Here is a 288,358-nt window from a genome sequence, read left to right as displayed (position 1 = left end):
CAGTGCACACATATGGACTAATGGGACAGCCTCTGATCCTATTACAATAAAACATGGAACTAGATAGGGCTGTCCCTCCCCCCTGTTTTGTGTAGCAGCAGAACCCCTGATGTGTAGATTTCAACAACACTACTTTGACTACGAACTGAACTTCACTAACCACAAACTACTTGTGCTACTGTACTCCGACATATGGTAGTATATGTCAGGAACACCAGAGCCAACCAATCCCCAACAATTAGAAAATGCAAGAGGTTTGGCTTTCACTCTGGCCCACAAAGACTGAATAAATCTGTTGTGCTCCCCCTTCCTCCTCCACCAAGACGAGACTTGCCCGCTTCAGTACCTACTCAAATGGTGTGATGGCTCAGAAAAATACTTGGGTTGTTCGGGACACCAAAATCTGTATACGTGGGAACTATAGCATGGCAATCGATGGACTTGAAAAGCAGATGGCATTGCCATCTCTCTCACAGGTAACTGTTGAGATTTATTATCCTTAGTAAGTTTTTATATTTTGTCAGCAATATACCGCTTATACTTACTCATCAATTCTGCAAGACCATGCGGTCTGTACTGGTTAAGTTTGCATGGGCTGAAAAACCCATGCTAAGGTGGGAAATTCTCACTTTACCATACCAGTAAAGAGGTTTAATCTTGTGTAATCTGGAGCTGTATCTCCTCTGTGCCCAAGCTCAATGAGCCGAATTCTGAGCCTACCCACCTCGATTTCTACCTCTCTCTGTGATCGAACGACACTGTGCGGCCCGTGCCACTTGCATGCTCTATTAACACATAAAGCAAAAACCACACAAAAGTAATAAATACTGCTTGCTATACCATATTGGAATAGTGCAAGCTGAGTCCTGGATCGCACCCAGGTTTTTTTTTTTAGTCACCAGAACTTCCATAATCCATGCCCAGCTCACCTCGACCAGTGAAGAGAAATCATTACAGATCTTAACTAACCTTAAACCAAGAAAACTAAGTGATTTGTTCCCTGGAGAGGGTTTTATTCAACTCCAAACTTTTGGCAGCCATGACAAACGTGTCCCGCTGCTGCTTGAATATGAATTAACCTTTAAAAAACAAAAGAGGACAAAAGGCGTTTGGCAAAACAGGAACAGATGGTTTCATTAAATACTTCGGCCAGGGGCACAGTTACAGTAACAGAGGACTGTCTGAAAGTACAATCAATCTGAGCAAGTTTTTATACAGTTTTTAGGTATCATATAATACTTCAAGTGATGCTTGCGTGGACTTTGTCTGTGGAGTCATAAATAAGGCCCAATAATAAATCCAGGTGGGTCTCGACCTTGCGTGGACACAATGGGGGCCAGTGGGCAACGAGTCCAGCTGTCTGGCATGAGGGGCACGTGATCACTGAATGTACTGTGTGGGCTGTGTCCTGAATAACAATGTGTTCGTAACTTCGTGTGGCACCAGACTTTATGATGTTTTGGGAATGCACACACCCCTATCGCTAAGTGTACATTATTCGAGCCAATCTCCCTGGACCATTGTGGTGTTGCTGCGCTAACCTGGGGGATGAATCTGGGTTTCCTGTTCGCACATTTGTCTGCAGGCTACATGCCATCTCACCTGTTATGTGTCAATCAGTAACTTCAGACCTATGTCACAGAGCCCGTCTGATCACGTACTTCTGAGTTTGGGTTGACAGAGAGTTCCTGACAGGCGAGTTTGTTAATAATGATGCGATTTTGCTTGCATATGCGAGTGTATAGCATTGGTATCAATGTTGTCAATATTAATACGCAGACTCCACGACACAGGGATTCGGGACAAGGCCCTCAACTGGATCCACTCTTTCCTCTCCCGCAGAACGCAGCGGGTCAGACTCCCTCCCTTCCTCTCTGACCCTACAACAACCACCTACGGAGTCCCCCAGGGGTCCTCCCTCAGCCCCACGCTCTTCAACGTCTACATGGCTCCGCTCACCCCCATCGTCAGAACCCACAAACTCAACATTGTTTCATACGCAGACAACACCCAACTCATCCTCTCCCTATCCAAGGAACCAAACGCAGCAAAACACAACTTTCAAAAAGGCATGGAAGCAGTTGCCAAATGGATGAAAAGCAGCTGCCTACAACTCAATACTGAAAACAGAAGTACTCATCATGGGCCCACACCCTGATGCCTGAAACGACACCTAGTGGCCCCCGCCCTCGGAAGCCCACCCACCACAAAGCACCACGCACGCAACCTTGGAATCATCCTGGACTCCGACCTCAAAATGGACTGACCGGTCAACTCCGTCGCATCCTCCTGCTTCCACACCCTCCGCCTCCTACGTAAGACCTTCAAATGGATCCCCCTCGAGCACAGAAAGATCGTCACTCACACCCTCGTCACCAGCAGATTCAACTACGGCAATGCACTCTAAGCCAGAATAAACAAAAACCTCACCCGCAAGCTACAAAACATCCAGAACGCCGCCGCAAGACTGGTCCTCAACATGCCAAGGCAATGCCATATCTCCCAGCACCTGCGCACACTCTACTAGTTTCCCAACGAGGCTAGAATCACCTTCAAGATTCTCACCCACGCACACAAAGCCCTCCACAACACCGGACCGGCATACCTGAACAGCCGACTCAAATTCCACGCACCCCAAAGGACCCTACCCTCAGCCCAGCTCTCCTACGCCGAGGTCCCCCATGCCAGAAATGCCAGATCAGGAGGTTGCTCCTTCCTCGCGGCCAGAGCATGGAACGCCCTACGGCTCCACCTCAGACAGACAATATCACTCCCCATCTTCACGAGAAACCTCAAAACTTGGCTCTTCGACAAACCCCCTCCTTGATAGACTGGAACCTGTACCTCCTCCCCAGCGCCTTGAGACCCTTACGGGTGAGTAGTCGCGCTCAACAAACACATGATTGATTGATTGAACATTCCCCCCCCCCAGTTGAATTTTCAGCTACATTATCTAATCCATACTTCATGACAGTCACATTATTGGGGACATGCTCTTCTTCAGTTTTGACTATTACTACTTTCCTATTTACTTTCATTCTGCCAGGTTTAAGGACTGCATTTTTACAGCAGGCAACCTTCAATTTCAGGAAACCACACAAGAACAATAATAATCTGAAAACAGGCAACAGTGACGTGCACAGTCTGGCCCGCCACCGAGGGAGCCAGATAAGCCTGTCCATGTACCATTCCTGCTCAGGGCCATCTCCCTCCTCACGTATGTCTATTTGTAAATGTGCAATGCTTGAATGACAAGAGTTAAAGTCCCACTGTCTAGAGCATTGCCTGGGATAAACGTGCAGCAGGAGGCACTGATCTTGGCACACACCACTCCCTCCATTGCAGTCATTAAATCCAACACATATTGATGTTGCATCACCACGAGGCGGATGACTCTTAGTTCTTCCTTGATCGCATTAAGGCCGAGCTCAGTACTGTTCATCATCTTGAGCAATTTCCATTTGGTTATTTGTAACCAGTGGGCGTTCACTTTAGTCTGCACTGTGAAGAAGGGTATGGACCCGCCAGTGTTTATTTATGTGTCTGAAAATAGTCTGAATTCTTCCACCATGTCCCTCTTCTGAGCCCAGCCAAAATACTCAGCAGTTCTTTCTTGATTCCGATGGATCTTTTCCAGGAATGACCAGAGTCGGGGTGTGTATGGTGAATTGGTGACAAGGGAGCAGAGGCCACGCCATCCAGGGACAAGCTGAGAGTAGGAAAACTTGCCACATTGCCAGTAGGTGGAGGTGCCTCATTGCATGTCTGGAAAGTGCAGTGCTGTGCCTCAGTTCATTTGTTCCCAGTGGAATGGCTCCTTTACCCCTGAAACATAACGAATACAGTGTAAGAATCAGTGCAAATAGGGGTTGCCCCTTCCCTTCTAACCACAGATACCTCTTTGCCCAAGTATCCCAGATTTCCTGACATGGGGTCTGTATGCTGTGGTTCAACCCTTCCCTAAAAGACTGGTTTCCCTTTGTATCATCGAGGTGGATGGTCCTACACTGGAACTCCATGTCTAAAGTCCATTTGTTAGTAAAGAAGACAGCCCCAGAAATGCCAAGGGCCACCCTGGGACCACTGATGGAAGCAGGAGCGGACGTGTTCATGCATTAGAGTGGTGGTTTTGCTACCTCTAAGATCCTCTTTTCTGGAAAGTCTTGGGCCCAAACAGTATCCTCCCCTATGGTGCCCCTCCTGAACATCCTATCTAGCTCTGTTTGATGTCACTAGGCTCGGTGTAAAGGTACAATGCTGTGGAATTGGTCTCGTATCAGCTCAGATTCAATACCACTCTATGGGGTTCCACTCTGTGTGTTGTATCTTCGCCCTAATAATACATAGGTATAGGGGGAGAAGGTATTTTGTTTTTTCAAGGGCCACATCTTGGGTCAAGTAAAGCCTGTCTGTGCCTCCTGCATGCAGTATCAGCGAACAGACATAACATGACCTGGCTGTTGTCTTGGAGCCCACGGTGGTCATGTGTTGATACCACAGGTCGTGTGAGAGGGTGCTGTGTAGTGCCTGTGGAATGCTAGTGTTGAGTTCAGTGTAATTCTAAGTGATGTGGGAGAGGTCCCTACGCAAGTGGGGTGACAGCTATGCGGTGGATTCCATCAGACTGGGTAGAATTTTGATAAATGGATGAGGAAACACCCATAGTAAACAGAGGGTAAATAGAAGTACAACAATTCATAACTTATTTAACATTGCATGTCTTGGGATTGGATCTATGGGAGAAATCTGTAATCTGCTGGTAATTGAGATTGTCTTTAGTCACCGAATTTCAAGACAAAAAGTTCCCTGTACTGTTTGTAGTTCTTAGTTCACACAATGTAGATCCTGTCAGGTGCTGATGTGTCCGCTGAAAAAGGTGGTGCACTTGGATGTTCTATTGCCAACCTGTTGAATAAGAGCTACATTCACTTGGTATGTTAAAAAAAACTGTGCATTATTGCACGTGCTGTCGTTTTTCTTCAGCTTTCCTGTGCTTTCCTTTTAAGGGTGTGCTCTTCATACCCTATTCACGCAATATCTGAAAGAGACTATTAGTTATAGATTCCTTACCTTAGAATTACCCCAGGCGTCAGACTGAACCCGGAGAATTTTTTTCATAGCAGTACCTTTGCGCATGGGTAGGTGGCATCGGTAGAATCCTTGTTCGTCGTCGTGATCGCTGGGATGATGTCGCGGTATCAACTTAGACGCCGCCCCTGCATGCTGACGTCACTTCTTTCTTTTTCTGCGCCAGCCAGCGCAAATCCGGACAGAGCAGTACCCTAGTCATTTTTTGCCTAACTGTTTTCGGCTTTTTGTTGACTTCTTTTTGAGTTGTTTGACTCCTGGTGCATGCAGGTATGTCTCACCGGCGGACCGGCTTCAAGCCTTGTGGCTCCTGCCACAAGCTGATGTCAGTAACAGACCCACATCTAGTATGCTTCTGTTGCCTGGAGCGCAACCACGACCCAAAGTAGTGCTCCGACTGTCAGGCCATGACCCCGAAGCCTGCGGGAGCAGTCCCAAAAGCTTCTGAAGGCCCGGTAGTCGGCTCCGCTCCGCTCGAGGTCCCGGTCGGGAGGGAGGTCACGGAGACACCACCACCACTCCTCGTCGAAGTCTTTGGGTAAGTCGAAGCACAAGAAGGAGAAGACGCACTGTCACTCTTCGCTATCTCTCTGTCTGTCGGCTGACGAGACGTGGGATATGGACTGTCATCATCCTTCGGCTCCGTCTGCGGAACCTGCCGGGTCAGCTCCGAACTTTCCTCCCTTTCCAGGAGCCGGAGCAACCCCAGCCCAACTTTGTACATTTTACGAAGCTCTCCACTCCATCTTTGAGCAGCCCAACTCAGCGGGCACGCCTCCGGGCCCTGCAAACTCGGCTGGGGGTTCTAGGCCTTTGCTACTGCTGGCTCAGGCGCCGCAAGGCCCCTGGATCCAGATCGGCAGTGGTCGACCATACAACACCTCCTCTGGTGCCGAATCCATTGACGACAGTTGCGTACCCAGCCGGCGTCAAACCCGGCTCCCCCCTCGACTCAGATACGGAGCCAGAACGGCGCCGACCGGCAATTTTGTGCCAGTATTCTATCCTGGCGTCCCCTATCGCCCTGAGTGGTAGCCTGGGAGGGGTCTGTTGACCCTCTTGCAGACCAGCTTGATGAACTGGACTGAAGAGAAGAGTTGGGTGATGCCAGTGGTCTGTATACCTCCCCAGACCTTGGTATTCTTTCTTCCTGCTTCTGTGGCTACAGAGGAGGGCACCTCCTACGCTGTGGTGTTGCGTGTGGCGGCTGAGACGTTGGGCCTTGAGCTTCCTACGGTGGCAACCATGACTAACCTCCTGACTGAGGTGCTTCAACCAGCAGCAGCCTCTTCAGAGCCGCTACTGCCATTCAACGAGGCCCTCACGGATATCCTTCTGGGCAAATGGTCCAAGCCCAGCATAGGGGATCCTGTGGATAGGATGATTGCCGGACGCCACCGCCCGGCTTTAGGCGACCCCAATTTCCTCTCCCAACGCCCTATCCTGAGAAATTGGTAATCCAAGCCACTACTTCCAAAGGCTCGTTCCCTACTGCTCCCCCAGATAGGGAATACAAGAAGTGGAACCACCTTGGGAAGAAGATGTTTTCTTCCGCCAGCTTAGGGCTGCGGTCAGTGAACACCGCATGTCTCTTGGGCCGTTACACCCACTCTGTGTGGGATACGGTTGAGCAAGTGCTGCCACAGCGCCCGGAGGAGGCCCGGGCCGTACTGTCGCATGCGGTTGCCGAAGGGAGAGATGCAGCAAAGTTCGCCATTCGCTGGACACCGCCGACTCCCTAGGCAGGACTATTTCAATGTCGGTAGCTCTGAGACGCTACGCCTGGCTGAGGTCCTCTGGCTTTTCTGGCAATGTCCAATCAACAGTTTTCAACATGCCCTTTGATGGCCATCGCTTGTTTGGCGACAAGTCAGACAACACGCTTGAGCGCTTCAAGGATTCTAGGACTACGGCCAGATCCTTGGACCTCGCAACTACATCTCACCCCATGCAGTCTGCCTTTCGCCCCTTTTGTGGCTAAGGAAGGGGTGCCCCACCACGTTACTCCCAGGGCCAGAGGCCGGCGCAAGCTGCCCAGCCTCTGCTCGGCTGGGGATGTGGGACCCATCGCTGTGGGTCTGGGGCCAGCGGGTGGGCCAGTCCACCAGTGCCCCCTCTGCAGCAGTCTCCAAACCTTCCTGGTCCAACCTTTCAGGGCCACCAGTTGCCAGTGGGCGGCTGGATCCACTATCACCTCCCCCACAACATCACGTCGGACAGGTGGGTTTTGCAGATAATCCGAAGGGACTACTCCCTCCCCTTCGAGGCTACCCCCATCCATGCAACCACAATTCCATTGCATGTCGGAGGATCACTTGGCTCTTCTCTGTCAGGAAGTTACAGCTCTCTTGGCCAAGGGAGCTATGGAGCGAGCTCCTGCCCCAGAAGTAGGTCGTGGTTGATATTCCCACTACTTTCTGGTGCCCAAGAAGGAAAAGGGCCTGCGTCCTATCTTAGACCTTCGGAACGTCAATCGCTTCCTCCAGAAGGAGAAGTTCAAAATGTTGATATTGGCTCACGTTCTGTCTGCCCGTTACCCTGGAGACTGGATGGTAGCGTTGGATTTGCAGGACGCTTATTTTCACATCCCCGTCCTGCCTGCCCACCGGCGTTACCTACGGTTCACGATAGGCACGAGCATTTTCAGTTTACCATGCTCCCCTTTGGCCTTACCAGCGCCCCTCGGGTGTTCACGAAAGTGATGGCGGTGGTCGGAGCTCATCTGCGCAGATCAGGGGTTCCAGATTTCCCTATTTTGACGACTGGCTGTTGAAGGCGGGCTCGCCACAGGCTGTCATCTCCCACCTCCAGACTACAGCAAACCTCCTGCATTCAGTGGGGATCACGATCAACGTGCCGACGTTGCACCTGATTCCCTCTCAGAAGCTCCTTTTCATCGGAGCGGTTATGGATAAAGTGAAGTTTCGGGCTTATCCTCCCGAGCAGGGAGTCCGGGATATTCGGGCTACGATTCCGATGTTTCAGCCTCTATTCCGGGTTTCCGTGAGACTGACGCTGAGGCTACTGGTCCTCATGGCCTCTTGCATCCAGCTGGTGGATCATGCCAGGTGGCATATGCGAGCTCTGCAGTGGGAACAGCATCAGGGGAATCATTCGGATTGCATTCAGATCTCGGAGGGCACTGCACACCAACTGCAGTGGTGGCTATCGAACCAGGATTGGGTCAACGGCAGATCCCTCTCCCTTAACCAACCAGAGTTCACGTTGGTGACAGATGCGTCACTCCTGGGATGGGGCGGCCACATGGGAGAGGCAGAGATCAGTGGCCTCTGGTCTCTGGCGGAGTCCGAGCTCCACATCAACCTGGGGCTTCGGGCGATTCATCTTGCACTAAAAGAATTCCTTCCTTCTTTCAAGGGAAGAGTAGTGCAGGTGTTCATGGACAACACCACCGCCATGTGGTACTGCAACCAACAGGGCGGGGTGGGGTGGGGTGGGGTCGTGGACCCTATGTCAAGAGGCCCTTCGACTCTGGACATGGCTGGAACATCAGGGCATGTCCCTGGTGGTTCAACACCTGGCAGGTTCCCTGAACGCCAGGGCGGATGAACTCAGCCGTCAGTGCATGGTGGATCACGAATGGCTTCTTCACTCGGAGGTGGTTCAAGTTCTCTTTCGGTGGTGAGTAGAGCCTTGGTTAGATCTGTTCACCACCGAAGAGAACGCGCAATGTCAGCAGTTCTGTGTGTTAGAATTTTTAAGGCGGCACTCGCTTGGCGACGCTTTTCGTCGCAAGTGGAGTTGCGGTCTTCTATACGCATTTCCGCCTATACCTCCTCTGCCCAGAGTGCTGAAGAAGACCAGGCGCGACCGGGCCCAAATCATTCTTGTGGCTCCGGACTGGGCACGAAGAGTCTGGTATCCCGAGCTCTTGTACATGGCCATTGATCCTCCGATCAGACTGCCTCTTCGGGCGGATCTTCTGTCGCAGCAGCAGGGGACGGTCCTCCACCCGAACCTGTTCTGTCTCCACCTCCTTGCATGGAGATTAAGCGGCGACAGCTTTTGACCTTCCTACCGAAGTCTGTAATATCATCTTGGCAGCCAGGCGTCCCTCCACTAGAACGGTATATGCTTGCAGATGGAACAACTTTGTGGCATGGTGCACAGCAAAGACCTTGGATCCCCTTTCTGCCCCTCTTTCAGAGGTTCTCCTCTTCCTTTGGCCCAGCAGGGATCTGCTCTGGGCACCCTTAAAGGCTATCTTTCGGCCGTTTCGGCCTTCCTACACCTTCCAGATCAACCTTCTCTTTTCAAGTCCCCTATTGTAACTAGGTTTCTAAAGGGCATTACTCATCTCTTTCCTCCTATTCCTTTCGTAATGCCCCAATGGGGCTTGAATCTGGTTATGACTTACCTAATGTGTGCTCCCTTCGAGCCATTACATAATTGTCCTCTCAGACTGTTAACTCTAAAAACTACCTTTCTGATTGCCATCACCTCAGCTCGCAGGGTGAGTGAGTTTCTGGCTCTTTCTTCTAAGCCTCCTTTCCTTGCTGTTCAAGGTTGTCCTCAGAACTCAGCCTTCTTTTCTCCCCAAAGTGGTTACCTCTTTCCACATAGGGCAGACCATCACTTTGTCCACCTTCTTCCCGCCCTTGCATCCTTCTAAAGAGAAAGAAAGACTCCACATCCTGGATCCAAACTGTGTGCTATCCTTTTATTTGGATCGTACAAAGCAATACTCTTAGCTACTGGCCACCCCACTGCAGACACAGGGAAAATCCACCAATACGAACTCCACCCATGTCATTCCTCTCTCCCCACCGTCAACTGAGCTGGCATGCAAAGCTCCCCATGACCTACTGCATACCTTCATATCTGACGGGCTTCCTACAACCATGATACTCACTCCGCTCATTCAAACTCACCACTTAACGACCATATCCTGAGCACATGCGTCAGCCCCTATCATGCTTTCACATCTCAAGGCCATCCCCCACACTGACTCGGACCTTCAAACAATCCTTCATGATCAACCAACCCCATTGTTCCCTAATAAGGATATCCCCAGGCAACCAGATGAGATCTTGCAACCAGACCCCTCCTGCGGATCTCCCCTATAATAGAATACACACCTACACACACAACTAATTATCCCAATTCTGATTGGATTGCATGACTCAACGAGCTAGCCACCGGCCTATCCGACCTCAAGGTCAAGTTGCAAAACCTATCAATCATCACCAAAGAACTCCTAATCACACACAGGGCCACTAACGCCACCGTGAGCCGTATCAGTCACCAAACTAGAAGTCACATCACCAAGAGCCCACACTCTGAGGACACTAGGCAGAGTAAGATACCCTCCCCTAACGACCCATCCCGTCCTAGGAGGGCAACTGCTGATCTATCCAACAATGACATAGATGACCTCCTCATAACCTATACCAGTCCGACTGATAACAATAACCCTCGATGTGACACTATCCAATCCATTCAAACCAACTCCTTCAGAGAACCCACTCACAACTACAGATCCATTAATAGAGAAAACATCATGGGAGAGACTGCGGGATGTGTAAACATGTTAGTCACAATGGCAGAACAATACTGTTAAGAGTGTTGTAAGATGATAATTTGGATAACGAAATGTGTCATGAGGATGAAGCCTGTATTGACAAAAGGTGTACATTTCTTTCAATAAAAATTGTTTAAAAAAAATAAAAAATAGAGAAAACATCACAAATATCAACTTACTGCAGACTACCATCTCCCACTCGACTAGCAAGATCAAATGTGCACTCGTCAATTGCAGATCCGCCAGCAAACATGCCCCTGACATTTTTTACCTCATCCTCGCGAATGAGCTAGACATTATTGTGCTTACCGAAACATGGCAAAATAGTTCCTCCTCTCCCATCCTAGACCTTCTAGTACCCCCCAGTCACGACTTAATCCGCCTAGACAGAAATGTGAAACCCGTCGGCAGGCTAGCCTGCATTTATCGAAACACAATTTCAGTCAATCAAGTGGATTCCATCTCTTTATCCCCCTGCGAATATCTATGTATCAACATCTCCGATGATAAGCGCCTCGCCAGCAATCTTCACATAATTTACCCCCCTCCCGGGTGATAATCCGTTGTTCATCGATGAGATAATGGAAGTCATCACATTCAATGACAACTCACAAGTGCCACAGATTTTCGTGGGCGACTTCAATCTCCACTGGAACAATTCAAATGATCATGGTGTAAGCTGTCTTAAATCTTTTCTGTCAGATCAGAATCTGTCCTAATTCTGTGACAGTCCAACACACAACAAGGGAGAGACATCAGACCTCATCATAGCAAAAACGAGCACTATATCACTAGAATCCATCACCCCATGTGACTGGACGGACCACTACAGCATTGTATTCACTATCAATATTGAGATAGCTCCAAAATCGGGCCAACCCACAAAAACAAAACAATGGAAAAGGAATTTACAAAATATGCACCCCAACGACCTGGTAAACCTTTGCAACCCCGCCCTAATCCCCACGACAGATGTGAGCAACGTCCATGACCTCACAGTCTTTTACAATTCCAATATGCTTGAAATTCTTGATTCCACATCGCCCCTACAAGAAAAAAACGTTCCCTCCAAAATCTGCAAACCATGGTTCAACGAGAACCTGAACCCTGATAGGCGCAAGCTAAGATCAGCTGAGCGTCTATGGAAATCTGCCCGCTCCACTGAGCACCTACAACACCTCAGAGTGCTGAGGAACTCATACAACAGAAAGATCCTAAAGGCTAAGGCAGACTTTTTCAAAATCCAGCTAAACCAAGCCATTAAACGCCCCAAAAAACGATTCGAAATCGTCAAACGACAAGCGCGTAACACGCTGAAATCTTTGGAACTAAACGATTCGGCTACACCTAACTGCAATGAGCTGGCCAATTTCTTCCTAGAAAAGACAAAAGCAATTAAAGTCGACATCCAATCAAAGAAAGCCATTCTACAACCTATTGCTCATGATACTGAATTTTACTCTCAGATCAAGGCCCATTTTAGTACTCAGACTGAAACCCCAAAAAACAATGCATCTTGGCACTCCTTCTCGCCCATCCCTGAACAAGAAATCTATAACACTCTTCTAGCGATTAACCCCTCAAATCACTTCTCTGACCCCCTACCTCCTTCTTTATTCAAAATGATAAAAACATCTATTCTACCCCTGTGGTCAAAGATTGTAAACGCCTCTCTGAGACAAGGCTCCATACCGGACTGTCTTAAAGTAGGACAGGTCACACCCATACTAAAGAAATCCGACTCCCTCCCCTCAGATCTCAACAACTACCGCCCTATTTCCAACATCCCCACCCTGGCGAAACTGCTGGAAAAATGTGTACAAATTCAATTATGTAACCACATTGAGAATTTCAACCTCCTAGACAAACACCAATCCGGCTTCCGTCAGGGTCACAGCACGGAATCTGCACTCACCCACATAACGGATGACATACTAAAAATGCTAGACCGCGACGAATCATGCCTATTGATACTTCTTGACTTATCCTTCGCTTTCGATACGGTCAAGCATGACAACCTTTTATCCCTACTGGAACGAAGGATGGGCCTAGCTGGCCCAGTGCTACAATGGTTCACCTCCTTCCTAAATAACAGAACACAAATAATCAAGATGAAGCACTCACTCGCTCAACCCTCCATGGTCACCATAGGTGTTCCACAGTGCTCAGCTCTCTCTCCCATTCTTTTCAATCTACTCATGGAGCCCCTGGCAAACGCACTAAACTCCGCGAACATTCTATATCACCTGTACAAGGGTCCCCAGAGGTTTGGCAGAGGTTAAAGTTAGATAGAACCTTACTCTCCAAAGTGGTAGATTGGTTGAGCAGTAAGGCAGTATCAGAGGATAGTGTTAAGCATTTGATGTACACACTCAGTCAGCAAATGAATTCACACACTCAAGAACTGAACTCTAGACCAATTGTTTTTGTATAAAAAATATACTTGTGTTTTGTTTCTAGAACCAAGCAAGCCTGGTACAGGTAAGCATATAAATACTTTGTAGTAGTAAATTACTTGTATGAACACTGTTCAAAATTGCAGTATAACTTGTACTGGTTTTGGTTACAGTTTTAAGTAAGCAGTTTGCAACACATTGTAGGTATAGTACATTCAAATGAATGGGCTTTTTAAGTAAAATGCAGTTAATTACTTTTCAGATTACTTTTACTAACACAGAGTTGGATCCTAGATTCAGCCCTGGGACCTTTCCTGAAAACAGGCGAGTAAATGCGTTTTAGTTAGAGGTACGATTTATAAAGAATATTATTGCATTTCAAAAGTTGACACTTAGAAACTTTTTCGCATAGAATCACCAATGTTATCCTATGGGAGGAAATTCACTTAGCAGGTATGCTACTTTTGCGTTACTTTTGTAATCTAGTGCTGGACTCCTAGATTCAGCCTTGGGACATCTACTTAAAACAGGTAAGTAATTACGCTTTTGTAGTTTGTACGATTTTTAAAGAATATTCTTGTATTTCAAAAGTTGATACTTAGAACAATTTTCACAAAGAACCCCCAATGTTATCCTATGGAAGGAAATTCAATTCACAGGTAAGTTACTTTTTAGTTACTTTTCTTACTCAATGCTGGACACCTTGGTTCAGCACTGGGGCCTTTTTTGCAAACAGTTGAGAAAATTCAGTTAGGTTATTTGTGCAATTTTTAAAGAAAATTCTTAGTTTTCAAAAGTCGACACAGAAACTTTTTGAGAGAAAAAGTGTCAGTGTTATTCTATGAGGAAAAAGAGGTTATCAGTTTCCAGGAAGGTAATCGGTATTTTGAATTAGGGTTCTGCGGTTAGACTCAGGGGTCTCTCAGGGTCAGTGATGCACTGTTGTTGCACCCCCAGTGGCACTAGGGCGGCCGGGTGCAGAGTGTTGAGGTCCAATGTTATCCTATGGAGAATAGGGGGGCTCCGGTTGGTGGCGGTTGGCAAGCAGGCCACGGGGTTGTGGGAGCAAAGCTCCTAGGGTTAAGCTCAGGGCAGGCTTGGGGACGAGGATCTTCCAGGAGTGACCACCACTTTGAGGGGTAAGTTGGGATGTAGAGGGATGGTTAGGCACCACTGGGTTGGGAATACATGGCCGTGGGGCGTCGGGTGCAGGGGTGCCTTTGGACGTCAGATTTTCATACCCGCTCTGGTCGCGGTAGGGGGGGTCCTCTGGATTGAGGCTGCAGACGTCGTCTGGAGGCTTGAGGCAGGTCAGGGGTCACCGGATATGGAGTCAGAATCGCTGTGGGGACCTCCTCGTGGTGTTTGTTCACTCAAACACGGGCCAGGCTCGGCGGGTGCAGTGAGTGCTGGATTCGCGATTTCTGGCTGGCACCAGAAGCTGCAGTTTAAACACGTCCGGTGTTCACGGGAGAAAACAGCTTGGAAAGTGAATGCAGGCAGGTCCTCCAGGGTTTTTGAGGTTGCTGGCCACTGGACACGCCGGGGTTTTGCAAGAGCAGGTTCGAGGGGAGACAGGCCTGTATGGCTGGGGCCAAGTCAGTGGGCGTCGTCCTCTTGTTAGCACTGCACAGCTTCTCTTCCCTCTTCTTTTCTTGTGGTTGCTGGATCTGAGGAAGGAAGGTCCAGGGTGCCCCTAAATACTAAATTTAGGAGAGTTACAGGTAGGTAAAGGGCAGGGACCAATGGGTCCCTTCCCTGGGGTGGGTACACCCCCTATTCTGCTGCTTTCCAGTGGGAGGGAGGCAGGAGCCTGTCCCTGGTTGGCTGGGTCCCCCCACCCTCAAGATGGCGGGGACTCGAGGTTGTGCTTCACCTCGCCTCCCCCACCTTAGGGGTGGAGTTGGCAGAGGTGGGCACGCCTCTCTTCCCAACTTGTTTTTCCCGCCGGTTCTCCTGCCCAAAGTGGGGGGTAGAACCAGTGGGGAGCAGTTGCTGAAAGCAGCAAATGGTCTGGAGAGGCTCACAAAGGCGGCATGCCTTTGACGCTTCTCCTTCGTGAACCCTGCCCATCCTGGGGGAGGAGGCTTGGCACCTCGTCCCAGGATGTGCATTGTTTCAGGCTCCCGGGAGCAGCAGTCTCTCGACCCAGGGGTCCAGAAACATGTCTGGTGGTGGCAGCCTGCGCAGCCACTCAGTCAGGTCACTGGTAGTTGGTCGTTTTTCAGGGGGCATCTCTTAAGATGCCCTCTGTGGTGCATGTTACATTAAATCCCACACTGGCATCAGTGTGGGTTTAATGTGCTGAGAAGTTTGATACCAAACTTCCCAGTCTTCAGTGTAGCCATTATGGTGCTGTGGAGTTCGTAATGACAACCTCCCAGCACCATATACTCTTAATGGCAGCACTGCACTTACAGGGCTCAGGAATGGACCTGGGCATTGTAGGGGTACAGGGCTCATGCACCTGTACCCTCACCACTGGCATAGGGCACCCAGCTAGAGGGGTGACTGATGTATGCCAGGGCAGTGGTTTGTGGACATGGCACACACTGATGTGTTCCATGTCGACTCTTTGTTTTGTTCTGCACCCAGACACTCAGCCTGCAAAGGCAGTGTGTGTGTGTCAGGGTACAGGGCCTCTAAGGGTGGCACAGTAAGTGCTGCAGTCCTTAGGGGCCTTCTCTGGTCACAGTGCCCTGGGTACCTATGGTACCATTTACCAGGGGCTGACATGTGGCCAGAGATGCCAATTGGGTTTTGTTTTGGGGAAAGAACACAGGCCCTGGGGTCCTGATTGGCAGGGACCCAGAGCACATCAAGTCAAAGAGCATCAGTAGTCTGGCAGTAAAAAAAAAAAGGGAGGGTTTTACTGCAACAGAAACCCACTTCCTCACAACCTCTCTATGCGGGCTCCCCAAATACATACCTGCCCCACTGAGGGCATCTCTTAACACTGCGGCCAGACTGGTCTCAGGAACTAAAAGAAATAACCACATTTCTTCGACCTTGAAGGCTCTGAACTGGCTGCCCTACGAGGCAAGAATACACCTAAAGATCGCCTGCATGACCCACATAGCCCTGCAAAGCAATACCCCCAGCTACTTAGCACAAAAGCTAAAGTGTTCTGGAGGATGCAGGCAATTGCGAAGTGCAGGTTCACTACTACTGAAATCACAATCCTTCCATAAAAAGAGAACTGGTTGCAGAGCTTTCTCAAGGATCGCTCCAAAGATTTGGAACTCCCTACCGCCTGGGATACGTGGAATCCCCTCATTTAACTCCTTCAAAAAAGAAGTAAGAATGCTTATAATGAACAAACACACCTCCTAAGACTTTAATGCTAATTCGACTACAGGTCACCTATGCTACCCATTTATTACTGTCTACCTCTTTTGTATTGATTGATGAATACCAAATGTACATATATTTGTTGTTGTAGTAACTTTATTTCGGTCGAACGACCATTAAAAGTACAGATACATACAAAAGAGAATTTAAAAAAAACATTACGGGCAGCTGGGGGTTCAATTAAGTCCATAAAAACCTCGGCCCTAGGCTCTGTTTTTATTAGAAGGAACTCAGATGATAACCTCCCCACGGAGGGTGAACTCATCAGCGTCTGAAGATTTGACATGTAAATGTAGGAGAGGAGTGTCTTCTTGGATATCCCAGGGCAGTTAATCTCCGGCGTGTCCCATAATCCGGGGAAACCAAGCCGGGTACAGAGTACTCTGATATGCCTAAGCCAAGGGATCATTTTGGATCTAAGGGTGGGCCAAATCTCAATGAATTCAGCTCTATAGTCAGCCAGTTCAGGGACAGACCATAGCCTCTTCCAGTACATAATTGGCCTAGCGCCTATTGTCTCCTCTATAGGGGTTAGTTCAAGATCAAATCTAAGAGGGATCAGCGGTGTACTAGGCGGTAGACCAATTAAGTTTCTAACAAAAGACTGTTCCACCCTTTTAAGATCAAGAGACTGGGACTGCATATGCCCCCAGAGTTCAGCCCCATAGACTGCTGACATTCTTGCTTGGCGACTATAGATTGTAAGTGCAGGGGAGACCGGCCTGAATGTAGATTCCTTGAAAACTTTAGTTAGTCCCCCTGCTAGCTGGGTAAGCCTAAGCGTTGATCTATCAATGTGTTTGTGCCAATCAAATTTCTCAGTAAGGGTAACGCCTAGATATATGAACGTTTTAACCCTTTCCAGAGGGCTACCACAAAGCACAGGATTAGGGCGGGTACGTTTTGGGGGGGTTGAAAATCATAAACTTTGTTTTTCCTATGTTGATTTCCAACCCCCGAAGATGGCAAAACTCTACAAAGGCATTGAGGATATTTTGAATGCCCGATGATGTTCTGGACAACAAAAGTGTGTCGTCCGCGAACATCAAAGCGGGCACTCTGCCTGTAACCAATCTAGGTGCATCAATATTGGGTGCACCATTCAGATGTTCAATAAGGCCGTTTATATAAAGGCTAAAAAGGGTAGGAGCCAAGACACACCCTTGGCGGACTCCTTTCAAGACTGGAAATTGTTCTGTGAGTTCTCCATTCCTTCCAGACCTAACCTGGGCAAAGTTGTTTTGGTGTAATTTTATAAGAATGGCTAACAGATACGGCGGGAGACCCATTTCCGCAAGGACATTCCAAAGTTTCCCACGCGGGACCAGGTCAAAAGCTGCCCGCAGGTCCACAAATACAAGGTAGAGGCTGCCACCCTCCACCTTGGCTGTTTTCCAATACAGGACCTGCAGGCGAAATATCTGGTCTAAGGTAGAAGTGCCAGGCCTGAATCCTGCCTGGAGAGTGGATAAAATCCCCTTTTCCTCAATCCACCCGAGGATCCTGTCCAAAATAACCCTCCCCATCAGTTTTTGTGATGTATCAATTAAACTGATGGGTCTATAATTTGAGGGGATTAAAGGACAACCCTTTTTGTGAATCGGCACAATTTCGGCTCCTAGCCAAGTAGGCGGCAAATCGTCGCCCAACAAAATCCCGTTAAATAGGGTGACCAAGTAAGGAGCCCAAATTTTTGGTTGTGTCCCAAAAAGGTCCCCAGGCAGTTTATCCAGGCCGGGAGCTTTTCCTGGGGGTAAATTTCCTAGGGCGATCTCAACCTCACGGAGAGTGATTGCGAAGTGCAGTGCAGGTTCACTACTACTGAAACCACAATCCTTCCATAAAAAGAGAACTGGTTGAAGAGCTTTCTCAAGGATCGCTCCAAAGATTTGGAACTCCCTACCGCCTGGGATACGTGGAATCCCCTCATTTAACTCCTTCAAAAAAGAAGTAAGAATGCTTCTAATGAACAAACACACCTCCTAAGACTTTAATGCTAATTTGACTACAGGTCACCTATGCTACCCATTTATTACTGTCTACCTCTTTTGTATTGATTGATGAATACCAAATGTACGAAAACAAGTTACTTACCTGTAACTTTGGTTCCCCAGTATTGGTAACTTTCATAGATTCTCATGCTTTGTATCATTCCCCGTCGTCGGAATGGGAGCCTCGGTAACAAAAATATATATATATATATATACATATGTATAACCATAGAAACAAAAGAGAAAAATAGGCCTAGGCCTCATCTCATTTTGTAGTATATCTTCCTCTTTGTGTAAAAGAGCCCAAACTTTTGCCAGGGCCAATCAGCACAGCCTCACCCTCTGGAACCTTCCTGAGAGAGCTCAGAGCCTCAGATTTTCGTAGCCGTTGTGCCAACAGCCACTACCTTAGTAAACCGGCAGAGCTTTCCCAGGGGAGGTGGGTGGGCGCATGAGAATCTATGAAAGTTACCAATACTGGGGAACCAAAGTTACAGGTAAGTAACTTGTTTTCTTACCCCAGTATTGGAACTTTCATAGATTCTCATGCTTTGTATCAGAATAGCAAGCAGTAGATCACGACAAGCACATTTTGGTAATTACAAGGCTTTACAAAATCATCTCAGTGCACATGATAAAACAACCATTACTGAAACCAAATGTGCTTACCAGGATGGAGGGATTGTAGGGAAAGCTCACCTCTCATTGAAAAAGATTCCGGAAGACTGCTTGACCAACCGCAGCGTCAGCTCGTCCCACCGATTCCAGGCAGTAGTGCTTCGTGAAGGTGTGTACACTGCTCCACGTTGCTGCCCTGCAGATGTCCTTAATCGCCACTCCAGCAAAGAGAGCCACTGAAGACGCCATCGCTCTCGTAGAATGCGCCCGGGCCCTTTTATCCAAAGGTTTGCCCGCAGCCTGATGACAGTACTGAATTGCACTGGAGATCCAGCGGGAAATGCCACTCTTGGCGAGCGGTAACCCCTTCCGTGGTGCACTGTAGGCGATAAATAGTTGAGTAGACTTTCTGAAAGAGCGTGCGCGCTCCAGATAGAATTTCAGGCATCTTTGGACATCCAAAGAATGCAATGTTCGTTCCGCTTGAGTGGAAGGACGCGGAAAAAAAGAGTTCAAAATTAAGGGTTCATTCAAATGAAACTCCGAAGGCACCTTCGGGATGAATTTTGGGTTGGTTCTCAAAATCATGACATCCCTCTTGAACTGTAGAAAAGGCTCCACTATAGAGAGAGCCTGGAGTTCACTAACTCTCCTAGCTGAAGTCAATGCTAGGAGAAGGGCCAGTTTCCAAGATAGGAACTTCAAGTCCGCTTTGTGAATCGGCTCAAAGGGCGCTTTCATCAGTTGAGCCAGTACCAGGTTAAGCTGCCAGATAGGCGGAGGTGGCCGGACCGGAGGATACATCCGAAATAACCCCTTAAGGAACTGCTTAACAATTCTTGCAGACCATAGAGATGGCCCCGATGTCTTCCGTCGAAAGCGGGATAAGGCAGCCAGATGCACCTTGATCGAAGAGTGCGCCAGACCTGATTTAGCCAGAGACAGGATGTAGGGCAGAATCTGATGTGGCCGGGATTTGTAAGGATGGAGTTTATTCCTCTGGCACCAAAGGCAAAATCTCTTCCACTTTGCCCTGTAGGTCTTATTAGTGCTTGGTGCCCGTGCCTGAGATAGAACATCCCTGCATTCCTTAGACAGATTCAGATGGCGGAATTCTCTGTGTTCAGGAGCCACGCTGACAAGTGAAGTGACTCCGGATCCGGATGGAGGACTTGCCCCTGATTTCTCGATAACAGAGATGGAATCAGTGGCAAGCGAATCTGGCGATCTTGGGAGAGAAGTAGGAGTTCCGAGTACCAGAACTGCCGCGCCCATGCTGGAGCAATGAGGATCATTTTGCATGGTTCTGCCCTGACCTTCCTGAGAACTCGAGGAATGAGGGGAATCGGAGGAAAGGCGTAGCAGAATGCGCCGAACCAAGCAATCGAAAGGGCATTCCCCAGAGACCCTCGCTGGGGAACCTTGCTTGCGTAAAACCGGCACTTGGCGTTCTCCGGGGTCGCAAAGAGGTCTATGGTCGGAGTACCCCATTTCTTGAACACTGCCTCCAGAGTGGCCTGATCCAGCTCCCACTCGTGTGTCACCTTCGTCTGCCGACTTAGAGCATCCGCTGTGATGTTGAGACACCCCGCCAGGTGCTCGGCTCGCAGAGTGATCCCGTGAGAGATGGCAAATTCCCAGATCACCTGAGCTTCTTTGGACAGCGTCCGTGATCTCGTTCCCCCTTGCTTGTTTATATAGTGCATGGCCGTAGTGTTGTCTGTCCGGACCAGCACTGCACGGTTCCGAAGTCTGGGGAGGAACGCCAGCAAGGCTAAGTGAATGGCCCTCAGCTCCAAAAGATTGATGTGGCGCAGTCTGTCTGCTGGACTCCAGTGACCGCTGACCTGAAGCTCCTGGAGGACAGCTCCCCACCCTTCTAGGGAAGCATCCGTGGTCACCACCATAGGAGAAGGAGGGATTCGGAACGTTAATCCACCTGCGATGTTTTCCTTCACCAGCCACCATTCGCAAGCCGTGCGCATGGCAGGTGTTATCCATACTTTGTCGTTGAACGATCCTTCTGCCTGACGCCACTGTTTGTCCAGCTCCTCCTGTAGAGGACGCATATGTAGCCTGCAGTGCGGTATCAAAGGTATGCAGGATGAGATTGATCCGAGCAAGGACTTGTACTGTCGAACCGATACATGTCTCTTGTGCAGTATTAGACGAGCGGAAGCGGCCAGTTTGCCCTGACGCTCCTCTGACGGACGAGCCGTGCATCGTCTCGTGTCCAGAATTGCCCCAAGGAACTTCCGTGACCTGGAGGGTATCAGTTCCGACTTGGACACATTGAGCTGAAGACCCAAATGGGCGAACAATCTTCTGCAAGTTGACACAGCCTGAGACGTTGCCCTGAACGACGGAGCCTTGATGAGCCAGTCGTCCAAGTACGGGAACACTTCCAAAGACTGCTTCCTCAGGAAAGCAGCGACTGGTGCCAGCATCTTTGTGAAAATGCGGGGTGCCGACCGAAGGCCAAACGGGAGCACCTTGAACTGGAAATGGCTCTTGCCTACTGTGAAGCGTAGATATTGCCTGTGAGCTGGGTGGACCGGAACATGAAAGTAAGCATCCTCCAAATCCAGGGATGCCAAAAAATCTCCCGGATTGAGCAGCCTTAGAATATCCTGGAGTGTGACCATCCTGAAAGAGAGCTTGATGAGATAGGTGTTGAGCTCCCTGAGGTCTAGTATAGGACGCCATGCCTCCTCCGTCTTCCGAACCAGGAAGAACCTGGAATAAAACCCCTTGCCCCTTTGTGAAAGTGGCACGGGCTCTATCGCCCCCTTGATGAAAAGCTGGTGGGCTTCGAGATGTAATAGTCGGAGATGTTTCGCTGCACGGGCGTCTGGAGCTCTTGTTGGAGGAAGATCTTGGAACTCCAACGTATGGCCACTCTGAACTATGTTCAAGACCCACCGGTCTGATGTTAAACGCACCCAGCTGTCCAGACAAAAAGATATCCTGCCCCCGACCGGTGTTTGTGGCAGGGGAGGAACAGTAGCCAGAGCCAGGAGGCCGCTATTGCCTCTTGGCGTTGTCTCGTCCCTGACGATTCTGACGTCCTCTCTGGGACTGCCGAGAGAAAGACGCCGACTGTCCTTGGCGCTGGCTGGAATATTGTCCCTTATAGGACTGTCCAGATTGAGAGGAATACTGTCGTTGGTTTCCTCTGTAGTTAGAAAACCCCCGACCACGTGCCCCCTTAAATGGCACCCTGCGGTAGGTCAAAGAGCCTAAGGACTTAGCTGTATCGGTGTCCTTTTTAATGCCTTGGAGGGCGTCATCCACATGCTTTCCAAAAAGCATCTCTCCGTCAAAGGGGAGGTCCAAGATCTTATTCTGGACCTCCTGGCGAAACCAAGTCGTCTTCAACCAGCCTTGGCGGCGCAAGACGGCTGAGCCCGCCAAAGCCCTGAAAGCAGTTGAGGCAATGTCCATCGCACAGTCGATGACTTCCGAAGAGCATCGTTCTCCCTCCATCAGCACCTGTCTGGCTTCGTCTTGACTAGTTTCTGGTAGCTGGTCCAGGAATGGTTCCATATCACACCACATCTGGCGGTCGTATCTGCCCAGAATAGCCAGAGAATTAGCTGCCCGCACCAACAAGCTGGCCATGGTGGAGAATCTTTTACCCACATTGTCCAGTCTTCTGCCTTCTTTATCTGGAGGCGTGGTTAAAGGAGTGGACGGATTCTTAGATTTACTTTGAGCAGCCTGTGAAATAACAGAATCCGGCTTAGGTTGTCCTAGAAGACACGCAGGACTGCCCTCTGGTGCCTTGTATTTCTTCTCCAGCCGGGGAAGAACCGGAATGACGGTTGCTGGATTCTGCATTGTCTTCAGTCCTTCATCCCAGACATGTTCTATAATGGGAATTGATCTTACAGACTTCTTATATTGGGCTTTAAAGTCATATAGGAAGCAGTCGGACTGCTCCACCGTAAAGGGCAAACCAAACCTCTTGGATGCCCTTTCCATCAAATTATGGAAACCACCGATGTCCACCGGAGGCGATATATTTGTTTCTCGGCCTACAGCATCAGGATCCTGTGTATCATCAGGGTCCCCATCTGGATCCCCTGGATCTGTAAGAGGGATCACCTGTCCCTCGTCGTCTTCGTCCGTATCTCCATCGTCCGCGTCATCATCAGCAGGTTCCGTACCTGAAGGCTGGGGAACCACTAAGGGCAGCACTGGTGAAATGGACCGAGGTACCTCTCTTGGTAGAGGTGGCAAGTCCATTGGCATGTCACGTGGCACTTCCAAAGGAGAAGGACGCACTGGAGTGCGATCCGGCAACGTCGGAAAACGAGATCTATAGTCTTGCAGCATCTGTTGCAACTCCGACACCAAAGCCACTGGCAAGGCAATTAGGTCCTGCCTTAGAGGGCGGGGGCGTAATCCCTGTTGGTGCCCCTCCTGCCCCTCTGGGCCATAAAACTCCTCCGTATCTGTGTCCTGCTGTTTGACATTCAGGTCTGAAAGGCTGTATGCGTCCCCAAACTGCCCATCCTCCTCATCCTCCTCCGAGTCCTCGAGAAGCATGGATGGTGGCAAAGGCGTGACCCGCCTAGGGGAAGTCATGTCCGGTGTAATTACTAATCTTTGGGATGAAAAATCCAAATTTTTCGTCGTCGACGGTCCCGTCGGCGGTCTCGTCGACGGAGTCGATGGCAACGGGATTTCCAATGTCGACGCACTCGACGACGACTGAAAGGCAACTGTCGTCGACGGAGCTGAACTCGTCGTCGACGATGAGGCCGTCGACGGTCCTGTAATCCTCGTCGACGGAGCAGCCGTCGACGGAGCAGTCGTCGACGGGGCAGCCGTCACCGGAGCAGTCGCCGCCGGAGCTGTCGTCGACCGAGCAGTCGTCGACGGAGCAGTCGTCGACGGAGCTTTCTTTTTCGTAGACGTAGTATGTTTCATCGTCGGCGGAGCACCCGTCGACAGTCTCGTCGACGAACTTGTAGTCATCAACATCGACGAACTCGTCGTCGTCGTCGTCATCGTCGACGTGGTCTTCGTCGTCGACACCGCCGTCGAAGACGACGAAGTAGAAATTGTCGATGGTCTCGTGGACGACCCCATGGAAATAGGCTTAACTGAGGAGATCGTCGTCGACGTACCTGCTGCCGCCTGCGTCGACGGACGCGGTTTCTTCAGTAGCACCGACTGAGGAGTTTCTGCAGCCTGTTTCTTTACAGGTTTCTCCTTCTGGGACGGAGGGGTAGATGTAGCAACCCCCTTATTGTCCTTAGGGGCTATGTCCACAGCAGCCCGTCCCTGCCTCTCCTTTACACTGTCGTGAGGAGATTTTTTGGGACCAGCCTCCTCAGACCTGTCAGAGATCCCGTGAGGGGCTTTGAGAGGAACCTTGAGAGGGGGTTCCGCAGAAGTGGAGGGCAATGACCTACCCCTCTTCTTCGATCTCCTGGAGGAGGTGCCAGAGATAGATTCTTCCTCATCCGAAGAAATGACCTCCCTGGTCTTTATCTTCTGCAGCCACGTCAGCAAGCGCCCCTCTCTGTCTCTCAAGGTCTTGGTCGAGAAGGTCCGACAGATTTTACAGTCGGTGGCCTTGTGTTCCGGGTACAGGCAGTATATGCAGTTCTCATGCCTGTCTTCCACAAACAGTCTCTTCTTCCCACAAGAGGCACAAGCCCTAAATAAAGCTTTCTTCTCCTTTTCTGTCATTCTGTCTCAAAAGATGGTAATAAAGATATCCAAAAGTAACTCTGTGAAAAACTGAGCAGAGCTCAGTGGAGACTCCCTAGCACAACGTGCGGTAGAAAAATCTGAGGCTCTGAGCTCTCTCAGGAAGGTTCCAGAGGGTGAGGCTGTGCTGATTGGCCCTGGCAAAAGTTTGGGCTCTTTTACACAAAGAGGAAGATATACTACAAAATGAGATGAGGCCTAGGCCTATTTTTCTCTTTTGTTTCTATGGTTATACATATGTATATATATATATATATTTTTGTTACCGAGGCTCCCATTCCGACGACGGGGAATGATACAAAGCATGAGAATCTATGAAAGTTCCAATACTGGGGTAAATATATTACCTCAACCTCCTAATGTTTAATAGCAGTGTGTGGATCATTCTCTATTGACTACCAGTCACCTATGCTATCCATATATTACTATCTATCTCTATTGTACTGAATGGTGAATATCGAAGGTATGTATACTACCTCAACCATCTAACGTTTAATAACTGTATATTGTAAAGCGCTCCAATACCCTCGTGGGTCGTATTCGCGCTATATAAAACTTTAAAAGTAAATAAATAAAATAAAATTCCGGGTGGACGATCAACTCTTTGTCGGCTATGTGGCCACCTTGAAAGGTCGGGCTGTGCAGAAACAGACCATCTCTTGGTGGGTCATTCTTTGCATCAAAATCTTCTATTCCTTGGCAAAGAAGGAGCCTCCAGTAGGATTGCGCGCCCACTCCACAGGGCGACGGCAGCCACTACTGCTTTGGGACGCAGTGTCCCTCTCAGTGACATCTGCCAGGCAGCCACGTGGGCATCTCTGCACACGTTCACTAGACATTATTTCCTGAATACTCAAGTCTGGAGAGACTGCTTCTTTGGCCATTCAGTTCTCCAGGACTTTCTGGTGTGAACTTGGTTCGCAGATCCACCTCCGGGATTGGTATTGCTGGGGTATCTATTCTAAAGTAAGGAATCTATAACTAATAGTCTCTTTCAGATGAACAAGTTACTTGCCTTTGGTAACAATAAGAGACCTAAATTAGTTATAGATTCCTTACTGACCCACCCATCCTCCCCATCCTGTGAATTTACTTCTAGAGTGAGGGAGTCCCTCTATCAGGGCCCTAGTTTTGTGCACCAGTGGTCAGTGTCTTGCATGGTTCTGCGCTTCTGGTGTGGAATGTCGTGTAAAGAACTGACGTAAGCGCGCAGGGGCGTCGTCTAAGTAAATACCGCAACGTCATCCCGGCGATCACGACACCGCAGACGAATGCGGAGTCGACCAACGCCAACTACCAACGCGCAGGGGTAATTCTACGAAAAAACTTCTGCGGATCCAGTCTGACACCTGGGGGTAATTCTAAGGTAAGGAATCTATAACTAATATATGTCTCTTACAGATATATCATTACCGAAGGTAAGTAACTTGTTCTTTAGTGAGGCACTTGAAGGTGGCCCCAGTCGGGGTATCTTTTTGAAAAGTGCGTTACGGTTCATGGGATGCATTAATTGTTATGGGTTGTTGGGCCTCTCCCCTCTCTGTACCTCGATGGGAGTTTCGACTGATGCAAGATTTTTATGGGGAAATCTCATGAACATGGGATGGTATTAATCTTTAGCTAGGGTTTCATGAGCATTGCTAGCCCCTCTCTCCAAGGTTTATATGGGGGTGTTATACGTGTGGGTGGTGTCTTTTGACCTGCATGTGGGCGGGGTGATGTATAAAGAGGGGATTGCAACGTGCTCTGATGTCATGTGTATACTTCTCTAGTCACTGCATGCGGCGCGGGCAACGTGACCCTTCTTAGTGGCCCCAGGTGTCTTGACTACGCCCTTTTTCTAGAACCTATCTCATTAAGCTAGGTTTGGACTTCCTTTTACTGGTCTTTTGGGCTCTTTTCCTAGGTCTCACGTGATCTGCTAGTCTTATATTTTCAGGAAAGAACAGAGGTGGTCGGAAAGCTGTCCGGTGGCTTCTGTGTACTTCTGAGAGTGCAGTGTCTGAGAATGGGCTGACTGTTCCCTTCAGACGGTGTGTGTAAGGCCTGGTGTATTTGGCCGATGGCTAAGCCTGATATGGTGATGAGCACGCTCCGGTTTTCTAATTTTGCATGGGGCTGTGATGCATTTTTGCGGAATCCCTTTTCCCCAGCACCCTCCTCTCCGTCGGACCATGTCTTTTCCTGGGTATTTGGACCTGCGGTTCCTAGCTGTGAATAGGAGCTTATAACTGGGGGTACGCTTCTGTCGCTATTCTGGAGGGGCTTGACCAGGCAAACAGGCTGTGGACATTTGGCAAACCTTGAGGGAGAGGGGAGGAAAAACATTGCTACATGGAAAATCTGGAATTTAAGGTCGTGAACTCATCTAATAAATGTGTAGGACTGGGACAGTTGGTTATTCAGGCGGACCTCCCCTTCAGACTGTCTCTGCGCCGTGCAGCGCTTTGCACCTGATCGGATTTGTGTGGTGGAGGTTATGGGGTCTTCATAACATAACATGTGTATTTTTAAAGTGGACGTTCACCCCTAATGGGGTATCTTGGTGCTGAATAACAGATGTTTATTGTTACCCAACTCAATTGTACTGTATCATTATCCTGAGTGTACGGGCTCTTGACACTGGAGTACAGCTTCATTTTGGAACCCCTGGCTGGAGGCTGCTGGCTTTTTGGGGGCGCTGTTGGAACCCGACGCCATGAAGAAATTTTGGTTCTGGGCTGAATGCCAGAGAACAGGGTCCTTTTGATGTGGTAAATGAACCCCGTCCCAATTCACTTGTGGGTGTGGGGATCTGGGAGCCTGCTTTTAAGGACTGGGTGGGAGTGCCGCCCTGCCCCCTTGTCAGACTGCCCTTCCCCCATGGGGTGTGATTAGCCAGCCCTGCCCAGGGGGATCAGCAGCAGGAAGGGGGGGCAGGCTCCCACAGGCACCCTGAATAGCAGACTATAGTGAGGATACCCAATTGACAAAACATGTCCCAGCAGCCCTGAATTCCCGAATCCAAGTAAGTGCTTGAATTTCTGCTGTTGTTTCATTGGTACTTCTTTGACTTTTGATACAGTGAATTGTGAGTGCGCATGAAGAGCATACTTCACATTGGGGGTTTTGACTTACTGCACATTTGAGTTCTGTGCCTGTGCGAAAGCGCTGCCTCCCCAGAAAGTTACTCCTCCCTGCCATGGTCGCAGCCCTGGTCCCTATTGGGCTGTGATTCCTGTCTGTTGTTGCTGTTGCCACACGTTTGTCCAACTACCTAATCCCTATGGTGGTGGTGCAGTAGCTGACTGACTTCCCTAAGGCTGTGTGTAGGGTGTATTTGGGATCCACTGGGCTTGTTTTTTTGGATGGGGGTTTTGCAGGGACTGGCCCAGCTTTATCGACCTCTGTTCATGATATGCCTTTAGCTGGTCGGCCATGTGGCCCATTCTGTGGCAATAGTAAAATTTTCTACGGTCTGGCTGCTGCCAACCTGCCTGACTTCTGCCGTTATAGCTAGGTTGAAACTCTCTGGGGCTTCATGGTGGAATCTACAAGAGGGTTGCTGAGTGGGGCGTGCGTGTGACTGCCTGTCCATCTTGCGCTCAGCTTCCCTACCAGTGTGGTTGACGGGATGCTCTCTTGTGGTGGTTTTCTTTCTACCTTAGGTGCCGTATTCCTTATGGTGGCTATGAGTTTGGGTACCCTATCTGACAGCAGAAGGAGGACTTTGGGTGTGGGGAACGCACAACACAGTGCCAGACAGCCTGGCATGCTCCACTTCCCCGTGCGAGGAGGTGCGAAGGTGGTGGCAGAGGCTGAGTTCGGAGGTCCTAGAGGCACGTATGTTCTGAGTGCTGCCACCATTGCCCCTGTGCGCCTAATCCCCGCTTCCTGCCTTACCGCGGGGGACTCAGCAGGTGTGTGCGTGTCGTGGTTCTGGCTTTCTTCCTCCTTCCGTATCTTATTGATTATCGAAGTCTTCATATTTTTGGCTGTCTCAACTTAGAGGCGGGGTGCGCGGTATGCCCACTGTCGAGGAAATTTGTATAATTCAAAGAAAATGTCCATATATTCCAAGATCGCCTCAGCAACAGGGGTCTATTTGGTAGAGACTGTGCTCGCAAGTGCACATGCGATGCGAGGAGCGTTTTACTGGTGCAGGCTCTAGGGAAAGAGATTCTAGGGTGGAGCAGGCTATAGTTATCAGCCAAATTATCAGCTGTGCTCACTCTCGCTCTTAAATATTCACGCTTCCTATTTCCTTTTGGGGAAAGCAGTCACGTGGTGTCAGCTTGGCAATAGGTAGCGCAAATATTCAAGAGCGTGAGTGAACACAGCTGATAATTTGGACTAACAACTAGGAAGAGGGAGGAAGCAGTGTGTTCATGGAGAATAGGATGAGAGGCCAGAGTGCTGATGGTGACCGTTTCTGAAAGGTAACAAATGAGGGACATTGAGAAGGAGGGGAGTCGAGCTGGAGAGTGAAGGGGTTGTAGAACAGGGGAGGATTACCAGCAGGGGAATGGGTCTTTTGTTAAATGGGTGGTATGTTGTCATTTATGTTTATATCATATTGAGGGTAATCACAGATTCGGGTGGTATAGGGAGGTGTATGGGGTAGCAATCAGTATTTGAATTATGTTTGATTAGGATTGAGGACACAGAGGTGTTTATGATTTTGTTGTACATTGACGTTGTCTTTAACTTCTAAACATCGTTCATAAATATGATTACGCTGTTTATTGTATTTGTCCTAGTAACCCCTGATGAAGAGCCAAGAAGGCTCCAAATGCATTGGGTATTCATACAGCGTGTCAACTTCAAAACGTGATTGATTTGTACGTACCTGTGTATAAAGCCTGGATTGGCGTGCAGCTGGTATTGAAGATGTCAATAAAGATTGCAGATTCAATCACACTGTCTCCGTTGTGATGAAAGAACAATAGCGTATGGATTTAATATTGGACAATAAAAAAGCTACGTTTATAATGAGTTTACACCAGAGTACTTGCATAAATGAAATATATTGGTGGGATCGATTCCCGCTTTTTGAAGTGCGACAGTGTGAGCGTGAGAGGAGTGCTCTTTTTTTAATACATTTGTATCGACTGTGGTTTGGAGCGATCTACGGACACTGAACGCACGCATCTACACATTAGGTTTTGGAGCTTGGAGCAACATAAAGGGAAGGAGTGCATGCTCTAGCACACATTTGTCTACTTTCTAAAAGTGGCATTTTCAAACACACAATTTAAAAACCATCTCCCTAAAAAGATATGTTATTAAAATCTGAGTTCAGAGAGCCTACACTCCATTCCTCCATCTTATCCCAAAGGAAAGTTTTACTTGTATGTTGTTACAAAGCAACTCCCATGTTAGCCTATGAGACAGATAGCCTTTTAATAGTGAAAAACAAAACTGGCAGTATTCCACTATGAGGACATGTTACACACACCAGGACATGTCCTACCTTTCACTTACACTGCACTCTGCTGATTGGGGTATCTTGGGCATACCTGAGGGGTGCCTTCCATGTAAGAAAAGGGAAGGCTAGGGTCTGGCAAGTGGGGGCACTTGCAAGGTCGACATGGCTGTAAAAACTGCACACAGGCACTGCAGTGGCAGGTCTGAGACTCCTTTGAAAGGCTACTTGTGTGGATGGCACAACCAGTGCAGCAGGTCCACTAGCAGCATTTGATTTACTGGCCCTAGGCACACACAGTGCACTGTACAAGGGATTTTGTCGTAAATCAAATAAGCCAAACATGAAAACACTAATCTATAACCACAATTTACTGCAGCAACACTTGAACACTGAGCAGCAGTGAGAAAGTGCACAGAGACACTAAACCAGTAAAACAAAGTCCAATATACCATAAAAACAGGAGGTTAGAAAGCAAAAAAAGACAGAGAAAGCACGCCAAAAGATGCTAGGTCTAACACTGTTTTCTAAGAGCAGACAGAGCATTATTCACTCCAAGTCTTGCATTGCATTTATCATACACAGTATAGTCTGATGCAGTGCGGCCTTAGAGAAAATGCATCATGACTTAGATGTAAGGCCTAGGTTGCTGACTTCTTGCACCTAACTTGGAGCTGCCCTGGGAACCAAAAACACACACAGACACACAATCACTCCGTTGATAATCAGGATGACAAAACAACACATTCACCCAGATCAGCTCTTCTGTCTACCGAGGCACGTCAGGGATGTCCTGGTCCTTTGTAAGGAGATTTGCTGCAATAGCACTGTCGCTTGCTAAATCACAGATTGCAATGTGCTGGGGATGAGGCTGTGTGCCCACACGAGAACAATCATGTAAAGCCCTGATATACATTAACAACTCACATGTCACTTTGTCCTTGGCTGTGTCTCCAACATTCTACCCCACTTGTACTGGTTTTTGGTGTAGCATATGTATTCAGAATAGGATATCAAACTCCTATGCTGTATTGTGCTCAAGTTCTCACAGCTTGTTTATTTGTAACCTTGTGACACGTTCAGATATAATAAACAATTTTAAAAAACACATTTATAAAAGAACACTGCTGGTTGCTGCAGTAGAATACTAGGGATCAGCGTAAAGGCTGCTGCTGGAAGTACATGTTTTACTCAGTAGGCCAGATTTTATTCTAACAAGGCTGAGGAAGATAGTATAAACTTACAGAAAATATCCTCTCATTTTAGCTTCTGGGGCATCATCCAAAACCTACATGAGAAAATCATGAGAGAAAACAGTTTTCTCTCAAACATGATTAATGATATCCCAGCAGAGGGTCGATCGGCATTTTTTACAGGGTAAGATCGGCAAAATTCCTTAAAATGAATGAACACCAACAAATTAATAATATTGTGACTAAAATAGGTTATCGTGCTTTATATGTGCTCCTTTTGGGACCCTCAAAACCTGCCATTCTCTACAATGCATTTCAATGGGGACCACGTACCTCCATCCTGTAATGGCTGTCATTAAACATTATTCATGTTGTGGCCGGCCAATCAGCATTAACTAGTCCCTAAAAATGGCCAATTGGATAATATCTGGACACCCACAGTCAAGATACACCTAACTTTTTAACCCCGTCATGCCCATCCCAGGTCCCTTTTTAAATGTTTATTTCTCAAATACAGCTAAATGGGTTTAAACGCTCATCCTATGGAAACTCTGACAAACATATATGTATTCAGCGTGACGGATGACAGTCTCACCAGAGTAATACTGAACTATGGTAGTGTATTCACGGTGTGATTCACTGTGACCTATCCTTCAGTGTTAAAACCCATATTTTACGGATGGATGGGGCACAACTTATCAACCACTGTCAGCCTGGAAAGAGGCAAAAGAGACCATAAGCACATAGTGTGCTGCAGGCATCATGGAATCCGTCGTAGCATCGCAGTGTTCCATGCGGTGATTTCTAACAAGAAAAAAAAAGAGAAAAAAAAAAAGACGTGGCGAAATAAGACTGTGTGTTGATCTAAGCCACTTGACTTGAACCACCAGCCATTGCCCCTCATCCATGAGGGGGTGATGGCTCTAAAGAGAACCAAGATCTTCGCAGCACTGGACTTCACTGCTGCTTACCACCAAGTTTGTCTACAGAAGCAGCTTTTTAATGTTGTCCAGTGCCCTTTGGCATACATTCACCGTCAACAGTAGTTAAAAAAATCATGAAGAAAGGGTTTTAATTTGTATCAACCACAAACCATTAGTGCGCGTCCTTGAGAATGGAGGTCTGGATAAGGTTGCGCCTTACATAGCTGCTTGTATCCTGCACCAGTGCGTGCTTTCAATACGGCCTATAACAGGGCAGATGATGCACTGGTTAATTTTCTATCACCTTTCCCTTATGAACTCAGGGTTTTGGATACGGAGTTAAATGACAATAACAAGGAAGTAGCTGCTGCAGGTTTGTCTGATGAACGCACGGTTAGTACACAGTAACTAAAGAGAATGGAGGAATGCCAATCGAGAGGACGCTGAATATGCCAAGTAATGGAATTCATTGTGAAGGGCTGGACTAGGAAGGGTAGTGGAGTTATGTTGAGGCTTCACTGGAAGATGAAGGAAGAACTGAGGCTTAAAGAAAAGATGATCATGAAAGGTGACTCACTGGCTGTGCCAGTTGTACTTAGGGTAAGACTCACTGACTTCGCACATGAGGGTCACGCTGGAATGACTGGCAACAAAATAGGGCTGAGGGTGAGCTACTGGAGGCCACCACGGAGAAAGATGTAGGGTTGTACATACGATTCAGATAAAACATTTAATGTTCAGGCCAAACCCCTCACTCCGACTGATTTACCAATAGGACGATTGCAGAAAGACGGAACAGACTTCACTGGACCAACAAATGTCTTGCTGCGTGATGCAGCAGCAGTTCTAGCTTATTACAGCAAATGGATTGAGTTGAAGTACTTGGACTATACCACTTTGAAAGAAGTAGTGGAGTTTCTCAAACAAACATTTTCAATTAAAGGATCCCCTGACCAGATTGTTAGCGACAATTTCATCCAGATTTTTAGCATCGGATGTCTCTACATTCTCAAGGGTGAATAGTATTACCCATGGTAAGGCTCCTGTGTATCACCTACATTAGTAAAAAAGACTTTACAATTGCCACTTTGAGGAAATATGAATTTTTATGATCAATTGTGTCCCCTATCTTAGACCCCAACGGCTCCATGTACATGCTACAAGTACATGTATGTTTCCCTCCACTTCAAGCTATGAAGACGCAAATACATATGCGTCCAACGTCAACATGTCCTCTTTCAGATCTGCCATGAATGGGTCAGATATTCCGTCCCTAAGTATGCCTTGCCACCGTCTTTATATGGTATACTTTTCACGTTTTTCAGCTCTGGCAAGTTAGGCCCTGAATTCTGCCATCGAGCTTTTCCTGCCTTCTGCCTCTGAATGCTCCAGCCTGGACCTGCATCTGTATCAATGACCTTTGTCTTACTTCCTGCGCGGCTAACGGTGTCTGGCCCGGCCTGTTGCCTGCCAAGACTGTATTCAGCCTTCAAGTTATCTGCTCCGCTCCTCGAGAAACGCATTCCTGTCTAGTAGTTTAGGTAAACATCCTTCCAGCTACAGAGCAAAGGGCCCGGCCTTACTGTCTCCGTGCAAGTAATTCATAGTTCCTGTTGCCATGGTAGGCCCATGCCCCCTCGCATCTCATGTAGACACATAGACGCTTATACACGCACAAGTAGTCAGCATAGGATAGCCTCTGCCTGAGAGACCTTTCCTTCCAGATAATACAGTTCCTTAAACACAAGATATTAGATACGATTTGGGATTAGGTTGTTCTGACACCCCAGACTTCTGTCTCCTCATGTATGGCTAAATGTCAAGTCCCCTTCACCCTCCAGTTACACATCAATCACACGTCATGCTACTGTGCGCGCATCTCTGCCATGTATTCCTGCTGACTTTGCAGGATTCTCTTATGGATCCACCCACCTGTGTCATCATCATAATGACGTTTCCTGTACACGCCCTTATGCACGCCTATTGTAACGCCTTTTTTCATTACGTATGTGTATTCTTATCTCTCTTCTCAGCTGTCACGCCTTCTGCATATGTCTTCACTGTAATGCATTGACTATATATATGATAACCTGTCAATAAACTATTGCTCTATCCCTTCCCGAACCTTCGTGGTGACGGAACCCGATTGCCTGGTTCGAACCAATTCCTTTGTAAGGAATAAACCCTTTTTAAAACCTCAAATACCACGGATTCTGCCTCTTATTTTTACTGAGTTATTCTTATTGAATTTTACCGCATAAATTAAGTCTAGGTAATTAAAATTTACCACATAATTGGCGCCCGAACAGGGACACCTCCCTCACCTCACGCGCCGGAGGTGCGTTGCAGACCCGGTCTCCTGCCACAGCCGGACGGACAACTACGCGTACCCGCAGGATTTCCTGTATCTCCCTCAGGCCAACGGGGGTGACTGAGGCTGCGATCAACACCCAGACGAGGTGGTGAGGAGTGCGGAGGATCCCGACCAGAGCCTAGCTGAGAGAGCAAGATCAGAGGTATACAGAGGCCCACCAGATTCCGAAGTTCCGAAGTATCTACGTCACGAGTCGAGTCCAGTCCAGTCTGGTCTAGTCCAGTCCAGACTTCCCGAGGCCTTCTGTTCCGTTCCGTGCTTCCCGGTGAGTACCGTTGCTGGGGACGCATCTAGACGTGCACATTGGTTTGTGCCGGTCAAGACGGGTTTGGGTACACAGACCTGGTCTGCACTGTTTCAGCAGTGTATCTGTACTGTTTAGCAGTACATCTAGTATTATGCAGTTAACTAGTTTTATTCTAATTATCATTGTTCGTTTTAAAATGTTTTAATATGTTTTAAATGTCGTGGTATGAGTGATTGTTCGATCTTCATTACTGTGTTTATTGTATTAATTGTGTTCAAGTCCGAGTAAGAACCAAGTAGCAAGGTTTAAGATGCCGTTATTCTCAAAATTAAGACAGATAAAAACTAGAAAAGGAATACTCGAGGAAGCCGTTCCCATTCCACCTAGGGACACTCCAGGGTACTTTATGTACCATAAGCATGGCCTAGACGCCGTATTATATCTCAAATTATGGGTGGATTACACCAAGGATTTAGCAGAGAATCAGAGATGACCCGTTGCTGGGACATGGGATGCAGATTGCATCATGAGAGTAGAAGAAGCATTATGGAAAAAGAAAGCCAGACAGTCACAGAAAGATGCCATTGAATTATGGCGTAAAGAATCGCACAGACGCACAGAGAAAGCGCTCAGAAAAGAAGAGAAAAGTAGGGAGGATTCAGTCAAAGCCCGAGAAAACGTATTGGTTGAGGAAGGTATCCGAGTAAAAGCAGAACAAGTAGACAGGCAACGAAACACTCTTATGAATGGTATGTATCCTCTTCTGGCCGAGGGTTTACCTAAGGCCACCCTGGAAGTACCAAAAGATCTGCCACCTCCATTGCTTCCGACTAAATTGCACCCCAAGACCGCGAAGGACATTTTCCTTTCTTCCTATTTAGACGATGTAGCCCCCGAATATGTTAATACTCCGCCGCCACGTACACCACCTGCTAATGGCGCTCGACCCCGAGATAATCTGCCCCCACTTCTGCAGCAACATACTCCTCCGTCCGTTCCAAACCTTCCGCCCGTTCCTGCACCTATTCTTCCTACCTTACACCCAACAAATCCTTTTGGACCTAGCACCTCAGGAGGTGCGACAGGAAGTTTTCATACGCCGCCATCAGCGCGTCGATTGACTTATAGGGATCTAGCACACCAACGTACACCTCAAACAGCGAATTATGACATATTTAAAGAGCCTCTTACAGACTGTAGATATGATCCAGTACCCGGTAAAGACGACAGAATGATGCTATCATCAGTACGTCTACGACGAGTTGCGAACTATTTAATGATACTACCAGGAATGAACGATCATCTAGACAAAATATATCACTTTGTCCAAACAGGGCAAGGTCCTGAAAGTATTGGCGAGGCCATGGCATACCAGAAAGTGGACACGCAAAAACTGTTGTTACGCTTCTTCATAAACTGCTTGATAAGACACAGAGATAGGCCAGGTGTAGACGCGGAAGAAATGAAAACACTTAACAAATGGGGCCAGAATATAGCAGACGGAAAACATGATAAACAAAATAGTATAGAAAGTATGTACCGAAGGATCAGAAAAACAGTAGAACAAATATGTGAAAAAGAACAGCCTGAAAGAGAAACAGATGCAGATAAAACTGAGTCCTCGGGGGAGGAGGAACACCTAGAAATGACAACAGGACAATTACAATTACCAGCTAGAGAAACGATAGCTTATGTAGGAAAAGGAAGATCCTCCAATAATTCAATACGTCCGATACGTCCAGAAAGTAAGAGAATTTTTCAAGCAGCCATGTCGAATCCAAAGACCCCTGAACATTTGTTTCAGGCTACTGATAAAATACTTCAAGAACGAATGGGGTACCATGTACTCGATTCTATGGATGAACAAGAATTAGCCAGGTCAGCAGTACAATGGGCTGACAGTTCTGATAAATATAGTGATGACGCGCTAGTACATACGTTTTTGAATCTTTCACCAGACGAACAGCGTTTAGCTGGTATATACATGATACAACACCTCCTTACATTGTATAAAGGCCAACACTCCGATCCTGGTCCCCTACCTGATATATTGATAGAACTGCTCATGAATAAATGGAGAGGTCTAGGTACCGATCTAATTAAAGTAATTCTAGAATATCGACACAGATATAGTGCCTTTTTGTGTCCAGAGCATGATCCAGCTCTCTCCATGGAAAGAAAGACGTATTACATAGACAGACAGAATCCCTTACGCGAAGTGCACCCAGTTAGAAATGATGATAATACTTTTAGACGCGTGTTCGTGTACACGCCTATAACTAAAATAGAACTATTGGAAATGAAAAAATTAGTGCCCAGTCATGACAGAGATCCAGCAGGTTTCCACCGTGAAATAAAAGACATGTTACTCATGGGTGATTATACCTATCCTGACATTATGAAAATATTGAAAGTATTACTGCCTGCCGGTATTTACGAGAAACTCAAAGAAAAAGAGTGGGAGGTGGGAGAACAAAAGATTGATTGGACAGCATTGGAAAACGAAGAAAATGCCCGAACTGCAGGCCTAGGGCTTGGAGACAAAACTAAAGCATTACCAGGATTATTAGTACAAGTGTTGCCACGTTTATTAACTACGAAAAAGGAAGACTGGGGAGCAATCTCAGCTTGCAAACAGAAACCCGATGAAGACACTAGTGATTTTTATTCCCGATTTGAAAAATGTTTTGGTATTAATAGCGGCCTGAAAGCAAGTAGCGATTCATATCCACATCTTTTTGTAACAAAATTAGTCGAGAACTCCTTGCCTCATGTTAAGAACAGAGTATTGAAAGTAGAGAGCTCTTGGCAAGCTAATACCCCGTCACAAATTTTACAAATGTTACAGTACCACCAGAATAGAATTAGAGAAGAACAAGAACACGAACAAAGACGTATGAAAGACACGAAAATGAAAATGCTCGTCGCCCAGTCAGTTCCAGCTGACAGTCATAAAAAGGGTGCGACACAGTCCAATAATTCAGCAGTTCCTGTTAAAGGGACATGCAACTATTGTAAACAGCCAGGTCATTATATAAACGATTGTGCAGTTATGAAACATAATATCTCTACGGGTAAAACCAAGGAGAGACCGCGTCCGCCTAGACAGGATCAGATCCAACAACAAGTACCTCAGAATGTACAGCCTATGCAAGCTGCACAACAGACCGTAGCGGCCCCGCAGCCACAGCCTATTGCCGCAACACAAAACACGACACAACAGATGTACCAGTATGCACAAAATGACTATCCCGATTATCAGCGATACACATGAAACAGCCTAGAGAGGGAAGTTGGCTTACCCCTTATTGAGGTTCCCGTAGATCAAGAGGGTCCTTATGTACATAGTCAAGTATTAGGGAAAGACAGAAAGTTTTTAATTGATACAGGGGCAAGCAGAACAACTATAAGTCACGACGAGGTTCCAGGGGCACCCCTCTCAGGCTCACAAAATGTTTCCCTTGGATTTTCAGGAAAGCCTATTGTTTTTTTTTTTTTTTTTTTTTTTTAAAAACCTTTATTCGTGCATCTTAAAAGAACAAATACGGGCCTACAACCGTCAGGCCGGCCACGATACAGTAAAGCACTGATACCCACATTACAGCCCCCGTGCATCAACGGTCAGGATTAACAACAGGTTATGAGTCACATACTGGAGATATCTTTGAAACCCGGGGAAGGAGAGGTGAAGGTTAATTTTAAGTTTTGATAATTTTATCAGAGAAAAAAGTCAATGAAGGATAAGAGCAAAGTAGATTCGAGTCCGCAAGATAGCTTCACCACACGGGCGAGCAGCAACATCAGTAAGAACAACAATGGGAGTAAAATCTCAATCAGTGAGGCGGTGCAGAGATATATCAGGATAGTCACATGAGCAAGTACGCGCCCCTCCAGAGCCGCCCCCACTCGATCCACCCCACACCCGGACCCCGAATCGAAGAAAGTAGAGCACAGAGACATAAAAGAAGAAAGGCCCATAGAACTAATTGAGAACAGAGTATTACCCCCCCACCCTACACCAATGCGGAGGCTACGGCCTACCCCCCCCCCCAGCATAGTGCCTGTCGCCCAATGAACCCGAAATATAGAGAAGAGAGAAAGTAGGAACAGAGTAAAGAAGGGAAGAAAGCAGAAAAGAAGGTGGGGAGGAGCCCACTGGACACCAGAGCGCCCCGAACCATCAGCCAGTTATGGCCCCCACACACTGGAAGCCCTCTACGCCAAAAAACGGCATGCAAAGATACCATGGCACCACAGTTTAAGCAAGGGATACAAGTCGCGACGAGTGCGCGCAAAACATACATACAGTCCCAGTCCCAGGCCAGCCCGTCCATAAACCATAGCGATAGAAGTCAGTCTAGCCCTGGCCCGATCGCGGGCTTGGGATTAGACCAGCTCCTGCGTGAAGGCCCCGTGTCCCGAGCAGACAAAGACAAGATGGCCGCTTGTGAGAGGATGGTGAAGTAGGATCACGAAATGGCCGCCGACCACCGATTGGGGTCCCTCGTTGCACCACATAAAATCCAAACCTGGCAAGTAAGGTACAGGAGTTCCAGAAAAAGGCAGCAGTGGGCCACCGCGGACGGTCCCTCGAAGCCGTTAGGTATCGCTCAGCAGGATAGCCTCGCGGACGCGGTGAGGCAGGGAACAATGAAGCAGGCAGCCATGACCAGGGGGACAAAGTATCCGCAGTTGAGGTGGAGAGCGGTGGACCCTGGGCGCCGGGAGCGCTAGATGAAGGCACCAGTGTAGCACAATCATACACCGCCGCTGCGTCCCCGCAAGAGGACAAGAGCACCGGGAGACCCACGCCCTGTGGATGACAAACAGTGCGCTCACGGCCCGCAGCCGACAGTATGGGGTCAAACCTCTCACTCAGCGCCTGCAGGCCAGCGCACATCTGTAGTTGAAAGTCCCGCAGGACAGCCAGAACGGAGCCGCATGTCAGCGGAAGCTGGGCCCCAACATCGGCAGCAATCCGGGACGGCACTGTGGAGCTGGTGTCCGGAAGAGGGAGGGCGAAGTGGGCAGCGGGCGAGACCGGAGTATCACCCCCCAGCCGCGAGCAGGCACTCAACGCCATGTTTTGCCGCTATACGGTGCGATGGCCAGGGGGGGGGGGGTCGTGGCAAGGGGTCAATTCCCCTCAGGTCTACGCCGCAACAGGAAAGGCCGACAGTCGCTTATCTTCTCGCCGGTCCCCCTCGCCGCTGGCTAGGCAATAGGCAAAGGGGGCAGCAGCCCCCCGCAGCTCGGTCCTCAGAGCGGGGCAGGAGACTCACCGCACCGGGGCCCACCCCACAGCCCCAGCCCGTCAGGCACAGGGTGCAGAAGGTGTCCGGCCGTCTCTCCCCGGGCTCATCCGGCAACGATCCATGGTGCGAGGCGAGATCGGGACCGCGGGGCTCAGGTTAGCGCTAGCTGGTCCGGTAACTGCGGAGCTTCCAGGAGGCCGGCAAAGGCCGTAAGGGCGCAGGGTTTCAGTGCCGAGGACAAAAACACCCAGAACTCGGGCATCCGGGCGGGTTGAGACTCCGGGAAAGCAGCAACGCGGTCAGCGCGTCTTCGCACACGGTGCACCTCGAGAATCGGCAAGGATGAGCATCAGGATAGTAGTCCGAGGCCACGGACCGACGGAGCCGGGCGCTCAAGCGTCTGCTCCGGTCGCCATCTTGGCTCCTCCCTCCGGAAAGCCTATTGTTAATGAAGTATCGCAACCTCTACCTCTTGCAGTTGGTCCATTGACACGGACTACAGATCTATTGCTTACAAAATCATGCCCAGAAAACTTGTTAGGTATAAAGACACTGAAAGCTCTAGGAGCTGTAATATGTTGTTCCCCGGAGGGGGTACGACTATTTTTGCGTGACTTTAAAGGTCACTATGTGTTTAGAGACATGGATCACAGGTTACAGAATGTCCCTGCGCATTTATGGGCACAAGGCCCCACTGATGTAGGTTGTATGCACATTACACCATATCGAGTCACACTCAAAGCAGGAGTGGTATTACCACGAATTCGACAATACAAGTTACCTCCAGATGCTGTAGTGGCTTTGCTGCAAATCATTGACGAGCTCATTGCACAAGGAGTGGTTGTGGAAACCGACTCCAATGTATGTAATTCTCCTATAATTCCGGTTCTTAAACGAACTGATCCAAATGTACCCCCAGTTTATCGATTAATTATTGATCTGCGCGAATTGAATAAATGCATTGTACCACAATATCCCGTGGTTCCAGATATCTCCTCATTATTGACAGCTATAGATTCAGAAGCAACGTTCTTTACTGTAATTGACCTCAAGAACGCCTTCTTTAGCGTCCCAATCGATCCGGAAAGCCAATATTTGTTCGGATTTTGTTTAAATGGACGAAGCTTCAAATTTGCACGCGCACCTCAAGGATTCACAGAAAGCCCCAGCATCTATAGCCAAGCACTAAAAAGACAACTTGACAGTATCCACATGCCTGTTAACACTACACTGCTTCAGTATGTCGATGATCTGCTGATCACCGCCCGAAGCGAACCCGAATGTGAAAAAGCATCACTGACGGTTTTACATTTTCTGGCCGACAAGGGGCACAAGGTGTCCCCTTCGAAGCTGCAATTCTGTGTTCAGCAAGTTGTGTACCTTGGGCACTTGCTGTCCAAGGGGGGGAGACAGCTCACACCTGACCGCATCCAGTTAATTGTAAACATGCCACCACCCAAGACACAAAAGGAGGTGCGGGCCTTCATAGGTCTCACTTCGTACTGTAGACAATGGATTCCCCAATATGCATTTCTAGTAAAGCCACTCATTCAGTTGACAACCCAGGAGGCAGCGACTTCGACTGTCCTCCCTTGGACTCAGGCACATACACAAGCTTTTGAAGACTTAAAGAAAGCCTTATGTCAAGCACCTGTTTTAGCGACACCATGTTACAGTAAGCCTTTTACACTTTTCGTTACAGAACGCGAAGGTACTGCCTTGTCAGTACTCACTCAGGAACAAGCAGGTTCACACAAACCGTGTGCTTATTTTTCTAGCACATTAGATCCAGTAGCCCAGGCTCTGCCTACGTGCCTGAAATCAGTCGCAGCGACAGCTTTAGCGATCAGACAAAGCGATTCCATAGTATTAGGACATCAATTGACAGTGCAAGTTCCACACTCCGTGGAAGTTCTTTTAAACCGAACTCAGACTCAGCACTTGACTATAGCACGACTGACAGGTTACGAATTAACATTGTTTCAGCCACACATAGAAATCAGACGCTGTAGTACATTAAATCCTGCCACACTTTTGCCATTAAGTGGAACAGACCCATTGGCACATGATTGTATTGAAGTCATTACTATTACGACGAAACCCAGACAAGACTTGACAGACATTCCATTACCAGATCCAGACCTGACACTTTATGTGGATGGTTCATGCATGAGAACAAGTACAGGAGAATTAGTGGCCGCTTACGCAGTCACGACAGACACCGAAGTTATTGAAACAAATTGTATTGACACATTGTCAGCTCAAGCAGCAGAGCTCATCGCTCTGACACAAGCCTGTATCCAAGCCAAAAATAAGAGAGTCAACATATACACAGATTCACGTTATGCATTCGGAGTTGTACACGACTTCGGAGTCCTTTGGCGAGAGAGAGGTTATTTGACTTCTCACGGTGCCAATATTCAACACGGTCCCCTCATTCAAGCTCTGTTAGATGCAATACATCTGCCTACTTCGATATCTATCATGAAGTGTAAGGCTCATACAAAAGTTACCGATATCATTTCCCAGGGTAACGACCTAGCAGACCGAACAGCTAAACAAACAGCACAGAATCGGATTCATGCACCTGACTTGACAAAGACAATAGCTCCGACACCGACACACTGCATGACAGTTAGGGATCCCGCCCTTGATGTAATTGACATACAGACACATGCTACACCAGAGGAAATCAAGAAATGGACTGAACTAGGAGGGATCCAAACAGATCAGGGATGGATGACGAAGGGAAAATCTACATGGTTTCTCCCCGACTCCATGGTTCAAGTTATTGTTAACACAATACATAGTCCAGCACATCTAGGAGAGAAAGCTATGTTAGACAGTATTCAAAACATTTGGTTTAATAAACACTTACGAGCTGCAGCCAAACAGAAAGTGCGTACTTGCATGATTTGTTGTCAGTTCAACCCAGGTAAAGGCGTTCCTGTAGAGCAAGGTGGATTTCAACCTCCTGATCACCCTTTTGAAGTCCTCCAGATGGATTATATCCAGATGGAACGTTGTCGAGGATTCAAATATGTTCTCGTAGTTGTATGCGCTCTTTCCCGTTGGACAGAAGCATATCCAGTCTCAGATTACACTGCCCCGACCACTGCCAAGCAGCTGGTTCGTGAATTCTTCCCACGGTATGGTTTGCCCCGTATCGTGTACTCAGATAACGGCCAACCGTTCTCATCCGAGCTAATGAAACACATTTCACTCCTGTTAGGCTATCAATGGAAATTCCACTGTGTCCGGCATCCCGAGGCAGCAGGTCTCGTGGAACGTCATAATCAGACTCTGAAAATCCGACTTTCTAAAATCTGTAGAGAAAAAGGCGTCGACTGGATAGTAGCTTTACCAGTTGCACTCTTTTACATGAGAATGATAGCACATTCTCGAACAGGGCTATCCCCGTACGAGGTGGTCTTCGGTAGGCCACCAAATATGTGGGGGACGCCTATACCTCGCAAAATCACTGATGTTGATTGTAATATGCTGACAGATTACCTTGCTGCCTTGATGTCTGCACTACAATCTTGCCGTTCACAGGTAGCTGCAGCCTTTCCCGACAACACCGAGGTGAAGCCCCATGAAGTGGTTCCCGGAGATTTTGTTTTTATAAGAAACTTCGACAGGAGGAGCCCGCTGGAGCCTCGCTGGCAAACGCCGAAATTAGTACTCCTGACCACGAGGACAGCAGTAAAGATCGAGGGTCGCAAGGGTTGGCTACACTCGAGCCATATCAAGAAATTTCATGGACTGCCTTCTGATTTGAACTCTCAGCCCTACCCTCCTCCACAGACTGATTCAAAACTCCCCCTGGTCGAGAAAACCGCTGCCCAAGAATACAAACTGAAACTAAGGTCTAGCAAGTCAGACAATTTGATTGTTTAAGTCCTCTCCTAGGTGAATCGGTTAAATTAGTCTCTGACATGTATCCTCTAGACCGAAATCGAGAGAGAGATAGACAGAAACAGCTCAAGAAACGTGCATATTGTAAATCACTACATAGTCACTGTATAGTGACATTGTTGATTATGTTTTTTCTAAATCTTCTGATTATTGCTGCAAGTATACTGTTGCACATATACTATCCTATTTTCAAGCGTGCTCATTCTGCTTACAATGTTACTGCCGAACATTCTTTTAGCGAATTACCTCCACATGAGTTGCCCTATAGACTTGCGCTGCGCAACAACACATTCATTAGTATGTTACATCACTCCCATCAGGCCAACAACGCTACCAATTGTTGGATATGTGGCCGACTCCCTCCCTATCAGAAATACAAGGGAGTTCTGCCTCTCTTTCCGTATCCATTCACACACAATGGTTCCTGTGGCGCATGGTTTAGTTTGATTAATTCTTTAGATTCAAATACCGTAGTTTTCCAGAGCAACTGGGTATGGGGAAACCTGAACTTAGTATTGCTTAAAGCCTGCTACCCTAACAAGGAGGGACGTCCCAAAAGGACAGGAACTGATCTAGAAAATGAAGTATATGGATTAGGTAACTTTACACTTAACCTCATGATTCTGAATGTTGAATCCGAAGCTGCATCAGTCTTGCCTGCTATGTCCGTATTACCAGTCAAAGGTGAATTATGTGTAAGAAAGAATGGTTCAGTACACCTGGGTCATAGTAAATGTACTACTGTGATCGAATTCAGTGATAAAGGCAAGTCTACATTTAGAGCTTCCCGTCATTCCTACTTCATTTGTGGTCATACCGCATATATACGTTTACCTCTAGATTGGGATGGTACCTGTTACATTGCATTCCTTCTGCCACCTGTTTTCCTAGCCCCTCCTGATTATCATAGAAATACCCATCTAGTACACAATAGACCCCAGAGAGATCTCCCGATTGTCGACTACACTGAAACAGCATGGGAACAATACACAGACTTCAATAAAGGTCTCTTTCCCTACATAGGTGTTGTCTCTAATAGTAAACTGATACGCAGATTAACCAGAACCCTTGAAGCAGTAGTGAATGAAACTATCTCTGCCCTAGGCAACTTAACAGAGGAGCAGTCTGCGATGCGGATTGTTGTTCTCCAAAATCGTCTTGTCCTTGACGTCATCCTGGCCGATAGGGGCGGAGCCTGTAGAGTCATCGGATCAAGTTGCTGTGTTTTCATTCCAGAAAACGCGCCATCCGTATATAAAGCCATAACTCGTCTTCATAAGATTGCAAGCCAGATACATCAGAATCCAGGCACCTGGACGTGGTCCGGTTGGTTCTGGAGCGTGTTGTCAGCCTGGGGATGGAAAGTCCTATCCTTCCTAGGTATTGGCCTTCTCATAGTATTCAGTTGCTGCCTGTGTCTACAATGTGGACCAGCGATTTGCGGCCTGTGTGCCACATCATGTATTCCACGTTCAAGTTCTCATTCAAAATCCCGGAAGAAGAAAGAAGAGCAAATGATGTTACATGAACAGATTGATGGATTCCTGAGGATCGATATTTCATGAAGGGTCCGTAGGGGACAAGGAGGGAATGAGGAAATATGAATTTTTATGATCAATTGTGTCCCCTATCTTAGACCCCAACGGCTCCATGTACATGCTACAAGTACATGTATGTTTCCCTCCACTTCAAGCTATGAAGACGCAAATACATATGCGTTCAACGTCAACATGTCCTCTTTCAGATCTGCCATGAATGGGTCAGATATTCCGTTCCTAAGTATGCCTTGCCACCGTCTTTATATGGTATACTTTTCACGTTTTTCAGCTCTGGCAAGTTAGGCCCTGAATTCTGCCATCGAGCTTTTCCTGCCTTCTGCCTCTGAATGCTCCAGCCTGGACCTGCATCTGTATCAATGACCTTTGTCTTACTTCCTGCGCGGCTAACGGTGCCTGGCCCGGCCTGTTGCCTGCCAAGACTGTATTCAGCCTTCAAGTTATCTGCTCCGCTCCTCGAGAAACGCATTCCTGTCTAGTAGTTTAGGTAAACATCATTCCAGCTACAGAGCAAAGGGCCCGGCCTTACTGTCTCCGTGCAAGTAATTCATAGTTCCTGTTGCCATGGTAGGCCCATGCCCCCTCGCATCTCATGTAGACACATAGACGCTTATACACGCACTAGTAGTCAGCATAGGATAGCCTCTGCCTGAGAGACCTTTCCTTCCAGATAATACAGTTCCTTAAACACAAGATATTAGATACGATTTGGGATTAGGTTGTTCTGACACCCCAGACTTCTGTCTCCTCATGTATGGCTAAATGTCAAGTCCCCTTCACCCTCCAGTTACACGTCAATCACACGTCATGCTACTGTGCGCGCATCTCTGCCATGTATTCCTGCTGACTTTGCAGGATTCTCTTATGGATCCACCCACCTGTGTCATCATCATAATGACGTTTCCTGTACACGCCCTTATGCACGCCTATTGTAACGCCTTTTTTCATTACGTATGTGTATTCTTATCTCTCTTCTCAGCTGTCACGCCTTCTGCATATGTCTTCACTGTAATGCATTGACTATATATATGATAACCTGTCAATAAACTATTGCTCTATCCCTTCCCGAACCTTCGTGGTGACGGAACCCGATTGCCTGGTTCGAACCAATTCCTTTGTAAGGAATAAACCCTTTTTAAAACCTCAAATACCACGGATTCTGCCTCTTATTTTTACTGAGTTATTCTTATTGAATTTTACCGCATAAATTAAGTCTAGGTAATTAAAATTTACCACAACTTCGAGAGAGTTTACTGGTACAGAAAGAACTAAGCCAATTATGGGCATATACTTATGCCCCACATGGTATAACTGGCATAACTGTATTTCTCTGTTGCACCTCTATTGGTCAAACATGTGGGAGCGATGGAAGCAACGCCAGAAGAGTGATCTGCGTGGGACAGTACTGCACAGACATGATTTAACGGAGAAGCATTATGTGGCTGACACCAAGGTAAATGTGGGTGGTGGGAATCTACGTTTATAATGACTATGATTTATATGGGCCTTTAAGACAGTAAGTAACCGATTCCCAGGTCTCACATAGGATACACAGCTATGCGGTGATGGTGGGGGTGGCGAGGTCGAGTTGGCAGTCATGTGCTGAGGATATGAAGTTGCAGATCAGGGTGAACACAATCTGGGTTGAGCGCACTTGGCAGTAGCCAGACTGCAAAGAACTGCAGATAGTACTGGTGATTCACTACTGTAATATAGTATTAAAAACAAGCCCATTAATAGAAGAGGGAGAGAAGGTAGAATATAATGTTTTATACTGGACGATGGAAACAGCACGGGCATGGGAAGCATTGCTAACACAGTCGAGGACCACAGAGTCAGAGTCCGATACCCTAGAGGAAGCGGGGGACAATGAGGGAGAGCATAGAGCGTAGATGGATAGAAGCAGGAGTGACGCAGGGGTGAAGCAAGGGAACCGAGCATTCGGAATTGAGAGTGCGGCCTCCCTGAGAACAGAGGTCCACATACCCAGCACGAAAGTGATGAATGATTATCCTAGCCACAGTAATGGGAGCACACCGGTGGGAGGGGATAAGGGAAAGGGGAGGGAGGGGCAGGAACGCATAGGGGGCACTAAGGTTGAGAGCATTGAGTTGGACAGAAGCAATTGCTTTTAGACATGGATGATAAAGGCACCGGGGGCAGGGGACATGGGATAGCCAATTGCAGCCTGGTATATGAGGAGGACAGAGTTCAAATGTTTAACAACGTAAAACCTGGCAATGTAACAAGGGAAATGTCTCCAACTGATGAAGTGCACCATTTGTGGGGAGTTGTATGTGTTGGAAACTTTTATAAAAAATATTCAAAACAAATAATGGAGGAGGGGGATCAAAGAGAAGGAATATGCTACTTACCAGTATGCATCTGTTCTTGGCATGTAGAGCTGCAGATCTACACACTTTTACATAGATCGCCATCTGGTGTTGGGCCCGGATGTTTGCAGTTTGTTTTTCCTCCTGGAAAGTCTTTGGAGGTCACGAGGTCGGTGACTCCTCCTTTGGATCGTATTGCGCATGGGCTTCGGCTCCATCCTCAGATTGTTTTTCGCCAGCAGGGAAAGATGGAGCATAGTAACCACAGTGAAGAAACCCATGTGTGTTGTATCTAAATAAGATAGACTGGAACAGATACAGGTAGCCGGGGAGGCAGGTGGGCATGTGTAGATCTGCAGCTCTACATGCCAAGAACAGATGCATACTGGTAAGTAGCATATTCCGTTCGAGGCATATGAGCTGCAGATTACACACTTTTGCATAGACTATATAGCAGTTCCCAACCTTAGCGGCGACCACCGGTATCTGTTGCAGTGGTTTGAAATAGTGTTTTCAGTACAGCCTGGCCCACACTAGCTTGTTGCTTGGTTTGCACATCTACACAATAGTGTTTAATGAAAGTGTGTGGTGTTGACCATGTCGCTGCTTTGCAGATATCATCTAATGGGATGTTCCCTAGAAATGCCATGGAAGCCCCTATCTTCCGTGTAGAATGGGCTTTAGGGGGAACCGAAAGCGTTCATTTTGCTTTGTGGTAGCAAATCTGGATGCATTTTACAATCCACCTAGCTATCCCTGATTTTGAGATGGGGTTGCCCTTGTGTGGTGGCGAGAAAGAGACAAACAGTTGTTTGGTCTTTCAGAAAGGTTGTGTTCTCTGGATATAGTAAAGTAAGGCTCGTTTGACATCTAGCGTGTGCTGAGCCCTTTCTGTAACGGTCTGAGGTTGCGAGAAAAATACTGGTAATTCTACAGATTGGTTTAGGTGAAAAGGGGAAATGACTTTAGGTAGGAATTTTGGGTTGGTACGAAGACCAACCTTGTTCTGGTGCATTTGAAGAAAAGGTTCTTGTATGGTAAGTGCTTGTATCTCACTGCCCCTTCTAAGAGAAGTGATGGCTATAAGAAAAGCTGTTTTCCATGTGAGGAATTGCAGTTCGCATTTATGCAAAGGTTCGAAGGGCGGCCCCATCAGCCTTGTGAGAACGATATTTAAGTTCCACACAGGTGAGGGTGGTACTCTGGGGCGAATTATTCTTTTGAGGCCTTCCATGAAGGCTTTAATGGCAGGTACTCTGAAAAGCGATAGGTGCTGCCTGTTTTGTAAGTAAGCTGCAATTGCTGCGAGGTGTAAGAGAATGGATGTATAGGCTAGATTACACCTTTGTAGGTGGAGTAAGTAGCATATGATTTGTTGTATAGACACGTCTAGAGGATTGATTGTGTTGTTATGGCAATAAACAACAAATCTTTTCCACTTGGCAGCGTAGCAGGTTCTAGTGGTAGGGCGTCTAGCTTCTCTGATGACGTTTATACAGTCAGGGGGAAGGTTTAGGTACCCGAATTCTAGGATTTCAGGAGCCAGATCGCAAGGTTGAGCTGAGCTGGGTCCGGGTGCCTGATCTCTCCATGGTTCTGGGTTAGGAGGCATGGTGAGAGGTGTAGCTTTTGGTGTGGTACTACCGAGAGTTCCAGCAGCGTGGTGTACCACGGTTGTCTGGCCCACGTTGGAGCTACTAGGATCAGTGTGAGGGAGTGCTGTTGTAGCTTTCGCACCACTAATGGAATGAGTGGGAGAGGCGGAAAAGCGTACGCAAATTTGCCTGACCAGTTCATCTATATCGTATTTCCTTTGGACAATGGGTGTGGGTATCTGGCGGCGAAGCTTGGGCATTTTGTGTTTTCATGGGTGGAGAAGAGGTCTATGTGCGGATGCCCCCAAATTTGAAAGAACGAATGAAGAACCTGTGGGTGAAGTTCCCACTCGTGGATCTGTTGTGTCTGTCTGCTGAGCAGATCTGCCACAGTGTTTTGGACTCCTGGGACATGTTGAGCTAGGAGAAAGATTTTGTGGGGAATTGCCCATCTCCATATGCTCTGTGCTAATTGAGAGAGCTGTGGAGAGTGTGTGCTGCCTTGTTTTTGAATATAATACATGGCCGTCATGTTGTCTGTGCGAATGAGGACTGCCTTGCCTGAAATCTGTGTTTGAAAGGATTTCAGGGCCAGAAAGATTGCTAGTAACTCCAGATGGTTGATATGGAGTAACTTTTGTTGCGGCGTCCATGTGCCCTGCACTGTCATGTGTAATAGATGAGCTCCACAGCCGGAGAGCGATTCGTCCGTTGTTAGTATTATTTGGGGAACCGGGTCCAGGAACGGTCGACCTTTGGAAAGGTTTGTGGTGTTCCACCACTGCAGAGAGCGATGGGTGCGACCATCTACCAACACCAGATCTGTCAGTTGCCCCTGGGCCTGGTTCCATTGGCGCGCTAGGCACTCTTGGAGTGGACGCATCTGGAGTCTTGCGTGGGGCACTATAAAAATGCAAGAGGCCATCATCCCTATCAGTTGCATAAACACTTGTGCTGGAAGGGAGTGTTGAAGTACGAATTTTTGTCGCAAAGACTGAATGCTTGCAATCCTGGCCGGATTGGGGTAGGCTATTGCTTTTGAGGTGTCTATGGTGGCACCGAGGTATTGTTTTATGTGGGATGGTGTTAGCTGGGACTTTTGGTGGTTCACCGTGAAGCCTAGTTGGTGAAGTAGTTGGATTGTGGCAGCGGTGTGGTGTACACATTGGTTGTATGAAGTGGCTTTTATCAGCCAATCGTCCAAGTATGGGAAGACGTGATTGTGCTGTCTTCTGAGGTGTGCCGCCACCACCGCTAGGCACTTGGTGAATACCCGTGGTGCTGTTGTGACTCCGAACGGGAGCACTTTGAATTGGTAGTGTTGTCCGTCCACTACAAATCTGAGGTACTTTCTGGGAGCATGGTGTACTGGAATGTGGAAGTATGCGTCTTTCAAGTCCAGTGTGGTGAGAAAGTCGTTCTGGGAGAGGAGCGGAAGTACCTGCTGAAGCATTACCATGTGCCTGGGTGGAATGTTTGGGGGGGTAGATGTTAATCCCAGGCAGTATCCTGACCAAATTATTTGGGTCACCCATTTGTCTGAGGTGATGGCCTCCCAGACATGAAGGAAATTTGTGAGTCTGCCCCCGACTGGAGTGGAATGGTCTGGGGGGAGCAGGGGGAAGTCATTGGGTAGTAGGTGTGGCAGAACGGGCGTTGTTTGTTTTGCCTCTGCCCTTGTTGTTGTTACCCCTGTAGCCGCCTTTTTGGTAACCTTTTGTAAAGGTGGTCTGAGTAGGGGATGTGGACGCTGTGTCTGAGGAGTAGCCTCTGGATGCACTCCGAAAAGATGAGCGGCGAAAGGAGCGTCTGGGCGGGTGAGACTGTAAGGCCCCCATGGATTTTGCAGTATCCGTGTCCTTTTTCATCTTTTCTAAGGCCTCATCCACCTTTGGCCCGAATAGATGTTCCTGGTCAAAGGGATGGTTAAGGATGGAGGCTTGTACCTCTGGTTTAAAGCCAGATACCCTTAACCAAGCATGACGACGGAGAAGGACGCTGGTGTTAATGGCCCTGGAGGCTGTGTCTGCTGCATCTAGGGCACAACGTATAGAGGTGTTTGTGATTGTTTTACCCTCTTGAATCAACTCGTTACTTTTATATTTTTCAGGGAGATGTTGCATTATGCTCTCTAATTCGTCATAATGAGCCCTGTCATATCTGGCCAGCAGTGCCTGAGTGTTTGCTATACGCCATATGTTGGCGGCCTGGGATGCTGTGCGTTTGACTGAAGCATCTAGCAGTTTTGACTCCTTGTCAGGTGGTGGTGCATCACCTGACGCTTGTGAGTTTGCCCTTTTACGTGCCGTAGAGACCACTAAGGAATCTAGTGGCGCTGGTCCTCTGATGTAAGAGGGATCTGAGGGAGCAGGCTTGTACTTCTTTTCGATACGTGGGTTAAGGACCCTGGCTCTAACTGGGTCTTTAAAAACTTCTGCTGCATGCTTTACCACCCCTTTGAGCATGGGCAGTATGGAGGTGGACCTCTGTGTAGTATCGAATGTGTCTAGGAGGAAATCTTCCTCCACAGGGTCATTATGCATGTCCACCCCATGATAATGTGCTGCTCTTTGCAGAAGATGGTTAAACCCTAATGAATCTTCTGGTGGAGATGGTCTAGAGGGGTAAATATCGTCTTGTGGGACGTTGGGGATATCTGGTATATGGTAATCGTCCCATGGATCTGGAGAGCCTGAGGGGTGGGGTCTTGTGGCACATCCCCTGTATCATAATATGGGTCATCATCGTCTGGAGACGGAGTAGGAGAGCAATGAGGTGGGGGTGGACAGGGTGGAGGTGGGGAAGGAGGAGGAGGTGGAGGAGGAGGAGGGGAAGGTATTCTGAACAGAGAGGTAGCAGAGTCCTTCCTCTTTGGAGGTGGAAGCGGAGCAGGCTTCTCCAAATGTCTTTTCTTAGTAGAGAGTGTCAAATGTCCAGTTTTTGGATCCTTGGTAAGAGTTTTTTGCAAGGGATCCGGTGTAAATAGCTCTGGTGAGGTAATTTGGTCCGTCGGCGCCGAAGGCGTCGGGCCGATGATTTTTTAGGTTTTTCTGTGTTGGTTTGATGTTTAGAACCCGGCTTGGGACCCTCCGGTCTCTTGGTCGGCGCCGAGATGGGCTTCGGCTTGGAAGTGTCGGTGCCGGTGGCCTTGTGTGGTTTGGTCGGCACCGAAGGGCTGGGTTTCGACCCCGAGGGCTTCGGTGCGGAGCTCGGTGTCGAGGTGGAGGCCGTCTTCTTTTTCGGTGCCGAAGTGTGTCTCTCGGCACCGCTGGCAGGCTGGCTCGAGCCCGAGCCGCCGGAAGGCTTACTTGGCTTCTTCACCGGGCCCGAAGGTGGGGTGTGTGAAGCAGTGTCTCTGGTCTTGCCTAGGCCCGGAGGCGAAGGCGTGACCGAAGCCTTTTTGGGTGTGGGCGTGGGTGTGGGAGGGGGTAGATTGGTACTCACGACCCTCTGCGCCGGGGTGATGTCCTCCACATCTGACTCGTCGGCCTCGGAAGAGCTGACGAGGTCCTCTTCGGTACGATGATGTTCCGGATCGTCGATGTCGTCTTCGAAGATGTCGACTGGAATGGACGTCGAGGAGTGTGCCATGTTCCTTCTAGCTCTTCGGTCCTGAATAGTCTTTTTGGATCGGAAAGACTTACAGGCCGGACAGTCTCGAGCCTCGTGTTCTGGGGAGAGGCAAAGGTTGCATACCTCATGAAGATCGGTGTGGGGAAATTTGGACCCACATCGAGGGCACTTTTTAAATGGAGTTCTTTCCATGAGCCGGGACCGGAGCCTGGGTAGGCCGGAAGGCCGCCGTTGACGACGACTGGAACCGAAGGTTTGTGTCGATGAGAAGGCGCGTTGATAGAAGACATCGTGATCGAAACAATACAGCGATTGGGGTGAGGATTGCGCGTCGATCGTCGAACTGGAAGCTGTTCGGAACCGGAGCGCGAAGATCACATCCGAGCCCGATGGCGGAAAAAACCAATCTGAGGATGGAGCCGAAGGCGAATCGCAATACGATCCAAAGGAGGAGTCACCGACCTCGTGACTTCCAAAGACTTTCAAGGACGAAAAACAAACTGCAAACATCCGGGCCCAACACCAGATGGCTATCTATGCAAAAGTGTGTAATCTGCAGCTCATATGCCTCGAACCTGATGTTCCTTGAAGATGGGTTTGGAGAGAGTCAACAAGAGTCTGGTGAGCAGATTTTGTAAGGTTTAGTGTGCGTACGTGGCGGAATGGGATCATTTTCAGCCAGCGAGTAAGGCTTGAGAGAGCTCTTTTGCATAATGCAGAAATTGGTGCAAATACAGGTCCCATTTCCAAGCTTCAAGGGGTGGATGTGAGTGGGGACGATGGAAAGAGGTGAAGTTTCAGACAACTAATTTGTATTGAGGTTGGATACAAGTCACTGGCGAAAAAGTTGAATGATTACTTGGGGTTTCACTGAGGAGAGACAGGAGGGACATAAGCAATCAAGTACCTCTCTTTGGAGATTGGAGCTGAATGTATGTATGTGGTAGGAGAGCGCCACGCAATGGGTCAAAGGCAAGGATACAGACAATGGGGGATTGGGGGGGAAGTTGGGTCTGAGAGTAGAGAGAATATGTTGGCAGTGGGGAAAAGGCGGGAACCACAATTTAGATGTAGGTTGTGATACAGGAGGAAAAATGTAATATATGGAGGGTAACATTATTTATTTATACATTGTTTTTAGCATGCAGTCCAGCAAGCGGTATCAGTGCATTCTACATATCAACAAGAAGGAGGCCCAACATCTCATATAAAAAAGTTATCTTAGTTGAAGATGGTAAACTACAACTCAGAAAAGTAAGTTAAGTCAAGGCAAGAGAGCGAGAATCCCAGAAGAAGAAGGAGGAGGAGGGGCATTACAGAAGATAAACAGAATGACAGACGGGAAGCTAAGATAGGGGCTGAGAAACAGTGCAAGAATGGGAGAACAAGAGGTGGACAAGTACAAGAGATCAAGTGGAGTTTGTAGGGTTAGGATGTGATTTTTAGAGATGTCACAAGCAGACAACACTGCAGCTCGTTTGATCTTCCATATTTGCATATGAATGTGCTCGTCAATTTTGAAAACTAGAAGCAGAAACAGGAAGGATGATCAGCATTTGGTTATAATAAAATGAGATGGCTGTCTGAAACAAACATTATGAACAGACAACAGTAGGTAACCCGTAAACCCGTCTGAGACCAGGGTAATAAGTATGTGCAACAAAGAAAATGTCTCAACAGGAAATATTTAGAGGCAAATTTTAGAACATTCACAGTAGTTGCCGAGAAGGGGAAGAAAAAACACAGGGAGACATTAATGAGTTATGCAAAAATACCTGGAAGCGGTTTATATACAAAAAATAGATGAGTCAAAGAGGAAGCGCTATATTACATTAAATGATAGGTAATCTGAACCACTTGTGGAAAATTGTGCTTGTTCCATTTCTTGTATATAAAGGGCTCCAAGCAATTTTTGCATAACTCACTCATGTCTACTTGTGTTTTTTAACTTCTTCTCTGCAACTTCTGTGAATGTTCTTAAAATTCGCCTCTAAATATTTCCTGTTGAGACATTGTTATTTGTCGAAACAAAGATTTGGCGTGGGTGCTACTTGTATTTTGAAATCGACAGAAGCTGAAGTGTAGATTACATTTCCCCAAACTTCAAAGCACATATTGAAAGAAGGATTGTTTCACTTTTTCAAACGCACCCTTCAATTCAAAGTTAGATTAGTTTAGTAGTTTATAGAGCGCCTGGTTACTCCAACGGAGTATCCCCGCTCTACGAATTCTTCCTCCATATCAGAAGTGGGAACCCCCGTCCATGCCTCAACACCAATCGGCCTGTGATGCCCTGAAAAACCAGGGTTTTAGATTCTTGCAGAACAGCACTTCTGAAGCCTGCATCCTAAAATCTAGCGGCGTTGGTTCCATAATTTTGCTACTAAAATATCAAACGAACTCGCTCCCAACCGGAGACTCTGTATTTTAGGCATGGCCAGCCTGGCAGTTCCACTAGACCGTAGGTTTCTCTTCAGTCTAAAAGGGGTGATTAAAGGGGCTGGATAGATAGGGCCTTTCTCATTAAAGATTCTGTGGCAAAAACATGGAGCTTTAAAACACACTTTGTCTAGTACAGGGAGCCAGTGCAGTTCTGCGAGAGCAGCCCCCATAGGGGCTCGCCTGGGGATGTTTAGTAGTAACTGCGCTGCAGCATTCTGGGCTCAGTGCAGCATTTTTGCCTTTGGTGACCCTTAAGTATAGATCGTTGCAGTAGTCCAGGCCAGAGATGATCCCACCTGGATAATGATTTTCTTAGCTGCTGGAGGTAGCAGTTCTAAAACTGTACGTAACATTCGCAGCAGTCCAAAGCACATGCCGGCCACACTAGATGTCTATCCCTTGAACGAAAGTGCGTTAGCAAACCACACCCCCAAGTTTTTGATCTGGGGTTTGGGGACTGGAATCGAACCTAATTCAGATGGCCACCAGATGTATGACCATATCGAAGGTTGCTTGCCAACCACCAATGTGTCGGTTTTGCCTGCATTTAATTGCAGACAGTTGAATTCCATCCAGTTGGCCAAATCAACTAGACAGGCACTCAGCTTAGCAGGAGCCTCAGATTCATTCTTTTCCAGAGTGATATTCAGCTGAGTATCATCAGTATAAGAGACCAGTTTTACCCCATGCTTAACAACTACTTCAGCTAAAGGGCCCATGTAGACATTGAACAACGTCGGGCTCAGGGCGGAGCACTGCGGGACTTCTTGTAGTATAGTATTCCCTGCGAGTTCTCCTAATCTGTTTATGATATATTTTTAGGGCGTTTTGGTATTTTTTTATGTCCTCAGATACATAGGTCTTCCTCCATATACGTTCGAGCCATTTACACACTTTTTTAAGAGTTAATAATTCTTCTGAAAAACAATCTGCTGATGGATTATGACGAGCAATATTACAGGGTTTCAAAGGCGCTAAGGAGTCCAGTACTTCTGTAATCCAGGAAATAGTTTGTTTGTTGACTATCCGCGGACAGAAACTAAGCATCTGCAGCTTGTTGTCAAATTGGCTGTAAAAACCTCTGGGGTTAATTGCGACCATTTATGAGACATTTTTGTCCCAAAGTGCTCTTTCATAGGGCCTACACCTTTCGAAACTTCCATGACCTGAAAAGGAAGGCTAGAGTGATCAGACCAGGCTCCGGAACCAGCGGCAAAGGCTATTATCCGTGTACTGTTGGAGATGATATTATCCAGAGTGGTTCCCCAAATGTGTGTAGGGGCATGTACTAACTGTGACAATCCGAACGCTTCTAGTTCTGTTCTGAATACTGGGACTTATCCTCAAAATGAAGATTCAAGTCCCCTAAGACTACAAACGACGCATTCCGGACAGCATAGCGGGTAGTACCTCCACTAAAGCATTAATACATTCTAAGGCCGGGCCAAGTGGCGTATAAATTAGAAAACCTACCACCGACCAATCACTGTTTAGGGAAATAGAAAAGAAGGCCGCTTCACACCCAGAGATTAATATTTTCGTAACTTTAACTTGGAGAACTTTTTTTAAAATGACTGCTAAACCCCCACCTCTCTGTATCGGTCTGTCCACTCTTAAGATGGCGTAGGCCTCAGGTATGACATCCAGCACTTCAGCACTTCAGGTGCTGACTGTTCATTAAGCCAGGTTTCCACCAGGAACAACTCACAATTAAAAAATACAATAAAAAACACCGTCCACTAAAACACAAACACCAACAGGGTTCTCTAATCTAAAATTTACAAAAATAAAAGACTGCTTAAGCAGAGACAGTGAGTCTGAATCACACACAGGGACATCTGAAGAGACTGCATATACGTAGACATGAAGACTATATCAATCACAGGGATCTCTGAGCAGGGAAGGAGAGACTGTAAGGTCTAATCATTTCCAGTGATGCCTAATGTTAGGCATCAGAACAAGAGACTGCGTCAGCAGACCTAATCCCCCTCTTTAAACCACTAATGTAAGGCATCAGGCATGAGGCTGCTTCATTAAGGAGGGCAGAAAGGGCCTTCTTTAGAGACTGTGGGGGCAGCAGGAAGCGCGTCACAGAACACATGGTCTCGCGCACAGAGCTCGAACAGAATCAGATGCCGACCCCACAGTGGAGGGTCTCCAGCGCGGTGGAGTCCTGGGAAACGCAATACAGAAAAGTTACAGACCTGGTACTGCTGGTTCTAGACTAAATGAATGTTCACTATGATCAATTAGAAAAGTTTGATTCACCGAAAGGAGACTGCCCACAATTAGAAGAGAATATGCGATTCAAGACGGCGTATATTTCCAGACAACACAGACTCTTCTGCTTCTTATATAGAAGACAGTGAGAACTGAATTGCCCGATAGATTTCAGGGTGCCCATTGGGTCCTCGTACAACATTGTAAATCAAAGACCGGCCTTCAAGAGCAGGCAGCGCAAATCAAACCTCAACAAGAGGCCAAGGCGGAGGTTCAGACAAAAACCTTGGTTACTTCAACGACACCGCTGACAGTGGGCAAAATGAGGTCTCAAGTGAAATAATGGTTTTATGGAGGCAGCAAAGGTAATGGAAGTGTTGAGCAGTCTGAGGATGGACAGTGGGCTAGAGTTGAGAACCTATGACGTCAGAGGCAGTCCCACTGAGCGGGATTCAGATACAACGGGGGAGACTTTCAGCTTCTTCTCGGTGACTACAATGTGCAAGACCCCTCGCTGTATTTCTATCAGGGTGAAAAGAGGCACTTGACGGGGACATGAAAAGCACAAAAGGGAATTTTGATACTGCTGTACATTTCATGTGACCTTGCGGGGACTATCTGTGTCAAAAGTGGAGATTTTGCGAGTATTCTTTAAGGGGTCTTGTTTGGGCTTAGATTAGTAATACTTTAAAATAAAAAGCAAATGGGGGGTGTAGCTCTGTCACAGGCATGATAAAACTATACATTTCACTCCTTAGCTTCGCTTTGTACGAGTTATGTTACAAGCAAAATTAATCATTTGTAACTTTTGAGATCAAAGGTTAAAAATTATTAATTGACTTGTAACTGAACTAGTAGAAAGGCAAGCTAATAGGGTATGATATATGGTGTTTTATCTATAACAGGGTCCAGCCCACCATAAGCTTTAAAAGGATCCAACACATCTTGGTGAACAGATTTTAAAGCTCAGAAAACACCTTTTCCCTCACACACACTGCTCTACCTACAGATAATGGACACTCTCTCTCCTACGTCCAGAGGCTCCGTTACCTGTTGTGTGCCGGTGATTCGCCAGCTCCAGTCTCCTCCGTGCTGACCTCCAACCCTCTTCACAAACTCTGTCCTCAGAGCAAAGCCAAAGTCTTGGATCTCCTGGATTCCAAAATTGACCCCATCGTGCATGAGCCATCCGTAGCGGGGCAGCCGGTCGCCCTGCTCACAGGTGTGCCGCAGACTGACGTCCATCTCCCGCTGCTGCATCCACATGAGGCCTGCGGGGAATGAACCAAAATAGAGACAGACAGAAGGGTGAGAGGCGTCATGGCCCCTGTTTGAGAGCAGATTTATAGCCGCAGTTTATCACCCAGAGAGTTTAATCGCCCAGAATCACAGGATGTTGACTCTTTGGTGTTCCTAGACCTACCTGGACGCTACGCTGTTGCAAGGGGGTAGGCTGCGGATTTCTACAGCTGCGGGACTGCGAGGACCACGGTGCACAGCGTCCCTCTGATTGCGCTCACCTGGCTACTCTTCCCGCCTTTGGCTTCCATCTCACACCCAGCGCCTCGCGGCCCCCGCTTCGCGGGAGCCGCTCGCCGGCCTCATCTGCATAAATTTCTGGCTGGTGCTCATTCTGTGTGTGACTCTTTGGTGTTCCTAGACCTACCTGGACGCTACGCTGTTGCAAGGGGGTAGGCTGCGGATTTCTACAGCTGCGGGACTGCGAGGACCACGGTGCACAGCCTCCCTCTGATTGCGCTCACCTGGCTACTCTTCCCGCCTTTGGCTTCCATCTCGCACGCAGCGCCTCGCGGCCCCCGCTTCGCGGGAGCCGCTCGCCGGCCTTATCTGCATAAATTTCTGGCTGGTGCTCATTCTGTGTGTGACTCTTTGGTGTTCCCAGACCTACCTGGACGCTACGCTGTTGCAAGGGGGTAGGCTGCGGATTTCTACAGCTGCGGGACTGCGAGGACCACGGTGCACAGCGTCCCTCTGATTGCGCTCACCTGGCTACTCTTCCCGTTCACGCCCCCTCCTGCCCCCCGTTCTCTACAAAGTTCAAGCCCGAGCGCGCTAGCGGCACGCGCGCGGGACGCAGCACGGGGCGAAGACCGGGCAAAGAGCGGGCCGTTTGTGGCCGTTCGTGGTCGGGTGTGGACGGGTCGGGCCACCCCTCTAAGATTGATCGTTTCAGAGCATAATCGGTTGCCTAACACTGTGCTCAGGTAGTACACAAGCTAGGTTGCTATCTGTGTATTGCATATATTCTGTTATTGTATCGCTTTATATCTTTTACGATTGCAGGTATTTTGGAATAGTTTGCACTTCTAAGGTTCTCGGTCACCGCTATAAGCTGTTCCCCCCCCCTCTCCTCCTTCTTCCTCCCATACGAAGATGACATCCTTAAGATCCGGTAGGAAGATTGTGCAGGGTAATACGGGGGTGGTATTACAGGGACCCTAGATAACTTTATTACCAGAGCTGCTCGGGTCCTCGAACACGAAATCACTTTGACTGAAAAACGACTGTCATTAGAAATATCTGCCAAGAGATCGTCGCTTGGCAACATTATGGCAGCCACCTCCCCTGAATGCAGGAATTTACCTCTGGTTTCTGATTTGTTGCATAGTAATGCGCCTGGGTTGTCGAATGTATTTTTACATAGCTCTTTGGCTGATATTCCTGATATTCCTGGTATTTTAACTATTCCTGAAGATAGTGGCATACCCCCAAACCCTAGTACTATTTCCTTATTGCCCCCCATTGAGCAGCCACGGTTAACCATCCCGACTTTGGCCAATAAGTCCAAGCCTATTAACGGGAAAAGAAAGCGTGTGGGAGTCCCTTCTAGGGGTAAGCGTATAAAAGTCTCCAAAAAGTCTAAATTTGCAAATGTACGCTCTGACCCCTCTTCCCATCTATCTTGCTGCCTATCCCCTGTTGCCGGGAGTCCTATGTCTTCCCTTTGCACTGACACTCTGCCTAATACCAACCCTCTGTCTAATTGTTTTCTTGAACCTTTGGAGCAGTTGCTCAAGTCTTTTTTCCTTCCCCTTCACGAGAGACTTAAGAAACTCTCCATCTCCATTGGGAAACTAGAGAGTATGGTGATTACTAATACGTCTCTGTTGGAGAAGATATCTACGCCTCTCGTTGACCCTAAGACTTTACCAAATACTGCTACAGCTGCTAAAACTGGGTCAGTTCCAACTGGCCACACTCTTGTGGTTGAAGCCCCTTCCCTCCCGCCTGCCCAAAATGAACAAGTTGTGGTAGTCACCCATCCACCTACTAGTGCTGTCTTGTCTACCCAACTAGCTAGTAATCCTGTTATCAGCAATAGCGATAACGCATCAAGACGGCCCTCCTTTGAGGGTGCAGGCCCGTTTTTAAAACTTCCCTGTATCAATCTCCCTCGAGAGTCCTTGCCCTATACTGTCATAATGGTAGGCGTTCCAAGGCTTCCCCAGGAAAAGTTCGAGACACATAGCGAATTGAAGAACAAAGCTATTCATTGGTTAAATAGTAATAGGCCACTGCCACCTAGAACAAGTGCTGAAATCTTGACTGTACGTAGGGTGAGTTGGTTGGGTACCAGGGTAAAGAATGTGGAGGGCGATTGCGTAATTATTCATTTCCGTGATCCTAGGGTTGTGAGTCATATTTGTTCCCTTCCTAACGCTTTGAGCGCCACTGGTATATTTACCATGGATCTATCCTATTTCCACTCCTGTGACCCCTGCAATATACCGGGTGCTCTGTTTAATGGTTGGGAAAGGGTTACTAGGGGGTCTCGCTGCCTACCCGGATTGGACTCTCACCTCCCTTTGTTTAATTATTATGCACCCTTGAATTCTCTGGAGGGGGTTGACTGACTGCCACCTATCCTAATAAATATGGGATGCGCGAATAAGATCTTTGCGGGCCCTGTTTGTTCAACCCGCTTGGGGCCGGGCAGTAGGGGTGGGTGTGGGGGGGTATATCGGGGCCTGGGTGGCTCACTTTCCACTAATACATGTGTCTCTCCTAATGTGCCCCATAGAAACATCGATCTTCATTCTCCAGTCCTGGAATGCCGGGATATTTCCCAAGCTACTAACTTTGCTAACCTTAACCCCTCCCCTATAGAGACGGTAAATCGTTCTATTATGTTGCATCTAGACAGTCGACCATTTGCACCTCCAGATCTCTGTTCACATGAAAATGTGTGTAGGGGAGATGGCTCAACTACAATCCATTCTGCTGCCCTGGGCTCCCCATCTGTTTCTCACTTGACTGGCCAAACCAGCTCCCCCCAACTTAAAATGGTTTCCTGGAATATCGCTGGTTTACGGAGTAAAACAATAGTGGAGGAATGGTCTGCTTGGGCAATTTCCCACGATATCCTTGTTTTTCAGGAAACGTGGGCGGTGGACCCCATTTATCTTTCTTGCTATGTTAATTTTTATAAAGGGGCTATTGGTGGGTCAAGGGGCCGCCCCTCGGGCGGTCTTTGTATTTGGGTAAGACAAAGCTTAATGTACAGAATCACTGAGATATCACTTGATAACCCAGATATATTGATCATTCTGTTACAACTCAAAAAACGAACCCGACACCCTGATTATTAATGTGTATAACAGGGGTCTTCCAGGTGGGAAAGGTACTAATACCTTTCTCCAATTAGACGGGTTTTTGGAAACTGTCAACCCATCCACCAATGTGGTAATAGTGGGCGACCTAAACTGTTGTTTTGAGCCGTTGGTCCCTGTGTGGGACTCACTTACAACGGAAGTGGATACGATCCTGAATATTCCACCACTCGACCTCCCGCTCATTAAGAAGTGGACTGAATCCGCCATTCAGTGGATGTCCTTGTGTATGGAGCGTGGTTTCAGGGCAGCTAATGGCCGGACTCCCTCGGATTCTACTGGTAAGGCCACTTTCTCCAATGGTCGACGTTGCAGTAGAATCGACTATGCTTTGATTAAAGTCGAGTTTTGGCACTTACTAAGTGACATGGTGATCCAGGACCGCCCCGAGAGCGATCACAACCCCCTAGTCTTGAATCTTTTATTATACTCAGCCCCTATAAGCAAACCTACTGAGATTGTTACTGCTGCTGCCCTTTTAACTAACAACCAACGGAGAGTGCGTTGGGACAAGGTTGCCCTTGACAGCGCAGTACTCTCCGAGATTAGTTCTAAAGTTTCTCATGCGGTGGCTGACCTCCAATCTCTTTTGACCCGAGAGGATGACGTGGCCGAGTCTACCCTTATTCACGAGAAATTATTTTCAGGCCTTAAGTCCCTTTTTTCTAAACCTTGTAAAGCCAAGAAATCTTGTAGTTATAAGTCTAATTCTTGGTATAACAAGGATTGCCGTGAGTCTTATAGCAAGTTGAAATTTGCTATTAATTCTAAAAACCAGGCAAATATTCGACTTGCTAGGAAGCACTATAGTTCAGCCAAAGCTTTGGCCAAAAAAGATTGGGACAACAAACATTGGAATAATCTTTTGGCTGCCAGTAAACAAAGGAATTTGACTTTGTTTTGGCACATCGTGAAATGGGGTAATTCTCCATGCTCGCAGACCCCCACAAATCATGTACTCCCTGATACTTGGGTGTCACATTTTGAAAGCCAGTTTTCCGACCCTAATCTGGAAGAAGTGATTGCTTCTCCAATCTCCCAGGCAATGCACCCTCTTTCGAATTTCAAATTTGATTGTAAAGAGGTTGAGTTGGCTGTATCTAGGGTTCCGAGCGGAAAGGCTCCAGGCTTAAATTGTGTCCCTGCGGACCTTTTCAAATCAGACCTTGACAATTGGGTGCCCTACATCGCACTCATGGCAACCGCTATAGCTAAGGGGGCTGCTATTCCCGAATCCTGGATGGGCGCTGAAATACTGCCCATCTTTAAGAAGGGTGATCGCTCCTGTCCAGGGAATTATCGCCCGATTAGCTTAATAGACTCGGTTCAAAAAATCACAGCTAGGTTGATCCTGGCTAGAATCCAGTCTTGGATAGAGCAGGAGAATATCATCTCGCCCCTACAGGCCGGGTTCAGACCCTGCACTAGTACTATTGACCAGGCGTTCAAGTTCCAACTGATCGTCTGGAAAACGGTTCACCTTTGCGGCGGTACTTTGTACGCCGCATTCGTTGACCTTCGGTCAGCTTTTGACTTAGTCAATAGGACTAAACTTTGGGCAGTCTTAGCAGAGCTAGGGATCCCTGCCGACCTCCTGCATATGGTCACTAGGTTGCACGACAACAACTTTGCTCAAGTACGCTGGGGGATGCAAGGACAGGTCACCGATAGGTTTAAAGTCAATAGGGGTGTCAGGCAAGGATGCGTCCTGGCGCCCACACTCTTTGTGTTATTTATTAACAGTGTTGTGCAGTACTTTCTATCTACACCCACGGACGACCCCTCGCTGGGAGGTTCAAAAATTCCACTCCTCATGTTTGCCGACGACACCCTACTTCTATCACAGACTTTGTCCGGCCTGCAGGTGGCCTTGAACGTATTCGCCAACTTTTGCTCTGACTTTGATCTGTCCGTCAATGTTTCAAAAACGAAATATCTGGTTTTTAACAAAGGGAAACGCGTGACTGGCAAAGTGACCATGAACAATGACATTCTCGAACGTACCCATGTCATGACTTATTTGGGAGTTGTCTTTGAAAATAAATTGAAATGGAAGCCACAAATAGCTGTTTTGTCCCTCAAATTTGCCCAACTTCGGGGTGTTTGGTAAAAGAACAAAAACAATCCCAGATGAAATCTATCGGTCCTGCCATAAAAATTTATAATGCTAGGATTAACTCGGCAATGCTTTATGGCGCTGAACTCTGGGGTTTCTCCGACCTTTCCCCATTGGTCAAGGCCCAATATAAATTTTTTAGGCTCCTTACGGGTCTCCCCTGTTCTACCCCAGTGAAACCGCTATTGCTAGACCTTGGCTGCCATTCTTTTGATGACATTGCCAGGTTTAGACCCTTTGCTTTTTGGAGGAGACTATGGACGGTCCCAGAATTAGGGCCCTATGCAAAGGCATTTTTGGACGTCCGTGCCATCTTGGGCGCCGGTAATATCCCGTGGTTTAAACAAGTCAGCTTACTACTGGATTCTATGGGCCTGGGTATTCTCTGGACCGATCCAGCTTCCAATCCCTTCCCCCCCAAGAAGGTTTTTAAAGGTCTTTACTGGTCAATGGTCTATCAAAAACATCTTACCCTAGTCTCAGGGGAGTCTTTGTCAGGCAGGTTCCTGGTGGAGAAAAATGTCCCCCTTTTAGAGGCATATTGGGACACTGTTACTAGGCCCAGCGACAGGAAACTCTATCACCAATTTAGGGTTGGCAGCCTACCTATTAAATCATTTACAAAAAATTGGAAGGGTGAGACCACCGATTCCTGTCGTTGGTGCATAGAATGCACAGAAACAGTGGGTCATATATTTTTCGTTTGCCCGGCTTATGCCGCCCCCCGGACCAAATGGCTTAAACCCATATGCCGCACCCTGGGTTCTAGACAGGGGCTTGAGGCACTAAAAATTCTAAGATTTGATACTAGTGAATGTATTGTAGTGGCAGTGGCCACATTTTTGGGATGGGCCTGGATCATTAGAAATAAGAGGCATTAGTTTGCAGAGTTGTGTCTAATTAATGTTTTTATTCAATCCGCGTTTTTTTTTTAGTTATATTTCTTATATTTAATCTTGTATGTAATGTTCATTTTGTAACTGTCTTTTTATGATGAAAAAGATCGACAATAAAGACTAATGAAATGAAATGGGTGAGAGGAAAGAGATGACCAATCAGGGCTGAGATTCAGGGAGGAAGAAAGGCTGACGGACAAAAACACAAAACATAAAATATGGTGGGATTTGGAGGGAGCGGGGAATACAGAGAAATGGTTACAGAAAAGCAGAAGAGGACAACAAAGGGGGCAACAACTACTACAATATTTGCTCAACAACATGAACCCAAACAATCACCAAATATCTGTTGGATTCCCACTGTACATACACATCTCTACATATATCTTTTAAGTTTCCCTTCGCTTCGTTGTGTGAGCTCTACAAACACACAGCACATTGCTACTTTTTCTATCTCTAAGTGCCAAATTCGTTTTCTCTCAATGAATATGACTAATTTTCACAATCTCTTTTTGATATGATATTACAAATGGCTCTATAATAATCATTAATTAAGTGGGCTAATTAAACTTTTTATTTGCATTGATTACCTTTGGTAATTGTATTACTGCTTATTAAGGTTCAAGTTCAAAAGCTCTTTACTCAGCTGATGCAGCCATTACAGACAAATAAAAACAGAATAAAACACATGAAACTCGAGCAGAGATTAAGATAATCGATACATACACAATTAAAACAGCAGAGTTCCCCGGTCAGCAATAAACAGCTGTTCGTAAAATGAACTCCCAGATGTCTATATGATTGTTAGATTCATAGGTCATAAAAACTCTAAAATTCCAATATACATAATGATGACAAATTGACCACACAAACAGCAGTAATAAAAAAGCTGCTTCTGAAACCTAGGGGTGACACTAGCCCTCCATTGCTCTCTTGGATCTAATCGCAGCCTTTAAAAAAGAACAAACACTAAAGCAAATGCCGAGGGTGCTCAACAATTGTAGGTGATAGAAAGCCCCTGTACACCTACCATGGCCAAGGGTTTCTAGCAGAGGTTTAAGAAAGTGCTTACTTACGTGCATGATTAAAATAGGTACCAAAAAACATATAATGTAGCAGAGATTGTTCCGAAGTGCAGTCACAGGGACAGGGTGGAGCAGCACAGGATGATGTCTCTGCCAAGCTTGGCAAATGGATTAGCCCAAATGCTACTCCAAAGCAGCGGAGGGGGCTGTACAACCTGTACTCGATAAATCGCTGGCTTAACTCTGCACGAACAATATACCTCGTGGTTGTAGGCAGGAAATGCGATTCTCCTCCGACTGGAGTGATGAAACATTTTGGTAACCCCAAACCCCTGCCCCCTGGATTGCCCCTGGGATACACGGAGCATGATATACTTTTAATAGAGGCGAGGCGGTGGGGAGTGCGGAGTCCACAGGTCGCGGTGCGAGCAGCGGCTCGGTGGCGGCGTCAACAGGCGTCGTCGGTGAGACCAAGGTCTCAGTGCGGCGGTGCCCACTGCGGTGCCTTTAGGACACGGAGTTGGCAGCGGCGTCGTAGATGTCCTCGAGTTGCTTTTCCTCTGTTTGCAGCACAAAACACACAGTCCCCAGTGCTGCGGGCAGAAGAGCTTCAAGTCTTTGTTTTTCCTGAGACTTTGTGAACAGGGGGCAAGCTCTACCTCAAGCCCTTGAAGAGACTCACAAATTAGGTTGCAGAAATCCCAGTCCAGGCCTTTCACTGCCCAAGACAGAAGCAGCCACTGCAGGTCAGCCCAGCAATGCACCCAGCAAAGCAGTCGTTCCTTTTCGCAGCTTCTCCGACTCTTCTTCTTGGCAGTCTTCTTGTTCCAGATGAGTTCTAAAGTTCAGGGGTCTGAGACCCAGTATTTGTATCTAAAAATCCTTTGATCTCTTAGGCAGAGAGTGTCTGTGCCCGGCCAGAACCAGTTCTGCCTTCTCTGGTGTGATTTCCAGGCAGGAGGTAAAGACGGCATTGTCAGAGGCAGACCAGGCCCTTTGAGGTGCAAGGAAATCTCCTCCCCCTTCCCCCATCGCAGCCCAGGTCTATTCAGCCCTTTCCTGACCTACCTAGACTATCTGGAGCCCCTCTGGCCCTCCAGCCTTCTGTCATCCAAAACCCAGACAGGCAATCCACATTCCAGCAGAGGAACACAGGATGACTGAGCAAGAAAATACGCTCTTTCTAAAAGTGGTATTTTCAAACGCAGAATGTAAAAATTACCTTCACTAAAAGATGCATCTTTAGATTCTTAGTTCAGGCATACTAAACTTTATTTTCTTACCGAATTCCCTGGGCCAGTTATGAGATGTTATAAACATAGTTCCACTCCACCTGTCCCGTGAATGCTTCGATTGGCAATCCGATATACCTCTTCGCCGTCAATCCTTCAAATACCTGGGGATATGGATGACCTTACTCCCTGGGCCCTCAATGTTACTCCCCTGGTGAAATGGCCGAAGGCTTACCTCCAGAAGTGGCAGTCATTGCCCCTGAACCCCATGGGGAGGGTCGCCCTCTTTAAAATGATGGTGCTCCCCCGATTCCTCTACGTTCTTCAAAACACCCCCATGTGCTTTCCCAGGGCCTGGTTCCGCAAGCTGGATAGCATGGCCAACAAGTTCCTGTGGGGGAAAGGTAGGACCCGACTGGCGCTAAATGTCTCCTCGTTTGACGGGGGTCTGGGGATGGCTCACCTATATTTGTATTACCTTGCCACACGACTTCTCTACATACATAATTGGTTCAACGGGGGATGGTCTGACCCGGCTTACAGGCTCGCATTGGGGGAATTGGGCCTCGCCAGGATTCGAACCATGTTGTACGGGGCCCCTATTCCTTCTCGCCTACCAGAGGTGACACGCTCTGTGTTACTGGCCTGTTTTTCATGGTGTCGTGCTGAATGGCTGGTTCTGTCAATTCATCAAAATCAATAAAAATGTGTTTATCTAAAAGATGTTATAAGCAAACCTCCCATTCTGTCATATGGGCAACTGGTAGCCTTGCAATAGTGAAAAACGAAATTGGCTGTAATTCACTATTAGGACATGCCACACACATCAGGGCATGACCTACCTTTCACATAAATTGCACCCTGCCCACAGGGGTACCTTGGGCCTACCTTAGGGGTGCCTGACATGTAAGGAAAGGAAAGGGAAGGTTAGGGACTGGCAAGTGTGTGCACCGGCCAAGTCGACATGGCAGTTACAAACTGCGTGCAGACTCTGCAATGGCAGGTCTGAGTTACCATTTTCAGGGCTACTCGCGGGGGTGGCACACCCAGTGCTGCAGGCCCCCCCCCCCGCCCCCGAGTAGTATTTTATTCACTGGCCCTGGCACACGCAGTGCACTTTACTAGGGGCTAACAGGTAAATCAAATGTCCAAACATGGAAACACTAATCAATACCACAATTTACACGGAGAGCATATGCACTTTAGCACTGATTAGCAGTGGTAAAGTGCCCAGAGTCCTAAAACCAACACAAACAGGTCAGGAAAAGATAGAAAAGAAAAGCAAAACGTTTGGGGATAACCCTGCAAAAAGGGCCATTTCCAACAGCAAGCCATGATTTGCTATAGTTCGTGGTTATGTCAAGGTACTCTGAAAGGAGATAAAATGGTCCACAAGCGTGCGTAAAGCTTTGGGCGTAAGGGACAGTAGAACCGAGTCATCTGCGTATAGCAATGCAGGCACCTGGACACCAGCTATTCTAGGGGTGTCAACGAGACTAGAGGTCAGGTATGGACGAAGACCGTTTATATAAATAATAAAAAGTAGGGGTGCTTATATGCACCCTTGGCGGACACCACACTTCAAACTGAACTCTGGAGACATAACACCTTTGTAAGAAAATCAAACCAATTAGCAAAATGCATACACTTTGAATGATCAAAACCATTGTTATAAAAATTAACTAAATAGAATGTAAAACGAGGGCCTCTGTCACTGAACTGTAAGATTTGAAAAGCTGCGTCTCCAGTTTTGATTGTTTTGACAGTCACACTTAGATGTAAGCAGACCTAGACAGTAAGCCGACCACTGCTCTACCCCGGGAGGAAACAACCGCTAGGTTTGGATAACAGGCCTGGCCTATCATAATCGGTCTGGTTGCCCAGGTTTCCCAAAGGGCTGCAATGTCTAATTTAATTATTAATGTCCGCCAGTCTGAATTGTTAACTTTCTTCTTAAGGCCCACAACCTTCCAGCTCAATAGGGAAAAGAATCAAGCATGTTGGCAGTTGTGGGGGCACCAATTTGGGAAGAAGTGGGGGCTTTAAGGTCAAAGTCAGATGCCAACGATGAACAAGCTGTAATAGGAGGTCAATCGATTGAAGAAAGGGAGTCATGAAGGTCAGTGGTTGGGATAGAAAAAACAGTGCAGGCCTTTTGCCAGGGTCTGCTGGAGCCGAAGTAGAAATCTCAGTGGGTGGTCGAAGCGGAGAACAGTCAAGACCAGAAAACTGCAGGTACTGCCAGTCCTGGGTGAGGTCAGTGAAAACATATTGGATTCCTGTGGGAAACTGCCTACACATTTATGCTTGATGGTTATCCGACTTATAGAAAAACCTCAATGGTATCAAAGTATTAGAACTCCTGAGGGTGGGATGTGGATGCACCCCAAACTAAGAACGGGTATGTGAAATTAATGATCACGCATTCTCCAGGTACACCAGTGATACCCCGCCCGATCCAAGCGCATCTTCGGACCATTACGATATCTTTAGCGTGCACAATGGGAAAACTTTACTGTCTCACCAACCAGTTGAAAGGTTTATTATACAGTGCCTCCATTGTTTCGTGTTGGCCCCTCAATTGTGGGGAAACCCCAATAAGTACTGCCACATAAGGGCAGGCCGCCAGCGGTAGGTTAATCACTAGGTCAGATACTTGACGAGAAATGCTACCTGTTAATGCCGATCCATGGAGTGATCGACAGACATGGTTCCTCACTTGTAGCAAGTACAGTGCTAGGTGAAGGCTGAGGAGGGAGGGAGCCCTTGGTACTGCTTGGAGGACAGTCCTGGCGGGGTTTAAAATTGGGTAAACCTGCGTCGGCCATGGATTTCGGGTTTGAAGGCTAGGCTATAGCCGGAGAATGGGAAAGAGATGAGGCCAGGTGTGAGTTTCAAACCAATTGTGGAACATCGACCCGATGCAAGGAAGTCTGAAGGGACAGAGATGCTAGGAGTTTGCGTTGCAACGCATCTAGGTGCACAACTATCTGAGAACGCTCTGCTTTTAGCCAGATGCTAGACTGTTTAGGATTAACTTTACGCTTGGATTTCCTAGGAAGTGCAACCACAACCCCTGCGGCAAGGGGGCTAGGACCCTTTACTCAGCTCACTGACCGGAATCTGCAATTGAGGAGTTATAAAATGGTAAGGCTGCAGTCCGAAGGGTAGTAGCAGGTGGCACAGCGGGACAGGTGGTGAGCTATTGCCCGCTCCTCAGACTAGGTCAAGACTTGGGACAATGGAACCAAATTACATCCTTCTTTTTACAAGTGCAATTTCATTACTAATGACATTCACTGCTCGTTTGAGCTGCTGATCAATTGATGCGCCCTTATGGGGTGGAGTGGCGGCTGGGCCATTGCCTGTTATCTTCTTTTTATCCCAGTCTTAAGGGCAGGCTGTAAATATGCAGTAGTAAAGAAAAAAATAGTTTACATCAAGCCACTCACTACCTTTGCCAAAGACGGTCTGTCAGATTGCTGGGCATTCAAAGCGGAGAGCAAAGAGACTGGGCCCAGCCCAGCCTCTTCCAGGTAATGACGGTCGAAGATGGGCCTGCCCATGCCCTAGGCATGCCCAGGCGCTTCTCACGGTGCAGCCCGTATGCAGCGCCCTTTTCAAAAGGGCTGGTAGCCACCGGGAGTTGTGAGGCTTGAAGTCCTCCCCCCATGGTGTAGCAGGCTCGGCACGGCACTCTTCCCAGCTACAATGCGGCACAGCACACAGTCCTCTCATGCTTTTTGATTGAAATCATGCTAGTGTTATTGGAGCCTACGGCGAGCCACTGTTTATTGAGTATACCAAGAAGAGCTCGCAGCAGACATGACCTATGGAGTGCTGGCTGCAGACAAGGGGCTCAGGGGACATGGCCCCAGGAGACCGAGCCGCAGACATGACCTATGGAGAACTGGCTGCAGACAAGGGGCTCAGGGGACATGGCCCCAGGAGATCTCGCAGCAGACATGATCCATGGAGCGCTGGCTGCAGACAAAGGGCTCAATAGACATGGCCTCAGGAGACTTCACAGCAGACATGACCTATGGAGCGCTGGCTGCAGACAAGGGGCTCAAAAGACATGGCCTCAGGAGACCGAGCATCAGAGACATGACCTATGGAGAACTGGCTGCAGACAAGGGGCTCAGGGGACATGGCCCCAGGAGACTGAGCCGCAGACATGACCTATGCAGAACTCGCTGCAGACAAGGGGCTCAGGGGACATGGCCCCAGGGGAAATGGCCCCAGGAGACCGAGCCACAGACATGATCTATGGAGAACTGGCTGCAGACAAGAGGCTCAGGAGACATGGAATCAGGAGACCTAGCAGCAGACATGACCTATGGAGAACTGCCTGCAGACAAGGGGCTCAGGAGACATGGCCTCTGGGGACCGAACAGCAGACATGATCAATGGAGAACTGGCTGCAGACAAGGGGCTCAGGAGACATGGCCACAGGAGACCTAGCAGCAGACATGACCTATGCAGAACTGGACACAGACAAGAGGCTCAGGAGACATGGCCTCAGGAGACCTAGCAGCAGACATGACCTATGCAGAACTGGCTGCAGACAAGAGGCTCAGGAGACATGGCCTCAGGAGACCTAGCAGCAGACATGACCTATGCAGAACTGGATGCAGACTAGAGGCTCAGGAGACATGGCCTCAGGAGACCTAGCAGCAGACATGACCTATGGAGAACTGCCTGCAGACAAGGGGCTCAGGAGACATGGCCTCTGGAGACCGAACAGCAGACATGATCAATGGAGAACTGGCTGCAGACAAGGGGCTCAGGAGACATGGCCTCAGGAGACCTAGCAGCAGACATGACCTATGCAGAACTGGACACAGACAAGAGGCTCAGGAGACATGGCCTCAGGAGACCTAGCAAAGTTATGTATCAATGGGGTAACCCGGTAGACCACTGGACTCGGGTATAACTAGGTACACAAAGAATTGTCACAGTGGAAAAAAATTTGGAAATGTAAAAGAACATACATTTGTTAGCAATTCAAACAAATTTAGCGACAACACCTATTACTTGCATGTATGATCATCATTTAATTGATTATCCAAGTTTTCCGTCAAACAGAAGATCAGCAATTTAAATCAAAGCCAAAAACATCACAATATCAACATTTTCAAAGATATATAGGTGTAAGGTACGTGATAGGTGCAAGATTTTGGGATTAGTGCAGGGCGTTGTGAGGGAGGGAGGTTGCGAAAAATTTAGGAACATCCACAATTCGTTGAAGAACCTAACCTGCCAGTTAAATGGCCACAAAATTTAAATCAGACAACACAGAATAAGACAGCAGTTGTACATTCACTGACAATCTCCTGTGTGGATTGAAGATAGAAGTAAGTCGACGTTTCGACCCCTATTAGAGCCAGCAAATTGGTTTGCTTGGGGTTGGGGTCTTCATCAGGACCAGGGAAAGGGCTTACACCTAGGAGCAAGGGTCAAAGATGAAAAAACGTGAGGTGTGTCTATGGTAAACCATTATAATTAAGACTGAAGCAATGATAAAAATTACCAGCATCAGCAGCAAGCATCAAGCTGGAAAATCGGGAAGGGGCCAGTCAGTGCTCCTGGGAAAAAGGAAAAGAGACGAGGAATACTAAAACCATACTTAAAAACACAACGAGTGTCAGTTAAACCTGAGTCACCAGAAATACTCACCCAGGGTGTAGTATTCCAATACTCGATAAGTGAGACAAGGGAAGGCTGAGTAAATCAGCACAGACACTGATCCATTGGTGTCCAAAGCTGGAAAGAAAGGGGGGGGGGGGGTTATTAATCTCCCACACTCGGATCCTGTCCGAGAACATGGCGCATATAAGGTTGATTAACTTAATATATTACACGGGAAAAGGTGAGTGCGCGAAACAGAATTAAATCGCAGCGCATGTCAGGTGCGTCAATGGCCATTAACAGAACATACAGGAGTGTAGGGAAGACCATCTCCACATAGTGTGTGGCAAAACTCACTTATATAGTAACAGAACGGAGCTGTCAGACCGACTCACGCGGCCCTTGAGGTATGTTACTGCCTGCAGCCTCTGTGGTTTCGCTTCCCTCCTTCTCTCTTCTACGCAATCTTGCGGGCATAAGACTCCCGGCCCGGTTCCGATGTGTAATCACATACGAACACGTGACCACACACACCCCTGAGTCTCCACCAATCAAGGCGCAACCATTCTGGTTGTGCGCGCGACTAGTCCGTATTTTTATAGTCATGTGACGAAGCCCAGGGTTAGCTGTCAGTTCACTCGGCGCGGCCCTCGAGGTATGTTGCAGTCTACGGACTTAGTGGCTCTCTCCGTTCTGTTACTATATAAGTGAGTTTTGCCACACACTATGTGGAGATGGTCTTCCCTACACTCCTGTATGTTCTGTTAATGGCCATTGACGCACCTGACATGCGCTGCGATTTAATTCTGTTTCGCGCACTCACCTTTTCCCGCGTAATATATTAAGTTAATCAACCTTATATGCGCCATGTTCTCGGACAGGATCCGAGTGTGGGAGATTAATAACCCCCCCCCCCCTTTCTTTCCAGCTTTGGACACCAATGGATCAGTGTCTGTGCTGATTTACTCAGCCTTCCCTTGTCTCACTTATCGAGTATTGGAATACTACACCCTGGGTGAGTATTTCTGGTGACTCAGGTTTAACTGACACTCGTTGTGTTTTTAAGTATGGTTTTAGTATTCCTCGTCTCTTTTCCTTTTTCCCAGGAGCACTGACTGGCCCCTTCCCGATTTTCCAGCTTGATGCTTGCTGCTGATGCTGGTAATTTTTATCATTGCTTCAGTCTTAATTATAATGGTTTACCATAGACACACCTCACGTTTTTTCATCTTTGACCCTTGCTCCTAGGTGTAAGCCCTTTCCCTGGTCCTGATGAAGACCCCAACCCCAAGCAAACCAATTTGCTGGCTCTAATAGGGGTCGAAACGTCGACTTACTTCTATCTTCAATCCACACAGGAGATTGTCAGTGAATGTACAACTGCTGTCTTATTCTGTGTTGTCTGATTTCAATTTTGTGGCCATTTAACTGGCAGGTTAGGTTCTTCAACGAATTGTGGATGTTCCTAAATTTTTCGCAACCTCCCTCCCTCACAACGCCCTGCACTAATCCCAAAATCTTGCACCTATCACGTACCTTACACCTATATATCTTTGAAAATGTTGATATTGTGATGTTTTTGGCTTTGATTTAAATTGCTGATCTTCTGTTTGACGGAAAACTTGGATAATCAATTAAATGATGATCATACATGCAAGTAATAGGTGTTGTCGCTAAATTTGTTTGAATTGCTAACAAATGTATGTTCTTTTACATTTCCAAATTTTTTTCCACTGTGACAATTCTTTGTGTACTCAGGAGACCTAGCAGCAGACATGACCTATGCAGAACTGGCTGCAGACAAGAGGCTCAGGAGACATGGCCTCAGGAGACCTAGCAGCAGACATGACCTATGCAGAACTGGATGCAGACTAGAGGCTCAGGAGACATGGCCTCAGGAGACCGAACAGCAGACATGATCAATGGAGAACTGGCTGCAGACAAGGGGCTCAGGAGACATGGCCTCAGGAGACCTAGCAGCATACATGACCTATGCAGAACTGGCTGCAGACAAGAGGCTCAGGAGACATGGCCTCAGGAGACCTAGCAGCAGACATGACCTATGCAGAACTGGATACAGACAAGAGGCTCAGGAGACATGGCCTCAGGAGACCTAGCAGCAGACATGACCTATGCAGAACTGGATGCAGACTAGAGGCTCAGGAGACATGGCCTCAGGAGACCTAGCAGCAGACATGACCTATGGAGAACTGCCTGCAGACAAGGGGCTCAGGAGACATGGCCTCTGGAGACCGAACAGCAGACATGATCAATGGAGAACTGGCTGCAGACAAGGGGCTCAGGAGACATGGCCTCAGGAGACCTAGCAGCAGACATGACCTATGCAGAACTGGATACAGACAAGAGGCACAGGAGACATGGCCTCAGGAGACCTAGCAGCAGACATGACCTATGCAGAACTGGATGCAGACTAGAGGCTCAGGAGACATGGCCTCAGGAGACCTAGCAGCAGACATGACCTATGGAGAACTGCCTGCAGACAAGGGGCTCAGGACACATGGCCTCTGGAGACCGAACAGCAGACATGATCAATGGAGAACTGGCTGCAGACAAGGGGCTCAGGAGACATGGCCTCAGGAGACCTAGCAGCAGACATGACCTATGCAGAACTGGACACAGACAAGAGGCTCAGGAGACATGGCCTCAGGAGACCTAGCAGCAGACATGACCTATGCAGAACTGGCTGCAGACAAGAGGCTCAGGAGACATGGCCTCAGGAGACCTAGCAGCAGACATGACCTATGCAGAACTGGATGCAGACTAGAGGCTCAGGAGACATGGCCTCAGGAGACCTAGCAGCAGACATGACCTATGGAGAACTGCCTGCAGACAAGGGGCTCAGGAGACATGGCCTCTGGAGACCGAACAGCAGACATGATCAATGGAGAACTGGCTGCAGACAAGGGGCTCAGGAGACATGGCCTCAGGAGACCTAGCAGCAGACATGACCTATGCAGAACTGGATACAGGCAAGAGGCTCAGGAGACATGGCCTCAGGAGACCTAGCAGCAGACATGACCTATGCAGAACTGGATGCAGACTAGAGGCTCAGGAGACATGGCCTCAGGAGACCTAGCAGCAGACATGACCTATGGAGAACTGCCTGCAGACAAGGGGCTCAGGAGACATGGCCTCTGGAGACCGAACAGCAGACATGATCAATGGAGAACTGGCTGCAGACAAGGGGCTCAGGAGACATGGCCTCAGGAGACCTAGCAGCAGACATGACCTATGCAGAACTGGATACAGACAAGAGGCTCAGGAGACATGGCCTCAGGAGACCTAGCAGCAGACATGACCTATGCAGAACTGGCTGCAGACAAGAGGCTCAGGAGACATGGCCTCAGGAGACCTAGCAGCAGACATGACCTATGGAGAACTGCCTGCAGACAAGGGGCTCAGGAGACATGGCCTCTGGAGACCGAACAGCAGACATGATCAATGGAGAACTGGCTGCAGACAAGGGGCTCAGGAGACATGGCCTCAGGAGACCTAGCAGCAGACATGACCTATGGAGAACTGCCTGCAGACAAGGGGCTCAGGAGACATGGCCTCTGGAGACCGAACAGCAGACATGATCAATGCAGAACTGGACACAGACAAGAGGCTCAGGAGACATGGCCTCAGGAGACCTAGCAGCAGACATGACCTATGCAAAACTGGCTGCAGACAAGAGGCTCAGGAGACATGGCCTCAGGAGACCTAGCAGCAGACATGACCTATGCAGAACTGCCTGCAGACAAGAGGCTCAGGAGACATGGCCTCTGGAGACCGAACAGCAGACATGATCAATGGAGAACTGGCTGCAGACAAGGGGCTCAGGAGACATGGCCTCAGGAGACCTAGCAGCAGACATGACCTATGCAGAACTGGCTGCAGACAAGAGGCTCAGGAGACATGGCCTCAGGAGACCTAGCAGCAGACATGACCTATGCAGAACTGGGTGCAGACTAGAGGCTCAGGAGACATGGCCTCAGGAGACCTAGCAGCAGACATGACCTATGGAGAACTGCCTGCAGACAAGGGGCTCAGGAGACATGGCCTCTGGAGACCGAACAGCAGACATGATCAATGGAGAACTGGCTGCAGACAAGGGGCTCAGGAGACATGGCCTCAGGAGACCTAGCAGTAGACATGACCTATGCAGAACTGGATACAGACAAGAGGCTCAGGAGACATGGCCTCAGGAGACCTAGCAGCAGACATGACCTATGCAGAACTGGCTGCAGACAAGAGGCTCAGGAGACATGGCCTCAGGAGACCTAGCAGCAGATATGACCTATGGAGAACTGGCTGCAGAAAAGGGGCTCAGGAGACATGGCCTCAGGAGACCTAGCAGTAGACATGACCTATGCAGAACTGGATACAGACAAGAGGCTCAGGAGACATGGCCTCAGGAGACCTAGCAGCAGACATGACCTATGCAGAACTGGCTGCAGACAAGGGGCTCAGGAGACATGGCCTCTGGAGACCGAACAGCAGACATGATCAATGGAGAACTGGCTGCAGACAAGGGGCTCAGGAGACATGGCCTCAGGAGACCTAGCAGCAGATATGACCTATGGAGAACTGGCTGCAGAAAAGGGGCCCAGGAGACATGGCCTCAGGAGACCTAGCTGCAGACATGACCTATGGAGAACTGGCAGCAGACAAGAAGCTCAAGAGACATGGCCTCAGGAGACCGAGCAGCAGACATGACCTATGGACAACTGGCTGCAGGCAAGAGGCTCAGGAGACATGGTAGCAGACATGGGCCACAGAGCCCGGCAGTAGGTGCTGCCTGAAGAGACCAATCAGAAGACTTGAATAAGGAGTTTTGGCGGCAGACACAGACTTAGAAAACTTGGTAGCCAGGAAGTTGCATTGCTTATGAGGAGTGCACCGAGAGAAAGAACCTAATGAATTATGGCATGCATGTAGAGAGCTGTGTCTTCTCAGACACTGTGTAAGGAGAGCTGGTTACAAACACTGAGCTCAGAACACCTCGCAGCAGACAAGATGCCCAGGGATCTGACCGGGGCCAAGGAACGAAAGGAATGTAGCGTTGGAAATGGACCAAGGAGACCTAGAAGCAGGTATGGCACAAGGTGATCTGGAAGCAGGCACGGTAGAAGGAGACCTGGAAGCAGGCATTGCCCAAGGAGAACTGGAAGCACGCATGGTGCAAGGAGACCTGGAAGCAGGTATGGCCCAAGGAGCCTTGAAAGCAGACATGGTCCAAAGAGACCTACCCGAGTACCCAGTAGACATGACTTTCAGGAGCCCTAGCAGCAGATATGGCTTTCAGGAGACATAGCAGCAAATATGACATGCAGGATACCTGGAAGCATATATGACATTAAGCTTAAGACACCTCGTAGCCAACACTGACCTTAGGGGACCTGTCAGCAAACATTAACTTAGGAGAACTCTCAGTAGATGACATTGACCTCAGAAGACCTAGAAGCAGACATAGTGCTCAAGACACCAAGCAGCAGACATGGTGCTCAGGAGATATGACAGCGGACAGAGCCCACATGGAAGACCTGGTAACAGACAATGCTCAGTAAGACATACATGGTTTCCTTGGGGGCGACAATACCATTGTATCAGGGCAACTAGCATCTAATTTATGGATGTCAAAATATTCCTGTGTCAATGGCTAAGAGAGCAAGTATTAATTCCCAGTCAGTATTTAAATCTAGATGTCCTCACTGTCTCAAACAATACTCCTGTCTTCCCATATACAAGTCAATCAATCAAATTCTAAAGTGCAAAGATACTCCATCAGGAGTGCCCCGGCACTGACAAACGGCAACCACCCAACCCTAACCCCAGTTTCTATCCATACTCAGAAAGCCAATCCAAACAACTAAACTGCAAACTTCACACATTTGACCATCCCCATGGCAGAAACGCTCAGTTTATGCACCATTTAATGGAGATTATCACAGCTAATTTGTCTCTTCATTCTAATGATATATTCTTTGGTGAATTTTATTTACATTGGGATGACTCTAAAGACAATTTAATCAAAATCCTTCAAGATTTCCTGAAAGACCTATCCTTCGAACAAGCCTGCTCTCTCCCTACTCATTCATTACCTTACATTGGGTCATCTCCAGAGACAATTTTGTTAAAATTAGCTCAATTGACCCATGTGATTGGTAGGACTACCACATCATAACCTTTTAAATAATGTTCATAAAAAAGAAAAAAATCTCGCAACCACTCAAAAATAAACATTGTGTACGGGATACCAAAAATGTAAACAATGTAAATCTAATTGCATGCGCTGAGAGGGAGCTTCACCCACCGAACAATATGGGTAATGTAAATGATCTCACTGATCACAATAACTCTACAATGACTTAACATAATCAGCTCGATTGCTCCTCTAAAACTGAAAAGAATTAATGCTAAAGATAAAAATCCCTGGTTCAAGGGGTCACTAAATGATGAAAGGAGAAACCGCAGATTCGCTGAAAGGAAATGGAGGCATCACCCCACTTCCTCTCATTTACATCTTCTAAGAAAGACCAGAAACGCTTAAAACAAAAGCATTCTCAGATCAAAAAAAGATTTTAGTACTGAACTTTACAATGCCAAAATCAGACCGCGAAAACTCTTTGAGTTGATAAAACATCAATCGAACAGGCTTTCTAAAACCTCACATGAACCAGCTAGAGCCCAAATAAGAATCGAGGAATTCTCCTTTTTCGCATCCAAAGTCAACACCCTGGAAATCGAACTCTTGACAGCAACTGATGCACTCTCCTACTCGCATATTCTCCGTCCTAAACCACTACACCCTCATTTCCAAAGTCAAAACACGAAGCACAATGGTCTGATTTCAAGCTATATGTCCACAATGACATTGCTACAACCATAGTGTTCATTAATCCTAATAATCACTCCAATGATCCCATCCAAATGCCTTCCGTTACTCTGTCAATGCATCGTCCCCAGCTGGGCCAACATAATCAATGCTTCCTTATCTCAAGTTTCCTTACCACGCTGCCTCAAGACTGGTCAAGTCCTTCGCATCTTAACCCCTTCCCCGCTCATGACGGAACCGTTCCGTCATGAGCCACGGTTGCCGTGTGCTCATGACGGAACGGTTCCGTCATGACAATCCTGTTGGCGGCCGCTCCGCCTGCGCGGCGCTGTTTCCCCGCCTGTGCGGGGCGACAACGCAAATGGGCGGAGTCATGACGGAACCGTTCCGTCATGAGCACAGCTCAACTGTGGCTCATGACGGAGCGGCTCCGTCATGAGCACAGGCCCACCGCGCTGCCCCCCTGCCCCCCCCCCAGCGCTGCAGCGGAATGTCCGCGGCAGCGAAGGGGTTAAAAAAACAGACAGGGAATCCTGCCGACCCTAATAATTTTAGGCCATTGACCAACATTCCTCTTTTAGCCAAAGCACTAGAAGTATGTGGGCAACTACAGTTGAGCCAACATATCCAGAAATTCAATTTGCTTGATGACTATCAATCTGGGTTTAGACCTGGTCACAATACTGAATCTGTAATTCTTCATATAGTGGACGACGCTCTATTGGCGCTTGATCAAAACGAAATCTGCCTATTAATTCTTTTTGACTTGTCTTCCGCATTTGACACTGTAAACCATGAACTATTGCAAGCCAGACTCGAAAACAGGATGGGGTTATCGGGTACAGTTCTTTACTGGTTTAAATCCTTCTTGCAGAACAGAACCCAAAGATTTTTAGTTAACCAAGATCTATCCTTACCTTCCTCTATCTCGATTGGTGTTCCGCAAGGCTCTACTTTATCCCACTGTTTAACCTTTATGTCGAACCACTCACTGAAACTCTCCAGCATACTAACACTTCCTACCACATGCATGCGGATGATACTCAGATTTATATGAAGATCTCATCTCTGGAGGAGATCAAGTCAATGGATGATGCCTTAAAGCTGACTTTACATTGGCTAACCTGCAATCATGTTAAACTCAATTCCAAAAAAACCAGAATTCCTTTTGATTTCTCTGCCAAAAAGCTCCGCCGATGTCAAGAAATGGACCAAGTCGATCACTGCTCTAAACAGCCCTCCTGTCCTGGTTGACTCCCCCAAATCTCTTGGTTATTACTCTTGAGAAGAACTTAAACATGCAAACACACATCAACTCGATGGCCAAAAGCACCCGCTTTCACTTGAGCTATCTCAGGAAACTGAAACCATTAATTTCATCTACAGACCTCAAAATGGCAGTACAGTCCGTAGTCATCTCTAGGATCGAGTATGGTTGCACTACACTTTCAGGCTTACCCAAGATCTGCACCGCTCCCCTAAAAACGTGTCTTAACGCTGCAGCAAGACTCTTGACAGGATCAAAAAAATGTGACCACATCTCCCCTCACCTGAAGGCTTTGAACTGGCTACCATTCGAAGCCAGAATTCAACTTAACTGACCTGTATTACTCACAAAGCCATCCACCACAAAACACTGATGTAGCTTACTAAAAAAGATTTTTGGGGAGGCAGATCATCTTGGAGCACCAAGTATCTAGTTCTGAGACCACCCTTATTCAAGAAAAGGACAGAGCCTTCTCCGGAGCTGCCCCTAGAATCTGGAATTTGCTTCCTCCTCACATCAGAAGAAGAGCTTTACTTCGGCCTTCAACAAGGAAGAATAAGGAACTTCCTTATGAGCAAATTCCTACCATAGCTGATGACTGAACTCAACCCTCTTCATCTCTTAACCCAGGCTACCACCCAGTCCATTCTTGCCACTTTCAATTAGTTATGCCTCTGCTCTCTCCCTCTAACTCTATAATAACAACTTTGTTCCTGACTTGGTGCATTACAGAAAGTCTTTACTTGCTGAGATTTATCACATATTGAACACTGATTTAACTATTTGCCTATAGCGTCCTCAGAGCAATATTGTCAAGTCCAAGAACATTGCATTGACCTGGTTATTACTATATTCCTCATGATTCGCTTGTTGTTATTGCTCTTTTTCCGTAATTCTTTTTTACTACTATGTAATTTTTAAGCGATCTGCTACCCATAGGTCACGTTCGTACTCCATAAAACTATGAATAAGTAAAAAAAAATATATAAATAAAATAAATATATACTACGTTTTAATGGACTTTCTGAATAGTCTTTCAGCTCTGATTTTACATGCATACAGAGGGGAACGATTCAATGCCTGGCCAGCAAAATAGGAGAAAGACCGGCCTCTCCACTTCTTGTGCTTAAATCTTGGGATCTCTTTGATCTCGGGAGAGCGAAGGGATCTGATTGGGTAGTAATGGATTCACCTGTTGGAATGATAATGAGGACACGTGCTATAAAAAGCTCCATGGGCCAGGACTAGAGTTTTAAACAAATTCCTCTCCCTAATCGGTAGCCAATGAAGCTCCTTCAGATAGGGAGAGATCGACGCCTGCATCGGAATCTTTAATAAATGTCACACTGCAGCATTCTGTACCAACTGTAACCTTTTTAGGAAGTAGGTGGGCAATCCTAAATATAAGGTGCTAGCAGAGTGAAAGTGTGAGGTGATGAGGGCATGTAGAACTGTTCTCTGCGCCTGTCGGGGAGGAGTAAAAATGTCTTCAAGGAACGCAAACAAAACGTAAGTTCCAACTACTGCAGCAATCTAGCAGCTCATAGTCAGTTGCAGATCAAATTTAACTGGTTACGGGCCCAGATGGTCAGGGAAGGGGCGGGGAGTGCAGCGCACTCCGTCCAGCAGTCAATTCCCTGGTGAGGAGGGGGTAGCCAAACAGCAACATCTCTGTTTTATCAGTGTTATACTGAACGTCGCTGGCCCACATCGATTCAAAGACGGCTATCAGGCAACTCTTAAAAGTACCATGAACCTCAGCGCGTGTCCTTCTCCATCGATGGAAGAAGCTGTGTCATCTGCACACGAGGTGAGCTGTATCCCAAAAGATTCTACTAAAAGATCCAGGAGAGCCACCTAAATACTGAGTAGAGTCGGACTCTACGATGAGCCCTGTGGAACTCCAAACGTATCTCGTAGAAGTCTGAGGAATATGGGGCCATTCAGACTGCTGGGCTTCCGTATAGGATCGCGTCCATACCAAGGTAAGCCCCCCGGCCCCGATGTGCTCCCGACACCGGAGGAGGGTGGTGTGCGACAGTATCAAAGGCTGCTGATAGCTCAAGTAGGATCAGAGCAGGCTGTTTTCCCTGATGAAGCATCAGTTTGACAGAATCTGTCACCTCCACCAGTGCCTTCTCAGTACTAGGACGTGGCCTAACACCGAAGGATGCCGTAGATTACATTGCTCCAAATAGGCAGGTAATCGTGCATTAGTCAGTTTCTCCAGCACCTTGGAATTGAGCTCTTCTTGCAGTGTGTGCATGGACACAGTTCCCAGTATCAAGGTCTCTCACATTTATTGTAAAGACTAATCAAATGGTGACCAATCAAAAGGCTGGTATTTAAATCTAGAACATATGTCCCAGGAAAATGAGCTGACTGGGTATGAACTAAGCTAGGAAGCTCAGAATCTCATAACTATCCTGTCAACAGGGCTTCATAGAAGGATAGGGTCACTACAAAAAAAAAAAATCAAGTGGAGTTGCTGTAGGAAGACCCTAGATCACAAGGTAAAGCAGGCCTGCACAGGCAGGCGTGAACCTTTCCCCTCACCTGTCACCAATGATTTTGGGCTTCGTGTCTTCATCCCGAAGTAAACCTGTGGCCTGTAGGAGCCCCAGAATTTCTCAGATGACACATCTGGGCTGCTGCTGTTAGTGTCGAGAATACGCTGTGAGCTGTGAAGAGTGGTGATGCGCCCAGCCAGCCACCACTGGAGGTAGAGGTGATAGGCAAAACTGGAGGCCCCCACGAAGCAGCAGATAGCAGCTAGTGACAGGCAGATAGTGGTTGGGTCCACACTGGATTTCTTGTCTTTCTTCTGGGGGCGGCCAGGCTTTTGTTCTGGGCTTCGGTGGTGGGATCCATTAATTACTTGCCGCCGCCTCTCTCGGGCCATTCTGCAACCTAGAAGAAAGTGGATGCAAAGTCAGAGCTTATGAAAATGGTCCTCCACAATCATCTTCAATGGCTTGAATCTGAACCACATCTGTTGTGCAAAATAAATATCACGAGCTGGACACAGGTCACTCACAGCTGCCTTACACGAACAGGAAAGGGGTCTAAACACGGTGTGTAAGTTGGAGAAACGCCTCTGACCAAGACATGTGCCGTGACAAAATAAACAAACATACTTGATATCTTAGCCACTATAACCTATAAATAGCCAGGTCTGGTATGAGAAGGATGGGGCCTCTGGTTGTGCGGACATATGTTTCACTCATGTAAACAAAGCTGAAAGCTGGTTAGCTGATGATCACTGAACACAGGTGTGAGCTAAGCAAATATCGTAAAATGGAAGTTTGTGTACTCTATGTGCTGTTTATTATAACACCTTTAGAGGGACCTGTAAGACCTGGGGTCACCAAGCCGTAAGGGGGTAACGTGACTCGAGTGGCTGGGCACCCAAAGGCTTATGTGTAAAGCGACCATACAACACACACATCCTCTGAAGCAGGGAACGCACACAATAAGGGACGCCACACTGTAGGGTTTATGCAAACAACTCAAGTTTATCTAAGCAGTTAGACGTAAATGCAGTTCATTAGATGTAAATGCAGTTCATTAGATGTAAATGCAGTTCATTAGATGTAAATGGCCTTCTCCACATAGGTTAGCATCTGTTTCGCCAATATTACATAACGGAGTTGTAGGCAGTACCTGGTGACCTCAGCGCTATATTCACCAGCAATTCCCCCTGAGGCCCTGGGCCACCCTCGTATACCTTAACATCCGTTGTACGGACTGGGAATCGTAGCGCCACACCTGGGGACTAGTAGGGGCTCAGGGCCGACTTCGCGGGCTTACCGCCCCCCTGGTACCCTTAGCGCCTCAGTGGGCGGTTACCGCGCTACTCGCACCAGTCAGGCCTTGTACACTTTTGAACAGCGCTCAAGAACCCAGCGCTACTCGTGATAATTGCACATTGAATCCTTCTGAGCAGAGCCTATAAACCTAGCGCTACTCGTAATAACTAAGCATTGAACACTTCGGAGCAGAGCCTACCAACATAGCGTTACTCGTAATAATTGAGCATTGAACACTTCAGAGCAAAGCCTACCAACACAGCGTTACTCGTAATAATTGAGCATTGAACACTTCGGAGCAAAGCCTACCAACATAGCGTTACTCGTAATAGGCAAGCATCCGGCCCTTCTGTGCGGTTTGTGGGGCACGGCGCTACTCGTACTAAGCAAGCCTCAAGTACTTCTGTGCAGTTCGTAGGGCACAACGCTACTCGACAGTCTTGGAGGAGAGGGGCAATCCCTCGGAGGGGTGTCAAAGTCTTAGGTGAACGGGGGGAACTCCCACGGAGGGGGAATCCGGGTGTCGGGGTGCGGTGCCGCTCCCGGTCTGTAGGGGGCGCACCGGGTCCGTCCCAAGCCTCCCGGCTTACCTTGATCTCGACGTCTGGAGGCGACCGACCCAGCTCCGGACTCCGCAGTAGATCCTTCCGCGACGGGGGCAGGCCACGGCCTCACACACCTCCGCATGCAGCTGCAACGGCAGCGACGGGGCCCCGGCTTCTCCGCGGGCCACGCTGTGGTGGTGGTGCACACTTCAGGCTTCCGGGCCGTGGCGGTGAGCGCGCTCTGGTCCCCGCACACAAAGGGGGGGGGGGTCAAATTAAGCGGGAGAGCTCCGCGCTCAACGGGGATTGATGCAGGGGATCCCAGGCCAGGTCAGGGAGCGCAGGGGTCTCAGCGCTAGTACCTGGTTGATCACCAGCCGTTCCGCAATCAGCTTTAGCATAAAGTTTCAGTGTTCAGGTTCGACATGAAGTCTCAGCATTAAGGTTCAGCATGCAGTCGTGACATGAGGTCTCAGCATTCAGTTTCAGCATGCCGTCATGACAGGAGGTTTCAGCATTCCGTTTCTGCATTCAGGGGTGACCTGAAGTCCTGATGGCGCAGATGTTTCCGGCGCCCTTGGGGGGTTCTGTTCCTGGGGGGTAGGGATTGAGTTGGCGACTAGGTCCTTCCTAGTCAGGCTGGGCAGAGGGTCCCTGGGTCCTCCTACTGCTGGGCAAGATCAGTGGGCTTTACAGGATCCCTCACTCACTTAAGAGGCAGCACCTAAATCCTGTCACTCTCAGAGGCATAAGTCCCTGGCTAGGCCCTACCGCCTAAAACTCCTGCGTGGATTTTCCAGCTCTGCTCTACCCCACTGGCCAACTGACTAGAAAAAGTTCCCTCCCTCTGTTAAGTATCCCTAGGTCAGGTGACCTCTATCCAAGGCGGCAAAAGTAAAAACCCCACCTCCCTTCTAGAAGGTTCCAGCACATTCCAGGAGCTTCCCCATTCTACCTATAGGACAAAAAAGGCGGGCTGGTGTCGCAACATTGTTGTGGGGTTCCAGCCAGCTCCTGGCAGCTAGGGTGCTACTAATGAAGACCACTCTGCAGTAGCAGGGGCCTGTGGCAGCCATCTTGGGAGAAGGGAGCACCTGTACCTTAACACTGATTATTTGATCTAACATGCATTAAAAAAACGAAAAAATTCAGGGAAAAAGGGCCAAGTCCAACACAACCCCCTTCCAGCCAAAAGCCAGGGTAGACCGATCAATGCCTTGATGGGCTTCCCTGCTTGGGGCGAGAAAAGGTGGACGCAGGCCCGCAACTGCAGGAGCACCCGCAGGTTCTCCTTCACTCTGGAACCCGGGGGTTCCCTTTCAAACCTCCCTGGACCAACAAAGCCACCCCACTGGGGCTCCCTAGCTGGTTGTGGCCAGGACCGGCCCCTAGGCCATCCAGATGTCCCTGGCCCTTGTGGTCTCGCAGAGTGGGGGGCAGTAGCCCCAGGCCTGTAGTGCCCGTTGACCACTCCTCTCCTCCTCCTTGCAGTCCCAAACTGCCACTGGTCCTTCCACCTGGGGTCCGCACCCTCAGGCCGACCAGCCATCAGGGGCGAGGCTCTCCTCCCCCTACCTCTCCTTCTGGCGTTCCTCACCCTACTCCCATGCGAGGCACCCTCAGACCACCACTCTCTCCCCAGTCCAGGGCCTTGACCCCTCAACTGGTTCCCCAGCCTAGGGTCTAAACCCTTAGGCTGCACCGGTGCCAGGGGCGAGTCTTCCCTCCCCCTGCACCCCCTCCCAGAGTTCCGCACCCTCCCAACAGGAGAAGTACCCCTGGAAGACAATCCTGGGGGGACACTGTTTACAGATGCCCCACAGGCTAGGTCAGGCAACCCCTGAACCTGGCATCCCAGCCCAGGATCTAAACCCTGCGGCTGGGCCGACCCCGGAACCTCAGGAGCTCTGATTACAGTCGCCCCGGGTCCTACTGACACTAGGGGCTCTCCCTCACCGGGCGGCACATCAGGACAGCCTAGGCTCCCAACCTGGGGCTCCCTTACGGAACTCTCCAGGCCCTGAGACTGCGGTTGGTGCACCTCGGGACACCTCCCCGTCTCACTCCTTCCTATGGATAGGTCGTGAGGCCCTACAACCCTCTCTCTTCCCGGGGACTTAGCTGGGCTATTCGCCACCTCTCCCACCTCGCTGGGTTGGAAGATCCCTGCACCACCCCCTTCAGGGTCACTCCCCAATACCTCCTCAGACAACCTGGCGATATCATCCTTGGATAAATAGAATTTTAACTCCTGGGGATCTTTTGGTACGCTGCCACCATTGTCCTTATTGGACGCCTCTAACTGGATAGCGCGCAGCTCCAACTCCTTCAGCTGAAGCTTGTGCGCCATCTTCTTTTCCTCCATTGCCCATCTCTTGTTTTCCCTTTCATTCTCCAACTTCGCCAGCTCCCACTTTAACTGCCTCTCCTCCCTCCTGTCCTCATACTCCTCTGGAGACGCGCTCCTCCTAGACCCTGTCCTACTACTGGCCCCAGAACGTCTCCCTGGGGGCACATTTTCAGACACATCTACATTTAGTATGTCTAGTACTTCCTGGGCGCTCTCCTCCTGAGGTGCCTCTGGCGCCACCTGTCCCTCATCCTCTCTCCCTTCTGGGTGGGCCTCTACCCATGCCCTTAAGGCGGTACGGAGTTCCGGTCCTTTGGCCCTCCGCACCCCGGGCACCCCCATCCCCTGCCCGAATTCCCTCAGTTGCCTTACAGTGTACCCCTCGAGGTCGGCTAACCGGAACTCCATCGTGACAGGTGGGGACCTAGATACTAAGGAAGAAGAAAAAATTCTAGGAGATGGGTGACAGTTGCCAGCTAACTAGGATTTCTACACCCTCAGCCTGGACAGTGGAATGTAATCCGTGCAGTAATAATAGTTGCAGAGCTTAAATACAATAGGCATTTAATTGTGGCGCCCTCCGCTTCACGGGAGGGTGCTGTATGGTCACAGGTCCTAATCCCACCGCTCGCCAACAATGTAAGACCTGGGGTCACCAAGCCCTAAGGGGGTAACGTGACTCTAGCGGCTGGGCACCCAAAGGCTTATGTGTAAAGCGACCATACAACACACACATCCTCTGAAGCAGGGAACGCACACAATAAGGGACGCCACACTGTAGGGTTTATGCAAACAACTCAAGTTTATCTAAGCAATTAGACGTAAATGCAGTTCATTAGATGTAAATGCAGTTCATTAGATGTAAATGGCCTTCTCCACATAGCTTAGCATATGTTTCGCCAATATTACATAACGGTGTTGTAGGCAGTACCTGGTAACCTCAGCGCTATATTCACCAGAAATTCCCCCTGAGGCCCTGGGCCACCCTCGTATACCTTAACATCCGTTGTACGGACTGGGAATCGTAGCGCCACACCTGGGGACTAGTAGGGGCTCAGGGCCGACTTCGCGGGCTTACCGCCCCCCTGGTACCCTTAGCGCCTCAGTGGGCGGTTACCGCGCTACTCGCACCAGTCAGGCCTTGTACACTTTTGAACAGCGCTCAAGAACCCAGCGCTACTCGTGATAATTGCGCATTGAATCCTTGTGAGCAGAGCCTATAAACCTAGCGCTACTCGTAATAACTAAGCATTGAACACTTCGGAGCAGAGCCTGCGAACATAGCTCTACTCGTAATAATTGAGCATTGAACACTTCGGAGCAGAGCCTACCAACATAGCGTTACTCGTAATAATTGAGCATTGAACACTTCAGAGCAAAGCCTACCAACATAGCGTTACTCGTATTAGGCAAGCATCCGGCCCTTCTGTGCGGTTTGTGGGGCACGGCGCTACTCGTACTAAGCAAGCCTCAAGTACTTCTGTGCAGTTCGTAGGGCACAACGCTACTCGACAGTCTTGGAGGAGAGGGGCAATCCCTCGGAGAGGTGTCAAAGTCTTGGGTGAACGGGGGGAACTCCCACGGAGGGGGAATCCGGGTGTCGGGGTGCGGTGCCGCTCCCGGTCTGTAGGGGGCGCACCGGGTCCGTCCCAAGCCTCCCGGCTTACCTTGATCTCGACGTCTGGAGGCGTCCGACCCAGCTCCGGACTCCGCAGTAGATCCTTCCGCGACGGGGGCAGGCCACGGCCTCACACACCTCCGCATGCAGCTGCAACGGCAGCGACGGGGCCCCGGGCTTCTCCGCGGGCCACGCTGTGGTGATGGTGCACACTTCAGGCTTCCAGGCCGCGGCGGTGAGCGCGCTCTGGTCCCCGCACACAAAGGGGGGGGTCAAATTAAGCGGGAGAGCTCCGCGCTCTACGGGGATTGATGCAGGGGATCCCAGGACAGGTCAGGGAGCGCAGGGGTCTCGGCGCTAGTACCTGGTTGATCCCCAGCCGTTCCGCAATCAGCTTTAGCATAAAGTTTCAGTGTTCAGGTTCGACATGAAGTCTCAGCATTAAGGTTCAGCATGCAGTAGTGACATGAGGTCTCAGCATTCAGTTTCAGCATGCCGTCATGACAGGAGGTTTCAGCATTCCGTTTCTGCATTCAGGGGTGACCTGAAGTCCTGATGGCGCAGATGTTTCCGGCGCCCTTGGGGGGGTTCTGTTCCTGGGGGGTAGGGATTGAGTTGGCAACTAGGTCCTTCCTAGTCAGGCTGGGCAGAGGGTCCCTGGGTCCTCCTACTGCTGGGCAAGATCAGTGGGCTTTACAGGATCCCTCACTCACTTAAGAGGCAGCACCTAAATCCTGTCACTCTCAGAGGCATAAGTCCCTGGCTAGGCCCTACCGCCTAAAACTCCTGCGTGGATTTTCCAGCTCTGCTCTACCCCACTGGCCAACTGACTGGAAAAAGTTCCCTCCCTCTGTTAAGTATTCCTAGGTCAGGTGACCTCTATCCAAGGCGGCAAAAGTAAAAACCCCACCTCCCTTCTAGAAGGTTCCAGCACATTCCAGGAGCTTCCCCATTCTACCTATGGGACAAAAAAGGCGGGCTGGTGTCGCAACATTGTTGTGGGGTTCCAGCCAGCTCCTTGCAGCTAGGGTGCTACTAATGAAGACCACTCTGCAGTAGCAGGGGCCTGTGGCAGCCATCTTGGGAGAAGGGAGCACCTGCACCTTAACACTTATTATTTGATCTAACATGCATTAAAAAAACGAAAAAATTCAGGGAAAAAGGGCCAAGTCCAACAGGACCTATTCTCTGTGTTCTATGTTCTGTCGCCATACATGTGACCTCTCAAAGTCTAAGATTTGTAGCTATAGCAACACTCTGAGACGTTGTGACATGCTAAAGTAGTGGGGACGTGATGCAGGTCCTCGATTGTGTGCAGGGCCAGCACTGGTGGTATGGATCAGGTCCTTCACCGTGTCCTTTGACACAAGAACGGGCCCTTGACTGTAACAAATGCAAGGAGTGGAGATGTGGAGCAGACCCTTCACTGTGTCCAAAGCAGGCATTGGCTTTCTGAGACAGGCCCCTCGCTCCGTAGAAGAAGTGCAATGTTGGGACAAACAAGATCCTGTTCTCCCAGCGAAAGCAACAGAAATAAGGAGCAGTTGCCTTGCTAAGCGTAAAGCGAGAAGCAGGATTTAGTCTGGATCTCTCACTATGATGGACAAATGGGGCTGTGTTGCAGGTTTATCTCTGTGCCAAGTGCGTGCTGGGCATGTGGAGTGGGCTCCTCACTTTCACCAAAGAAAGCAGCAATGTTCTGAAGAATCTGTGCACAGCGAATGCAATGAAGAACTGAGCAGGTCCTTCGCTGTGCACAGCATATTAAACGGGATATACAACCAGTCCATCACTGTACACAGCGAATGCAATGATGCTCTGCAGCGGGTCCTTCACTGTACACAGCGAATGCAATGACGCTCTGCAGCGGGTCCTTCACTGTGCACAGAGAATGCAATGATGTTCTGCAGCGGGTCCTTCACTGTACACAGCGAATGCAATGATGCTCAGGATCCATCACTGTACACAGCGAATGCAATGACGCTCTGCAGCGGGTCCATCACTGTACACAGCGAATGCAATGACGCTCTGCAGCGGGTCCTTCACTGTGCACAGAGAATGCAATGATGCTCTGCAGCGGGTCCTTCACTGTACACAGCGAATGCAATGATGCTCTGCAGCGGGTCCATCACTGTGCACAGCGAATGCAATGGACACCTGGAGCAGGTCCTTCACTGTGCACAGCGAATGCACAGGGGCTCTGGAGCAGGTCCATCACTGTGCATAGGGGCTCTGGAGCAGGTCCATCACTGTGCACAGCGAATGCACAGGGGCTGTAGAGCAGCTCCCTCACTGTGCACAGCGAATGCAATGTACACCTGGAGCAGGTCCTACACTGTGCACAGCGAATGCACAGGGGCTCTGGAGCAGGTCCATCACTGTGCCTAGCGAATGCACAGGGGCTCTGGAGCAGGTCCTTCACTGTGCACAGCGAATGCAACGGAGACCTGGAGCAGATCCCTCACTGTGCACAGTGAATGCAATGAGGCTCTGGAGCAGGTTCTCCACTGTGCACCGCGAATGCACAGGGGCTTTGGGGCAGATCCTTCACTGTGCACTGCGAATGCACAGGGGCTCTGGAGCAGGTCCAAAACTGTGCACAGCGATTGCAATGAGGCACTGGAGCAGGTTCTTAACTCGGGGACAGCGAATGCACAGGGGCTTTGGAGCAGGTCCTTCACTGTGCACAACAATGCAATGAGTGTCTGGTGCAGGTCCTACACTGTGCACAGCGAATGCACAGAGGATCGGGAGTAGGTATTTCACTGTGCACAGCTAATGCACCGGGGCTCTGCAGCAGCTCCTTCACTATGCACAGCAAATGCAATGAGTGTCTGGTGCAGGTCCTACACTGTGCACAGCACATGCACAGTAGATCTGGAGCAGGTCCTTCACTGTGCACAGCAAATGCACAGGGGCTCTGGAGCAGCTCCTTCACTGCGCACAGTGAATGCAATGAGTGTCTGGTGCAGGTCCTTCACTGTGCACAGCGAATGCATAGGGGCTCTGGAGCAGGTACATCACTGTGCACAGCGAATGCAGAGGACCTGGAGATGGTCCTTCACTGTGCACAGCAAATGCACAGGGGCTCTGGAGCAGGTACATCACTGTGCAAGGCGAATGCACAGGGGCTCGGGAGCAGGTCCATCACTGTGCACAGTGAATGCAATAGAGACCTGGAGTAGGTCCTTTACTGTGCACAGCAAATGCACAGGGGCTCTGGAGTAGGCCTATCACTGTGCACAGCAAATGCACAGGGGCTCTGGATCAGGTCCATCACTGTGCACAGCAAATGCACAGGGGCTCTGGAGCAGGCCTATCACTGTGCACAGCGAATGCAACGGGGCTCTGGAACAGGTCTATCACTGTGCACAGCGAATGCAATGGACACCTGGAGCAGGTCCCTCACTGTGCACAGCGAATGCAATGGACACCTGGCGCAGGTCCTTCACTGTGCACAGCGAATGCACAGTGGCTCTGGAACAGGTCCATCACTGTGCACAGCGACTGCACAGTGGCTATGAAGCAGGTCCTACACTGTGCACAGCGAATGCACAGTAGATCTGGAGCAGGTATTTCACTGTGCATAGCAAATGCAATGACTGTCTGGAGTAGCTCCTTCAATGTGCACAGTGAATGCACCGGGGCTCTGGAGCAGCTCCATCACTGTGCACAGTGAATGCAATAAGGCTCTAGAGCAGGTCCTTCACTGTGCACAGCGAAGGCACCAGGGCTCTGGAGCAGGTCCTTCTCTGTGCAGTGAATGCAATGAGTGTCTGGTGCAGGTCCTTCACTGTGCACAGCGAATGCACAGGGGCTCTGAAGCAGGTCCTTCACTGTGCACAGCGAATGCATCGGGGCTCTGGAGCTGGTCCCTCACTGTGCTCAGCGAATGCAGAGGACCTGGAGATGGTCCTTCACTGTACACAGCAAATGCACAGGGGCTCTGGAGCAGGTACATCACTGTGCAAGGCGAATGCACAGGGGCTCTGGAGCAGGTCCTTCACTGTGCACAGTGAATGCACCAGGGCTCCGGAGCAGGTCCTTCTCTGTGCACAGCGAATGCACCAGGGCTCTGGAGCAGGTTCTTCTCTGTGCACAGTGACTGCAATGAGTGTCTGGTGCAGGTCCTTCACTGTGCACAGCCAATGCATCGGGGCTCTGGAGCTGGTCCCTCACTGTGCAAGGCGAATGCACAGGGGCTCTGGAGCAGATCCATCACTGTGCACAGCAAATACAATGGAGACCTGGATCAGGTCCCTCACTGTGCACAGCGAATGCACAGGGGATCTGGAGCAGGTCCCTCACTGTACACACCGAATGCACAGGGGCTCTGGAGCAGGTCCCTCACTGTACACAGCGAATGTAACGTGGTTCTCGAGCAGGCCCATCACTGTGCACCGTGAATGTACAGGGGCTCTGGAACAGGTCCTCACTGTGCACAGTGAATGCAATGGACACCTGGAGCAGGTCCATCACTGTGCACAGCGAATGCAACGGGGCTCTGGAGAAGGTCCCTCACTGTGCACAGTGAATGCACAGGGGCTCTGGAGCAGGTCCATCACTGTGCACAGCAAATGCACAGGAGCTCTGGAACAGGTCCATCACTGTGCCCAGCGTATGCACAGGGGCTCTGGAGCAGGTACTTCACTGTGCACAGCGAATGCAACGGGGATCTGTAGGAGGTCCCTTACTGTGCACAGCGAATGCAATGGACAGCTGGAGCAGGTCCATCACTGTGCACAGCGAATGCAACGGGGCTCTGGAACAGGTCCATCACTGTGCACAGCGAATGCACAGGGGCTCTGGAGCAGGTCCATCACTGTGCCTAGTGAATGCACAGGGGCTCTAGAGCAGGTCCATCACTGTGCACAGCGAATGCACAGGGGCTCTGGAGCATGTCCATCACTGTGTACAGCGAATGCAATGAGGTTCTGGAGCAGGTCCATCACTGTGCACCAAGAATGCACAGGGGCTCTGGAGCAGGTCCATCACTGTGCACAGTGAATGCAACGAGGCTCTGGAGCAAATCCCTCACTGTGCAGAGCGATTGCACAGGGGCTCTGGAGCAGGTCCATCACTGTGCACCACAAATGCACAGGGGCTCTGGAGCAGGTTGTGAGAAGTTGGCCTGGTATATGCTGTCCACTAGTTATAGTGGGCACCTTGCACCAGTCCAAACAACCCCTTATTGATGATAGGTTAAAGACAACCTTATTTGAAAGCTATATACATATTTGGACATTGCCCCCGGGTCCTGGCCAACCAAGGGATTATAGAAAACGAGGCGCCAGAGCCTGCCCTTTGTTTTTTTTTTTAAAAGATTTGGGCCGGATTCACGCACCCAACACAAATTGGCTGGTTTTTTTTCTAATGTCTATTTGGGGCCCCAGGGGTCGTTTGGGACTCCCTGAGCAGGCTTAGGGAGTCAGGGTGTTTCTACCCTGCCCCCTTTTCTTGTTTTTTATCTTTTATCTACTTTTTTCTTGTGACTCGGTTACCGAGTCACAAGAGGGCTGCCAACACATTCTGGTTTGGAGTGTTGTCAGCCAATCAGAAGGAGCCTCGTGCTCGGTAGGGTTCACGAGTACTCCTCCGTGCTCAGATATCGATATTATTTTTTTATCTCAGCAACTACTGAACGAATTTACACCATTTAAAAAAAAGGACACTTTCTGGACTAAGACCTAACTTTTTGGCAAATTTGGTGTAATTCCGTTCAGCAGTTCGAGCTGTAGCTTTGTCTAAAATTCCTATGGAAATTAACATGGGGAAAACATGTTTTAGGACCCCTCTTTTTTCTCGGCCCATGCTTGATGACTAACCCCAAAACATTCAAGACAGGAGCTGACCTGAGCGCTGTATTAGTTTGGAAAATTTCGCAAAGATTCGTTAAATGGTGTCAAAGATATTGGCAAAAGAAAAAACGCTTTTTGAATTTTGCGACCGCCAGTAGGTAATGCATATATATATGTATATGTCTGTATATTCACTGGAAAAAACCATAGGTTTCAGGGATGTTCTAGTTAGTTGGACATTTCACTCATACAAAACCACAGAAATTCGGCCGTTATAGTTAGTTGAGCTAACTATAACTCGCGCCCCCGCAATGCACTGCTGATGATATCATATATTACATCACTCATGACATGCTCAGTGACATCACTGATGACATCATCCAGTGACTGTGTTTCTGTAAAGTTGAAATATTTTTTATATATATATATATGAGTGATTAAACGTGTCTTACTGAATGCATTGGTTAGTGACTAAACTGTGTGAATGTCTGTATCAGTCTGTCAGTTGGTGTGTAAGCGGATGCATGGGTTGGTGAGTAGCTACATGAGTGTCTATATGGGTTATTGATTGGTTGTCTGAGTATCTGTATGGGTGCCTAAGTGTCTGTGTGGGTGGTGTGTGACTGTGCATAGATGTGTGAGTGCGTGTTTCACTAGGTGTATGTGTTCAAGAGTGCATCTGTAAAGGGCTGTATAGGTTGGTGAGTGTGTGTATGGGTGTGTTGGTGAATGAATGGATGTCTCAGTGGTACATGTGTGAGTAAATACATATGTGAAAGGCAGTATATATGATTGCTGGTGTATATAAATGACTATATGGGAGTCAGTGATTGTGAGAGTGGCTGTATGGATGAGTGTGTGTTTGTATCAGTGACTGTATAAGAGAGTAAGTATATGTTAGTATCTGTATGAATAAGTGAGGTGGTGTGTGTATAACTATATAGGTGAGTAAATGGGAGTGTGATTGATTCTTTGCATGACTGACTAGATGTGTGAGTAACTCTATGGATGGGTGTCTGTATAGGTATAGGAGTGCAAATGATAGTGCTGTATTGATGAGTAACTGCGTGTATGAGTGACTGTATGGGTCAACGAGGAAATGTGTGTGTGTGTGTAGACCTAGGAATCAGTGAGTGGGTATGTAGTAACTGATATTGGTGTGTCTATGGTTTCGAAAATGGTAGTCTGTATTTTAGAGTGGGTGTATCAAAGGGTATATTAGGGTGTGAGGAGGTACATCAGATTATCACATGGGGGATGTCATCAGTGATGTCACTGTACATGTCATGAATGATGTAATATGTGACGTCATCAGCAGTGCTTTGTGTGGGAGCGAGTTATAGTTAGCTCAACTAACTATAACGGCCGAATGTCTCTGGTTTTGTACGAGTGAAATGTCCAACTTACTAGAACGTCTCTGTGTGAAATGTTGGCCTGATATATGCTGTCCACTAGTTATAGTGGGCACCCTATATCAGTCCAAACAACCCCTTATTGGTTGTAGGTTAAAGACAACCTTTATTGAAAGCTATCCTAGTGGTACCTATGGAGAGCAGCCTGAAGGCTAAGTCTTGAAGGAATGTAAAGCAGCTTGTTTTATCAGTCTATAATCTCTTGAATGGTTAAATGAAAGGAGACCACAGCAGGTATATATATAAAATATATGTATTTATTTCTAAACACACCCTACTAGTCTCTTTATGAGGCTAGAGGTAAAAGCGCATATGTTACACTTCAAATATCCCAATAAATTAGCACAATATACGTTAGGCCCTAGGGGTGAACCAAACCATATATTAAGAAAGTGGTACAAGAACCACAACTTGACTAGACACAAGGCCTAAAGCCTGTAGAGTCGCTGGGACCCCAAGTAACCACCCAAGGTAGTGACACAGGGGACCGCCGGGGGACGTGTGCAGTGTGAGAACACAGCCGCGAGCTCCCGTTACCTTCTATGGGGAAAGTCGCTTTTAGATTTTTTAAGTTTAAGGACACTTAGGAGTGGACTAGGAACAAACCATTTTGGACTTAGATGGTTCTAGGGCCAACACCCACGGGAGCACTGGAGTTCTCGTATTACCTCACCTAGGGAAGCCGGGTGCATAGGTGTCGGGTCGCGTTGTCGTTTTCAATGGCAGCTTGCTGAAAAGTGCTGCTGCTGGGAAGATGAGAAGTGTCCGGAGAGATCCAAGCCTGGATCGAAGATGTGAAGAACCTGAAAGCAGAGGAGACAGAGTCTGGGTCTCTTGCCAGTGACTAGGGGCAAGATAGTCAAATGCCCACCGATGTCGGGGGCTTCAGGTGCGAGAAGGGGAAGCTTGACTCTTCAGCCAAGAGGACCAGGAGGCGTCGAGGACGACCAGGAAATGGATTTGAGCTGTCCCATGCAGGATGTCGAGTGCTGCAGCGTCGGTGCCCGGATTGGACACAACAAGCCTTGGCAACAGCAACCCACGCAGGAAGAGGAAAGATGCTTCGGGCGGACCAGCAAGGTCCTGGAGACTCCCCAAGCGATGGAGAGTCTGGGCACGTCTGGAGCAACCAGGGAAGCCCAATTAAAGTTAAAGTTGCCTTCACAGGGACCCACCAGTCAACGGACCAGGGATCGCGAAGGAGCCTCGAGCGAAAACACAAAGAGCAGGCTCACAAGACACTCATGGAGTGTAGGCCAGCAATCTTCGGTGTACAAGGTGCTTGGGGTCTGGGCTACAAGTAACCCAATGTACAGCCTCAAAGGACATCGAGAAGCTGATGCACTTGCAAATGTGCACGGTGTCCAGGGGTTCCGGTTCCACGGTACCCACGAGGGCTACAGGTCTCAGCTTTGCTGGGGACTCGGGTCAGCCTCTGGGAAGTCTGGAAACCCACCTCCTGTGTTGCAAATTCTTCGGCGTCCGGCGGTAGCTTCGGAGATGCAGACCGGACAGATGAGTCTTTGGTGCCTGCCAAGCAGGGGAGTAACTCCTTTATTCCAAGGGAGATTCTCGAGTCATCTAGTCGTGTGGATCGTCGAAGTTCCGGGATTTCTTTATCTGAGTTTCATCCAGGTGTAATCTAAAGTCCTGTAGCCAGGGGTTCCTTTCTTATACCCAAGGAAGGGGTTGGACATACTCTGGGGACCCACCTATGGGAGGGTCAGGAAAGAGGGGTGGCTACACCCATTTCCTTTGTCCAGTTTCGCGCCAGAGCAGGGGCTGGTAGCCCCTGCAACCGGTTTGAGCTGGACTATGCACAGGGACACCAAATGTGCCCCCAGTGCAGACTTCAAAGCACTCCTGGAGTGCTCCCACTCATCCCTAATTGTAGGAAAGTGGCTCTCTATATACTGTTCCCAAATAGGTACAGTGTGTACAGAGTCCACAGTCCCCAGAGGTTTGGCAGAGGCTAAAGTTAGATATAACCTTACTCTCTAAAGTGGTAGCTTGGTCGAGCAGTAAGGCAGTATCAGAGGACAGTGTAAAGCATTTGTTGCACACACTCAGTCAGCAAATGGTCTCACACACTCAAGAAATGAACTCTAGGCCAAGGGTTTGTATATAAAAATATATGGTCGTTTTATTTTAGAATTAACAATAGGTATCAAAATATACTTTCTCAGAATGAGATGCTTTAAATACTTTTCAATAGGCAATAGTCTTTGGAATGCAATAGTTACAGTTTGTTGCAGTTGGCAACACAATTCAAACACAATTATACATTGAGCTCAACGGGAAATTCTAAGTAAATGCAATTGATTACTTTTAGGATTACTTTTCTAACTCCAGGACTGGATCCTAGATTCAGCCCTGGGACAGTTCCTCGAAACAGGTGAGTAAATACGTTTTAGTTACTGTTGTGATTTTTAAGCAATATTTTGGTATTTTAAAAGTTGACAAACTTTTTCTAATAAAATCACCTATGTTATCCTATGGGAGGAAATTCACTTAGCAAGTAAGTGGGGTTATTGTTACTTTTTCTAGCTCAGTGTTGGATCCTGGATCCAGCACTAGTGTACCACCTGTAAGCAGTTGAGAGAATGCGTTGAGGTTATACAGGCGATTTTTAACGAATATTTGTAAGTTTGCAAAATCGACACTTAGAAACTTTTTCAGCAAAATCCTATGGAAGGAAATTCAAGTTGCAGGTAAAGTATGTTCTCGTTACTTGTGTAATCTAGTGCTGGGCTCCTAGGCTTAGTACTGGGACATCTATCTAAAACAGGTAAGTAATTACGTTTTCACAGTTGGTACGATTTTTAAAGAATATTTGTAGTTTGCAAAATTCGACACTTCGAAGAAATTTCACAGAAAAAATAGTCAATGGTTTCCTATGGAAGAAAATTGAGTTAGCGGTAAGTATGGTTGTAGTTACTTTTCATGGTCAGTGCTGGGCACCAGGATCCAGCACTGGGATCTCTCCCAATACCAGGTGAGTATTTTCGATTTTGTTACTCGGTTGATTTTAGGTGAATATTTTAAAGTTTAGAAACTCCACAATTTTCAAGTGAAACCAGTCAATGTTACCCTATGGAAGAAAAGTGAGTTATCAGCTTTTGGGTAAGTACTCGACTGGCAGAGTTAAGGTTCTGGGCATAGACTCAGGGGTCTCCCAGGGTCAGGTAAGTACAGTTTGTACGCCCTTAGCGGCACAGGGGCAGCCGAGTGCAGAGTGAGGTAGGCCCAATGTTATCCTATGGGAGGCAGGGGGCCCGTGGTTGGTGGCTGCTGGCTAGCAGGCCACGCGGCTGTGGGAGCTGGGCTCATGGTCACTTGCTCAGGGCAAATGGGGAAGTAGGTTAGAGTAGAAGTTGCACTGCCAGGGCCACTCGGGCGGGTGGGTGCAGGGTGCTTTTGAGCCGTCGGGCGCTCAATGGATTGCAATGGAGAAGCTCAAGAACGAACAAAGGCTGCAAGCTCGGGACGAAGATTCTTCAGGTGCGACCACCACTTCGAGAGGTAAGTTGGGAAGTTGGAGGATAGGTAGGTACCCAGGAGTTGGGCACAGGGGGCCGCAGGGCGCCGGTTGCAGGGGTGCCTTTTGGTGTCGGGAAATCTTACCCTCTGATGATCGCGGTTGGGGGGGGGGGTCCCTGGTTCTGAGGCTTCAGGTGCCATCAGGAGGGTCGAGGTGGGTTCTTGGATGCTGGATTCGGGGTCACAGTGGCCGGGGGGACGTCCTTCTGGTCTTTGTCCACTCCAGCACAGGTCAGGCTTGGCGGGTGCAGAGTGTGCAGGGTTCGCGGGTCCTGGCTGATGCCAGGGGTCAGTTACTTGCTTACCACTGCTCGTGGGAGTTCCAGATGCTTAGAGTCACAAGGTAGCCAGGTCCTCCAGGGTTTGTGAGGTTGCTGGCCACGGGAGATGCTGGGATTTAGCAGGGGCAGGTTTGAGGGTCGACAGGCCGGAAGGGCTGGGGCCAAAGCAGTTGGTGTCTTCCTCTTGTTAGCAGCTGCACGGCAGGTCTTCTTGCTTCTTGATCTTCTTTGCTGTTTCGGAATCTGGATCTCCAGAAGGAAGGTTCAGGGTGCCCCTAAATACTAAATTTAGGGGCGTTACAGGTAGGTAAAGGGCAGGGACCACTGCATCCCTGCCCTGGGGTGGGTACACCCCCTATCCTGCCACTCTCCTGTGGGAGGGGGGCAGTGGCCTAGTCCTGATTAGATGGCGAGAGCCCGGAGATGTGATTCATCTCGACCCCCCATCTGAGGGGTGGGGTTGGCAGAGGCTGGCACACCCCCTGTCCTTCCTTGGGGTTTCCGGACAGTCTTCCCGCCAGAGTGGAGGTTTAGAACCGGTAGGGGCCAGTTGCTGAGTACAGCAAGTGGCCTGGAGAAGCTCACAAAGGCGGCGTGCCTTTGAAGCTTCCCCTGCCCATCCTGGGGGAGGAGACCTAGCACCTCGCCCAGGATGTGCATTGTTGCAGGCCCAGGAGAGTGGATGGCTCTCTACCCAGGGATCCAGCAACATGTCTGCTGTGTGGCAGCCTAGGCAGCCCCTCAGACAAGACGTGGATTGTAGGTTAGGTTCAGGGGGCATCTCTAAGATGCCCTCTGTCGTGCATTGTACATTAAATCCTGCACTGGCATCAGTGCGGGTTTAATGTGCTGAGAAGTTTGATACCAAACTTCTCAGTCTTCAGTGGAGCCATCATGGTGCTGTGGAGTTCGTGTTGACGATCTCCCAGCACCATATACTCTTAAATGGCAGCACTGCACTTACTGTGCCCAGGAATGGACCTGGGTACTGTAGGGGCACAGAGCTCATGCTCCTGTACCCACACCACTGGCATAGGTCACCCAGCTAGAGGAGTGGCTGATGTATGCCAGGGCAGTGTGTTGTGGGCATGGCACACAGGGATGTGTGCCATGTGGACTCTCTGTTTTGTTCTATACCCAGACACTCAGCCTGCAAGGGCAAAGTGTTTGTGTAAGGGTACAGGGCCTCTAAGGGTGGCACAATAAGTGCTGCAGCCCTTAGGGGCCTTCCCTGGTCACAAGGCCCTGGGTACTTAGTGTACCATTTGCCAGGGGCTGACATGTGGCCAGGGTTTGCCAATTTGGGTTTTAGGTTTCAGCACAGTTTTTAGGGAAGGAACATAGGCCCTGGGCACCTGATTGGCAGGAGCCCAGGGCACACTCAGTCAAAGTACATTCAGCAATTCAGCAAAAAGTGGGGGCATACCATGCAAGAAAGATGGCACTTTCTCACACTAATCTACTAAGGCTTGTCTGGGAGGTGGGAACACCTTCCTATGACAGAAAACATATTGTCCAGGCCTCCCCTGCCAGAGTTTCGGTCAGCAGCAGGAGGCCAGACTCGTGTCTGTGGCTGGCAGCATCCATTTTGTGATGTCAGGGCTCTGTTAGCTGGTACCGGGTATACCAGTGCTGTTATGTATCTCCCTCTATAAGGGTGGGATCATACTCCCACACCATGATTGAAAGGGGTTTGACACCAAACACAACATGTTTCCGTGCAGCCATCCCAAAGTTAGCATTTACTGTTTAGTTATAATTAGGGCTCCCGGTTTTATGGTATTTATTCTTTTGCCATTTCCGTCTGTATTTATCCATATTTATTTTTTGGGCATTTTTTCTGTATTTATCCACATTTATTTTTGCCGTAAGTAAAAAACGACGCTACAGCTAGTATTTTCCCACATTTATTTAAATTAACAATGCACACATGCGCTCACTTAAACTAGTGATTTGTTGTGGCTTTAGCAGTGCTATAAATGGTCCGGTACTGAGTAATTTCAAAAGGAGAGTACCTGTGCTTCTCAGTTTTGCTATAAAAACACTTTAGGATAGAGTACAAGCACTTATCAGGAGCAAACATGTGCCAGCTCTTCTGTATTTCCATCTAAAACTAGGTAGAAATCTGCCTTCAAGTGTCTACGGTTTTCACACAGAAAGTACGTAAGGTTACCTATATTGGTGGTGGTGTGTTTGTGTGTAGATAGACAGACAGATAGATAGATCCCAAGCTACACGCCACGTCATTGTCACATTAAATAGTCACTCCCACTTAAGGCATTAGTAAACATAAACAACCTACTACGTGTCTCACTTCAAACCCTCTACATTTCACAAGTGCTATGGTAATGGATTAAATGCTGCGCAATGCACATACAAAATATACATAGACACATGAATAAATGTTGTGTGGGTGAAGAGTTTAAACATGAAAAAACCAAAACATCTATATGTTGCCAGCCTAATTGAGAAACCTCATAAATTACACATGAGACGCCAAACACTCTAAATATGCCGCCTGTATATTTAACATTTATAAAAATATAAAGTCTTTAACAAACTATTTGACATTTAAAACACGCTGCAGTTATATCGTCATAAAAGTGAAAAGCACCTCTGTCTCCCCTCAGACCTGGAATGCATTTCTGAAATGAAAAGCGCTCTGCCGATGCAGCTATAATGACTTACAAAGCCAGATGAAAGTGCAGCAAACACTAATTCGAACCCCAATAAGCATTCTACTTTCATGGAAGCCAGTTACCTAACAAATGTATGTGTCCGTGTCAGAACTACCCCTCCTATAATGCATCTGGACAATCGCAAATATGCCTGCAAAAGACTTATATATATCATTTAAGGACGTGGCATGTCGCTTGGGAGCTCTCTGCTGCCAAAACCTGTTTTCAAAACCCGGGAGGGGAGCGTCAGCTCCTTCTCTGCTAATAGCTGCCGAGGTTTCAGATTGTACCGCCGGCCTTCTTATCGCCTCACACCTGGCCGTGAAACCAAGCACCCTGCAGCTCTGCCCCTTCTACCAAACTCCCGGCTATACAATGAAACCATGGTGATCTGGACAATCATTAAAGTGGCACCTTTCTTCTGTCTCCTCCTCCTATCTTTAGACGCCTGGTTCTGAGCGTGAATTGCATGCACAGCTATGTCGGTCCGAAGCACTCACGCTGCCGTGTGAAATCATGGGGTGAAAGAACAATAAAGCCTCGTTAACAAGCAAATGGTCTTTAAAAAGACCTGTGAAGTACTCGGGTGCGGCTGTGTGCGCGCCTGGGATGGAAATTCCAGCAGCAGGAAGGGGGCATGGCTGGATTCGAGCACAGCAGTGTGGCAACATTTTCTAGTATTTTGCCGTTTCTAAATATAAATACAGACAAAGGAAATATAGATTTCCGTCTGTATTTATATGTAGAAATCCGTAAATACGGAAAACCGGGAGCCCTAGTTATAATGCACTTAAGAGTATATGGTCAGGCTGCTTCACAGACAACCCCAGAGAAGAGATTCCGAAGGCTGCAGGGGGGCTCTGTTCATGCATGGGCACCTTCCCACACAAATCCAAGCACACTGCCTTCAGGATTGATAAGGTCTGCCATAGGGGTGACTGATAGGTTTATATGTGCAGTGAGAGGGTGTGATATAGTGAACCCATATCTCAGTAAGGGGTGCATGCACCACCGTACCCAGGCTGCAGTAGCAGACCTGTGGTGTCATTTTGGAGGGCTTCCCAGGGGTGGCATAATACATGCTGCAGCCCCTGGTAGGCTTCTGGGGTACCTGTGCCCTGGGTACATAGCATACCATATACTAGGGACTTGTAAGGGCACCTCAGAATCCAATCTGTGGTGTACCTAAGGTACTAGGAATCAATTTAGAGAGGAAGCAGCTAGGCTGGGGTCCGGATTAGCAGGCCCCAGCCAGACTAAAGTCGCAAAACAGTGAAACATCAGCAAAAAGTGGGGGTAACCATAGGAAGCAGATCCTACTCTCCTACACAGGTCCATCACTGTTCACCGCGAATGCACAGGAACTCGGAAGCAGGTCCATCACTGTGCCTAGCGAATGCACAGGGGCTCTGGAGCAGGTCCGTCACTGTGCACAGCGAATGCACAGGGGCTCTGAAGCAGGTCCATCACTGTGCACCACGAATGCACAGGAGCTCTGGAGCAGGTCCATCACTGTGCACAGCGAATGCAACGGGCTGTGGAGCAGGTCCTTCACTGTGCACAGCAAATGCACAGAAGATCTGGAGCAGGTCCCTCACTGCGCACAGCGAATGCACAGGGGCTCTGGAGAAGGTCCATCACTGTGCACAGCGAATGCAACGGGGCTCTGGAGCAGGTCCATCACTGTGCACCACGAATGCACAGGGGCTCTGGAGCAGGTCCATCACTGTGCACAGCGAATGCAACGGGCTGTGGAGCAGGTCCTTCACTGTGCACAGCGAATGCACAGAAGATCTGGAGCAGGTCCCTCACTGCGCACAGCGAATGCACAGGGGCTCTAGAGAAGGTCCATCACTGTGCACAGCAAATGCAACGGGGCTCTGGAGCAGGTCCATCACTGTGCACCACAAATGCACAGGGGCTCTGGAGCAGGTCTGTCACTGTGCACAGCGAATGCACAGGGGCTCTGGAGCAGGTCCGTCACTGTGCACCACGAATGCACAGGGGCTCTGGAGAAGGTCAATCACTGTGCACAGCGAATGCAACGGGGCTCTGGAGCAGGTCCATCACTGTGCACCACGAATGCACAGGGGCTCTGGAGCAGGTTCCTCACTGTGCACCACGAATGCACAGGGGCTCTGGAGAAGGTCCATCACTGTGCACAGCGAATGCAACGGGGCTCTGGAGCAGGTCCATCACTGTGCACCACGAATTCACAGGGGCTCTGGAGCAGGTCCATCACTGTGCACAGCGAATGCACAAGGGCTCTGGAGCAGCTCCTTCACTGTGCACAGCGAATGCAATGGACACCTGGAGCAGGTCCCTCACTGTACACAGCAAATGCAACGGGGTTCTCGAGCAGGTCCATCACTGTGACCAAGAGGTGCAGTGCGGGTTTAAAGAAAGTTTATCAGCAGGCCCAAACAAAGCATCGAGGTTAGTAGGTGGCGCCTTACTATGCCCTATGCGTATACAGAAGACCTGTGGCTTATGCCTCACGCTATCCCAACACTATAGGTTATGTTAATCAGATTAGTGGGGCGCTCAGCTGCCCAGGTCAGGCTTCCCAGCGCTGACATTCCCTTGGAGAGCTGCCCTCAGCCATCCCGGGGGGCTAAGGTGGGGCCCTCTGGGGTCACTGCAACAGGACATCCACCCCGGTGCTTGTGCCTGCACGGGGGCGGGGCAGGCCTGTATCCGCCAGTGCGTGTTTGAGGTACACCCGGGAGGTGTGGGGCCACTGTGGGGGCAGAGGAAGGGGGTGCAGGAGGCAACGGAGAATGCCCTCAGCGGACACAGCAGCCCTATAAACACAGTCTGGGTTCATCCCCCAACCCCAGTTACACACACGCGTCCCCCGGGCTGGCTCTGCTGCTTAACATATTGTGGTGAGAAGGATTGTAGCGCCTGCAGCCTGTGCGCGAGGCCAGCAGTGCTATAATGCTAGGACACTTCGTGCAAACCACATTCATTGAACCCACCTGAGCTTCTCGGCCACCGTACTCCCCTCACTTCCGGGTTCAGTCTTCAACGTCATCGAGACCAGCCCGAAAAACACTGGGCGAGCTGGAGCGCTGACCTCACAATCTGGAAGGGCCCATGCCCTTACGTCACAAGGGGAGTTCACCAGAGCGAGCCAATGTGTGGAGCTAGAGCGCTGACCTCAAATCAGAACGTGTTAAGCTGGCGCCATGGCCACGTCACCGGTTAGCAGAGCCCTTGTGCGGAGCTAGAGCGCTGCCCTCAAGACGTGTGTACAGAAAGGGACGCCATGCTGCTGGAAAACCAGCTGCACCGGAAGCCGTATTTTCCATGCTGAAGGCAGATGCTCCAACCAGCCCTGCCAAATCCCACGCATCAGGGGTTGGTTAGATTAACAAATGTCACACAATTATCGCTCTAATATGATCAACTCATTTGTTTTACTCATGGATCTGATGCACATGCAAAGCCAACAGGTCTGCCTGGTGTTTACTGCATGTTCGTTGTGTGATCTGTCTGGACACAGTAATGGATAATTCACAGAGAGGTACTCCAATACTCTTCTTTGTTTCTTTAATTCATGCTAAAGCATCATTCAAAGTGTCACACATCTGATGTTAGAATGTCCCTTGTACACCAACTGAAACCATGGAAATGTCACACTTAAGCATGTCACACCCATATTAGCTCCTCTGTGCAATCATTGCTCAAGGCACTCAGCTTTACACTCTGTGTATACAGCCAACGCTAGCTCTTAATGATTTTTTTGTACCCCGGGAAGTCCCAGTGTGAGCCAGAGGCGACATAACTGTAACTCTTGCATGAAAACGTGATTACAACTGGGACCAGCTTCTTATGTTATTACATTATATGTATGTCTCTATTTCCACAGGCCCCTCATGGCATCTCATTCTGTGATTGGATTTCATGGTGTGTTGTCATAGGCATTCTCTCTTCTGCCCAGACACATACATGCCAATATTTTATAACAAGCAAAAAGATTTTTGGGGAAAATCTGTGGAATGTATTTTCCCCATTGACCTCACTAGAAACCGAGACAATTTCAAGCAGGAGACAGCGAAAAGAAAGCTATTTTTTACTGTAAAAATTGGGAGTCTCCTGTTTGAATCGGGTCTATTGCATAGATGTAGACAGGATGCATACACACCAACATGCCCAATTCAGACAGGAGACTCCTGATTGTTTAAGCGAAAAAAGCTTAATTTTACCTAAAAGTGCCTCTGGCTCAATGTATGTCAATGGGGAAAATGCATTCCCTAGATTTTTTTCAAAATCTCACACTTTCCACTTGTAAAATGTTGGCATGTATGAGGATGGTCTAAGCTATGTTCCCGCTGTGCACTCCGAAGTGCAACTTTTTTAATCAAACGTTTTAATACTTCTTTTGATTGTTCTGTGTGCGTCCCAGTGTAAAGTGCAATGTCTCCTGTTGCACTGTGCCAAAACTGAACAAGCATTTGCAATGCAATAGGACTCGCATTTGCGAGAGTTTAAGCTATTGGCATTGTAAATGACAATGTTTTTAATTGATCTGTTTTGATAATTAACACATAAATAAAAAGAATTGTCATTTACAATGCCAATAGCTCAAACTCTTATAAATGTGAGACCTATTTCACTTTAAAGAAGCGGCCGCCCTTGTCCCAGGCTGCTTGGAAAGTGAAAGTGCGCATGGCATGCTGAATGTTGCAGGAAAGCATGTCGTGCCTGCAGTAGGAGAAACTCATTAAAGAAAATAGTGCTTACAGACTAAATATGACGTACAGTGTAACAACCGAAGTAAAAGGCCCAGTCCTCATGGGAGGTTACAAATGAAGACAAGGCGGTACTAAGGAGGGACTAACAAGCCTATTAATGAATCCGAAGCCAGCATTTATGAAGAATAACGACACAAGCGAATGACAAATATGGGTGGAGAGTGGGCGGAGCTTCAAGTCCATACTCCAATACAGCATGACTGGCAGAGCAGTGCATGCGCCGCCCAGGCTCGAACTAAACATCACCCCATTGGAGTTAATTTTAGAAAATCTACACCCAGTGAGAAGATATCTTCATACATTATATTTAGGTCATGATATTTATGTCAGGCGATATTTCTGCATATAGTATTCTGATGTCCTACTATTGACCTCCATAGATTATAAACAACATACTATTCAGCAGGGAAGTGGATACAAGCCACATGGTTGGTTACATGCTAACAGTGTGGTCTTGAAGAGCCGATGAAAGACTAAAATCATTTTATCAGCTTCTCTCTTACTGTACCTACTTATTGCTATGTTTATGTAATACCACCGAGAGCTCTGCTTCAACTGTGTATGAACTATCCTTTTGCAAATAACGACAGCGGTGACATAGGGGGTGGGGGGGGGGGGAGAGGGCTTTGGTAGGGTAATAAGAGGCTATACTAGTATCTATGTTTGGCTTTCCATTGGGATCCACAATAAATAGTGCTGATAAGCCCCTGCATGTGAAGCACAGGATCCTATAAAATACAGAAAGGAAAGGATTTATTATTTTAGTTGCTTTGTTTATTGTCATTGATGTTTTAGCATCCAAGTGCCAGAATGCTTCTCATCTATGTGGCATGTAGTCTGGCATTCATGGTGCAAAGAGACTGACCTCAACAATCAAGGGATTTAGACATCCGTGTCGCCTCCATAGCAAGGATTTTGGCCTCCAAGAATTAAGAATTTCTCTTCCCTATAACAAGGCTCTGGTCTCCGTGGAGCGTGTGGCTTTGCTTCTACAGAGTGAGTTATCTGAAATCTGTGGAATGGCGAATGTAATATCTGGGGACAAAAAATATGGCTCATTAGGCATTCAATGTGGCATCTTTGCTGGAATGATTGGTCACATTGCACAATGTGCAAGGCATTTATGTGGAATGCTTTCTGGCATCCACTGCAATGGGATTGTGGCAGCCATATAATGAGCAGCCTGGAGTCCATGAAGCAAAGAGTCTGGCATCCTAGAAGAAGACAGTCTGCCAGCTATAGGAATGACAATATGGCATCAATGAAACAGGAAGCTTTGCTTCACGGTAACAATATGTCTGACCTCCAACAGCCAGTGGGCCTGACACAGGTTGGGCCAGGAGGATGGCTTTCATGGAATGAGGAAGTCCAGCATCCAAGGGGCAGGGAGTCTGGGATTCATCGTATCAGAGAGCCGGCTATTCGTGCAGCAGGCAGCCTGGCCTTCAATGTGTCAGATAGTGGTACGTTAAGATTTTTTGGGGACAACTTGGAATATATTACTAATTTTTAGATAATTCAAGCCTTCCTGATGCTAAACAGTATTGAATTGTAGGATACATTTTTCAGAAATAGGGATTGTAAAAGTAACAAAAAGCATTAGCTTCCTGGTATCCACAAGCCAAATAGTACCAAAATAAAGGCTGGGCAGCAGTGTTAAATTAATTTATTTTTACGCTTGATCCAAGTTGTTCCTTGCAACAACATTCATTTACATGGATTCAGTGACTCACCAACCAGTTCCACTCATTGTGTGAAAAACACAGTAATGATTGATTGTTAATGGATTTGTACATAATATTAAAATATGTTATATGGACATAGCACTTGAAATTGTAGATGAATTGACTGAATCTCTCTTCACAACTCGCATTCTTGTTTAAACAGTGAAAATCAAAGCTCTGAAGATGTTTTTTTTACCTGTAATTGGCTGAAATGTGACCATATTCTGCTAAATTCCCTCCCCTTGCATCGACCTTCCCCTCCTCCATCCCTCCAGATTAAAAGAAATGGGACGGGCCAGAAGACAAAAGGACAGGTTGTTAAAGGTGATCTTTACAGCACAAGGGAAGAAGTCGGGAAAGAAGTGAGATAGAGATGAGGTAGAGACAGGTGAGGTAGAAAGAAACATAAGATAAAGAGAAAAAGGTTAGGTGGACAGAAAAAAGATACAAAAAGAGAGAGATGAAGAGGCAGAACGAAAAAGAGAAGTAAAGAGACGTAATATTGTAGAGTAGGGTAGAAAAAGCTCAGGATATGAAAATGTATCGTGCAGGGGAGTTGTGGGTTACAAGGAGGGGTGAGACAGAGAGAGTTGCAAGGTAGAAAGCAGGGTGAGTTATAGAGAGCTAAAGACATAGACAAGCTTAGAGAGATACGAGATAGACAGAGCAGTGAGGTAAGAGGCAAACGATAAAGAAAGATAAGTAAGATAAAGAGAGTAGTGAGGCAAAGAGAAAGCTAGAGAGAGAGTAGGTGAAGGGTTAAAAGAGATGAGGTGAAAGAGACATACATGAAGCAAGAAAGAGAGGTGAGATTGATAAGGCAGTCGCGAGAGAAGGGCTGATGTACAGAGAAGTCAGGTAGCGAGAGAGAGAGAGCTTGAAACAGAGATATGAGGTAGAGAGTTGAACGATAAAGGGCAGAGAGAGACAGGGTGAGGTAGAGAGTGTATGTTTACATAGAGATGGGATGCAGAGAGAGAGGCGATGTCAGATAGACAAAAGAGTCAGAGGTAAAGAAAGAGAGGAAGGAAGAGAATAAGATGGTGAGAGAGGTGAGATAGAGAAAACAGAGGTAGAAAGAAAGAGATGGAGAGAGAAGATGGAGCGAGTGAATGAACGGCGATTGAAATTAAGAGGTTAGGTAGTGAGAGATAATGGTAGATGGGGTAGAGAGATGTAACGTAGGTAGAGATGTGAGGGATGTGGAGAAATGAAAAAGGGAGAGGTAAGGTAGCGAGTAGTGATGGTATGAGAGGAGAGGAGAGGTACAGTAGAGACATGACGAAAGAGGCAAAGAGGTGTGGTAACGAGAGATGAGCTTGACAGGGAGGTATTGTAACTGTGGGAGAAATACAGATAGATGAGATGAAACAGAATAGTGAGGTACAAAGAGAGAGACTGACGTAGCAAGGGAGTGGGTTGAGTGGCATAGGTAGGCACAGAGAGTGATGAGGAGAGATGGGATAGAGAGGTGTATTGAGAGAGAACTGGAGAATAAATAGAGGAGTCAGAGACTTGAGATTCAAGGGGTAGACATGTAGCATGCGAGGCTGAGGTAGAAGAGGCGAGGTGAAGTAAGGGCAGAGGCTTGAGTCAGGACATTAATCGCCATCAACTGCCTGAAAGCGCAATAGGATAAGATTGGACCGGCAGAGGATCCATAGAGTGTGCATGCCCACATGTCACATTTTAAAAGGCATCTTTTTTAATGCATGTTCACCATGGACGGTCTTGGAAAGTAGGGCCTCTGGGCAATTGCCCACTTAGCCCATGCCATAAAAGGGCTCTGGATTAAAGGAGCCCGGCATCCATGGGGCAGAGTCAGGCATTCGTGGTATCAGGGAGTCTGACACACCAGCAAGGATGCAAAGTAGGCCAGTAACAATACTAACTTTGGATGCAGTACTTCAAAGTACGCTTCTGCTATTTCTAAGCAATGGAAATAAATGTGTTAGTTTTACCAAATTCAAGGATTCCCAATTTACCGACCTCGGAAGGATGGAGGGTGGTTTCAAGCTTGCCGGATTACCCATGGTCTACACACAGAATTGTTTCAAATAGACGTAACCATTTAGATTTTTATTTATTTTCTTAGCATTTGCATTGGATATGGAACTATGTGTTTTTTGACGCCAATGAGATATTTTGTCTTCCCCTATTTAGTTGTTCCACGTGTTATGTTTAAGCTAGAAGATTTCCGAAAGTGGCTAAACTAAAAACTGCAAGTCACTCTTTTTCTAGGAATGCAAGACAAAAAAAGAGAACATGATTGGCCGAACGTCTCAGAAACAACAGTAGACATTTTAAGAATGCTGAAGTATATCCCTTTTGAGATTAGAAACTGTGCCCGAAAGTTTTCGGACAGATTGCGGCAACAAGCACAAACCCACTGAGCTATATTAATGCACTATTGCCCCCTTGTCATCCTAAATCAGAACATCTGCAAGATAGAAGCTAATACTCTGGCACTGCTGAATAGAAAAACAAGCGCGTTTTACATAGACGTAACCATTTAGAATTTGATATTATTTATTTTCTTAGCATTTGCATTGGATATGGAACTATGCACTTTTTAACGCCAATGAGTTCTGTTGTTTCCCCCATTTAATTATGTTTTACCTAGAAGATTTCCGAAAGTGGCATGAATGAGGGCACCGTGCCAACGCCGCCTTAAAGCGCGGCCGGAGCGGACCGCGTGAGTGAATACCCAGCGTGTGAGGAAGGCCCCCCGGGCTCAGTAAAAATAAGCTACAAACTGAAAATAAAACAATGCGATGTGGGCAAGCGAGCTAAGATTCAGAGCTTACCTCACACACAATAAAGGAAGTCATAAACAAAGTGCTGCACAGCATGTGTGACATTTAAAACGCCACTCGCGAGATGCAGCGAAATCCAAAACTGAAACCGATACATATAACCCCTAATTAACAAAGACCTGTGTAGTCCGCCGTCGGCAAAACAGACGCCGTGTGCGTGCACATCTATTGTCCGGGCAGGCACGGCGAGCAGGAAACAGGGAGGGAACAAAACATGTCTCCCTTTCAATGAAAAGCACGCATTTTGGACCCGTGCCAATCAGAAGCATGGGTAGACCTTCCACTCTGAAGCTAAATCGACCACAATAGATCTCGCAAGTGAGCAGCGCATGCGCTGCATCGCAAGGCGAGACCTATAAACGTGTCGGAGGTAGAGTCCCACCTCCTGACTCTGGTCACACTTGGCTATTAAAACCAGACGGTTTCGTTGACCCGATTAAAAAAAAAAAATCCCTTTTGTTCCGTAGTTTTTTGTATTCAACATTCAATGTTTTTCTGCTAATTTGGTCATTTGCCAATGTTGATCCTTCAGTATTCACATTGGAATCTTTCTCAAATAAGCAACCAAGCCTCCCCAGGCATTCCACGAGACCTACTTGGTATCGAAGGCTCTACCACAGATTTGACCCCAAGTATTGGAGAATCTAATCCAACAACTGGCATCCATTCAAGTCCATCAACCTTTACTGAGGCCATAATATCACCCCCTAAGTTGAGAGAGACTAGAACTAGGAACACATTGGCCGTCCATAACCCTATGGCCACTAAAACGGCTTGTGCTACGAAAAAGAAAGTTTCCTTAAAAAAAACAACTAAAAAGCTTCCTCAACCTAAAGCAACTCTTTTAACAGCCAATCTAGCGGTTCCCCACGTTATTAATCAGGCCTCAATATGGGATGACCTACTTAGGAAATTGGACTCTATTATAGATCCAATAATTGATAAACTGACTAGCATTGAAGCAAGGATCACCAAGCTGGAGTCCCAATTTGACAACTTTTCTGTACAAGCTCGGGACAATTATATATCCGATGGTCTCTCACATGGTCCTCAGCCAATTTTAACCGGAAACTCTCCTATGTCAGGGATACAGGCTGCTCAACCTCTGACTACATTAGCTCTATCCATAGAGCATACAGAAACCACGAGGAGCTCACAACATCCCAATGCTCCCCAATGTAGAGCAGAAGGGCCCTGTCCATTAGATCAGCCGAAAACACCCAAAGCTATATCCAGAACGAAGAACACATCATAAGTGCAACCAACGTTCCATCTATCTCCTTTAGCAGCTCCCCTGGTGTTGGTTCTGGCACAGGTACCCCCGTTAGTAGCTAACCAAAGAGAGTCTACTATCCATTTAATGGACAAATGTGCATACTGGATTGCGTCGAATCTTAATGCTCCTGACTGGGTATGCCAATCGCTTGTAAACTAGATCATTATGGCGAGAAGAGTTCATTGGGTGGGCACCCAGGAAAAGAAGTTAAAAGGGGACTGTTTGATTGTACACTTTTCGAACACTAATGTTTTGCCTGTTCTCCTTAGAAATTTTTTCCCCCCACAAAGGAGATCATATGAAATAGTGCCTTTAACATCTGATTATTTTTATAATAAACGTCAACTTAAAAACACAAGCTTAGCTAGGGTAAACAGCTCCATAGTACAGTCTAGTGCCTTAATCACAGCTAATTCGTCTTGTGGTAATACGATACCACTCTCCAATAGATTCGAAGTATTTTCCAACCTAGAAGAGTGTGACTGACTAGGGAGCAACCCTTTACCATCAACACAAATCCCTATTAAACACATGAAAGAAAATGCTTGTCTTAATCTATCCACCTTAACCCATTTGTCAACTTATTGTGCATTGTCTAGTTTTAATGAACCAGCCTTAAGGGAGGAAACCATTACCGCACCCAAAGTGGAGACTCCTCGTATCAAATCCCAAATTACTATAGCCCCTTGCTCAGACCTTAAAATCAGGATTCTATCTTGGAACATTGCTGGCATAAATTCAAAGATAGACAATCCAGAGTGGTCCAAGTTTATATCAGAATGTGATGTTGTATTGTTCCAGGAGACTTGGTCACTTGTGCCTACATTGTTCCCAGGGTTCCCGGTCTATAATGTAGTAGCAACCAAGGGGAAAAGGGGCAGACCCTATGGAGGGCTCTCTCTATGGGTTGCGACTTATTTAGATTGTACTATTTCTGAACTAGATTTCTTCTCATTGGATCTCCAAGGTCTGGTCCTTTCTTTTAAACCTAATTTTAAATTAATTCTTATCAATGTTTATTCACGTCCAACAAGTCTCTCTCAAGAATCTCCGATCTTTGATTTACTATCTACCTGCATACTAGATTTACCCAAACATGATAAATTAATAATCGCGGGTGATTTTAATTGTCAATATGAACCGCTTGTTGAACTCCCATATACACTAGATAACGAGGAAGACATCTGTAATCTAATACCAGATCCCCAAATTCAGAAGGTAAAGGCATGGACTCCATTAGTTATGCAAATTAATGCATTTGTCCTTATGCATTCATTGAGGGCCTGTAATGGCCGCCTAAAATCAGACCAGCCAGGGAAACCTACCTTTAAAAGGGATAATTACTCTTCCCTACTAGACTACATTCTGGTGGAGGTATCTTTCTGGAACAGCATTGTTGATTTTTTTGTCATCCCTCGATTTGACAGTGACCATGATGCGTTGTTGCTTGAGCTATTAATTCCTGTCCCTCAAGTATCTCCCACTACTGGCCCTACGGCCGATCAGCACCTCCTTCTGGACAATAATAAAAGAAGAATTAGATGGGACTCAGTAAAACGCACACCGGATAAAATGCTAGAACTCTATGGGTTGATCCTTCCAGCGCTTCTTGAAACAGAAAGGCTATTCACCCCACTTTCGAGTGTTTGGGACCTACAAGCGGTAGAATTTATCTATCTGCACCTTACTTTGGCTCTCAAAACTTTTTTTAATCGTTCCATAAGTAAATCTAGGCCAAAACATTTTTCTAATTCGTGGTATACTAAAGCATGCAGACAGGCTAAAACTGTTCTTATTAGTGCAATTAAAACAAAAAATAAGGTTGCATTGAAGTCCTCTAGGAAGTTCTATAACGAGACTATTAAAAAGGCAAAAAAAACATGGGAACTTGAAAAATGGAAGGCCCTTAAAATGGCTCTTTCCAATAAGGATATGAGGGGATTTTGGAAAATTGTCTCCAATACAGGCAATAAGGACGAACGATCCCCGATACTCCCCAATATTGCAGCATCTGTTTGGGAAGCCCATTTTAAGTCTCTGTACTCCACTGGAGATGACTTGATTGTTGTGGAGAGCCCTCTCTCGTTAGTCCAATCCGAATCCATCAAGGAAATAACGGCTTCAGAAGTGGAGGGTGCTATTAAAACTCTTTCCATGTCTAAAGCACCTGGCCTTGATAAAATCCCTGGGGACCTATACAAAGAAGAACCCTTAATATGGGTACCATATTTATGGACCCTATTTAATGCCATCATGAAAGGTATGAGTATCCCAGACACATGGCTAGGAGCCGAAATATTTCCCATATTTAAAAAAGGATCACCATTGCTTCCTGTAAATTACCGGCCAATTAGCTTAATAGATGTTGCACAAAAGTTGTTTGCCAGAATACTACTTAACCGTCTGCATTTATGGATGGAAGAGGTGAACATCTTGAGTGACCTACAGGCAGGATTCAGGAAAAGGGTGTCAACTGTGGATCAACTTCTAAGGCTGCAATTACTATTCTGGAAGACAGTATCAGTGGAGGGTGGCAGTCTCTATCTGATATTTGTCGACCTGAAAGCAGCCTTTGATATGGTTCCAAGGGCTAAACTTTGGGCTGTATTACATGAGATGGGAGTCCCATTGGACCTATTAGTTATGATCATTAGACTGCATACTGGTAATTATGCGCAGGTCAGATATGGTAAGGCAGGCCAACTAACTGCGCGCTTTCCAGTCGACAAAGGAGTCAGGCAGGGATGCGTACTAGCCCCTACCCTGTTCTGTCTATATGTTAATGCTCTGGTAATTCATATTAACAAGACGGACAGCGGTGACTCCCCTAGACTTAATGGTAGAAAGGTTCCAGTTATGCTTTTTGCAGATGACACCCTACTGCTATCTAAATCCCCGATGGGTGTTCAACGTGTTTTAGATAGCTTTTCAGCATTTTGCATAATCCATGGGCTTGAAATAAACATTTCAAAAACCAAATATATGGTTTTTAATCCAGCCAAATCAACTCGACCTAATCCCACACTCAACGGAACAACCCTAGAAAAGGTCTCACTATTCGAATATCTAGGAATTACACTCTCTGAGTCTTTTTCCTGGGCTCCCCAATTAGACAAAGCAGGTATGCGGCTTGCCCAATTATCTGGTGCAATACTAAGAAACTCCAAACACACTACATATAGGGCTCCTGGCCCTGCTGCAGAAATTTATAAAGTGCAAGTAAGAAACGCAGCTTTATATGGGGCAGAACTGTGGGGCCATTCCCAGATGAAAAGTCTTTCTCTAATAGAGAACATGTTTATTAGACTCTTATTGGGTTTACCGCAAAGCACTCCTTTAATACCACTACGCTTTGATCTGGCAATTCGACCAATAGATGAAGAAGCAGGCCTACGTCCCTTAACTTATTGGCGAAGAGTTTGGCTCACTGAGGAGCTAAGATCTTATTGTCGTGATCTTAGCTCAATAATAGCACTTAGCACTTCCAAGAAGTTTCCCTGGCTTGTATATAGCAAGGAAATGTGCTTCAGGATTGGCTTGCCTAAACTTTGGACTAATCCTGAGGAATTTTCTTTGATTCTTCCTCGTGTAAAATTGGTTCAGGCAAATAGACAGTATAGGCTAAGTGCATTACAAGGAAATGAAACTCTTGACAGTCTCTCAAGACAGTTTCTATCAATCAAAGACCAGTATACCTTCGAGCCATTCCTGAATGAATTGCACCCACCTCTGGCAAGGAAACTATACATCCAATTCAGGTTGGGCACCTTACCACTTAGGGACTTTACTAAGAACTGGTCCAAACGAACAGAAACAATTTGCCCAGCCTGTGGAAGGTCGATTGAGACATTAATCCATGTATTGTTTCTCTGTGTTGCATATAGAGCTCCCAGGAAATATTGGCTCATCCCTCTATGTAGGAGTCTAGGATTTACAAGATGTACTGAAGCCTATCGCATCTTAGCCAGTGATACAAGCACTGTTGTAGTCTTTGCTGTTTCACGTTTTTTACATGCAATGTGGATTAAGCGCCTTAGTTTTAAATAATCTTATGCTGCTATGTATACTTTGTCCCGGTCTATTTTAAACCATTTTTTAATGTTTTTATCAGCTGTCTAAATGTATTCTTAAATGTATTTTATGCAACTTTTATGATCTTTTGATCGAAATAAAGTTTACAAATGGAATGGAATCTTTCAATTTGTGAAGATTTACAATTTTCGAAAACCTTGCCAAGGTTTCTAAACAGGAGAATTCTATACAATTGATTTTATCCTTCTGAGGTCGATAAAATGACGTTGGGTAACAATAAACATCTGTTATTCAGCGCTAAGATACCCTTGGGTGACTGTGCGATTAATAAATACGTTATGTAAAGAGTACTTTGGCTCTACAGAGATGTTCACTTCTCTTTTCCTATCAGTATTGTAGCTTTAATCAGAACCTTTTGCTGTTGTTTACTGGATACAGTTAAAGAGCTGCGGCTTTGCAAGATATAGGGATCTGTTTGAAAAAAGGTTCGTTTTGTGAACACAGCAGACATCATTTCTTGTGGATGCGTTGCATCAGAAACAAGATGGGAGGCAGATAAACGTTTTGGGGTAAGAAAATTTTAAATGAATCATTGTAAGGAAATTTTAAATGAATCATTGTAAGGAAATTTTAAATGAATCCCTGTCTATCAATCAACGGCTTTCCATTTGTAGTAAAGGATGCTTTGAAAATGGCATAGGTCTGACCACCCCTTCACTGCAGGAATGGATTTCATACTGGGCAGAACGTGAGCTGCAGGCCTGGAATACACGAGGCATGCTTTTCTGCAGACATCTATAGAGTGAAACACAGGTAGAGTCTCATATACTAAATGGCGAATGGGCTTGCTCTGAAGTATGTATTGTATTGCAGCATTTATATACTGCTTACGACCCCTGTGTGTAAGGTGAGTGGTTGGAAGTGTGCTGTATTTGTTTTGATCCCATGTGGAAAGTGTTTCCATGTTGTAAGCGATGACCACCGAGGTTTGTTTATCATGTTATGGAACAGGAGAGCGTAGCAGTGTGTTGGATGACCCCGTGTGAGAGACGGATGCCCAGTTCGAAGGTTTCCAATAAGCTGTTAGCTTTGAACAGCTCTGCCCGTTCCTGTATGGTATTTCCTATATCCATGTCTCCTTAGCTGGTTACAGCACTGGTTGTTGAATCTGAAATGTTGTGTATAGTTGTGGTCTTGAAATGGCATGGTTGGAGGGGGGGGGGGGGAAGTGGAGACAACTATTAGGAAGGGCCTTTTTATTATCATCCCTTGTCTGAGTGGCTTTGTGAGATGTAAAGAAGCGGTCACATTGTATGGGTATTTGGGATCTGCAGGAGTAGACTATATTAAAGTCCTCTGAATTGTCCAGCAATGTGTGACAAATCTCTTCAGTTATTCCACGCTGGGTCTGGTGGCTTAGTGAACTAATGCGTCCAATATAGGGGCCTGTGTTCAAGCTCAAATCCTGATGGGTCCACTCAGCCTTTCATCCTCCCGAGGTCGATAAGGAATATGGTACTTACCAGTATGCATCTGTTCTTGGCATGTAGAGCTGCAGATCTACACACTTTTGCATAGATCGCCATCTGGTGTTGGGCCCGGATGTTTGCAGTTGTTTTTCCTCTTGGAAAGTCTTTGGAAGTCACGAGGTCGGCGACTCCTCCTTTGGATCGTATTGCGCATGGGCTTCGGCTCCATCCTCAGATTATTTTTCGCCAGCAGGGAAAGATGGAGCGTAGTAACAGTGAAGAAACCCATGTGTGTTGTATCTAAATAAGATAGACTGGAACAGATACAGGTAGCCGGGGAGGCGGGTGGGCGTGTGTAGATCTGCAGCTCTACATGCCAAGAACAGATGCATACTGGTAAGTAGCATAATCCGTTCGAGGCATATGAGCTGCAGATTACACACTTTTTCATACACTATATAGCAGTTGCCAACCTTAGCGGCGACCACCGGCATCTGTTGCAGTTGTTTGAAATAGTGTTTTTAATACAGCCTGGCCCACACTAGCTTGTTGCTTGGTTTGCACATCTACACAGTAGTGTTTAGTGAAAGTGTGCGGTGTTGACCATGTAGCTGCTTTGCAGATATCATCTAATGGGATGTTCCCTAGAAAAGCCATAGAAGCCCCTATCTTTCGTGTAGAATGGGCTTTAGGGGTAACGGATAGCGTTCGTTTTGCTTTGTGGTAGCAAATCTGCATGCATTTTACAATCCACCTAGCTATCCCTGATTTTGAGATGGGGTTGCCCTTGTCTGGTGGAGAGAAAGAGACAAACAGTTGTTTGGTCTTTCTGAAAGGTTGTGTTCTTTGGATATAGTAAAGTAAGGCTCGTTTGACATCTAGTGTGTGTAGAGCCCTTTCTGCAACAGTTTGAGGTTGCGAGAAAAATACCGGTAATTCTACGGATTGGTTTAGGTGAAAAGGGGAAATTACTTTAGGTAGGAATTTTGGGTTGGTACGGAGAACAACCTTGTTCTGGTGCATTTGAAGAAAAGGTTCTTGTATGGTAAGTGCTTGTATCTCACTGACCCTTCTAAGGGAAGTGATGGCTACAAGAAAAGCTGTTTTCCATGTGAGAAATTGCAGTTCGCATTTATGCAAAGGTTCAAAAGGCGGCCCCATTAGCCTTGTGAGAACGATATTTAAGTTCCACACAGGTGAGGGTGGTACTCTGGGGGGAATTATTCTATTTAGACCTTCCATGAAGGCTTTAATGGCAGGTACTCTGAAAAGTGATAGGTGCTGCCTGTTTTGTAGGTAAGCTGCAACTGCTGCGAGGTGTAGCCGAATGGAGGTATATGCTAGATTACACTTTTGTAGGTGGAGTAAGTAGCATATGATTTGTTGTATAGACACGTCTAGAGGATTGATTGTGTTGTTATGGCAATAAACAACAAATCTTTTCCACTTGGCAGCGTAGCAGGCTCTAGTGGTAGGGCGTCTAGCTTCTCTGATGACGTTCATACAGTCAGGGGTACGGTTTAGGTATCCGAATTCTAGGATTTCAGGAGCCAGATCACAAGGCTGAGCTGAGCTGGGTCCGGGTGTCTGATCTCTCCATGGTTCTGGGTTAGGAGGCATGGTGAGAGGTGTAGCTTTTGGTGTGGTACTACCGAGAGTTCCAGCAGCGTGGTGTACCACGGTTGTCTGGCCCATGTTGGAGCTACTAGGATCAGCGTGAGGGAATGCTGTTGTAGGTGTCGCACCACTAATGGAATTAGTGGGAGGGGTGGAAAAGCATACGCAAATTTGCCTGACCAGTTCATCCATATCGCATTTCCTTTGGACAATGGGTGTGGGTATCTGGCGGCGAAGCTTGGGCATTTTTTGTTTTCGTGGGTGGCGAATAGGTCTATTTGTGGATGCCCCCACATTTGAAAGAACGGGTGAAGAACCTGCGGGTGAAGTTCCCACTCATGGATCTGCTGCGTCTGTCTGCTGAGCAGATCTGCCATGGTGTTCTGGACTCCTGGGACATGTTGGGCTAGGAGAAAGATTTTGTGTGGAATTGCCCATCTCCATATGCTCTGTGCTAGTTGAGAGAGCTGTAGAGAGTGTGTGCCGCCTTGTTTTTGAATGTAATACATGGCCGTCATGTTGTCTGTGCGAATGAGGACTGCCTTGCCTAAAATCTGTGCCTGAAAGGATTTTAGGGCTAGAGAGATTGCTAGTAACTCCAGATGGTTGATATGGAGTAACTTTTGTTGCGGCATCCATGTGCCCTGCACTGTGAGGTGTAATAGATGAGCTCCCCAGCCGGAGAGAGATGCGTCTGTTAGTATTATTTGTGGAACCGGGTCCAGGAACGGTCGACCTTTGGAAAGGTTTATGGTGTTCCACCACTGCAAAGAGCGATGGGTGCGACCGTCTACCAACACCAGATCTGTCAGTTGCCCCTGGGCCTGGTTCCATTGGCGCGCTAAGCACTCTTGGAGTGGACGCATCTGGAGTCTTGCGTGGGGTACTATGAAAATGCAAGAGGCCATCATCCCTATCAGTTGCATAAACACTCTTGCTGGAAGGGAGTGTTGAAGTATGAATCTTTGTCGCAAAGCCTGAATGCTTGCAATCCTGGCCGGATTGGGGTAGGCTATGGCTTTTGAGGTGTCTATGGTGGCACCGAGGTATTGTTTTATGTGGGATGGTGTTAGTTGGCACTTTTGGTGGTTCACCGTGAAGCCTAGTTGGTGAAGTAGTTGGATTGTAGTGGCAGTGTGGTGTACACATTGGTTGTAGGACGTGGCTTTTATCAACCAGTCGTCCAAGTATGGGAAGACGTGAATGTGCGGTCTTCTGAGGTTTGGGGGGTTAGATGTTAATTCCAGGCAGTATTCTGACCGAATAATTTGGGTCACCCATTTGTCTGAGGTGATGGTCTCCCAGATATGAAGGAAATTTTGTAGTCTGCCCCCGACCGGAGTGGGATGGTCTGGAGGGAGCGGGGGGAATTCATTGGGTAGGCAGTGTGGCAGAGCGGGCGGTATTTGTTTTGCCTCTGCCTTTATTATTATTTCCCCTATAGCCGCCTCTTTGATAACCCCTTGTGAAGGTGGACTGAGTGGGGGATTTGTAGGAAGTGGACGCGCTATCTGAGGAGCAGCCTGTAGATGTACTCCGAAAGGAAGAGCGGCGAAAGGAGCGCCTAGGAGGGTGTGACTGCAGGGCTCCCATGGACTTCGCCGTATCCTTCTTCATTTTCTCGAGGGCCTCATCTACCTTTGGGCCGAATAGGTGTTCTTGGTCAAAGGGATGATTCAGGATGGAGGCTTGTACCTCTGGTTTGAAACCTGATATTCTTAGCCAAGCATGGCGACGGAGGAGGATGCTAGTATTAATGGCCCTGGAGGCTGTGTCTGCTGCATCTGAGGCTCAGCGTATAAAGGTGTTAGATATTGTCTTACCCTCTTGAATTAATTCATTGGCCCTAGTTTTGTACCTTTCAGGGAGGTGGTGCATTATGGTTTCTAATTTATCATAATGTGCGCCATCGTATCTGGCCAATAGCGCTTGGGTGTTGGCGATACGCCATATATTTGCTGCCTGTGACGCAGTGCGCTTTCCTGACGCGTCCAGTAGCTTTGACTGTTTGTCAGGTGGTGGTGCTTCGCCTGACGCCTGGGAATTTGACCTTTTTCGTGCAGTGGAAACCACTAGGGAATCTAGTGGCGCTGGCCCTTTGATATAGGCAGGATCTGTGGGGGCAGCTTTGTACTTTTTCTCTATGCGTGGGTTAATGACCCTGGCCCTGACTGGGTCCTTAAAAACCTCTGGTGCATGTTTTACCAACCCCTTGAGCATAGGTAGTATGGAGGTAGACCTATGTGCGGTATCAAAAGTGTCGAGGAGGAAATCCTCCTCCACCGGGTCAGTGTGTAACTCTACCCCTTGATAATGTGCCGCCCTTTGAAGTAGGTGGTGGAAACCTAATGAGTCTTCCAGTGGAGATGGCCTGGAAAGGTAAAGGTCATCTTGTGGGACGTCTGGAATGTCTGGGTTATTGTAGTTGTCCCATGGGTCTGGGGATCCTGTAGGGGTGGGGTCTTGGGGCACATCCCCTGGATCGTGATATGGGTCCCCCTGATCATCATCGTCTGGAGACGGGTTCAGAGAGCGATGAGGTGGAGGTGGAGAAGGCGGAGGGGGCGGAGGTGGAGGAGGTGGGGGGAAGGTATTCTGAAAGGGGAGTTAGCAGAGTCCTTCCTCTTTGGAGGTGGAGGCGGAGCCGGTTTGTCCAAATGTCTCTTTTTGGAAGAGAGTGCCAAATTTCCAGTTTTTGGATCCTTGGTGAGAGTTTCTTCTAAGGTATCTGGTGTAAATAGTTCCTGTGACAATGTTTGGTCCGTCGGCGCCGAAGTCTTCGGGCCGATGACTTTAGGCTTGTCCGTGCCAGTTTGCTTAGTACTGGGATTGGGAACCTCGGATTTCTTGGTCGGCGCCGAGGTGGGCTTCGGCGTGGAAGTGTCGGTGCCGAGGGCCTTATGGGGTTTGGTCGGTACCGAAGATGGCGTCGGTACGGAAGCGCTGGGTTTTGACCCCGAGGACTTCGGTGTCGAGGTAGAGGCCGGTTTCTTTTTCAGTGCCGAAGTGTGTTTCTCGGCACCGCTGGCAGGCAGGCTCGAGCCCGAGCCGCCGGAAGGCGTATTTGGCTTCTTCACCGGGCCCGAAGGTGGGGTGTGTGAAGCAGTGTCTCTGGTCTTGCCTAGGCCCGGAGGCGAAGGCGTGACCGAAGCCTTTCTGGGTGTCGGCGTGGGTGTGGGAGGTGGTATATTACTGACGACCCTCTGCGCCGGAGTGATGTCCTCCACATCTGAGTCGTCGGCTTCGGAAGCGCTGACGAGGTCCTCTTCGGTGCGCTGCTGTCCCGGATCTTCGATGTCGTCTCCGAAGATGTCGACTGGAACGGAGGTCGAGGAGTGTGCCATGTTTCGTCTGGCTCTTCGGTCCCGAATAGTCTTTTTCGATCTGAAAAACTTACAGGCCGGACAGTCTCGAGCCTCGTGTTCAGGGGAGAGGCAGAGGTTGCATACCTCATGAAGATCGGTGTGGGGGAATTTGGACCCACATCGAGGGCACTTCTTGAATGGAGTTCTTTCCATCAGCCGGGAACGGAGCTTGGGTAGGCCCAAAGGCCGCCGTCGACGACTGGAACCGAAGATTTGTCGATGAGAAGGTGCGTTGATTGAGGAGATCGCGATCGAAACAATACCGCGATGTGAGGTGAGGATTCCGCTTCGATCGTCGAACTGGAAATGTTCGGAACCGGAGCGCGAAGATTACATCCGAGCCCGATGGCGGAAAAAAACAATCTGAGGAAGGAGCCGAAGCCCATGCGCAATACGATCCAAAGGAGGAGTCACCGACCTCGTGACTTCCAAAGACTTTCCAAGAGGAAAAACAAACTGCAAACATCCGGGCCCAACACCAGATGGCGATCTATGCAAAAGTGTGTAATCTGCAGCTCATATGCCTCGAACAATGAGTACCATTGAGTTGGATAACAATATACATCTGTTATTCACCGCCAAGATACCCTTGGATGAATGTACGCTTTAGAAATACTTATGTTAGGCTTCTTCATTTGGCGACAGGTGGTTTTTGGCTGTACAGTGCTGGTGATAGGCAACTCTCACAGCAGATGTCTTGTGTGAATTTAAGAGGTATAAGTGAGAACTTGTTGCTGACCGCTGCGTAGTATAGTTTTAGTATTATTGTGACCCATCACTGTTACATATGCAAGTACAAAAGAATCTAATGCCATGGCAAACCATAGGTCAGCCCTTCTTAGCTTAAGTGCATATCAAGAACAGTTTTCTGGTTGAGTGGTTTGTACTTAGAGGGTTGTAAGCTGAGGATTGCACTTGAGGGTGTGAATGTTTTCTGGACTCTGTTGCTGGGATGTAGGTGATGCAGTTGTCTAGGAAATAGCTGTGTTTTCAGCTGTCTTTAGAAATGTATAGGCGCCAGGGTGCTTCTAATGCTAGGTGCTAGTAAGTTCCAGAGCTTGGGGGTTTGTACTGAGGACGCAGTGCTTCCCACGGATTTCTTATGGTAAGGTGGTATAATGGTAAGTGGTGCGAGCCTGGAGCACTGTGTTCGGTTTGATTTGTACTGCTTGAATTTAACTTGTAGGTATAACATTCCCTTTGCTTGCGAGGCTCCGTGGGCCATACAGAGTGCCTTGAACATTGCCCTTCTAGCCGAGGGCATCCAGTGGAGCGACTGTAGGACTGGGCTCATACATTCTCTTGGGTGAATGCAGAGAGGAAGCCTTGTGGCAGCATTTTGGATGAGTTGTATTTTGCGCAAGATATAAGCAGGTGCTCTAATGTATAGGCTGTTTACATAGTCAAGCTTGGAGATTACGAGTGTGAGGATGGCATGCAGTTTATGTTGGTGTGCAAGGTATGGGGAGATGCAATATAGTGTTTTCATTGGACAGAAGTCACTCTTGGTAACGTCATTAGCATGCGGTATCAGGGATAAGTCTGAATCCGTGGTCACTCCGAGGTTTCTAACTTCTCTTGATGTTGTTGGAGGCGCTTCAAGTTTCTTAGGCCATGTGGGGGTCGGCTGGTAGTTCTGCCATCGCCCGCAGGTCATAATGCCAGTCTGTGTGGTGTTGAGCCTTAGATGGTTATTCATCATCCGTTTGCTTATTATTATTATTATTTTTTTTTTTTTAGAGTTTTATGTAGCACAAACTAGACCCGAAGATATCGGGTATCAGAGCGCTTCACATAGCAGCAGTTTCGTTACATGAGGACACATTCATTTTTGTTAGGCACGGGGAGATTAAGTGATTTGCCCAGAATCACAGGATGTTTAGCGTCATTACCGAGACTCAAACCCGGTTCCCCAGCTTCGACGTCGACCACTCTAGCCGTAAGGCTACATCCTCACCCCCTGTCTTGTGCTTATGGCACGAGACAGTCATTAAGTAGAGGCCTTTGGGGACTTTTAGAATGATGTGTCATCTGCATAGCGGGAAAAGGTGAGGTTGTATGATTTGTAACTTCAGAAGTGTCAATTATCATCATGTGAGGTCATGTGACATTACCCAAGAAATTTTGGTGAATTGATGTCCATCAAAAATATGCCTCCTCTGTATTCAGACGACCTTCTCTGGAAACCAGGACTAGTGCTAAATTTGCAGGGACACCTGGTGAAAATTTAGAACGTCATGGGAAATCCAGGACTTATTGCCTCAAATGACTGATTGTCTTTGTTTTCTTATGAACCTTTATTCTCGTTAAGAGTGCAACCTCATTACCAACTGATGAAAGGCTACTGCAAGACTAAATTCTCTTACAGAATTCAGAAAGAGACTCAAGACCTGGCTCTTCGACTGCTCGCACCAGAATCCCACTGTCTGGATACCCTCGTGGGTGATTAGCCGCGCTCTACAAATTCCAATTAATTGATCAATTTGATTGCGCTGCCACAGTTGGTTGTTATGGTGTGGCGGCGGGGGGAGGGGTAGAGTGGGGTCGTCCAGTGGCTTTGAGTGGAAAGAGGGACCTTTGAGTTTCCATCAGCTCCAATCCAGATTAGCGCCATGCAGCAAGGTGGATATTTTAAACTTGGGTACCCATCTGGACAGTAACTGCTGAGTCAGGGGATTTGCTATAAACAATGGACATGGTTTGTTAGGGCGGTCAGCTCTGCTAGAGCTTATTCTAAGGCCTCGCTGTAACACGGGACATTCTACAAACTACTAGGATTACAAGAAATGTGGGATCCTACCAAGCAATCCAGTTGGTGGTTCTGCCTGAATTTGTGCATATACCGACATTCTCCACACCAAATGCAGGCAGTGACGTGCATTAACTGCTCATGTGCCCCAGTGGCCTATCATCCGTCCTCTAGGTTTGCCTCTCATATGAATTATCCAATCGCTAACCTCCCTAAGTGATTTGCATGCAGTGACCAGGCTTTACCTTTTTGACATTGTGGTCACTGGTTTTCCTTTAGTTTTTTTTTTTTAGAAGTATACCCATCTTGGCATAAGCAAATACAATGTTTATTCACAAGTTGTACAAAACTGAGATACTTCTCTTCGGGAACAACACCTCCCCATGGGACAACTCCTGGTGGCCAGGTGAACTTGGCCCCACACCCACAGAGCACGCAAGGAACCTTGGCATTATACTCGATAGCAAGCTCACTATGAAGACACGGATAAACGCTGTTGTATCTTCCTGCTTCCTCACTCTATGCACGCTCTGAAAAATCTTCAAGTGACCCCCCTCAATCAGCAATAAACACACCGTCACCCAGGCCCACACCACCAGCCGCCTGGACTACGGCAACACCCTCTAGATGGAGATCACCTCACAACTACTACACAGAATATAGATAATGCAGAACGCAGCAGCCCGCCTCGTCCTACCCAAGAAGACCCATATCAACCCTCACCTCAGAGCACTACACTGGCTACCCATCAGCAAATGGTGCCAGTTCAAACTCCTATCCCACGCCTACAAGGCCCTGCACAACAAAGAACCGGCCTACATCAACCACAAGCTGAATTTCCACCAAACTGAGAGACAACTGTACTCTACATCCCTCTTCCTAGCCCATATGCCCCGCATCCACAGAAGCAGGAGTGGCGGCCGAGTCTACTCCTACCCGGCCGCTAACTCCAGGAACAGTCTCCCCCCACACCTCCGAACAGCCACCACCCTACAGGAATTCAGTAAAGACCTAAAAACCTCCCCACCAAGCACCTGGATACCCTCACAGGTGATAAGCAGCGATTTACAAATCCTGTTTCAATCAATCAGGGAATTGTAAGCGCGCTACTCATCCATGAGGGTCTCAAGGCACGGGGGGGGGGGGGGGGGAGGGGTCCGCAGATCGGTTTAGCTGAAGAGCTAGGTCTTGAGGGTCTTCCTGAAGGGAGGGGGCGCATCGGATATCTGCCGGTAGCTCATTCCAGGTCTTGGCTGCAATGTGAGAGAACGATCTTATGTCAGCTCTAGCTTTGTGGATGCGCGGGGTTTCGGCCAGTGCGAGGTTGGAAGATCGGAGGTTTCTTTTGGGTACGTGGAAGTTGATTCTGTCGTTGAGGTATTTGGGTCCGTTGTTGTGTAGGCATTTGTAGGCGTGAGTGAGGATTTTGAAAGTGACTCTTCTCCATGGGGAGCCAGTGGAGACTTTGTAGGTGTTCATTCGTGTCGGGGGATGCAAAGGACAAGTCTGGCGGCGGTGTTCTGTATTGTCTGGAGTTTGCAGAGTAGGGACTTGTTGATGCCGGCGTAGAGTGCGTTTCCATAGTCCATTCTGCTGGTGATGAGTGCGTGGGTGACTGTCTTCCTCGACTCAGGGGGGATCCACTTGAAGGTCTTGCAGAGGATGCGGAGGGTGTTGAAGCAGTTGGAGGTGACGGCGTTGACCTGCCCGTTCATGGTGAGTGATGAGTCGAGTACGATGCCGAGGTTCTTGGCGTGGTCTGAGGGGGTAGATGGGCTTCCGAGGGCGGTCGGCCACCAGGTGCTGTCCCATGCAGAAGGGGTGGTACCAAGGACGAGGACTTCTGTCTTCTCGACGCTGAGCTTCAGCCAGCTGTTGGTCATCCAGACTGCCACGTCTTGCATTCCTTTCTGGAAGTTCAGTTTGGCAGTGGTGGGGTCTTTGGTGAAGGAGAGGATGAACTGGGTGTCGTCGAACGATGGTGGCGCGGGGGGGCCATGTAGATGTTGAAGAGGGTGGGACTGAGGGATGAACCCTGTGGGACTCCGCTGGTGATTTTCGTGGGGTCGGAGAGGAAGGGTGGGAGTCTGATCCTTTGGCTTCTTCCGGTGAGGAATGATCAGATATAGTCCAGGGTTGTTCCTTGTATGCCTGCGTCGTGTAGTCTGGCGACTAGTGTGCGGTGGGAGACGATGTCGAAGGCCGCTGATAGGTCGAGTAGGATGAGGGCTGCGGAGTGGCCTTGGTCCAGGAGGGTGCAGATGTCATCTGTGGTGGCGAGTAGGGTGGTCTCTGTGCTGTGGCTGCTTCGGAATGCGGATTGGGACGGGTCGAGGACGGCGTTCTCTTTAATGAATCGTGTCAGTTTCCTGTTGACTGTTTTCTCTGCAACTTTGGCGGCGAAGGGGAGGAGCGAGATGGGCCGATAGTTCTTGAGGCCGGTGGGGTCAGCTGTGGGCTTCTTGAGCAGACGTCTGACTTCTGCGCGCTTCCAGTCGTCTGGGAAGGTGCCTGTTTTGAAGGTGGGTTGTCTCGTGTGAGGGTGGAGTTAAGTTCCCTGTCGGTAACCTTGCTCCAGTTCCTTCGTGGTAGGCGTGGGGCTGGTTTGGGTGCCCTGGGTTTGTTGATGGCAAAGTGTACGCAGTGGTGGTCGGTCCATGGCGGCTGCGTTGTGTGACTGAATTGGATGCTGTTTCCTGCCGCGAAGATGGGGTCGAGGGTGTGTCCTGCTCTGTGGGTCGCTGTGTTGACGAGTTGTTTAAGTCCAATGCTAGCAAGGTTGTCACGAAGAACAGCGGAGTTGGGGTCGCTGGGGTTGTCGAGGTGGAAGTTCAGGTCTCCAATGAGTATGTAGTTTGTTGAGGCGATGGCGTAGGGTGCTGACGGGTGCAGTCGGGCGCAGACAGGCTTGCCTCTGGCCATCAAGTAGGGGAGGTGGGAGGGAGGAGAGGCGGGAGCTGGGGAATTCCGGGGGGGGGGGGGGAGGGGCCACAGGGACCGCAGCAGCGAAAGGAAGAGGCAGGCATGAGAAAACTAAAAACATTGGTGGAATTAGAGCAACACACAGATGTGCACAACAGGGAAAAATTAAGAAAGAAAACGGCTGAGAAAGGTCACGGTGGTTGCAGGCAGTCTGGTCTCAGTTGGAACGGGCAGCAGGCACAGGAGCGGGCAGCAGGTCGATCCTCCCAAGGAGCAGGTCAGGGCAAGAGACGGCACAACGGAACTGCAGGGAGAGAGTGGACCTAGACCGAGGGTCGGATGTCCGTTTGATTAATTGTACATCAGTTTCAAATGTCTTGAGTGACATATGCACTTCTTTCAACCCGTGCGATACATTTTAGTTTTCAAAATCATCTCATTAGCCTTCGTTTGGTTCTTCCTCACTTTGCTGAGTCTAGATTGTGCGTTCATTTTGTGCAGACACTCGGTGAGTGAAAGCATTTGAAAGAAGTGAACAATAGAAATGACCATAACTGCAACATCAACGATATGGAGGTTCAGACCTTGAACACCCAATATTTATCCCAGATCTACGACATTGGTCACAAACTCCAAGGCAAATTGCAACATGATTTCCCACACCCCCTCCTTTTGCTCACCCCCTTCCCTGGTAGTTCTTCTTCCCACACCCCTGTAGTGTTTCACGATTGCCTCCTACTTCTGCTTGCTGCCTCGCGCAATGTACACCAAGAGGAGTTTACACCACATCTCGTGACTCAAAAGACTTCTTCAAACAAAAGCAAGGAATCTACAGCCACACAAGTTGTAAACACGTCTACAACCAAAAGCTGTTATGACTTGACAAACCTTTATTACACTCTTGAATGCAATGCAATTCTGTTTTATAGTAGCTGGTGTGGCCTTAGATAGACATGCTTAGGATACTACTGCCATTTAGTGTTGCGCTTGCAATTTTGCAAATTGTTTTTGGTTGAAGAAGTCTCTTGAATCACAAGATGTGGCAAGACTCCTCTTGGTGTACATTGCACATGTAATTTCTGCCGTACTGCCCCACAGCAGAGTAGAAGGATTATGTTACTTACCCTGTAAACATCTGTTCTTGGCATGTAGTGCTGTAGATTCACATGCTTTGCATAAGTCTGCCATCTACTGTTGGGGTTCGGATGACCGCAAGTTGTTTTTGTTCAAAGAAGTTTTTCGAGTCACAAGGCTGTGTGACTGCTCCTTTCGGTGACAGTGTGCATGGACATCGACTCCATTGTAAGATTGTTTTGCCGCAGGTGGGTGAAAATGGAGTTAGAGTAAGTATTAGTAATGTGATGTCCATGCAAATAATGTGAATTAAGGTAAACTAGAAAAGTAAACTGTGACCTACACAGGCGGCCGGGGAGGAGGGTGTGTGCATGTGAATCTTCAGCACTACATGCCAAGAACAGATGCTTACAATGTAAGTAACATAATTCGTTTTAGGCACGCGTGGCTGTAGCTATGCATGCTTTGCATATTGTAAAGCAGTCCCTCTCCCAAAGCGGTGGCTAGCCTGTGAGGGGGGGAGGGTGGGGGTTGCAGTTGTTTGAAAGAGAGTACGCAGTAGATTGTCCAACATTGGATTGTTGACGTGCTGAAACATCCGTACATTACCGTTTTGTGAAGGTGTGTGGTGTGAACTCTGTTGCTGCTTTGCAAATGTCAGCAATGGGAATGTTCCCTAAAAATGCCACAGATGCTCCTATTTTACGAGTTAAGTGACCCCTAGGGGGAACAGGTTAAAGTCTTTTAGCTTTAGCATAACAAGTTTGAATGCATTTGACTATCCACCTAGAAATTACATTTTTTTTTAATTGGGTTCCCAGAGTGAGGAGGTGAGAAAGCAACACATGATTGCTAATGTTTTGCTGAATGCTTTGGTTCTGTAGATATAGTACATTAAAGCTCTTTTAACATTAAGAGTATGAAGAGCACTTTCCCCAATAGAATCGGGTTGCGGAAAGAATACAGGTAATTCTATTGATTGACTAATATGGAAAGGAGAGACTGCTTTGGGAAGAAACTTAGGGTTTGTTCTGAGCACCGCTTTGTCTCAGTGAAGTTGAAAGAATGGTTCTTCTAAGGTTAGTACCTGGATCTCATTGCTACATCTGAGCGAAGTGATAGCTATTAAAAATGCCACCTTCCAAAATAATTATTGAGTTGTCAGGAATGAGGTGGTTCAAATGGTGGCCCCATGAGCAATGTTAGTACAATGTTACGATTCCATGCCGCTGCTGGTGGGAATTACTCTTTTGAGTCCCTCCACAAATTCTTTAATGACTGGTACGTTGAACAAAGATAGATGTCTGTTTTGTAGGTAGGCTGCAATTGCAGCAAGGTGTAGGCGTATTGACGCGTAGGCTAAACCCGAGGGTTGAAGATGCAGCAGATCATAAATAATTGGTTATAACGGAGCATCTAAAGGGTTTACTTTTTGGCACTGAGAGTAGAGGACAAATTGTTTCCATTTGGCATCGTAGCATTTTCTAGTTGTAGGCCCACGAGCTTCCTGAAGAATATCCATGCACTGCTGGGGTAGGTTTAGATACCCAAATTCTATGACTTCAGGAGCCATGTGGCAAGGTTCATTTCCTTGGGATTGGGATGCCTGATTTTGCCATGGTTCTACGTGAGAAGGTTGGGGTTGAGGGAACATTTCTTGTGGGGAACTTGTGAGAGTTCCAGTAGTGTTGTGAACCATGGTTGCCGAGCCCAGGTTGGGGCTATAAGAACTAGGGTGAGTGTTGTCTGCGGAGCTTTCTGATCACAAATGGAAGTAGTGAGAGAGGGGGGGGGGGGGGGGGGGGGAGTGTAGGCAAAAACCCTGACCAGTTCATCCATAGGGCACTGCCTTTGGATAGTGGGTATGGGAACCCGGAGGCGATGTTTGGGCATTTTGCATTTTCTGGGGTTACAAAAAGTCTATTTGTGAAAATCCCCACTTGTGAAATTATGGTAGGAGGTCTCTAGGGTGGAGTTCCTATTCGTGGACTTGTCGCTACTTCCTGGTGATGAAGTCTGCAACCTGATTGTTTGCCCCTGGTACATGGTCTGCTGGAAGATAAATGTTGTGATGTACTGCTAAGCACTGTAATTGCAGAGTGTGAGGCCGCCTTTTTTTGTAGATATTACATTGTTGTCATATTGTCAGTTCGGACTAGGACAACCTTGTTTTTCAGGTGAGGCAGGAATGCTTTCAATGACTGGTGAACAGCTGGAACCATAGGTAATTTATAAGGAGATGCTGGTGGTTGGAGTTGCATACACCCTGAATTGTAAGATTTTGAAGGTGAGCCCCCTTCTCCCCCCAACCAGTCAGGGAAGCATCCGCTGTGAGAATGGCCTGGGGGACTGGGTCTAGATACGGCCATCCCTTGGACAGGTTTTGTGAGTTCCACCACTGCAAAAAGTGATTTGTGTAGCTGTCTATCAACAATAGATCATGTAGTTGACCCTGCAACTAAATCCACTGACGTGAGAGGCATTCTTGCAGCTGTCTTGTATGTAGACGGGCATGGGGGACTATTGCAAAACAGCATCATGCTCAAAAGGAGCATCACAGTCCTGATTGTGGCTTGGAGTCCGCTTTGAAACTGTTGGATTAAGGTCAGACTGTTTTGTATTCTGGCTGTATTTGTGTACGAGAACCCCAAGTGTGCATTGAGTGTGGCTCCGAAATACGGCTGTATTTGGAATGGTTGTAGGTGGGATTTTGGCAGGTAGATAGTGAACCCTGGGTAGTGTTTCCTGTGTATGTTAGCTGCAAATATGTGAGCGGTTTGCCTTTATAAGCCAATCGTCTAAATAAGGAAATATGTGAATGTTTTGTCTGCACAGATATGCTGCCACTACTGCTAGGCATTTTGGAAATATCCATGGGGCGGTGGTGACTCCGAAGGGAAGAACCTTGGACTGATCATGCTTTTCATGGAAGACAAACCGCAGGTATTTGCAGTGTGAGGGATGGATGGGCATGTGAAAGTAAGCGTCTTTTAGGCCTAATACAGACATGAAGTTGCACCTTCCAGCAATGAGATCTCTTCATGAAGGGTGACCACGTGGAAATGTTCTGATAGGATGCAGTGATTTAGGGGCATGAGGTCGAGAATGGGTCAAAGGGAGACGTCCTTTTTGGGAATGAGAAAGTATAGTGAATATACTCCTGTTCTTTGTTGCTGAAGTTGGACTGGCTCTATGGCTCCTTTGAGTAAGAGAGGAAGGGGAGTGTTGGGGCAGTCATGGTTTAGTGTTTGTATTTGCGGTACGGGTAGGATTTCAGTGACTGCGGCCTTGGCAATGGATGACTCTAGATACCCGTGTAGAAGCTTTTAGAGGTGGATGACCGTCCTTGGGTTTTGTGTGGGGGGAAGAGGGGGTGGGAGGTGCCTGGAAGACCCCATATATTTTGCTACCTTCGAGTCTAGTTTCATCTTTTCAAGGGCTAGATCTACTTGTGGTCTACAGCGGAGCTCCTCGTCGAAGGGAAGATTAAGTATGGTTTGCTGTACTTCTGGTTTAAAACCGGAGACAAGAAGCCAATCGTATCTACGGAGAAGGCTGAAATTGACGCCTCTCGCTGCAATGTCTGCGGAATCTAGTGCACACTTGATGGAGTTATTTGTGATTAAATTCCCCCTCATTAACTATTTCATAACCCCTTTTTTTGCTTTCCTCCGGGAGGTGTTGGGGGAGCTCCTCCATTTCATCCTAGGTGGCCCTTCATAGCGTGCCGAAAGGGCTTGGCTGGTGGCAATTCACTAATGATTTTCGGACTGGGCTGCAACCCGTTTCCGGAGGCGTCAATCAGTTTTGATTCCTTGTCTGAGGGAGGCACGTCTCCAGTTGTATGCGAATTAAGCCCTTTTCCTTGCATTAGCTTCTATCAAGGAGTCAGGTGTTAACTGTCCTTTAATATATATAGGGTCAGATGGTGCTGCCTTATATATTTTTGTCAACTCTTGATGTGATTATTCAGGATTTTACGGGGTCTGCATGACGTAGCACTCCTCTGAGCACTGGTAAATGCGGAGATCCTCGTTGAGCAGTAGTGAGGGTCTCAAAGAGGGAGTCATCCTCGATAGGGTCCTTACGTAGGGGCTCCTGGTGGTATGCTGCAGCGCTGGATATTGGGTCCCGATCAGCGGAAGCCTCATCTGGTGGGGATGGGTGTGCAGGACAGAGATCGGTATCCCCTTTTGACTCTAGATCATAGGCGTCCCATGGGTGCCCAGGATACGTGTCTTCCCCTATATCATCACTGTCGCGTAATATTGGTGAATATGGAGAAACTGCCTTCTTCAGATTGGTGTGGTGAAGCTGGTGGTGGAGGGAAGGCGGGGGGGTGGGGGTGGTGGTGGTGTTGTTGGGATTGGAGAGGCAGGAAGCGGAATGTGCAAAGGGCTAGTGGCAATGTCCTTCCTTTTGAGAGGTGGATTATCAATGACCTCTTCAAATGACTATGGTCTCTTAGAGGGTTGAGGCGATGCTGGTTGGAGAATAATTTTCTTTGCTACGGGCTGAATTTGTAAAGTTTTTGGCCCCAGATCGAGCAGCTCTTGCATGGTTTCGAGAATTGCCTCCGGTCGGGTTTTCGGACCGAAGGTGTAGCATTTCCGTGTCGGTAGATGTTTAGTTTCGGCGCTGGTGTGGTCGGTGCCGAATTACTGTGCCTTTTATCTTTCAGTACCAAACCTAATGTCCAATGCGTCGGTGCTGAATCTCATTTGGTGGAGGCCCGTCTGTTGGTCGATGTTTCGGCACCAATCCAGAGGGCGGAGTGTCCAAGTCTGTACTTCGTAGTGCGCCATGGATTTTGTGCAATGGCGACTCATGAGCATGTGTATCAGTCGGAGACGATTTGTTTGGGCTTAGGGATCAGAGGCAGGTGTACTTTTGGTCAGACGCCTTTCAGAAGACTGCAGGATGACTGGATCTTGCTCATCCTCTAACTTGGAATCAGTTTCGTGGAGGGAAAAGGATTCCTTCTGGGCTGTTGAGGCTTCCTCTTTGTCCTCATCATGTCGACCAAATATGTTGGGTGTGTTGTCCATTTGTCTGCGCTGCATTTCGAGGCGCCATGTGCGCCAATACCGCAGAGTCTTTTTAGATTGGAAAGATCTGCAGGCCTCACAGATATCTTCTGTATGGCATGGCAACAGACAAATTACAGACTGAATGCAGGTCGGTGTGAGGGTATCTGCAATTTGGACAGAACCGGAACCGAGAGCCTTCCTTCAACAGCTCATTTTTTGGTTAGAGCTTTTAAATTGGAAAGGGCCCATCTGTGCATGGCCCATAGGCTTCTGAGGCAAGTTTTTCTATTGGAACGCAAGATTGAATAAGCGATCGAGACAATACCATCGAGAAAGGAATCTACTGGCGAACCAAAGGGAGCCCAAAAGGATCTTGCACCAGAGAGCGAGAGAGAGAGAGTACATCTGAACCCATCAGCGGAAAGACAAAATCGAATAATGGAGACGATGCCCATGTGCAGTATCACCAAAAGGAGGAGTCACACAGCCTTGTGACTTGAAAAACTTCTTTGAACAAAAACAACTTTTAATCGTCCGAGCCCAACACTCGATAGCGGATTTATGCACAGCATGTGTATCTACAGCCACACATGCCTCAAACAGATTATTCTCCAGGCCCACGCCCAATCACATATTCCAGGCAAAGTCCAAGGCTGCAGCAAAGTCAGGGGAAAAGTACGTGAACAATTTCTAATCGGAAGAGTGATGCAAGTGATCATGACGGAAGTGAGTCAATGGTGTGCTAAATGGCAGTAGGGTACCAAGCTCTAGACAAGGACTTACTGAAGTAAAACGAGCATTCAAAATAGGTCCCATGTTAGCCTCTAAAAGGGTTTTAAAAAAGTCACCTCATTGGCTGAAATTTGGGTACATACAAAGCGATGAATGTGTTACTGAACAGACCATGCTGTATTACGTACTAGCACGTTAAGGTTTCCTATTATTTTCAGTGTTACTGGGCATTTCCAGACTAACAGGGATGCTTTAAACATGTGAATCTATGAAAGATTCAGTGCTGAGAACAGTGAAGATCCAATGCTGGAGGGTGAAATCTTTGCAGAAGCAACACAATCAGTCATTAACAAGAACATGCTCACTGGTTATTGTAGAGGTGTTTATTTTATTTGCAATTTATTTTTTGACCAACAGCACTGTATGTCAGAAACTGTACACACGAGCGTCAGGTAAGAGTTCCCTCCACAAAGGCGACTCACAAACATGAACTTGTGACTACCAGAGTTTATTTTGTTAATGTCACAGAAAATGGACTGGGTACAAACAGGGATGCCCTTTCACTAATGTAAACAAGGACCTCTGTACACGAATACTCTGAACAGACGGGGAGGAGGAGGAAGCAGGCCTTTTGTCTGCCATCACCAAGCAATCAAGGCCAGTTGTTGGAACATCAAACAAGAACTCGGTACCTTTTGTAGGGTGATTTAGGTAATAGCGTGCTTTATCTGCCTACCTGGTAGCCATAATATACATTGGCACCACTTTGTTTATTTCAGGAGCCACAGGCAAAAAAAGGCTATTTGGATTAACATAATCACCCTCATTAACGTATAGGAAGAAATGATTTCCGCAGGAAATGCAGAGGTTTGGGTGAATGCACCATAATCCACTTCTGCAAAGCATGGGAGATGCCATAGTGATATACGAGACTGGTGTCAGAATTCAGCTGCAACTTTATAAACTTGACCACGCACTTGTAGTTTAGACTCTTTAGACTGGAGGGTGAGCCGCAGCAGTGTAACCTGCTGGGTTACTGATTGTCAACGGGCCTACTGGCATTCTGCAGCACATCTCCAAGACCTGCTCGAACAGAACGTAGACTTGATTTCAACAGTCTTTTAGTAACAATACTAATGGAAACGACTCCGCAAACTCAATAGTTATTCACGGCTGATGCATATTTACGGGGGAGCCAAACCACAGATTCAGCTACTGGGACACGTTACAGCAGACATGTGCAATACCACCTACTGTTGGACGCACACGTATACAATTCGGGTACAAGTCTGCAAGTACGAGGGCGCTCAAGGGAGTGGAAGACAACATGTTCTTCACGATGACTGGCACAGTGTACTCCCAACCCCGGTCACTAAGCAATATTCAGAAATGTCAGTATCAGGATGTGCACGGATGTTAACTGCCTAGCTTCTGTTACACAGCTTGCCACCCATTGAGTCACTTCGTATCAACAGGGAAAACCTTTGGTAAAGGGGACCAGCACCACCTCTAAACAGAGCAAGGGCAGCTCAAGCTCACGCCACCCAAGGTCTCAGGAAGGGTTTCGGTCAGTTTAACACTAGAACAATGCCTCCGTCAGACATAATTAGCACCTGTACCTGTCAGGTCAGCATGCTGCTGGAGGCTGGACCCTGCTGAGCTACCGGGCCACCATTCACATATTTACATATTCATTAAATCTTAAAACAGAAGCTTTCTCAAGATGAGAAGTGCCAACTTCCCCCCCCCCCCCACACCATGCCTGCCCCCCCAGCTGCAGTGGTCTTGCAGGAAGTGTTGAGGGTTGGAGAGATTGTGGTGTGTTCAGGATTCGGGCTATTGCTTAATCCGTCCACCATCTCCTTCGCTCACAAAACGTTTGCGTCCCCTAAAAGAAGAGATTTAAAAAAAATGTATATTTACTTTGAAAATATTACAAAAGATAATCAAGTTATCTTTAATACACTACACACCAGATTTGCATACCATACATAAAAAGCAATACTTCTACTTCAACTCAAAAATAAAAAAACATTTCTGAAGTGAAGGCCATTAGCGTAAAGTAACACCGAGTTTGGATTTGTTCTGGCCTGTTGCATGCTCCAACATCTCCTGGAAGAGTCTGCACATTCAAGCCCGCTCCGCACCGTTCTCAGTTTAAGGGGTATATAGAATCAACTAAGACTCGGATTACCGACCCTTCAGGGGGTGGAGAGAATCTTGTTCGATAAACTAGTGCACTGGGACTTGGTCTTGATCATGTGTAATAATTAGCACTTATTATGAGTTTAGCCCTTCGAAATAGGCGATAACAAGCAGAATTTGGTGCCTTCTGCTTAAAAGGCTTGACATCCTTGTATATACCCTGGGCATCTTGCCCCTGTATATATTGGCACGTTTCATTTTTAATGCAAGAAGCACACAAAAATACCACTGTTTCTCATTGTATCCCTCACTTTTGCCAAGATCATACTGCCTGTGAAGGGACAAATAAACTTCTCCACAGATTCAAAGTTCTGAAGTGCCACTCATGCTGAGGAGGTTCAAACTTTGTTTGTGTTTCCCTTTTCAGGTTCGATTCTTTTTGTCGACAGGACTGCTGTAGGCTGAGCAGATTAGAATATTTCATAGCGCTATAAGGACCGACCCACACTAGCACCATAAGTTTTTAAACACGAAGCCGCTGATCGAGAGAAACAAAAAAAACACTACTACCAGTACCAGAAGGTTTGAAACTTTAAGTTATTTTAGTTTCATATGCTTGACATACGTATGACCATGTGTTTTTTGTTTTATCGAAAACCCTGAAATGGCAGGCATCAACAAAGGGCATGTCTATTATTAGATACCAATATGATGTCACTCAGTGGAGCTCAAACTTCCGTGCATAAATGCCATCTTTATTTTGTATTTATGCCCCAGTGCATCTGCGACCGTGTGAGCGAAAAAAGGATTAAATGCTTCGACAAGAATGGGAGGTGAGGGTTGGATGTGAACTGATACTGCCACAAGTAACGGTTGTGTATTTTAGGAAAGAAAATGATTCCGGTCTGGCACAAACTATCAAGCAGTTTTCTTCTTGGTTCGTTTGGGGATGAAGCAGTGTGAAAAAGTTTTTTTAAATAATCTATTATTTCATCAAGAAACCTCAAACAGGTAAGGATGCAAATAGAGGCACTGTTCACAGAGCAGTTCAAAACAATGTTTACAGGCACACTCAAGAAATCAACCCTCTGATTTCCCACCAAAGACCCCAGATCTTACAATGCTTTTGAGACATCCTCTGGCTTTAGAGGCCACCTCATCCACCTGAGTGCAGTGGCCCATTCTGCGGAGATCTTTGGCAACCAGGGGCACCATACTGGACTTCAAGTGGCAGCTAATGGCACACTTTACCAGAAGTCCCATTCCAACCAGCTTCTATAGCTATGTTCACGTTCCAGCACCACTTATCATTTCTAGCAAAAAATACAACCCTACAGCCCCCTATTGAAAGTCCCATTCCTCTGCATCACGTTTGATCCACTCCCCAATGGCTCAATCACAAGGGCAAACAGCAAGGGGGATGGTGTTGGGGAGAGGGCACCTTTGCCGGGTTCTAGTCTTCATTGGAAGTAGGACAGCCTGGGTACCATCAACCACATGCTTGGGCCCTCGGGTGAGCATACAAGACTTTACCTTAGCCATGGATAAGGGGACCGAAATTATTTTTTTCCAAACCTGATGGAGGCGGGTGCAGTGCACCAAGTAGAGGACCCTCTCGAAGTCTACCTTGAGGGGAGAGCTGGTACCGGAAAGATCATGAACCAAGGCCAATGCCTGATGCGGGCACCCAAGACAATGATGCATACTACTTCCTGGCACAAAGCCAATCTGGTCTCTATGGACCAGGACAGTCAGAATGTGCCTAACCTTTTAGCAAGAATTTTAGGTAGAATTTTGGATTCTGTTGTAATAATTGGGCATTATGTAATATTGTAAATTCACATGCTCTAAAAACTCCCACCATCTAGGTTGGGCATGGATAGTTGCAACTTGTTTTTGCTTAAACAAGTTAGTCACAAGAACTGCTGTTACCCCCCCACCACCACCTCCCAGAGGTTGAGTGGAGTGTCAACGACAAGTATAATGTGTACTGTGTATTTTTGGATGATACGTAACTGAAAAGGTGATCAGACATCAATGATCAATGCCGGTTTCCTGGGAGCTGGGTCGTGGCATGTGCATCTACAGCACTACATGCTACAAACATATGCTTAAAGTCGAAAGGCCTGAACTCGCTGCATACCCGCGGCGTTAGTCTGGAATAGCTCTAGGCTTATCTTATGAAATATGGCTATCTGAAAGATAAACACAGCCATGAGAGTTCTGTGCAACTGGCAGAAGCTATAAGATAAATAGGGTGCCGCTCGTCGGACTAGGCTGGTGGTCATTCTGAAGCTGCTGTTTCCTCTGCCTGGGACTGCTGAACTCAACGGACTTTGCACTTTGGGAGGTTGCTGTGCAACATCGCTATTCCGGGACTGCGAGGACCAGGGTGCTCGCTGCTGCCTTGATCCAGCACACCTGTGTCCTCTTCCCGGCCCCTCCCCCTTTTCCAACACTCGAGCAGCTTAAGAGCCCCGCCCCTACGCGCCAGCGGTACGCGCCCGGAGCGAAGACCGGGCAAAGAGCGGGCCGTTTGAGGCCGTTCGAGGACAGGAGAGGCAGGGACAGGGCTCACCTTCCTAGGCCCTCACCTCTATTGTATTAATGGCGTCTGCGAGAGAAACTCGGAGTAAAACAACGCAGGCTGCTGTTAAGCCCACAGGTACTTTGGACTTATACTTTGCAAAGGCAGGCTCTCTATTGGTTGACGACATAACTACCCTAGAGAAGCGCATTTCCCTTGAAATAGATTGGATTAGAAGATCGTCTCTAGGCCCCCTCAGACATGCTACCTCCCCGCCACAAATGTCAGAACATGTCGAACCCGCTACGGGGGGGCTGCCCGGCTCCTCGACATTACTGAACCCAAACAATACGTCTAATATAGACTGTGACATTTCCACCTCATTTGATTTTACCGCACTATCCCTCCCGCCCCCAAGGCTTTCTACTGCCTCGTTAACACGCAAATCAAAAATAGCCCCTGAGATACCTACGAACATTAGTACTACCCCTACTTCACATATCACTCAGGGGAACCGTGAGGGAGCAATACCCAAGAAGAAGGGAAGGGCTCAAACTGTAGGGGGGCGTAGGCCGAAGATCTTAAAGCACGCTCCTAGGGGAAAAACAACTCCTCCGACAGCGGGACGAGGGGGAGTGGCTTTACCCCCAACCCAGACTAACAGACCTGTGAGTCCAAAAATTGCTGTGCGGAAGGAGGGCTTCTCACTTGCCGACATAAAATCTCTCATGAGTGAAATGCTCACCCCATAATAGATCGCCTTGCAAAATTGGAATCATCCATACAAAATTTACAATATGGATTGGTCCAGTTAGGGGACACATTTAAATCAACCAAAGTAGTCACAAAGCCCGCAGACGCACCACTATCTAGGGATAGCCCTGGCCCACAACTCCTTTCCCACTTACATCTGCCCAGATTGATTGAATCTCCAATACCTGGGCCTAAGATCCCCTCACGGAATATTATTCCCAACCCCCCAGACATTCCACTACTATCTCCATCACGGGTGCAGGGACAGGACAGTAGACATAGATTAGTTAATCTACCACCTGAGTCAGCCGTCTACACTGTTATCCTAACGGGTATCCCGGAATTAAAACCATCGACCAGTGAACCATTGGTGGCTTTAAAAAACAAAGTCATTCATTGGATTTCCAAGAACAGGCCTCTACCTGAGGGTGTTAATAGCGAGGTTCTCATGGTCAGGAGACTCCCGTGGCTGGGAAACACCCAAAAAACTATTACGGGTGACTGTGTATTGATTAATTTTAGGGATCCCCGCACAGTTTCTCATATATGTAGCTGGCCATATCTAACATCGGGATCTCTTATCCAATCCCTTCCACTTTCCTTCTTTTACCCTCCCACAATATCTGCACACGCTGAGGATGGATGGGACTTAGTATCCAGGAGAAATGGGATAAGGGCTTCACTGGCGGACAGGGAACGCTGGCAGAAAGGATGCCCCAGACGCGACCAAGTCCCCACCCACAATCGTTTCTCTATCCTAGATATGGTGGATTGACCGTTTGGGTTGGTGGGCGGTGGAGCTTTGAACAAAAGCAAGAATAGTCAACCAGTACCTCTCAGGGAGAAGGAACACCCACGTCACTTCCAAGTTACAGAAGAGGGTGGTTTAGAGGTGGCCCTTCTTCCTAGGAGTACTCCACCTCGGAGGGCTATCCAGGGAATTGACTACGGCCCAACCTCCCCCCGGAGGTTGGAGCTGGAAGTGGTCCCCTCCCCAAGCCCACCCCTTGTGGTACCAACTCTTCCCCCCCTTAAGATACTATCATGGAATATTGCGGGGCTCTCCAACAAATTGAATAATCCGTCCTGGTGTTCCTTTATTGAGCAGAAAGACATCTGTCTCTTACAAGAGACTTGGGCTAGAGAAAACATCGCTCATAAGGGGTATGCATCCTTTTCTACACATGCAACGTGGGGGGTAGAGGGCGTCCCTCAGGCGGCCTTACAACATGGGTGGCCACCGACTTAGGCTGCAGGGCGGATGTATTACCCACTAATTCAGCAGATATTCTTGCTGTGCTGCTGGAGTGGCCGAATACCGGCAGCCTTCTGTTGATTAATATCTACTCACGGCCAACAAATATCACCCAGGAGTCTCCCACCATAACGGAGCTCGCTTTGGTTGTGAAGGATATACCACAGGGCACCGCCTATCTCATAGGAGGGGATTTTAACTGCCACTACGAGCCCCTCCCTGGCTTTATGGAAGGCTTGGCCACGGAGGAGGATCTCCTTTGGCACATTCCCCCCACACAGGCTCCGGCCCCAAAGATATGGTCCCCCTTGGCTCTGCAAATTAATTCCCTTTTGCTGAAATACGGACTACGTGCCTGTAATGGCAGGTCTAAGTCTGATACCATGGCAAGATGCACATTTAACAGAATGGGCAGCGAGTCCAGACTGGACTACGTATTAGTCCCGGTGTCTTCTTGGCCTTTTGTTGAAGATTTTTGGGTCACATTCAGGAACTATAGCGACCACAACACCCTTGAATTAAGCTATAGTCATCCCGGCTCCCCAGTTAGGGGAAATCAAATGGCCGATTCTACGGATTGTCGGGGACTCGAGTCTAATAGACTCAGAATAAAGTGGGAGCATTTATCCTCCCATCCGGATAAGATTCATAATTTATATGCTCAAACACTGCCTCTTCTCGAGAAGCTTCAGTTGTTAGCCGAGAAAGCCACCAGCGAGGATATTCACTCTGACCTGGGACAGCTACATGCCGACCTCCTTAAAATAGTCTCTGAATTTTTAACCAAACCAATAACCAGGACCAATAGGAAAACTCTCGGTCCATCCTGGTACAACGGCGCTTGCCGTAAGGCAAAAGCCGACCTTCTGGAATCAATCAAGGAAGGAAGGGGTGCCGTGGACATTAGGGCCAGACGGAGTGTCTATAAGTCCTTGATCTTAAATGCCAAAAGTGAATGGGAACATGACAAATGGACTAAACTTACTAACTTCCTGGCCCGTGCAGACTCGCGCAAATTTTGGCGCTGTGTCAACACGGGTTCTGAGGAACTGCTACCTGCCTTAGAACCTAATATCTCAGTTAAGGTGTGGGAGGACCATTTCCAGTCTCTTTATAAACTACCAGAGGATGTTGAGGAAAGTTTTAGCTTTCCCCACTGCCCCCGTGAGACGGGCGAACCATTCACATTAAAGGAGGTACGAGCCGCTTTGACTGGTCTCGCCACAGGAAAGGCACCTGGCTTAGATGGTCTTCCGGGCAACCTGTTCGGACCCCCTATTTCTTGACTCTCTATAACGCCATCCTAGCGGGCATGGCTATTCCGGGTACTTGGCTGGGGGCAGAGATTGTCCCAATTTTTAAAAAGGGTTCGCCTCTGCTCCCAGTCAATTATAGACCCATTAGCCTAATAGATGTACCGCAGAAGATTTTTGGCAGGCTCATTCTAAATCGCCTCCAGGATTGGATCGAAGAAACGGCGATTATGAGCCCCTACCAAGCGGGATTCCAACGAGGTATTTCCACCACCGACCAAATCTTCCGCTTAAATCTTTTATACTGGAAGACGGTGCTGATTGAGGGTGGCAGTCTCTACACAGTTTTTGTGGATCTTCGTGCCGCCTTCGATCTGGTGCCTAGAGATAAGTTATGGTCGGTGTTAATGAAGATGGGGGTCCCCGTGGATATTCTCTCAATTTTGAGAAGGCTCCACCAGGGGAACTATGCCAAAGTAAGGTGTGGAAGGGAAGGTACATTGTCCGACGCTTTCCCTGTCGATAGGGGGGTCAGGCAGGGATGTGTCCTCGCCCGACCCTTTTTTGTCTTTGTGTCAATGGGGTCGTAGATCATCTTTGCACCCTGATTGACATTGATGCCCCCAAGTTGGATGGCAGCAGGGTTCCTGCAATCTTGTTTGCGGACGATACCCTGCTGCTCTCCAAATCCCCTATGGGCCTCCAACGGGTTTTGGATGGCTTCGTAGGTTTTTGTGAGGAACGTGGGTTGGGGATCAATGCTGCTAAAACGAAATTTATGATCTTCAACCCCCCCCCGATCACACGTGCGTGCCCTAGTATTGGGTCCTCTAGGTTGGAGAGGGTCTTTACCTTTGAATATCTGGGTATAGTTATTAACGAGCGCATGACTTGGGAATCTCACAAATTAAGGGCTAATATGAAACTGACTCAGTTGGTGGGAGGAATTGGCAGGCTGACAAAAGGCCTCACATATAGGCCCCTAGGCCCACGTATACAAATATACAAGGTCCAGGCTAGGGGGGCAATTATTTATGGTGCAGAAATTTGGGGACACACGTCTTCACAGAAGCTCCAGGTAACGGAGAATACTTTTCTCAGGCAGCTGACAGCGTTACCTGCTAGTACCCCTCTTCTGCCTCTTAGACTAGATTTGGGCTTAAGACCGATTTCAGTGGAGCTGGGCTTAAAACCCCTAACTTTATGGTGTAAGATATGGTCTTCCCCTGAACTTTCTAAATACAGATCAGAGCTGCAAGAGATTCTGCGCCTCCGTAACAATGCACAAATACCTTGGTTAAGTTACATAAAGCATACTTGTGAGACACTGGATCGACCAGACTTATGGCATGATCCCGAGGCTGCATGCCTCAGGGACTCACGTAAACTCATCACGAAGGCTTTTCGTGAGCATCATTTGCAAGATGCTATAAGGAACGCGAGGGAGGGCTCTCACACTGCCTACTTCCTGGCTTTCAAAGACTTTTACCACCTTGAGTCGACTTATAATGATATGGGTCCCACTCTCACAAGAAAGCTTTATATGCAATGGCGCTATAATACTCTCCCCCTGAGGGCATTTACTGCTCTTTGGCCACATTCAGAACATACGGCCTTATGCCCCTTTTGCAAGCAGACACAAGAGACTGACTTGCATGTTATATTTTTTTGCCCGGTATACAGAAGAGCAAGAAAGTACTGGCTTTGTCCACTACTTAGAAACATGGGATTTAACCAATACTCCCCCGCTTTTAGATTACTTAAGTCTGACATTTCGCCCCCAATTGCATTTGCGGTTGCCAAATTTTTAACGTCCATGTGGTTTACACGATTACGCCTTCTTAAAACCATATCAAGTAATGATGTTTTATCGAGCTAATATCTTTATTACAACTGTGTAATGCTTTTATACTGTAATGTGTTTTGTATTATGATGTACTCTTTTATGGTCTCAATGACCGAAATAAAGATACTTGATGATGATGATGATGCTTAAAGTAACATTTTCTATAGGTTGGGCGTTTGCATGTAGATAAACGTGCTCTGCATCCACTGTAAAGCAGCTTACTCAAAAGCAGTGGTTGGCGGGCACATAATGCAGATGTTTGTAACACGCTGGCTAACCCTCGCCTATCACAGGGGTAGAGTATTCACAGAGCAGTGTTTCCTCAACATGTGTGGTGTTGACAGGTGGTGGTCACTTTGCAAACACCGGCTAGCAGGATGTTACCCAGAAAAGCCATGAAGGCGCCGTTGTTGAGAATGGAGTCTGTCCGAGAAGGTGCGGGAAGCGCGCGCTTTCCCTGGTCATAGCAAGTCTGTATGGACTTCATGATCCATCTTCCAATGATCGATTTAGAGATATCGTGTCCATTATGGGGTTCAGCAAAGGCTGGTGGGGATTCAGGAGGGAGTATGAGGGGGTAATAGCGGTCACAAAGGAGGGGGGCAAGAATAAAAAACAAATGTAAGTTACCTTCAGCCGGCTGCGTTCCGCTCCTCTGCTTCATGCACAGACTCCCAGAATGCCCTGCGGCCAATCCGGATGCTGCTCTCACATGAGAGCAGCTTCAGGATTGGCCCAAGTGCCCTCGATTAGCGCTCCAGGATAGACTGGGAGTCTGTGCCTGCTCTCTCCTATCCGAGCAATGCAGCCTGGGTCGGAGAGAGGTTCATTGCGCATGATGGTTCGGCCGGCCTGAGAGGGCGGGGCAAACCATCATGCGCAGTGAAGGGAGCGCACTACCACCCCCCTCAGAGCCGTGACCCCTAGGCTCCACCCCACAGACTCGGAAGAAAAGGAGAAGGAAAACGAGTTTAGTTTTTTCTCTCCTTTCCCAACGTTTGGGGGAGGGCGACGCTCCTCGGTCATAGTGGGGGGGCCGCTCCTGGCCGGAGGACTATCCGGCATGTTTGGCCCTGGATGAGAGGTTCCTGGATTGTCATAGCTTGGACCTCGCTGCTATGCTCCAGCAAAGTTATTGCCATCATGAGTCACTAAGACGCCACGGCAAACACACGCTCTATAAAAACCCACATTTAATTTCAATCCTCCCTGACAGAAAATGTAAGGTACAAAAGTGAAGGGGTCAAAGGGCAGACCCACGAGCAGTGCGAGGACAAAGTTGAGATTCCACACTGTGTCAGGAGGCATTCTAGTAGGTATCACTCCCTTAAGCCCCTCCATGAAGGCCTTCATCAGAGGGATTCTAAAGAGGGATGAGTGTACGCTCAACTGCAGCCAAGTGTAGGAGTATTGAGGTGTATGCTAGGCTTACATTTTAGGAGTGTAAAAGACAGCATTTAGTATTTGGGACAGAGACCTTATAGGGTCTGTTTGCTTTGAAAGCAGGTAGTGGACAAATATTTTCTATTTGGCTGCAAAGCACGCATGGCAAGTTTACGGGCCTCCCACAGTAGAAGCATACTTTCCTCTGGGAGGAGATAACCAAAGTCTAGGACCTCAGGTGTCCAATCGCTACGTTGAGGTATCTGGGTTCCTGATGGGATGTTGATTGACAAGGTTTGGCCAAAGCAGCAGATTCTTGGGCTGGCTGATGGACATCTCCAAAGGTATGGAAAACCAGGACCACCTGGCACAGGCTGGGGCCATTAGGATGAGTGTCATGGACACCGGCCACATCTTACCATGTAACAGCACAGACGAATATCCCTGACCATTGCCCATGGACTCTGGGTGCGGTTATCTGGAGGCAATGGGGATATTTCAGTAGCTGTCTTTTAGGTCCAGCGCCATCATGAAGATCCTTTATCAGAGCAATAGGATGATGTTCTGCAGGGTGGTCACATGAAGCACTCCGGAAGAATCTCGTGGTTAAGGGGTCTGAAGACTAGGATCGGCCGAAGGGAATCATCCTTTTTGAGAAGCAGAATGTAGGAGGGAGCGTACTCCACTGTCTCATTTACGTGGAGGAACCGGCTCTATGGCATCACCTGTGAGATGTGCCTGAACTACTGCCTCCAGGAGCCAGAGGTGCTCCTGGGTGAGGATGTGGGGGTATGGAGGGATGTTGGGGGGGGTGTAGTGTAGCAGTAACGCTGCCTTACAACTATGAGCCCCTACTGATTGGATGCAATTTCCTCTCAAGAGGGTCGTAAATCCCCTTGTCTTTCCCAATAAGCGATTGGAGGTAGGGACCGAAGGTATGGCCTTGTTTGGAGGTGTATGGCACCCCTGCTGGAGCTGCATGTACCGTTTGAGGTGGTTATTGCCCATGTATCTGCCTCTGGTGCAACTCCTGTCTGCCTTGGGAGTCCTGAGAGGACTGCTGTTGGTGCTGGTAAACTTGGGCCTGATTGGGTGGAGTGGCCTTTACTCATCTCTGAACTGCTCTCTCCAAAAGCAAAATACTAATTACCTCGTAATTATCCGTTTGTGGCATGTAGTGCTGTAGATTCACATGCTGCGCATTCTTCCGCCATCTAGTGTTGGGCTCGGATATGTACAACTTTTTTTTCTTCTTTCTTCCTATGAAGTCTTTTTCGAGTCACAGGACCTAGTGATGCCACCTATCATTGGTATCGCACATTGGAATCAGCTCATTTGTTACATTGCTTTTTCCCGTACGTCCAGAACTGGAGCACAGAAAATAAAGGAAAATATGACCATGCAAAGTATTAAAACTAAAGATAACTTAAGAAAGAACCACATTTCTGCAACATTCTCAGGTGACTGGGGTGGAGGGGGGGTGCGTGCGAATCTACGGCACTACATGCCAAGAACAGATGCTTACAAGTTAAGTAACATTTTCCGTTTGTTGCATGCGTGGCTGTAGATATACATGCTGTGCATAGACTGTAAAGCTGTACTCCCAAAAGTGGTGGCTTACTTAGCCTGCGGACATTGTAGTAGACTGAAAGAGTGTGCCCAAGACAGCCTGGGTAACTCCAGCTTGTTGTCTACCAGGGCGTCCACACAGTGTTTAGTAAAGGCATGAGGGGTAGAGCAAGTAGCTCACATGCAGATGTCAGCTAATGGTAGATTACCTAAGAAGGCTATAGAAGCCTCTTTCTTACGAGGGGAATGTGGTCCGGGGAGGGGGGGGTTTGGAAGAGATTTTTTTTTTTTGCTTTGCTGTATCAGGTCTGTATACACTTGACCAACCATCGTGCAATTCCTGCTTTGGAGACAGCACATCCTTTATGGGGCTTACAGTAAGAAACAAATAGCTGTTGAGTCTTATGGAAGGGCTTAGTCCTACCAATAAAGTCTATTGGGGCTTTTTTGACATCAAGAGTGTGCAAAGCGTGCTATGCTACAGTTTGTGTGTGTGGAAACAAGACTGGCAGCTCGATTGTTTGGGTAAGGTGAAAATTAGAGACCACTTTAGGAAAGGTTTTTGGATTGTTCCTGAGAACCACTCTGTCTTTATGTACTTGAAAAAATGACTTTTCTAAGGTGAGAGCATGTATTTCACCGACTCTTCAGAAAGAGGCGATTGCTACAAAAAAGGCCACCTTCCAGGATAAAGATTGTAGAGGACAAGAGTGAAGTGGTTCAAAAGAGGGCCCCTCAGTCTTGTAAAGGCTATGTTAAGGTTCCAGACGGGAGCAGGGGCATCCATGGTGGAATAATCCTTTTGAGGCCTTCTATGAACGCTTTAATGACTGGAATTCTAAATAGTGAAATTGTTTGGCTATTCCGTAAATAGGCTGCTACAGCAGCCAGATGTAAACAAATAGATATTTAAGCAAGACCAGACTTCTGCAGGTGAAGGAGGTAACATATGAGTTGCACAGACGCTGTGAGTAGATTGATGTCTTTGGGAAGACAATAGTGTACGAATTGTTTCCAGTTGGCTGAGTAACATGCCCTAGTAATTGGTCGCTTAGCCTCCTTTAGAATAGCCATATACTCTTCTGGTAGATTAAGGTAACCAAATTCTAAGACCTCAGGAGCCAAAATTGCAAGGTTGAACTGCTGAGGGTTGGGATGTCTAGGAGTACCTTCTGGGTGATAAGATCGGGCTTGCTGGTAAGCTTCTCGGGTAGGACTAGAGATGGTTCATGGTTCTAGCAATATGTAGTACCATGGTTGGCGTGCCCAGTTTGGTTCTACCTAAATGAGCGTGAGGGACATCTGTCTCAGCCTACTTACCATAAATGGTGGAACAGTGTAAGAAAATATCCCAGACCAACTTATTCTGAGCACATTGCCCAGAGATTGGGTATAGTAGCCCGGCGGCAAAGTCTGAGCATTTTGTGTTTGGCAGTGGCTTGGGGGTGGAGTTCCTACACGTGGACTTGTTGATGCGTAATGCTAAGCAGGTCAGCTAGAATCTTGTCCACTCCGGGAATGTGCCGAACAAGTAGATGGACTCTGTGTTGAATTGCACACAACCAGAATCTGATCTACACTGGACAACTGTGGTGACTGTGTGCCCCCTTGCTTCTGTAAGTAACAGTTGTGTTGCTCGTGTGTATTAGAGCTGTCTTGTTCTGAAAGAGAAGGTGAAAACCCAGAGTGTGAGCTGGATGGGTAGCAACTCCAGGAGACTGATATGAAGCATTTGCTGTGCAGTAGTCCACTGCCGCTAAACAGTGAGATGATTGAGGTGTTTCCCAACCTGTGAGCGGTGTGTCTGTAGTGATGGTCTCTTGCGGAACTGGGTCCAGGAAGGGCCCAGCAATAAATTGTTTGCCTTCCACCACTGCAGAGAGTGGTTTTGTGTCGCCTTTGCGCCAAGCAAGGGGGCTCAAGGACGACACGAAACCTAAGGAATATGCTACTTACCAGTATGCATCTGTTCTTGGCATGTAGAGCTGCAGATTTACACACTAGGCATAGATCGCCATCTGGTGTTGGGCCCGGATGTTTGCACTTGTTTTTGTCCTGGAAAGTCTTTGGAAGTCACGAGGTATGTGACTCCTCCTTTGGATCATAGTGCGCATGGGCATCGGCTCCATCCTCAGATTGTTTTTCGCCAGCAGGGAAATGATGGAGCTTTGTAAGAAACAGGAAGATGCCCTTGTATGCTGTATCTAAATAAGATAATACTGGAACAGATAAAGGAAGCCGGGGTGGCGGGTGGGCGTGTGTAGATCTGCAGCTCTACATGCCAAGAACAGATGCATACTGGTAAGTAGCATATTCCGTTCGAGGCATATGAGCTGCAGATTACACACTATGCATAGATTGTATAGCAGTCCCACACCTTAGCGGTGGCCACCAGTATCTGTTGCAGTAGTCTGAAATAGGGTTTTGAGTACAGCTTGGCCCACACTAGCTTGTTGTTTTGATTGCACATCTACACAATAGTGTTTTGTGAACGTGTGCAGTGTAGACCATGTAACTGCTTTGCAGATGTCATCTAATGGAATGTCCCCTAAAAATGCCACAGAAGCCCCTATTTTTCTTGTAGAGTGGGCTCTAGGAGGAACAGTTAACGTACGTTTTGCTTTGTGGTAGCAAATTTGTATGTATTTAACAATCCATCTGGCTATCCCGGACTTTGATATGGGATTGCATTTGTGTGGTGGTGAGAAAGAAACGAAAAGTTGTTTAGTTTTTCGAAAAGGTTGTGTTCTCTCTATGTAGTACAGCAATGCTCTTTTAACATCTAAAGTATGAAGAACTCTTTCTGCGACTGTTTGTGGCTGCGAGAAGAATACGGGCAACTCCACAGACTGATGGAGGTGGAAGGGAGAAATGACTTTAGGGAGGAATTTAGGATTAGTGCGGAGAACCACCTTGTTGTGATGGATTTTTAAGAATGGTTCTTGAATGGTTAGTGCTTGTAGCTCACTAACTCTTCTTAGAGAAGTTATGGCCACTAGGAAAGCAACCTTCTATGTTAAGAACTGTAGCTCACATTTATGTAGAGGTTCAAAAGGAGGTCCCATTAGTCGTGTGAGAATGATATTTAAATTCCACACAGGTGAGGGTGGAACTCTGGGAGGAATCATCCTTTTGAGTGCTTCCATAAAAGCTTTGATGGCAGGTACTCTGAATAGTGATAAATGTTGTCTATTTTGTAGATATGCTGCTATAGGCGCAAGCTGTAGCCGAATAGACGTGTAGGCTAAGTTGCACCTTTGTAGGTGTAGTTGGTAGGTTATGATGTGTTGGATAGACACATCTAGGGGATTGATGCTATTGTTATGACAATATATTACAAATCGTTTCCACTTGGCTGCGTAGCAGGCTCTAGTGGTAGGCCGTCTAGCTTCCTTAATGACGTTTATACAGTCAGGAGGAAGGTTAAGATAACCGAATTCTAAGATTTCAGGAGCCAGATCGCAAGGTTGAGCTGAGCTGGGTCCGGGTGTCTGATCTCTCTACGGTTCTGGATTAAGAGGCGTGGTGAGAGGTGTAATCTTTGGTGCGGAACTACTGACAGTTCCAGCAATGTGGTGTACCACGGTTGTCTGGCCCAAGTTGGAGCAACTAGAATGAGAGTCAGTGAGTGTTGCCGTAGTTTGCGCACCACCAGTAGTATGAGTAGGAGAAGCGGAAAGGCGTACGCAAACCTGCCTGACCAGTTCATCCATATCGCATTGCCTTTGGACAATGGGTGTGGGTATCTGGAGGCGAAGCTTGGGCATTTGGCGTTTACGTGGGTGGCGAAGAGGTCTATCTGTGGTTGCCCCCATATTTGAAAATATGGTTGAAGAACTTGTGGATGGAGTTCCCACTCGTGGATCTGTTGCGTTTGACGACTTAACAGATCGCCTATGGTGTTTGGGACTCCTGGGACATGTTGGGCTAGGAGAAAAATGTTCTGAGGTATAGCCCATCTCCATATGTTCTGTGCTAGCTGAGAGAACTGCAGAGAGTGTGTCCCGCCTTGTTTCTGTATGCAATACATGGCTGTCATGTCTGTGTGGACTAGGACAGTCTTGCCTGATATTTGTTTTTTAAATGCTTTTAAGGCAAGGAATATGGCCAGTAATTCCAGGTGATTGATGTGGAATAACTTTTGTTGAGGTGTCCAACTGCGCTGCATGATGTGATGTAATAGGTGAGCTCCCCAGCCGGAGAGCGATGCGTCCGCTGTCATGACAATTTGAGAAACTGGCTCTAGGAACGGTCGTCCTTTGGAAAGGTTCTTCTTGTTCCACCACTGCAGAGAGTGATGAGTGCGACCGTCCACCAAGACCAGATCTGTTAGCTGACCTTGAGCCTGGTTCCATTGGCGTGTTAAGCACCCCTGGAGAGGACGCATCTGGAGTCTTGCGTGAGGCACTATGAATATGCAAGAGGCCATCATCCCTATGAGCTGCATGAACACTCGAGTTGGGAGAGAGTGATGCGGCTAAAACTTGGGTAGGAGGGCGAGAATGCTTGCTATCCTTGCTTGACTTGGATAGGCTAGCTCTTTTGAGGCGTTTATTGTGGCGCCCAGGTACTGTTGTGTGTGAGAGGGTTGTAGATGAGACTTGGTGTGGTTTAATGTGAACCCCAGGTCGTGGAGTAATTGGATAGTCGCGCGAGTGTGATGAACACACTGGTTGTACGAGCTGGCTTTTATGAGCCAGTCGTCGAGGTATGGGAAGACGTGAATGTGTTGTCTCCTTAGATGGGCTGCAACTACTGCTAGGCACTTTGTGAATACCCGTGGTGCTGTTGTGACTCCGAAAGGGAGTACTTTGAATTGATAGTGCTGCCCGTCCACTACAAACCTGAGATATTTTCTGTGAGCTGCGTGAATGGGAATATGGAAATAGGCGTCCTTGAGATCTAAGGTGGCTAGGAAGTCGCCCTATGAAAGTAGAGGGAAGACTTGCTGAAGTGTGACCATGTGGAAGTGGTCTGATTGCATGTACAGTTTTAGTGGCCTGAGGTCTAGGATAGGTCTCAGAGAGCCATCCTTCTTTGGGATGAGAAAATACAGGGAGTAAACTCCCGTGTTTTGTTGATGCAGGGGAACTAGTTCTATTGCACTTTTTTGTAGTAAGGAAATTACCTCTTGTTTGAGGAGTGACAAATGTTCTGCTGACATTGGACGCTGTTTGGGTGGAATGTTTGGGGGGTAGAGGTAAGTTCGAGACAGTAACCTGATTGCACTATTTGTCGCACCCACCTGTCTGTGGTGATGTTGGTCCAGACAGGAAGGAACTGTTGTCGTCTTCCCCCGACAGGAGTGGAATGGTCCGGGGGAAGTGGAGGGAACTCACTGGGCGGGGGTGGAGGCAGAGCGGGTGTTGTTAGTCTTGCCTCTGCCCTGGTTATTGCTGCCTCTGTATCCTCCTCTCTGATAACCTCTGGTGAAGGCGGATTGGGTGGGAGCCTTGTAGGAGGTGGATGGGGTATCAGACGAGTATCCCCTGGAGTTGCCCTTGTAGGATGAGCGACGAAAAGAACGTCTGGGAGCTTGCGATTGCAAGGCTCCCATTGATTTGGCTGGGTCTGTGTCCTTTTTCATCTTCAAGGGATGCATCAACATTAGGGCCAAAAAGGTGTTGTTGGTCGAATGGTTGGTTGAGGATAGAGCTTTGCACCTCAGGTTTTAAACCAGAAATGCGTAGCCACGCGTGCCTGCGGAGAAGGACGCTTGTGTTTACTGCTCTGGATGCCGTATCTGCCACATTGAGAGTGCACCGGATGGAGGTGTTGGTGATAATTTTACCCTCTTGTATTAGGTCGTTGGCCTTATGTTTGTATTTGTCCAGGAGGTATTGGAGTTGGGACTCCAACTCATCATAGTGAGCCCTATTGTATCTGGCTAACAGGGCTTGAGTGTTTGCGATGCGCCAAATATTAGCTGTCTGGGACGCTGTTCTTTTGCCAGAGGCGTTGAGGAGTTTAGACTCTTTGTCGGGCGGAGCTACATCACCTGATGTCTGCGAATTAGCCCTTTTTCTAGCATTTGAGACCACCATGGAGTCTAATGGAACAGGGCCCTTAATGTAAGCTGGGTCTGTAGGGGCAGCTTTGTATTTTTTCTCAATTCTAGGATTGATGATTCTAGTCCTGACAGGGTCCTTAAATACTTCTGTAGCGTGTTTAATAACCCCTTTGAGCATGGGTAAAGTGGATGTGGACCTTTGGGTGGTGTCAAAAGTGTCCATTAAAAAATCCTCTTCGACCGGTTCTGTATGTAGGTCGACCCCGTGGTACTGGGCAGCTCGGTGTATCAGCTGATTAAAACCCATGGTGTCTTCTGGTGGGGAAGGCCTAGAGGGGTGGATGTCATCTTGCGGGACATTAGGCGTATTATAGTCATCCCAGGGGTCAGGGGAGCCTGGTGGACTGGGGTCCCCTAGAGGCAGGTCGTTGTCACCGTCCCCTGTGTCATCACATGTGTTGTCATCGTCTACTGGTGTAGGGGATGGCGTAGGAGAACGAGGTGGCTGGGGAGGTGGAGAAGGGACCCTAAGAGGTGATGAGGCTATGTCCCTCTTTTTGGTGGTGGAGCTGGTGCAGGTATGTCCAGTGGTCTTTTTCTGGAACTGAGAGTCAATTGACCAGTTTTAGGGTCTTTAGTTAGAGTTTTTTGTTGAGGGTCTGGTCCAAAAAGCTCTTCTGAAGAGCTGTTTGGCTGACACTTTGGGCCGAATACACCGTTGCCATATTATTTGAAGCAAACTCATACATGACAAAAAAATAGGAGAGTCTTGCTTGGAATCAACGTCTTATTCTTAGTATTCAGGAGTTGGTGACAGTTGGGCAACTCATTCATTAGATTTAGTCACACTATAAACAAGCATTGGCATACTCAATAGGTCTCCCCTTTGGGACCTCATAAGTGTTTAGTTATCCAGCACAATATCCTTGGTGCAACAACATCAAGTGTTGCATGGCTAAACACTTATAAGGTCCCAAAGGCGAGACCTATTGGTTATACCAATGCTTGTTAATTTTTAGCGCTCGGGATATAATTTTCAGTTCCAGAGAGTTATATCGAGTTGCTTCTTGCGTTGACCACCTTGAGCCCATGCGTGATTCCCAACCTATGTGTGAGACATCTGTGGCTATGCTAGCGTGCAGAAGAAGAGCAGTGAAAGGTTTCTCCTTTAGCATGTTGTCTGCCACCACCTCATTCCCTTGTTGACCCAGGTGGTTACAACGACAAGAAAAATTCAATTCCTCCATCGATGGAGCACTGCTGCTCTCCGACTGATAACCCCACCTCCCCCAACATGCTTGAAGATTTTATCTCTGCGAACCCTAGTTTTGGGTTTAAAGAAAGTGTCAGACGGAGGCCTCCGACTTGTGGTCTCTTACGAGGCAAAAAATACAAACTGGATGTTTGTCGTTTAGAGCCAACTTCCTAGGACAGGCTTGGTAAAATCTAAAGATTGCACCCATAATCTAAAATGGTGCTGAGGAACACCAGGGATCCAATGTCGACCCTGTACTACTTTGTCAATATGTCAAATTCTTCCAACAAACCTCAAAATAAACCTCTCTATCAAAATCTTGACATCTCAACCGCTTACTGGGTTTCCTTGAGGTCCTTTTGACGGTCTTCAAAAAAAAAAGAAAAGTTGGGGAGAGTTCTCGATGCCCCTCTGTACCCAATGGGAAAAGAAGCATCTAAGATGGTGGGCATGCTCACGGAGATTGTGGGACTACGGTTGATGTCATACAAGTGCTCAGTCTATGCGACAATGTTACGCAGTTGGCATGGAGAAGAGGACTTTCTGCACAACCCCAAAAAGCCTCACGGGTGGCACACCAAGTCCCCTGCCCTCGATTAATGGGCAGGACTAGTAAACTAAAGTGAATCACTCCAAAGCTGCAGCAAGCAAACTTCACGCCCACCCTCAGAAAGCGGTGCAAAACAGCTGGAGGAAGCGCTAACCCACAGACCACTTCCTTGGTTCTGCTGCCTATGAATCATGAAAAAGCAAAAGGAGTACTTAAAAAATGGAAACTCTCTAAATATCAGAGGTCACAAATCAAATGCTGCCCTGACCACCAATCATTAGCATAAGAAATCAGGTATGTGGCTGAGCTAACCAGACCTTCGCTGCACGCGTGACAGCACCATTACACACCGGTACACACAACAAACTACACAGCACAAAAGGGCAAAATAATATGAAATTAGCAACAGAGTGCGCCCCAATTTTGGGTAGCATGGAAGGGATAGTAAAATACTGCTGCAAAGTAACCTGGCTTGCTTTAATTTGATATATAAACGAATCTACCACTTCGTAGTCTTTTGTTGTTAATTCTATATGCATAAATATTGGTATCGTGATTACAGCAAACGAGGCAATTATTCACAAAAATGAAATATTTATTTAATTGGAAAAAATGGAAAACAGGCCCAAGGGCGGACCCTTTCAGCCAGATGACAAGCAGTATTTTATTGCCGCTGCCCTGCTACCTAAACTTGGGGTTACCTTATTTGTGATGGTTTATTTGTGGACCATCTTTTGGCTGAAGTAGTCCACCCTTTGGTGGTTTGTTTTCCCACTAGTTGGGTTGGTCTGTTATTGTTAGGTAAAGATAAGCTGCACTTTAGTAGTTTCTTTTGAATACATTTTATTTTGTTTGAGTTACTTTTCTCTATTTATTTCTTCTCACCGACTACCTATTCTTTTCTACTTTCTGGCATTGAACTATTTTTCTTTACTGCACTGTTATCATAGAAACACTGGGAACAGGTGGTTATACACATGAAGAGCTCAATAAATGAACTGGGCATCCATCGTCTTTGGAGAAACAAATTGTGGTCAAATGTTCATATTGTGAAATGGCTTAAATGACTTAATTTGAAAAAAAGAAACCAAAACATAAGGAGTCCCCGGCTCAATTTATGTTTGAAGCAGTGGAGGAAGATGGCTCTGTATAGACCATACCAAAGTAAGGTATAGTGTGCACAAGGTCCAGTGGATCCCCAGAGGCTTAGAGGCAAAAGTAGAAAATGCCTTACTTTCTATTTGTGGTAGTGTGGGAGAGCAGTAAGGCTTTATCAGAGGTTAGTATTAAGCATTTTTTGTACACACTCAGGCAAGAAATTATGTCACACTCAAAGACTGAACTGAAAACAATTGTTTTGTATAAAAAATATTTTTGAGTTGTACTTTATTTATAGAACCAAGCAGGACTTGGTACAGGTAAATAGGATGGTACTTTTCATGACAGATTGCTAAAAAGCACGCTGGATGAATAATGCCTTTTCTTACAGGTTTGTAAAAATGTGCAAATACAGTTGGAATTACTTTTGATTACTTTTTTAGATTACTGTTTCTACTCAGTGTGGTATGCCTAGATATCACACTTGGACATTTCCTGGATAAAAGGTATGTAAATACGTTTCTCAAAATACAGTTTTAGGTTTCCATACAAAACACCCTCAACACTTAGAAGCTTGTCAGAGGAAAACAGTCAATGCAATCCTCTGGAGAAAAGGATAATGTTACTTATTCAGTAAGCATCTGTTCTTGGCATGTAGTGCTGTAGATTCACATGCTTGGCATACTCCTGCCATCTAGTGTTGGGTCCGGATATTTGCACGTTGTTTTTCTTTGAAGAAGTCTTTCCAGTCACGAGGTAGGCGACTCCTCCTTTCTGTGATAATGCGCATGGGCATTGACTCCATTGTTAGATTGTTTTCCAGCAGAGGGTGAGAATGGAGTTGGCAAGTGTAGAATAGAGATGTCCATGCGTATGTATATAAAGTAATAAACTGCAACACCTATAGGTACCCGGGAAGACGGGTGGGCGCATGTGAATCTGCAGCTCTACATGCCAAGAACAGATGCTCACTGGGTAACTAAACGATATCCGTTCGAGGCATGTGAGCTGTAGATCACATGCTTTGAATAGACTAGACAGCAGTATTCTCCCAAAGCGGTGGCTAACCTGTAGCTTTTGGAGTTGTCTGAAAGAGTGTTTTAAGTACTGCCTGGCCCACATTAGCTTGTTGTCTGGCTAACACATCTACACAATAGTGTTTGGTGAATGTGTGCGGTGTGACCATGTTGCAGCTTTACAAATGTCAACCATGGGGATGTTTCCCAAGAAAGCCATAGTAGCCCCTATTTTGTGAGTGGAATGCGCTCTAGGGGGTATTGTTAAAGTACTCTTTGCTTTGTCATAGCAAATTTGAATGCCTTTAACAGTCCATCGGACTTGGATACGGGACTTCCCTTGTGTGGTGGAGCAAAAGCAACAAAAAGTTGTTTAGTTTTACAAAATTATTTTGTTCTTTCAATGTAATATAAAAGGAGATAGATTTGTGGTGAACGGCCCACTTCCAAATCTCTTGAGCTAAGTGCCACAGTTGGAGAGAGTGTGTCCCCTGTTTTCGTATACAATACATAGCTGTCAAGCTAGGACAGCTTTGCCGACCAAGTGAGTCTGAAATTCTTGGAGTGCTAGAAACACCGCTAGCAGCTCTAGATGATTTATGTGGAGAGTTTTTTGCTGTGGACTCCACAGTCCTTGCACGGTGTGATGTCGAAGATGAGCCCCCCAACCAGTGAGGGACACGTCTGCTGTTAGTATTGAAAAGCTTTGAGTGTTAGGAACACGGCCAGAAGTTCTAAGTAGTTGATGTAGAGACTTTTGTGAATGTCACTCCACAGACCCTGGATTAAGTATTATTGGAGATGGGCACCCCAACCTGTGAGATGCGTCTGCTGTTAGCATTGTCTGTGGTACTGGGTCTATAAAGGGCTGTCTTTTTGATAAGTTTTGTGGGTTCCACCACTGCAGAGAGCGACGGGTACGGCCGCTTACCACCACTAGATAGGTTTAAAGACCCTGTGATTAGTTCCACTGACTTGCTAAGCATGCCTGGAGGAGACGCATGTGAAGCCGGGCATGAGGAACAATCATGATGCAAGAGGCCATCATTCCCAGCAGTTGCATATGCACTCGAGCTGGTAGTGAGTGGGTTCAAACAGGAGAACTGGAGCCCAAATATTGCAAATTCTGGCTGCATTGGGGAAGGCTAGATCTCTGAGTATCTAAAGTGGCTCCTAGATAGTTTGGGGTGTTGGAAGGTTGATGTGATTTCAACACTGACTGTGAACCCCGGTTGGTGCAGTATCTGTATTGTCCTGCGAGTGTGTAGGAGACACTTTGGATATGTACTGGCTTTGATGAGCCAGTCGTCCAAGTAGGTGAAGACATGAATGTGTGGTCTTCTTAGGTGAGACGCGACCACTGCCAGACACTTTGTAAAGGCTCTAGGAGATGTGATGACTCCGAACGGGAGTACCTTCAACTGGTAATGATAGCCCGCTACCACAAATCTGAGAAATTTGTGATGAGCGGGATGTATTGGAATATGGAAGAAGGTGCCCTTTAAGTCTGGAGTAGACAGAAAGTTGCCCTGTTGTAGGAGCACTTGTTGAAGTGTTACCATGTGAAAATGGTCTGATTGTATGTAAAATTCTCTGAGGTCCAAGATAGTTCTGAGAGAACCGTCCTTTTTGGGTATTAGAGAATAGAAGGAGTATACGCCCGACCAGTGGTATTGTAGTTGTACGGGCTCCATAGCTCCTTTCAAAAGGAGAGACTGAACTTCTTGGTTGAGGAGGTGTAAGTGATCCGGTGACAGTTTGTGTGAACGTGCAGGAATGTTTGGAGAATTGTTGGTAAACTGCAGGCAAGAACCAGAACGGATAATTCCCAGTACCCATGTGTCTATAGTTGACTGCCAGACGGGTAGTAATTGTGAGAGACGCCCCGACAGGTGTTAAATGGTCGGGGAGGAGTGTAGTGAAGTCACTGTTTGATGTTGGAGGGGGAGGCACGTGTTGGAACCTCTACCCTTGCCATTGATGCCTCTGTACCCCCCTCTGTAGGATCCCTTGGAGGCAGAGGGCTGATTGTTGCCTTTGTAGGTTGTTGAGGCAGTGTCTGAGGAGGTATTTTTGGACCCGACCCGATAGAAGGAGCGTCGAAAGAAGCCACGGCCTGAAGGTGACTGGAGGGCTCCCACAGATTTGCCACCTCTGTGTCCTTCTTGCTCTTTTCCAATGAGGAGTCTGCTACAGGGCCAAAGAGGTGCTGCTTGTCAAATGGTGTGTATAGAGTGGAAGCCTGAACCTCTGGTTTGAACCCAGAAATGCACAGCCAGGCACGCCTTCTTAAGAGAACGCTGGTGATAACTCTAGCAGCAGTGTCAGCAGCATCTAACGGGCACCTGATAGAACTGTTCGACATGAGCTGACCCTCCTGCACTTGAGCTTTGGACTTGTGCTCATCCTAATGCGCTCTATCGTACCTGGTTAAAAGCGCTTGGGTATTGGAAATGCGCCAAAAGTTTGCAGCTTGGGGGGTGGAGCATCCCCTGACGTTTGGGAACTAGCCCTCTTACGTGCATTAGACACCACTAGAGAATCTAATGGTAACTGCCCCCTTATGTAAGCTGGGTCTGATGGTGTAGATTTATATTTCTTGTCTACCCTGGGGGTGAGGATACGTGCGCGGACAGGATCATTAAAAATGTCATCTACAGGTCTGAGCATACCCTTGAGCATGGGAAGTGTGTAAGAAAGTGGGTTTCTGTTGCAGTAACCCTCCCCCCCCCCTTTTTTTTGCTGAATTGCTGATGCACTTTTCCTTGTTGTGCCCTGGGCTCCTGCCAATCAGGTGCCCAGGGCCTGTGTTCCTTCCCTAAAAACTGCCTAACAGCCAAAACCCAAATTGCCAAACCCTGGCCACATGTCAGCCCCTGGTAAATGGTACCCTAGGTACCCAGGGCCTTGTGACCAGGGAAGGCCTCTAAAGGCTGCAGCACTCATTGTGCCACCCTTAGAGGCCCTGTACCCTTACACACACACACTGCTCTTGCAGGCTGAGTGTCTGGATACAAGACAAAACAGAGAGTCGACATGGCACACATCCCTGTGTGCCATGCCCACAACCTACACTGCCCTGGCGTACATCAGCCACCCCTCTAGCTGGGTGCCCTATGCCAGTGGTGTGGACACAGAGGCAGGAGCCCTGTGCCCCTACAGTACCCAGGTCCATTCCTGGGTCCTGTAAGTGCAGTGCTGCCAGCAAAGAGTATATGGTGCTGGGAGCTTCTCAAACACGAACTCCACAGCACCATAATGGCAGCACTGAAGACTGAGAAGTTTGGTATCAAACTGCTCAGCACATTAAATCCACACTGATGCCAGTGTGTGATTTAATGTACAAAGCACCACAGAGGGCATCTTAGAGAGGCCCCCTGAAACCTAAACCTACAATCCACGTCTGTTCTGAGGCTGCCACACAGCAGACATGTTGCTGGACCCCTGGGTAGGAGAGCCCCTGCTCTCCTGGGTCTGCAACAATGCACATCCTGGGCGAGGTGCTAAATCTCCTCCCCCAGGATGGGCAGGGGGAAGCTTCAAAGGCATTCCGCCTCTGTGAGCTTCCCCAGGCCACTGCAACCCCCCACTCTGGCGGGAAGCTTGGCCAGAAACCCCAAATAAGGACAGGGGATGTGCCAGCCTGCCAACCCCACCCCTCAGGTGGGGGAGACGAGGTGAAGCACATCTCCGGGCTCTCACCATCTTGAAGATGGGAAGCCGTGCCCAATCAGGACTAGGCTCCTGCCCCCCTCCCACAGGAGAGAGGCAGGATAGGGGGTGTACCCACCCCAGGACATTGGCCCCTGCCCTTCACCTACCTGTAACGCCCCTAAATCTAGTATTTAGGGGCACCCTGAACCTTCCTTCCCCAGATCCCAGATTCGAAACTACAAGAAGAGCAAGAAGAACAAAGACCTGCCCTGCAGCTGCTAAAAAGAGGAAGACACCAACTGCTTTGGCCCCAGCCCTACCGGCCTGTCGACCCTCGAACCTGCTCCAGCGCTGCATCTCTCATGACCAGCAACCTCACAATCCCTGGAGGACCTGGCTAGCTTTTGGCTCTAAGCCCCTGGGACTCCCATGAGTAGAGGCTCTACTCGAAACCTATCTCTAACCCCTGGCAGCAGCCCGGAACCACGAACCCAGCCCACTCTGCACCAGCCAAGCCTGGCCAGTGCCGGAGTGAACAAAGACCCTGAGGACGACCCCACGGCGACTGTGACCCCGAGTCCGGCACCCAAGGACCTCGCTCGACACTCCTGAAGAAGCCTGCAGCCTCAGAACAAGGTGCCCCCCCCAACCGCGATCAACAGAGGGTAAGATTTCCCGACACCAAAAGGCACCCCTGCACGCGGCGCCCCGCGGCCCCCTGTGCCCAATCCCGGGGTACCTACCTATCCTCCAACTACCCAACTTACCTCTCGAAGTGGTGGGGGCACCTGAAGAGTCCTCGTCCCCGAGCTTGCAGTCTTTTTCTAAACCGGAGACTTCCCATTGAAATCCATTGAGCACCCGAAGGCTCAAAAGCACCCTGCACCCAGCCGCCCGAGTGGCCCTGGCAGTGAAAACTCTACACCTACCTACTTCCCCCACTTGCCCTGAGTAAGTGACCAGGAGCCCAGCTCCCACAGCCGCATGGCTTGCCAGTCAGCAGCCACCAAACAAGGCCCCCCTATCCCTCATAGGATAACATTGGGCCTAACTCTCTCTGCACCCGGCCGCCCTAGAGCCGCTGTGGCTGAACCAACTGTACCTAGATCCCAGAGTCTGTGCCCAGAACCTCAACTCTGCCAGTCGAGTACTTACCCTTAAACCGCAAACTCTATTTTCCTCATAGGGTAACATTGACTGGCTTTTTCCTGAAATTTCTTCTAAGTGTGGACTTTTCAAATCTTCAAATATTCACCAAAAATCAGCCGAGTGACAAAAACGAATTTACTCACCTGCTCTTAGGTGAGCTCCCAGTACTGGATCTTGGTGCCCAGCACTGACTCTGAAAAATACCTACAACTGTACTTACCCGTAACTCAATTTTCTTCCATAGGAAACCATTGACTGTTTTTCTGTGAAATTTCTTCTAAGTGTCGATTTCTGCAATCTTTAAATATTCTTCAAAAATCGTATAATATCTGAAAACGTAATTACTTACCTGTTTTGGATAAAGGTCCCAGTACTGAGTCTAGGCACCCAGTACTGGATTACAAAAGTAACGAGAACATACTGTAACTGTAACCTGAATTTTCTTCCATAGGGAATCATTGAATGTTTTCTTTGAAATATTTTCTAAGTGTCAACTTTTAAAATAGCTAAATATTGTTTAAAAATCATTACAGTAATTAAGTCGACTTTCATCACTTGATTCAGAGTACTGACCCAGGACTGAATCTAGGATCCAGTCCTGGAATTCCAAAAGTAATCCTAAAAGTAATCTGTGGCAAATAACTTGAAACTTCCATTGAACTCAATGCATTATTGTGTTTAAAATAGTGTTGCCTATTGCAACCACTTGTAACTGTTTACAAAAGTCAATTACATCTTGCAAAAGTATTTATATAAAGCATCTCATTCTGAGAAAGTATATTTTAATTCCAATTGTTGGTTCTAAAATAAAACAAGCATATATTTTTTATATATAAACCATTGGCCTAGAGTTCAGTTATTGAGCGTGTGAGACCATTTGCTGACTGAGTGTGTACAACAAATGCTTTACACCGTCCTCTGATACTGCCTTACTGCTCGACCAAGCTACCACTTTAGAGAGTTAGGTTATATCTAACCTTAGCCTCTGTTAAACCCTTAGGGATTGTGGACTCTGTACACCCTGTACATATTTGGGAACAGTATATACAGAGCCACTTTCTCACAAAGTGTGCGAGAGGATTTTTGGGAACTACTAAGTGTTTCGAAAAGGAAATCTTCTACGGATTCCTTATGTAACTGGACCCCATAGTATTAGCAGCTTTACCCATTAATTTGATATATCCTACACTGTCTGGTGGAGAAGGCTTAGTAGGGTTCAGATCAGGATCGTTACCTGTGGGAGAAGTTGTGTTGTAATCTCCCCAGGGGTCTGTAGGTAGTGCATCATTGTCCCCAGCTCCATCCCAGTCCCCATCATTCTGATTATCAGGTATATATGGTGAAGGTGAGTCAGCAGGTGAAATCAGCAATGGCTGAGACTCAGGAGAAGGAGGTAATGGAGGCGGAGGAGGAGGAGAAGGGTTAGTACCCACATTTTTCAATTTTAAAGGAATGTGGTAAGCTTCTTCAGTCTCAGGTTTATGTTCGAGTGTCATCTTGGTGGTAATATGTCCACCTGTTGGATGAATGCAGATTTCTTTCTGTTTCGGATCCGGTTTGGAGGGTGGAACATCGAAACGTTGCTCTTTTGATGGAACCAGCACATTTGTTTGTTTCGGCACCAAAGGTTTTGGTGCCAGTGTTTTGGATGCCGAGGATTTCGGATCCAAAGTCGTTTTTGGCGTTGAAGGGGATGGGGCTGAGCCTGACTTTGATCCCGAAGGTTACGGCTTGGTGCCCGATTTCGAACGACTCAATGGAACCGGTGTGTTGGCTCTGTATGTCGCGACATCGAGCCCGACAGTCGCAAAGCGTCTTCTTCATTCGGAAAGCCTTACAAGCATCGCAGTCCTGTTTTTTGTGCTCCGGAGAAAAGCACAGGTTGCACACTCCGTGTGGCACTGAGGGCAGAATTTAAATGGAGTCCGTTCCATCTACTGCAAGGCAGACCGACACAGGTAGGCCCAACAGCCTTCCACCAGCTACCCGATCAAAGAGGAATTGTCAGTAAATACGATACGTGGAGAATGTAAATACGCGATCGAAAACAATACTGTCGAGGGTGAGTATTGGGCACCGAGGGGAACCCGAGAAACGGTGTTGACACGGAGCGCAGCAATTCACGTCCGAATCCAATGGCGGAAAAATCAATCTAACAATGGAGACTATGCCCATGCGCACTATCACCGAAAGGAGGAGTTAACATCCTCGTGACTGGAAAGACTTCTTCGAAGAAAAAAAAACTTGCTAACATCCGGACACAACACTAGATGGCAGGAGTAAGCAAAGCATGTGATCTACAGCTCACATGCCTCGAACATAGGGTTAACGTTTTGCAGGTAAGTATACGTCTTGATGCACTCAAAAAGCATCCTCAGTGGCACTAGGGCTGCTGGGTGCAGAGTGCTGAGGCCCAATGTTAGCCCATGGGGCCGGTGACTGGTGGTTGCTTACGAGCAGGCTTCAAGGTTGAGGGAGAAAAGATTCTGGGGTTAAGCACCCACAGCGGAACAGGGACGGCCGGATGCAGGGTGCTGTTTTGGCGTTGGGTGCCCTGTTTTCAATGGGAGTTGCCAGTTTTGGCTGCAGGCTCGTCCAGGAAGTGTTCCGGGAGGAACCAACAGCTGAGCAGGTAAGTCGGAGGGCTCGGGGATGTACGTGCACCTCCGGTCCTCTTCACCAGGGCGGCCGGATGCCGTGGTGCCATTTGAGGTCAGATTTCACCTTACCGGGCCACTCACGGTTGGGGGAGGTCTCTGTGCAGAGGCTGCAGTTGAGGTCGTGGAGTCCTGGAGGGGTCAACCCACAGTGGACTCAGACTCTGGAGCGCTGGGGGGAGGGAAGGGGGGGGGGCTCACTGGGACACTTGGACTTTCTTTGGAGATTCTTTTGAACAAAGCTGCTGTTCACCGGAGATCCGGTCTTTGTTGAAGGCAGTCAGTCCTCCCAGGAGTTCTGGAGGTCACTGGCTGCAGGACAAGGCAATGTTTGGCGCAGGATCTCTGGAAACTGCAGATAGGCCTGTAGGGCTGGGAACAAGTCAGTTCTTCTCTGCAGTCTCTTCTGTTGGGCATCTTCTTTCGTCCTTCTTCGTAGGTTTCGGGAATCTGCTTTTTGAGTTCAGGGCTCCCCCCTAAATACTGTATTTAGGGGGTGTTTTATGTGTCTCGAGGTCAGTAGCTCATGGGCCACTGACCTTAGGGTGACTACACCCTTGGTGTGCTCGCCCCACGTGTGGGAGTGGGCACAATCCCTATCCCGATTGGAGAGTGCCTGCCATCTGCAAGATGGTGGGCACTGAAGAGTGGGCTTCACCTCCCCGGCCCCACCTGAGGGGTGGTGTTGGCAGAGGTGGGCACACCTTCTGGGCAGCTCTAATTTTTCCTGCATGTATTACCACCGAAAAGGGGTTGAGACAGGAAGGGGGCCTGCTCCTGCTAGCAGGGGAGGCTGGGGGTCGCATTACAAAGGCTGCCAGGCCTTTGAAGCTCCCCTGCCACATATGACTGTTCCTGACCTGGGGGAGATGTGAACACTTTTGCCCAGGAAAGGCTTTGTTTCTGGGATCACGGAGCGAAGGCTCCCACCCTAGGGATCCAGAAACTTGTCTCTTGTGGCAGGCTGGTGTTAACCAGTCGGGGAACCCACCAGAGGCTGGTCGTTTTTCAAGGGGCATCTCTAAGATGCCCTCTGTGTGCATTTTTCATTAAATCCCACACTGGCATCAGCGTGGGTTTAATGTGCTGAGAAGTTTGATACCAAACTTCCCAGAATTCAGTAAAGCCAGTGGAGTTAATAATGACAAACTCCCAGACCATATACTCTTTATGGCTTTACTGCACTTACAATGTCAAAGAAAGGAGTTACGACACTGTAGGGGTACAGTGGTTTATGCAACTGTACCCTCACCTGTGGTATATAGCGCACCCAGCTAGAGGAGTGTCTTACCTATACCATAGGCAGTGGGTTACAGGCATGGCACACAAGTATGTGTGTCATGTCGACTCTTCCCTTTTGTCTGCACGAAAATATGCACCCTGCAATGGCAATGTGTGTGTGTGTGTGTGTGTGTGTGTGTGTTAAGGTACAGGACCTTTAAGGGTGGTGCTGCAGTGCTTAGAGGCCTTCCTCCGTCACAGTACCCAGGGTACCTTTTACTAGGGACTTACAAGTGGCCAGAGAGGTGCCAAATGGGAAGTACAAAGGTACAGTCTTGGGAAAAAACAGAGGCCCTGGGAATCTTATTTGCAGGGAACCCAGGGCACATCAAGTCAAAGTGCATCAGAAATCTGGCTAAAGTGTGTGTGGGAGGGGGGAGGGGGTGGGGGGAAGGGGGGAGGGGGGAGGGGGCAGGGCGGGTTCTGCAACAGAAACCTACTTTCCTACAAGCAGGTTTATTCTCTCAAAACTTTAGCAAACGGATACTTATATGAAATATTTTTGTGAATTAAGATTATATGTTTGGTAATAAATTTGCAATAATTACATTGCCAAAAACCTTTGATATAGAATAAATCTGATGAAGGACCACACAGTAATAAATTCACTGGTACATGAAATGGAGGCTAGCTGGGCTCCTTTGCAGCAGTAAAACGATAAGAAAAAGCCTTTTTAGCAAGGTGTTCATAAATCATTAACAGAACAGCCACAAGTACCACTCTCGGGCGCCACGACTGGACGCAGGTCACCAGGATTTGATAAAAGCAGATATCTCCCTCATGTCAAATCTCGAGGCCAGAGAGATAGGGCAGGAGGGGCTGGGGGGGGTACGGCTGCTCTTGAGAGCCTCTAGCCTTGGGGGTGGGGGTTGGTAGGGGGGGTGGGGAGAGCGACTAGGGAGATGGAGCAGGAGGGGGTGGAGTGAGGGGGGTGTTGCTCCTGGGAGCTAACTGCGGTGGGAGGGGCGGAGGAGAAGGTAGAGGTCAAGCTGCTCCTGAGGGCCTCCTGAGGTGGGGGATGGGAGGTAACCAAGGAAGAAGAATATGGAGACACAGCCAGAGGGGCTTGAGAGGGGGGGGGTGACTGTGGAGGGAGACAGAGAGAGGAGGGCCTGAGGAGAAGGAGGGCAGGCTGCTCCCCGAGGGCCATATGAGGTGGGGGATGGGAGGTGGCTGGAGAGGGAGACTAGGGACAAGGAGGGGGAGGAGTGAGAGGGTGGGGGGGGGGGTACGTTGCTCCTGGGGTCCCAATAGGGTAGGGTGGTATTCGAGGTGGGAGAGGGCAGTCCCCTCCCGAGGGCCTCCTGAAGTTGGGGTGGGAGGTGACTGGGGAGGGAGACAGAGCAGAAGGGGCTGGGGAGGAGGGGGAAGCTGCTCCGGAGAGCCTAGTACTGGGGGTGGGGGATAGAAGGTGGTGTGGAGGAGTCAGAAGAGGGCAGGCTACTCCTGTGGGCCTCCTGGGGAAGGAGGGGATGGGAGGTGACTGGAAGGGAGACAAGGGAGATAAAGACAGAAAAGTAGGGGCTGGGGGAGGGAGAAGCTGCTCCGGAGCGTGATCCTGAGATGGGGTTGGGGGGGGGGGGTAATAGGAGATCAAGTGGGGGGTTGGGAGTGGGGGAGGGAGAACAGAGCAGGCTGCTTCGGGGGCCCTACTGCAGTGGAGGGGGTGAAGGTGGGGGAATGGAAGTTTACTGGAGAAGGGAGACCGAGCAGCAGGGGCTGGAGGAGGAGGAGGAGGATGAGGAGGGGGAGGGCCGGCTTCTCCTGAAGGGCTACTGTGGTGGGGATGGGCACAGGAGGTGAGGTGGGGGAGGGTGAAGGTGGGGGAATGGAAGTTTACTGGAGAAGGGAGACCGAGCAGCAGGGGCTGGAGGAGGAGGAGGAGGATGAGGATGAGGAGGAGGAGGGCCGGCTCCTCCTGAAGGGCTCCTGTGGTGGGGATGGGCACAGGAGGTGAGGTGGGGGAGGAGTCAGAAGAGGATAGGCTGCTTTGATGGCCTCCACGGTGGGGACGGGCACGGATGGGTGACAAACTCACCTTGAAGGGCAGGCATCCCTCAGCTGCTTGGTGATGACGGCCTCCTCAAAGCAGAGATCCACCATGTTCTCCATGATGTTGTGCGCAAGAGGCACATCCAGATTGATGTCTGGTAACTCGTCGTAGACTCGCTGAAAGCCCTGAGGAGCAGAAGCCAGGGATGAAAGTCAGCAACGTTACAGACGCAGGAACCTCTTCAGTAGAGGCGCTCGCCACAGTTTTACTGCTCTGAGCGCTATAAGTAACAGGCGATCCCATGAGCCAAACTAATCATTTCCAAAGTATGGACTGCAGAAGTGTAGGACCTGCATCGATGGCCGGCAAGGTCAACACACTGAACCCAGCTCGCTCAACCACAGACGTATCACACAGTACTGAGCACAGGAGATGCTGGCAGATCAACGCAGAGTGGCACAGGCAGCTGAAGCTATGGGGCCCAACCGCCCAATGTGATCCACTAGGGAGGTCCATTTCTCCAGCCTGCCACTTAGCAGCAGGCTCCGGTCTCCCACCCCTGGATGAACATCAGCTTTTGTCTACAGATTGGTGAGGCTTAGCACATCTGTGCATCCTGAATTGGAATCAGAAAGGAGGAGAAACTTTCTGCTCTCTGTGCCAGAACTCAGCACAGTCACCTTCTGGACAGGCTCTTCGTGAAAGCAGCCGTGCAACAACCACTCACCCGATTCATCTGGTCCAAGGTCACAAGGCCAGTCTCCCACAGACCCTTCAGCAGCTTCACTATCATCACAACGGGGGCCTCTCCATTGGACTCCAGCACCATCAACAGGGCCTGGAAAAAACATCACAAAACCTCAGCAACGCCAGGTAAGCAGCCAGAGAAAAACAATACATCCTAGAAACCGCTACTGAGACAAGAGACGAGAAACAGACTAGATCAAAAATCTCAGAGTAGGCCTAGCTGAGCAGCTAGAGGTAAATGAAAACTAGAGGCAACACATGAAACAAACTGGTAAGACCAGAAAAAAAGATAAGAGGGATGACAAACCACAGAGCAAAATGAAGCAGAACAGCAAAGTAGAAACAAACCTGAGCAACTGAAATATACAGGAACACAACAAGAACAAAAGATATTAAAAAAACCACAAAAAACCACAACGCTTAATGTTCGGGAATAGATGGGAAAATGACCAGTCACAAAGATACCTCAAAAATAAACTCAGACAAGAGCTGAACAAAAAGTGAACAGCAGACAACCAATTTCTAAAAGATGGCATAAAAGAAGCAGCATAAACCAGAGAGAGGGAGAGAGTATATCAAAAAGTACATGTCTGAGAAGAGTAGAACACACGAAGAATTCGAAATGGATCCATTGATACAAACAGGAAAGACTAGGCCACATACACTGGTTCTACATGCAATCGCAGCAGGATTACGTAACAATCCCACTCGGTGTAAGCGTGGAGTGTAGTGCAAAGATCATCTACACTCAACCTCACGTACAAGGCAACCAGCTTCCTCCGTGGACTGCTGTTGGCATCAGCTCAGTTTGCTCACAGACGGCAGTAACCTACCTCGTAGACCAGCTCGTGATGGAAGTGCGGCACCTCCAACTCGCGGAGGCAGTGCTGAGCCTCTGAGACCTGCCCCGCAGTCAGGTACTCCTTCAGAAGAAGGTTCATCTGCGGGAGGAACATGAGAACCACAGAGTCAAGGCGCTACATATGCACTTACTGGAGCCAATTACACGCAGGACTATCTGGGAAGAAGAGGAGGGGAGTGCATGGTTTAAGAGCCCACGTCAGGAAGAGGGTTCAGGCGCAACAGCAGTCAGGGGGTTCATCAGCGATGGCTGGAGAAATGAGCTCGGAGATATTTCACTCTAACTATCAGAGAGGAAGTCATGGTGGAGAACTAAGGTTTCATCTACCTATACAAACACACTAACACACACGCACGCACACACCTTGATCTGTGTGAAGAGAATCACAAGGGCTGCTCTGCCTCCTAAAACTCCCACAACCCCATGAATCTTGCTTTTCCCATGCAGTACACCCTTGTGTTTGAGTAATGGGACAAAACATGGCTTAAGCAGCTTGAATCACTCCTCTGCAGTGGAGTTCATGTGCCCTTAATGCCACTTACTCCATTATGCTGACATTTCACCACCTGCCGCGCAGTAAGAACGTGCTAGTGCAGGGGCTGGAGGTAAGCTGTTAGTGTACGCTCGCCAAGTAAAGAAAGAAAAAACCTCATAACAACAGCAGGGGATTGGAGGCAGCAGCACTAACAAATGTTACAGAAGCGGGGTTCACATCCGGGGCACACTCCGTCCCTACTACCCATATGAGACTTCTCTTGCAAAACAAAATGGAAGAGCGGGAATAGAAAAAGAAAAAAAAAAAAAAAACCCAAGAAAGGTAAGCCGAGTGAGGGGGGGGGAGGGAGAACCATTTAGAAACATGGCACAGATTGATACCACGCCTGGGCAAACAGGAAGCAAAGAAAACGGGGGTGGAGGCAAAGCATACAGGATGGACTATAACAAGCATGATGTGTATCTGTAAAACGCACTTACACCCAAGAGTATCATGGCGCTGAATAAGATATTTATTGTTACCCAACACAATGATACTCATTTTATCGACCTCAGAAGGATGAAAGGCTGGGTGGACCTGCCGGGGTTTGAACCTGGGATCATGAGGTCGAACATATGCCCCTACAGCAGACACAGTAGTCCACTAAACCACCAGACCCGACTATCTTCCTGAGTCAAGGCCCATGTTTTTAGCACCAGAACTGCGCAAGTCAGACCTCTCTGATGAGATGTTTCACAGGTCTCTGGCCTCCGCCCACGCCCCAGACGTTGTCCAGACGGATGATTTCCCTTTTGATACGGAGGAGGACGGCAGCTCGGTCCAGAGCAGCTCTGCAAAGGGAAAGAGCAGTACAAGAATTAGAGATGGGGACAGGGGATGGCCGGCGACAGTCATTGCATATCTCAACTTGCTCAGTTCCATCAGGTCATTTTCAATAACGCTATTTGCACCAGTGGACACGCATTGCAAGCTCGCGGAGAGCCGAGTGGGATGATGTACCGAAGAGGTACATGGAATCGTTGGTCGAGCACCCACAACTGGGCATACAGCACGGTCCCAAATGGACGACTGAGGCCAAGAGATTCATCATCTATGTCTGTATTCAAAACATTTTATTACATTTTTAGATAAATATGAGAAGACCATACATAAAAGAGCACCGAAAAAGGTAGATGCAAATTTATATCATTATAATAATTGAATTAATAAAAACGTAAATTGTAGAATAATATCAAGTAAGAGTTAATAAAGTACCTATAATACAAAAACTATGATCAAGTAATAAAAAGAAAAAGGAAAGAAAAAAGGGAATATAATCATCAGGACAAATCATTGTTAATAGAGCTACTAAATGTGACCAATATATGAAACACTGAATCACTATTAAAATAAATGATTATTAGGAGTGTTGTGATTGACGCAAGATAAAGTCAAATTAGCTCTTTTTCTAGTAAACATTCACGCCCACTGTGCACGAATTGATAGTAATGAGGTATTTTCCCAATTGGAAGCATCTGATGTTAAAGATTCAGAAAATATAAAAGTTTGCTATTGATGACAGAAAATTTGGTGGAAAGTGAAGTTGACTTACAAATTAATATAGAAAATGAAACATTATTTGAGATATTTAAAAGTTTAGTAACGATCTTCCAAACCTATTTCCAAAATGCATCAACAATATGACATTCATAAGCATGTAACGGTGTATCTGGTAGAGACGATTCTAGCCGCAGATTCCTTAACGTAGAATTATCCCCAGGCATGAGACTGGACCCGGAAAACTTTCTTACCCAGCATCTCTGTGCGCCGGGGGGCAGTACCACGCGACTCCGCCCCGACGTCCTCCGCGGGCGTGACGTCAGCGAAGTCACATAAGCCCCATCCCGGCGCACTGACGTCAGTTTGCTTCAGAGAACTTTTTCCAAGCCACAACGCGGAGCCATCACAACAAAACTGAGGAGAGCATGGGAACAGTGTGCAAAAAACCAGAGAACAAAATAGAGAGAAACAAAAAGGTGAGAAACATCACCAGGTGGCACCAAGGCACCAGAAGGCGACAACAGCAGGCCAGAGCAAGAAAAGCGCAAAGCACCACTCCATGGAACCACCTTGCAAGCCAAGGTGAGAGCCAGCCTGGAGGTGTGGAAATGTGGATTTTCCTGATCAGTTATGTCCCCTATCTTGGACCCCAACGGTTCTATATGCATGTTACAAGTACATGTATGTTCCCTCCAGTTCCAGTTTCTAAGACGCAAACATATGTGTGTCTTCCGTCGACATGTTCTCTGTCAGATCCGCCATCAATGGGCTGGATATTCGATTCCTAAGTATGAAAGGCCACCGACTTTATATGGCTAAGTTACTCCATTTTTACAGTTCAGGCAAGTAGGCCCGATTCTGTCCTCAAAGCCTTTCCCTGCTCTCTGTCTCTGACAGCTTCAGCTTGAGCTCGCATCTGTATCCATGAACTTTGTCCTACTCCCTGTGCAGCTAACAATGTCTGCCTCGGCCAGTTTTCGCCTGCCTGCCAAGAAGTTGTATTTCACCTTCGAATTATCTATTTTGCTCTTCAGCCGATGCATTCCTGTCAAGTGATTTAGGTAAACATTTCCTTTAGCTCACAAGCAAGGACTCAGCCTTTCCGTCCTCCTGCAAGTGATTCATAGCCCTGCTGCCATGGAAAGTTTTCTGCCCCTCGCATCTCATATAGACACTTAGACGCTTGTACACGCACACACAGTTAGTATAGAATAGATTCTGTCCGAGAGTCCTTCCTTGTGGATAACATAGTTCTCCAAACATAGGATGGTAGATATGATTTGGGATTAGGTTGACTTGACCCCCCAGACTTCTCGTCTCCACATGTAGAGCTAAATGTCAAGTCCCCTTCACCCCCTAGTTGCACGTCAATTACACGTCATGCTGCTGCGCGCGCATCTATGCCAAGTATTATCTTATAGATCCACCTATGTCTGATAATGCAAACCAATCATGTTTCTTTTATTCCTTATTACGCCTAGTTTCGATTACGTACCTGTTTTGTCACTCTTCTTATCAAATGTTACGCCTTCTACATTCGTTTCATTGTAATGCACTTATTATAAAAATACATGTCTGTCAATAAATTATTGTACTTCACTTCCTGAACCCTCGTGGTGACGGAACCTGAAGGCCGCGACTCGAGTCGGCCATTTTGAATGGAATAAAGCCCATTTAGAAAACCTCTTATACCACGGATTCTGCCTCTTGTTATTTTGAGCTATTTTACTTTATTTTAGGATTCCGTATGAAATTCAGTCCGGTATTTTATTTACCACATAATGGCGCCCGAACAGGGACACTTTCTCATCTCACGCGCCGGCGGTGCGTTGCAGGCCCGGTCTCCTGCCACAGCTGGACGGACCATAAACGCGTACCAGCAGGATTTCCTGTAAGCTCCCTCCGGTCAAGCGGGGGCGACTGAGGCTGCGATCAACCCAGACGAGGCGGTGAGAAGTGCGAAGTATCCCGACCAGAGCCTAGCTGAGAGAGCAAGATCCGAGGTATACAGAGGCCCACCAGGTTTTCCGAAATCCCGATGTCCAGAGGGTCCGCTGTCCGCAGTCATCGAGTCCTGTCCATTCTCTGAGGCCTTCCGTTTCAAGGAGCTACTCGGTGAGTACCATCGCCGGGGAGGCGTGTTGACGTGCACATAGGTTGTGCCGGTCAAGACGGATTTGGGTACACAAATCCGGTCTGCACTGTTTAGCAGTGTATATGTACTGTTTAGCAGTATATCAAGTATTCCGAAGAATTCAGTTATTGTCAAGAATTCAGCGTGGTGATTAGTTAGGCAGACTGTCATCATTGTCGATCATTGTTACAATGTTTAATGTTTAATGTTTAAAGTGTTCAAAATATTGTAGTATGAATGACTGTTCATTGTTCACTGTTCATTTATTGTGTTTTTCGTATTAAGAAAATTCAAGAGTAAGTATCAGATCAGTTGTAAATATGCCGCTCTTCTCGAAGTTAAGACAGATTACTACCAGAAAAGGGGTGCTTGAAGAAGCAGTTCCTATTCCTCCTAGGGACACTCCAGGGCATTTTATGTACCATAAACATGGCTTAGATGCCATATTATTTCTTGATCTATGGGTAGATTATACCAAGGGATTACCGGAAAGTCAAAGGTGGCCCATAGCGGGAACCTGGGATGCAGAGTGCATCATGAAAGTGGAGGAAGAGTTATGGAAAAGAAAGGTCAGACAGTCACAGAAAGACGCTGTTGAGTTATGGCGTAAAGAATCTCATAGACGAACAGAAAAAGCACGTAGACAAGAAGAGAGGAGTAAAGAAAGTTCAAATAAAGTTCAAGAAAATCTATTAATTGAGGAAGGTATCCGAGTGAGATCAGAACAAGTAAATAGACAAAGAAATGCTCTTATGAATGGTATGTATCCCCTACTAGCCGAAGGATTACCTAAGGCTGCTCCAGAGATACCAAAAGACTTGCCACCCCCATTATTTCCAATTAAGGTACATCCAAAGGGGCTTCCCAGAACCGCAGAAGATGTTTTTCTTTCCTCATATCTAGATGACGCAGCTCCCGAGTATGCTAACGCCGCACCACATAGACCGTCTGGCGGAGGGGTTCAACGTCAGGATCAGGTATCTGTCCCCGTGCAACAGCAAGTTCCGACACAAGCGTCGGCAAGCACATCTGTTTCCGCATCTGTCTCCGCAGTCGACTCTACAGAGGTATCGACACCCATAGTTGCTGTGTCACGTTCAACGAACCCATTCACACCCGACGCCCCAGATAGGGCCACGGGAGGTGCTAGCAGTACTTTTACACCACCTAGAATAAATAAACTTGTCTTTCAAGAGTCAGCACATTCACGTACACCTAAATTCGTAAGTGAACGTACGCTTAAGGAACTCCTTGTAAATTGTAGATATGACCCGGTGGTTGGTAAAGAGGACGAAATGGTCCTGGCATCATTACGTATCAGGCGAGCCGCAGAGTATTTAGCGAGGTTACCAGGGATGACTACGCATCTAGACAACATATATCATTTTGTTCAAACAGGACGAGATCCAGGATGTATTAACAGAGCTATGGAATTCCAGAAAGTAGAGATACAGGGGGAACTGTTACGTTTCCTCATAAACTGTATGATCAGAAATCAAGATCGTCCGGGGGTAGACCCGAATGCAATGCTTATTCTTACAAGATGGAGTCAGAATATATCAGAAGGGAGACACGATAAGCAAAATTGTATAATAGCCATGTGCCGAAAAATACGTAAAGAAATAGAGCGTATTCATGAAGAAAGATTGGGAACAGACGAGTTTGAGCAAGATGAAGTGTCCGAATCAGGGAATTCCGCAAGACAGTCAGAGACCATAGCCTATGTAGGCAGAGGAAGATCCTGTGAAAATACTAGATGTTTTCCTGATCCAATACATTCTGTATGCCCAAAAAACAGCAGAACGTATCCGACGCCTGTAATAAATCTGAAGTCTCCTGAACATTCGTTTCAAGCCGCAGATAAGATACTACGAGAACGAAGGGGTTACCACCTCCTCGATTCCATGGATGAGCAAGAATTAGCCAGATCAGCCGTTCACTGGATTGACAGTCCTGAAAAATACGGTGATGAGACCGTAGCACACACGTTTCTCAATCTCAGTACAGATGAACAACGCTTAGCTGGAATCTATATGATTCAGCAACTCCTCATATTATATAAGTGCCAACATGCTGACCCTGGTCCTTTACCTGATATATTAACGGAACTACTCACAAACAGATGGAGAGGTTCTAGTAATAAGCTAATTAAAGAGATATTAGTGTCACGTAAACAGTATGTCCTTTTTGTAAGTCCGGATTCTCTCTCGCTGCCCCACAGAGAAAGAACGCCGTACTATATGGATAGACAAAATCCTTTACGAGAAGTGCACCCAATAAAAGGCGAAGACAATGAGTTTCACCGTGTATTTGTTTACACACCCATATCAAAAATGGAATTATTAGAAATGAAGAAAGTAGTACCTAGTCATGACAAAGACCCAGCGGGTTTCCACCGAGAAATTAAAGACATGTTACTGATGGGAGAGTACACCTTTCCTGATATTATGACGATATTAAAGGTGCTTTTGCCTGCTGGCATTTATGAAAAACTGAAAGAAAAAGAGTGGGAAGTAGGAGACCAAAAGATAGACTGGACAGCATTAGCAGAGGAAGAAAGGAGCCGAACTGCAGGTTCGGGGCTCGGGGATAAAGTTAAACTGTTACCAGGTTTACTAGTACAGGTACTGCCACGTTTATTAACTACAAAAAAGGAAGATTGGGGTGCAATCACAGCCTGCAAACAAAAGCAAGATGAAGACACAAGCGATTATTATGCTCGATTTGAAAAATGTTTTGGTATAAATAGTGGTATAAAAGCAAGTAGTGACTCATATCCACATTTATTTGTGACAAAATTGGTGGAAAATGCATTGCCTCCAGTGAAGAATAGAATATTGAAATTCGAGAGTACCTGGCAAAGTAACACTCCGTCGCAAATGCTACAAATGTTACAGTATCATCACAATAGAATTAGGGATGAACAAGAACACGAGCATAGACGCATGAAGGATACAAAAATGAAAATGCTAGTTTCTCAGACAGTACCAGCAGATGGTCACAAAAAGGGTGTGACACATTCTGGTGATTCTGCAGTTCCTGTAAAAGGAACCTGCAATTACTGTAAACAACTAGGCCATTATGTACATGATTGTCCAGTCCTGAAACGTAATATAGCTACAGGTATTGCAAAAGAGAGACCACGATTAGTTAGACAAGATCAGAATGAACAAGGACCTATGCAGCATGGACCGTCCATGCCAGTTCAGCAACAGGCAATGCCAGCCTCACAGCAACCCATACAGTTTGTGCCAGCTGCACCACCGTTGCCTGCTACTGCCACACAAACAACGACACGACAAATGTATCAGACTGCACAGTATGAATACCCTGAATATCAGCATTACGCATGAACCAGCCTAGAGAGGGAAGTTGACTTACCGCTTATCGAGATTCCTGTAGATCAAGAAGGACCTTATGTACATAGCGAATTATTAGGTCAAGATAGAAAATTCTTACTCGATACAGGGGCAAGTCGAACAACTATAAAACGTAGTGAAGTTCCAGGGGCACCCCTCTCAGGCTCTCAAAATGTTTCCCTTGGTTTTTCAGGAAAACCTATTGTTAATGAAGTATCACAGCCTCTACCACTTACGATAGGACCTTTGACACGAACTACAGATTTATTGCTTACTAAATCATGCCCAGAAAATCTGTTAGGAATTAAAACTCTGAAAGCACTAGGAGCCATAATATGTTGTTCTCCAGAAGGAGTAAGGTTGTTTTTACGTGATTTTAAAGGTCACTATGTGTCTAGAGACATGGATCCCCGACTACAGACTTTACCAGTACATCTATGGGCACAAGGCCCTACGGATGTTGGCTGCATGAACATTACACCCTATCGAGTTACATTGAAAGCAGGAGTGGTACTACCACGAATGCGACAATACAAGTTACCGCATGATGCTGTAGTGGCTTTGCTGAAAATCATTGATGAGCTGATTGCCCAGGGAGTAGTTATAGAAACAGACTCCAATATATGTAATTCACCGATAATTCCGATTCTTAAACGAACTGACCCTACTGCCCCACCAGTATACCGATTGGTTATTGATTTGCGTGAACTAAACAAGTGTATTGTACCACAATTCCCTGTGGTCCCTGATATATCATCATTGTTGACAGCAATTGATTCCGAAGCAACATTTTTTACTGTAATTGATCTCAAGAATGCTTTTTTCAGCGTCCCAATAGATCCGGAAAGCCAATACTTGTTCGGATTCAGTTTAAATGGGCGCAGCTTTAAATTCTCACGCGCTCCCCAAGGATTTACAGAAAGCCCCAGCATCTATAGCCAAGCACTGAAACGAGAACTTGACAGTATCCACATGCCAGTCAATACTGCACTGCTTCAATATGTCGATGATCTGCTGATCACCGCAAGAAGCGAGCCAGAATGTGAAAAGGCTTCTCTGACAGTTTTACATTTCCTAGCCGACAAGGGGCACAAGGTGTCCCCTTCTAAGCTGCAATTCTGTGTTCAGCGAGTTATTTATCTTGGTCACTCGCTGTCCAAGGAGGGAAGGCAGCTTACACCAGATCGCATCCAGTTAATTGCTAACATGTCAATACCCCAGACACAGAAGGAGGTGCGGGCTTTCATAGGCCTCACTTCATATTGTAGGCAGTGGATCCCTCAGTACGCATTTCTAGCAAAACCACTCATTCAGTTAACCACACAGGAGGCAGCCACATCGACTGTTCTCCCTTGGACTCAGGAACATACACAAGCTTTTGAAAGCCTAAAGGAAGCTTTATGTCAAGCACCTGTTTTAGCAACGCCATGTTATAGCAAACATTTTACACTTTTTGTTACAGAACGCGAAGGTACTGCCTTGTCAGTACTCACTCAGGATCAAGCAGGATCACGCAAGCCATGTGCTTATTTTTCCAGTACATTAGATCCCGTAGCTCAGGCTTTGCCTGCATGCCTGAAATCAGTGGCAGCGACAGCTTTAGCAATCAGACAAAGCGATGCCATAGTATTAGGACACCCATTGACAGTACAAGTACCACATGCAGTAGAGGTTCTTGTGAACCGAACACAAACACAACACTTGACCATAGCAAGACTTACCGGTTATGAACTGACATTGTTTCAACCACACATAGAGATCCGACGGTGTAATACATTGAATCCTGCTACACTATTACCTGTAATTGGAACAGACCCACTAGCTCATGATTGTGTTGAAATCATTGAAATAAAGACGAAACCTAGACAAGACTTGACAGACGTTCCATTGTTAGATCCAGACCTGACGTTGTATGTAGACGGATCGTGCATGAGAGCAAGTACAGGAGACTTAGTGGCCGCGTATGCAGTCACAACAGACACTGAAGTTATTGAAACAAATTGTATAGATACTTTGTCAGCCCAAGCAGCAGAACTTATTGCTCTAACACAAGCCTGTATTCAAGCCACAAATAAGAAAGTTAATGTATACACTGACTCACGTTATGCATTCGGAGTTGTACACGACTTCGGCGTGCTGTGGCGAGAGAGAGGTTATTTAACCTCCCATGGTGCCCACATTCAGCACGGACCCCTCATTCATGCTTTGTTAGACGCAATACATCTACCCACTGCTATATCGATTATGAAATGTAAAGCACACACGAAGGTTACTGATACCATTTCTCAAGGCAATGATTTAGCTGACAAAACAGCTAAACAGACTGCTCAGAATCGCACATTAGACATGACAAAGCCAATAGTTCAGACACCAACACAGTGTATGACAATTAAGGACCCCGCACTTGACGTAATTGACATACAGACACATGCCACAGCAGAAGAAATAAAGAAGTGGACTGAACTAGGAGGGATCCAGACAGATCAAGGATGGATGACGAAGGAGAAATCTGTATGGTTTCTCCCTGATTCCATGGTTCAAGCCATTATAGCTACAGTTCACAGTCCAGCACATTTAGGAGAGAAGGCTATGCTAGACAGCATTCAGCACATTTGGTTCAATAAACATTTACGAGCAGCAGCTAAACAAAAAGTTCGTACCTGTATGATATGTTGTCAGTTTAATCCAGGAAAGAGTGTTCCCGTAGAGCAGGGTGGATTTCAGCCTCCTGACCATCCTTTTGAAGTCCTCCAGATGGATTATATTCAGATGGAACGTTGTCGAGGATTCAAATATGTTCTCGTAGTTGTCTGCGCTCTCTCCCGTTGGACAGAGGCGTATCCCGTATCAGATTACACTGCCCCGACTACTGCCAAGCAGCTAATTAGAGAATTCTTCCCACGGTACGGTTTACCACGTGTTGTATATTCAGATAACGGTCAGCCTTTCTCATCCGAATTAATGAAACATGTCTCACTCTTGTTGGGATATCAGTGGAAATTCCACTGTGTCCGACACCCCGAGGCAGCAGGTCTCGTGGAACGACATAATCAACTTTTAAAAATCAGATTGTCTAAAATATGTCAGGAAAAGGGTGTGGACTGGATAGTAGCCTTACCAGTTGCGCTATTTTACATGAGGATGGTAGCACACTCTCGAACAGGGCTATCGCCTTATGAGGTGATCTTTGGTAGGCCACCGAATATGTGGGGGACGCCTATACCCCGTAAAATAACTGATGTTGACTGTAATATGCTGACAGATTACCTGGCTTCCTTGATGTCTGCACTACAATCTTGTCGTTCACAGGTAGTCGCAGCTTTTCCTGACAACACCGAGGTGAAACCTCATGACGTAATTCCCGGCGATTATGTTCTCGTCAGGAATTTTGATCGGAAAACCCAACTGGAGCCAAGGTGGAGGCTTCCTAAGTTGGTCCTGCTGACGACCAGAACAGCTGTGAAGATCGAAGGGAGGAAAGGCTGGGTGCATTCCAGCCATATAAAAAAATTTCATGGACTTCCTCCTGACACAAACAGTACTCCCCGTGTGTCTTCCCCCATTGACTCAAAGCTACCTTTGGCTGAGGCCAGTAGCACCGAACTCTATAAACAGAAACTCAGGTCCAGATCTAAACTGTCGGACGATTTGATTGTTTAAGTCCTCTCCAAGGTGAAGCGGTTGAATCTGTCCCGACATGTATCCCTTAGGTCTGAATCATGTAGAGTCCAGAATCATAATGAAACGACATGCTTATTGTAAATCACTGCGTAGCCACTGTATTGTGACTTTATTAATTTTGTTTTTTTTGAGTTTTTTAATAGTTACTGCAAGTATATTGTTGCATATGTATTATCCTGTTTCTAAACGTGCTTTCAATATAACTGATGAACATTCTTTTAGTGACTTACCCCCACATGAGTTGTCCTATAGACTTGCGCTGCGTAATAACACATTCATTAGTATGTTACATCATTTCCATCAGACTAGTAATGCCACCAATTGTTGGGTGTGTGGCCGACTTCCTCCCTATCAGAATAACAAAGGAGTTCTGCCTTTCTTTCCACATCCGTTCACACACAATGGCTCCTGTGGAGCATGGTTTAGTTTATTAAATTCCATAGACCCAGACACAGCAGTTTATCAACAACATTGGATATGGGGAAATTTGAATCTAGTTTTATTCAAAGTCTGTCACCCTAATAAGGAGGGTCACCCCAGTAGAACAGGAACTGATTTAGAAAATGAAGTGTATAAATTAGGTAATTTTACGCCTAATCTTATGATTTTGAATGTCAAATCCGAAGTTGAACTAATTCTGCCCACTATGTCAGTATTTCCAGTTAAGGGTGAATTATGTGTGAGAAAAGTTGGTTCCATACATATGGGCCATAGCCAATGCGTTACTATAGTAGAATATAGTGATCAAGGTAAATCTTCATTTAGAGCTTCTCGCCATTCTTACTTCATATGTGGCCAGACGGCATATATGCGTCTGCCTCTAGATTGGGATGGTACCTGTTACATAGCATTCCTTTTGCCACCTGTTTTCCTAGCTCCCCCTGATTATTATCGAAATGTTCATTTAGTACACAATAGAGAGCGAAGAGATCTCCCAGTTGTCGATTATACTGAGACAGCATGGGACAAATATGTAGATTTCAATAAAGGTATCTTTCCCTATATAGGTACTATATCAAATAGTAAGCTGATACGCAGACTCACCAAGACTCTTGAAGCTGTAGTAAACGAGACTATAGCCGCCCTAGGCAATCTGACAGAGGAACAATCAGCGATGAGAATTGTTGTTCTCCAGAATCGTCTTGTCCTTGACGTCATCCTGGTCGATAGGGGCGGAGCTTGCAGGGTCATCGGATCCAGCTGCTGCATATTCATACCAGAAAATTCGCCATCTGTATATAAAGCTATAACACGCCTTCATAAGATTGTAAGCCAGATACACGAGAATCCAGGCACTTGGACGTGGTCCGGGTGGTTTTGGAGTGTGATATCAGCCTGGGGATGGAGAGTTCTATCCTTCCTAGGTATTGGCCTTCTCATACTATTCAGTTGCTGTCTATGTCTACAATGTGGACCAGCGATTTGTGGTCTGTGTGCCACATCGTGTATTCCACCACCAAGGTCTCGTTCAGAATGCCGGAAGAAGAAGGAAGAAGAAATGATGCTCCATGAGCAAATCGATGGAATGATGAAGATTGATGTCTCTTGAAGGGCAAGAAGGGGACAAGGAGGGAATGTGGAAATGTGGATTTTCCTGATCAGTTATGTCCCCTATCTTGGACCCCAACGGTTCTATATGCATGTTACAAGTACATGTATGTTCCCTCCAGTTCCAGTTTCTAAGACGCAAACATATGTGTGTCTTCCGTCGACATGTTCTCTGTCAGATCCGCCATCAATGGGCTGGATATTCGATTCCTAAGTATGAAAGGCCACCGACTTTATATGGCTAAGTTACTCCATTTTTACAGTTCAGGCAAGTAGGCCCGATTCTGTCCTCAAAGCCTTTCCCTGCTCTCTGTCTCTGACAGCTTCAGCTTGAGCTCGCATCTGTATCCATGAACTTTGTCCTACTCCCTGTGCAGCTAACAATGTCTGCCTCGGCCAGTTTTCGCCTGCCTGCCAAGAAGTTGTATTTCACCTTCGAATTATCTATTTTGCTCTTCAGCCGATGCATTCCTGTCAAGTGATTTAGGTAAACATTTCCTTTAGCTCACAAGCAAGGACTCAGCCTTTCCGTCCTCCTGCAAGTGATTCATAGCCCTGCTGCCATGGAAAGTTTTCTGCCCCTCGCATCTCATATAGACACTTAGACGCTTGTACACGCACACACAGTTAGTATAGAATAGATTCTGTCCGAGAGTCCTTCCTTGTGGATAACATAGTTCTCCAAACATAGGATGGTAGATATGATTTGGGATTAGGTTGACTTGACCCCCCAGACTTCTCGTCTCCACATGTAGAGCTAAATGTCAAGTCCCCTTCACCCCCTAGTTGCACGTCAATTACACGTCATGCTGCTGCGCGCGCATCTATGCCAAGTATTATCTTATAGATCCACCTATGTCTGATAATGCAAACCAATCATGTTTCTTTTATTCCTTATTACGCCTAGTTTCGATTACGTACCTGTTTTGTCACTCTTCTTATCAAATGTTACGCCTTCTACATTCGTTTCATTGTAATGCACTTATTATAAAAATACATGTCTGTCAATAAATTATTGTACTTCACTTCCTGAACCCTCGTGGTGACGGAACCTGAAGGCCGCGACTCGAGTCGGCCATTTTGAATGGAATAAAGCCCATTTAGAAAACCTCTTATACCACGGATTCTGCCTCTTGTTATTTTGAGCTATTTTACTTTATTTTAGGATTCCGTATGAAATTCAGTCCGGTATTTTATTTACCACAGAGGCACAAGCAGGGGAAAGCGCCGTGACAGGAGAGTGTGAGAGTGCAGAGAGAGTGTGAGAGAGAGTGTGAGAGAGAGTGTGAGAGAGAGTGTGAGAGAGAGTGTGAGAGAGAGAGAGTGTGAGAGAGAGAGAGAGTGTGAGAGAGAGAGAGAGTGAGTGTGAGAGTGAGTGAGTGAGTGAGTGAGTGAGTGAGTGAGTGAGTGAGTGAGTGAGTGAGTGAGTGAGAGAGAGTGTGTGAGTGAGTGAGAGAGAGAGAGAGTGTGTGAGTGAGTGAGTGTGTGAGTGAGTGAGAGAGAGAGAGAGTGTGTGAGTGAGTGAGAGAGAGAGAGAGTGTGTGAGTGAGTGAGTGAGTGAGAGAGAGAGAGAGTGTGTGAGTGAGTGAGTGAGTGAGAGAGAGTGTGTGTGAGTGAGTGAGTGAGTGAGTGAGTGAGTGAGTGAGTGAGTGAGTGAGTGAGTGAGTGAGTGAGTGAGTGAGTGAGTGAGTGAGTGAGTGAGTGAGTAGAGAGAGAGAGAGAGAGAGAGAGAGAGAGAGAGAGAGAGAGAGAGAGAGACTGCAACCACAAAGGGAAGGGCCACAAGCCCAGAACAGAGGAACAGCAATCCATCCCCAGACTACACTGCCAAGGATGGCGATACTGCCTGAATGGAGTAGAAGTTCAAAGGACAGGAAATCCATCCGCAGACTACATTGCCAACGAGGGCCATAACCTTTGAAAGGAGAAGGAGGTCAAAGGACAGGTAAAAGAACCCCAACGCAGAAGACCGGGTGGGGATCAGAAACCCTAACAACAGAGGGAAAGAGCAAAAGTAGGCACTCACGCTGGAGAGAAACCAGCTGGAGGGAAGCCTGACCGGAAGAAAACGAAGAGGACACCCACAGAAGACAAGCCACCCAGAGGGAGACAACTGCAGAAAACCAAGCAGAGGGTCCTCGCAGAACGGGGAGGAAGGGTGGGCTGTGAAGGAATCTGCGGCTAGAATCGTCTCTACCAGATACACCGTTACCGAAGGTAAGTAACTTGCACATCTGATAGAGACTAGTAGCTGCAGATTCCTCAACGTAGAATAGATACCCTAGCCATATCCAGAAGGGAGGAGGGCCTGCAAGAGAGCCTCCCCACCAGAAGAGACCGGGGCCCCAGTAGGGGACAGGACACAAGAACAAGAAGGAAAAGTGCCAGGAGATCCGAAGCCCAACCAAGAGAGAGAGAGAGCGCCCAACACCCCGCAGGGGCAGACAGCGCCCCAAAAGCCTCAAGGAACACAAGGGTCACTTCGAACCCAGTGAGAAGAGGTAGAGCCAGAGGCAGGGCCCATTGGAAGAAACACGCACATAGATAGAAAAGAGCTGAAAACACAGTGGCCGCAAACAGCGGACAAGGCCGGAACGGCACCACCGCCAACAGCACAGGCAGAAGAAGAAAGCACCGTTGCACGAAGCCCCAACGGAACCAGAGGCAGGGGCGCAAGGAAACACATCAAGAGCACCACGGTGGAGCAGAACAAGCAGTCTTGTTGCCTGGGGATAATTCTACGTTAAGGAATCTGCGGCTAGTAGTCTATCAGATAAGCCTGCATTCAGAGAACTATTCCAACAATTGGGTGAATTCAAAAGTTTTGTATAAATAACCTTAACGGAGTCTACAGACAATTGAATAGTGTAAAGTAATTAGTTTGGTATAGAGAAACAGACAGCCATCCAGAGATACTATTCAACCAAATGTTCCCCCATATATCTATAGACAATGACCAATTTAATTCCTTATTCCAAAATTAAGAAAGTTAATATTGTCCCCTTAATAATTATTCAACTTTTTAAAATTTTATTGAACAGTGACCCAGCGTGGGATGACGAAGAAAGTGTCTGAATATACAATTCTAAACCAGAGGTAGCATTTATGGGAAAATTATTTGGAAATGAATCAAGGATTGAATTACATGAGAGCTCGTATTCCTAAATATCTGCCGGCTGAAACTTAATGTTTGCTGTAATTCATCAAAAGTCTTTGTTACGATAAGTATCTTATAAATAAAAAAATACCAGCTTTAATCCAGGATTGTCAAAAGTTTGAGTGGCGAGCTAGTTTTAACACAGGTTTATACCAGAACGACAAATTTAATGTAAGTAATATAGGAAATTGGAAAATGTAGTTTAAATCTTGTAATATTAATTTTGTAGACTACTGTATTACTGATCTTTTTAGCAAAGCATTAGAGTTATTCATGGTGAGCACTGCAGGTAAAGGAAACGGTGATATCAAACTTCGTTCAATGCAAAGCCATAAAGGTGACTTAATAAACTCTGTATGCTGAAACCATAAGGTACTTTGTTTTAAAATAAACGCTTTCTGATAATTAAGGAAATCTGTTAAACCAAAACCAACATTGCTCTGAGCCAATTTTAATTTTTAATAACTTCGATGAGATTTGTTTTTCCAAATAAAGTTAGAAATGAATGTGTCCATATTTTTATAATAGGTATCACAGAAACAAGGTAGAAAATTGTTGGAGCAATATCCATTTTTATAGCACCAATTTTTCCCCACCAGGATAAATGTAGTGCAGATCATTTAAAGATTGCTTAATGGTATGAGAAAATAATATACCATGATATTTAAGTTGGTCTTTCTGACAAATTATTTCTTTGTTTGGGAGACTATCAGGTGTACAATGAGCATTTAAAGGAAAATAAATCTGTTTTATTAATGGTTAGCGTATTTCCTGAAATCAGAGTAAGTGCTAATTAAATTTAGTAATGGAAGGAATGGAAGATTCTAGATTACCAATATATAGGAGTATATCATCACGTTTTATTAGGGACGTTATTTATAGTGAGGACTGCAATGTCCATACTGTTCCTAATGACAATTAGTAAATGTTCAATAGCAAGAAGAAAAAGCAAAGGTGATAAGGGGCAACCTTGTCTAGTGCCCCTCAAAAGGAAAATATTATTGGAGATTTGACCGTTAATGAAAAGTTTGGCAGACGGACAAGAATATAGAGCTGAAATCATAAGAATAAACCAAGTGCCAAAATTAAATACATACAAGGTACGGAAAAGATACTGTCAATAAACTTTATCAAAAACCTTTTCCTCATCTAATGCCAGGACACCGGCTCATAGAGTTAGTGATGATACAATTTCAATTGCATGAAATAATAATCTTACGTTACTCACAAAATGTCTATTTTTCATAAAACCAGATTGGTCAATATGCATGATGGTAGGAATACAGAGGCCAACCTGAATGCAAGAATCTTTGCATAAAGTTTAAGGTCTTGATTAAATCAAAGAAATGCAGTGATAATTTGAAACAATAGCCAGATCTTTATTAGGTTTCAGGAGGACTATAATAAAAGCTCTAGTAAAGGACCCAGAAGTTGATCCTGTACTAGAAAGGTAAGTAAATCGTTTGAGTAAATGAGGTGAAAGGTGGAGGAAATTCTTTATAAAATTTAACCGGGATCCCATCTGGACGTGGAGATTTAAGTAACTTAAGAGATTTAACAGCTAAATGAACTTCCTCTAAAGTGATTGTTAAATCGAACTTATTTCTAACTGAAGGAGAAATTTTAGGTAAACCACACTTCTCTAAAAAATTATCGATATGCAACGTATCATTAGGAGGAGGTTTATTATATAAAGTTTAAAAGTAATTAATAAATTAATTAACTATTTCTTTATGGGATAAAGTGATTTGACCATTAGAGTTATGGATAGCATGAATTTGAATTTTATCCTTCTTAGTAGTTAGATAATGGACTAAAAATCTTACAGATCTATTAGCACTAAAACAGAATTTCGCTTTTTGATTAGAAGTATTTATGCCTGCCCTATTGCTTAATATGAAATTTAATTCATAACGATGTTGTTGCAATTGTACCTTATATTTGATGTGGTCAGATGTGAGGAAGAGATGTTCATACTTAGCTATTTGCTAATCTAATTCTTTAATTTTAGGGTTCAATGATTTATTATTATGTGCCATAATAGACATTGTCTCCCCTCTGACATATGGCTTAAATGCATCCCATCAATTTACAACGGACGTAGAACCCTCAGGATAAAAAGGAGAATAGTCATGTATTGGTGATAAGAAAAATGCTACTTACCAGTATGCATCTGTTCTTGGCGTGTAGAGCTGCAGAGATTCACACTGTGTGCATAGATCGCCATCTGGTGTTGGGCTTAGATGCTTGCACGTTGTTGTCTTGGAAGAAGTCTTTGTAGTCACGAGATAGGTGACTCCTCCCTTGGACGAAAGTGCGCATGGGCATCGACTCCATCCTCAGATTGTTTTTCGCCATGATGGGAAATGATGGAGTTTGTAAGAAACAAAAACGATGTCCATGTGAATGTATCCAAGTAAGATAATACTGGAATAGATACAGGTTCCGAAGAGGTGGGTGGGCATGTGAATCTCTGAAGCTCTACATGCCAAGAACAGATGCATACTGGTAAGTAGCATTTTCCGTTCAAGGCATATGAGCTGCAGAATTCACACTTTGTGCATAGACTGTACAGCAGTGTCTCCCCTAGTGGTGGTCGCCTGTATCTGTTACAGTAGTTTGAAAAAGTGTCCTTAGAACAGCCTGGCCTACAGAATCTTGTTGCTTTGCTTGCACATCTACACAATTGTGTTTGGTGAACGTGTGTGTAGTAGACCATGCTGCTGCCTTATAAATGTCTTCTAGGGGAATGTTCCCTAAGAATGCCATGGAAGCCCCTAGTTTGCGAGTTGAATGCACTCTAGGGGGAATTGTTAATGTACGTTTTGCTTTCTGGTAACACATTTGAATGCATTGGACTATCCACCTTGCAATTCCAGCTTTGGAGATGGTGTTGCCCTCATGAGGTAGAGAGTAAGGTACAAACAGTTGTTTCATTTTTCTGAAAGCTTCAGTCCTGTCTCTGTAATAAAGCCAAGCTCTTTTGACGTCAAGCGTGTGAAGAGCTCTTTCCGCTACCGAATCAGGATTTTGGAAAAATACTGGTAACTCTACTGACTGATTAAGGTGGGAAGCAGATATTACTTTGGGAAGGAATTTTGGATTTGTCCTAAGAACCACCTTATTACGATGTATTTGTAAGAATGGTTCTTGAATGGTTAAAGCCTGGATCTCACTTACTTTCCTGAGAGAGGCGATTGCGACAAGGAAAGCTACTTTCCATGTAAGGAATTGTAATTCGCATTTGTGTAATGGCTCAAATGGGGAACCCATGAGTCTAGTAAGAAAAATGTTTAGATTCCACACTGGAGAGGGTGGCAGTCTTGGAGGAATTATCCTTTTAAGGCCTTCCATAAAGGCTTTGATAGCAGGTACTCTAAACAATGACAAATGTTGTCTGTTTTGTAGATAGTCGGCAAGGGCAGCCAGATGTAGTCTTATAGAGAAGTATGCCAGATTGCATCTTTGTAGATGCAGCAAACAGCAAATGATGTTTTGAACTGAAGCATGTAGCGGGTCAATTGTGTCGTTATTGCAGTAAATGACAAATCTTTTCCATTTAACTGCATAGCAGGCTCATGTATTGGGGCGTCTAGCTTCTTTAAGAATATTCATACAGTCGGGTAGGAGGTTGAGGTAACCGAACTCTAGGATTTCAGGAGACAGATTGCTAGATTCAGTTGTGCTAGATCTGGGTTTCTTATCTCTCCATGGTTCAGTGAGAGCAGCGTTGGGGAGAGACATAGTTTTTGGTGTGGAACTACTGAGAGTTCGAGTAGTGCTGTGAACCATGGTTGCCGTGCCCAAGTGGGAGCAACCAGGATCATCTTGAGCGACTGCTGTTTGAGCTTGTGTACTACTAGCGGAATGAGTGGCGGAAAAGCGTACGCAAATCTGCCTGACCAGTTCATCCATATCGCATTGTCCTTGGACAACGGGTGTGGGTACCTGGCGGCAAAGGTTGGGCATTTTGCGTTTGCGGCGAACAGCTCTATCTCTGGGTGGCCCCACATATGGAAAAAGGGTTGCAGAACTTGCGGATGAAGTTCCCATTCGTGTATCTGCGGAGTCTGACGACTCAACAGATCCGCAATCTGATTGTTCACTCCTGGAAGATGTTCTGGCAGACTAAATGTTTTATGGAATGGTCCATCTCCATATGCTTTGCGCCAGTTGAGACAGCTGCAACAAGTGTGTTCCTCCTTGTTTTTGTATTTATTACATTGCTGTCATATTGTCCGTGCGGACTAGGACAGTTTTGTGGAGGAGATGTACTTGGAATGACTTTAGCGCTAGAAATATTGCTAGTAATTCTAGGTGGTTGACGTGGAGCTGTTTTTGTTGAGTGGTCCACTTGCCCTGAATTGTGTGGTTTAGGAGATGGGCTCCCCGGCCTGTGAGCGATGCGTCTGTTAGCACTATCTGTGGAACTGGCTCTAGGAACGGCCGCCCTGTGGAAAGGTTTTGTGTGTTCCACCACTGCAGAGAGTGAGGTGTGCGGCTGTCCACCAACATAGATCTGTAAGTTGACCTTGAGCCTGGTTCCACTGACGTGCTAAGCATAGATCTGTAAGTTGACCTTGAGCCTGGTTCCACTGACGTGCTAAGCATTCCTGTAAGGGGCGCATCTTAAGTCTTGCGAGAGGTACAATGAGAATGCAAGAGGTCATCATTCCTATGAGTTGCACAAACACTCGGGCTGGAAGAGAGTGTTGGGGCTGAAATTTGGTGATGAGGGTTTGCATACTGGCTATCCTGGCTGGATTGGGGTATGCTAGAGCTTTGGCAGTGTCTATTGTGGCTCCTAGCTACTGATGTAGGTAGAAGGGTTGAAGGTGCGACTTGGTGTAGTTCACTGTGAACCCCAAGCTGTGTAGCAGCTGAATAGTTTGATAAGTGTGGTGAACACATTGGTTGTATGATTTGACTTTTATCAGCCAGTCGTCGAGGTATGGAAATACATGGATTTGCTGCCTTCGCAAGTGCACTGCTACTACTGCAAGGCACTTTGTGAACACTCTGGGTGCCGTGGTCACCCCGAATGGCAGAACTTTGAACGGATAGTTTTGGCCGTCCACTGTGAACCGTGGATATTTCCGTGGGCAGGGTGTATGGGAATATGGAAGTAGGCGTCCTTGAGGTCTAGTGTGGCAAGGAAGTCGCCTTGTTGAAGCAGTGGAAGGATTTGAAGAGTGATCATGTGAAAATGATCTGACTGTATGTAAAGATTGAGAGGTCTGAGGTCCAGTATTGGTCTTCGAGAACCATCTTTTTGGGGGATGTGGAAATACAGGGAGTAAACTCCTGTTCCCTGATGGTGTTAGGGAACTAAATCTATTGCATGTTTTTGAAGCAGTGAGAGAACTTCCTGTTCCATGAGCGTCAGATGTTCAGTGGACATGGGACGTTGTTTGGGCAGTATATTGGAGGGAGTTGCAGTAAGTTCCAGGCGGTAACCATACTGGGTAATTTGTCTTACCCACTTGTCTGTAGTGATGGAATTCCAGACAGTTAGGAACTGTGAGAGTTTCCCTCCGACCGGAGTGGAATGGTCTGGAGGGAAGTCACTGTTTATTAGTGAGAGAGGCGCGGGTGTGGTTGTTACCTCGGCCTCTACCTTTGTTATTTCCCCTGTACCCACCTCTAAAATATCCCGTGGTGGGGGATGTTTGTGTGGGGCTTTTATAGGAGGAAGCAGTGTCTGTACAGATGTTTTGGATGCTCCTCTATAAAAGGAGCGGCGAAAGGAGGCATGTGTAGATGGACCTGGATGCGGTGTCTGCTGCATCGAGGGCACACTTAATGGATGCATTTGTTATTAATTTGCCCTCCTGGATCAAATCATTAGCTTTGGTTTTATATTGGTCAGGCAAATGCTTCACTAGGGTTTCAAGCTTGTCATAATGAGCCCTATCGTACCTGGCAATTAATGCCTGCGCATTAGCTATCCTCCAGTGATTAGCTGCCTGGGCGGCAACTCGTTTGCCCGAAGCGTCTAGTAATTTAGACTCTTTGTTTGGAGGTGGAGCATCACCAGAGGCCTGAGAGTTGGCACGCTTTCTAGCATTGGTCACTACCAGGGAGTCTAAGGGAAGTTGGCCCTTAATGTAGGTGGGATCATTAGGGGGGGTTATTATTTTTTATCAATTCGAGGATTGAGAATTCTAGCCCTTACAGGGTCTTTAAATATCTCTGGGGCATGTTTAATGACGCCTTTTAACATGGGTAAAGTTTGTATTGTCTTTTGTGGTTGTGCAAAAGTGTCGATGAGGAAGTCTTCCTCTGTGGGGTCCGAATGCATTTGAAGACCATGGTACTGGGCAGCCCTATCAATGAGCGGACTGAAGCCAATATTGTCATCTGGGGGAGATGGCTGTGTTGGGTATGCATCGGGATCAGGAAGGTCTGGAGGATCTACTGGGTCATCATAGTCCTCCCATGTGTCAGGGTCAGTAAAAGGGTCATTGTTGCCTTCCCACCCCCTAAATCATCATCATCATCATCCTGTGATGGTGGTGAATATGGGGGAAGTATGGGAGATTTGGGAGGAGGAAGGTTTAGTAGGAAGGACAGGAGAAGAGTGTTGTAAGGGTGAAGTTGCACAGTCTCTTTTCTTCACAGGCACCTCAGGGATGTGTGGGGTGTCCAATTTCCTCTTTTAGTGTCAAACGATGACAATACGGCCTGTCTTAGGGTCCACTTGGAGAGTTTTTTGTTTCGGATCGATGGGATCCAGCAGAAAAAGTTCTTCCTCTTCGATAGTCGCTTTCGGCGCCGATTATTTCGGTTCCGAGCGGGATTTAGATGTCTGCTCTGGAGCCTTTGAAGGGGTTTTTGGATCCTTCTGCGTCGAGTCGGAAATCTTTTTCGGTTCAGAGTGTTTTGGTTTCAGATCTGAGGCCTTTTGTTCTTTCGGTGCCTATGTGTTCGGTGCCGAGGCCTTCTTGGAGACTGTGGGAGAAGGATGTGCTCCCGACTTCGGTGCCGATGGTGTTTGCGGGACACTGACATGCGGCTTGCTTGGTCCCGAGCCGCTGGAAGGCTTTTCCTTTGTCTTCGGAGCCGGGCCCGGGGACAGGGCTTCTGAAGCTTTGTTTCGGACGCGACTGGGGCCTGCAGGCGAAATCTTGACCGGAGCCTTCTTTTTTTCGGGTGGGGCAGGGGCAGTTGTACTTACTCGTTGACCTGGAGTGATGTGGTTGTCGGAGTCGTCTGCCACGGAAACGATGTCCAGATCCTCCAAATCCTCTGCCTCTGGAACATCGGGGCCTTCATCGAAGAGGTCTTCTGGCACCGGTGCAGCCGGTTGCTCCATAATGTCTCATCAGGCCCGGCGATCACTAGTAGTCTTCTTGGACCGGAAGGAGGCGCAGGCTTGGCAAGTTCTCTCCTCTTGCTCGGGCGAGAGACAGAGGTTGCAGACCTTGTGTTGGTCGCTGTGTGGGAATTCAGCTCCACACTGGAGTCATTTTTTGAATGGAGTCCTTTCCATTAGCCGTAGGCCCAAAAGGCGTCGATAGGCCCAGCGGCCCGCGTCGACGACTGGAATAGAGTATTTGACCTAGCGCGTCGAAAGGCACGCAAACTAAAACAATAACGTTGAGTTTGCGATGGTTTGCGCGTCGAAAAGGTTTGGATAACACAGTACCGATCCGCCGAAGTTACATCCGAACCCGATGGCGGAAAAAAACAATCCGAGGATGGAGTCTATGCCCATGCGCACTATCGTCCAAGGGACTTCAAAGACTTCTTCCAAGACAACAACAAGGTGCAAGCATCCGAGCCCAACACCAGATTGGCGATCTATGCACAAAGTGTGAATTCTGCAGCTCATATGCCTAGAACAAATGTTTTGTTTTTTTCATTAAGGACAGCATTGGTATTTATGCGCCATCTACCTTGAGATTTTGTACATAAAATGCATGAAAATAGCGCATAATTAGAGATATCAAAATTCTGGATAGTAGGATTAAAAATTGAATGTATTAATTGATGGGATATTAATAATCAATTTGAGAATAGGAATGATGAGGAAAGGTAAATGGTTTCTTCGTTGGATGGTGCAAACGCTAAGCACCTAACAATTTGGTAGTTATAACAAGCATTTACAATGCAATGGTCTCGGCATTGTTAAAGTTAGAGCTATTGGCATTGCTCATGACATTATTTGTGTTTTTGTTGTTGAAACATTTTAACCCCTTCGCTGCGGCGGAAATTCCGCCGCAGCGCTGGGGGGTGCGGGGGGGCAGCGCGGTGGCCCGGTGCTCATGACGGAGCCACGCCGTCATGAGCCACGGTTGGGCTGTGCTCATGACGGAGTGGTTCCGTCATGACTCCGCCCACAGCGCTAATCGCCCGCACAGGCGGGGAATTAGCGCCGTGTGGGCGGCGCGGCCGCCAACGGCCGCAGCATGACGGAACCACTCCGTAATGAGCACACGGCAACCGTGGCTCATGACGGCGTGGTTCCGTCATGAGCACGGAAGGAGTTAAGAAACTGCATTGTTATTTACAATGTCAATAGCTTAATCACTCTCAAATCCGAGATCTATTGCATTTGCGCCCACACACAGAGGCACACACACAAACCCACCCACACACACACACACACACACAGAGCCACTCACAGAGCAACCCACACACAAATAGAGCCACCCTCAGAGCCACCTACACATTCACACACACACACACAGTTACCCACACAGACAGAGCCACCACGCATAGAGCCACCTACCAAAAAAAGCCACACACACAGAGCCACACACAGAGACACCCACAAACACATTGAGCCACCCACACACACACAGAGCCACCCACACACACACAGCGCCACACACACACACACAGCGCCACACACACAGCCACACACACAGAGCCACACATACATACACAGAGCCACATACACACACACACACACACACAGAGCCACACACCCACATACAGAACCACACACCCACATACAGAACCACACGCACACAGAGAGCCACACACACACATAGAGAGCCACACACACACACATAGAGAGCCACACACACACATAGAGAGCCACACACACAGATCTAGACACATACACATTGATCTTGGGAGCCAAAGCAGAAGTGGCCCCCACTTCACCTCCTGTTCAAATGTTAACTGGTCTCTTTGTTGCTTATGGCTGTACTTGCGTGTGAAACTGGTACCAATGGTGTAAAACCTTTGTTCTTGCAGTATTAATATGTAAAAATGACAAACTAATTAAGCAATACCATCACTAAATGCACTGCATTATGATGCATAATGTGCCTTGTTGTGCCCCATAATTTAGTAAATCCTGCAACATAATTGGCTCCTTTCCTGTTGCATGATTCAAATGGCTTTGCAGGTACCATATTGCACCAACATCAGTACGAGATTAATGGGGAGCCTTAACCGTCCCGAATGTAATATTGGAATCTTTTTCAAGCAGATGACATAAAAAATAGCCTGTACACTCTCGGCAGTGCCACTAAACTCACTATTCAAATTCAAATTTATTTATTATGTTTTGGCTCTCAAGAGGGCCACATAAACGTATACAATACACAACAACAAATACACAAAAAAATACAAGAATTTAAAAACAAAATTCAACCCGTCATAGCTATACATCAGAAAATCAATCTAACAAAGCCGGACAGACAAAATATCACCAGGGATATTAATAAATAGCTAAAAATCCTTTAAAAAAGTTAAAAATATAAGAACAGAACATTTCGTTCGGAGGACAATAAAGTGCATGAAGGAAATCCTTTAAAGTGACAATGCTAAGGCGGATACAAATTACTTTTAGCCATCGATTGCGCAAATTACGTAACATAGGACAAATCAATAATACATGCATACAGTCCTGGGTGTTCAGTTTACATAAATTGCACAAAGCAGAAGTGCCATGCCATTTGGATAACAGTAGATTAAGTGGAACTCACTAAGCTATCCCTGCACCATACACTTCACAGAAGTTCTAAACTGCACTTTTTTTGCATCCGATTCCTGTCTTGTTAGTTTCAGTACCGTCTCTTCATCTATTTGCTGATGTAAAGAAATACAAATAAAAGCATGTTTTCTAAGAATTCTTACAGCACTCCAGAAAAGAAAGACATTAATTCTGAAACTGACAGGAGGTAGTAACATCCTGTATTTCAAGGCAGGGAAACAACACAACTTAGTATCAGCCTTGGCAACACAAAACAAAGCCCCCAATTGTGAGTGTAAATGAGGAAGGAGCTCTGACAACGCAGAGTAACGTACTGCCACTTCTGCAAAGTGCTGCAGCGCCTCGCCAAGCTTACTTGTCTGACAATATGGAGTTTACTGGGTGAATGTAGCTGATTTCGGGATGTGTGGCTACAAAGGCTAGTGCATCTTCCGTTCCTCCTGAGCTTGAATAGGTGAATACCAATTAGTTGGCATACCTACTCCTAGACGCCGCCAACAGACCTGTTCAATTCACATCCCTCTGAATCAGTCCGTGCTGATAACGTTAGTCTGAGAAACTAGCACTTTGCGAACCCACTGTATTGCGAGACGCACTTAATCTTTCAAAGCGTAATGTGTTGCATCAAATTCCCCATGAACATTTCACCTGCATTTTAAAGGTGACGTTTTAATTAATGCACGAAGTTGCGTCGAAGCAGAAATAACCCAGGTAGAATGAAACTGCGCGCTTCAGCCAGAGTAGGAAGAATCTTCCTAAATGGAAAACTAATTTAGTCTGATTAAACTGAAAACATAAAATAATAATACTTAAAAATAAAAATACACACATCGTCAATGTGAAAAGCAGCAGAAGTGTTTCCCACGCCCCTCCCCTTCCCCGCAGCCAGTCAGACTTCATATTCAGGCCACAGGACAAGTACCTTACTCATGTCAAAGGAGCGGCCGAGATCTCTGCGCACACGCTTAGGTCAGTGTGATGCTGCGGACGAAATTAAAAACAAGGGTACCAGATACACACAGTTGGGCACTCAGAGCACGGGCACAGCACATGGGACATTTCAGTCCCACTAAGTAATTACCCAATGATACCCACCTTAAAGAATGCCCCATAGCTCCTGTCGGGGTCTAGTCCAGTCTTGTAAGTCCAGCTGAGACGGTCGGTCTCATCTCTTACCACTCCAGCAAGCCACGCTACCCTTTTCCACCCACACGCACCCCCTCCTGCCAAACGCGCCAGCTCTTTGCTAACTCGCATACATACTCTTTTATGGGTAGGTAAATTGTGTGCTCAGAAAGTTGTTCTTGGTGCCAAAAAAAGGAAACTAAACCACGTGATGAGCCGTCTTCTTTCCAGACAGGACGGACGTGGTATGCACTACATAACTATTTGCTTTTGTATATTGTTTTATCACCATAGTTTTCCATCCCAAACAGCTATAATTAATGTATGCTGCTATTACACAACTCAACGGTACACAATGTATCACCCCAGAAAGATGAATATCTGAGCAGGCCCATCTCTTGACCCGTCAGATTTCAGAAGCGGGTGTTGAACTCTCCTAGCCATCCTGGTAGCTTATTCCAGCACAGCGTGATGCTACTCGGATATCGCTGTATTTATAGGGGACGGAACCGCAAATTCATAGGAAAAGCCGAGCGCCATAAGACCCGAGGAGCCACTGAAAAAATGGTCACGTAAATATCAGAAAAGTAAACTTATTTGCATTTACAAATGCTTCAGTTTAATTCATTGGATTAATCAGTTCTTATGATAAATTTAGAAAGATTCAGGACGACGAGTGAGTGAGCCAAAAAGCAATTCCATTTTAATGAGCACTATTTCAACAGTCAATAAAGGTGCGTCTTTTGAACCACTTGCAAGTGAGGCTTTTGTCTTTTTGTAGGTAGTTCTAGGCGCTTTATAATTTGACAGTGAAGAAAAATGAGACAAAGAGAAGCAGAGTGGTTCACCAGGATCACACCATCTGGCTAGGTGGGGTAGCCAAGATCAGTCCAGGCTTCCCCGGGGCGACGGACTCCCTGGACGGTGTCCGTGGTTGTCATGTTAAGCGTATGTTGCATTGCCCTCTGTACCGAGGGCAGTGACTGATTTAGCTCTTGAAAGACCAGGAAGTGCTCAGCATTGTTCTGTGCAGAGCTGGGGCGAGGAGGCGATGCCACCCCGGGGAAGCCTGGACTGATCTTGGCTACCCCACCTAGCCACATGGTGTGATCCTGTTTTTGATTTTATAATTTGGAATGATCCGTTTTGGATGGTTGGTTTTTAGAAACACGTATTAAGATTTCTACTGGGGTTCAGACAAATACTTGACTAATTGTTGAGCATTATCGTCTGCCAGCTGGAGGGACAGGTGGGCGACAAGGAAGGCCCGCCCCCTGTCCACTCCCACCGCGCTGTCGAGCTGAGCCGCGCCCCGCCCCCTAGGACTGCCTCCCCCCCTTCTTTATCGCCGTGCTAAAGGTGGGGGCCGTTCGAGTCTGAAAAGGGGCCGTGTGTATATGTCCCTGAAGTGCCCTCATTGACGTCACCGTTTAAAGTGCAGAAGTAACGAGCGAGGCTGTATCTGCATATATTTTAATAAATTGAGTCGCAAAGCCAGAGGCAAAACATCTTAAATCATCCTTTCATTTAAAACAGTGCAATTCCCATCAAAGAAAAATAAACCACAATTAAGTGAAGCGGGCCACAATGGTAACTTTAAACCTGGATTTGCGTGAAAATGTTTTTTCACTAGAAACTTCAGTCTTCCTTCTTGAGATCCGAGGATCCTGGCGGTGCGAGCGGGCTCGGGTGGGGTGCGGGCCCCGGGGCGGCCTCACTGCATCAGGCGGAGGCGGCGCGGCTCCAGATGCGTCGAGAGCTCATCACGGTCACCCACGCCTGCAGCCCGAGGTGGAAGAGAGGCGACGTGCGACCAGCTAAAGACAGCGGTGGAAAAGAAGATGGCGCCCTCACACCCAGCAGCTACACTGCGCAGTAAAAGACGGCCGTCTCCAGTGTCATTCAAGATTTAATAGTGCATCTGCTGAGTGCGGGGTCAGCGAGCGCTGAGAATCAATACAGCTGGGCACGCTGCAAACACCGAAGACGATTCTGCAACATGGCAGCCGCTCACTGCCTTCCCTTCGCAAAGACATCATATTACCCGATAAAAGGGCACAAAGGATTCCATTTCCTCATCGTTAAGTCCTTGAGACCTAAAGGTGTGCCGAAGTCACCAGTTTCAAAATAATGAAGTGCTAATAAGGATTTTTAGCGGACAAAATTACCCCCAAAAACTTGTGCTGTGCTTTTAGAACACAATCGAACAAGCACACCACTGCCTTTCTCCAAGGCGAAGCAGAAATGCCTCGGAGAAACGCAGTGGCGTTTTCGGATTCGGGGGCGTGTTTTGCTTTTATCTCCTCTTGCCATTGGCTGGAGGAGATAGACTTCTTGAAAAAAACACGCCCCCCGATCCGAAAAGGACGGGGCCTAATCGGAATGACGGACCTCTTCTCCAATGGCTGGCCAGCATTCAAGAGGCCAGCCAATGGAGAACAGGGGAGAAGAGGGGCGGGTTCAAGCCCCTCTTCTCCAAGTCATTAAATCTCGGATCGAGACTGCGCAAGCGCAGCCTTCGAGCCGAGACCTAAAAAGGGATTTAAGAGTGAAGTAAGTCTTGGGAGGGGGATATTTAGTTTGGGATGTCCTATCTAGAAGAAAAAAAGAAAATACTTTGTCGATTAATAAAAATCATTAAAAACGAACAAGTTACTTACCTTCGGTAACGATATATCTATAAGAAACATTAGTAGTGATAGATTCCTTACTTTAGAATTACCCCCAGGCGTCAGACTGGATCCGGAAAGTTTTAGTCAGCAGTACCCCTGCGCATCGGAAGGTGGCGTTGTGCGGCTCCACGTCCGTCGTTGGCATCATGGTCACCGAGATGACGTCGCAGCAGCCACTTAGACGCCGCCCTTGCGCGCGAACATCAGTTCTGTACAAGACTTTCTGCGCCAGGAACGCAGAGCCATGCAAGATACTGACCACTGGTGCCTTGAAACTAGGGCCCTGAAGGGGATGACCTTAACCCTACAAATCAGTTCGCAGAACGGGGAGGATGGGTGGGGCGGTAAGGAATCTATCACTACTAATGTTTCTTAAAGATATATCGTTACCGAAGGTAAGTAACTTGTTCATCTGAAAGAAACACATAGTGATAGATTTCTTACCTTAGAATAGATACCCCAGCAATACCAACCACGGTGGTGGGTCTTCGAACCAAGATCACACCAGGAAGTCCAGAGAACAGAACGGCCAAAGAAGCCGTCTCTGCGGACTTGGCTGTCCAGTCAATGAGGCTTAGTAAAAGTGTGCAGCGAGGCCCACGTAGCTGCTGGACAGATGTCTTGTAGGGAGACACCACGTCCTAATGCCGTAGTGGCTGCCAAAGCTCTGGTGGAACAGGCGCGCAGCCCCACCGGAGGCTCCTTTTTAGCCAGAGAATAACAGGCTTTAATACACAAGATGACCCTTCGGGAGATAGTCCGCTTGTGTACAGCCCGACCTTTCTTGGCGCCAACATAGCTAACAAAGAGCTGGTCATCCACCTGGAACTGTTGTGTGCGGTTCAAGTAAAACGAGAGCGCTCGTTTTGGGTCCAGACGGTGGAGTCTCTCTTCCTCAATGGAGGGATGCGGAGGAGGAAAGAAGGTGGGCCAAGTGATGGTATGCCCGATGTGAAAGGCAGAAAGGAGGTTTACAAGGAAGAGCCTGGAGCTCACTCACTCTCCTAGCTGAGGGGATGGCAACCAGGAAAGCAGTCTTCAAGGTTAATAGATGTAGGACAGTTGTTAAGAGAATCAAAGGGAGCGCACATCAAATATGTAAGAACCAAATTCAAGTCCCACTGTGGCATTACAAAAGGAATAGGAGGGAAAATTTGAGTAATGCCTTTGAGGAACCTATTTACAATAGGAGACTTGAAAAGAGAGGGCTGATCAGGTAGCCTGAGAAAGGCCGAAATAGCAGAAAGGTAGCCCTTGATAGTGCCCAGAGCAGAGCCCTGCTGGGCCAAAGAAAGAAGAACTTCTGAGAGAGGGGCAGAAAGGGGATCCACAGCCTTTGCTGTGCACCATGCCACAAAATTGTTCCACCTGCAGGCGTATACCAACTTAGTGGAGGGACGTCTGGCTGCCAGAATGACATCACAAACTTCAGGAGGCAAGTCGAAAGGAATCGATTGCCGCAGCTCAATCTCTTCGCAAGGAGGTGGAGACTGGACAGGTTCGGGTGGAGGACCGTCCCCTGCTGCTGCGACAGAAGATCCTCCCGAAGAGGCAGTCGGATCGGGGGATCGATGGTCATACTGAGTAGCTCGGGATACCAAACTCTTCGAGCCCAGTCCGGAGCCACAAGAATGACTTGGGCTCGGTCACGCCTGATCTTCTTCAGCACTCTAAGCAGACGTGGTAAAGGCATAAAGGCGTACAACAGACCGCAACTCCACTCGCAACGAAAAGCATCGCCGAGCGAGTGCCGCCTTGGAAATTCCAACGCGCAGAACTGCTGACATAGCGCGTTCTCTTTGGTGGCGAATAGATCTAACCAAGGCTCTCCCCACTGTTGAAAAAGACCTTGCGCCACGTACGAGTGAAGATGCCATTTGTGATCCATCATGCACCTGCGGCCGAGTTCGTCCGCCCTGGCATTCAGTGAACCTGCCAGGTGTTGAACCACCAGGGAAATGCCCTGATGTTCCAGCCATGTCCAGAGGCGCAGAGCCTCCTGACATAGCGTCCCCGACCCCACCCCGCCCTGCTTGTTGCAATACCACATGGCGGTGGTGTTGTCTGTGAACACCTGCACTACTCTGCCCTTGACAGAGGGAAGGAATGCCTTCAGTGCAAGTCTGATCGCCCGTAGCTACAGAAGATTGATATGGAGACGGGACTCCGCCAAAGACCAGAGGCCTCTGATCTCCACCTCTTCCATGTGGCCGCCCCATCCCAGGAGGGACGCATCCATCACCACTGTGTGCTCCGGTTGGGAAAGGGAGAGGGATCTGCCATTGACCCAATGCCTGTTCGTGAGCCACCACTGCAATTGTCGTGCGGTGCCCTCCGAGATCTGGACGGACTGAGCCAGGTTCCCCATATGCTGCGCCCACTGGAACTTCAGGTCCCACTGCAGAGCCCGCATATTCCATCTGGCATGATAGACCAGCAGGAGGCCATGAGGCCCAGCAGCCTCAGGGTCATCCTGTCCGAAACCCAGGATAGAGGCAGAAAGATCGGAATCAGAGCCTGAATATCCTGGACTCGCCGTTCGGGAGGATAGACTCGAAAGAGCGTCGTATTCAGAACTGCTCCGATGAAGAGGAGCTTCTGAGAGGGAACCAAGTGCGACTTCGGCACATTGATGGAGAACCCCAGCAAATGCAGGAGGTCGGCGTAGTCTGGAAGTGTGAGATGACTGCCTGGGGCGATCCCTCCTTCAACAGTCGTCGAGATGGGGGAAGACTGGAACCCTTGCTCGGCGCAGATGAGCTGTGACCACTGCCATCACCTTCGTGAACACCCGGGGGCGCTGGTAAGGCCAAAGGGGAGCACGGTAAACTTAAAGTGCTAGTGGCCTACTGTAAATTGCAGGTAACGCCGGTGGGCCGGCAGGACAGGAATATGGAAATATGTGTCCTGCAGATCCAACGCTACCATCCAGTCTTCAGGGTCGAGGGCAGACAAAACCTGAGCCAGAGTTAGCATCTTGAACTTCTCCTTCTGGCGGAAGCGATTGACGTTCTGAAGGTCTAAGATAGGACGCAGGCCCTTGTCCTTCTTGGGCACCAGAAAGTAGTGGGAGTAACAACCACTACCTAGTTCTGGCGCAGGAACGTGCTCGATGGCCCCCTTGGCCAAGAGGGCCACAACTTCCTGTTGAAGTGCCAAGTGATCTCCTGACAAGCCGGGTCTGGTGGCTCGGACTAATGAGTCTACTACAGGGGCCTGTGTTCGACCACATGGTCACAGGTTCGAATCCCGGCGGGTCCACTCAGCCTTTCATCCATCTGAGGTCGATAAAAGGAGTACCATTGAGTTGGGTAACAACAAACATCTGTTATTTAGCACCAAGATACCCGTAGTGGTGAACGTGCGCTTTACAAATACACATGTTATGTTATGTTATGTTAGTACTGGGGTGGCATGGCTGGAGGGGTAGTCTCGAAGGGGAGGGAGTAGCCCCTTCAGACAATTTGTAAAACCCACCTTTCCGTAGTGATGGTACGCCAGTGGGGGAGGTGATGGCGAATCCTGCCGCCCACTGGCATTTGATGGGCCTGAAAAACCGGACTAGGAAGGTTTTGAGGCAGTGGTGGCCGGGGTGGAGGTGGACTGACCCACCCGCTGGCCCCCCTCGGCGGGTCCCACATCCGCGCTGAAACTGTTGCCTGTGGCTCTGAAGCGAACGTGTCCAGTGCCCCTTCCGTGGCCAAGAAAGGAGCGAAAAGCAGAAGGCAGAGGAGGTCGGGTGGCCGAAAGGCCCAAGGACTTGGCTGTAGCCCGCGAGTCCTTAAAACGATCCAACGTACTATCTGCCTTGTTGCCAAAAAGGCAAATGCCATCTCCATGAGAGTGTTCTGGACATCCCCAGAGAAGGCAGTAGTCCTCAGCCAGACGTGGCGACGGAGCACCACTGTCGTGAAAATCGCTCTGCCCAGCGAGTCGGCGGGGTCAATGCCACATCGAATTGTGAACTTGGCTGCATCTCTCCCTTCAGCAATAGCCTGAGCGAGCACTGTCCGGGCCTCCTCCGGACACTGAGGCAGCATTTGCGCCACCGTAACCCACACAGAGTGGTAATAACGGCCCAAGATGCATGCAGTGTTCACACACTGTAGCCCAGAACTGGCAGAGGAAAAAATCTTCTTTCCAAACTGTTCCAGTCTCGTGGATTCCCTATCCGGGGGTACGATAGGGAATGTGGTTTGGGACGTGGATTGGACAACCAAGCTCTCAGGGGTGGGGTGTTGGGAGAGGAAAAGGGGGTCGCCTGGGTCCAGGCGATGGTGTCTGGCCACGTTCCTATCCACAGGAGCCCCTGTGTTGGGCCTGGACCAGGTGCCCAAAAGGACGTCAGAAAGTGCATCATTAAAAGGCAGCAGTGGCTCCGTAGAGGTAGCCACCGTCAGGAGGTTAGTCCTGACGGCCACTGTAGGGAGTACGAGGTGGAGAGCCTCCGCCACCCTACGCAACACCACAGCGTAGCTTGCACCCTCTTCCGTAGCCATGGTAGGAGGAGATAGCATGCCAAGGTCAGGAGGGATGTCAAGACCACTGGCATTCCCCAATTCTTCTGCCCAGTCCTAGTCATACTCACTCTGCGCTCTGAGAGGAGCCCCAGGCCTCTCCCAGTGCTCCCCTTCCTCCGAAGGCTCATGAACAGGCTGAAAATAAGAAGGCTGGATATAGGGGGAGAAAGGCCCCCGGCATCTGATTCGGCGTCGAGCAACGCCGTTCCCGCGCCGTGTCCACATCGGGGATGTCGTCGTCCGGGGGGCACAGGCAATGTTGGAAGTGGTGCCGGTGGGGTCGACGTCGGTGGAGGTGTCACTAGGTCAACCGGCGTCGACCAGGATCTAGGCCTGGATCCTTGGGGGCCCTGCGTCCCGGGGCCGAAGCTGACAGCAATGCCGGGGCCATCGACAATGTAGAGCGAGTGCCCCCAGTTGGCCCTGCGGGGCCCGAAGGCGCACCGGCGGGGCCCGACGGCTCATGAGGAGGGACATGGCTGGCAGAAATTCCTGCAGCTGGGCCGGAGTCGCCGACGGACGCGGGAAGGGCGGGTAGGCATCTGCGTAGGCTCCACCGGAGCCGTGGAGGTGGCACCACCCGTGCCCTCAGCCGCGACGGGTGAGAGTAAGTCGGAGAGCGATGGCGCTTCTTTGACTTCTTGTGCACATGACCCAGAGTGCGAAGACTTCGATCCAGACGATCAATGGTGATGGCTCCGCGACCAGTCCCTTGACCTCCCACGGGACTGGGACCTTGAACGGCGCGGAACAGACTGCCGGACTTCCAGCAACTTTTGAGACTGCTCCCGCAAAGTCTTCGGCACCATGGCCCGGCAGTCGGGGCACGACTTGGGGTCGTGGTCGCGCCCCAGGCAGTGGACACACACACAGTGCGGGTCCGTCACCGACATCATAAGATGACAGTTCCCGCAGGACTTGAAACCGGACATCCCTAAAAACCAGAGACTAAAGCCTCGAAAAACTCAGTCAAAAAGTGACTGGGGGTACCGCTCTCTCCGGATCTGAGCTTGCTGGCGCAGAAAAAGAAAGAACTGACATCAGCGCGCGAGGGCGGAGTCTAAGTAGCTGCCGCGATGTCATCTCGGCAACCACAACGCCAATGATGTACGTGGGGCCACACGATGCCAACTTCCGACGTGCAGGGGTACTGCTGATGAAAACTTTCCGGATTCAGTCTGAAGCCTGGGGGTAATTCAAAGGTAAGGAATCTATCACTATGTGTTTCTTTCAGATAGGAAGTATAAAATAAATTAAATTGTACATGGGACACACTTGTATCAATTTAGTCAAACAGTTATATTATCTTTCAGCGCCAAAAACACAACAGTACATTGTAGAGTGTTGAGCAATATTGGAGATACATTATAATTCTATTCAGTAATCACACCATGTTTTAGCAGCATTTTATGAATTAATTAATTCTTCCATAAAACCATCAGTACTATAAGTTTTTCTTTTTTTAAATGTTTATTTATTTTAAGATCCTAATTTAAAGTGCCGTTGCTAAAGTGTCTTTATTTGTAACCATTACAAGAGTGCCAACCTTCTCAGGATTGATGATCTATTTCTAATATTGGGAATCACATGTTTCATATGAGTCACAAAAGACGACGCAACATTATATATAAAAGTAAAGATAATAAAATCTTCTAAGTACTGCTTGCACTACCCCATCATTTTTTTTTAATTTAATTCAAACATAAAAGTGCCATAGTTAAAGTGCCACTATGCAATTCCTTTCACAGAAGCCTTCTTAAAATCTTCTATGAACTACCTACACTACACCTTTTTTTATTCGAGGATTAAAAATGCCATAGGTAAAGTGCCACTGAGCAATTCTTTCAAAGAGCCTTTCTTATAAATGTTAACCATTAAAGACGGAATTTCTCTTGCCTTTCGAATCAGCAGTAGATGATGAGGAGGACGCAGAACTTTAAATATCATTTGACAAGATTTGTTCCAAGTTGGACAGCCAGGTGAACTAATTTTATGCGCCTTGTCAATCTAAAATTTTTCTGGAAATTTTAGAAGTAAAAGAGCAGGTAATATGTTTTCGAAAATTGACCTGCAGTCATTGCCTTCCACATCTTCTGGTAAATTAAATATTCACAAGTTGTACTGTCGATTCCGATTTTCTAAGTCAAGTAATATTTTACTCATTGGCACTATTTTTGCTGCAATGGGCGCGAAACAGTCAATTTTGGATTTATTCTCCTGAATCTTTATTGCATTGTCAGATACTTTCATTGAAAGACCAGCCATGTCTTTGCATATATTTCACGATTTCTAATGCAACAGAATCAATGTTCGAGCAAACAGCTTGTATTTCATTAAGTCTTGTGTATAAAGACGGTTCATTGGCTTCCACTAATTTAACAGTTAACTGGCGAATAAATATTTTGTTCACATTTGCTATGCATAACAAATATTTTTCCTTCCATTTTGAGGAATGAATTACATTATTGATAGGAGAAATAAAAAGTAAATAATTAGGCAAGCCAGAATAAAAGACTTTGCAATTTGAGGCTGTGCAGAAGCTAAAACCAGCGGTAGGAGTGGCCTAGGACTCTGCCCTCCCGACAGGAAATCTCGACAGAACCTGAAGCCAGTCACTGGTGAAGAGCTCGATGGGAGAAGCTCATTAAAACAACAAAAATGAGCTTCAGCAGCTGCACTTCTGGAAACCACTGGTCGCGGCAGACTACTGAAATAAGAGGCAAGACTTGCCTATCATCTTTTTTCAAGTGTCAATAAAAGGCGATCACAGCGGTGATTCAGCGGGAGCAGCCATCTTCTCTCATCTACTTCTGATCGCTAGTAAATACATCTCACCATCTTCTACTACAACAAAGTCATCATAACGCCCATCACAACCTTCCCTTCCTTTGAGGGGAAGGTCTTTAAGACCGGACTCTGACACATGCTGCAAAACAGTGCCCACTGTAGGGGTTTCCACTGTGTTCAAAGTGAAGCTTTGAGAATGGGGTAAGCATTGAAAACCAATATCTACTGAGAGGAACAAGCAGACACCCAACTCAGCAGAGATACCTCCCACAGTCGCACTTTGACCTTTTGATATCAAGACGTGCAAGAATAATTTTCCAGCTTTGACTTGTGTAGCTCCAAAGCTTTATTCATTCATATCCTGGGTTCTTATGATATCACAAGCATATCAAGAGCCTTTGCTCATGCCAGCCATCCTACATTTTGATTTTTTTTTACAGCAGGGATGCAACAGGAACAGATAGATGGAAATAGTGCATAGGACTATACAGAAGATGGCAACCTCAGATTTTTTTTTTAATGGTTACTTTTGTTTTTTCACCACGAGACCCTATTTAGATCAATGTCCTAGTGCAAAATAGGCAGTGCGATGTACAACATGTATGAGAATGTGAGGGAGCGACTAAGGATAATGTTACTTACCCTGTAACCATAGGTGTGTAGTGATTGGTGCTGTAGATTCACATGCACTGCATGCAGCTGCCATCTAGTGTTGGGCTCGCAGACCTACGCGAATGTCACTGCTTTTGCTTGAATGCAGACGGCAGAACTTACAGAGAAAGGACTAGATTCCAATTAGGCATCTCCAAGGGTGAGAGTTCCAAGATTGACCTCTACTCTTCAGTGCCTGCTTTCCGATGGGACACACTGGAGAATGTGAATTAAGTCAACAGAACCCAGAGCAGTAGCAGCCACAACAAAGCACGTGGTTTTGGGACTGCCTTACGCTCATCAAGAATGCCACCTGCTCTAGCTGCCACCGTAATTCTGAAATCAAGGCTCACCAAGACAGCCCCCAGGAGCCCCTGCAGCATCCAGTGAACACCAAGACACCTCACTGGAGCAATGCGATTCATAAAGATAACTGCAGGAGACTGGCAAGGCACGTTAATAAGGCCCTGCTCTGCCCGGGGTCTGCATTGCTTACCTTGCGTGGTCGCAGTCCACCTGGCCCTTGTAGCGATCCAGGAAGTTCATTGGAAGCGCGTGGTCAGCAATCGCCCTAGCTATGAACTGCCCCAACATCTGCAGAGGATGAAACAAAAGCACGTTTAGAACTAGGCTGAGCCCACAGCTGCTTCACATGTGCCAACCCTCCTGGGTACACCAGCATTCACTCCATGCAGAAACAGCCCAGGCTCCACTGAGCACCAAGGCACGCTGGCATCGCGCACTTACTTGTGGGGCCTCCGGAGTGTCCAAGATGAGGTCAGGGAGATCCTTCAATATTTTATCGAAGGCTTGAGCGATATCCTCCGGGTCCATGATCTTGCCCACAAGGTCAGAGAGGAGCCGGGATGTGAGCTCTCGGTGACTGGCCTTCCCTTCCAGGGAAATGGAGACAGCCAGAGAAGGAAACTCATGCCTCCTCCTGCCCAGATTCAGCTCCTTCAACAAGGCCTATGCCGGAAGGAAAACACAGGGTTAGACGCAGCATCACATGCCTGCAAGCAGCCTCGAACAGCGCAGGTACCCAAACTGCACCGAGCAGTGAGAGACAGGCGCAGCCTCCTGAGGGACAGGCACAGCCTCCTGAGGGACAGGCGCAGCCTCCTGAGGGACAGGCGCAGCCTCCTGAGGGACAGGCGCAGCCTCCGGAGGGACAGGCGCAGCCTCCGGAGGGACAGGCGCAGCCTCCGGAGGGACAGGCGCAGCCTCCTGAGGGACAGGCGCAGCCTCCTGAGGGACAGGCGCAGCCTCCTGAGGGACAGGCGCAGCCTCCTGAGGGACAGGCGCAGCCTCCTGAGGGTCCGAGCCTCACTCATCAGTGTCTCGATAACCTGTTTGACGGGATTTAAACTTGACCCGAGTGAAGAGGATGGAAGGTTGAGAGAAGTGAATGGGTTCAGATTCACTGTAAATAGATCATTCCGAAGCCAACCACGTGTACAAGCTCCCATCAATCAATCAATCAGGGATTTATAGAGCACTACTCACCCGTGAGGGTGTCACGCTACATTCTCCAGGTGTGGCCAGAGGCCCGATATGAAACAAATGATATCCCAATAACAGCCGTGGTATAGAGAACACCAGGTATTCAACCCACGCCACATCTTCTCAAGTCGAGATCTAGTGATTACAAACCGACGCCAGGGTGACCAGGCGGCTGCTCTGCAAGTGAAGGAGGACGCATGGTTCTCCTCGCCAAGGATGCCCACAACCCCGTCATTTAGATATTGGAAACACGAACAGGCTACCACAGAGGCCAGTCTGCCGCGGACATTCTTCAGCGAGATAAAGACAGAGAGGAAAGTTTATGGGAACTGTTTTTGCAACACAAACTCAACTTCTGAGCTCAGATGCCCTAAGCTCGCCCATTTATCTGCGCTAAAGGTGTGGGCCACAGGAAAGAAGGTAGGAACACAGAGAACCAGGCTCGCGTGAAACTCTGACAGCACTTTCAGAGTGACTGGGGGCGGCTCCCAAGCAACACCATTCCATTACAGGAAACATTACATGGCTCTGCTGCCGATACTGACGTCACACTGGTTCATTCAGACATGACGATGGCAACTTAGAAATGGGTCTTATTAGCCGACAGCTTCAGGTTACCAAAACCAGCCAGAATAGGATCTCAGTCCTCTGGCAACTATCTAGTGGTGCCTGGGGGGGGGGGGTGGAACCCAATCTTCCTTGGCTCAGACAGACTGACGGACTGCCCACCCAACTCCCTAATCCCTCTCAAATGTCGACTAGGTCTAGTATGGGACGATTACCAGGCTATATTCTATGTTTTTCGGTTTAATGCATCTGAATCCAAGACTCTGAACAGGTCGTTGCTCTGTGGGGTTATTGACCTTTGTCAGTCAATAAAGTAAAATAAAGTGAGTCGCTCCCAAGATTCATTTGGGCTCTGTTTATCTTAATATTCTTTTGATGAGTTTGATACAGTTTACTAGCTGGTAGGATTGTACCAGGGGAGGTCTTGTCTGGGACCTCCTGACAACTTTTACCAAGGTGGGTTCTTTTTTGGGTCATGCAGTGGGAGATGCTTCGACACTCCCCTCTCTCGATACGTAAAAAGGCGTTTTGACAAGTCAGCTAGACTGAGAAGCCATCACGCGATCAACATGCAAGAGACCACATCACACCTCACAAACCTACCATGCACTCCCCAATCCTCACACCACTACGTCATGTCGCACCTTTTGGCATCTCACCTCCCTCATAGAGGATTCTTAGAGGGCACACTTACCTACACTGACTCAATTAGGCCATGTCACCTCCATCGACACTTGCCCAGGTGTGGCCTCACATGGCCACACCTGGGGGAAGTGGACAGTTTACAGGTCACTTTGTTACTAGCAACACAGATGCCACCACCCACCATCTAGTGCAGTCACAGATCAGCACAATGGCTCCCTGAGATTACACAAGCCGCAGTATCCCGTGTGGAATTACAGCTTCGGCAAACTTGTATCCAATTTCCACTGCACACCAACAGCTTCCTGCTTATACGACCGCCCTCCCATGTACTGATGGATCAGTAAACGTTTGGAACGTACATCCCTTCTCCATTAAGAATACACTCTTTGAAATTTACCGTCAATCCTTGCAGGTTTAGCCACCATGCCTCAACACATTTCCAAGCTAAGGTCTGCATCTTCCCTGAAGCTTGGTAATGCCCGTAAACCGGTCCTGAATGCATCGACTTCCTAGCCTTTCTCTCATCACTTGCTCATCAGATCCCACGGGGTCAACATAATTTCCTACGCAGACGACTCCCAACTCATCCTCTCACTCACCAATGACCCCACCACCACCAGAACCAACTTTCACAGATTCATGACAAACGTCGCCGACTGCATAAACAACAACTGCCTGCAGCTTAACATAGACAAGATGGAAGTACGGATATCCACCTGGTGACCATCAGACCAAAGACCTGCACCCACTCCCTCCAACCACGCCAGAAACCTCGGAATCATCACTGACAAGATCATTATGAAATCACAGATCAACGCAGTCTCCTCTGCCTGCTTCCTCACGCAAGATCTTCAAGTGGCTATTCCTACACAAGAGACGCACAGTGACAAAAGCCCTTATCACCAGCCGACTGGACTATGGCAATGCCCTCTATGTAGGAATCGCTGCACACCTCCTCCAGAGACTTCAGTCCATACAGAATGCCGCAGCCAGGCTCCTTCTCGGCCTTCCCGATGACCCACATCACACCCCACTTCAGGAAACTCCAGTGGCTCCCCGTAAAGAAGGGAGGTCAATGCAAGCTGCTGACGCACGCACATAAGGCTCTCCACAACCAAGGACCCGCCTACATTAACCACCACCTGACCTTCCACCAATCATCAAGAAGCCTACGCTCCGCCTCCCTTTCACTTGCCCATACTCCCTGCATCTACCGAAGCAGAAGTGGAGGATGCTCCTTCTCCCGCATCACAGCAAAGATCGGGAACAGCCTATACTCCCGGCATCCACCGAAGCAGAAGTGGAGGATGCTCCTTCTCCCGCATCACAGCAAAGACCTGGAGCAGCCCATACTCCCCGCATCTACGGAAGCAGAAGTGGAGGATGCTCCTTCTCCCACAACGCAGCACAGACTTGGAACAGCCCATACTCCCCGCATCTACCGAAGCAGAAGTGGAGGACGCTCCTTCTCACACATCACAGCAAAGACCTGGAACAGCCCATACTCCCCGCATCTACCGAAGCAGAAATGGAGGAGGCTCCTTCTCCCACATCACAGCAAAGACCTGGAGCAGCCCATACTCCCCGCATCTACCGAAGCAGAAGTGGAGGATGCTCCTTCTCCCACATCACAGCAAACATGTGGAACAGCTCATACTCCCCGCATCTACTGAAGCAGAAGTGGAGGACGCTCCTTCTCCCACATCACAGCACAGACTTGGAACAGCCTATACTCCCCGCATCTACCGAAGCAGAAGTGGAGGATGCTCCTTCTCCCATATCACAGCAAAGACCTGGAACAGCCCATACTCCTCGCATCTACTGAAGCAGAAGTGGAGGATGCTCCTTCTCCCACAACGCAGCAAAGACCTGGAACAGCCCATACTCCTCGCATCCACCGAAGCAGAAGTGGAGGACGCTCCTTCTCACACATCGCAGCAAAGACCTGGAACAGCCCATACTCCCCGCATCTACCGAAGCAGAAGTGGAGGACGCTCCTTCTCCCACATCACAGCAAAGACCTAGTGCAGCCCATACTCCCTGCATCTACTGAAGCAGAAGTGGAGGATGCTCCTTCTCCCACATCACAGCAAAGACCGGGAACAGCCCATACTCCCTGCATCTACCGAAGCAGAAGTGGAGGAGGCTCCTTCACCCACATCGCATAAAGACCTGGAGCAACCTCTCCACGCACCTCCGGACCATCACCTCACTTCCGAATGGGCCGCAAGACCTGGCTGTTCGAATACGCCTCAGGACCTGCAAGCGCCTGGATACCCTATCGGGTGATGAGCCGCACTTTATAAATCCGGATTGATTGATTGATTTGCTGGCCTCTCTCATCGTCTTGCTAGCCTCTCTCTCATCGACTTGCTAGCCTCTCTCTCTCTCATAGACTTGCTAGCCACTCTCTCTCTCTCATCGACTTGCTAGCTCTCTCATCGACTTGCTAGCCTTTCTCTCATCGACTTGCTAGCTCTCTCATCGACTTGCTAGCCTCTCTCTCTCTCTCGACTTGCTAGCCTCTCTCTCTCCCTCATCGACTTGCTAGCCTCTCTCTCTCCCTCATCGACTTGCTAGCCTCTCTCTCTCCCTCATCGACTTGCTAGCCTCTCTCTCTCCCTCATCGACTTGCTAGCCTCTCTCTCATACACTTGCTAGCCTCTTTCTCTCTCTCATCGACTTGCTAGCCTCTCTCTCATCGACTTGCTAGCCTCTCTCTCATCGACTTGCTAGCCTCTCTAATCGACTTGCTAGCCTCTCTAATCGACTTGCTAGCCTCTCTAATCGACTTGCTAGCCTCTCTAATCGACTTGCTAGCCTCTCTAATCGACTTGCTAGCCTCTCTAATCGACTTGCTAGCCTCTCTAATCGACTTGCTAGCCTCTCTAATCGACTTGCTAGCCTCTCTAATCGACTTGGTAGCCTCTCTAATCGACTTGCTAGCCTCTCTAATCGACTTGCTAGCCTCTCTCTCATCGACTTGCTAGCCTCTCTCTCATCGACTTGCTAGCCTCTCTCTCATCGACTTGCTAGCCTCTCTCTCATCGACTTGCTAGCCTCTCTCTCATCGACTTGCTAGCCTCTCTCTCATCGACTTGCTAGCCTCTCTCTCATCGACTTGCTAGCCTCTCTCTCATCGACTTGCTAGCCTCTCTCTCTCTCATCGACTTGCTAGCCTCTCTCTCGACTTGCTAGCCTCTCTCTCATCGACTTGCTAGCCTTTCTCTCATCAACTTGCTAGCCTCTCTCTCATCGACTTGCTAGCCTCTCTCTCGACTTGCTAGCCTCTCTCTCTCTCTCATCGACTTGCTAGCCTCTCTCTCTCATCGACTTGCTAGCCTCTCTCTCTCTCATCGACTTGCTAGCCTCTCTCTCATCGACTTGCTAGCCTCTCTCTCATCGACTTGCTAGCCTCTCTCTCTCATCGACTTGCTAGCCTCTCTCTCTCTCTCATCGACTTGCTAGCCTCTCTCTCTCTCATCGACTTGCTAGCCTCTCTCTCATCGACTTGCTAGCCTCTCTCTCATCGACTTGCTAGCCTCTCTCTCATCGACTTGCTAGCCTCTCTCTCATCGACTTGCTAGCCTCTCTCTCATCGACTTGCTAGCCTCTCTCTCTCTCTCATCGACTTGCTAGCCTCTCTCTCTCTCATCGACTTGCTAGCCTCTCTCTCATCGACTTGCTAGCCTCTCTCTCATCGACTTGCTAGCCTCTCTCTCATCGACTTGCTAGCCTCTCTCTCATCGACTTGCTAGCCTCTCTCTCATCGACTTGCTAGCCCCTCTCTCATCGACTTGCTAGCCCCTCTCTCTCTCTCATCAACTTGCTAGCCCCTCTCTCTCTCTCATCAACTTGCTAGCCCCTCTCTCTCTCTCTCATCAACTTGCTAGCCCCTCTCTCTCTCTCATCAACTTGCTAGCCCCTCTCTCTCATCAACTTGCTAGCCCCTCTCTCTCTCTCATCAACTTGCTAGCCTCTCTCTCTCTCATCGACTTGCTAGCCTCTCTCATCGACTTGCTAGCCTCTCTCTCTCATCGACTTGCTAGCCTCGCTCTCTCTCATCACTAGTTAATACACCAACACTTGCTGGCCTTTCTAACATGCGCCAATGCCCATTCCTCTACAGGGGCCTATAGACTATTCATGCAGTCTTACATCTTCCCTACAGGCCATCACCTTCACCTCACGGTTCACGAATACTCACTACGACTTCACTGGTGTCCCCGTGTTCAAAGTATTCCTGCACCATGGGGTGCACATTTTTCTCCAGGTCGCGTTCATCTAGCTCTGGGACCACCTTTTCGTACACTGTGTCACCCTGGAGAACGAGGCAGAAAACATAGAAGGTTTTAAAATAAACACACCTACAGTAAAACTGGAGCCCGCAGCAGGAATGTGAGGCAGACTTTAACAGGTTGTGGGTATGCACACATACAATTTACACATGCTTTGCAAGGTGTTTCTTGAAACAAAACAGCACCCCCATTAGCAAGTACTAAACCTGTCCTTGCCTGGAAGTGGAAAGGACAGAGCAGTGCACAGGTCTGAAGCAGAGGCAGGAGACACTACCGTGGGGTATCCTATTTGCAAGCAATGTCTATAAAATCTGCAAGGGAACAGAATTCACGGACCTGGGTAGGTGGGGGTGATCCTGGCAGCTTACCTGAGCAGACTCATCATAGTTGGGGTCATGGGCGTCCGGCTCTTGGTATCCATAGACCACTCCGGGGGCACCCCAGACCCCCTTCCCTCCAGCACCACCTGCAGGAGAAGCCAAGCACATGCATCAGGAAGGAAAGTAGTAACATACAGAAAAAATAAACAGAAGCTGCACCATATACTCTGAGAGACACAGACAAGAGCAGCTGTAGCTACTTTCGGGTCGGTGTTCAAGGACCTCATGGAAAGAAAATCAAAGTAGGTTCAAGATTATCCATGCGCAGGCTCTCAGCAGACTACAACACTCCTTCCACTCTTAAGAACCCATCACCACCCCAAACCCCAAGAAAAAGAAAGCCCACAACTGACTCTGAACTCTTGAACCACTACCGGCCAATCTCCTGCATGAAGCACCCCGGTTAAAACCGTCCAACACAGCTCACAAGCACGGGACTTCCAACACAGCCCACAAGCACAGGACTTCCAACACAGCCCACAAGCACGGGACTTCCAACACAGCCCACAAGCACAGGACTTCCAACACAGCCCACAAGCACAGGACTTCCAACACAGCCCACAAGCACAGGACTTCCAACACAGCCCACAAGCACAGGACTTCCAACACAGCCCACAAGCACAGGACTTCCAACACAGCCCACAAGCACAGGACTTCCAACACAGCCCACAAGGGCTACCAACACAGCCCACAAGGGCTACCAACACAGCCCACAAGGGCTACCAACACAGCCCACAAGGGCTACCAACACAGCCCACAAGGGCTACCAACACAGCCCACAAGGGCTACCAACACAGCCCACAAGGGCTACCAACACAGCCCACAAGGGCTACCAACACAGCCCACAAGGACTACCAACACAGCCCACAAGGACTACCAACACAGCCCACAAGGACTACCAACACAGCCCACAAGGACTACCAACACAGCCAACAAGGACTACCAACACAGCCCACAAGCACAGGACTACCAACACAGCCCACAAGCACAGGACTACCAACACAGCCCACAAGCACAGGACTTCCAACACAGCCCACAAGCACAGGACTTCCAACACAGTCCCCAAGGAATTCCAACACAGCCCACAAGCACAAGGACTTCCAACCACACCAAATGCTAAACAAACCCCACATCAGGGGCACCAAGGTCACCATCAACTACACAACCTCAGTCTAGCAACAGATGTTGACGATTATGGTCTTTTGGCCCTTTCTTCATTTTCTCTGAAACCAACACAGAGCAAACGTTATTCTCACTGGCATTGAGCGACTTACAGCACAACCCATATACAGCACAACCCATATACTGCCCACCCCTTCACTGTTAGCCCTAAGTGCCCCATGACGCAGGGTCCCACTTCCCTGGCAATGCATTCACAGTGCCAAAGATAAACCACACTTTTAATTACACCACATATATACAGTCCTTCGTTCCACCCTTCCTGCCCCACCAGAGGTTCACAAAGGCCCCACTGCTCGCATTTTAACTTCGGCCCTGAATCTGCAAACCTCAACAGCTGTGGGGCAGCTCCAACCCCTGCAGTATTGCACTTTCAGAGCACCCACTGCGCCAAGGCGTGCACTGCACGTGTACCAGTTACACGTCCCATACCAACTCTCACTGTTCTGGCGCTCTCCACCTCAGCTCTAGGTTCCAACAAGCTGGGGAACATTGTGCGGTTCAGTGTGTCTCCCATTAAAGACCAATCTGCTTAAACGAGTTTCAGACGTGACTTGAAGCTGGCTCCTCTTTAAGCGGTCTACATCCCTGGTCTACGCTTTCTAGGGTTGGAAAACAGAAGTTTATGTTTAACATGATACGGTCTATAAATCAGCCACAGAAAAAGCGGCACAGTCCCAGAGGCAGCCTTGCAGCAGGCGGCCTCCACTCCCTGCCTCCTTCCCTGGTAGATGTGAAATACCATTTCATGCCAAGTGACCAAGGGCGCTCAATGACTCTCTCCATTCACACATGGCAGGGGCGCTGCCATGTACAGTGTGCCCCAGAGGTGCCCTGCCAATCACATGAGGCATCACTGTGCCATCACCAATACACACAGGCATTACTGTCGCACAACCCAAGTACATAGGTATGAGCAGAGCACTGGCAATCACACCGGGGCTCATGGGGGGCACAGCCAATCGCATCAGGCATCTCGTAGGGCACGGCCAATCACATCAGGCATCATGTGGAGCACGGCCAATCACATCAGGCATCACGTGGGGCACTGCCATTAATACTAAGCATCAGCAGAGCACTGCCAATCACACCAGTCATCACGTGGGGCACTGCCCATCACAAGGGGCATCATGGGGGCACTGCCAATCACATCAGGCATCACACGGGGCATAGCCAATCACAAGCTGCATCACGTGGGGCACGACCATTAATACTAGGCATCAGCAGAGTACTGCCAAGTCATCATGGAGGACCAGCCAACCACACTGGACATCATGGGGGGCACTGCCAGCCACACCGGGCATCATAGGGAGCACTGCCAATAACACTGGGCATCATGGGGGCCCAGCCAATCACACCGGGCATCATGGGAGGTACAGCCAATCACACCAGCCATCATGGGGGCCCAGCCAATCACACCGGGCATCATGGGAGGTACAGCCAATCACACCAGCCATCATGGGGGCCCAGCCAATCACACCGGGCATCATGGGAGGTACTGCCAATCACACCGGGCATCATGGGAAGCACTGCCTATCACACCGGGCATCACGTGGGGCACAGCCAATCACACTGGGCATCATGGGGGCACTGCCAATCACACCAGGCATCACGTGGGGCACAGACAATCACACCAGTCATCATGGGGGCCCAGCCAACCACACTGGGCATCATGGGGGCACTGCCAACTACACCGGGCATCATGGGGGCACTGCCAACTACACCGGGCATCATGGGGGCACTGCCCATTACACCGGGCATCATGGGGGCACTGCCCATTACACCGGGCATCGGGGGCACAACCAATCACACAGGGCATCATGGGGGGCACTGCCATTAATGCTAGGATTCAGAGCCCTGCCAATCACACAGGGCATTATGGGGGCACTGCCATTAATACTAGGCATCTGTGGAGCACTGCCAATCACACTGGACATCAACAGAGCACTGCCAATCACACAGGGTATCATGGAGGGCACTTCCAATCACACCAGGCATCATGGGGGCAACGCAAGCAACACCGGCCCTCAGGGGGCACTGCTAGCAACACCGGGCATTACTGTGGCACTGCGTTTATACTGGGTATTAGTGGAGCATGCCAGTTTTTTAGGGGGATCTATGAACACGGGGGCCTGGATGGCTCACCATGGCCCAAGTAGAAACGTTGGATTAAGTGTTCTATCAAGCTGTTCGGTATTGGCTGTATCTGCAGTCTGTTTACTGTTGCGTTACTGTATATACTGACAAAAACTAAATAAAATGTACCTATTAAAAATAAATTTAGAAAAGCAGGAGGAGGGAAACACTAAGATTTTGGAAACGAACCTTAATTTTGAACTGTTTACGCTCAGGTAAACTAGTTTCTCTCTGTCCACAATTACAAAAGCGACCGACCTTTCTGTACTATCCCGTGGCGCAGGTGTGGCGCTACCTGTCGAACCTGTTACACGTCAGAAACAACTGCTGTCGCTTCAAAGACTTTACTAATTTGGCCCCATTTAAAGCCAGAGGCAAAAACTAATGTAACACTGCAAAAAACACAACACACACACACACCTATTTTTTGACATTTCACTGGAAACTGCAGAATGTTACTCACTACACTCACAAAGGGCTGGAGCCCTAACAATGCATCATTCAAGACCTCCACTTCAGGAGGAAGGCTATATATCTATTCACTGAAAAACCCAAAGGTTACAGGGACGTTATAGTGAAGTTCTGAATGTGCTCGCACAAAACCACAGACATTCAGCAGTTATGATTAGCTGAAGTAACTATAACTCATGCCCCAAGGGAACTATAACTCGCGCCCTCGCCATGCACAGTTTTTCGCCTCAATAATTTTACTTTAAACGTTACAGTGATAATATCAATGACGTGATAAAAGAGTTCACGAGTCTTGTAATATGTGTGGTAATTGGCAGCACATGGCGAGGGCGCAAGTTATAGTTACCTTACCAATTGCCATTCATATGATGTCATCGACTGTATACGCTGTCCCTGGGACCTCGCATATATAGGTCGAGCAACCCAAAAAAAGTCAAGGATATCACAACACAAGAGCAGGATCCGCTGCAGGTACGTACAGCTCCATTGGGTAAACATTTTGAAGAAGAAGGTCGCTCAGAAAATGGTTTCATGTGGCAGATTAGTGACATCTTGAAACCACAACCTAGAGGAGGCAACAGCCAAACTACCCAACAGACGGGAGTGTAAATGGATTATCAGATGCCAGTTGATCAGCAATGGACTCAACACACAAGAAGAATGGAATTCTATAATAACCCTTTTTCTCATTTCCCTTACCTTCAATTACTCTCTATAATAATCCATTAATTGTTCAGTAAGGCAGGTCTTACTGACTCTATACCTCCATCAGCATGACAAACTAAGTATAAATGTCCTATGTTGTGCGTCACTCCTATATTCTAAATGTTATTCATGCAGATTACATTTCTTTTTCCCTAACCTTTTTTCTAAATTGTTATGCGATTCTCTACGTTGAGCGTCAGAATCTCTTTTAATTACCGCTATTACCATTCCATCTGTTGCCGATTGAAAATTTTGAAATGCTTGTCCACTTCTAATCAATTTAGTCCATGTTAAATATGTTGTAATGTGGGCCAAAATATCCCAGCACTACTGAGGCACATGCGCGGGAGCAAACACGGTTAGGACTCTAGTCCACACACCACGGTGCATCACACATATTCACTTCCAGGAGTTAAAAAGCATTTGCAAATGCAATAGGTCTCGCATTTACGCGAGTTTGAGCTATTGACCTTGCAAACGACAATGCCTTTTAATTTTGTTTTTAAAACATAAATGAAAGGCATGTCATTTACAATACTAATAGCTTAAACTCGCGTAAATGCGAGACCTATTGCATTACAAATGCTTGGTTACCTGTTGAGGTGGTTCTTTTAGTAACTGTTGAGGTGGTCCCTATATTACCAGTACTTTTATTACCAGTATTAATCAGCGAGATGCACACGTGTCAGGAGCCGCACTCCTGCGCTCTCCTCATCACCTCTGGCCTTCTAGAGCGCTGCACGGATGGGAGACAGGTCTTGCTGGCGCCTGGCAGCATTGACTGCCAACTATGCAGCAGATCATGTCTCTAGGGGTCCAAGTGACAACTTTCACATCTCCTTTTCAAGTAATATCATCCCTAAAGAGTCGATCAGGCTCTCCCCGGGAGACTCCCCCGTCCCCACTACACTTCCACCAGGTCTGTTGTTGTGCAGATTTACCGCCTCCAGGCAAGATGTCTGTCTGCGCGGAACTGTAGCCCCCTCCCCTCCGCAAAACCCCACTGACAGGAGGTGCAAAAGTGCAGCCAGAGGCCGAAAAAGCAACGGGAACAGAAAGAAACAAGGTCTATCAGTCTGGCTTGTTTCAGACACATGGCCATTATTGTGTTATATGTATGGATGCAACAACATAAAACTCTCAGAGGCACCCAAGTACTGCTCCGGTGGTGAGATTTGTGAAGCACAGGAGTTTCGTTTGCATACTGAAAGCCACCCCGTCAAGTACATAAGCCACGCCACTTGGAAAGAACTGCTAGTTATGCCTCTTTAGTCACTCCCCACCTTTACATCTCACTTAAAGCACCTCACATGCACCACAGCCAGTCCTGCACACACACACACACACACTCCAACTACCCCTGTGTCTCTCTCGATTGCCCCACAGCATCTCTCACATACAGTAGCAAGCCTTATATCTCTCACATGCACAGAACACCTTCTCTCACAAACACATGCTAAATTTCCCGTTATCTCCCACATACACACATGTTCACTTCACTCCCATCCCATAACATTTGTACTCTTTTGGAAGCAAGCTCGCCCACTCCCGCTCTCATGCAAACCCACTCACTCTCTTGCACACATACACACTGATTTGTCGTGCCATGATCTTTCTACAAATCCACTCACTGCTTCTCTCTCTCCCACGTCTCCGACACTCTCCCTCCCGGCATTGATGACCCTGACATTCCAATTAGCAGACTGTGAAATGTAGGGTTTCCTAATTGACACAGCCCTCCACCTACGCACTAGTCGTTAATAAAGGGCCATTAACAAGCTCAGATTCTGGCTGTCCTGGAACTACACTCGGGTTCATGGTTTTAAATACTGCCTGCCCGCAGTGAACTCTCGGATGAGGGGTCACTGTTCATCTTGGCACAACAAATATCCACTCACTCTTCTTGTGACGCTTGCTTGGTGAAGATGCTGCTGTAGCCGCCATCTGCACTGGCGCGCGACGCCGATCGATGCAATACGCTCATCCCAGAGACCAGCAGCGCGAGCTCCCCTCGCACTCAATGGAGGGACACAACAGCAGCAACAGAGAGTAAGAACCGGCGGGGAAGCAGAACTAGAAAATACCCTCACACACAGAGCAGGGGCTTACACGGGCGCAGCAGTGGAACCACCACTCACACACAAAGGATAAGGACATGTTGGGCACCAGCATGGAAAACGCCCTTCACGCAAACAGGAACAGTGAAGGAAGAGTTGACAGCAGTGAAAACATCCTTCACACAAACAAGAAAAAGGAAAGAGTTAGCCACAGTGAAAACTCTCCTCACACAAACAAAATTGAGAAAGAAGGGGTACCAGCAATGAAAAACCTCCTTACACAAACTGAATATGGAGTTAACAGCAGTGAAAATGCCCATCACACAAACAAGAACAGGGAAGGAAGAAGAGTCGGCAGCAGTGAAAACACCCCTTACACAAACAACAAGGAAAGAAGAGATAGCAACAGTGAAAACGCTCGTCACACGAACATTAAAGAAAGAGTTACAGTCACTGAAAACGCACCTTACACAATCAGATAGGGAAAGAAGAGTTACCAGCAGGGAAAATGTTCCTCACACAAACAGAAGGGCAGTGGGAGCTCGGTAATGTGCGCACTTACTGCAACAAGCATCGATCTCGTCTTTATGGTGCCATATGTTTCCAATTAAAAAACACATGGCCCCATAAAGATAAGAAAGTGCTTTGCGACAGCAGCAAAGCAGGCGACCCAGTCGGATCGGAGGAGAAAGGGCGTCCACAAAAATCTCTAATTTCCAAAGGCAGGCCACCGTTTAGCATAAACGGCGATGCCAGTCAATGGAAATGAAGAGCGGGCTTAAAGCCCTTTTCTGAAATCCCTCTCTCACAAAATTTCGCCAGCGAGCAACGCATGCGCTGCAACACAGGCGAGATCTAAAAACTCCTTCTGCACCCATACATCGTTGCAGAGTCAATCATAATACCAGAGCAACGTCCAGAGGAACAAACCAAATCAATCAATCGGCTGATCGCTGCGCAAAGTAACCTTTTAATCCCTTCTTCTTTGCAATGGGCCAGGTTGATCATTTATCCCAGGACCAGGCTGACACCATTTATAATGTCAAGCAAAGAGATCAAAACACACAGTCACTCTCGACTGGGACCCATTATATCGAGGCATTGGATTAGCCTTCAGTTAGACGTAAATGTTAAACAACAATTCCTTAATACTCATTGGTCCTTTGAACTTGTTAATAACCTCGTGCAGGGACACGACACAACTTATGTATCGTAACAGCCCGCTCCTTCTACCCTTGGGCACAAGATGTAAATAATATTTCCGGAAAATTGGGATCCATTCCGGCGGTCTTACCACGGCACACGAAGAAGCCTGTTGTGCCTTTTGGAAGTATGAATTACCCCTTTAAATAAACCCCTGCCTTGGGAGCAAGACCCTTGCCCCTAAATTGTTTTTCCTTTTATTTTCACCGGGTTAAGCCACTAATGGTGCACCTATAGATGCTATAACTTAAACTGTGCCCCTGTTACCTGGAACTTTACATACAAGTGCACCTGCCTTTAAGTAAGTGAATCTTTAACCTCGATGACTGTATTGAGTTTTTCCAATTTTGAATAGTCTTGGTCCTATATGTAATTGCGGCCGCGAGTTCTGACAGGCACCCTAAAGATGCGTTGTCTGATCCACTTTAAGAATTACCCTTTGGCAAGTTAATTAAGTGAATACAAATAAGCAGGGCCTGGACTACCTAACTCCTTGTTGTACTATATAAAATAATCAATAGGAGTTCAGTGTCTTGTTGTAGTAAAGAGTTGCATGTTTTGACCCTTTCACTCACTACAGAATCTTTTCTTAATTTTTTGGTGAGTGATGGATCGTAATATTTATGCAACAAAAAGATAAACAAGCATTTGCAATGCAACAGGTCTCGCATTTATGCGAGTTTGAGCTATTGGCATTGTAAAAGAAAATGCCTTTTATTTAGGTTTTGGTTTTTGAAACATAATAAAAAGTATTGTCATTTACAATGCCAATAAATTAAACTCGCGTAAATGCGAGACCTATTGCATTGCAAAGGCTCGTTAATTCTGCATCAAGCCTTAGAATAAACAATACGTTCAGAAGAGGCGCCCATCAGCGGACTAACCTGGGGCGTACGCCAATGATTCACATCTTAGAGTTTAAGTCTTGGACAGAGGAGATGCTCCTAGATTACTGCAAATCCCCTGATCTGTTGCTTCTGACCCGAGGGCTGGGGGGACTGGAGGTGGAAGGAGGATTATGTTAAAACAAATATCATAGTGTTCTCCCATTCATGGCCTAGACAGCACGAGCAGTCTCGCCAGCTCATGTTTTATTTTTCCTCCCGTTTGTTATCGTACTTCATTCTCATTGCCAAACCTTTTATTTAATTTATCATTAGTGCACAAGTTGGCCCAGCGAATGTTTATAATTCTATCCTGATGGCCTATTCGCCCCTGAAAAACGTGATTAGATATGCGAATCCGGTGGGCTAAGCGGAGGGGAACAGTGCATACTCCTTATAGGGTGCAACAGCTCTCTCTGCCCTCCGTAAAGATGTAAAACTATCATTGACATCCTAAAAAGGTCTGGTCTTGGGAAGCTTGTACGATGGATGGATACACGTGTATGTGTTTGGTGTTGTTTTTATTGAAAAATACAATTTTATTCTATACTTGAGACAAAAGTAGCCATCATCTAAACGTCGTGGCCATGTTCCTGCAGTAAATATTGTGGATTAAAAAAATAACTTGCTCGGGTTTAATAGAAGTACATAGGTGCTTCCTAGCAGTCAGGTGTAGTAAGAACAGGAATGGAAACTCTTCTTATTTTTAATGCAAATCACAGGAAAATAGGAGTTGCAATAGTCTAAAGAAAAAGCCCTATCCGCTTTGAGTAACTGTACTAACAACAAAACGGTATCCCTACCCGAATACAGAGCTCTCCTTTTCACCAAAGTGCTGTGTCCGATGTCCCAGAAAAGGAAGAGTTTCCTTTTCTTTTGTTAGACTTTCACCCGCTCTAGTGGTGGCACGCTTCATCCTCTGGTCTCATCCTGGTCCCTAAAACCCAGGATGGGCTCGACTATATTCCATGGCGCACTCACAATATTCTTGTGATCGGGGTACCTAAAAATATATTGAAATACCTCAGCCAACCTTTGTTTCCATTCATAAGCAGTTGTTTGGGTATAGTTAAAATATCTCGGTCTGGGATAAGGAGATTATGGTTCTCTGACCCTAATAAATCGGCGACCTGTTTCGGCCTCTACCGTGAGGCCACTTGGGTCCAGAGCTTTCATCAGGATGTCAAACATGCCACTACTATTGAGGAGAAAATTGTACTTCGTTGAAAAGGAATGCGCCTTATTGAGGCAGCGGGATATCCTTTTGTTGTTGGTTGCGATTGTAGCAGGGAAAATGCATCCCTTGGCATGGTGACTCAAGGTCTCCCCCTCCCTCCCGAGGAGTAGGGCCCCGGTATGGTCCCTGCTTCAGGTTTATTGGTTTGTTTGAATTACTGTAGCCAGACGACATGGTTTGAATACACAAGCACACAATGATGACTAAAAATAACATAGCATAAAGGATATAAAGAAAAAAGCATTGGTAAAGTAAATTATTGGCCCATCTGACCTGGAACTAAAGTTTACTTATTTTATGCGGACGTGCACATTTGGTCAAGCAAAATCCTGTCCCTGGACATGCAGGAGAGCCAACGGCTGAAGTGAGGTGCTCCATGGGCCCACGCTGTATGTGTACTGTGGTGTGTGGAAGCAAATGTGAAAGACAGCTGAACAAACCTGTAGATGAAGATTGTTGACCTAAACCCCTTTATGTATGTAGGTGTGGCTGTATTTTCTGTTTATATTTTTTAAGGATTACATTAGCCTGGCAAAACAGCTAAAGCTGTCTCGACGAGACCTCTAAAAAGATCAATATTTAAAATAGACACAGGGCAGATATCCGAATCCATACTCGAGTATTGTTTTATGGCAAAAAGCACAGTGCATATCATTTGTTAATCGATCTGGACAGTAACTAAACTGTCTCTTACTCTCGCTTTTCCCAGCCTGAGCAGGAGGAACGCAGCCCCTTACATACCAAACAAGATTTGCTGGTATCCATGGCTATTGTAGATATTAATTAGTGAGAGGAGTACCCTGGATATCGCATTGAATACCTCAACATTAAACATCCGTGTCGGACCTCTCTGTTTTTTTTGTTTTACAATTTAAGTATTGTCCATGCTTCGCAATTGTAGTTGCACCTCTTCTTCCCCAATGGGGGGAGGGAAAGTGAAAGCGGGGGATGAGCGCGCTGTGTAACACCAGCCTCCGGGGACAGGAGATGTGCACGCGTACAGAGTGCACATCTCCGGTCCGGCGCGTACAGAGTGCACATCTCCGGTCCGTACGCGTGCACATCTCCTGTATGCACGTGCCATCTCCTGTCTCTCTTCGGCACAGAAAGAGGCAACAATAGATCTCGCCAAGGCGAGCAGCGTGCATGCGCTGCGTCGCTAGGCGAGTCCTAAAAAATTAGCTGGTATTCTGCAATGAATAAATTAATTGCATTATAAATGTTGGAGGGTGTCCTGCTTTATACTTGCCTTGCTTGAGTGTGTATGTTTGAGTCCCAAATGAAAATGGATAGGACTTAATGTAAAAACTCTTCTTTTTTCTCCAAAAATGAAATTCTATGGGACCAATTGACCCCAATGAATAACTGTTCGCTCAATATTCTTAAAGTTACCGTGGGGCACGAGTTATATTTATTTGATGAGGATAGCAATTTAAAGTGCGCACAACTACTCCCAGGAGTGTCCCGACGCAAGACAGCAACGATCGGAAGATGAACTACAGAAGATTAGGCCTGCACAAAAAGCCAGGTTTTACGCTTTTTTCTTAAACATTACAGCATCATTCAGTACCCGCAGCTCCAGAGGAAGCAGATTCCAGGCTACTGACCCCAGATACGTTAGAGACCTTGCTCCGGCACGCTGAATTCTGGGGATCTCTGAAAAACATTTGTTGGCGGATGTCACCTGTCTCGTAGGACTATAGAAACCAAATCTGGCTCTGAGGTAAGAGGCCCCCGATTGATAAAGGGCATCACACACTAGAACAAGAGCCTAGAATTTGACTCTTTCCTCGATCAGCAGGAAACAAGCCAAAATCCGCGTTCTAAAGGGCACATCTAATAGGAGACGGGCAACCGCATTTGGATGACTTGGAGTCTGTCCGACCGGTACTTCTGTAACTCAAAGTATAATGCATCACATGGGACGGCGCAGCACGGAGGAATGCAAACTTGTTGACTCCTATTAGCTAGAAAAGACGTTAGCCGTCCACAGCCTGCCCAGTCACTCCAATGGCCTGACGAGGGCCCAACTTCAGCTAACCACAACTAGAACTGCTGAATTTCTATGGTTTTGTGCAAGTAGAGTCAGAACTCAACTATAAAGTCCCTGTAACCTTAGGTTTTTTAAAGTGAATTTTTATGTTTTTTTGAACTCTATTTCCTAACTATAACATCCTTGTAACCTTTGTTTTTTTTCCGTGGATTTCTATGGTTTTTAAAACGTAAAAGTATTTTAATTACTTTATGTTAATCCAACTACTGCTGCGCACAGCCTTCGGCCTACGTTTGTCACAGCACCGAATCCCACACCACACAGCCTTCGGCCGTGCATGGCAGGGTTTGGCCTACTCCCTATACACAACCAACCCTGCATCATGCATTGCCTTCAGCAGAGTTTTGTTTGCTCCTGCCAAACAGAAGCAAAACAGCTGTCTCCCGAGAGTGGGTGCCTCAGAATATAGCAGGAGTGCGGCCATCCCAAGGGCCATTATTGGCTCCGGGAGGAAGGGCTATGCGGCCTCCCTCTTTAACCAGGGCAAAAAGTGGGGTTGACCATGTCAAAAGGGGTCACATATATATATATTCATATTGTCTCTCGCTCTCTCTGTCTCTCTCTATCTATGCTTCTATGAGCCCTCTCTATGGACCCGTCTCTTCCGATGCACCCAAGAGGTAGACGCAGCTGGAAGGTTCAACTGTTCAAATGTACCTCAGTAGAACCTTCACAAGATGGTGCCTTTGCGTAGCAACAAGCTAAGTTCAACTCATCTGGTACACCACTCCAGGAAGCCCATCTAACACTAGGTCCTTAAAAAAGGGTACGCTTACACTGTGCCCCACATCAGAGCTCTGTCTCTCACATAAATATGATACGTGTATGAAACGGCTCTTTACACCACGGTGCAGTAAAGCTACAACGCATTCCCCTATATCAGCACGCCAAAACAATTCCCAGACAGGCCACTCCATAAACCTACCGCTAAACCCACTACCAAGCAAGTTCAACCCCCGACCCCCCTACATCCCCCGAGGCACACAGGAGCGTTATCATGGTCAGAGCAAATGGAACTATACAGTACATTGTAGTCTCCCTAAAATATTTCAAACTAATGCAATCTGATTCAGCACACTGTCCATGGAAATACAGCAGATCAGCTCCACATAGCAGCACTGTCAACATTCCCATGCTCCAAAAAACAGAAGTAGGCTTTCAGAGACGTCGACCATGAGAGGAACGCAAAGGCGCTTGTGCATGCATGATACGAGTGGTCTATATAGTGCTGTCGCTCTGAGGTGGTGTTAAGGCACTGAGGCGGGAGGGGATAAGGGTAAAAGAGGGAGGGAAGGATGGAACATGAGGTTGTATTATGCTGAGAGCTTCTTATGCGCGCACAGGAATAATAATTTCTAGGTGAAGTCATATTAACAGGTAATGACTGGAGTGTGTTCGATGGAAAAAGCGGAGTCACAATGATCTGGGAAATAGGCTGGTAATGTAACTCTTGTGCTCTGCAGATATGTGCATGGAGCCTGTATGGCACAAGCGGATATACAGAGAGGCACCATGGCAGCACTGTGAGGAATGAGAGCAGATTCAGTTCTGAACCTAACCTTAAAGAGGGAAGGCCCAGGACTCAATCTAACCTGCTTGCTGGAGAATCCCGGCCGCTACTTCACTTCAACGAAAGATGACTAAGAATGGCCCACCCTCCAGAGACAGGAAGAGCCTCGCCAGGCACCCGCCATAGACAGGAAGAGCCTCGCCAGGCACCCTCCATAGACAGGAAGAGCCTCGCCAGGCACCCGCCATAGACAGAAGAGCCTCGCCAGGCACCCGCCATGGACAGGAAGAGCCTCGCCAGGCACCCGCCATGGACAGGAAGAGCCTCGCCAGGCACCCGCCATAGACTTCTTTTGAGATGCTCAGGCCAGCGGCCAATTACTCAGTGCAAGAGACCCAATTCCTGCAAAGGACGGACCCTTTCCCTCAAGCTGTATGTTGCAGTGGGCGGAGCAAAATGAGAATGACAGTTCAAAAGACCAATAGATGAAGTGTGCTGATCCAAAGCCTTTCGATTTATTTTGTTTTACTACCCATGTTTAATGACACAGCTATTGGGCTCTGTGGGCCAGACCTTAAAAGGGTATTTAACTCAAAACCAGCTATAAGCTCAAGACACAGCATCCCATCAACAAATAAAATGTATGCCACAAACGCATGCTTTTCTCACACATGTACAGGTAAAGAATTATGAACTGCAACATCTGGAATAAAGCTATGAACATTTTGTCCCAGCCACACAAGCTCCCCCCTCTTACACACACTGCCCCATTAATACTGGAATACTACCCCAATGCGGCCTGTGACCCTCACGCTGAGACACAAACTAAATGTCGCTTCATGCTTGCGCCACCTTCCTGCAGCCAGAGCCGTGAGAAATCCTCGCACCCAGAGGCAGGTCCTGGGAGCTTACAGCTCATACACTTCAATGGCAAGCTGTCTCTCACACTCTCTCTGAGAGCCGACCCTTCCAGGACCACTTGGTCCAGCTCTGGGTATCTCCAGGGCTTCTACACCTACCCCCACTTTAAATAAAGGCAGACCTTAGAATCTTGAGTAGGAGCGCCAACACACCCCACACACTGCACCACACACTCCCCCTTATCTACTTGGGGCGCAGGCTCACCTTTCTTGGGGAGTCCCCGTCCCTTTCCCATGCGTGACTTCCGGTCGTGGGTCTTCCCTTTGGTACCTAGTGGGTCGACCTCAATAGGTTCCCCGGTCTCCGACAGCGACTCGCGTGTGGAGTCGCGCGAGGATGTCCTCTTCAGGCGACGCTTGGCCTTCGCCTTGATGCGCGCTTCGTGTAGCGCCTTCTCCTGCGGGGTCCAGTTCTGGTTCACGTCTCCGTCGATGATCTCCTCCTCCAGCTCCTCATCTCCAGATCCCATACTGTTCAGTTACCTAAGCGAGAAGGGCACAGCCATGAGACGGGTGGCGGCAGCGTCACCCAGAGTGGATGCGAATTCTCTGACAGCCATTAGGACTGCCTATAGCCACTCGGGCCAGTTGTGGTCCACAACCCTCTCCGGTGGGACCGGAGCGTATCAACATCTACCCTCCTTCATCACAGAGGCTCTCGGCTCCCTGGCACTCTGTGCAACAGCCAGGCATCGGCTTGGATGCCAGCAGTCAACTGCCATACACCCACCCTGGAGCAAAGTCTGCAAGGTTAGAGGAGATATATCCGGTCTTATATTTCCATGAAGAAAAAAAAAAGAAACTTTAGAAGATCAATTTCTCAATATATACATAATGTACACAGATTATGAACAAGACATTCAGAGATAAAGCGAAACAGTGTAAGAATAGTTTCACAAAAATAAAAATATACTACAATATTAATAATACTAAGAGGGCAATTAATTTGAAACTAATTTAAAGAAAAGGAACCATTTAAGCTTTTAGAAATCTAGGTTTTCAGTAAAAACAATCACAAACTGTTAATGGGAGCTTAGACCTACCATTCTGACAAAACTGCATCATTTAAGAATATATGAACATAGTCGGCAGACATTGGCATCGCTTGCATCCCTCACAATCCAAAGAGCCATCTTGAACACAGACTGCGGGTTAACATTTGTCCCGGTTAAATTCCATAGATATCGGAACCATCTTTATACGGTTTCTTTTCTGAATTAAAGGCGGTAGTTTAAAGTGAGTCTTTAGCCGTAGAATCAAGGTGACCTTTCTTAACTTACTTCTCCTTGAGAAAATATCTTTAAATTATTTCTAAGGGCCTGGTTTAGATTTCGGTGGATGGGCTACTCCATCACAATGTGACCGATATCCCGTCCCCCGAAAGAGAAATCCTATTTTGCAGCATGAATCTTTCTGGATTCACTATGCTGTGCATTATTCCGCGATCTGGTGGTTGGGTCCGGATTCGTAGTCTTTCTTTTTTTTTTTTTGTAGCCCAGGTGGGCGTCGACGTCCCACCATTTGGTGCACCTCTCGTGACGTCGTCGTGCTTTCTGCGGAAGTCCCACCTTTGGGGCGCCATCTTCAGATTTTTTTTTCCGCCGTTGAGTCTGGATCGTCATCGAGAAGCTCCAGATTTTTTAAACGAAGGAAGAAGGAAAATACGCGAGTTTTATCGAAGGAGAATTTATAGAAGACTACAGAGAAGTAGAGCATACAGCCGGGACGACGAAGAAGGAGGAGATCCTCGAAATCTTCGACGCCCATCGGAAAATGCGCACTCAGAGACTGAGCGCAATGGACAAGACACCCTTTAAATTCTGCCGTAACTGCCACCACAAGTACGCGCAGAAGGACCAACATCCGGTCTGCAACCTTTGCCTGCCGATCGACCACGAGAGCAAGGACTGCAACGCCTGCGCCGTCTTCACGCCGAAGACGCTCCGAGTGAGAGAAAGGCAGAGAAGAGCCAACTTCAACATGGAAGGCAAGGGTAAGGCCCCGTCGCTGTACGAACTGGGCCTCTCCACCGACGATGAAGACAACATCGCCGAGGGACCTGATGTCTTCACGGTCGCAGAGACCGATAAGAAAACGCCTGACAAGGTAGGAGACACGTCGAGTACGAAACCCCCGAAAGGGCCCCGAAAATCTGAGAGTGACTCGAAAGGAACACCGGCGCCGAAAATTTCAACGACCGCGAGTGGATCCAAGGACGAAAGGCCCAGCGGATCCTTCGAGAAGGACTCCCAGGTGCCGAAGGCCGCCGAGAAACAGAGTTCGTCGAAGCAGGCCCATGAGGTGGGGCATTCGGCGACAAAGGACAAGGCCGCGTCGACGCAAGCTCCGTCGAAAAGACCAGCGCTCGACGCCGAACATGCCTCCGAAATGGAGAAGAAAAAGAGAAGGCTTGAGGCGGAGATGGAGAGCATCCTTCAGAGGAAGAAGGAGTTCGATGAAAAAATTCAAAATCCCAACGAAACCGTCGACGGATGTCGTCGAGATCAAGGAACAGGAAGAGTTCGACGCCGAAGAGCAGTCGAGAGATCCTGAAGAAGACCCCTACTATGAGGGAGAAGATGAGGAAGAGGAGCAGCAGTCGATCTACGGCTCGGCGCCGTCGACGACACATAAGCTGGAATGGCAGGACATCGACACCGAAAATCCCGAAGAGCCCGTGGAGACCTATCCTTCGAGGCCTTCGCCGCCAGACGACATTGGGGCATACAACATGGTCGTCAAGAGCGCTGCAGCAGCTTTTGGCGTGAAATTGGACGAGGAGAAGCAGAAAGCAGATTTTCTACTCGAAACACTGCTCCCCATCCAGACTAGGAGCCAGTTCCACCCCATGCTCCAAAGCATAATGAACCAAGGGAAGGAGGCGTTCAAGGACTCAGGAACTTGCAGATCCATCACTCCCAGAACAGAGAAGAAATACAAGCACTCCTCACAGGACCAGCCATATATCAAAGGAACAGTCACAGCTGACTCCATCATTACGTCCACGGCCAGGAAAAGGGCCAATGTACCGGCAACCTCAGGGCCGCCTCCCGACAAGGAGAGCAGAAGGACGGACCTCACCGGGAGAAAGGTTGAGAGAAATGCGGCAATGCACTGGCGCATGGCGAACTCCAATGCCCTATTAAACAGGCACCAGTACCAGCACTGGGACGAGATGGGAGAACTAATCAAACATCTCCCCGAGCAATACCAGCAGAGCGCTTCCCATCTGGTGGAGGAAGGGAAGAATATTGCAAACGCATGCATTAAGACAGCATTGGACGGGGCAGAGACATCGAGCAGACTGATGGCTATAGGAATCACTGAAAGGAGGCAGGCCTGGCTCAGAATTTCAGGATTCAAGCAAGAGGTCCAGAACAACATACTGAACACCCCTTTTAACAGTGAGACGCTGTTCGGTGCTCCGGTGGACGAAAAACTCACCCAACTGAAGAAAGAAAATGAGACGGCAAGGTCCATCGGGGCCCTGCAATTCAGAGGGATGAGAAGAGGCACCCCAGCTCGGAGACCCTACGGAAGGAGAGGAAACCAGCCGGGAACGTCACACCAGACATTCCAGCAAGGACAGCAGGGTGAAAATCACGGCCAGCAGGGACAGCAGAAACAAAACTGGCAGTACCAGCCTCGAGGCCAGTCCTTTCGCGGTAGGGGAAACGGACGTGGCCAGAGAAGAAGAGGGGGAGACCAACCCTCATCAAAGTGACTTCGCACGAAAGAACATGCTCACCCCCAGTATACCCCGGGGGGTGAAGCACAAAGTAAGCACAGTAAGGGGGGTACACAAACCAAACGCCTACGAGCATGCAACACCAGTAGGCGGAAGACTAGGACTTTACCTTCAACAATGGCAAAAAATAACCTCAGACAAATGGATACTCAACGTCATACAGTACGGATACTGCATAGAGTTGGAGAAAAGACCTCCAAACAGGAAACCAAAGAGAAGACAACGCTCTGGTCAAGAGCTTGCTCAACTCAGGGAAGAGGTGCTACAACTACTCCAAAAGGAGGCCATAGAACCAGTGCCATGCAGAGAAAGGAACAAGGGAGTGTACTCAAACTACTTCCTGGTCCCAAAGGTGGACGAAACACTAAGACCCATCCTGGATCTACGATTCCTAAACAAATTCATAAAGACGCAAAAATTCAAGATGACATCGCTACAAGAAGTGCTACCTCAAATACGAGGCGGAGACTTCATGTCCACCGTGGATCTCAAAGATGCCTACCTGCACATCCGGATGGACAGGCGACACAAAAACCTGTTAAGGTTCAACATCAACAAAGATCACTACCGATTCACAACCCTGGCATTCGGGCTGAAGTCCGCACCAAGGGTTTTCACAAAATGCCTTGCAGCAGTAGCAGCGTACCTAAGGAGGGAAGGGATTCATGTGTATCCTTACCTAGACGACTGGCTAATCAAAGCAAGTACTCGCGACAAGTGCGAGGAGCACGCAGAGCGGGTGACAAGAACACTAACAAACCTGGGGTTCTCGATACACTGGGGGAAGTCATCAATGGAACCAGAACAGGTGAAGATCTTCCTGGGAGCGCAGATCAAAACCTTAGACAAAACGGTGATGCCCAGCGACAGGAGAACAATAGCCCTGCTGAAGGAGACGCGCCTCTACCAGAAGGGGCGAGCTCTGACAGTGAGAACAGCGAGCAAGATCATGGGCATGATGGCGTCATGCATCCACCTAGTCCCCAATGTACGGCTTCACAGGAGACCGTTCCAAGAATGGCTGCAACAGCAATGGTCTCAAGCAAACGGAAGTTGGGAGGATCTAGTGGTCGTTACGCACGCAGTGCAAGAGGAGATAGCATGGTGGAACAGGGAGAACATACCTGTAGGAAAACCCTTGACACCACCAAGCCCAACTGTGACCATCACCACAGACGCATCCCAGATAGGATGGGGAGCGCACATGAACAAGCTCAGAGTGAGGGGTCTGTGGACTCCAGAAGATGCGGTCAGACACATCAACTACCTGGAGTTGAAGACCGTACTGCTAGCCCTGAAGGCCTTCCAGAGGCAGCTATACAACCAGAAAGTGTTGATACAGACGGACAATACTACCACAATGTTCTACATCAACAAGCAGGGAGGAACACAATCGTCCCCCCTTTCCACTCTGGCGCAAGAGATTTGGAGATGGGCCATCCCACTCAAAATAGACCTGCTGGCGATACACCTACCAGGGAAGGACAATGTGGAAGCCGATTGGCTCAGCAGGCAGACCTCGGCTTCACACGAGTGGGAGCTCAATGGACAGGAAACGCAGAGGCTATTCAAAAGGTGGGGTACACCGACAATAGACCTGTTTGCAACACACCTGAATGCAAAATGCCGAAACTTCGCATCCAGACAACCAGAAAAACAATCCCAGGGGAATGCCCTATGGATAAGTTGGTCAAGGACATTTGCATACGCTTTTCCACCAATACCACTGATACACAGGGTACTCAACAAGTGCAAGACCCGCAACATGACAATGATCCTGGTGGCACCACAGTGGGCAAGACAGACATGGTACTCACAAATAGTGGAAATGGCACAGGGCCCTCCACACAAATTCGCAAAAAGAAAGGACTTTCTCTCCATGCAGAACGGAGAGGTTCTACACCCAGAGCCAGAGAGCCTCGGACTGGCAGCTTGGCTCCTGAAGACATAGAGTTTGCACACCTTAAACTACCTCCAAGCACTATGCGAGTGCTGCGGGAGGCAAGGAGACCAACAACACGAAAATGTTATGGGGAAAAGTGGAAAAGGTTCACAATGTGGTGCAGCAAAAATAAACTGCAAAATAAATTGTCAAAGGAATCAACGGTGATTAGATACCTCACACACCTTCTAAAGGCGAAACTATGCTCATCGTCGCTGAGGGTCCACCTAGCGGCGTTCGTAGCTTACACACGAGGTGAGACAGGAGGAAGCTTCTTTACGTCACGGGTAGTAAAGAGATTCCTGGAAGGGGCAAAAAGAATAGCGCCACCAAAGAGGATGCCGCCTCCGGCATGGAACCTCAACATAGTCCTGACGGAACTTATGAAGGCGCCCTTTGAGCCCATCCACAAGGCCTCCCTTCAAATGCTAACAATGAAGACAGCCTTTCTGGTGGCAATAACCTCGCTGCGCAGAGTAAGCAAGCTGCAAGCGCTAACGCTGCAAGAACCCTACATCCAGATACACAAGGACAGAGTCGTAATGAGAACGGACCCACACTTCATGCCAAAGGTGGTGTCGGCATTCCACATAAATTAGACAATTCAAATACCAAGTTTCTTTCAGAACCCAGCAACAAGCGCAGAAAGGGCACTGCACACTCTAGACGCTAGAAGAGCGGTGATGCACTACATCGAGAGAACAAAGGAGCACAGGAAAACCAAGCAGTTTTTTGTGTCCTTCGCAACGAGCTTCCTGGGTAGACCAGTGACGAAAAGCACCATCGCACGATGGATTGCACGAACAATACAATTCTGCCACAAACAGGCAGTGCAAGAACTATCCGAGGGGCCACAGGCCCACTCCACAAGGAAGAAGGGAGCAACAATTGCCTTCCTGGCAAATGCACCCATTCAAGACATATGCCTGGCGGCAACATGGGCTTCGGTGCACACGTTCACCAAGCACTACTGCGTGGATATACAGACGAACAAGGAAGCACAAGTAGGACAGAAGGTGCTCCCACATATATTCAACGACCAACGCTCATCTTCCACCCAGCCGCCACAGAGATAACAAACAGCTACAAAATCTATGCACAAACCCCTCCCAGAAGCTTGACTCAGTGCAGTTTCTTCAGGATGCATTGTGGGATGTGTAGTTGCCAAACGTGAGTGCACCATCTCGAACTTACCTGAGAGGCTGTGGGGTGAAACTGCTTCACTCCGTTTCAGCACGTCGCTCCATTTGCAACAGAGTGCTCTCCTACAATGTTTCAGATCCTACTTAGGACATTAAAAAGCGGCAATATTATGAATGGACATCGCACCTACTATAGGTAAAAATGCAAATTACTCACGTTTGGCAACTACACATCCCACAATGCATCCTGAAGAAACTGCACTGAGTCAAGCTTCTGGGAGGGGTTTGTAGAAATAAAAGATGCCTGAAATCGAAGTTACGTGAGTTTGTGATGCCATTTGTTCAAGCAAGCCCCATGAGGAAGAGGCGTGGTAGCCTTGAAACGTGTTGGGGAAACAATTTATGGCTGAAGAGAGCAGCAACATAAGGCCGGTTGGTGCGAGTGACCTTTCGAATGCTTGGGGCACTTTGGATAGATATATATATATATATATATATATATATATATATATATATATATATATATATAAATTACTTAACGCCTAGGGTAAAAAAAAAAGAATTTAAAAAAAAAGGAGAGTGTAAGGGAAAAAAGAACCCGAAGATGGCGCCCCAAAAGTGTGACTTCCGCAGGAAGCACGCCGACGTCACGAGAGGTACACCAAATGGTGGGACATCGACGCCCACCTGGGCTACATTTAAAAAAAAAAAAAAAAAAAAAAAAAAGACTACGAATCCGGACCCAACCACCAGACCGCGGAATAATGCACAGCATAGTGAATCCAGAAAGATCTTCAAGCTGCAAAACTACACCGACAGGTAAGAAACTATTCGTTATATCCTATGGGATTTATATTGCAGCGGCCGGGATACCCCTCCCTGTTGTGACAGAGTAACCCGTCCACCAAGATCTAAATCCGGCCCGAGCTCCTCGCCGGGAAGAACCGATCTGGTTTTTATTTTAGTGAATGAGATGATCTTATGTTGGTCATAAACCTCTGTTTGCAGCAGAAACCTGCTCTATCCAAGCAGCCAAACATCAAAGGGACTTCTTGGAAATACTGAACCATTTCGGTCTCTTAGAACACCCAGAAACAAGTACGTTTGTGGGAGAATAGCAACTGGAATCGGACCCTTTCTCACCCTGGGGTCAGTTATTTACTCCTGCCAGGGCTGCGGCACACTCCTGCCAGGGCTGCGGCACACTCCTGCCAGGGCTGCGGCACACTCCTGCCAGGGCTGCGGCACACTCCTGCCAGGGCTGCGGCACACTCCTGCCAGGGCTGCGGCACGGCTGGGGCACTCTCCTGCCAGGGCTGCGGCACACTCCTGCCAGGGCTGCGGCACACTCCTGCCAGGGCTGCGGCACACTCCTGCCAGGGCTGCGGCACACTCCTGCCAGGGCTGCGGCACGGCTGGGGCACTCTCCTGCCAGGGCTGCGGCACACTCCTGCCAGGGCTGCGGCACACTCCTGCCAAGGCTGCGGCACACTCCTGCCAGGGCTGCGGCACTCTCCTGCCAGGGCTGCGGCACTCTCCTGCCAGGGCTGCGGCACACTCCTGCCAGGGCTGCGGCACACTCCTGCCAGGGCTGCGGCACGGCTGGGGCACTCTCCTGCCAGGGCTGCGGCACACTCCTGCCAGGGCTGCGGCACACTCCTGCCAGGGCTGCGGCACACTCCTGCCAGGGCTGCGGCACACTCCTGCCAGGGCTGCGGCACGGCTGGGGCACTCTCCTGCCAGGGCTGCGGCACACTCCTGCCAGGGCTGCGGCACACTCCTGCCAGGGCTGCGGCACACTCCTGCCAGGGCTGGGGTACGGCTGGGGCACTCTCCTGCCAGGGCTGGGGCACTCTCCTGCCAGGGCTGGGGCACTCTCCTGCCAGGGCTGGGGTACTCTCCTGCCAGGGCTGGGGTACTTTCCCTTCCAGATCTGGAAAGGCTCACCCTCCGATATGACTCCTTCCCACAGGGCGGCGCTGTTCGCCTTGTAAAGTTCTGCATCGGGGAATAGAAGGTTTGAAATAGGAATTGAAGCCGGTGCCGCGTTGCGGTGGAGGCCGCCTCCGCGCGGTGCCTCCTCTGAAGGACATTACATTCATTCAGTGAAGGACGGCGGGGGGGGGGGGATACAAGAGCACGTGCAGGTGCAAATGTAGAGTTCCACTGACTTTTACATTCATCTTTGTGAATCGGGTCACTGGTGTTTATAAACCCTCACTCTGTCTGACCCGACACTCACGGGTTCACTTACCTCGGTCCATGGGATCTCGAGATCTCAAGCGCAGTGAGCGCTCGCGCGCACAGACGCTCCTGCAGACCGACTTTTAGTTCTTTTAGTAAACTTTTCATCGAACTTAGGAATTCTTCCCCAATATCCTCGGTCTTAAGCGACAGCGAACCCCGCCTTTGGGACGGAAAGGGTTACTTTGCCATTTTCTTACCTGTGTCGTTTGAAGGGGCCACTCAGCGTCGCAGGGATCATGTTTATTTCATATTTCGAGGTCTCCACTTGTCCCTTAAGATCACTCGTCAAATCTCTGAGGCGAACATTTGTTAAGTTCTTGTATATTGTGTCTCTCTTTAGTAGGTCTTGGTTTCTAAAGGCAGGGGGGGGGGGGGGAGTGGTTCCAGTGACGTGTAAGACAACAAACGTGGAACCGAAGGTGCCTCCCCGTCCGCGACGAGTCTCTGAAGCAATGATCGATTGTTGGGAATGTAAGGGGTGATCTTCGGAAACTTCTGGCCAGATGTAAGAGGAGACTGAGGCGCGGCCTCCCTCGGAGCACAGCATTGGGTGTCGGCTCCTCCACCGTTTCAAGAGGTTGGCTCAGCACAGAGTCAACACATGGGAACGGAGATGGGTCACTCAGGGATGGAACTAGAGATGGTAGAGACGTCAGTGCTGTGGCGTCACCCACGAGGGCACAGCGAGGCCACGTGCGTTCATGGGGCCGAGACATGCATTACAAGCCACAGTGGTGCAGTTCACAACACGTTTGAAGTGATGGACAGCCGGGACTATGCGCAGACACAAGCAGCGAAGTGTCCAAAGGTACAATGTCAGAGTGTAGAAATGGGACGCCCAGGTGACGACCAGCTGAAGAGATTATCAGGCAGGAGCGGGTGTCCCCAGAAAAGGAGACTTGTACATTAGGCCACTCTGAATGGCCTGCGTGCTCTGCCTTTAAAGATAAAGGATTTGTATTTTCAAGAATTACATTAGGTGAACAGACTAGCGAAGGGTGCGGGGGGGGGCAGGGAGGGGGGTAAAGTGAAAGTTACAAAAAGGTAAAGCTCGAAAATGGAAAAACAATGGGTATCAAACAGTAAAGAAAGCGCAGACTGCACCTTGGAGCCAACCGACACCCAGGAACTGGGCACGAAGAGGGAGCCAGGGAGACGGTAGGATGACCATCAAACCACTGGGAAACCAGCACGTCAGAGGGCAGGAGGCATGGAAAGAGAGTAACTGAGGGCAGGCGGACAGCACGTTTTGGGTGAGGTCCAAACTTAAGGAGCCGTGTCCGAGCTCAGATTTGAGAACTGCCGCAGAGCACAGAATAGTGAGCTAGGGTACATCTCTGGTGATGCCAACTTGAAATGGGGCTTGCGGAAGCAAAGTTCTCATTCTGGAGCCAGAAAGGACTGAGCTTCATATAAATATATATGAAGCGATGACAACCTATGGAACAGGGTGCACCAGCACACAGGATGCAGGCCGCAGCATTACCCATATAAATATATACGAAGCGATGACAACCTATGGAACAGGGTGCACCAGCACACAGGATGCAGGCCGCAGCAACCCATATAAATGACAACCTATGGAACAGGGTGCACCAGGACACAGGATGCACGCCGCAGCATCACCCATATAAATATATCTGAAGCAATGACAACCTATGGAACAGGGTGCACCAGGACACAGGATGCACGCCGCAGCATTACCCATATAAATATATATGAAGCAACGACAACCTATGGAACAGGGTGCACCAGCACACAGGATGCACGCCGCAGCATTACCCATATAAATATATCTGAAGCAATGACAACCTATGGAACAGGGAGCACCAGCACACGGGATGCCGGCGGCAGTATTACCCATATAAATATATCTGAAGCAATGACAACCTATGGAACAGGGTGCACCAGCACACAGGATGCAGGCGGTAGCATCACCCATATAAATATATCTGAAGCGATGAGAAACCTATGGAACAGGGTGCACCAGCACACAGGATGCACGCCGCAGCATTACCCATATAAATATATCTGAAGCAATGACAACCTATGGAACGGGGTGCACCAGCACACGGGACGCAGGCAGCAGCATTACCCATATAAATGGAGAACTGAAGGACTCCGCAGGCACACGCTGGGAGCGTCACAGCGCGAACTTTTAAAAATTGAATATTGTGTGTTTTTTAACTTGTTTGCTGACAACCTACCCAAGCCCTCCTGAAACAGCCGTGAAGCGCTGCATAGCGCCGGCTGCAACGACCGCTGCAAACGCCATTCAGGCGAGTCCCTGGGCCACGCCCACATCGCAGGCCACGCCCCCTCCGCCAGGCAGCCTATAAATACGCGCCTCTGAGAGCGCCGCCCTGAGAACTGAAGGACTCCGCAGGCACACGCTGGGAGCGTCACAGCGCGAACTTTTAAAAATTGAATATTGTGTGTTTTTTAACTTGTTTGCTGACAACCTACCCAAGCCCTCCTGAAACAGCCGTGAAGCGCTGCATAGCGCCGGCTGCAACGACCGCTGCAAACGCCATTCAGGCGAGTCCCTGGGCCACGCCCACATCGCAGGCCACACCCCCTTCCTCAGCTACATTATGTGTTACTTCCGGACGCGCAGCGGACGAGCGCAGCGGGAGCGCCGTCTACGCGCCGAAGGAGCGCCAAAGGAGGGCCCGTCTGTGCCCGTCCGTGTCCCGGACGCGGCCAGCGCTAGCCCCCTTGCAGCTGCCCTCCTACCCTGTAATCGACCACGTGTTCCCTACTCTCGGGAGTACCTAATTGCACTTAATACTAAACCATGCTCCTGTTCGAGTCAATGGGACCTGGCAGATACTGTTCAGTACACTTGTCAATCATGCACATTTCGCTTTCAACTTACTCTTCCAGCCCCTATACAGTGTGCTACTGACCCGTCATGTCTCCGGGCCGCCTTGATCAACGCCAGATCTCTGGTAAAACATTCTAATGAAATATTCGAGCTACTAAGCGACAACGAGTTTGACCTTCTCTTTATCACAGAAACATGGCTCAATGACACATGTAACCCAGTGATCGAACTCGCCATCCCACGTGGCTTTAAAATTATCAGACAAGACCGCCCCCTAGGCAGAGGAGGCGGCGTAGCAGCCATTTTTCGGGATAAATGGACCTTTTCTCTAGACCCTATGGGCCCATCCATTGATGCTGAGGTACTCCATTTTTCTCTCACCTTAGGGGCTCATTTTACTTTAGGTGGATCTCTGGTATACCGACCACCTGGCCACGCAGGTAAATTTCTTGAGGCACTAGAGGACATGATAGTCCCACGCGCCCTGAAATACCCCACATATCTCCTTCTGGGGGACTTTAATATCCATGTGGACCAGCTTGATCTATCTGACACAGTTCGGCTAAACGAGGCGTTTGCAATGGCCCAACTGAAACAGTGGATCAAGGCTCCCACCCACTCAGGAGGTCATGCCCTTGACTTAGTATGTACCAACTTCAACATTAATATGTCTGAACCTGAGATTTTAAACTGGTCTGATCACATGCTAATAAGATTCTCCTGGCCCTTGTCCCGCCCTGCTGAGACCAACCATGCTGAGGCTCATACACAGAAAATTAATTTAGCTTTGCTCTGTGATCATCTCGATACCTCTCGCCCCTCACTGCCTTCAGAAATAGAACCAGCAGTGAGCTTATTCAATTCATGGATTGAAGAAGGGGTTGCTCTTTCCACCAAATTAGGTCGCGTCTGTAGAGCTCGCTCCTCCCCCTCTAAACCCTGGTTCTCCAACACCCTCCGCAATTTTAAATCAGGCTGCAAAAAACTCGAAAGACGTTGGAGACAAGCATACCTCCCTGAGGCCAAGAAAGAACTCAGAACAGCTCAAAAGAAGTATTATGCTGCAATTAGAGTGGCAAAAAGCTCATACTATGAAGGGCGTATTTCCAAGGCCAATAACAACAGCGCAGAAATCTTTGCTGTTGTCAAAAGCTTTGTCTCTCCTAGCGCCGCTCACCCTCTTCTAGCCTCATCGGCAAAATGGTGTGAGGAACTCTCTGTGTTTTTTGTGGAAAAAATTGATAAAATCCAAGATGATCTACTTACCGTATGCAACAATTTTCCATCCTCCATGACTACTCCTATCCCCACTATGCCCGCTTCTACGGATCAGTTTGCCCTCTTCACTCCAGTGAATACAACCGAGGTCGTGAAAATTCTGGCTACCTTAAAATCGGGTTCCCCTGCGGACCCCTGCCCAGCCAGAGTCCTTGCGGGCCTGGCTAACACAGTCGGCCAAGAGGTGACACATATTGTGAACCTCTTTTTCCAGCGCCACAGTGCCAGCTTGCTGGAAACAGGCAAAACTGCTACCACTCCTTAAGAAAAATGGCCTAGATCCAAAAACTCCCGCTAATTTCCGACCCATTTCTTTACTGCCAGCTCTAACAAAGATATGCGAAAAAGTTGCATTTTCACAGCTGGACCGATTCGTAGAAAACTCTCAAGCTCTCCACCCTGCGCAATCAGGCTTTAGAGCTGCTTTCAGTACAGAGACGGCCCTAGTTGAGGTCTCTGAGGCTATCCGTGAGTGCTTAGACGGAGGTGGCAGAGCGGCGCTGATTTTATTGGACCTCTCTGCCGCCTTCGATACGGTTCCTCACTCCCTCCTACTTACCAGACTAGCAGACATAGGCATAACTGGCCCTGCTCTCGGATGGTTAAGATCTTTCTTAGATGACAGGTCCCAGCAAGTGTGGATGCCGCCTTTCTCTTCTTCTCCCAAAAAACTTTCAACTGGCGTACCACAGGGCTCCACCTTAAGCCCCCTGCTTTTTAATGTCTATATGACCCCCCCTTATCTATCTAGCGGAACAGCTGGGGGCCAAAATTATGGCCTACGCCGATGATACCCAGCTCTTGTTTACATGGCCCAAAAACAACCTGGACACGACGAGAGTCCAATTCTGCTTATCATCGGTCTTCCGCTGGCTGGCCTTGGCTCAACTCAAGTGTAATGAGAGCAAATCGGAAATTCTGCTGTACGGCTCCTTCCCAGATAATTTCTATGATTCTCTCTGGCCCACCGATTTTCCCAGCCCCAAATCCACAGGTGGACCTGCAAAAAACCTAGGAATCTGGTTTAGCAATAATCTAAGATTTGAAGATCACCTGAAAAAACTCACCGGAATCTGCTTCTCCACTCTCAAAACTCTACGCAGATTCCTTCCTTTGCTCCCGCGAGCAGCTAAGGAGACGGTCATTCGCGCTCTGATATTATCCAGATTGGATTATGCGAATGCTCTCTACTGCGGACTCCCAGCCTATCTGATTCACCGCCTTCAAGTCATCCAAAATGCTGCGGTCCGGCTGCTGTTTAACATCCCCAGAAAATCTAGCGTCCGCCAACCTCTCCGAGACCTTCACAGGCTTCCAGTGGCTCAAAGGATCTTATTCAAGATCCTTGTGTTAGCATACCGTGCACTCCACCTAACAGGCCCTACCTATTTGAAAAAAAGATTTTCCCTTTATGCCCCCAACCGCCCTCTCAGATCAAGCAATCTTCATCAAATGACTGTACCAAAGTTCAAATATAGTAGGCTTGGTGGACAATCCATTTCTGTTAGAGCAGCGAGAGCTTGGAATGCCCTCCCCCTGCAACTGAGAACAGCCCCTTCCATCATGGCATTTAGGAAAGGCCTAAAAACCTACCTCTTTAACATCAACGCCTAATGGCTGTCCCTCTTTTGCATTTACTGTGATCTGCCCCCTTCCTTTTCTCTCCGCGCCAGGATACTATACTATTTAGTAGCAGAGCGCGTTACAAAAGCCTCTATAATAATAATAATAATAATATAAATATATACGAAGCAATGGGAAACCTATGGAACAGGGAGCACCAGCACACAGGATGCCGGCGGCAGCATTACCTGGGACTGGAGCGATGAGGAATCACGAGGGAAAGTCTTTCGTCAGCAGCGGATACCAATCTGCGGAGGAAAAAGGTGAAAGTCAAATGTTTATTTTGATGAAACTATTACCTAAAGTAGTTTGGTGAGAAGCAAAAATACCCTGGTTACTGAACCAGTAATTCAAACACCAGTGCACGACTTTTGTACTTGACGCATGCAAGTAAAGTTCCCATTTTCGGGAGTCCATCCTAACGTCATCAAAGCTTTGCTCACGTGGCCGGCTCGCAAACTTTTCACCTGAACTTGTGACAATCTAATACCATCAAAATATTGCCTCCCTGCTTCCTTCTCGGCAGAGACCTTACTACACCCTACCTGGGGCGGCATTACATAAAGTGCCCTAAGGGGCGCAACCGGTGTTTGCAGTTGCTTCGCGTGCCCCTGTGGCACTTTGGTATTCCAGAAGGGGCCGCAGACGCTTGTGCGTCCCTTCTGTAATGCCGATAGTGCTGGCCCACATAAAGCGCCAGCGCTATCTGCAGGGGGCATTCCCTCATTTGCATGGGGGCGTGCCATATGTAAACGAGGGAATCCCTTTGCCTCTGCGCCCGCGCCGTATTACACTCACAGGCGCAGAGGCAAAGAAGCCCTCAGGAGGTGCATTGACAGTGCACCCCCTGGTTGCACCCTTCTGGCGGAGGTCCAGGGACCCCCAGACATCCCCTTGCAGACAGGTGAAGTCACTCACTCCACCCGCCTGCAAGGGTATCTCTAATCCCCTTTAAAAGTGCAGGTGGGTTGCGGCCTGCACTGTCTAACAAGCATTGGCAAAGCCAATAGGTCTCACTTTTGGGAACTTGTAAGTATTTAGTTATGCAGCACAATATCCTTGGTGCAACAACATCAGCTGTTGCATAGCTAAACACTTATAGGTCCCAAAGGCGAGACCTATTGGCTATGCCAATGCTTGTTGTAGATGCTATGGTTGAGTAGGGTTAAGCTATTGGCATTGTAAATGACAATGCATTTTTTTTTTTTTAAACGAAAACAAAAATAAAAGGCATTGTTATTTGCAATGTCAATAGGTCAAAATCGCGTAATTGCGAGACCTATTGCATTGCAAATGCTTGTTTTTTTTAGCACCTCTGTTCTTTCATAAACCCCTTTGATAGCCCATCTTCCAAAAGTGCTTTGAGGCGGCAACAACGGCAGAATTAATCTTTTTTCAAACATCCAAAATAAAATTTAAATGTGTGAAATGGATGTATTTTCCGTGCCAGCGTTGGAATTTGAGAATTATGTATTACACACAGATCCCCGTAGCATGCACCGAACACACTGAGCTATCTGCCATTCCCACTGCTCCTAACCAACGGGACCTAGTGGGCTCTTTACAAGCGCCCACGGTGGAAACAATTCTGGTCAGATTTTAGCAGCATTTTCCTGCCCCTGCCTTGGTAAGAATAAAGGTCCAACGCAGTCAAAAATTGGGCAAAGAATGCTGCCTCTGGCTAGAATACTATTACAGATGAGGAGATCGATTACGGGCCTCAGAGGCGACGGATTAAAAGCAAGCCAGAACGCTTCACACAGTGTCCTTTTGTGGGGACAAATGAGGCAGATCCTACAGAATGATGGGGCAGCAAGTGTGAAATGAAAACAGAAACTGATCGCGATCGCGGGCTGTAAGGGTGCCCACAAGCGATGCAGCAATACGGAAAGGCGGTGGGAATCAAAAACTATAGCACGGAAAGCAACATAGAATGCCGGGTTGAAGGACGAAACACAAAAGGCAAGTTGCGGGACTCTCAGTGGTTCTGGAGCTTTCTTAGAGTTAGGACCAGTCTGCATGGTCTCTGGCAGCACAACCTCTAGGTGAGAGCAGCCTCTGTGGTCTTGGTGGTGGCCCCTGCAATGGATTGTGGTGAGCCTCGAGCCCTCCAGCGTGCAGGAGCTCTCGACTCAAGCTTCCGCCAATGTTGCCTTGTATGGAGAGCAGGAAATTGGCTGGGGGAGGTGGCCTTGGTTAAGGTAAAAATAGATCGGCTGCCATAAGGATAATCTACCGTAAACCGTGACCCAAGTAGCTGTAGCCAAGGCGTGGAACGGGAGAGCAAGCACAACTACCATTGTTAAAGTTAATGCGGGATATTGAGCTGTGGTGAAAAAAAAAAAAAGAATGGATTTAAAAGTTAATTTAGGCGAGCCGTGCAGCACAAAACAAAGGCAGGGCCGCAAAGTTAAAAGTGAAGCGTGCTGTGGCGCATTGCACAAAAAAAACATAATTAAAGTGATGTTGCGACGTGCAGCAATCGCTCTTTTGTAAATATATAGCTGCCATATTTTAAGTTAAAGCCCGTTGTGGGATGCGCACGTTTTGTAAATATAAAACATGACCGTCTACTATACTGTAGCCAAGATGGGGGAGCAAGCGTGAAATGAAAACAGAAACTGATCGCACTCGCGGGCTGTAAGGGTGCCTACGAGCGATGTAGCGGGACGGCTCCAACTTCGTGGGAAGTTTAACATGCAAGGTAAAACGCGGAAGGGGGCGCTTGAAAAACAAGACGCGCGGCCACGAGACACGCTCTGTGGTAGGCTCGATCTGTGGTGGGGGAGGGGCGAGCAAGACAGAGGCAGAGCGAGGCGCGCTCGCTTGGGAGAGCAAGAGGAAAGCCAGATGGCGCCTCTGCTCGTGCCTGTGCGCGTAACCGCACGCAGTATGCCACCCAAAAAGCTGTGGTAGGCTTTTTAAAGCACACTCACTAAATGTCTCGCCAGAGCAGCACATGCGCTGGCTCAGGCGAGACCTAAAAATGGAACAGCTGTAAGGCAGGTGCTCCATTTTTCAAAGGAATGCACTGCCCCGGTGGCAGCGCATTCATGGAGATAGGGCGCATCTTCAATGTTTGCGTCGGGGAGCACCTTTTTACACAGTGAAAAATGGGCAATTACGGTAATGTGGCCCCTGGTGGTAGCATGGCTCAAGTACCAGAGCTCTCTTACAATGGGTCATTGAGAGAGGATGTATGCTTGGGTCCAGATCAGAATGAGTATACAGCACCGGTCCAAGGCAGGATATGGTACAGAAACCATGGGGCCGTATTACGGTAAATGTGCATTTTTTAATTGTTTGCGCCGGGCAAACCTTTTTAAAACCAATTTGCACCTCTTGAATTCACTAGGAATCCTCCAAATTAACGGTGGTGGGGTAGGGCTGTGGTAAGATATGAACCCATCACATCAACGCTCGTCACGGTCATGCAGCCATGCTGCCTTTCCTGAGACCAGATGAATCCGGTTCCAGTGAAACCTGGAATGGCTCTGCACCGGAGGCTCGCTCTTAAATGCAGGTTGCAAACAGGAAAGAGAGGTAGGATCATTTTCACTTTGGCAGGGGAAGGGTATATACCTCCGGTGGACAGCCTCGTCCCACCCATAGAAACAACTGGTTGTGGTGTCCATGCAGGCTCAGGTGTCAGAGAGAGGCGCTGGTGGCCACACACAGAGCTGGCCACCCTCTAGAGCAGCACACACAGGGGCTTCATCAATGAACTCCACCCTATACCGGTCTAGGTATACAAGTAAAACTGAAAGAAACCCATACATGTGAATGGACAACCCTTACGTATGTTCCAGACATCTTGTATGTAAAGGAATGGCAGTATGAGAGATTTTAGTTGGATGGAGCCGGTACACCATCGCTCTTGTAGGGACACTGGTAAAAAGGCCTGTAACACCGACTACAGGTTCATGCTACCATCACAGCCAGTCTCTCCTAACCAGGATCGAGAGGACAGGGGTCACTATCACAAAGGGGGGTACACACTGGGAGGTCAGTGTACACAGGAGCCCACCTCTGCTCAGTCACAGCATTAAGGGGGGGCACCCCCAGTGGGCTTGCGTAAATGCGCAGCTCACATGCTAAACAAAATGCACATGGCGGTCCATATGTGAGAAGGTCTTCAAGTCTTCCCAGGGCCACACCGAGCTCTTTTACCCCAACAGCTGGTTCAGGCCGAAAGGATGGATTCTGGAAAGACCCTTCATTTCGGCGTTATGGTTCCCTTAGCACTGCCACACCTTGGCTGGACTTGAAATGTTATGAGCCCCACTCTTGACTTCAGAGTCCTGTCCAAGCCATTTGTAAGCCAATGTGACTATTGGCTTATGGGCCCACCAAGCCGCTCACATCTTATTCCTTGCACTTCTCGTGCCTGTGCACAGGTGGCCAAACGTCTGCATGTGCGGCACCTAAAGGTTGCTGTTGGCGCTTTACCTCTGGCTCACAAAGAGCACTTGTCCTACAAATTCTTCTCCGAAAACTTGGCCTAGCTTTTCTTGCACAACGGAGGTCTGCCTTCTGTTTGGCAGAGCCAGGTTTACCGTGTAGGTCAACATTGTTGGTCAATTAATCCTTGTGACTGAAGCCAAAAAGAGGGAACATTAGGCAGACCTCATGCAACTCTCCAGCAAGTCTGCTGGATGCCACTTGGAAAGGAGTCAATTGATGGATTTTCCAATAACAGGCATCTGAGATGCACCAGTGCCCCACTCCCTATTTATGCAAAGCAAACACCAGCAATTTAATGGCAGGTGGATTGTGTAGAGACGTGAAGAACACAATAAGATGATGAACTGTATTTTTAGGATTATTGCTGAGAAAGTAAAACAGTGACTAAACTTCTGTCGAGTTTCACTGAAAAGTCCAAAATGTCCTTCTTGTCCTCCAGTTAGTACATAGCTCCCCCCCTCCATCCTGGATCTCCAGGTCTCCTTTACGCCGGCTAGTGAAGCCCTCTCCCCCTTCTCCCCTCACACTAGATGGAAGTGCACTTCTTGCCCCACCTCTCCATGGTTTCTGCCCCCCCACACCCAAGTGAGGGCTCCCTTTCCACCCAATGCAGCTTCTGGCCTAGTGTGGGAGTAGGTATGGCCGTCTGGGTGTGTGAATAAACTCATACTCACAAAGTGCCTGAGCGTTGCATGGTTTTTCTGCATGCTGTGACATACTCAACATGGGACCCTGGGTCCGATCTTATTTTTAGTATCTCAGAGAAAAACATTTTAGAAGATCTTGCTATAAAGCGCCTGGATGCCCACCTTCTGGTTGTTGCATTAAGTGAACTGTAAAAAACGAAAAGTTGGTCTGTGGTGACTATTAATATTTAGTGCTCACAAAGCGATTGAAAGAGTGATTTTCTGGTGTTTACCTTCATCCTAGTTTTAAATCAACATCACTAAAGTTCTCTTGCTGGGAGTGTGTAGTAATGGAATACAACATACCTACTAGATGTTGGATCTTGTGTACAGAAGCAGGCCTGGGCACTGTAGGGTCTGCACAACACCCATGCTTGTGGTTTTCAGGGTCCACTACCTCGGACTCCTACCTTTACTTCCTTCTCCACCAACAACATCCTGGTGTCACAGTCCAGCACAGCTGCCAGCTGCTCAAGCCAACTTCTTCCTGGGTGCTGCTGCTCCAGCCTTGGACCCTGCCCCCTGGGGCTCTGTGCCAGCCTCACACCTGGCATCATCTCACACTAGCCTCGAGGTGCCTCCTCCCATCCACAGGGGTCGGATAATTGCCAACGGCCAAAATCAAGAATCAAAACCTGGCACTGAGACCTCATCCATCAGTGGCACTGTCATGGGGTCAAACAGCACACCCCGCTAAGAAAGGCACCAAAGTAGGTGAAGAGGAGGCAATGCTAGTGACTGAACAGGGCTGCTGCAGCCAGCCTGTAAGCCCTCCGACCCTAACAGGAGACCCATTAGCAAAGCGAGCAGCATCGTGGCGTTTCTCCCTACGCACAGGGGCCTGTGCCTGCTACAGTCAGCAGACATCACTACATGCAACATGCACCAGGACTCACAGAAAGACAAGCCCTTACCCCGGTCAGCCTCCTACAAGAGGCGCGAGCACCAGCACCGATGGAATACTACCTGTACCCAAAACAGCAATGCTACTGTGGACAGCGGAGGGTTTAAGGTTGCCCTTTGATCACAAGAATGGAGAAAAAAAAGCTTGGCAGCCACCAAAATAGTCAGTATTTGTTGACTTGGCAGATTATCCCACCCAGCTTTCATTGGGACTGGCCATGTTGTCTTCAACCTTAAAGCTGCGGGAAGTCCTCGGTAAACTGACTGCCCAGGTCCAGAGTAATCTCAGTCCAAAGGCCCCATCACTCCTTCAGCTGTATCTGCAGGGTGGCAATCTCTAAATTACGACTGCATTACTCTGTGCGTTCATAACTAATTCCTTAAGTGAGGGCTCCCTTTCCACCCAAGGAGTATAGAATAAAATGCAGAAATATGTGCTACCAAACGATTATTTCAGGCCTTCTTCCTGGTTACAATTCCTCCAGGTTTAACTTGGAGGCTTTGTTTGAGAAACCAGTGTGGTATTACCGCGTGCATTAATACTTAAAAGGTATTGAGCAGGAACTCCTGTTTCTGCCCAAGTTGGCATTAAGAGCCGCGCATAATGAGGGTCTAACATGTCCTTGGGTGATGTTGAAGCTTGACTAGGGTGACACAGTTTCCCTAAATCTTTGGCTGTCGAAGGGCTAAAAGTCTGCCCTCTGCAGCAAAGCACCTCCAAACACCATTTTCTCAATAATTCTAAACATTTGAAATGAGAAAGAGATAGAATATGAATGAATATTCTCATTATCTCCCTCTCCAGGAGACATAATACATTTGCAAAAAACTCCTAATCATGAAAAACACACGTGTAGATCTTGATTGGGAAGAAGGCTTTTGAGAAGATATAGCCACAAGCTGAATAGGAAAAGTTACAGAACTGGAGTCAGCAGAGAAGCGCCTTCCAACGTCCTTAGCCATACCCTGACCCCAGGCAACCCTCAAACACTCAGCATGCCTCCACCCACATCTAGACACCACTACCCCGGCCAACCCACTGCCTCCCAACAAAAGCATCTCATACCACATCATTTACCCAACTATCCCTCCTCCACTTTAAACCATAACAACCCTTTACTACTCCACCGCCAACCAAAAACCTTTCCTTGCCCCACCTTTAACCACAACCATTCTGACCTGCACCTAACCACAATCACACGAGACAACTCGAAGAACCACATCGCCAACTATTACCATCCCAGTCACACTTCCAGCAAAAATAAATCTCTCAAGGAAATAAAAGAACCGCCCACTGTTTCCGCATCAACTCCTACTCCACCATGGTAAACTCCCACCACCAGACACTTTCAAGCCCACCTGCAACCTTCTCTGCTCTTATCGCCAAGTACAGCAGCCGCCTCTGGTCTCACTGGCGAACTACATAAATAAACACAAGTCTTAGCACAGCCGGTATAGCCGTTTCAACCAATTGGCTTAGCAAATGCAGTTTGCCAATGCTGTGCAGCATTGGGCCAAATAAAAAAAAAAGTGCAATGACGTGACTTTTATTGCGGTCATTTCATTCCCAAGGTATGCATCACCAAATGTGTGCACAACTACAAAATAATGCAGGGGACATTTTCCTTGTTTATATATTTTTAAATGTAGTTACAGATCTAAGGCAGGGGATGGTAAATAAAAGGATACATTGCAAGGGAAGCAGTACTTGGGCCATACTCCAGGGTAGGGACAAACACACGAAAAGAAAGTGAATCTGCTACCAGCTGACCAAAATGAAGCAAGGAAAGGATTGACAATTAGGCCAACCAACAAGCCCCCAGTAACTAGATAAGATGCCTTCAGGCAAGACCTAAAGTAAAAAGGGGGGGGGGGGGACTGTGAAAGAAGCAAAAGGTACTTGCCAAAATAGTGAAGAGCCCAAAAGACAGAGACCCCAAAACATTTAGGGGCTCTAGGGTGAGGGCAAGAGTGTGTTTGAGGAAGGGTCAGGATGCGTCCTGCCTGAGGGGAAACTGTCTTTACCTCGCAGCATTCACCATGCAGGAATTTATCACACATGTAAACCTTTATAAAATAAAATTAATAACACATTTTGCATTTGTTATTTTTATGATTTTCAGGTTCGGGGCTGGGTAGAGGTAAGGGTGGTGATGGAGACTTAAGGGTTCAGGAGAGGGTAGAGAGAAAGCGAGGATTACTTGAAGGTTCAGGGGTGGTTAGATATAAAGGGAGGTGGGGGTGACTTGAGGGCTCAGGCGTGGGTAACGAGGTAAAGAGAGGTAGGAGTTACTTGAGGGTTATGGGGTAGGGAGTCGAGGCCGACTTGAGGGGTTCATGAGAGAGTAAATAGAGCAGAGGGTGGCTTCAGGGTTATGGGGTGGTAGAGGGAAGGGGACGACTTGAAGGTTCAGGGGTGGCTATATGTAAGGGAGGCAAGAGTGACCTGAGGGCGCAGGGTTGGGTAGAGGTACAAGGAGGTGAGGGTGACTTTAGGGTTAAGAGGTGGCTAGAGGTCAAGGGAGGGTTCAGCATTGGATAGAGGTAAAAGGAGGTATGGGTGACAAGAGAGTTCAGGGTTGAGCAAAGGTAAAGGGAGGTGAGGGGGATTTAGGAATAGGTGAAGGGAGATAATGGGGATTTTAGGGTTATGGGGTGGGTTGATGTAAAGAGAGGTAAGTTGGAAACAAACCTTTTGAAATCACTGCATACTTGATGATAAAACATCTTTTAAATTATAAAACCGGTGAACAACAAATAAGGAAATGAGAGATACACTGTACGGCAAGAATCTTAAATGAAGGGAGTTGGTTTACAGCTTCATCATCAATAAAAGACACTGGAGGCCAAATTGTATGCTTTGGAAATTGGTAAAATGCCACAAAGTTTCGTTATTGCTAGATGTTTGTGTTCAGCTCTTGGAAACACCCAGAAGCGCAAGCTTCAACTTGATAGTTTCACGTTCTCTTGCAAGCAAAGGCAAAACAACAACAACAAAAAATGGCATAATCCCAGCACACTAAAGTATGCAAAAAAATAGAATGCTTGAATTAATGTCAGCCACTGGTAATCACTCCGGGCTGCATCCTTTTAAAGACCGGTCTATGCTCACTCGTGAAAAGGAAGAAAAGAAGAACGACGACGAAGTCAACCAATGGTAAGCCATGGGTGAGCTAAAAGCTACTTTTAAGAGTTTTTTTTTTAATTTTTAGAAACAGTAGACGCTCGCAAGTGACAGCACGTGCATGCTGTCTCAGGCAAGAAGTAAAAAGAAAATTAAATTAGTTCCCAAAAAGTGAGCAGTGGCAGGATACAAGTCAGCCAATCAAAAGGAAGCTAAAGAGGCTACAGCTCAAGGGGAGGGACAAACACCATAAGACATTGAATAAGAAGCAAATAAGAGTGACAATAAAGCCAACCAATGGGCAGGTTGAACGCCCTCTTCAGAGGGCTTAGTAAGCTCACAATAGATCTTCTGCAACCAGACAGTAGGCACCGTCTGGTAGGCGAGACCTACCCCACCGCCATTTACAACAACCTGCCCGCTTCCTAGCCTCCATGAAAAAAACAACCCGCCAAGCCTCCGAAAAAAACAACCCTCCTGTCGCCCGGCCTCCAAGAAAAAACCCGCCCGCTTCTGGGCATCCAAGTAAAAACAACCCGCCCGCTGCTCGGCGTTCAAGTAAAACCAACCTGCTGCCCCGCCTCCATGAAAATCAACACCCGCTGCCCCGCCTTCAAGTAAAATGACCCCCTGCTGCCCCACCTACTACTAAAATACCCCTTGCTGCTCTGCCTCCAACTAAAACAACCCTCCTGTGTCCCCGCCTCCAACTGAAACACCCACCTGCTATGTTTCCAACTAAAACCTCCCTCTGCTGCCTCGCCTTCAATGAACACAAACTTCCTGCTGGCCAACCTGCAACCTACTTACCTAACTAAACCCTTTCTGCTATCCCATTTGCCTCACCTCCAGCCAAAGCAACCTATCACCTCACCTCCAAAATGCTGCCCCCCAACCTAAACATCCTCCCTGCTCCCCCACCTCCATTCAGAACAGCCCTCCTAAAGCCCCGCTTCCCACCTCAGCCTCCACACAACAGCTCAGGCAAAACCAAGACCCTGACAGCAACAGCGTCACACCTAACCCCCGCTCTGCCTAGAACAAAACAGAAGACAGGAGATCAAACTGACAACTTGTAGTAGCGAGGGAACACCACTGGACACAAACAGATTGCAAAAGTATCTATTCATGTCTCAAACATCCCCCGGAGACAACTGCTGTCCTGGTTCACAAACTATATTTCAAGAGAGAACATGGAACATGAGACTCGGTGCGCCACAGTAAACCTTGCAATAGATTACCACATCTTCCCTTTTCCGCAATGAAAAACCAACAAATTACAATGAGAGAACTTAAACGTATACAAAATGATATCATATGGTGGAAATAACACCGCCAGACACACACTGAAAAGGAACCATGCTTTTCATGCATAGAAGAATTCTAATATCGATACGCACAAGTATGAAATATTCCGGATAATAGCTTAAAGGTTTTCTGATGACTCTCCTCAGCCGAACCTTATTCTCTGGAGGAGCTTTATTTCGAAACGAACTATCCTCACGACTTCGCTGTTTTTGACTTTCACTACCCTGGAGCAATTCCATCACTCATTTACTTTCACTTTAACAGAATAATCACAAACCGCTTCAACTTTTACAGGTTCCCGGAACTTAGACTTCCCTTTCAGAACATGAGAAGGTTCTCTTATACGGATCCAATCTACTTTCATGATTTCGTTCCCATGTTTTTCCCCACCATGTTTCTCTTCAAAACTCAGCTTAGTTTCCCTTTGTGTCATTCCTACCATAGGGCGCACATTCTTATCCACGTCTCACCATGAGCGGTAGCAGGCCTGCAGTCTGTCAACCATGCTGGAAAAAAAAAAAAACACTGGCAGGTAGCCGACTTCGCATGATTTCGAAAGGTGTCTTACTTACGACTGCATTGGGACTGGTGCGATGAGCAAACAGCATATCCCCCAAATGCCACGCGCACACAAACACCTTTCTGAACCGCCCCTGGATACAGTCTACCAACGTTCGTCATTTTTTCCACCAAACCATTTGCTTGTGGATGATACAAGGCCACCCTTTTATGCTCAATTCCAGCTTTACTCAGAAATTCTCTCATTTCTATTGACACAAACTGAACCTCTTTGTCAGAGACTAGCTCTTTAGGTAACCCCTCTCTCTTAAGCATGGGCATAGCCAATAGGTCTCGCCTTTGGGACCTTATAAGTGTTTAGCCATGCAACAGTTTATGTTGTTCCACCAAAGATATTGTGCTGCATAACTAAATACTTATAAGGTGCCAAAAGCAATACCTATTGATCCTTGGTAAGACGATAGGACGGGAACAATAGGGGACAAGGCAGGGCTGAGAAGGAAGACGAGCGAAGGAAGGGCGCGACGCAGGAAGCTTGTGATCAGAGAACCGGCATCAGATTCAGCCCGGTGACTAACCAGGAGGGAGGGGGTAGTGAGAGGGACTTAGAGGAGGGTCATAGGCCGGGGGCTACTTTGCCTATTTGTTAACCCGGAACTGGTTTGGATGCCCATTGCAGAGATCTGATTCCAGTACGAGGCCACATTTTTCTTTACAGAATGCACCACTCAGAACTCTTTTCCGATTCCCTGCAGAAATTGCAATAAACAAGTGTGTATAAGACATTTCGAAATACTCACATCACTTGTTTCCACAATGCTATACACTTGACAAAATATAGAGATGTTTTAATACATGCAAAGTTGCTTGGATTTTATTTAGTTTGTTTGTGTAACTAATAACTTCGGCAAGGGATTGCGTTTAAGGATTTACAGTTATTTAGTTTTATTGGCATTAAAAACAACGTTAATGTGACTCATAATATGGATATGGCTGAAAGAATAAACATACTGCACGTGTCTCGTGATCTGCACTTGGAGCTCAGCTTGTCTCCCCTTCAGAACACGTCCTGGGGCAGTTCAGTTTACAGTATCTCATGTGTGTAATTTCGCAAGGTGGCATGGGAAACTACCGACTACAAAAATATCGAACAGCAACAATATTGACTGAACAAGATGATCAATGCAAGAATACACAGGGACGTATAGGTTTACTATGCTAGCTTAACAGCATTGCTGTCAATACAGAGACGCCGCTAATAGGGATACCTGAAAAAACCCTTACCCATCACATATGCACTGTGAAATGAGTAAACACCATCAAGACAGAAAACAATACCTGAGTTTACATAAAATCAGTCAAACACGTCTAAAGTCCAGGAACATCCGAAAATCAAATGAAATAAAAAAAGGTATCCCCTAAAGAAAAACATATCACAACAAAAAAATATATCTTTCACTCACAGATTCACACAGTAGTCCGTATTCTTGTTAAAAGATGGAGAGGCGCGGGAACCCTTCCTCTAACGAGCTCAAACTTGCCGAGACGCGATGAAGACAGAAGCCAGACAGGAGTTCAAATGAAAGACGGTATGCCGAGAAAGAACCTACGGTCTCAGCCCGGTACCGGAGCGATAAGTCCAAATCCAGATCGAAGATACCCGTATTTAGGGCGGGGGAGAGAGAAAGTCCCCTGTCAATCAATCAATCAATCATGGAATTTATATCGCGCACTACTCACCCCTCACCCGGAAGGGTCTCAAGGCGCTAGACAGTATGTTGAATAAACAGAGGGAACTCATTAATGTCCAAATAAGCCATCACATAGAACTATATCAGTAACGGGGTAGAGGGTCCTGGATCACCCGGTCCCAAAGCGTGATGGAAAAAGGGGGGGGGGGGGGGGCTGTACGAAATGGAAACCAGGCAGGGATTAGAGAAAAACTCCTTGGGATATTAGTGCCCCCGAGTGACTGTGGGGTTTCTACTCTAAAACTTGTAAGGCCAGAATGTGTGTCTGGATGTGGTGGACCAATGGCTGCAAGCAGTCCTGACTCTTTGCATCCCACCTGCCCGTGGGTCAACTGAAGACGGAAAAACATGAGGGCCCACGTACAAGAAATAGTTACGGTCCTAAATGGCAATAGGTGACGTCACAGCCAGGGCCAGATGGGCGCTGCTGTATCGGCCGGTAATTAAATACAACGAGAGACTGGTAACCGAACCGTACTGAAACAACCCAGGGGCCTTACGGGTAGAAAGCGGACACATCCCATACCAAAGATACCTCCAGGTTGTCTGGTGAATAAGGGCAAGAAATAGCTCAAAAAGGACACAGCCAGACTCCTTACCACCGGAGCAGATGATTCCAACAAGTCCAGAGGTTCCCGAGCGGATTCCCGAAAGTTATCCAGCAGGGGAGTGGGAGGGCTCCCCCATGACAAAGCAGACGCAGGACTGCACATGCGGCCCTAAATAGCGCCCCCAACCAGTTACTTGCATCAACTGTGATAACATACTGTCTAACCGGGTCATATTTTCTCGGATCCTCCCTCACCCTTCAAATGATCAAACTCCTTCTGACAACCTTCATCCCACTTGAAGACTATTTTCTTTTTGAGCAAATTCCTCAAATTCTAAGTATCGGTGGCAAAATGTTAATGAACTTTGCATAAAATTCACAGACACCCAAAAAAGATGACACCTGCTCTTTACTATTGGGTGCAGGAGCTTTTACAATAGCCTCCACTAAACCAGGACATGGTTCTACTCCTTTTCGTGAAAAAACATCACCCAAATATTCAAGTCTGGACTTAGCAAACTCACACTTCTTGATATTTGCAACCACATCAGCACGTTCCAGCCTTCCCAATACACTGTGCATTATTTTGTCATGTTCCTGGATATCCCTAGCAGCTACAAGTATTTCATATTGAAACACAACTAAACCACTGATGCCCTTGAGTATAGATTCATTGATGCGTTGGAAGACTGAAGCAGCGGGTGGCACACTGAAAGGCATCCTCTTAAACTGAAAAAAGACCTCTGGCGAGATGAAAGCGGTGAGATGCCTGCAAGATTGATCTAATTCCACCTGATGGTAGGCAGGTGCAAACTCAATCTTGCTAATCACCGATGCACCATCAAAACTAGACACAATGTTATCAATCTGCGGTAGTGGATGTGAGTCACCCATATGACCTTCTTCAGGCTACACAACTCAATACAAACTCTCAGATCACCCGTTTTCTTTCTGGAGATAACTAACGGAGACAGCCACAAAGAGAACTCTATGGGTTTAATGACACCTTGGATACATATTTTTTCCAGAGTGTTCGCCAACTCATCTCTGATGCTAGAAGGCACCATCCTAAATTTGGGTTTAATAGGTACAACATTTTCTTGGACCTTAATCTTGTGTCTGATCTCACTAATCTTCCCCAAAATAGATTACCACAGAACTCACAACCATAAATAAACACACAACAGGCACTTTACAAAAGGACCTCAACTGGCTGCAACGTCAAGTACCCCAGATATCAAAAGATGCTAATTCATAAACAACTTTATTTCGGCAACATGTGCCATAAAAGTTTTAAACATACAATAAAATACATTTAAACAAAGGAAGAAAAGAAATTGAAAAAAGTCCCATACACATTTGTTAAAGTTTCATCCAAAACAGTCAACCAGCATTACAAAGTTTTCTTGCCATAAGTACATTGTTTGTCACCTTACATGTTATGCGTGGCATCTTATTTGTATGATGTCTTAGTTTTAGGTTCCATCCTGGAGGTTGTCAAAAAAGAATAAATAATTGTGCAACTGCATATACATTCTTGACAGAACACAAGTGCCAAGGGAATGTGACCTTTTAGATGTTACAAAGTGCTATGTGCCTAAACCAAAGGGGAAAATATGGAATACAAAAGTACAAAATCCACTATGCAGTAACATTATACTTAGTAATTTGTGACCAAAAAGCTTAAATTCATACTATATGCTAAAATTCCTCCATTCGTTAAGGATGCCAAAATGGCAGGTTCTAGGAGCGGAAAAGTTCAACCGGTCAGGACAATCGCATAATTCATTTTTGACAATTAGTGCTTCCATTTCCAGGTTAAAAGGTGCTGCATGTAAACTTATTCACAAAGTGCAAAATGCAAGTAATACAAACCCTCGTGCAATGGAATTACACCTCTTAGTACATAGGAGAGGGGTGGAGAAGCTAAGATCTAATGGCTTTACGTCCGAATCAATAAAACCTTCCTCCTTGCAACCCACGTCCTGCCCAAGAATTTTGCAACAGAGCAAGTGTAAAGAGGACTACGGTAAGATCTTCGTATTCTCAAAGCAACCTAGTGACTACGTATGCCCATCTCTCTGTAAACCGGTGTGATCCAAATGGATCGCGGGCAAGAGCAAGCTGCAAAGGCAAATCAACGCGTTCATTGCTATAGCCATCTTTCTTGGCACATGGAAACACGCGGAAGTCAGAATACTCCTCAAGAAACCCTCTTTTGAACCGAGCGAACTCCAGATCTATCGCCCCATCTCGCTGCTCCCTTTCCCTGCCATAGTCCTCGAGAAGGTCATCAACCAGCACCTTACTGAACACCTGGAGAGAAACAACCTGGGGCAGCGAGCAAACCCTAAATTAGATATATAGCATCCTGTCGATAGGGTCTATAATAGTATCAAAGTGCTGTTCAAAGGAACTGATGGACTTGATATCTCCCGTTATACTATGCACGAGTGATACAGGCAGCCTCATACATGAGAGACAACCAACACGAGCCACGACTGAGACCCCTATTAGCGTGGATGAGATACCGCTCAGGAGCTGTGAAAATAAGTCTAGCCCCGCCAGGTGTTTGCACGAGTGAAGGCAGATGAACTTTGTACCAAGACATTCATATGGCTATCGGAATGGAAAATGACCGACGTTAATAACACAATTCTATTGTAATAGAACTTATCACGCAATCTAGGATTGTATTGGCACTATGAAAATATTCATTCCTAATATGGCACTTTCCCTTTGTCTGTTCTACTGTCTCTTTCAATATGACCCACACCACTTTAAGATGGCGCCAGCTCCATTTGACGCCAATGCACATAATTCCTTGGGACCACTTCAGGGTTAAAAGGCGCCTCCTTCATAAACTACCGGCAAAAAATTGGAGCTCACGCTGAACGCACACTGGGACCGCACGAATACACGCTGTATTACAGGTACGATAATTTGTCATTGCCATTACAGCCCGAATCACCATTTAAGTATCCTTAGCTTTATCAAGTGTTGCTTTGTTGGGTGCAGAGGTGGAACCAGGGATAGGCTTTGTGGTTCTTAAGGTCATAGAGTTCTTCCTTTGAACGTGCTTGCCTGGTGAACAGGTTCGCTGCTCTCTGGAGTCTTGATTTTTGTCGAATGCAGGCAGTCCTCCCAAGGCTTTGGAGGTCGCTGGGCTGCAGCACAGGTTGTCTTTTGGTGCAGGATCATCGAGGGCCGCAGACAGACCGATAGGGCTGGGGCCAAGTCAGTTGGTGTCTGAAGTCTTCTCCGCTGGTGCGACTCTGTAGTGTTTGGCTCTTCCTAGTTGATGAGGAACTGAAATTTAGGGTCTGGGGATGCCACCCAAATACTAGATTTAGGGGCGTTACAAGGGAGTGGCAGGTAGTGGCCAATGGGCCACTTACCTGGGGGGCGAGACCCTTGATTATGCCCACCTCCTGTGTGAAGGGGGCATAGACCTAGTTCTGATTGGAAAAGTCCTACTGTCTTCAAGATGGTGGGACCTGGAATGTGTACTTAACCGCGCTGCCATCATTCGAGGGGTGGAGTTGGCCAAGGGGGCACACCTCTTATTCTTTCTAAATTTTCCCGCCTGTCCTCCCACCAAAAAGTGGGAGAGGACAGGAAGGGGGCCTGCTCCCTCTAACAGGAGAGGCTGGGGTTGCATTCCAAAGGCAGCAAGGCCTTTGGAGCTCCCCGCCACGCATGGCTCTTACTGACCCCAGGAGGGGATGGGGGGTATGGGGTCCACTGTGTGCACTTGTAAATAAATCTGACACTGGAATCAGTGCAGGTTTACTATGCCTAGATGCTTGGTACCAAACATCTCGTATTTCAGTGAAGCCATCATGGGGCTGGGGAACTCGTAATGAGGAGTGTCCAGCCCACGTACTTACAGGGCATTGCAGGGGCACATCTGCTCATGCAGTTATGCCCTCACAGGAGCTATAGTGCAACCTACCTTATTGCTAAGGCCTTACCTATGTCTATAGCACACAGGGATGGATGCCATGTCTACTCTTCAGTTTTTTTCTGCACTAAGACACGCAGGTTGGAGTTGAAACGTGCATGTGCTTGATGAGTGGTCCCTTAGGGTGGCACAATTTGTGCTGCAGCCATTAGGGACAATACTTTAACTGCAAAGGCCTTTGGCACCAAGGGCACCTTTTACTAGGGACTCGTATGTGAGCTACAGGGGTGCCATCTGCAAGTTTAGGGAAGGAGATCTGGCACAGGGGACCTGGTCGAACTACATCATTTTCCAGGCAAAAAGTGGGGGCTAACCATGTCCAAAAGAGGCACTTTCCTACATGCACACTTCTGCTCAAATGCTATTAGGACTGGAGTAAAGATAATAGGCTAACCATCGGATTTATCCACTGATGCATGCTTTTGGTGCCCCTGGGGTTGATTTCCCCTCTAGGTTGCCCCAGCATATATGGCACTACGTACTGATAACTCACTTTGCACGGACTAACTACCATGCCCCCCGATTCACGTCATGCCCTATTTCCACATGATAATGAAGATCAGAACGGACACCCTAATCCCTACCCGGATTGTGCAGGATGCAACGGGCACACCAGCAGTCAGTGCGCACGCTATTACTAATCCAGCAAAATCATCAAGTGCCCAAACCTAACCGCCTTTATTTTTTGTATTTCTTTACCCGACAACAATTCCCTCTTTTCTTTCCCCGACTCTATGGCATTTACCATATGTGGTTAACTCTGTGTCCTCTGGATACTTGACTGGACCTACGTCCTACCATTGAATCTGTAAGTATGATATGCAATAACACATTATATGGTGTTCAAATTCATTTTGGCTATTTTTATCTCCTGACACTGTTGCTTGATGTTTTATCCCAATGACAGTTACAACTTCTATGGTCGTCTCGTTGCCCTTACTTAACTCATACGATTTCTGGAGTATTTTATTATGTTACTAATTTTTCACTGCAAATGATATTTCTTGGGTGTGGTCCAACACCCTGTAAGGAAATATGTTAGGAGTTTTGATCTTGTGTTTGGTTTGCCTCCTGCACCACTCCCAGCCTTAACAAGCATTGGCATAGCCAATAGGTCTCGCCTTTGGGACCTTGTAAGTGTTTAGCCATGCAACAGTTGCATAACTAAATACTTATTAGGTCCCAAAAGCGAGACCTATTGGCTATGCAAAGCGGCCGCAAAAGTGATCGCGATCAAACATAAAAGCGGCGAAAGTGAAAGTAATGGCGGAAAAGCGCGGCGCGTGCGCCCCCGCACATACACTGTAGCTCTAGGCTGGCCTGGTAGCACTTTTTGGAGCCCTCTCAATAAGTCTCGCCAGACCAGCGCATGCGCTGGGTCAGGCGAGACCTAAAAAGGCCCCAGGACTGCACGCCACAGCGGGTGACACACGTGTTGGCTGCACTTTTTGCTTCTCACTTTGGCTCACCAAAACAATTTGGGTCATAAAAGAAACACTAATAAATTGGACTTCATCTTGCAAGGAACTGTGACCTATTTTCATGGGTTATCCATTAGGATAGAGGGTTGATCACCAGATCATATTACCAGCTCTGTCCATCAACCTAGTTTAAGGCAAAGCCCCAGCTGTTTACACAGAGAAGCCCCACAGATCCCAGCTGTTTACACAAGTGAGGACTCACAGCTGTTTACACAAGTGAAGACTCACAGCTATTTACACGAGTGAAGCCCACATTCCCCCAGCTGTTTACACAATTGAAAGCTCACAGCCCCCCAAATGGTTACGAAGAATGACGACTCAAAGTCCCCTTCAGTTTACACGGGTGAAGACCCACAGCCCGAGCTGTTTACACAGGTGAAGATCCACAGCCCGAGCTGTTTACACGGGTGAAGACCCAAAGCCCCGGCTGTTTACACGGGTGAAGACCCAAAGCCCCGGCTGTTTACACGGGTGAAGGTTCAACAGCCCCAGCTGTTTACACATTACCGAAGCCCCACAGCTCCCAGCTGTTTACACAAGCGAGGACCCACAGCCTCCAGCTTTTTACACGAGTGAAGACCCACAGCCCCCCAAATGGTTACGAATAATGACGAGCCACAGCCCAAGCTGTTTACACGCGTGAAGCCCCAGCTGTTTACACGAGTGAAGCCTCAAAGCCCCAGCTTTTTACACGAGTGAAGATCCCCAGCTGTTTACACAGGTGAAGATCCACAGCCTCAGCTGTTTACACAAGTGAAGGTTCAAAAGCCCCAGCTGTTTACACGAGCGAAGGTTCAAAAGCCCCAGCTGTTTACACGAGCGAAGGTTCAAAAGCCCCAGCTGTTTAAACATTAGAGAGCCCCACAGCTCCCCGCTGTTTTCACAAGTGAGGACACACAGCTCCTGTGTGTTTATACAAGTGAAGACCCACAGCTCCCAGGTGTTTACACGAGCGAAGACCCACTGTCCCCCAAACGGTTACGAAGAATGACAACCCACAACCCCAGCTGTTTACACGAGTGACGACCCACAGCCCCAGCTGTTTGCACGAGTGTAGACCCAAAGCCCCAGCTGTTTACACAAGTGAAGGTTCAACAGCCCGAACAGTTTACACATTAGAGAAGCCCCACAGCTCCCAGCTGTTTACACAAGTGAGGACCCACAGCTCCCAGCTTTTTACACGAGTGAAGACCCACAGCCCCCCAAATGATTACAAATAATGACGAGCCACAGCCCAAGCTGTTTACACGAGTGAAGCCCCAGCTGTTTACACAAGTGAAGCCTCAAAGCCCCAGCTGTTTACACAAGTGAAGATCCACAGCCCCAGCTGTTTACACAAGTAAAGACCCAGATCTGCCAGATGTCTGGAAGAGTGAAGCTCAACAACCCCATCTCTTTACACGAGCGAAGACACACAGCCCCCCAGCTATTACAAGAGTGACGACCCACAGCCCCCCACTGTTTACAGAGTGAACACCCACAGCCTGTCAGGATTGTCGAGTGCAGGAAGCCGTGATCCGGGACTGTACCTGTGCGCATGCTCCTTAACGGCGAAACTGTTGAAAAGCCGGACACGCAATGACTCGAGGCTTCGGGTTCTAGTGTTGCCCCGTAGTTGTGACGTCCATTTCCTGTTTCCTGTTTGCGCTTCCTGATTCTGGATTCTAGACGCCCTCGCGGCGTTCGCTTGCCGGAGACTCTATTTTTGGACTAAAGACTACCGGTTAGCCTTTTTGGCGTAGTTACTCCTCGTACTTTTGCCCCGTATTCTGCTCGCCTGCTTGGATCGGTGTTCGAGGCAGGGCGGGCCCTCTGTTGTCCTTAGATTGCCGTTATTCAGGCATTTCCCTTCTCACCCTTTCCCTCCTCTGTGGTCAGCCCCGCATACCCAGCGCTCCGCCCTCCTTTCCGGAGCTGCATCCCGAGGGCCGGCCGGGTGTCTGGGGTGCTTTCCCTCCTCTGGCGACAGTATCGCATACCCAGCGCTCCGCCCGCCTTTCCGGAGCTGCACCCAGAGGGCCGGCCGGGTGTCTGGGGTGCTTTCCCTCCTCTGGCGACAGTATCGCATACCCAGTGCTCCGCCCGCCTTTCCGGAGCTTCTTCCCGAGGGCTGGCCGGGTGTCTTGGGGTGCTCTCCCACCTTGTTGAATATCCCTCGCTCCTGTTACTATCTCCGCTGGTGCCACTCTCTCTGTGCATTGTGTCCTCCTTTTGCCTCTCTGGAGTTGAGTATCTGAGGCTTAACAGGGCAATCCTAGCTGCCAAGGGTGAATGAGAAGACTCCACCTACTCTCTCTGCCTTCGGAGACCTGTTGACACAGACTGGGACTATCTTGGAGCAGCGTTACTTCTGATCATCGCCCTGCTTGCATATCCGGTAACGGGGATGAGCATGTAGAAAGGAAAGGGGGAGGCGATTGGAGAGTACTGGAACTCATATGTTTGTTTCCTATGTTCTAAGTTTAGGATATACATTATAGAAGACTTCGCCCCAGATTGCCCTCTTAAAGCACACTGCCATCCTACAGCAGACCCTAGGTATTCCTTTATGCACCTTCCCTGTTTCTGATGAACACCGTTCCACTTTATATCTGCTTTTCTTAGCCTCTCCCCTAATTCTGACATTCCTTTTTAGACACACTATCCAGGGAGCTCTACCGAGACCTGATACAATCCGTGTTGAGACATCCAGAAAGAGCAGCGGACTGTGGCTGCGGAGATCTCTTCCCCTCTTTCCTTGTTTTGTTTCCCTGCTTTCCCCTAGTGCCTGTGCTCTCTAGGGTCTGATAGAGGCATTAGGTGGTGGTGGAAGGCAGGGGCTAGCAACAACATCATCACAGACTCCGTGGCGTTCCTGCAGAATCTCTTACGGGTAAGATCTTTACAGAACGCGAAGCACACGTGGTTGTTCTGCCCGAGCGCCATGGACAGACAACAGGTGACCTTAGCAGACTTAGCCAACATGTTGGGGAATCTCCAGGTAGAAACACAGGCTTTGGCTACTCAGGTGAACGTCATTCAGAGGGAACAACAAGGGGAGGGAAGGTCCGGGAATTCCACACAAGTGATTCATGTTACTACACCACCTTCTATACCCCTTGCACCACCAGAACGGTTCTCAGGTGATTCCTCGAAATTCGCCGCCTTCATTAGCCAGTGTCAGTTGCATTTTACATGTAAAGCGCATTGTTTTCCCAATGATCAAGCTAAGGTGGCATTTATGGTTTCCTATATGGGGGGATCCGCAGCAAATTGGGCGATCCCTCTAATTGAAAGAGACGATGTTTTGTTACAAAATTATGTGGCATTTAAGGAAGAATTTCGGAAATTGTTCGATAGACATACCTATACTCAGTCTGCAGACACCGAGTTACTAGCTCTTAAACAGGGAACTACGGATCTCCCTTCTTACATCACCTCCTTTCAAAGACTAGTGGTTGAGGCTGGGTGGCAGGAGGAGAAGCTTAGCACCTTGTTCTATAGAGGGCTTAGAGAAGACATTAAGGATGCCTTATCCCAAATTGTGGATCTTCCCAGTTCTTGTAAAGACTTAATCGAGTTAACAGTCAGAATTGACCATCGGATGCAAGAACGCAAGAGGGAAAGAGGAAAGACAGATGTTAGGATCGTCACTGTAAGGGAGAAGAAACCTGATCCGGTCACTAGTAGAGAGGAGGGGGAACCTATGCAAATAGGTACCTCGAGGGGGCCATTAACACCCGAAGAGAGACGCCGCCGACGTGAGAACAAGTTATGTCTATACTGTGGGAAAGGCGGTCATTTTTTGAAGACCTGCCCTACCAAGCCTCTACAGTCGAGGAAGTCGGAAAACTAGAAAACCTGGAGTCCTGTGAGACAAGGACTCCGGGTTATTCTTGTTCGAGTGTCTCCTCTTCAGATATCCAAGTAGCCTCTGGTCATTTCTTCGTCACAGCCGACTTGACTTGGGAAAAAGGAGGGAGGAGAGTTCCCATTATGATCGATTCCGGCGCCTCCGGTTACTTCATGGACAAGGCCTGGGCTCAGGAACAACAAGTCCAAATCCATAATAAAGGGTATGTAGAGACCGTAACTACGATTGACGGAAGTATTTTGAAATCTGAGCCCATTACGCATAAGATGGAGGCCATTACGGTATTGTTGGAAATTAACCATAAGGAGCAGGTGGACTTTGATTTAATTCAGTCACCTCAGTTTCCAATCATACTAGGCCTACCTTGGCTCCGGTTACATAATCCTCTCATTGACTGGCACAAGGCAACCCTGCAGTTTAGACCGGAGTCTTGCAAGACACATATTCTAGTTTCTAATCCCGTTCCTACTGCACCTGATTCCGGGGACACAGAGGTGTTGCCTGAAGTTTATCACGATCTTCTCTCTATCTTTGACCCAAAAGAAGCCTCTGCACTACCTCCTCACAGACCCTTCGATTGCAGGATAGAACTGCAAACCGGAGCCAAACTGCCTTTCCGTCGAGTGTACTCCGTAACGGAAAAAGAAAATATCTACCTACGGGAGTACTTGGACAAGATGCTGGAGTTGGGGTTTTTTCGCCCATCAAAATCCCCTGTTTCCTCTTCCTTGTTTTTTATACCCAAACGGGAGGGAGGTCTACGCTGTTGCATAGACTACAGAGCGTTAAATCAGATTACCATAAAAAACAGGTATCCGCTTCCACTCATCTCCTCGCTTCTTGATAGAGTACGAGACGCCCAGATCTTCACAAAATTGGATTTACGTGGGGCTTACCATCTTGTCCGGGTCGCAGAGGGAGATGAGTGGAAGACAGCATTTTGTACGAAATACGGGCTGTTCGAATATTTAGTAATGCCCTTTGGGCTTTGCAATGCCCCTTCCGCATTTCAATTTTTTATCAATGAGGTGCTAAGAGACATGCTGGATAAATTCGTTATAGCCTATATTGACGATCTGTTAATTTATTCCACATCTGTACAGGAACACATCTCACATGTAAGACAAGTGTTAGAACAACTACACAACAACCAGTTATATTGCAAATTGGAAAAATGTACTTTTCATGTTCAAAAGGTTCCCTTCTTGGGTTTCATTGTTTCACCCTGGGGATTAACCATGGATCCACAGAAGGTGGAAGCTATTCATCGGTGGCCAGCTCCCCAAAAGGTGAAAGAGATACAGAGTTTTATAGGTTTTGCCAATTTTTACAGGTGCTTTATTAAGGGCTTTTCTGGTTTGGTAACGCCTATCACAAACTTATTAAAGAAGGGTACTCCTTTTGTTTGGTCAGAAGAAGCCGACCATGCATTCCAGGAACTAAAAAAGGCGTTCACACAAGCCCCAGTGCTGCAACACCCAGATCCTGATTATCCTTTTATATTGGAAGCAGACGCATCCAACGCTGCTGCGGGTGGGGTGTTGTCTCACGCAGATAAGCTCACAGGAGAATTACATCCCGTAGCCTATTTCTCCCATAAATTAACACCAGCCGAAGTCAATTACGCAATAGGGGAGAAAGAACTGTTAGCCATTAAAAAGGCATTCGAGGAGTGGAGGCAGTATTTACTCGGAACGAAACACACAGTCACCGTATATACGGACCACCGTAATCTGCAATTCCTGAAGTCTGCAAAGGCATTGTCTATGAGACAATTAAGGTGGGCCCAATTCTTCAGCGACTATGAGTTTACAATCCAGTACAGAGCAGGAAGAAAGAACGGCAAGGCAGATGCATTGTCCAGAATAGGATATGAGATCCCAGAAGAACAGATAGAACCTCCTTTTATTATCCCTCACCACAAGATTATAGGGGGGACGTCCGAAGAGGAGTTTCTTACAAAGGCAAAAGATGAACAACACACTCTAGAAGGCCGAGAACTGATAGAATCAGTGGAGCACTATATGAAAGACGGGCTTGCTTATGTCCAAGGGGGTATAGTCTTGCTAACATCGGGTTTACAAAACCAGGCTTTAGAATGGTGTCATACACACCCCTTGGCCGGACATCCAGGGATTAAGAAGACCATTGATCTGTTAATGAGATGGTTCTGGTGGCCCACCTTAAGAAAGGATGCTGAACAGTTTGTAAAGACCTGTTATGTTTGTGCTCAAAGCAAGAGTTCACATCAAAAACCCATGGGGTTACTTCAACCATTGCCTACACCACCTCATCCCTGGCACACTGTATCTCTAGATTTTATTGTTGAACTACCAGTAACCTCCAAAGGGCACAACACATTACTGGTAGTGGTAAACTTGTTTACAAAGACAGCACACTTTATCCCGCTAAAGGGTCTCCCTACAGCCAACATTCTGGCCACCGTTTTTCTTCAACAAGTGGTAAAATTGCATGGATTCCCCGCAGTGGTAATTTCAGACAGGGGTGCTCAATTTGTTTCTCGGTTCTGGAGAAAACTATGTGCCTTGCTGCAAATCGATGTACGACTGTCTTCTAGCCACCATCCACAGACCGATGGTCAGACAGAAAGAGTAAACCAGTGTTTTGAACAATATATACGATCTCAAACACTAACTTCCACTTCTGATTGGGATAACATGGTATGGATGGCAGAGTTCGCGTACAATAATAGTCAACATACATCCACCAAATACACTTTCTGTTCTTATGGTTTCCATCCTAAAGCTTTCCTTTCTCTCTCTTTCAATGAGTGCACCACTCCGGCAGTTAATGTGTTCATTCAGGACCTTCAATCCATACACCGACTCACTCAAACTAATTTGGATCAGGCTAAAGCTAGCTATAAGAGAGGGGCAGATCTCCATAGACAAGTAGAACCACTGTATAAGCCAGGAGACGAGGTATGGTTGTCCTCTAAACACATCCCTATAAGGGGCTCCTGTAAGTTCAAACGTAGATTTTTGGGTCCATACATCATTACGAGAGTAATTAATCCCGTAGCTATGGAATTAAAGCTGCCAGTGAATCTAAAGGTGCACCCTGTTTTTCATGTATCCCTATTGAAACCAGTGGAACCCGGTACTCGTCTCCCCCCCAACACCAGCGCCCATATCTGTTGAAGGAAATGAAGAATACGAAGTTGAAGCCATAGTTGACTCCAGAAGAAGTAGACGCCGTTTACAGTACCCAATACATTGGAAGGGTTACGGGGTAGAAGAACGGTCCTGGGAACCCGCAAGTCAGGTACACGCTCCTAGGTTAATACGTCAGTTTCACAGGAGAAACCCTCACAAGCCCAAACCGGTGGGGGGTGTTCTGGGGGGAGTGTACTGTCAGGATTGTCGAGTGCAGGAAGCCGTGATCCGTGACTGTACCTGTGCGCATGCTCCTTAACGGCGAAACTGTTGAAAAGCCGGACACGCAATGACTCGAGGCTTCGCGTTCTAGTGTTGCCCCGTAGTTGTGACGTCCATTTCCTGTTTCCTGTTTGCGCTTCCTGATTCTGGATTCTAGACGCCCTCGCGGCGTTCGCTTGCTGGAGACTCTATTTTTGGACTAAAGACTACCTGTTAGCCTTTTTGCCGTTGTTACTCCTCGTACTTTTGCCCCGTATTCTGCTCGCCTGCTTGGATCGGTGTTCCCGAGGCAGGGCGGGCCCTCTGTTGTCCTTAGATTGCCGTTATTCAGGCATTTCCCTTCTCACCCTTTCCCTCCTCTGTGGACAGCCCCGCATACCCAGCGCTCCGCCCGCCTTTCCGGAGCTGCATCCCGAGGGCCGGCTGGGTGTCTGGGGTGCTTTCCCTCCTCTGGCGACAGTATCGCATACCCAGCGCTCCGCCCGCCTTTCCGGAGCTGCATCCCGAGGGCCGGCCGGGTGTCTGGGGTGCTTTCCCTCCTCTGGCGACAGTATCGCATATCCAGCGCTCCGCCCGCCTTTCCGGAGCTTCTTCCCGAGGGCCGGCCGGGTGTCTTGGGGTGCTCTCCCACCTTGCTGAATATCCCTCGCTCCTGTTACTATCTCCGCTGGTGCCACTCTCGCTGTGCATTGTGTCCTCCTTTTGCCTCTCTGGAGTTGAGTATCTGAGGCTTAACAGGGCAATCCTAGCTGCCAAGGGTGAATGAGAAGACTCCACCTACTCTCTCTGCCTTCGGAGACCTGTTGACACAGACTGGGTCTATCTTGGAGCAGCGTTACTTCTGATCATCGCCCTGCTTGCATATCCGGTAACGGGGATGAGCATGTAGAAAGGAAAGGGGGAGGCGATTGGAGAGTACTGGAACTCATATATGTTTGTTTCCTATGTTCTAAGTTTAGGATATACATTATAGAAGACTTCGCCCCAGATTGCCCTCTTAAAGCATACTGCCATCCTACAGCAGACCCTAGGTATTCCTTTATGCACCTTCCCTGTTTCTGATGAACACCGTTCCACTTTATATCTGCTTTTCTTAGCCTCTCCCCTAATTCTGACATTCCTTTTTAGACACACTATCCAGGGAGCTCTACCGAGACCTGATACAATCCGTGTTGAGACATCCAGAAAGAGCAGCGGACTGTGGCTGCGGAGATCTCTTCCCCTCTTTCCTTGTTTTGTTTCCCTGCTTTCCCCTAGTGCCTGTGCTCTCTAGGGTCTGATACAGGCATTAGGTGGTGGTGGAAGGCAGGGGCTAGCAACGACATCACAGATTCCGTGGCATTCCTGCAGAATCTCTTACGGGTAAGATCTTTACACAGCCCCCCTGTTTATACAAAGGTAAGACCCACAGCCCCAGCTGTTTACACGAGTGAAGATCCACGGCTCCAGCTGTTTACACGCGTGAAGACCCAAAGCCTCAGCTGTTTACAAGTGAATGTTCAACAGCCCCCGTTTACACAAGGCAAGACCCACAGTCCCAGCTGTTTACACAAGTGAAGATCCACGGCTCCAGCTGGTTACATGAGTGAAGACCCACAGCCCCCAGATGTTCACATGAGTGAAGACCCACAGCCCCGAGTTAAGACCCACAGCCTATTTTTACAAAAGTGAAGATCCACAACCCTATTAGTTTACACGAGTGAAGACCCACAACCCCCACCAGTTTACAAAAGATTCACAACACCATCTATTTACACATGTGAAGACCCACAGCCACCCAGTTGTTTACAGAAGCAAAGAGCTACAGCTCCCAGCTGTTTACACAAGTAAATACCCACAGCCCAATCCATTTACACAAGTGACCCCAAAGCCCCCAGCTGTTTACACAACCCCAGATGTTTGAGTAAAGGCCTACAGCCCCATTTACAAAAGTGAAGACTCACAGCACCCGGGCTATTATAAGAATGAAGATCCAGCAGCTCATCTGTTTACACGAGGGAAGCCTCACAGCTTCAGCTGTTTACACGAGTGAAGACCCAGAGCCCACAGCTGTTTATAAGAGTGAAGACCAACAACTGTTTACATGAGTGAAGACCAACAGACCCCCAGCTGTTTACACGAGTGTACACCCACAGGACCATCCATTTACACGAGTGAAGACCAACAGCCGACAGCTGTTTACACGAGTGAAAACCCACAACTGTTTACACGAGTGAACACCCACAGGCCCATCCGTTTACACAAGTGAATACCAACAGCCCCCAGCTGTTTACACGAGTGAAGACCCACAACCGTTTACACGAGTGAACTCCCACAGGCCCATCCATTTACACGAGTGAAGACCAACAGCCCCCAGCTGTTTACATGAGTGAAGACCTACAGCCCCCAGCTGTTCACACAACTCCAGCTGTTTACATGAGAAACAAGCATTTACAATTCAATAGGTCTCGCATTTACGAGAGTTTAAGCTATTGTCATTTACAATGGCAATAGCTCAAACTATTGTAAATGCGAGACCTATTTCCCTTCAAAGAAGTGCCTGCCCTTGTCCGGTAAATATCACCAACGCACACATGGAGCGAGTTGTGCACACTTTATTTGGGAATAGTGAGCGGAATCCCAGGCTCAATACGGGGTGCGCCGGTGGGGATGAAGGGTGCAGGGGGCTGTGTGCCCTGGCAGGTTACTGAAGAGGGCCCAGGGGCCCCTGGCTCATACCATGAGGTCCAGGTACTGGGAATGAGTCACCAGGAGGGCAGGGGTGTTTAAGAGCCATCCCTCACACACTAGAGAGAGCAAAAAAAATAAAAAAAATAAATAAATAAATAAAACACAAACTCAAATGAAGTGCTAAAAGCAAAAGGAAAAAAGACCTATTGGCTATGCCAATGCTTGTTTAGCTATTTCATTCGCTAATGGTGGCCACACTTAACTTGGTGCCCGAATCTATTTTCTGTCCCAGTCCGACCCGGATTATAGGGAAAAGATGTAAAGAGATGAAGGTGTAGTTTGCGGTGTGGGTGTGCACGAATGAACTGACAGGCCCTTTCCAGTGCACCTTCCCAGCAGCGGCAAAAAGTGCCTTCTTTTTTCGTGGTCTGTCGTCACTGCCTGTCACCAATGTAGGAAATTGCTTTTGTGTACACTCATTGAGAGAGCGTGGCCTACTTGTCAGTAAAGGGCGGAGCTTGTCACTGAAGTTGGAGGTAAGGAAAGTTCTGAGTCCTTGGAGGTACGCACCATGGTCGGGAACTGCTGCCGGGTGCAAACAGGAGTGTTGAGAGGCAGCACTGTACCCTGGGACAAAGAACTTCACCAGGCCGGGGGCCGCACTACCGCCAGGCGGAACGTGAAGATCAACAGGAGAATTAACTCGTGCTGGGCACTTACCAAACCCGGCCACCGTATCTTCTGAGGCCACCATTCACTAGTCTTTAATACAAGCTGGGGCTGCGGGTTGTGTTGTTACACCACAAGGTGAGCTGTCTCATGTAGATTAGCGAGTCCTATGCCTGTGGGCTGGCCCATGTAAATATGTCATCCTGTGTAGACTAATAGCTAGAGCGGTCCACCTCGAAGGTGGGGAACCGGCTTTGAGTCCCGGCAGGGGCACTCAGCATCCTGTGATTCTGGGCAAATCACTTAATCTCCCCTGCCCAACAAAATGATGGCCGTCTGTAACACAACTGGTGCTCATGTAAAGCACACTGATACCTTCTTGGGGTCGAGTTCGTGCTATATATAACTCCCGGAGGAAAAGGAACATGCTAGATGCCCCTGAGAATGACAGGCCTGATGGAGAGGCTATAGTTAAAGCTGCATCCCAAAAATAAATGCAGATCCTTCAAGGTTTATTGCATTCATTAGTCAAACGTCCCTGGTACTTACTCCAATCTGCGTTCACCCACTGCTTCTTCCAGTTTACACCTACGCTTAGTTCGGCGCCCATTATGTGGCAACTCGTGAGATAAATTAGTCTTGCACAGGGAACCAAGCCTTAATAAAATACAGTGCTTTAAGGCTTGCACGGGGTATGAGAAGCGCTACATAAAATATAATACAATACACAATGTATTTCCGTGCACGTCTGATTGAGAACCTGAAATCCAGGCGAGAATGCAGCGATGAAAGGAAGTGCATTTGCAAGTGAATGGTCGTAGAACGTGTATTGCTGAAACTGCGCATTAAAAAGGAGCTTTAACTGCAGCTGGCGGACAGGTGGGTGGAGCGCGAGACAGGGAGGTGGAGGTCGAGCGAGGGGCGCAGGTGGACGTGTATTAGCACTACAGAGGAGCGGGGGCAAGGGAGCGCGGCAGCGAGATGAATGTGCGCTGCTGCGCGTAATAGACACCGATGGGAATGGGCGGAGCAAAAGGGGGGACATGCGCCCGCCTTTGCCCAATATCGTGCCTTGTTTTTTTTTTTTTTTTAAAACACGCTAAAGCCAATAGCAGCCGGCGAATGCAAAACCACACGCACGAGCGTGTGGTCAGCTTTCAGAACCCCCTACATGAGGTCTCGTGCTACGCACTGCAACGCTAGGCGCGAGACCTAAAAAACCACAACTCCGTTTGTTTACAAAGGTGAAGACCCCCAGCTGTTTACAAAAGTGAAGACCCACAACCCCAGCCGTTTACATGAGTGAAGACCAACAGCCCCCAGCGGTTTACACGAGTGAAGATCCACAGCCCCAGATGTATACAAAAGTGAAGACACACACAGCTGTTTACACAAGTGAAGACTCACAGCCTCTCAGCTGTTACAAGAGTGAGGACCATAGCCCCCCGATGTTAACATGAGTGTAGGTTCACTGCCCCCGTTTGCACCAGTGAAGACCCAGAGCCCCCAGGTGTTACACGAATGAAGACCCACAGCCCCCCATCTATTCACAAGAATGAAGACCCATAGCCCCCATTTACTCACACAAGTGAAGACCCATAGCCCCCATCTATTTACATGAGTGAACACCCATAGCTCCATCTATTCAAATGTGTGAACACCTACAGCCCCATCCGTTTACATGTGTGAAGACCCACAGCCCGATCCGTTGACACGAGTGAAGACCCACAGCCCCATCTGTTCACACAAGACCTACAGCCCCCCAGCTGTTAGATGAGTAAAGACCCACAACCCCCAGCTGTTTACACAAGCAAAGGGCCACAACCCCCCAGCTGTTTACACTAGTGAATACCCACAGCCCTCATCCGTTTACACGATTGAAGACCCACAGCCCCAAGCTGTTTACATGCGTAAAGACTTAGTCCCCAGCTGTTTTGTGAGTGAAGACCCCCAGTCCCCAGCTGTCTACATGAGCAAAGACTGCCAGCTGTTTACAAGAGTGAAGGCCCACAGCCTCATTTACAAAAGTGAAGACTCACAGCCCCATTCTGTTACAAGAATGAAAACCCAGCTGCCATCTGTTTACACGATTGAAGACCAACGACCTCTAGTTGTTCACAAGAATGAAGACCCACAGTGTACAGCTGTTCACACGAGTGAAGACCCACAACTGTTTACTGCAAGAGTTAAGACCCCCAGCTGTCACAAGAGTGAAGAAGCACAGCCCGTTTACAAAAGTGAAGACCCAGAGCCACCATCACAGACCCAGAGCCACCATCACTTTACACGAGTATGGACCCACTGCCCCAAGCTGTAACAAGAGAGAAGACCCACAGCCCCCCCAACTGTTTACACAAGGGAATTCCCACAGCCTCCAGAAGTTTACACAAGTTATGACCCCCCCAGCCCCATCTGTTTACACGAGTTAAGACCAACAACCTACAGTTGTTTACAATAGTGAAGACCCATAGTTCCCATTGTTTATTCAAGTAGAGACCCACAGCTGTTTACATGAGTGAAGACCCACAGCCCCCAGCTGTTTAAATGAATGAAGCCCACAGTCCCCTAGCTGTTTACACGAGTAGATCCCACAGTCCCCCAGCTGTTTACACAAGTGAAGACCCATAGTCTTCACCAGTCCCATAGTCCCACCAGTTTACACGAGTAAAGACCCACAGCCCTCCCAATCTGTTTACATGAGCAAAGACTCACAGTCCCCTAATGGTTACAAGACCCACAACTCCATGTGTTTACAAAAGAGTAGATCCATAGCCCCCATCAGTTTACATGATTGAAAACCCACAGCCCTCCAGCTGGAACAAGAGTGAAGACCCCCCCAACTGTTTATACAAGTGAAGACCCTCAGTGTCCAGTTGTTTACATGAGTGAAGACCCATAGCCGCCATCTATTACACAAGTAAAGACCCACAACTGTTTACACGAGTGAAGCCCACAGCCCTCCAGCTGTCACAAGAGAGAAGATCTATAGCCTTCACTTCCTCTTGTAACATGAGTGAAGATGCACCGCCCCCAGCTGTTACAAAAGCAAAGACCCCCAACTGTTTATACAAGTGAAGACCGTCAGTTTCTAGTTGTTTACACGAGTTAAAAGTCATAGCCCCATCTATTAAACAAGTAAAGACCCACAACTGTTTGCACGAGTGAAGCCCACAGCCCTCCAGCTGTCACAAGAGTGAAGCCCACAGCCCTCCGACTGTCACAAGACTCCGACTGTCACAAGAGTGAAGCCCACAGCCCTCCAGCTGTCACAAGAGTGAAGCCCACAGCCCTCCAGCTGTCACAAGAGTGAATCCCACAGCCCTCCAGCTGTCACAAGAGTGAATCCCACAGCCCTCCAGCTGTCACAAGAGTGAAGCCCACAGCTCTCCAGCTGTCACAAGAGTGAAGCCCACAGCTCTCCAGCTGTCACAAGAGTGAAGCCCACAGGCCTCCAGCTGTCACAAGAGTGAAGCCAACAGGCCTCCAGCTGTCACAAGAGTGAAGCCAACAGGCCTCCAGCTGTCACAAGAGTGAAGCCCTCCAGCTGTCACAAGAGTGAAGCCCTCCAGCTGTCACAAGAGTTAAGATCTATAGCCTTCACTTCCTCTTGCTACAAGAGTGAAGATGCACCGCCCCCAGCTGTTACAAGAGCAAAGACCCCCAACTGTTTATACAAGTGAAGACCGTCAGTTTCTAGTTGTTTACACGAGTTAAAAGTCATAGCCCCATCTATTAAACAAGTAAAGACCCATAACTGTTTGCACGAGTGAAGATCCACAGCCCCCAACTGTTCACACGAATGAAGACTCACAGCCCCCAAGCGGTTTACAAACATGAAGACCCAGAGTCCCCATCTGTTTACGAGTGAAGACTCACAGCCCCCAGCTGTTTACATGAGTGAAGACCCACAGCCCCCAGCTGTTTACACGAGTGAAGACCCACAGTCCCCCAGCTGTTTACACGAGAAAAAGCCCACAGTCCCCCAGCTGTTTACACGAGTGAAGACCCATAGTCCCACCAGTTTACACGAGTAAAGACCCACAGCTGTTTACAAGTGTGAAGACCCACAGCCCTCCCAATCTGTTTACATGAGCAAAGACTCAGAGTCCCCTAGTGGTCACAAGAGTGAAGACCCACAACTCCATGTGTTCACAAAAGTGTAGAACCAGGCACCAATAGGTTAACATGATTGAAAACCCACAGCCCTCCAGCTGTTACAAGAGTGAAGACACCCCCAACTGTTTAAACAAGTGAAGACCCTCAGTGTCCAGTTGTTTACATGAGTGAAGACCCATAGCCGCCATCTATTACACAAGTAAAGACCCACAACTGTTTACACGAGTGAAGTCCACAGCCCTCCAGCTGTCACAACAATGAAGCCCTCCACCTGTCACACGAGTGAAGCCCTCAGGCCTCCACCTGTCACAAGAGTGAAGCCCACAGCCCTCCACCTGTCACAAGAGTGAAGCCCACGGCTCTCCGGCTGTCACAAGAGTGAAGCCCACGGCTCTCCGGCTGTCACAAGAGTGAAGCCCACGGCTCTCCGGCTGTCACAAGAGTGAAGCCCACGGCTCTCCGGCTGTCACAAGAGTGAAGCCCACGGCTCTCCGGCTGTCACAAGAGTGAAGCCCACGGCTCTCCGGCTGTCACAAGAGTGAAGCCCACAGCCCTCCGGCTGTCACAAGAGTGAAGATCTATAGCTTTCACTTCCTCTTGCTACAAGAGTGAAGATGCACCGCCCCCAGCTGTTACAAGAGCAAAGACCCCCAACTGTTTATACAAGTAAAGACCGTCAGTTTCTAGTTGTTTACACGAGTTAAGTCATAGCCCCATCTATTAAACAAGTAAAGACCCACAACTGTTTGCACGAGTGAAGCCCACAGCCCTCCAGCTGTCACAAGAGTGAAGCCCACAGCTCTCCGACTGTCACAAGAGTTGAGCCAACAGCCCTCCAGCTGACACAAGAGTGAAGTCCACAGGCCTCCATCTGTCACAAGAGTGAAGCCCTCCAGCTGTCACAAGAGTGAAGCTCACAGCCCTCCAGCTGTCACAAGAGTGGAGCCCACAGCCCTCCAGCTGTCACAAGAGTGGAGCCCACAGCCCTCCAGCTGTCACAAGAGTTAAGATCTATAGCTTCACTTCCTCTTGCTACAAGAGTGAAGATGCACAGCCCCCAGCTGTTACAAGAGCAAAGACCCCCAACTGTTTATACAAGTGAAGAACGTCAGTTTCTAGTTGTTTACACGAGTTAAAAAGTTATAGCCCCATCTATTAAACAAGTAAAGACCCACAACTGTTTGCACAAGTGAAGTCCACAGCCCCTCCAGCTGTCACAAGAGTGAAGCCCACAGCCCTCCATCTGTCACAAGAGTGAAGTCCTCAGTCCTCCACCTGTCACACGAGTGAAGCCCACAGGCCTCCACCTGTCACAAGAGTGAAGCCCACAGCCCTCCAGCGGACACAAGAGTGAAGCCCACAGCTCTCCGACTGTCACAAGAGTGAAGCCAACAGCTGACACAAGAGTGAAGCCCACGGCTCTCCGGCTGTCACAAGAGTGAAGCCCACGGCTCTCCGGCTGTCACAAGAGTGAAGCCCACGGCTCTCCGGCTGTCACAAGAGTGAAGCCCACGGCTCTCCGGCTGTCACAAGAGTGAAGCCCACGGCTCTCCGGCTGTCACAAGAGTGAAGCCCACGGCTCTCCGGCTGTCACAAGAGTGAAGCCCACAGCACTCCAGCTGTCACAAGAGTGAAGATCTATAGCTTTCACTTCCTCTTGCTACAAGAGTGAAGATGCACCGCCCCCAGCTGTTACAAGAGCAAAGACCCCCAACTGTTTATACAAGTAAAGACCGTCAGTTTCTAGTTGTTTACACGAGTTAAGTCATAGCCCCATCTATTAAACAAGTAAAAACCCACAACTGTTTGCACGAGTGAAGCCCACAGTCCTCCAGCTGTCACAAGAGTGAAGCCCACAGCTCTCCGACTGTCACAAGAGTGAAGCCAACAGCCCTCCAGCTGACACAAGAGTGAAGTCCACAGGCCTCCATCTGTCACAAGAGTGAAGCCCTCCAGGTGTCACAAGAGTAAAGCTCACAGCCCTCCAGCTGTCACAAGAGTGAAGCCCACAGCCCTCCAGCTGTCACAAGAGTGAAGCCCACAGCCCTCCAGCTGTCACAAGAGTTAAGATCTATAGCTTCACTTCCTCTTGCTACAAGAGTGAAGATGCACAGCCCCCAGCTGTTACAAGAGCAAAGACCCCCAACTGTTTATACAAGTGAAGACCTTCAGTTTCTAGTTGTTTACACGAGTTAAAAAGTTATAGCCCCATCTATTAAACAAGTAAAGACCCACAACTGTTTGCACAAGTGAAGTCCACAGCCCCTCCAGCTGTCACAAGAGTGAAGCCCACAGCCCTCCATCTGTCACAAGAGTGAAGCCCACAGCCCTCCATCTGTCACAAGAGTGAAGTCCACAGCCCTCCATCTGTCACAAGAGTGAAGTCCACAGCCCTCCATCTGTCACAAGAGTGAAGTCCTCAGTCCTCCACCTGTCACACGAGTGAAGCCCACAGGCCTCCACCTGTCACAAGAGTGAAGCCCACAGCCCTCCACCTGTCACAAGAGTGAAGCCCACAGCCCTCCACCTGACACAAGAGTGAAGCCCACAGCTCTCCGGCTGTCACAAGAGTGAAGCCCACAGCTCTCCGGCTGTCACAAGAGTGAAGCCCACAACCCTCCAGCTGTCACAAGAGTGAAGCCCACAACCCTCCAGCTGTAACAAGAGTGAATCCCACAACCCTCCAGCTGTCACAAGAGTGAATCCCACAACCCTCCAGCTGTCACAAGAGTGAAGATCTATAGCCTTCACTTCCTCTTGCTACAAGAGTGAATATGCACAGCCCCCAGCTGTTACAAGAGCAAAGACCCCCAACTGTTTATACAAGTGAAGACCGTCAGTTTCTAGTTGTTTACACGAGTTAAACGTCATAGCCTCATCTTTTAAACAAGTAAAGACCCACAACTGTTTGCACGAGTGAAGCCCACAGCCCTCCAGCTGTCACAAGAGTGAAGCCCACTGCCCTTCAGCTGTCACAAGAGTGAAGCCAACAGCCCTCCAGCTGTCACAAGAGTGAAGCCCACAGCCCTCCATCTGTCACAAGAGTGAAGCCCACAGCTCTACGACTGTCACACGAGTGAAGCCCACAGCCCTCCAGCGGTCACAAGAGTGAAGCTCACAGCCTCCCCTCTTGCTACAAGAGTGAAGGCCCTCAGCTCCACGTGCAAGCGAGCCTCCAGTGATGTTATGCGTGAGGGTCGAACCCCATGCCTGCACGACGGGGGCTCTTATGTTTTGCTCCAAGGCCCCGCCCCCTCGCTCAGCGCACGAGGTATGCCCCGCCCACCCCTTTCCCCGCTCAGCCTCGAGGGACACGTCGACCAGTGTGCTTGCACGAGGGGCACCACAGCCCCCGCCCCCAGCTCTGTGACGGCCCTCGTGCACCTCAAACCCCCACCCCCTCACGTGGGAGCAATGCACAGGGGTACCATAGTACCATGGGCCCATGCGTGCACCCTGCACCCCCCGCCCCGGCCTGCAGCACACGCACCCTACCTGCTGGTGCAGCACGCGCGGGCACACGCACTCACAAGCAGCCGCCCAGCTCCGCACATGCACAGCCTGCACCAGAAATAGCCCAGAGCTGCAGGAAGTGAGCTCACAGGAAAGAGGCAGGGATCGCGGAGAGGAGGGACGGAGGTTCAGGGGGAGGGTCCGGGGAGTGCAGGGGGCGTGCACACCAGGGGGGAGGGCCCAGGGGGCGTGCACTCACACTCAAAAACACTGCCAGGCAAAGGAGGGCAGGGTGGGCACCGGAGAGAGAGGTTGAGAAGCAGGGATCAGGGAGAGAGGAGGGTCCGGGGTGTGCAGGGGGGAGGACCCGGGGGCGTGCACACCATGGGGAGGGCCCACAAACTCTGCCAGGCGGTGGAGGGCACTGGAGAGAGAGGGTCAGAGGCAGGGATCGGGGAGGGGAGGGACGGAGGGTCAGGGGGAGGGTCCGGGGTGTGCAGGTGGGAGGAGGGCTCAGGGTAGGAGCCAGGAGGGAGGGAGGGCTGGGGGGCGTGCACTCACACTTAAAAACAAACACAACTGGGGGGGGGATCACACTGGAGGGAGAGGGCCCAGAGGGTCAGGGGGAGGGAGCTGGGTGTGCACACCTGGAGGAGGGCCAGGGGGCGTGAACTCACACTTCAAAACACATACACAACTCGAGGGGGTGGTCACTGGAACTAGAGGGGCGTGCACGCACACAGGCGTGAGAGGGTAGGAAGTCCCTGGAGCAAGAGGACTCTGGAGTCACTGACAGCAGAGGGACGGACTGGGGTCACCCCACTGGGGTGTGCGGAGCAGGAGGAGGGCCCAGGGGCGTGTGCTCACCAGGAGGGCGGGGAGGGCGCCGAGGGGGTGTGCACTCCACAAGTGGGCAAGGGGCTGGAGAGTCATTATAGGGACGAGGGCCCAGGGGGACGGGTGCTCACCAGGGGCGTGCACTCCACAAGTAGGCAAGAGGTGGGGCGCCGAGTATGTCTGCCACTGCCCCTTAGTGCCTGGAGCAGGAACCCCCCACTCCAGGCGCGGAGGAGGGCCCAGTGGTGTCTCTCACTCCACCTTACTGCCTAGTGCAGGAACAACCGACAGCCCCTCAGTGCACGGGTGGAATGCCTTGAAGGAGAGTGGATTGAATATTGATACACAGGCTGTTGCAATAACCAAGTTTTGATAAGACTAGAGAGGTCACAACCGTCTTTCTCGATTTTGAGGGAATGAAAGGAAATATTTTTCTTAAGGTTTTAATCATGAAGTAGGCGAAGGACACCACCTTGGATACTTGAGACTTCAGGCTCAATTTGTCATCTATAATAACTCCAAGGTTTTTAGCCTTGGTTACAGGTGTAGGAGTGGGGCCGAGATCATCTGGCCACACCGTTCAGGGGACCATGGTGGAAAGAGATTACCAAACATGATCACCTCCGTCTTGCTTGAATTTACTTTCAAGCAGTGATTGCTCATCCAGCTACTTAACTTAGTCATGCAATCATGAAGCTTTAGAGAATGAGTGATATCCTTATTTACTGTCGAGATAAATAACTGGGTATCATCGGCGTAGGAGGTAGGAATCAAATTAAAACTTCTGATCAGTGGTGCCAATTCACCACATAAACGTTAACAAGCATTGGCATAGCCAATAGGTCTCACCTTTGGGACCTTATAAGTGTTTAGCCATGCAACAGTTGCATAACTAAATACTTATAAGGTCCCAAAAGCGAGACCTATTCAGGGCTCGACAAATCCACTCGACCTCTCACATTTGCGAGGTAAATTTTATGAGGTCGAGCTATTTTTAGGTCCTACTCGCCCTTTCTGGCGAGTAGGAAAACATACTAACTTTTGTCCTCCGTCTTTGAAAACGGAGCAAATGTGACAAGATAACAAGATTTAAAGGCCTTTTTTTTGCTCACAAAGCAAATGAGCAATAAAAATGCCTTTAAATCTTGTTATCTTGTAACTTTTGCTCCGCTTTCAGAGAAGGAGGTCAAGTAGGTCACTGTTAGGGCGAGGAGATTTTTCAAGGTACTAGTCCTGCAGGACTAGTACAATTTTTCAGATTTTTCGAGCCCTGCTATTGGCTATGTCAATGCTTGTTTTCTTTCTGTTGCCGTTGGTATCTCTGTTTCTGGCTGCCCTTTCGCACCTCCTGTCAGTGGAGCCTTGTGTGTGTGTGGCGGGCGGGGCTGCAGTTCCGCGCAGACTGACGGATATCTTGCCTGGAGACGGGAAATTTGCACAACAACATACCTGGGGATGAGGGTCACCCGGGGAGGGCTTGAGCGACTTTAGGGATGAAAACACTTGAAGAGAGGATGTGAAAGTTGTCACTTGGGCCCTTAAAGACAAGATCTGCTGCGTAGATAGCAGTCACTGCTGCCAGGCACCAGGAAGACCTGTCTCCCCTCCGCTCAGCGCTGTCGCAGGGCCGAGGTGACGAGGAGAGCAGGAGTGCGGCACCTGACCCCCGCGTGCCTCTCGCGGATTAATACTGGTAACAAAGGACTGGTAATATAGGAACCACCTAAACAGGTAATAAAATAACCACCTCACCTCCATGTTGGTAACAAACAGCCAGACCGGTTGTGCAAGTAAGCGCTGACTTACAGCCGCCATCTGCGGACAATCGCAAACTGTTGCTGTCATTAACTCAACAAAAAGGCGGCACTGTGAAGATCACATCCATTCCTAAAAATATTCACTGAATTCAAGTTCAATCAAGTTGGTGCCCTTCAGAATTAAAAATTAAAATATTTAAAAATACTTCAGTAGACAAACCACGTTAAACACCACTAATATGCAAGCACTTTCTTTTTGAGAATTCTACATTTGATAATGTATTGGTAATAATGTTTAAATGTAACAATCCTAGCACAATGGGATACATGTAATCCTCTAAGGAAGTGGGATAAGGGAGGGGGGTAGGGCACGTCGCGTGCACTAAGGTAGAGAGAGGCACGCAGGCTGGCAAATGGTGTGCACTTTCGCGGCCGCTTTGATGTTCTCAGTGGCCGCGCGGCTCACTGAGAACATCAAAGCGGCCGCGAAAGTGATCACGCAGGCTGACAAATGGTGCACGTGCCCGGCTCACGGCACTGTAGCTGGAGGCCTGGAAAAAGCCACTAGTTTGCACTTCCAAAACCCGCTTACTAAAACTCTCGCCAGAGCAGCGCTAAAGCCCTGGCTCAGGCGAGACCTAAAAAGCATAGGGTTCAACGAGGAACCCTGAGGGACCCCGCGTGGCGGTGAAAAAAGTGCCGACTTGAATTCGCCTAGGTGGACAGTTTGGGATCTTTATGATAAAAAGCATTTCAGTAGGGAGAGGGCTTCTCCTCCTATCCCTATTGTTTTTAATCGTTGGACCTGGAGATCATGATCTACAGTATCAAATGCTGCGGATAGGTCAAGCAGTATAAGAACCGCTGACCCACCGCCATCTAGAGAAGATCGGATTTCTTCCGTAGTTTTAATCAAAGCCATTTCAGTACTATGATTGGTTCTAAAACCGAACTGGCTATGATCTTAGAAAGTTGCAAAGGGTACAAAATGCCGCAGCAAGACTCATTTTGGACATCTCTAAGCACCAGTCAGTTAGGAAAGGGATTCAAGACCTGCATTGGCTGCCAGTCGGCCAGCGGTTAAAATTTAAGGCCTACAAGGCTCTCCAAAAGGACGGTCCAAAATTCCTATGGGACCTTTTTAAATGGTATTCCCCCAAGAGACCTCTATGATCAGCAAATATGAATCTGATGCCTACTGTCAGAATCAAAAAAATAAACTGGGGTGGGAGGAGTTTCAGCTATAATACTATAAAGGAATGGAACTCCCTCTCACTATATCTTAGGAAAATTCCCTCCCTCTTTGAGTTCAGAAAGCAACTAAAGACATGGCTCTTTTAGGATCAGTGGTCCGAAACATAGCATGGAGAACCGGGAGCGCCAAGATACCTTAGGTTATAAGTGCGCTATACAAGTCATAATAACATAACATATACTCTGCAATGTGTGATTTTGCAAAGTTAAATTTGTAACCGAAGTCCGCAAACATGACAATGATTCGGTTAACGCGACACAGATGCGGCCATAATTTGTCGTCTGTGAGATAAATATCATCAACATACGAGTACGCATCAGCGTCAATGCTCTCCAACAGAGAGACTACACGTGCGGCAAAAACACCTGGACGGTTTTTGTAGCCCATGGCTAATCTTTTAAATTGTTTTTGTTTGCCGCCAGAAGTAAAGGCTGTCCATTGACTACTAATAGAGGACAGGTTATGACTGTAAAAGCCATTTGAAATATCAAGTGTGGTCTTAAACCTTTTTCTCACGAGACTATCAACGAGGGCAGAACTATGGGTATTCTGTACCGCGCACGTCTGACAATGAGAGTTCAAATGCTGGTAATCCAAAACTAGGCGGTATGACCCGTCAGGTTTGGTTACAGTGAAAAGAGGATTATTCATGGGTGACACACATGTTTCAATTACTCCTTGATATTCCAATTGCTCAAGGATTTCTGCGACGTGAGCTCTAGCTTCGCGGCACATGAGATATTGGTGTTGTGGCTGTGGCATTGACTGTAATAGAATCTCATGGCATGGCAATAATTTATCCCAACCAACCTGAGTACAGTACAACGCTGGTGCAAGCACCCGAGCCCATTCTTCTGCAAAGGTCTGAGCCTGCTCCTTCGGCACAGTGTGTGCGAAAGATGGGAGGATTACCTCCGCCCCTCTCGGAGCTGCCAAAATGAAAGGTGGGGGGCAGTCTGCCTCTGCTAATAAAATGTCATATGTAGAGGTCAGATTTTTCCCAAAAATCCCTTTTATTGTACGTTGTATGTCACCTTCAATTAAAAGGACTATGTCATATAGTCTGTCAGAGAGAGCCACTCTAGTGTCAGCAGTTTCTACAGTAATAAACGTGTCAGTTGCTGTCGCCTTCAGATATGAACGCAGTGCTTGCCGCACTATTGTAACCTCTGTCTAGCAGCGTTAGTGCCCATGTCAGGTTCCGAAGCTGTGTTCTCACTATCTGTGGTATACCCCGCTGTTAGTACAGCCACTTTCTTTTTCTGAAACGGAGGTCTTTGACGTGGAAAGTCGTCCTGCTTGCCTTTACCATCAGCTGGGCGGGGCTGCTCACGTCCTTGAGGGGCACCCCGACCTCTGCCACGTTCACCACCACCAGTTTGCGAGACCAATGTTTCCTGTGAAGAACGAGAACGTTGATCAGGAACCTGAAATCTATCAGGAAA

General features: G+C 47.9%; 2 protein-coding genes across 4 annotated transcripts in view; both read right to left on the bottom strand.

Moving 5' to 3' along the window:
- The window catches only part of MOGS (mannosyl-oligosaccharide glucosidase), a 122,804-nt gene extending 16,280 nt beyond the window's left edge, over nucleotides 1-106,524 (bottom strand). Inside the window, exons 1-3 of the mRNA XM_085642912.1 lie at nucleotides 106,392-106,524; nucleotides 83,936-84,289; nucleotides 58,794-59,014 (exon numbers count right to left, since the gene is read on the bottom strand). Coding sequence (XP_085499038.1) covers nucleotides 58,794-59,014; nucleotides 83,936-84,281 — 567 coding nt within the window. The 5' untranslated portion in view covers nucleotides 84,282-84,289; nucleotides 106,392-106,524. The remainder of the gene's footprint in view (nucleotides 1-58,793; nucleotides 59,015-83,935; nucleotides 84,290-106,391) is intronic.
- A 30,820-nt stretch (nucleotides 106,525-137,344) lies between these two features.
- LOC146863482 (programmed cell death protein 4-like) lies at nucleotides 137,345-283,246 on the bottom strand. Of its 3 annotated transcripts, none has more exons than XM_085642909.1 (12): nucleotides 283,107-283,246; nucleotides 246,344-246,403; nucleotides 231,554-231,831; nucleotides 216,982-217,079; nucleotides 216,523-216,636; nucleotides 210,348-210,569; nucleotides 210,097-210,194; nucleotides 173,191-173,305; nucleotides 171,951-172,058; nucleotides 171,098-171,208; nucleotides 170,416-170,555; nucleotides 137,345-138,864 (listed from the first exon to the last, which is right to left on the bottom strand). In XM_085642909.1, exons 3-12 carry the CDS (start codon nucleotides 231,816-231,818, stop codon nucleotides 138,813-138,815), a joined length of 1,323 nt encoding a protein of 440 aa, XP_085499035.1. In that variant the 5' UTR covers nucleotides 231,819-231,831; nucleotides 246,344-246,403; nucleotides 283,107-283,246; the 3' UTR covers nucleotides 137,345-138,812. The 3 variants fall into 3 exon arrangements, with proteins under 3 accessions (XP_085499035.1, XP_085499036.1, XP_085499037.1); XM_085642910.1 differs by having other exon boundaries at nucleotides 283,142-283,201; XM_085642911.1 differs by lacking the exons at nucleotides 246,344-246,403; nucleotides 283,107-283,246 and adding an exon at nucleotides 240,625-240,754.
- Between the last annotated feature and the right edge of the window lie 5,112 nt (nucleotides 283,247-288,358).

Source organism: Triturus cristatus, chromosome 2_2 (genome assembly GCF_964204655.1).
Source record: "Triturus cristatus chromosome 2_2, aTriCri1.1, whole genome shotgun sequence".
Lineage (NCBI taxonomy): Eukaryota > Metazoa > Chordata > Amphibia > Caudata > Salamandridae > Triturus > Triturus cristatus.
Note: the sequence above shows the minus strand (reverse complement) of the source record. Positions and strands in the feature narration are given on the sequence as shown.

Excerpts from the sequence above, each read along its gene's own strand:
- LOC146863482 (XM_085642909.1), bottom strand. The coding sequence starts at position 231,818 with ATGGGATCTGGAGATGAGGAGCTGGAGGAGGAGATCATCGACGGAGAC. Across the intron at positions 172,059-173,190 it reads TGAAACATCTCATCAGAGAG|ATGAACCTTCTTCTGAAGGA; the intron begins GTCTGACTTGCG and ends TTCCTCCCGCAG. Across the intron at positions 138,865-170,415 it reads AGGGATGCCTGCCCTTCAAG|GGGACGCAAACGTTTTGTGA; the intron begins GTGAGTTTGTCA and ends CTCTTCTTTTAG.